Source organism: Callorhinchus milii, unplaced genomic scaffold (assembly GCF_018977255.1).
Source record: "Callorhinchus milii isolate IMCB2004 unplaced genomic scaffold, IMCB_Cmil_1.0 Scaffold2, whole genome shotgun sequence".
NCBI lineage: Eukaryota > Metazoa > Chordata > Chondrichthyes > Chimaeriformes > Callorhinchidae > Callorhinchus > Callorhinchus milii.
The window spans coordinates 21,612,785-21,868,635 of record NW_024704743.1 but is presented as its reverse complement, the minus strand read 5'-3'; the positions used below and the strand labels follow the sequence as shown (position 1 = coordinate 21,868,635).

At 42.9% G+C, this 255,851-nt stretch overlaps 3 protein-coding genes across 3 annotated transcripts in view; 2 read left to right on the top strand and 1 right to left on the bottom strand.

Annotated features, from left to right (window-relative positions):
- The first annotated feature begins 13,730 nt into the window (after positions 1–13,730).
- Positions 13,731–207,647, top strand: gpr158a (G protein-coupled receptor 158a). Its single transcript, XM_007889712.2, has 11 exons — positions 13,731–14,721; positions 40,789–40,894; positions 123,371–123,473; positions 124,721–124,935; positions 136,588–136,656; positions 171,339–171,448; positions 172,910–173,148; positions 178,175–178,313; positions 196,055–196,160; positions 203,040–203,186; positions 204,623–207,647. The coding sequence occupies exons 1-11, from the start codon at positions 13,790–13,792 to the stop codon at positions 206,540–206,542; spliced, it is 4,086 nt and encodes a 1,361-aa protein (XP_007887903.2). The 5' UTR covers positions 13,731–13,789; the 3' UTR covers positions 206,543–207,647.
- A 21,268-nt stretch (positions 207,648–228,915) lies between these two features.
- Positions 228,916–232,020, bottom strand: LOC103176277 (threonine synthase-like 1). The gene is made up of 2 exons (XM_007889713.2): positions 231,988–232,020; positions 228,916–231,465 (listed from the first exon to the last, which is right to left on the bottom strand). The coding sequence occupies exon 2, from the start codon at positions 231,418–231,420 to the stop codon at positions 229,168–229,170; it is 2,253 nt and encodes a 750-aa protein (XP_007887904.2). The 5' UTR covers positions 231,421–231,465; positions 231,988–232,020; the 3' UTR covers positions 228,916–229,167.
- A 17,862-nt stretch (positions 232,021–249,882) lies between these two features.
- enkur (enkurin, TRPC channel interacting protein) overlaps positions 249,883–255,851 on the top strand; it is an 11,359-nt gene continuing 5,390 nt past the window's right edge. Inside the window, exons 1-2 of the mRNA XM_042332053.1 lie at positions 249,883–250,155; positions 255,014–255,159. Coding sequence (XP_042187987.1) covers positions 250,079–250,155; positions 255,014–255,159 — 223 coding nt within the window. The 5' untranslated portion in view covers positions 249,883–250,078. The remainder of the gene's footprint in view (positions 250,156–255,013; positions 255,160–255,851) is intronic.

Genomic DNA, 255,851 nt, shown 5'->3' with positions numbered 1-255,851 from the left:
GATGTTGCCTGTTTAATATTGAAATACATCCCTATTCTTTGTGTAATGTTAAATCACTCATAAAGAATCCTGCTTTTCTCGGAAATTATGAATAATTACGCATATTGATAGAAATGTACTAGTTATGGCTGCAGTAGCCTAGCAGTAATTTTATCAGCTACATACAATTAAATAATCAACCAAGCTTAGCAATGCACACTATGCGGTTCTGTGCAATTAACTCTCACGTGTTGCAGTTTCAGCGAGCTGTTTGTTAAACAGTCAGACTGTCTTTACGTTATGGATTTATTCAGAGAAAAATGAAAGTTAGTCGACATTCATTTCTTTAGGTTTCAGTTACGTAAATTGTTTAAACCGCTTTCAGATCCTCTTGATGTGAAAGGCACTAAATAAATGTAAACGGTATTATATATTTATATAATACAGCACTAACATGTGTCAGACAGGAACAGATCAGCATTGTGGATCACAGTTTTTTAAAAATAAATTTGTTAGCTTGTCCCTAGTTTGAAATTACAATTGCAAACAGAAATTTGCAATTAGCACAGGAACATCCGTCTTGTGAATGATGCATTTGGATAATGCTGCTTTTACTGACAAAGCATTTTAATTATTTTTCAATAGTGCAATACATTTACAACCATTTGTGAAGAAGTTCTTAGTTTTTGCTGTAAGATTAACTGTCGTTACAGGACCGAAAACAATGAGGATCGAATATTAAGTTGCTGGATCGAGGACTGAATGCGATATGTAGGTTTCTCATGAGTCGAATGTGTATTGTAGTGTTGTGCTATCAAGATTGGTGTTCAAAATTAGGAGAGGTTTTGATAGCATATTTAGGGCAAAACTGTTTCCTTCACTCAAAGGGTAGTGAATTTATGGAATTCTCCACAACAACAACAACAACTTGGATTTATATAGAGCCCTCCGTGCCGGACGGCATCTCAGAGCGCTTCACAGTAACGGATTCCGGGACCGAGTCAGGGGGAGGGGGAAGAAGGTGACCATAGGTGCGGTCGAAAAGAAAGGTCTTCAGCTGAGACCTGAAAATAGGAAGAGAGGGAGCGAGGCGAAAGGAGTGAGTTCCAGTTTCAGAGGCAGTTCCAGAGCCTCGGGTCGTAGTGGCTGAAGGCATGGCCGCAAAGGGTGGAGTGGAGGACTCGGGGGATGAGGAGGAGGCCAGACACGGAGGAACAAAGGCAATGGGTACTGTTTTGAGGAGAGAGGAGATCAGAGAGGTAGGGGGGTGCAGAGGAGTGGAGGGATTTGAATACAAGGATGAGGATCTTGAAATCGATCCTCTCTGGGACAGGCAGCCAGTGCAGTCTGGCAAGGACTGGGGTGATCGGGGAGTGGAGTTTGGTGTGGGTGAGAATGCGGCTGCCAGATTTGGATGATTTGGATTTTATGGATGGTGGTGGATGGGAGACCGGCGAGGAGGGCGTTAGAGTAGTCCAGCCGAGAGATGACCCCAGAAGGCTGTGGATGCTCAGTCATTGAACATATTCAAGACTGAGATCGATAGATTTTGAAAAACTAAAGGGATTAAGGGTTATGGGGATAGGGCAGGTAAATGGAATTAAGTTAGAAGATCAGCCATGATCTTATTAAATGGTGGGTCAGGCTCGAGGGGCTGAATGGCCTACTCCTTGCTCCCATTTCTTATGTTCTTATGTGGATGAAGATACAGATTTAAGAAAATTGGCAAAAGAACCAGAGGGGAGACAAGGAGGATTTGTTGTACCTGAGAGTTGTTACAGTCTGGAATGCACTGCCTGAAAGGGTGGAGGAAGCAGATTTGATAATAGCTTTCAAAAGGTGATATCTCAACAATGTTTAGCAAGTTGGGTACCTACAAGTTATATGAGCAGAAGGAGTGATAATATTGATTAATGCTATCTCGTGGTGGAAGAAGATTTGATAAGCTTTCAAAAGGGAATTGGATAGGTACTTAAAAAGGAAAAAGTTGCAGGTCTATGGGGTAAGAACGGGGGAGTGGGACTAGTTGGCAGCTCTTTCAAAGAGTAGGCACAGGCACAATGGGCCGAATGCCCTTCTTCTGTGCTGTAAGATTCTATGATTCTTACAGACAAATATTCAACTTCCACGACAACATCAGAAGTTCAGGTGTCATTGGATTATGGTTTGGCCGTGATGCACTCCATAAATCTACATTAATCTATGGTTTCAATGTGAAACATTATTTGTTGAATTGTTGCAGCATGCGTTCTCTTGTCAAAACAATGAGCTATTTTCTGCATCTGGAACTATTAAAATATCTGAAGGAAGAAGGGAGGAGGCCTGTCATAAATTTAACCATCAAATAATACTAAAATAATAATGAAGTTCTGCTGATCTTTAATGCAGTGACATTTTCCTGTTTTGCAGGCGCTTGATGTCTATGTCTAGATTTACAAAGGAACTGTACATTTTTTCTTAAATTCTACAATGTGGCACCCCAAACAGCACACATTAATTTGTCACGTTTGCTGAACACAGTTTAAATGAGTTAAGACAAGAGGTAATATGTGCAGTTTTGGGTGACGCACTGTAGAAATGGTGTCAGAGCCATGGAGAGGCCGTAATAAATATTCATTAAGATGAGTGTCTGGTGGTTCATTTGTTAGCACTCTTACTTCTGGGTCAACAGATTGTGCTCAACCTGTTATATATTTCAGCATTTTCTGATTTTATGCCTCAAAACTGTAATCCAGACAGTAGTTGGAACAGAGAGACTGGGTTTGTGGCTCAATTGATCAGTATCTGATTTATGAGGAAAATAGCATTAATCAATTTTTACAGAATTATACAGCACAGAAGGAGGCCATTCAGCCCATTGCGTCTGTGCCGGCTCTTTGAAAAGAGCTATCCAATTCAATCCCACTCCCCTGCTCTCTCTGCATAGCCCTAAAACTTGTCCTCCCCAAATAATATCGCTCCTTCTGCTCAATTAAGTTGTAATTACCCAACTTGCTAAAAATTGTTGAGATATCACATTGTCAAGTCATTGCAATGCGCTTTACAGAACATGTGGTAAAATGACTGTACTTTGTGCGCAAATGCGCAGTCAATTTGCGCACAGCAATGTCCCACAAACAGCTATTAAGTGAATCACCAATTTTATTTATGTCTTGTTAATAATAGTGATTCTTACATTTGGTAGTGTCTTCATGTTGGGAGGACGTCCCAAAGTGCTTCACAGGATATAGTGTTTAGTGCAATACACTGTATCCAATAAGATAGCACACCCCAGCACTGCATTGGAATCTCATCTTAGACTGTATCAGTTCCAAATCCTGATGTGGGGCTTGAACCCACAACTTTTGACTCGGAGGCAAGAATGTTACTAACTGAGCCAGTTATGTTGTTTGCAGGTCCAAACACCAACATCTCATTTGAAACTGATGCAGATGATTTGAGTACCTACATGGGGTTCTAGATTATTTCTTTTGTTAGATATTTATTTCCCAGCAGTTGATCAGCTAAGGGGTGATGAAATCCATGCTTTTCTCCGCTGAACCCTAACTTTTATTGATCATTCCGGAAGCTACAGGTTAAACTCACACAGTTGACCTCGTTTAGTTCTGAAATCACAGCCTGTGTGTCAATGTCATAGAGTTACTGAACCGAAGTACATGCAATGTTGTGAGCAGGGGTGAAAGGCATTTACCTGTTAAGGGCTGTGTTAAAAAACTTTTTTAACCAAAGACAAAAGACATTTGTGCACACGGACATGAATGTTACTGAGCACTCCCTTTATGAAACCTTTGGCCACTGCTTTGAGTCATCCTCCTGACAAGAAAGGTGCTATATAAATGTAAATTGTATTTTATTTAAACGACTGAGCATATTGAAATTTATGGGAAAATGGTTCACATACTGATGGAAATCAATGTTACGAAACAAAACTAATTTATCTAGCCTACAAAATGTTGGTTGTGTAAGTATGCGCTATGATTTCAAATATAATTATATGTTTCAAGTGATTCGGAACCACATAATGCAAGGTTCTCAATTACATCTTCTGAAATACAAGCTTTATTTCCATGATGAAACTGACAAGTGAACTGAGTTGCAATCAGTCAACTAGAAATAAGAATCATAATTCACAGTAAAACATTGAATATTCTATATTAACAGTGTGTACTTAGAATAAATTATATTGAATATGCTATATACCAAACCTGTAATTTTCAAAACTGAAAAATGGAAAGTTTGTCTTACTTTGTCCATTCAATGATTCATTCCTCCTTCTGTTTCTATGTCTGATCCTGATCCTCGAGGCACTGATTCATTCTGGGTACAGTTCACTGATAACTGGCCACCCTTTGGTACTTTCCCAAAATGTCTATTATTAATGTGTGAGCCTAGACAGTGAATGTCTCCGGGCTTTTCAACGATGGAGGAATTACAGCCAAGTTTCAAGAAGAGATGTCTCAGTGGACTCTGAGAGGTACTTAATGGAATAGAGAAAGTAAACCCGGGACAATGCTTTCAGATTTCAAGGCTGTTTTCAAGGCTGTGAAGGGCAAGTGTAGGGACATGTACCAGGAAAATATTTCATAGACTAATTGATAGCTGTCAGCCAACACATTGTATACCCATTTAAGAAATAACTTGATGTTGGAATAGGAAGATGGCAGAATTGAATGAGATCAAAGTCAGCAAAGTTACTGACTTTTCATCCAAACCTCTGTTGTGGTCACTTTCTGACAAGTTCACAAAATAATTTAACATATTCAGAAAATCCTAGCAATTCATAATGTTCCGTGTTACCTGTACTTTTTTTTCTCTTTCAAACAGTTTATAAAAATATCTTTGAATATTTACAAAATGATGTGAAAGGGATCACACCAAATGTTTATTTGGCTGTCAGCCTGGCTCAGTTGGTAGAACTCTTCCCTCTGAGTCAGAAGTTTGTAAGTTTAAGGCTTGAGTCAGTATGTTGAACTCACATAATCTAGGCTGACATTCAAAGGAGGGTTAGGGCTGTTTTACATTGTCAGTGGTGACGTACTTTGAATGAGACATTAAACAGGTCCCATCTACCTATTCAGGTGGATGTTGAAGATCCCATGACACTACTCATAAAGGGAAAAGAGTTGCTGCTAGTGTCCTGATGAACAATCGCCCCGATAAAATTCACCTACAAATATGCAGTCACTACACTTTGCAGTGAATCTTATGAAGTGCTTTGAGACATCCTTCCAAAGTGAAAGGCCTGATATCAAATGCAAAGAGGAATAATTCTTGCATTTGATAGACACCTTATTCCGTTGTTGGAACATCTCAAATTGCTTCACAAGATTCACTCCAAAGTGTATTTTGTTGGCAAACAGGATAGAGGAACAAATAGAAAAATTTAGGCTTCAAACATTACTAAGATATCATAGAATCATACAATTATACAGCACAGAAGGAGGCCATTTGGCCCTTCATGTCTGTGCCGGCTCTTTTAAAATAGCTATCCAAATCAACCCCACTCCCCCGCTCTCTCACCATAGGCCTGCAAACTTTTCCTTCCCAAATAATTAATTCTTCTCTCTTAAAAGTTGTTATTGAGTCGGCTTCCACCCTTTCAGGCAATGCATTCCAGATCTGAACAACTCGCAGTGTGAAAACATTTCTTATCACCTCCCCGCTGTTTCTTTTAACAACTATTTTAAATCTGTGTCCTCGGGTTACCGACCTACCTGCCACTGGAAATAGTTTCTCCTTGTTTACCTTATCAAATCCCCTCATAATTTTGGAAACTTCTATTAAGTCTCCTCTTAACCTTCTCTGCTCCAAGGAGAATAATCCTAGCTTCTCTAGCCTCTCCTCATAACTGAAGTCCCTCATTTCTGGTACAATCCTAGTAAATCTCCTTTGCACCCTCTCCAATGCCTTGACATCCTTCCTAAAGTGGTGCCCAGAACTCAACCCAATAATTTAGCTGAGGCTTAACCAGCTTTATAAAGGTTCATCATAACTTCCTGACTTTTGTATTATATGCCCTTATTTATAAAGCCTAGTATCCTGTATGTTTTTTTTAACAGTTTTATCTACTTGTCCTGCCACCTTCAAAGATTTACTTATATGAACCCCCAGGTCTCTCCGTTCCTTCACCCCCTTTAAGATTATACCATCTGCTATTATCCTCCTCACCATTTACTACTTTTCCTAGCTTAGTATCGTCTGTAAACTTGGAAATTGTACTCCTTATACCCAAGTCTAGGTTATTTATACAGATCAAAAAGAGCAGTGGTCCCTCTGGGGGAACACCACTGCACACTTCCCTCCAGTCAGAAAAACAACCGTTCACCGCAACTTTCTGCTTGCTATCTCCCAGCCAGTTCTGTATCCATGCTGCCACTGTACCTTTAATACTGTGGGCTTCTATTTTGCTTCCATGTCTCTTATGTGACACTTTATCAAACGCCTTTTGAAAATCCATATAAACTACATCAACCGTACTACCTTCATTCACTCTCTCCGTTACTTCATCAAAAAAATCCATCAGGTTTGTTAGATATGATTTGCCTTTAACAAATTTGTATTGGCTTCCCTTTATTAACCCATATTTTTCTACGTGAAAATTAATTTTGTTCCAAATTATAGTCTAGAAGTTTCACCACTACTGACGTTAGGCTGACTGGCCTGTAGTTCCCAGATTTATCCTTTTACCCTTTTTTGTACAGGGGAGTAACATTTGAAACCCTCCAGTCCTCTGCACCACCCCAGTGTCCAAGGAGGATTGAAAGATTGTGGCCAGAGCCTCCACTAATTCCACCCTTACATCCCTCAGTGACCTCGGATGCATCCTGACAGGACCGGGTGACTTATCTACCTTGAGCACTATCAACCTTTTTAGTAACTCCTCTCTGTTTATTCTTATCCTATCCAATTTCTCTACCCTCTCCTCCTATACTGTGGATAATACATCTTCTAAATTAATTAAAACATGATTAAACAGGTGAAGTATTTCAGTTTGGTGAGATGGTGAGATGGTTGTCTTTCCTGGAGTGATTTATGAGTTAGGCATTAGCATTGATGGATGTATAGAATTTCTGTAATGACTTTTTAGGTCCATTTACCCTGAAAGAGTTAAAATGGTTTTGAAGTTAAAAGAATATATTTTCAGCAGGAATGTTAATTAAATTTGAGCATGTGAATGATTGTCGCTGGAAATGTCCAGGGAGTGAGTATTAGTGTTTTCAAGGGTCCAAAAGTAACGGTGGCTAGTTTGTTGGCAGTGGGAGGGCACATATTTGACATTCAATTTACAGAAATTCTAATAGAGTATTTATTTTGTAGTTTTAATTATATTTACTTATGTCTGGGTAAAGCAAAGTATAAAGTAATATTTTCAGGTTATGCCTTTTGACATGTTACTGGTGTGTCTATTGGCATGTTTTGGATGTTTAGGATGTTGTGCAGCTGAAAGTTGACAAGACAAAAGGCATAATCCTCGGCTCCCGTCAATGTCTTCTCACCTGCGGCTCCAACTTCCTTAACATCCCCGGCCTATCCCTCAGACCTTCTGAACCTGTGTACAACCTAGGAACCAGGTAATGATCCCACACCTGATCTCTGACAAGGACTACTTACCTCAATCTATGCCACATCGCCAGCATCTGACCATCAAACACCTTATCCATAACTTTTCCAACACCCTCCTTGCTAGTCTCCCCAGTTTCACTACTCATAAAATCTAACTAATTCAAAACTCTGCCACCTCTACCCTCACCCATAATTAACTCCATACTGCCATTACCTAAGTTCAGGCCAGTTTGGCTCCCGGCCCCTATTTTAGAACGAACCATTTATAACATCCTCAAACTTGTCTATCCTCTCCTGCCATTGCTGTGGGCAGCACGGAAACAGCCTTGGTCAAAGTCACTTATGACATTCCGTCCATCTGCGACCAGGGCTCTTTCTGCTCCTTGTCCTCCTCCTACTGCCTCCGACAATGTTGACCAATCTATCCTCCTTCATCACCTCTCCTCTCAGCTCAACCTTCACAGACCTGCCCTTGTCTGATTCAAATCCTACTTCTCCAACATCTCCACTTTGTCTTCACTCATGGTTTCTCCTCCAGCCCCCGGACTGTCATGAGTTGCATTCAGGGCTCTGTCCTTGGTCCTCTCCTTTTTAACATTTACATGCTCCCTCTTGGTGATACCATCCACAGACATGGGATCAACTTTCACATGCGGATGACACCCAACTGTACCTCTCCACCTCCACCCCCAACTCCAGGACAACCGCTGTCCTCACAGACTGCCTGTTGAACATAAAGTCCTAGATGAGAGCTAACTTTCTCCAGTTGAATGTCAACAGGACTGAGGCCCTCCTGCTTCGCTCCTGTCAGCAGCTCCATACCTCGAGCACTGACAGCATTAGCCTTCATGGATGCCCTCTACACCTCATGGAGACAATATACAACCTCGGCGTCCTGTTCGACCCTCAACTGTCCTTCATCCCTCACATCCGTACTATGACCTATTCCACCTTACCCCCCCCCCTCTGCAACATCTTTCACCGCAGGTCACCGAGATCCCTATCCACGCATTCATCACATCCAGGCTCAACTACGCAAATTCCCTGCTTGTCAGCCTCTCCAACTCCTCCCTCCACAGGCTGCAGATCTTCCAGAACTCTGCAGCCCATGTCCTTTCTCACACCATGATCTGCGAACCTATCTCCCCTATCCTCGCTCGGCTACACTGGCTCCCCATTACTCAGAGCGTTCAAGAATGTGTCTTCACCTTCAAAGCCCTCCATGGTCTTGCTCCCCCCTACCTCTGTGACCTCCTAACCCCCTTACAATGTGTCCACACCCTCCTCTCAGCGAGCTCCAGCCTGCTTCACATCCCCCGCCTTGCCCGCCCCACCATTAGTGTGCAGGCCTTCAGCCTCTCTGCCCTCACCCTCTGGAACTCCATCCTACAGACCGTTCCACCTCATCCCCTCCCTTGCCTCCTTCAAGATCTGTCTCAAGACCCTCCTCTTTGATCCATGCCTTTGGTCACCTTCCTACCCCTACCCTTCCTCCTGATCCTAACCACCGGCTCGGGTGTGGATTCCTGACTGTACAGGGCCTTGGGATGTCCTCCTGACATGAAATGCGCTAAACAAATTTATAATTTGTTGTTGCTGTTTCAGTCACCTGGCTCTGGCTCTTGCACTTCCCTTATCTCTTCCACTCCACTATCTTCAACCATGCTATGAACCACTGTGTCCAGAAATATGGAACTCTCTGCCTCAGTCCCTCCACTTTGCCCCTCCATGTTTGTCTTCAAATCACAACTGAAGACCTTGCTTTTTGACTGTGCCTGTGGTCTCCTCTCTCCTTGGTTAAGCATCAAGCTCTGCCAATGTTAAGTGATCCAAGACATTACAACACATGAATGCAAGTTGTTGTTTATTGTAGAGTTTTTATTCATACTTCCCATCAGCATGTAAAAATTACACTCACATGAAATCTGATATCTGATAAACATTTATGTACAAGTTATATTCTTTCTTGTGCCTTGCAGATATTGAAAATGACAAATATGTACATATACTTATACTAGCAGCTAATTTGCAACCAGCAAGATGCTCTGTTGAGTACAAGACACTTAACTGTTATGATTCTGTGTGAGCTTTATGCATGCAGAAACCCGTTATTATATTTCAAACATTAAGATCCCTTTCTGAATATATCAGCAAGCTTTCTCATGCATATTCATCAATTGTCTCCACAAACGGCTTTTCCTTCAGCCCCGACGCCGTCTCGTGCGGCGTTCCTCAGGGCTTTGTCCTTGGTCCTCTCCTCTTCAATATTTACAGGCTCCCTCTTAGTGAAATCATCTGCAGATATGGGGTCAAATTCCACATGTATGCGGATGACACAAACTCTATCTCTCTGCTTCCTCTCCAGGACCACTGCTGGATGAGAGCTAACTTTCTCCAGTTGAATGTCAACAAGATCGAGGCTCTCCTGTTTGGCTCCCGTCATTACCTCCACACTTCAGGCACTGACAGCATCACCATTCAAGGATGCACACTCTACCTCACTGAGCCAGTCTGGAACCTTGGCATCTTGTTTGACCCGCAACTGTCCTTTCTATTCCACATCCATGACATGACCCGCTCTGCCATCACCCAGTTCCACTATAGCCTCCCCCCTCAGGCCACTGAAACCCTCATCCACGCACTTATTACATCTAGTCTCAACTACGCCAACTCCTTGCCTGGTGGCCTTCCCAACTCCTTCCTCCACAAGCTGCAGATCGTCCAGAACTCTGCAGCTCATGTCCTCTCCCGGACCAGGCTCCGGGACCCTATCATCCCAAACCTCTCCCAGATCCACTGGTTCCCCATCCTCCAGAGGATAAAGTTCAAAATCCTCATCCTTGCCTTGAAGGCCTTCCACCGACCTTGCACCTTCCTACCTCTGTGACCTGCTTACCCCATGTCAACTTGTTCACTCCCTCCGCTCAGCATCCCCCTCCCAGCCCATCCCTCAATCGGCGGCCGGGCCTTCAGCTTCTCTGCCCCACCCTTTGAAAATCCAGCCACAGTCCCTTTGTCTTGCTTCCTTCTTTTCCTCCTTCAAAACACGTCTCAAGGCCCTTCTCTTTGACCGAGCATTCAGCTATACTCCTAACCTTACCCTCCCTGACCTAAACCCGCCCTGATCACAACTTCCTGCTCGGGTCCAAATCAATGACTGTCCAGCACCTTGGGATGTCCTCCCAATGTGAAAGGCACTTTACAAATGTAATTTGTTGTTGTTGTTATTGTTGTCTGGTTTAGAAATTGAAAATGTTTGATGACTGTTTGATGTTCAACACCACAAGACCAAAAGGACATTATTCATTTGAATCAGCTACGAATCTTTCCACTGTACTTTATTTATAGCATTTGCATTTAAATACTCTCGTGATTATATTTAAATGGAAAACAGATTATTGTCTTTGATCAAATTACATGCAAAAATACAGAGAAAAGAATAGGCTCAATTCGAAATAAAGCCATAACTGAAGTGAAAGGCACTAGGAAATACACATTTTTTGATCTGTTGGTTAGAAACTATATCAGAGACCTTTTTTTAAAAAAATCGTTTATCTATATTGGTTTCAGTATTAATATTTTTCTGTAAAACATCCCCAATTCAAGATTAGACCTGAAAATTTTCACTGTATAATTCTCAAGGAACAAGATAGGATCTACTTCAGTAGAAGAATGGAACTATAATGTGTTTGACTAGATTTCAAATAATAATAATAATAATATGCACATTTGGTATAGCTTCTTTCACATCATGAGGTCATTTCAACATACGCTAAAAAAGAAATACTTAAAAACCTAAAACTTTGCTGTGCTTGTGGATTGCATTTTTGTGTTGCAAGTGTAGCATTGAGGATAACAGGTCAAATGTGACACAAATGCTAGTAACAGGGTGTTTTTTTTATCACTTTGGGCAACATTTGAAGAAGACTATGGTTGCATTTTCTTTTCTCTCTCCTTGCATCCTGCTCACCTAATTCTAAAAGTATTAGGTGCAGGTTGGCAAGAGCCAAGGCTTGGGGATCCACTGGGATACTGCTGGAGTCTAACCAGCTAAAACCACACAACTATCTGGCAAGCTTTCCCACTGCTTGTCTAGCTAGGACTAGCCTACCCATTGGAGCTTTGGTTTGTAGAGTTAATAAGAGTTAAGTGGGCCGAGTTTCTGCCCCCAATGACTGGTCTGCTCCTCCAAGTGCTCCCGATGAGCCAGGTTGGCTGGTTTGTCATCAGTAGTGCCCTGGAGTACTGCCGAACCATTGGCAGGCAGGCAGGGCAGGAGGGCAGGGCAGCAGGGAGGGCAGGGCAGGAGAGCAGGCAGCAGGGAGAGCAGCAGGCAGGGAGGGCAGGCAGGCAGGGAGGGGGGCAGGCAGGGAGGACAGGCAGGCAGCAGGCAGAGGCAGGGAGGGCAGGCAGGGAGAGCAGGCAGGGAGGCAGGCGGCAGGAGGCAGGCAGCAGGGAGGGCAGCAGGGAGGAGGGCAGGAGGCAGGCAGGGAGCAGGGCGGAGAGAGGCAGGGAGGGCAGGGCAGGGCAGGGCAGGCAGAGGCAGGGAGCGGGCAGGGGAGGCAGGCAGGGAGGGAGGGAGGAGGGCGGCGCAGGCAGGCAGGACAGAGGCGGCGAGGGCAGAGGGGAGGGCGGAGGCAGGCGGGCAGGGGGGGGGCGGAGAGGCGAGGCGGGCGGGCAGGCAGGGAGGGAGGGGAGGCAGTGAGTGGTGTGACCAGAGGAGAAAGTGTTGGCATTAATGCGAGTCCTGGTGTTAAACGCAGACTCCCACCCGCCGCCCTGACAGCCCCCAAACCCCCCCTCCCCTTAGCAGCCCACAGCCTCAGCAGCACTTGTTCTGCTCGGGAATAAACCCGCTGCAAAGTGGGGGTGGGCTTGTGGCTGTGGTTGGGGGGTTGGGGGTTGTAGTTGGGGGTTGTGGCTGTGGTTGGGGGGTTGTGCTGTGGTTGGGGGCTGTGGTTGGGGGGTTGGGGGTTGGGGGTTGTGGTTGGGGCTGTGGCTGTGGTTGGGGGCTGTGGCTGTGGTTGGGGGCTGTGGCTGTGGTTGGGGTGCGGTTGGGGGTTGGGCTGTGGCTGGTTGGGGTTGTGGCTGGGTTGGGGGTGGGTTGGGGGCTGTGGCTGTGGGGTGTGGCTGTGGTTGGGGGGTTGGGGCTGTGGTTGGGGGCTGGGGGCTGTGGTTGGGGGTTGGGGATGTGGTTGGGGGTTGGGGTTGTGGTTGGGGGCTGTGGTTGGGGGTTGTGGTTGGGGGCTGTGGTTGGGGGCTGTGGTTGGGGGCTGTGGCTGTGGTTGGGGCTGTGGGGCTATATTGGATGTGGATGGAGACGGTGAGAAAGTCTGCAGCGCACAAACCTTCCCCGGTCCCGATCCTGAACGGTTTCTTGCTGGGGAGGATCTTCAGATGCTAAAAGAGGAATAAGAGAGAGGAGAGACAGAGAGAGTGAGAAAGGGGGGGAAGAGATAAAAGAAAGAAAGAAAGAAAGAAAGAAAGAAGGGGATAAGAGAGGAGAGAGACAGAGAGAGAGTGAAGGAGAGAGAGAGAGAGAGAGAGAGAGAGTGGGAAGGAGGGAGAGAGGGAAGGAGACAGACAGCAATGCCATCGGAAGGGATGGAGATGTAAACAGCGAACTATAGCATCGCTCAGAGAGAGAGAGAGAGAGGACGATGTGAAGCTGCTCAGCTCAGAGCGTCGCTGTCTGTGTGTGTGTGTGTGTGTGTGGGGAAGGGGGGGTTTAGGGTGTGTGTGTGTGTAGGGGGTGTGTGTGTGTAGGGTTTGTGTGTGTGTAGGGGTGTGTGTGTGTAGGGTGTGTGTGTAGGGTGTGTGTGTGTAGGGGTGTGTGTGTAGGGTGTCTGTGTGTGTGTAGGGGGTGTGTAGGGTCTCTGTGTGTGTGGGTGTGTGTGTGTGTGTAGGGTCTCTGTGTGTGTGTGGGTGTGGGTGTGTGTGTGGGGGGGGGGGTGTGTTTGTGTGTATTTACAGCCCTCTGAGCCGCCTCTCACCTCAGTCACTGCTGCAATAATAGTGAGGGAGGGTTCATTGTTTTCAAAGTGTTTTAAAAGACAAGAGACAAGAGACAAGACAAGACACCTCGCCGGGGATACCAGCCGCCGGCCAGCCAGCCATCCAGCCGCCAGCCAGCCATCCAGCCAGCGAGCCAGCCAGCCATCCAGCCAGCCAGCCAGCCAGCCAGCCAGCCATCCAGCCAGCCAGCCAGCCAGCCAGCCAGCCCGAGATCTTGACCGACACAGAAGCTATGGCTGTATTATTGCTGGCTTTGCTCTCGCAGATCCACATTGGCTTCGCCACTGGGTCCAGCCAGGGTTCGGGCGGACCCGCAGCTTCTCCGAGAGAGCAAGCGGGCAAATATGAAAGGGAATCTGTGCAACCCCACCTCCTCCAGCACCCCCACCTCCTCCAGCACCCCCAGCACCTCCAGCAGCAGCAGCACCAGCCCGGCGATTACAACCGGCCACCTATCCCGTCAACCGGGCTCAGATCTCCTGGCGACTCCCTGCCCACTCCTATCTGGACTTTCCTCCACACCGGAGACCCTGCGAACCTCTACCGTGCCAACTGCACCAAGAGGTACCAGCTGTCAGGTTTGAAGGCGGCATCTCGCTCGTTGAACTTGCACCTGTCTCTCCGCAGCGTCCAGGACACCATGGTCCATGCTTCTAACTTTTTGAACATGATCTTGCAGACCAACGCCGTGCGGGAGATGACCATCAAGGAGGACATGGAGTGGTACTACGCCCTGGTGAGGAGCATTCTTGAGGGTGACCCCAAGGTGCACAGAGCTGTGGTGACTTTCAATACCCAGCCGTTCACGAGCCCTCCTCAAGTGTTCCTTCAAGCCACCAGGGTGGACAACCAGATCTTCCTGCAAGACCTGTCCTCCACAGCCCACCGCCTGACCAACGCCACGGTGAATGGCGACTGGTTTCACCAGCTCAAGTCCCAGCGATCACCGGCCTCTTTCCTCTACAGGAAGCTTGTGAAAGATGACCTGAGGTCGATGCATTCCCCCATGAGGAAGAGAGGAGAGAGGTACCTGGGGGATAAAACTCACATCAAGTGGTCGCCCCCCTTCCTGGAATGTGAATATGGAAAATACAACCCTCGCTGGTTGTTGACACTTTCCACCTCCTTTTACGGATTGAAGCCAGACTTCAAGCCCGAGTTCAGGTTAGTTCTTTACAGATCATTTTCTTTTTTATATAAAAAAAAGCAGAACTGGGGGCGATTTCAAAGTTACCTGGTTTCAGGGGTTGGCGGGATTCATGCAAAAATAAATCTTCCTGGTCATGTCAAATAATCACAATAATCTTTACATTTGCAAGAGCGCCTTATCACATCATTGAGACGCTCAAAGGGCTTCACAGAATATACTGTAAAGTTATCGACTGTGTATTTTGTGGGCGAAACGCAGCAGCCAATTGTGCACAGCAGCGTCTTTAAAGAAGCCAGTAAACCTTAGCGCTTATTCTCACAGAATTAAATACACTGCCTCATATGACGATAAGGTCTTTTAGAAACGGGGAACAAAGTGTGTCATATGTGCAAGCAAAGAGTAACTGAGCATTTATATCAAAGACAAAACATTCGAGGTATTATCCTGGCTGATTTGGTGGAACTCTGAGTCAGGTTATGAGTTCAAACCCCATCAGGACTTTGAGCTCATAGTCCAGGCTGACATTTCAATTCAGGGTGTCAAAGGTGCCATCCTTTGGATGAGAGATTAAAATGAGGTCCTTTCTGCCTGTTTGGGTGGATGTAAAAGATCCCATGAACTACTAAAAAATAGAAGGGAGTTTCTCCAGGTGTCCTGGACATCAATTCACCATATAAATGTGATCATTCACTTCATGCCTGTTTGTGAGACATTACTGCTACATTCACATACGAAATACACAGTCTCTGCACTTTACAGAATTCCTGTGAAATGCTCTGAGAGGTCTCGGTGACATGATACGGTGTTATATCAAATACAAGAATTATTATTTTATATTGTTATTAAGGTTGACACAGCAATAGATGAATAGGAGTTAGGCATCACGCTTTCCATCTAGTTTCATTTTCCTTAAGAGATTGTCCGAATAATGGGCCTTGCAGCCTCATTAAAAAATTTCATGGGAGACACTGTGGAAATGTTTCCAGCTTCCCACACAAAAAAAAACCACTTAACTCACCTCGAGGTTCAAGGGAAGAACTGAATTGTAACCTTCTACTCAATTTGAGAGGGTGCCTTTTTGGGGTTGGGGGTGGTGGGGGGGTGGTAACTACAGGATGGATCAAATGATATTGTTTTATTCCAACTTATTTAATATGAAATTTGAAGTTTTGTCGTTCTTTGTTTACTATCTATGCATTATTGCAGTTTGTTTCTGTGATTTGGGTGTTGTGATATGACACAAATTTATTCAAACTATTTGTAAACGGGTTGCAATAGTGTCACTTCTGGAAACAATCTTCCATTGTATTAAACACCATCCAAACCGAATGGCTGATGTAAAGTCGTTGATACCTTATTCGATATGAATTTGATTTATTTATACAGTGGATTGTTTTCTGTAAGGTGAGGTAGCGAGCGTTTCCCGGCAATGGGTGATTGACGTCACTGTGATTGAGATGTGGTCTTCACTAATGTACCCTGATCAGTTTCTTGGCAGTCACAACACACATCTTCACGCTGACTCACTAAGCACTGTACGCACGGCGCACACACTGCTTCAGGGCCCTTAAAGAAAACAAACACTTTTGAACTTGACGATAGTGTCTCTTTCATCATTCTTCTTTTCGAAAATACCTTTTTGAAATAAACTGCTCAGTTTATATCAATCCATTCTGAAATCTTTAACAGCGATATGACTAGTCCTCATCAGTTTGTGACATTATGTCATCATAATCTTTAAAACAAGGTATTCAATTTGCGTTGTAAATTAAATCCAGAATAGATCCCGCTTTAGGTAGTTCATTCTGAAAGAAGTCTTACAGGTATTGAATAGACAGCTGGGCAGAAGGTTACAGGGTCTTAATCCTAGCAGGCATTTGTGAGTTTCATTCGGATTTGATGCAACACTGTTTTAAAGCTGCTTTTATCACTCCCCAACAGTTGGATTTGAAGGTACTCACAGTGTACACCATTGTCATACTTTGACTGTAATATGTCTGTGGGTTTGAGATATTCAAAATAAGAAACACAAAAGATTAGTGAAACCAGATCATCTTATTCAATAGCCTGCTGTGTAGCTTAAACGGTATGACTGTTTTACGGTGTCTTGGAAGTTTGCAAATACCTGTCTATACTTCATAGCTTGTGAATTACGGATCATTCTACAGTACCCACAGTATAATTTATAGAAACTACAATAGTACAATATAAGGACACATGCTGTGGAATGGCAATAAGTACTGTTAATAATAGATTTATTCCTGAAATTGTAACATAGTTGTTTCCTGAGATCACAAGTTTGTGCTATGAACAGTTGTAATAAGGTATATAAGGCTGGTATAAGAAGCAATATCCATTGCCACTGAAAGCAGGGAACCAACTGGTGGAAAAATGAAGGGTAGTTGAGCGCTGTTTCTCTCTGGGGGGCAGTAATTCAGCTGCAGTGGGTAAGCTTGCTCTGATGAGGAGCAGATTTAAATCCCCCGCCTCCCCCGACAAAGCAGTGGGAGTGTTCACTCCGCAAGAAGCTTGCAGAAAAAAAGTAAACAATCCTTCGAGAGAGCGCGGTAATAAGTTCCGTGGAAAACAATAGTACATCCAAATAGTTGCAATTATGTAGGAGTACAGAATGTTTATTTTAGTTACTGGCAGATGAGCAGAATTATGTAGAAGATACTGAATGGATTTCAAGGGCGGTGATATCACCAGAGGGTTTTGATTACATAAGCAGCAAGAACCAAGTTTTAACTAAGCCTAGGTTGTTTGTTAGTGATCAGAATCCATAGACTGGATGACAGCCTACACTCTGTATCTTTTATAATCTGTGTATTTCTAGCCTCTGCCAATACGCCTGTGTTCATTGTTAGTGAGTGGAGCCACCGTCAAATTTGGGAACTGTAGAATATCAGAGTCCTTGCAATAATCAATTGCAACTGAGTTTATATTAATAATAATCATCATCATCCTTGCATTTGGTATGTAATAATAATCCTAGCATTTGATATAGTGCCTTATCACGTCTTCAAGACGTCTCAAAAGCGTTTTAATATAGTGCCTTTCCCGTCAGGAAAACATCCCAAAGCGTTTCACAAGATTTACTGTAAAATGACTGCATTATTGACTTTCCATATATTTTAAGAATGGATTGTGTTGAAGTACTGTTGTATGTTCATATTTCTCTTTTCACCAGTTTCTGATTTCTGCAAGGTGAACACACGCCTATTGCAGTTTGTGCCCAGCTGCTTACAAAATGAGGTTGGAAATAACTAAATAGAGCTCATGAACCTAACTCGCAGTGACAGATTTTTGCTTTGTGCAAAGGATGAGGGATATCTGTGATGGAGAATGTTGTATGTTCCCACATTGTGTATCCAGTGTCACTTTCCAATACTCTCATAACGCAGGCATAACAAGCTCTGATGCTCAGTGAACATTTCTCTATTGTGCCCCAACAATAACGGAGAAGTCCCGACTAGGTCTAGATTTTCTCTATTCACTTAACATCTCAGAGCATCCAGAATTTGGCCAATTGTTGAATTCACTGTTAGTTTTGAGGTTTGTTTTGTGTGGTTCTTAAAATAATTTACAGAAAACTGGAAAATCAAGGCCATATTTAGGAACTTTCAAAATTTTTGATGCTCAAAAATGCTTCCTAAAAAGATAAATCTGTAGATGCGGATGGAATTTCTACCTTTATGTGCTTTAACCCTATTATTAGAATAGCACCCTCTACTGTGGCAATTATCAGCCTTACTCAATGGCTTCACAATGTGAGATGGTCATTTCAATGCACTTTTTGGGTTGTTCTTTACTACAGACCAGCACCCATGAGGAGCTTGGACTGAGGTCCCCAAATCTATTTAACACAGGCGCTTGCAGCCGACAGAAAGAGGAGACTTTAATCCCCTGAGTGCAATCAGTCGGTTATTACAACTAATATGTCATACACTCCCTTTTTCCAGCTGCCGCAGCTGTCTCTCTGCTGTGATTGTTTCATTTGGATCATCCAGTCTACAGCCCCAGTAGCTTCAGTGTGCTTTCCTCAGCTGGGAATATGAGGAAGCTCACTTCCCCATCTGATTCAATTTCAGGTACCAGAAATGAGAGAAGTGTTCGTGAACTCAGTCCTTGATAAGACAACGACGACCTGCATTTCATAGTGCCCTTCACGTGGGCCAGAGTCTCGGAGGGCTAAAATAAGGCATTTTAAATACAAACTTAAAAATGAATGCATAAAGACTTACTTTATCTGAAAAAGTACATTATGGAATCTTAGATTTACAGCACAGAAGGAGGCCTGTTCAGTCTGTTACATTTCGTAGGCTCTGTGAAGGTGCTACCCATTCAATTTACTTCTCTGCCCATTCCTCAGATTCATAATATTTATGTTCTTGTTCTTTGCGTGTTTTATTATCAAACATTTGTGTTTCAACTTAACCTTTTATGTTGTACTTTCTTTAACATTGTTGAATTACAACAGTCAACTGTTTCTTTGTCCGCAGTTACAATTGATTAATTCATGTCATGGCATGATACACTTAGTTGATTGCAGTCTTGCTTCTGGGTCAGAAGATTGAAGGATCAAGCCGAAGGTGGGACTTTAAATCAAAAGTCACACAAGGCTGATAGTGAGGAAGCACTGCATCGTCCTTTGGATGAAATGTTAAACCCAGGTCTTGTCTATCTGTTCAGAAGGGCATTAAGGATATTGCAACAGTATTCAAAAAGGGAAAGGGAGTTTATCCCGGTTTCCTGGTCAACAAAAATGCTCATTCATCGCATGGGTAGGAGCAGGGAATCATCCCACTTGTTAACCCTACGCCAAAGCCCTAACAAGCAGGGTGGTCCTAGCTGGACAAGCAGTGGGAAAGCTTGCCAGACAGCGATATCAATGGCAAGATATGCGATTTTAGCTGGTTAGTCTCCAGAGTTACCCGAACTCTGGGGTCCCCAAGCCTTGGCTCTTGCCAACCCGCTCCCAATACTATCCGGAATTAGGTAAGCAAAATGTATCCCTCCAAGGTGCATTCCATTCCAACAATCTGTCTCTGGGATTTCCATGTGTAGGTGTGATGTATGGAATTCTTAGCTTGGTTTGGATACTCTTAAGCATGGTGATGGGTTTCTGTAGGTATCAGACACCTGGCTGAACCCAAAAACAAAAATTTCATGGGACTAGCTGGTATACATGGCTGCAGGGTTACCTACAAAAAGAATAATTTCATTTAACAATAGTTATCCACAAAGGTGTTTGAGGCTTTTCAATGTGTTTTGACAGGAACTATGCTTTTACTACTGCCACAGAAACCATAGATAGACTTGAGCTCAGTGGTTGCGCTGTAAGATATACAAGAGGAAGAGTTGAGACCCAGCTTGAGAGGTGTTTTCCTCAGCAGCACAGAGGCACCAGAAATGATATAATCTACTTGTTGTCTTCAGCAGTTCTTGTTGCCACCTTCCCTTGGCTGAGGGGCAGGACTATTATTGCAATAGAAGAAATGTTGTTTAAAATTCGGCAGCGGAAATGAAATTTGCAAATGGTATTTTTCAAAACAATTCCACGTGTTGAGCATAGACAGAGAAACGGAAATCTAAGTACCTTCTTCCTTGTTTGGTGTGCAAACCCGTCCTTGTGCAGCGCTCCAAGACATTATACTTCATGAAGGCTGCTATATAAATGCTCGTGCTTGTAAATTGTAGTGCTTAAAGCATTCGCCTCCCAAGAGAGAGGACCCTGGGTTTGATTCCTGGCAGGGCAAAACGTTGGTTAAGTTTCCTTACTCCACACACCTGTTTACCTAGCAGTAAGTAGGAACCTGGTTGTTAGTCAATTGGCGTGTCACTTTTCCGAGGATATTAATCCATTAAAAAAATGTGGTCATTCAATCCATGACTGTTTGTTGGACACTGCTGTACACAATTGGGTGCCATGTTTTGCCTGCAAGTCAATGCACTTTGTAGTATTCTGTGAAGCGCTTTGAGACTTCTCGAAGACCTGATAAGACACTTACATCAAATGCAAGGATTGTTGATATTATTATATTGCTGTCTGGTAAGTGTTTCTGCTGTCCACCTGGGACCACCCAACCTGTTAGAGCTTTGGTTTGCAGGGTTAACAGGAGCTGAGTGGGATGAATCCCTTCCCCCAGTGACTTGACTGCCCTTCCAGGTCCTGGCAATGAGCCAGGTGTCATCAGTAGTGTCCTGGAATACTGCGGACCCTCCTGACTCAGGAACCGGACTACCACGACTGCAACAGAGGCTTGTCATTCCATTGCCAAACATGTCACTTGGGAGCCAGTTCAGCTACAATGAGACCCTGCTAAGCCTCCCCCCTACCCCAAGGAGGATAGTCACTGGTTGGTAATTTGGCATCCGACAAGAGCGGGTTTGAGCACTCACTAGGTAGGTAGCAGGAACTCCCTCCAAGCATCCCGGTGGGCAACACAGCTCACCGTGAAATCCGTGAGGGCATTGCCACCATCTTCTTGTCCGCAACTCAGACACATGTCCCTTCCCTTTGAGTAATGGTTCCACCAGTTGGAAGATGCCGTATTTGAGCAGCAGCTGTTTGCCTCTCTGCAAGGTGATCAAGGTGGATTCCAGGCCTGGATGTACGAATGTGTGTCCACGAACTCAGACTCCAGGTAATGTCTTCCAGGAGCTAACAAAATCCAGAATTGCAGAACTAAGATACAATGGAAAATTAGAAATTGGGAATGAGAATGATTTATTAAAGAACACAACATCCTGATGGCTGCAAGCATTTTGTTATGTGCAGAAAAATACACCTACAATTGTTCCGACAAATGCACAGTAACTTACACTTAAAGTCAAATCCAGTGAACTATTTTGAAACGTTTTGACAACGTAATAAAGTACTGCACGGATAATTATTATTATTAGTAGTAGTATATGTTTTCTTTCAATATCAGACACCAGTAATACAGACTGTTTTCTTGGAAGGGGTGGGTGGGGGAGGATCCGGGCTACCCCTCGTAAAGGACACTATATAAATGCTAGTTGTTTTTGTCCAATGTTCAATCAATGTTATATTGTTGTAACAACTGCAAATTTATGCTTTTAACTATTTTTTACTAGGAGAGCAAGGTAGAGCTCATGGCATCATCATAATATTGAAGGTAAATCTTGTATTTGTTATTAGTGTCCTTCACGTCAGGAGAACAAAGCGCTTCACACTGATGTACTGTAAAGTAGTGACTATATTCAGTAGGCAAATGTGGCAGCCAATTTGCACACAACAATGTCCCACCATTAACAACCATGAAGATTAATTATAATTGGGGCATTGTCGGCCAGGAAACTGGATGCAACTCCTCCTTAGGAATAGTGCCACAGAATTTTAACATTTACACCCGGAAAGACAGACAGGGCCTCAGTTTAATGTCTCATCCGAAGGTTGGCACCTCTGGTTCAGGTCTCCCTGATTAAATTCCCTTTTCAAATAATTTATATTAGTAAATAATCCTTGCATTTGGTATAGCCCTTTCACATCAGAAGGACATGCCAATGCGCTTCACAGGATTTATTCTGAATGGAATGACTGTGAATTTGTAGGCGAATGGGGCAGTCCATTCGCACACAGCAATGTACACAGACTGTCCATGAAATGAATTTATTTGGGGGATTGTTGACCAGGACACCAGGAGAAACTCCATTCTTTATTAATGGACTCTGTTTCAGCACTGTTTGTGGCAGAGAGTGCCACATCCCAACTGCCCTCTGTGTATTTATTTTCTAACTTCCCATTTAATTATTTTTGCGATTATCTTAAAAGTGCAGAATGGAAACATACCTCCAACCCCAAAAAATATTTGAGCCATTTCAGAAATACTTACTCATGTCCCGCGCTCGAAGTGGGCTGGTATGTGCTGGTACGCTAAGCAAAATTATAGATTTCGGAATCAGGAAGGGTACCCTAATCAATTCTTGCACCACGGCCCCCTGGCCTTGTTATACCACTGGGTGATGAAACCAAAGAGATGCTTTTAACCTGATAAGGTTAAGGAACTTAGGCAAATTTCCTTACTCCACACACATCCATGCCTCTGTTTACCTAGCAGTAAGTAGGAACCCGCTTGCTAGTCGATTGGCGAATCGCTCTTCCGGGGGTAATAATCCTTTCAAAAAACCCCAAATAAATAAATGTAATAATAAATTTGTCACTCAATCCACAATTGTTTGTGGGACATTGCTGTGCGTAATTGGCTGCTGCATTTCGTCCACAAAATATAGTCATTTCACTTTGGAATATATTCTGTGAAGCGATTTGAGAGGTCTTGACGACGTGATAAGCCACTCTATCAAATTCAAGGATTATTATTATTATTTAAATCTATGCCCTTTGATTTGTGGTAAAAAAATGAGCAAGACACTAAAGACTAGGAAGCAAAGTAATAACTTATTAGGCATAATATAAATATTTTAGCAGGTACTTTGTAAAATAAATTCTTAAAATTATTGTAAGGTATAATTTTTAAGGAATATTTTGTAAACAATACAGTAATTAGCTTTATTGAAATGTTTACCATCAAAATAAAATTGAGAACAAGCTGTATAATTGTAGATTTTTTTAACTGAATAACCAAATCAATTAAATAATCAGAATTAATATCATTTGATATGCTGTATAACTCAACAAACACATCATAAATGTACAATTCCATAGTATCTTTGGATGAGACATTAAATCGAAGTCTTGTCTACCTGTTCAGATGAACATTAAGGATCTCATGGTACTATTCAAAAAGAAAATGGAGTTTCTCCTGGTGCCCTGGTCAACAATCTCTGAAATAAACTGTAATTTGCTTCACAACTGCTCGTGGAGATATTCCTGTAGGAAAATTGGCTGTCCCATTCAACTCCAAATACACAGTCACACTTCAGTATCAAATCTGGTGAATTGCTTTGAGCCATCTCAATGCCTTGATAAGGTGCTATACCAAATACAGTGACTATTATTTGTATCAATATCATTGTAATATTTTATAGATTTATTTCTGGTAACGTGGTAAAAAATGGTAAAAAATTTGTGGCCAAAAAGATATGGACAAAGCATAGCTGTACCTATGTTTGTCTGCTTTTCAATTTGGCCTCTTTTTATCAGCCCCTTGGGATGTCCTCCTGACGTGAAAGGCGCTATACAAATGTAATGTTGTTGTTGTTTTATCATCCGATATGATTGGCATCATATCAGAGTATGTCTTCCGGTCAGTCTAGTTATTGGTATCATCTCTGTCAGTAATTCTTTACTCAGCATTCTCCTCACTGATATGAATTATTCTGTGTTCATCTTCATCTTCGTGCAAAGGTGAGTGACAAATCTCCTACAGCACTAATTGCACTGACTTGTGGAAATATTTCTCAACAAGAATTTGGTTGTTCCTCCTAACTGCACACAATCCTGTGGTTTATTGAAACATCACTTTGACCTGTCGGTCTCTGATCTGTTTCTTCTGCTTCATTACCTTCTCTGCTGATTGGAAATGTTTGAAGGGTATATAGCATAGTTTGAAGCTATCAGAACCGGTCTGCATTGTTGAATTGGCCTGTCACTGTGCATTATCGCATCTGTATTTATTATAAGCCTGTGTGTCCCTCTCCCTTAGCCATCTTCACATGAAGTGGCTAAATAAATTAGCTTGTTCTTCTGCACGTCCCAGCTGGGGTCTGCACTACCATTTCATCTCATCCAAGTAGAATACAAAGTTAGAATTTTTCCATTTTCTTCAGAGCGTACTAACTGTAAGCCGGGAATAGGTTACAAGGTTGTAACAAAACGAAGGGGCTCTCATAACATCATATATCAATGGAGAAAAGCTTGATAGATTTAAAAAAAGATGTTAGAGCCTTCAGATTGTGTTATGTACTTGAAGCACACTTTGAACTACCTGCTGTGTTATTACACGGGTTTGATTCCCAGCAGGGGCAAGACCTTGCCACGAACCTCTATTTATCTAGCCATAAGTAGAAACCCAGATGCTAGTCGATTGGTGGTCTACAGTTGATCTGCGACGGTTTGTGGGAAACTACTGTGTGCAATTGGCTGCCGCGTTTCGCCTACAAAATACACAGCCAATCCACTTTACAGTATATCCTGTGAAGCTTGTGACGTCTCAATGATGTAATAAGGCATTATATCAAATGATATCAAAGGATTATTGTTATTGCTCCAGTTAAAGGGTGGAGTGTTGATTTCTGGGCACATCCCCTCTTTCCCTTGCCTTAGTTTGTTCCTTGGCTGGCAATGCCTGAGATGGCGTGACAGGCCATCATGCCATTTCATAAGTTACTCATTGCAAGCGTCACTTGGAGTCCTGTAGCTCAGTGGTCAGAGCACTCGCCTTGCAAGCGAGACACTGGGTTCAATTCCAGGCAGGGTGAAACCTTGGACAAGTTTCCTTACTCCACACGCCTAATAATAATCCCTCCAAAACAAAACACTAATAAATTGGTCATTTTCAATCCACGACTGTTTGTGGGACACTGCTGTTGGCTGTTGCGTTTCGCCCACAAATATACAGTCAATTCACTTTACAGTCTATTCTGTAAAGTGCTTTGAGATGTCGAGAAGATGTGAAAAGCGCTATATCAAATGCAAGGATTATTATATTATTCACTGAAATCAATGAATGCAACATGCATGTTTTTTTCCCCTGAGCCCCATAATGTACTGAAATCTATACTAATAAAATGACAATATCTGTCTGTCTGCGCTTCAAGATGGATCTCAATAACTGATTGATGTAGTGAAATTATTTATACTTCATCTGAAACATCTTGCACTAGGAATGACATGGGCATATTTGTTTTCGGGTATTTCCTATCATTCATGAGTTATGACCTCAAATGTATTTCAGTTTTGCGTTTTTCACTGCAGTTACACCTAGTGGCCGCCGAGTCAAAGTGAAGCTGTGGCTTCATGCATCACAGAGCATGCATGATGCCACAGCAACGGTGGAAACAAAATAAAGAACACAGACGAAGCTAAGCCACGGCAACAACAACAAAATAAATTTTTTAAAGTGCCTTTCATGTCAGGAGGATGTCTTTGTGATTATAAATTATACATTTATATTATCATTATAAAGATACCTAAGTGAAAATCAAACCTTTCAAGGATAAGTAAAAATCCTAGACCAAAGGGAGAAGACCCATTAAATGAAAGTGAAGAACAAAGAACAGCGCTGCTGCACTTCAATGCTGAAAAGACTGCAACACCGTGCCAAAAAGAGTTTCCCACTCAAAGAACAGCACAACCATAATGAGTCCTCCCACAGAGGCCTCTCAGATGAGTATAGATAAAGATGAAATGTCTGGTTGCAAGCGTAGCTGCAACAGGTACAGCTAGTCTCATATAAAGCCACAACCTAGACACGTCTTATGAGAATGGAATTCAGCCAGTTCCTTCATGATCAATCCTCCAATGCATTCCAATATATGCGCAAAACTAGCCAAAGCCCCATCTTAAGAGCCACTGAAACCAATGAGATGTTTCAATAGGTATCTAATCACTTCTTGTGGTTAGATACCACATTTACATTTGAGAGCCCTGATGGTTGTGTTCCTCACAGGATCCTATTGAGAAGCTTTGGGAGGGCAGTTTCTAGGTGAGTTTACGGTTCCTTTCATTGACCCGAAAGACCCTTGTCCTTCTCACAATATCTCCCAGAAAAGCTTCTAGAAGCTCAGTATTAATTCCATCCACACATGTTGCCTTACTATTTCCTCTGTAAAGGGAATTTTAAAATTCTAAATTTTAATTTTAAATTCTAATTTTGTAAATTCTGAAAACCTTCCTCTTCGACCGCGCCTACATTCCCTGCCCACCCTCGGCTGCAGGGTTTCACGGCTTGGTGTGTGCTCTGCCACTGTTAAACTCTCTGGGATGATGTCCTGCCTGAGGCCTGCTATATAAATGCAAGTTGTTAGCAAGGTAATTCGCTGCTGAGTTCACATGTTCCCAGCGGACTGGATTATTAAGGCTTTGGGTGGCACTGCAGCAGAGCCCTGTCCTGCCCTCAATGCCAACACAAGCGTATTGATCATAAACAGCCACTGGACAGTGATATGATAGTGATAATAATAATAATAATAATAATAATAATAATGACTTCCAAATTTGGTATAGTGCCTTTTACGTCAGGAGGACATCTCAAATCACTTCACAGGAAATATTGCAGTCTGTCTCAGTGGTAACTCTTGTCTCTGAGTCACAAAGTTGTGGGATCAAGCCCCATGGCAAGACTTGAACTCACATCAAAATAATCCCTCCAAAACAATAATAAGTTGGTCATTTTCAATCCACAACTGTTTGTGGGACACTGCTGTGCGCAATTGGCTGCCGCGTTCGCCCACAAATATACAGTCAATTCACTTTACAGTGTGTTCTGTGAAGCGCTTTGGGACGTCCTCCCGACGTGAAAAGAGCTATATCAAATGCAAGGATTATTATTATTATATACAGTGAAGCGCTTTGAGACGTCGATCCTCATCCTCACTTACAAGGCCATTCATGGCCTTGCACCCTCCTACCTCTCCGACCTACTATCCCCCTACTTACCTGCCCATACCCTCTGTTCCTCTGGCTCCGGTCTGCTCCACATCCCCCGCCCCAACCGCCCTACTATCGGTGGCCGGGCCTTCAGCCCCGAGGCTCTGGAACTCCATCCCCCAGTGCCTTCGCCGCCTCCTCCCTTTCCTCCTTCAAGGCTGGTCTCAAGACCTTTCTCTTTGACCGCGCCTTCAGCTCCCCTCTCGACTCTCTACCCCCTCCTCGCTCCCTCCTTTCCCTCCCCTCACCCTGACCATTTCCCCCCTGCTTGGGTCCTGACCCAACTATACAGCGCCTTGGGACATCCTCCCAACATGAAAGGCGCTCTATAAATGAAATCTTGTTGTTGTTGTCGAGAAGACATGAAAAGCACTATATTGAATGCAAGGATTATTATTTATTATTATTTAAGCTGACACTCCAGTGCAGTGCTGGGAGTGGTGTTGCATTGTCGATGGTGCTGTCCTTTGGATGATACGTTAAAACCGAGATCCCATCTGCATGTTGGTTGCCGTGTTCACCACAGACACACAGTCACTCCACTTCACAGTATATCTTGTGAAGCTCTTTGGGATGTCCTTGTGATGTGAAAGGCACCATACCAAATGCAAGGATTATTATTATAAAGTGTAGTTCAAGCATAGCTATACCGATGTTTTCTTTTTCGATTTGACCTCTGTGTTTTGAGCTGTGTATTATGTCCGTCGGATGTGACAGCCAATTTGTGCATAGAGTCCCACAAACAGCCATGAAGTGAATCACCAAATTTATTGAGGGATTGTTAGCCAAGAAACCAGGACAAATCTCCTCTTTGTGAGTAGAGCCATGGGATCTTTAACGTCCACCTGAACAGGCAGATGGCTTGACCTTGGTTTGACTGAAACAACCTAAAGGTTTCACAGAGGGCGTGAGATATTTGGAAAACAATGTGATTCCGTGGGATTGTAGGATTGTACTGTTTTACACACACGTGGGCTTGACAGCTTTTTTTATTTTAAATGATTGCCACAGAATCAAAATAACAAAACTGAGCCGGCTTCAAGATATCCAGTATTTTTCAAGCAGCCTTAGGGAGAAAATCATTCTGCAGAAGCCATATGGGTGTTTAGTTCCAAGGCCAATCTACAGAAATGACTGGGAACATGCAGGGTTTCATAGCAATTATCACATTGAATCTATTAATAAATGTTAATTTTTTTCACCTCATAATCATAAAAAAAGAGCAAAATGGTTTGAAATGAACCAGAAACCTTTACTGATACAAAAGTTTGTAGAAATGTGCAATGTACAGTCCCAAAAGGCCATGATTACGAATTGTTTGAGTTCCTGTATTTACAGCCACTTGCATTTATATAGCGCCCTTTGTGTAAAATAATGTCTTGGAGCGCTGCACAAGGACGGGGACACCAACAAGAGAGAAGGGAGACAAACTAACAGGGAAATAGATAAACTTAGAAAATATTCAGAGATATGGAGGAAGAACAAAGCAATGGAATTAAATACATAAAAAGCTCCCACAATCTCTACAATAACAAAATTAAATTTGTATAGCGTCTTTCACATCAGGAGGACATCCCAAGGCGCTGGACAGTCTGTGTTTCGGACCTGAGCTGGGAGTCAGGATTGTGGAGGGCGGGGGGGAAGGAGGGTGATCGAAAGCAAGGTCGATCTTATAGAATCCTATAAGATTCTTAAGGGTCTGGAACGGTAGGTGCTGTGAGACTGTTTCGCCTGGTTGGAGAATCTAGAACTAGGGATCATAGTCTAAGATTAAGGGTCAAACTGAGTTGAGGAAACATTTCTTCACTCAGAGGGTAGTGAATTTGTTGAATTCTCTACCCCAGAAGGCTGTGGATGCTCAGTCCTTGAACATATTCAAGACTAAGGTTGATAGATTTCTAAAGGATTAAGGGATATGGGAATAGGGCGGGTAAATGGAATTAGGTTAGAAGATCAGCCATGATCTTATTGAATTGTGGGGCAGGTTCAAGGGGCTGATTGTCCTGCTCCTATGTCTTATGGTCTTATGGAAGAGGAGGGTCTTGAGATGAGTCTTGAAGGAGGCAAAGGAGAGGGCGAGGCAGAGGGATTGTGGGATGGAGTTCCAGAGGGTGGGGCAGAGTGTCAGACGGACCGCCCACAATGGTGGGGCAGGCGTGGCGGGAGACATGAAGCAGGCCGCAGTCCGATGAGCGGAGGGAGCGGGCAGGATGCTAGAGGGTTAGGCAGTCGCAGAGATCCACTGTCTAATACAATACAATGGCAGTGGATGCTTGATGGGCTGAATGCCCTACTTCTGTTCCAAAGTTTCTACATTCCCATTGCGGGTCGGATAGATTGGTTTCCTAAATAAGGCTGACAGAATTGTTTGTTGTTGGCTGGACAGAGTGATAGTAATGAAATATGACGGCAAATTAATTTGTAATCAGTGATCTTCTTCGAAAACATACAATTCCCTTTAGTCATTCAAGGTTTAAAGAGAACATATTCAGCACATCACAAAATGGTCTACTTTTCATAGTTGGATGGAAAGAGAATTGTCTGTCATATCTGTTGGAATGGAAGATTGTGATATATATTGTGTAGACTCTTGGTAATCATATGTATCTTTTGGGGGAGTCAATCTACAAACCGGGTTTTCACTTGCAATGAAGGTCATATTGAAAAAATGGAACTAACATATCCAACAATTAATAATAATAATCTTGCATTTGATATAATGGCTTTCATGTCATCGAGACATATCTCTTCTTTCAAAGTGCTTCACCAGGTATACATCAAAGTGGTTACGACTGCGTGTTCTGTGGACCAAATGCATGGGAAACCTGGGCAGTTAAACTGCTATGTGGTCAGTTTGGCGTGCGGATAAACAACTTTCTATTGATTTCTTCCCCTCACTTGCAAAAGTTGAAAGTCAATTTCCATGCAGACTATCAGCACGTCTTGAAGTCCTGGCTTACATTATCTTCATTGGCTGTTTGTGGGACACTGCTGTGCACAAAATTGGCTGCCGCATTTACCCACAAAATACACACAGTCATGGCACTTCACTGTATATCCTGTGAAGGGCTTTGAGATGTCTTGACAATAAGATAAGATACTTATCAAATGCAAGATTATTATTTTTATTATTTATTGTTAACGAAGAAATTGGAGTACAACTGCCTGTTTTTTCATGGCCAACAATTTTGCACTTAGCTCTTCTTAAGACAAGATTTATTAAGTCACAGTGGGAATCTAAAACATCAAAGATATTCCAATGAAAGATAATCTATTCGTATTCTCCCTCTCGCTCTCTCTCCCTATCTCTCTTTGTAATCCACTGTTCAAAAATTAACTATTGTGACCAATTGCTGTGTCTGTCTTTTGAGACATTAGAGTCTAAGTAGCCAAGTTTCTAAAAATAGATCAACTTGGTTGTAACCATCTTGATTACAAAGGAATTATTTCAGTTTTTTATTTAGCCGATTGTTTGTCACACGCAGAAGCACATCACCATGCTTAAAAGTATCCAAACCAAACTATTGAGAACTTTAGGTATGCATAGAAATTTCCCATGCATGATTACATGAATTGTGCTTGTCTCCGTTCATCTCAAAATGCTTCACAGTGCTGGCTTGGGGTGGGGGTGGAAGCCAGGAGCACTGGGGAGAGGTAAGATAACCAAAGCACGATCAAAGAGATACAATTTAAGATGTCCCTTGAAAAGGGTGTTGGAGCAAGTCGGAGGGACTTCTGGATGGAATTCCAGAGAGCAGGGGCAGAATGGCTTAAAGAACCCCTCTGATAGTGTGGCAGATATGCCAGGGAGCATAGGAATGAACAAGCGTGTATGAGACAATTTGCAACAGACAAAGGCAAAGACTCAGAGAAAGACTGATGAGATACAGAGTGATAGATACAATCACAGGAGAGAGATAGAGAGTACAAACCCACAAGGAGATAGGACAACCATGGAAAAGGAGACAAAGACAAAAAGTGAGGGAGAGAACAGCAGAAAAACACAACAACTTGCATTTATATAGTGCCCTTCACTTAAGATAACATCTTGGAGTGCTTTGTGATAGTGGGGTCGGATGTTGAGCAAGGGAGAAGGGGGAGGTGAGCAATGGCCCAATCGAAAAGGAGAGGGTGAGGCACAGGGAGTTTCAGAGATTAGGCTGCGATGAATGAAGACTACCACTAATGCTGGGTAGCGAGAGATAGGGTCATCACTTGGGTGATGGGCCGCTTGTCTCACTTGTTGCCTGTGGGAGGCACGGGAACAAACAAAAGACAGGCAATACCAACAGTTCTCTCCAACAGTTCTTCAATCCAATGTAAACTCTGCTCCTTATTGCCCGACCTTGGATAGGCTAATTTACTAGTTGGGTCTAACAATGAACAGTATTTGTTGTTTGTATGAAGATAATAATAATAAGCCTTGCATTTAATACAGTCGTTACAATGTCATTTGAGACATCTCAAAGTGCTTCACAGATAACGTAAAGTGAATTGACTGTGTATTTTGTGGGCGAAATGTGGCAACCAATAGCACACAGCAGTGTCCCACAAACAGTCATGAATTGAGTGATAACATTTTGTTTTTTTGAGCAAATATTACCCTTAGAAAGCAAACTACCATTCGACTAACAACCCGGTTCCTACTTTCTATAAGGTGACGAGAGATGTGTGGAGTCAGGAAACTTGCCTAAGGTTTCTCCCTGCCCGGGAATGAAATCCAGGTCCTCTAACCACAATGCTACGGGACTCCAGGTAGATGCAAATCATCGAAGAATTTCACTTTGCTTTTTCTGTATCTGGTTTCCACTACATTTCCCCTTCTTCTGAAAGCTTTGACTTATGATTTAATAGATGACAGCTGGCATCTGGCATCTTACTCAAGTGAGAGTTTTTCATGCAGAACCTTAGACAGTCATTGTCTGGAGGCTATTCCACTGTAGGGGTCTGAGTGTACGTACACACATATTCCAGTGGGCATCAGACTACTGATAAGGAACCACTAAGAACAGTTGTAGCATCCTTTCTGGTGTCCCCTCTGTGATCCGCTAATGATCACAAACTGGGTATGCAACTCGGGACTATGTAGGGCGAAACCTTGGGCAAGTTTCCTTACTCCATACGCCTAATAATAATCCCTCCAAAAGAACAATAATAAATTGGTCATTTTCAATCCATGATTGTTTGTGGGACATTGCTGTGCGCAATTGGCTGCCGCGTTCGCCCACAAATATACAGTCAATTCAATTTACAGTATATTCTGTATATACATACGTCTAGAAGACGTGAAAAGCACTATATCAAATGCAAGGATTATTATTATTATATTATTAAATAACTGTCACCTTGTGTAGTTGCCAATGGAGCAATGGAGGAAGCTTTGCATTTTTTCTTTTGCTTAAAATGCATGGAATTTTCACTAAACAGAAGGTGTGCTTACTGCTGTGTAAAGCAACCAAATTGTTGGCTTTGTTCTAACCCAAAGTGGCTCACCTTCTTAAAGGATTCTCATCCTCAAATTCATGTAAAGAAATCCATATCATTCACTTCATGGCTGTTTCTGTGTGCATTTGGCTGCTGCAAAATACAGCCACTACACTTTACATTATATCCAGTCAAGCACTTTGAGAGGTCCTCCAAATGTGAAAGGCGCTGTATCAAATATAAGAATTATTATATATTGTTATATCTGTCTTTTATACTAATAAAATGACAATGTCTGTCTGCGCTTCAAGAAGAATCTCAATAACCAATTGATGTAGAGACATAATTTATATCTCATTAGAAAGGTCTTGCCCCTGGGAGTGACATGGGTATATTTGGTTTGGGGTATCTCCTGTCGCTCATGAGTTATTTTCAGTTTTGTGGTTTTTCACTGCAGTTACACCTGGTGGTCGACGAGTCAAAGTGGCATTGTGCGTCACTGAGCACCTACGTATGTACAAGCATACTGCAGTTACACCTGGTAGCCACACCAGCTGACCGTGGTACTGTGGCATTCTGCGTCACAGAGCACGCATGTAGCCAAGCGGTGGGAACAAAATAACAACAACAACAAAATTACATTTGTATAAAGCGCCTTTCAAGTCGGGACCTCCTAAGGCGAAGGACAATTGGTGTTTCGGACCTGAGCTGGGGATCGGGGAGGGTGGAGGTCAGCGGGGGGGAAGGAGGGTGACCGAAAGCACGGTCGAAGAGGAGGGTCTTGAGACGGGTCTTGAAGGAGGCAAGAGAGGGGGTAAGGTGGAGGGGCTGCGGGATGGAGTTCCAGAGGGTGGGGGCAGAGTGGCAGAAGGTCTACTTGTCAATGGTAGGGCAGGCAAGGTGGGGGACGTGAAGCAGGCCGGAGCCCACTTAGCGGAGGGAGTGGGCAGGATGGTAGGGGGTTAGGAGGTTGCAGAGGTAGGGGGGAGCAAGGCCATGGAGGGCTTTGAAGGTGAGAACCAGGATCTTGAACTGTATCCTCTGTGTGATGGGAAGCCAGTGTAGCCGGGTGAGAATGGGGGTGATGGGATCATGGAGCCTGGTGCGGGAGAGGACAAGAGCTGCAGAGTTCTGGATAATCTGCAGTCTGTGGAGGGAGGAGTTGTGGATGCCGGCAAGCAGGGAGTTTGCGTAGTCGAGCCTGGATGTTATGCGTGGATGAGGGTCTCGGCGGCCTGTGGTGTGAGACAGTGGCGGAGCCGGGTGATGTTGCGGAGGTGGGGGAAGGCAGAGCGGGACCCTGCAGGGTGTGGGGTTGAAAGGATAGTTGAGGGTCAAACAAGAAGCCAAGGTTCTGGACTGGCTTAGTAAGGTGGAGCGTATATCCGTGGATGGTGCTCATACCACCAAACTAACACAGACAAAGGTAAGCCGCGGCAACAACAACAAAATTACATTTTTGAAGCGCTGAGTCCTCCACGGAGTCCTCTCGATATGAGTATAAATAAAGATGAAACATCTGTCCCTGTATCTGTCTTTGTGTCAATCTACATTCTTTGTTTGCAAGAGCGAAGCTGCAATTGGTACAGCTAGTATTATACATATGAAGAAAGGCTAGTGTGTGAAACATTATCTGAACAAGTACACTACAGGAGGCCATTGCAATATTGCATTGCCTTATTTACGCTGACATCCAGGGCATGGGTAATTATCAGCTGGAGATCATCTTCTAGACTTGTCAGCAAATGAAGTAGCACTTCAGAAAGCCGCTTGTGATTATACTTGTAATCGGGTTGCAGTGTTTTTGTGGATCACCCTGTGTGTCTGGGATAAGAAACAATCCAAGAACCTGTGACATTAAGATCCAGTCTAATTTTCACACTAGTCCTGATGTAGGCTTGTAAACCAACAGAGTAGATTCACACTCTTCCCAGTTCAGATGGTTGCTATGACAACATTTTTTAAAACTTCTTTTAAGAGTCTGAATGAGCAGTCGCATAGATCCTCACCACAGCGTGTGACGACAGTTTATTGACTGGCTTTATGATAGCTGTTGCTTCACAGAAAATGTATTTGTTACTTTATTCTCTTATGTAATTTACTCGATAATTATTATTATTATTATTACTCGATAATTTCCCGCCTACATTTGATTCAGCAACTTATCATGTTGTTGCATCATCTCTAAGCGCTTTAGAAGATAAGCTGTAAAGTGTACTGGGTAATTGTTGACAAATGTGGCAGCCAATTTGCACATACCAAAATCCCACAAAGAGCAGTGAAGTGAATGACCATTACAGTGGAGGCCGCTTAAGACGGACACATCGGGACCGGTCGATTTGTCTGGCTTAAGTGGCGTTCGAGGTTAATAATAATAACAATAATCCTTGCATTTAATATAATGCCTCATCACGTCTTCGAGACAAAGTTCTGAAGCCAATTGTGAATGGATGGGCTCCACCCATCACTGGCAGATCCAGCTGTCAATCAGTCGTGATTGGCTTCTCCCATTCCCTCCCGAGTTTCTTCCCCATTCCTCCCCCTCCCCCTCCCCCCCCCCCTCCCCTCCACTGATTGACATCCAGAGCCATATGTGAATGGCTGGAGTCGGCTGTCAATCATAACTGTGTGACTTCTCCAGCCTCCATCCTCGAGACACAGAGTGAGTAGATGTAGCGGCGACCAGCAAGGCAGTTTGTTCGGATTAACCAGGTTTTTGTCCAAATTACCCATCATATTTAAAATGGGTGACAATACAAATCAATTGGGACTGAGCGTTTTGTCCGATTTACCCAGTGTCCGGGATTAACCGGTGTCCAGTTAAAGCGGCTTCCACTGTATATTGCGGCGTTGTGTAGCATATTGGTTAGGGCAAAACAATAGGCAAGTTTCCATACTTCACATGCCACTTACCTAGCGGTGAGTAGGAACCTGTTTTTTAGTCGACTGGTGGATCGCCTTTCTGGGGGTAATAACTCTTTAAAAAAAAATTAATAAAAATAATAATTTGGTCACTCAATCCACGACTGTTTGTGGGACACTGCTGTATACAATTAGTTACCGCATTTCTCCCAAAAAATATACAGTCAATTCACTTTGCAGTATATTCTGTGAAGCGCTTTGAGACATTTCGAAGATGTGATAAGGCAACAACAACATTACATTTGTATAGCGCCTTTCACGTTGGGAGGACGTTGCATTCGGTATAAGGCACTATACCAAATGCAAGGATTATTATTATATCTGGTTGATTTTTGATCAGAACGCAAGAAGAAGCTGTATCTTTGTTTTGAGAAGTACCACAGGATTTTTAGTGTCCACCTGAACAGTCTTACAGGACCTTGGTTTAATGTTTCATCTGAAGGCACCTCTAGCAATGCACTGTCTTTTCGCATTTTTGTTTAGCTGACAAGGTGATGTGGCTCTGTGCAATGGATGGAATCAATAGCTTCACTTCACACCGCCCCCAAAGTGATTAATTGAATAATGATGTTCAATATAGTTGAACAAAGATAATCGTAAATCAATTCAACTTCCTGTTTAATTTCCAACAGCAACACATAAACTTTGCAGTTAGGTTCCACTTTGTTCAGATTGTGTTTTACAGCCATTACATTAAGAGTATATTAACGCTTTTACAGTGGACGGTCTTCAAAGACAGATGCAAAATTCAGGATTTTCTGTACCTCCCCAAATCTGTTAAATGTTAAATAATAATAATCTTTGGATTTGATATAGCACCTTTTACATTGGGAGATGCCTCAAATTGCTTAACAGGACAAACTGTGATGTGTAGTGACTGTGTGTTTTGTTGGCATAATTACATTGTTGGAGGGAAGGATGTGTAATGTGATGTTTGACCAAGACAAAACAACAGCATATTTTGTCCTTATCACTGATGATTACTCGGCATTTTGTTCATGGTAGGAAATAATTTTTTTATTATTCTGTGATTTTCTAACTTAGCAGGTGGAAGTAATTTAAACCGAAAGGGCTCCCATAGACTTTGCGTAGTTTGAACCGTTGTTTAGTTTCAAATTAAATACCAAATAAACAGTCTCTTCGCTTTCCAGTAAATCCTGTGAAGTGCTTTGAGATGTTTTGACGATGTGACAATACAATACAGTATGAATTTATAGAGCACATCTCACATTGGGAGGACACCTCAAAGCGCTTAACAATACTTGGTGGCTACCTGATCGGGAGGTGGAGCCGAGGGGAGATGGGAAAGATGACCGAAAGTGCGGTTAAAGAGCGTTTCATATATCATATGACCTTCATATAATTTGGAGGGGGACAATGACATCAGACAAGGAGTGTTCTGTGTTTGAATCTTAGTGGATCCACTCTTTTTCCTTTTTGAAGATGATAAAATATGTTCATGTGTTTAAACACGTATCATATGTTTAAATATGGATTAGATTTACACCTCGCAAGCCAAAGCTGCAAGTCCTACCTGGACAATTACTGTGTTTGATGGTTGGAGTTGTCGTTTGGGAAGGGATGGGTTAATACATGGTTTTATGGGGTTTCAATAGATGGTTTCTTTTTGCTATGCTGCAGTTTATGTAAGTCAGTCTAGTGCTGAACAGTAAAAATAAATAGACCAATAACAATAATAATAATCCTTGCATTTGATATAGCGCCTTATCATGTCTTCGGGACGTCTCAAATCGCTTCACAGAATATACTGTAAAGTCAATTGACTGTATATTTTGTGGTCGAAACGCGGCAGCCAATTGGGCACAGCAGTGTCCCACAAACAGTCATGAATTGAGTGACCAATTTATTATTATTATTTAATGATATAACACATATTTTAACTAGAGTACAGAACACAACACTAGAAATGGTGTGATCATTATTTTCTGATTATAATTACCAAATTGTAAATTTTCTAAATAAATTTCTACACAGCAAAGGAAAGCAATGATTTGTAAAGTCTCACAGAATAGTTTTACTGAGGCTGGATCGAGTAATACTATATTTACTGTTGGATGTATAAACGTGCTTGAAAGAAGTCTGAAATTATTATTCTGAAGTGGTTTAAGGCAGTCTCTGTGGTAATTCAGTGAAAGTGTATTGAGTGAATACTTTGCAGGCTAGTTCATCAACAAAGTGACAGCAAATCTGCAATAGTAAATAATGTCCATACATTTCAGAGTGCAACAACTAACATGTGCAACACCAAATTGGCAGAGGAGTGAATGTGGTGGCAGTTGATGGCCTGTTTGCTTACGACGTTTCATTGAATGACTCACTGATGTGCAGCTAGCAAATAATATCACAAAATCACATGATTAGTTTGGATGTAGAAGGCCCTTTGTCCCATTTGCTACAATTGGCTGCCGCGTTCGCCCACAAATATACAGTCAATTCACTTTACAGTCTATTCTGTGAAGCGCTTTGGGACGTCCTCTCGACGTGAAAAGCGCTATATCAAATGCAAGGATTATTATTATTATTATTATTAAAAGTATTGTTCTGGGTTTACTTTTTCAATCCCATTTAAAATTGTGTATGGCTGTATAAGGTGACCACTGAGACATCTCCTTTCAAGACCGAAGAACCTTATCTTATCTAATTGTTGCTCATTTCTCTTACTCTGTGGATTATCCTTGTTGCCTCTAGATTCTGGGCAGCCTCCTTATGTCCCAATAACCATTTTGTATTTTGTTCTATATGTTCTGTATGTAATACGTACTTATGACAACATGCTTCCTCCAAATATTATTGTACAATTATAATCCTATATAGTGCTTCACAGGATACACTGTAAATTGGTGCGACTCTTTATTTTGTGGGTGAACAAAGCAGCCAATTTGCACACAATAACATCCTCCAAAGAGCCATGGAGTGAGTGATCAATTATATTTGGGGGGTTGTTGGCCAGTAGACCGGAATAATTATTCCACCCGACTTGTGCGCTCTGAGATGCTGTATCCTGCATGAAGGCTGCAATATAACTGCAAGTTGTTGTTGTTGCTTGTGCAGAAGTACAATATCTTGCTTTTATTTAGTACTTCCTCAAAATGGAATAACCAGAACAGGAGCTTGTGTTCCATTCTTGAACAAACCCCTCTGTGGGGTAAACACACTGCTCTAGGAATATGAACTGAGCTTACTGTGTGAGAGAATGATCTGACAGCAATGGCTGAATAGGGATTAAGCAGTGGGTATGCACATGCTCAAAGCTGACTTTATTAGAAATGTGTCAGAGTAGCTAATCCAGTTTTTTTTGTTACGCTTTATTAGTCAGGATCAAAGATTGGAAGCTATATATTTAGAGCCAGAATATTAGATAACCAGTGACATTTAATTACAGAGATTTGTCATTTATAAAGCAGACTGTTAATCTCAGCCTGTGTTATTAAAAACATATTTTGGATTCACTTATTTAAGAGTTTAGATCTATAATTGACCTTTATTGGTTAACTATAGATGCAATATTTATACCCCTGATTTTCATGTGCTGCTGTTGAGAGAATTGTCTGTCATTTAAGTTCAGCTGGAGACATTTATATATTCTTTCTATGTTCCAGCTCCCAAACTACATCAGTATAGGTCCACAAACACTATTGTCAAAAGGCTAGTTAACACTTCCAGCTACATGACTCATTGGCCTCATTGCTAAGCAGCACTACCGTGGGGTCTGAGTGCATCAGTGATGAAACTGAAGGATGACGTGTGTCCCTATTGCAACATTAATGCTAATGTTAGTTTGCACAGAGTTGACATCACTTCCATCGGAAAAGTGAGTAGGACTAGGAAACCAGATTTGTAATCAAGAATCATTGTTAAAATATTGTACTATGTCTACCTTAGGAAGTGGGAATCATGAATATTGGTGGTCCCCTATTAAATGAGTTGGACAAAAAACATAACCATTGCACTCTAAGGGTTAGTAGCATAATAATAATAGTCCTTGCATTTGATATAGAGTCTTATCACATTGTTGAGATGCCTCAAAGCACTTCACAGAATATATTGTAAAGTAGATTAACTGTATATTTTGTAGGTGAAACGCGGCAGCCATTGTGTACATCAGTCTTTTGGGTACAGTTGTGGATTGAGTGGCAGAGTATATGATAATATGTCACGCAGGATTTAAGTAAAATCCTTCAAAGTAAGCAGATAGATGCTTGGGGAGGTCAAATTTGCAGGGCTATGGGGAGAGAGCAAGGGAGTGGGATTAATTTAGGCAGCTCTTTCAAAGAACCGGTATGGACAATTGGGCCAAATGGCCTCCTTCTGCACTGTATAATTCTATGATTCTATTAATTAGTTCAATACATTGTTAGAGACCCAGTGAAACTTCAGACCATTGGCCAGTTACCTTCTGTGGCAAGGGAATTTGCATTTCACTGATCCTGTGATGAGAGGTTAACAGCCAGGTCAGAGTAGCTGATGTCGCTTGTGTTCCAAGTGATCGCGCCAAGCTACTCAGATATTGATGGACATGAAGCTGATCTGTGCAGATTCAATGACCGACGATGTAGTCAAAGACTTCCTTGCTTCTGCAGCTGAGGTCTTAAAGAAGCTACTACCTCCTATCCGCTCATCCAAGTAGCATGAACCCACTAAGCGAAGAAAAGCTATGAGACAACGGGTAGAGTGTTCTTAAACTAGTACTACATGTCTCCTTGAACTAGCTAAGACTGCAAAGATAACTTACTGAAGTAATTAGAGAACTGGGAGGTGCTTGGGCTTGGATAGATTTGTATTCTGCAACAATGCTCCCTATTGCAGAATGGATGGATCTTGAAATCCATTCATTCTGCAATAGGGAGCCAGTGGAGCCTGGCAAGGACTGGAGTGATTGCGGTGTTTGGTTTTGGTGATAATACAGGCAGCAGAGTTTTGGATCAGTTGAATTTTGTGGGTGATGGAGCTGGGATGACCAGCGAGAAGGGCATTCTAAAAATCGAGGCTGGATGTAACAAATACAGTAATTTAATCGTAATTACTGTAAAGCAGTTTGAAACGTTTCAACATTATGGGCAATATATGAAATGCAAGGATTATTGTTACTATAATTATTGCCATCTAGCTGTGATAATTAGTCATTTTATTCTTCTTCCAGGGGTGTGATTCGAGTTGACGTGGATCTTCAGAGTGTAGACATTGACCAGTGCTCGTCTGAAGGATGGTTCGGAGGAACACACAACTGTAGACTCAACAGTACTGAGGTAAGCTCACTACACTGGGTGGCCTTGCAGGAAAGGAAGGTCCATTAAACGGGGTGATTATTTTGCGGAGCCTGGTGCAGCAGAGGACACGAGTTCTGAATTGTTAAGTGTGCTTCTTTTAAGGCTTACAAGAACTATTGTAAAATGTCTGTATTTCAGAGACCCAATTAATGTGAAATCACGCGTATATTATGCAAACAAAAGAAAAAGATGACTGGTCAGGAAAATGCAGCAAGATAACTTCATCAACAGATCTTGAGGCTTAGACGGGAATGAAAGATGTCACTGGATTGATCCGTGTTGAATCACTTGTTGCGCATTTTTATTTAGGATGTATAGATTGACCAATCTCGGGGGTTGGACCAGTTGATTGGTCCATATGCTCGCATGATCATTTTGTACAGATTTTTTGGATACTCAGTACACATTTTTAAGAACCCTAACATGCTCTCTGGTTATAAGTTACTCTCACATTTTTTGGTTTGCTCTTTTGGTGAAACGATTCTAAGTCGCTCAACTATATTTCTAATAAACTCATGCAAAATAGCCGTCTTATTGTACAAATTGAGAATCAAAATAACATTGAGGAAGGCACACTATGTGATATTCAGTCATTCGCTTGTTGATAGATATAGAGAGAGCGGGACTGATTCAGAAATTTCCCCAAAGTGATGGCTGTAGGTCTTAGATGCTTGCACTGTCAAGAGAAGAAAGTGCAGCTCTGCCTACTCTCACTGGAAAAGAGAGTGATACGGTGCATCATTGTGATTATTTACTTACAGAGAGATACATAGAGTAATGTGGCACAACCAGTCCCTGACAGTGTTTAAGTTTCACATGAGTCCGCACCCCTTCTAGCACCGCCTTCCATCACCTCCGGAATATCGCCAGACTTCGGCACTACCTCACCCCTCACGCTGCTGAAACCCTGGTTCACGCCTTTATCACCTCAAGGCTGGACTATGGGAACTCTCTCCTCGCCGGCCTTCCCGGCACCTCCCTCCACAAGCTGCAGGTCATTCAGAACTCTGCAGCTCGTGTACTGTCCCGCACCAGGCTTCGGGACCACATCACTCCCACCCTCGCTCGCCTCCACTGGCTCCCCATCCCCCAGAGGATCGAATTCAAGATCCTCACCCTCACCTACAAGGCCATTCACGGCCTTGCTCCCTCCTACCTCTCTGACCTACTATCCGCTACTTACCTGCCCGTACCCTCCGTTCCTCTGGCTCCGGTCTGCTCCACATCCCCCGCCCCAACCGCTCTACCATCGGTGGCCGGGCCTTCAGCCTCTCAGCCCCTAGGCTCTGGAACTCCATCCCCCAGTGCCTTCGCCTTGCTTCCTCCCTTTCCTCCTTGAAGGCCGGTCTCAAGACCTTTCTCTTCAACCGTGCCTTCAGCTCCCCTCTCGACTCTCTACCCCTCCTCGCTCCCTCCCTTCCCTCCCCTCACCCTAACCATTTTCCCCCTGCTCGGGTCCCGACCCAACTGTCCAGTGCCTTGGGATGTCCTCCTGACGTGAAAGGCGCTCTATAAATGAAATCTTGTTGTTGTTGCTCTTCCCTTTTCCCTCAGGTGTACAATAAGTTAACTCTTAAGACGTGCCCCCTAAATGCCCTATTAAATCTACCGCTGGTTCTCTTCTTTATGCCCTCTAGTTTAAGATTCACCAACAAGTGAATGCAATCTATCAACATCCACCTTTTCAACAATAACAACAACACATTACATTTGTATAACGCCTTTCACGTCAGGAGGACATGAATTATCAAATCTTTTGATAATGTTAAACACATCCATGACATCCCCTCTCAATTGTCTCAACCCTAGAAAGTAAAACTGCAGCCATACAACATTTCTTGACAGCTGTATCCACATGCCTTACTTAAGCAGGTTGATGAAGTAAATGTGTAGAGATGGATCATGTTCAGAACAAAAGGACTGTGATTGGAATCTACAAAGCCATAAGATAAACATGGCTGATGGGAAAATATCTTTAGTAATTTGTTTTGTTGATTAATGAATATTTCAATAATTGCTGATCCCTTTGCAGCATTGAGTTGTATTAGTTTCTGATTCAGTGAGGTGTAGAAGAATACTCTACGTCTTCTACAGATAAATCAGAGATTTGAAAACATTTCTTCAAATGAAAGAGAGATTTGGAAACGTTTTAATGCAGATGAGGACATAAATAAAGCATGAGTTGAATAGGAACCTTCTCTTATCCCCATATTCTTGTCATATACTTTGGATTTGACCATGCTGACTCATACAGTCATATATTAACATACATTCTGGTAAGCATTTTACATCGATTTCTAGTTTGTCCACAATGCACTGTACCTGCCAGAAAAATAATAATTATCATAGAATGTATTTATTAGTGTCAGCTCAGCTGACGTTCAGTTGGCATTGCTTAAGGGCAGTAATGTAACGTAATAATGATAATCCTTACATTTGATACAGTGGCTTTCATGTGGAGGGACGGGGTGTCTCAAAGTGCTGCACATAATACACTGCAAAGTATAGTGACTGTTTATTTTGTAGGCAAATGTGCCAGCCATTTTGCACACAGCAATGTCCCATAAACAGCTGTGAAGTCAATGATCAATTTTATCTGGGGGATTGTTGGCCAGGACACCTGGAGAAATTCCCTTCTCTTTTTGAATAATGCCATGGGAGTCTTAACATGCACCTGAACAGAACAGAATCTTGGTTTAATATATTATCCAAAGGACAGTACCTCTAACATTGTAGTGCTCCTGGAGGCTCAGCCTGGACTCTGAGCCTAAGATCCCAATGAGGGCGGCATGAACCTCCAAGTATCTGGCTCCAAAACGAGAGAGCTACCCACAAATATTTATTTCTGGCTCGGCTCCTCTTTGCAGATAGGGGTGAAACTTTGCACTGAATGCTCCGAGCTACCAGTCTAAATGGAAATTCGAGGCAAAGGAACAAGAGAGCAAGAATCTGCACCTGCTGCTAAGTGACACTGATGTGTGCTAACATGGCCAAAGTCTGGATGGAACAGACAATGAAAATTAATTCAAATAGAACAGAAAGGGAAAAATAAAAAGCGACACAGAGTCAGGACTGCTCTCTTCTCTTCCTAATTTATTCAAGCAGAGAAACATCTCTGCCATCTGCACATTCTCAACACTGGCACCTCCAATACGTCAAGCCTTACCACTGAAAAACAAAATGAAATGCTGCAGCTCAAAAGCAATAAGTGCTGGAAGTTGAATTCTCTTTCAGAATTATTTTGTTGTATTCTAAAGGGAGGTTGGGGGTGATTGCCTGTGTAATCCTGTGTGTATTTGATTCTTGTACAATAAATGCTTTTAATGGAGAACAATATTGCAAGGTAAATTATTCATGGAACCCTGTGCTTTCTTGACTCACAGACACGTGGTCCTTGGAATTTAGACAGACTTTGTAATTACTTATTATCCGAGATGTTTTTCATATCCTTTTCAAGAGGGTAACAGATGTGCTTGTTGACTGAAATGCTTTTGTGCCTATTCAATAGTTAATACTAGATGCCTGCCAATAAAACAAAGTAAAAATTGCTTACGATTTTGGCAGAGAAAACAAAATAGCCAAAAGCCATTTTTGGGGCACTGTCACCAGAGGATTCTAACAATAAAATGTTTCCAAATTATCTTCACCGTCGGTGAATCTTCCTTCATTGGATAAATAATCTGCTTGGAGGTATCTGGCAAAAATGCAATATAGTTGAATGCGTAGAGAAATACACACAAATTACTTGTTAATCTTCATATAGCACATTTCACAGGGAAATCGTACTGTAATAATATTTGAATTCTCAACAAAACTATCCCCATATATTTACCAAATTCAAATGTAACTAAATTAATTAACTTTATGCAGTTCTTTTCTGACGTGTCAGAAAATGTGAAGAAATTTTAATGCGATTTTATACAATAACATAGGAATAATATTCCTTCTATTTGATACAGCACCTTTCATATTGGAAGGACATCTCAAAGTACTTCACAGGATTTATTGTAAAGTGTAGTGACTGTATTTTGTTGGGAAATGCAGCAGCGATTTGTGAATGGCAATGCCCCAAAACAGCAATGAAGTGAATGACCAAATTCGGAATATTTGATGGAAAATACTGTACCTCCAACCTGTCTCATGTTTGTGAAACATTGAAACACAGAAATGAACAGGACTGGAAAAAAACATTATATCCATTTGGCCAGTCCTGAAGTTTGAAGAGCACCATATATTATCCCTTCATTGTTAACAAAATCCTACCCAGATTCTTCTTGAATTTGCTCATCATTACTCCTGTCCAGTCATTCCATATGTTCACCATCCCCTGTATAATGCAATTACATCTCGGAGCTCTGTCCGGATACCCTCTTTGATGCGTGCGTCACAAGATCACAAGATTGTTCTGTATGAAGTGGCCCTTCGGTCAATCCAATCTCATCCCTCCAGAGCACCCAACCTACCATCTCTTCGTTGTTGCATCAAGCTGCTTTTTAAATGAACCCAGTATCCCAACCTCTACCACCTTTCTTGGCAACCTATTCCAGTCATTGATTACCTTCTGTGTAAAGAAAAACCTCCTGGTATCTGTCCTGAAATTATCCTTTACAACTCTGAACCTATGTCCCCTTGGTCTACTGTCTTGATACATTGATGCTCTATTTCTTGCAACATTGTGACTGTATCAAACATCTCGGGTTCAAAATTTCACTGTTCCTGAACATATTGCATTCCTTATTTAGTCCTGTAGTGTTGTGGTTAGTCCGCTCGCCTCGCAAGTAAGAGGACCTGGATTCGATTCCTGGCAGGGCAAAAGGTTGGGCAAATTTTCTTACTCCACAACCTCTGTTTACCTAGCAGGAAGTAGGAAACCATTTGTTAGTCGATTGGCGAATCGCTTTTTCGGGGCAAACTTGCCTAACATTTTGCCCTGCCCAGTAATCGAACCTAGGTCCTCTCGCTTGCGAGACGAGCGTTCTAACTACTAAGATACATGATTCCTGTGCCCTGAATGAGTGGAGGGAGGGAATGAGTCAGTAAGAATTAAAGGGGTGAAATAGTGGCATTTCATATTGAGTTGCATGTGATAATTATTCCATTTAAGTGCAGCAGTAGAGAATAGCAACTGAATTAAGTCAGTTTCCTCTCTGCTGCACTCAAATTTTGCCTTTAGATTGGTGGATTGAAGTCAGCCCAGTGACTGAAATCCCATAATTATCAGATTGAACGTGTTATTAAATGCTGCAAATTTCCTTCTCTAAATTTCCCACTCTAAGGGAATTCATACCATGCTGTTTAAGCCCCTCCCAGACTTACCTTCTTTCACATAGACTGTGTTTGTGCCTGTTCACCATCATGGGGCAATATCTTGGCATTTCAAGCGTGGAGTTGACTGCAATCTACTGTCCGAGTGTTAAAATTTGGGTGCAGCAGAAGGGGGAACATTTAATTCAGCTGGTCTCCTTTTCTGCTGCACTTAATAATAATAATAATCCTTGCATTTGATATAGCGCTTTTCACGTCTTCTAGACGTCTCGAAGCTTTCACAGAATATACTGTACAGTGAATTGACTGTATATTTGTGGGCGAAACGCAGCGGCCAATTGTGCACAACAGTGTCCTACAAACAGTTGGTTCCTACTTACAGCTTACAGGGTAGTTTTCAAAACAAGGATTCTCTCGGACTATAATAATGATCATCCTTGCATCCTGCACTATACTGTGCCAAGGCTGTGGAGGTGATGAGCGAAATCATGTGGGGAGGTGCCAAGCAGGTGTCAGATACCAGTCCAATACGGTTTGGAGGCAAAAACACACTCAGGACTTTGATACCCAAGTGCAATGCTCCAGTTCAAACTTTATTGCCGAGTAGAATTTCACTTCCACCTCCTTTCCCACCACCATCTTTTCATCTGTCGTCTGTCAGTCCAATACGCATAAAAAATACATGGCTGGAAAGATACAAAGCAGAAAGAGGAAGGAAATAGAAAATACAAAATTATCATTGAATATAAAGGTGCTTTGAAAGCTGCCAAGAACCAACTACAATATTGTGAATGTTCCAATGCACAGTATATGACAGTGAAATGCTTTTAATGTATGTGGTTATTAGGACTGGAGGATGCTGTGTTGTGGAGCCTAGCTAGAACTGGTATGATGGGGGTGCAGAGTTTAGAATGGGTATACATGCAAATGCAAGGATTATTATATGCAGGCGGCGGAGTTTTGGATCAGTTGGATCCTGTGTATGGTGAAGCTGGAGAGACCGGCAAAAGAGGACATTTGAGAATTCGAGTCGGGGAGATGACAAAAGCATGGACGAGTGTTTTGGCTGCATCTGGGGTAAAACATGGTCGGAGGAGGGCAATATGGCAGAGGTGGAGGAAGGAGATCCTGGTCAGGGACCGCACGTGGGCGAAGGAAGGACATCTGTGGGTCGCACCTGACGCTTAGGTTGCACACTGGTTTGGTAAGTCTGAGGGATATGCTGGGGTTGTGAGGTTGGAGGGGTCAAGGGTGTTTTTTTTGAGGTGGAGGAGATGACAGCAATTTTAAAAGGGAGGGGAACAGAACCTGACGAGATTAAAAACTGGTTGACAGCCGGTAGAGGAAGGGGAGTTGGGTGACCAACAGCTGGGTGGAGAGGGGTTCGAGGCAGCAGGTAGTGGGCTTCATCTGGGACATGGTGGGTTAGAGGGAGGTGGGAGTAATCGGGGCAAAGGAGTTTAGAGAGGGGGAAGTGGTAGGGTGGACGGAGGGGACGGTGTAGACAGTCTGGGGGGTGCGGAAGGGGACATAGGGGAGGAGGATACAGCCAAGCGGATATTTTCAATCTTTGACACAAAGAAGTCTAGGACTTCTTTGCACTTTTAGAGGTGAGGATGGGGGCAGCTTTGGGGGATGTGCGAAGGAGGTGATGGATGGTGGAGCACAGTGCTTTTGGGTTGTTTTTGGCTTCCAAAATGTTTTTGAAGTAAAAGGCAGTACCTATTCAAGATGCACTTAGTGAGAAGTGCACTGCATTGTTTGGCTGTGTCATTGAATTTCAGCGGATGGTACTGTTTGTGACACATAAAATCTTTGTACATTATGTCCTGGATTTGTGGATGAAACAACGGTTTGCCAAGCTCTAAAATGCAAGCGATTGAAGCCTAAGTAAATAAAACTATAAAAATATTAAATCCGATTTTCACTAATTCATTCTTGGTGCTATACTGTTCAATTCGTTTTCCAATAAGACCAGCAAGGATTGAAAAATATCATGAAATTAAAGTATTTTATAGTAGCTTTAATGGGGCTAACTTAGTTCACTGGATTTGGGTTTCTTACTCAATTCTGCTTCAGTCCTTGTTATTGATGGATATCATTAATCAGATGTGAATGGTAGTGGTGTTTTTCAGGATTTTAACTATGATGTAGGTTTTGATTTTCTTTGTATGATTGGTCATTCTTGATATTCCTTTGCAGGGACTTGTCTAATTGTGATTGTATGTCCTTTTGTGTTGCAGGGTATTAATTTATCCCCATTGACCCCCTCAACCCCTACTTATCAAGAAGGGCAACATGTTGGCTGCAACGCCTCGAGTGCTAGCAGTTTTCTAGTACTTGCCCCCATGGTAGCATTTCTCTTATGTACCCCTTGGCGTTTGTTTCAAGTTGGTGAAGTTGTGCAATGTATTGGAGAGCCCAAACCATAACCGTGGGGGAAACAGAGAATGTAATGTTCCTTAGATCAGCCACCTTGCTGTGCTGAGTGGGGTGGTGGTGGGAGGTTTTTAACTTCATCACAGACAGGGACAGCTGTTCCTGAATATCAGTTATTCTTTTTGGATACCACTTGTGTGCTTCCTGGAATCTGGCAAAGGCTAGCAATGGTGGAACTCCTGATGTAGGTTACCCACTGACCCACTTAGCTGCAGATGATCCAAGGCAAGATATAATAGAGGCATTAAAACAAATTAGGATAAGGATTAAAAGCTATCACACACATTATAAAAAAAAGATTTAGGGTTTGAGAAATTCCTCTTAGTGCTAAGTGAGTCTCTTTGATCATTTGCATCTTCAGTGAGATTTCCCCCATTATAAGCACACAATAAATGTCACACTTAACAGCAAGAGGAATTTCAACCCTCGGTCCATAAAGTAGGAATAAATAATTCTTTCACATCAGAAAGAATATTTCCACGTTCTGTATCTCAAAAGGTTTTTGAAGTAAAGTAGTACTAATAACTGCATTACATACATGGAGCCTTGAATTGTGTGTGAACTCCTCTTAATTATGCAATAAAGTATTAGGTAAATGACGGTAAATCCTCTTTGGAATCCCTCATTTAAAGTCCACAGAGGTCATTTGCGGTTTAAGATCTTAGCTTGTCGGAGATCTTCACAACTGATGTGAACCGTGATGTAGCAAGTTTCGGTAAATTTGTTTTCACAATTCTGGTGGTTAAGATCTTCAAAATGGATAGTAATACTGTTGTGTTCAGGCCTGTGCAGCACTTCACTGTAGACAAGAAAATTGAGTTGGTGGTGATACATGATCTCAATGATAATAATAATAATAATAATACTTATATTGGTAGAGTGTCTTTTATATCAAAGTGCTTCAAACATCACAAAGTGCTTCATAACATATACTGTAAATTGCAGTGACTGTGTTTTGTAGATGAACGTGGTAGCTAATTTGCTCACGGCAATGCCCCACAAACAGACATAGAGTGAGTGCCCAAATTTATCTGGGGGGATTGTTGACCAGGTTAATGGGAGAAACTTACTTCCCTTTTTGAGGAGTGCAGTGGAGCTTTGATGTCTGGGATCTCAACAACAACTTGAATTTATATTACCTTTCATGCAGGTAGTGCCCCCAGTTAACATCTCATCCAAAGGACAGCGCCTTCAACAACGCAGCACATCCCCAGCACTAGTTTGGAGTGTCAGCCTAGATCAGTGGTAGTCTGTGTTTGATCGGTAGTGTGTTTTCAGTTTTTTCTTGAATGAATATTTCTTGATTTAATAATAATAATCCTTGCATTTGATATAACGCCTTATCAGGTCTTCGAGACGTCTCAAAGTGCTTTACAGAATAAACTGTAAAGTGAATAGACTGTATATTTTGTGGGCGAAACACAGCAGCCAATTGCGCACAGCAGTGTCCCACAAACAGTCATTGATTGAGTGACCAATCTAATTTTTTTTATGGCATAAATCAAGAAATATTCAATCAGGAACATTTATTTTGTTTGACAGCCACAAAGGTTGGACACCACTGGCCTAGACCATATGAATTCCAAATCCCAATTTGAGGCCTGAACCCACAGTCTATTAACTCAAAGGTGAAAATGCAAACAACTTTCTATTGAGATAATTCACTCGCAGACAATTCTGGGCGAGTTTGAACAGTCTCACCTTCTGACAGTCTCCTGGGAGTTTTTTTTTAAAAAGAGAAGCGAAAAAGATAATAAGAGAGGTTTGTATGAAGGAGGATCTTAGGCCCATTTGATCTCGTCGTTCCAGAACACCCACTCTAGATAATATGAATCTGTTTGTTTGCTTGTTATGTTTAAGGAGAATGAATGCCCGGCCAAGAGAGGTGGTAAAGGCAGAGTTAACTGTTGGCTTCAAGAGAGAAGTACTGTACATGGGTATCTGAAAAGTTGCAGGGGCCGAATGGGCTCCTTCTGCATCATAAATTTCTATGATTCTATCTATGGCTTACACTTGTTTCAATTCAGAGGACTTTATTCCTCATTCCTTATCTAAATCTGAACCAATTCCTCTGGTATGAGGAGCAATTCACAGTTTCCAGGACACCCCCCCCATTTACTGAGAACAAATGCCCTCATTTAACTCCACCAGTGAGTGAGGCACAGTGGAGTTTGACACAGTGTTTCCCCACTTGCTGTTTAAGAGCATCAGTCCAGCATCAGTAAAGCAGCTAAACTGATTGTCAAAGGAAATTGTGACTCTCAAGTAGTATACAAAAACATATTGTGCCTAAATCTATTATATCTTCTCAACTAACTCCACCACTAAATATCAGGTTGTGGTGTAGCACTTCAGTGAAAGCTTGTTCTGTACAAACGGGAAAGTATTCTTAGAGTGTTACGTAATTGTCATTGGGAGATGGGCGTAACTGTGACAGGAGACGTAGGAGTACTGTGAGGAAGTGTGGCAGTGTTTTTCTGATCTGCATTTTCCACCGTGGCGTTAAATCTGCTTTCGTTTGCACTGGAGAGTATAAAACAGCTGATGGAGTTTGTTAAGGTCCAGAGTTTAGGGAGGGGTTGTGGTGTCAGGCTGGCTCCCTTCACCTCTGAGTCAGAGGGTTCAAGCCCACAACTGAACTTTGAGCTCACAGTCTAAGCTGGCACTGCACTGCAGTCCTGGGAGATCATCTATTGTCGGAGGTGCCGTCCTTTAGATGATATGTTAATTCGAGGTCCCATCTGCCTGCTCAGTTGGACCTTAAAGATTGCATGGCACTATTCGAAAAGAGAAGTGAGTTTCTCCTGGTGTTCTGGCCATCAATCCCCCCAATTAAATTGACTGGCCACTTCAAGGTTATTTGTGGGGCATTGCCATGTGCAAATTAACTGTCACATTTACCTGCAAAATACACAGTCGATACCTTTGATGGTATAAACAACACCGATTAATGTGGTGGCATTCTGCAGTGACTACGGGTTTTAGAATAACTGCATTAATGATCAAGGATCATCTTCCCTCTCCCACACCGCTTTACACTGCCTTAGCTAACTGTTTTTAAGCATCTTGGGATGTCCTCCTAACGTGAAAGTGCTATGTAAATATAAATATGTATTCTATTGCAAGGAGGTCATAACGCTTTCACATTGTTTCTGTTTTGGATTGTCAACATTCAGTGAAACCCACCGAGAGCGTTGGCCTGGGATGGCTTTGTTCTGCTCGACAATGAATTGGATTCAAGCAATTTACAATCCCTGGTGCAGTGGCAATGAGCATTCATTCCTCGCTATTCAGATAAAATGAGCTGCAGTCAGTCAGTTGGCTAACAAAATATGAATTTGTTCCTGTGTTCAAAGAGAATTGTAGTCTTTGTTGATTCTGCAACCACTCCCAGGCCAGTGAGGAACAACGGGACCTGACAAGACATCAGTTGAAATGGCCCAGATGTGTGAGACAGGCCAATAACACCGGTAGAATGTGGAGCATGTGGAGTCCTGTAGCTCAATGGTTAGAGCACTCACCTCGCAAGTGAGAGACCTGGGTTCGATTCCCAGCAGGGCAAAATGTTGGACAAGTTTCCTTACTCCACACGCCTCTGTTTACCTAGCAGTAAATAGGAACCCGGTTGTTAGTCAATTGGTGGATCGCTTTTCCGAGGATAATAAAAATAATAATAATTTGATCACTCAATCCACGACTGTTTGTGGGACACCGCTGTGCGCAATTGGCTGCCACATTTTGCCTGCAAATATTGTCAATTCACTTTACAGTATATTCTGTGAAGCGCTTTGAGATGTCTAGAAGACATGAAAAGCTATATGAAATGCAAGGATTATTACTTTTTATTATAAAATGCATACAAATGAACAAAAATTGTTGGTGAGAAATATTAGTAACATTTCTGCCTATTTGACGTAGAAAGCTATTTGACTGTTCAGATAGAAGCCTTGCAGAACACATTTGTAGAGAATGATGATGTCCAGAATGCTAGAGTTTTTGGCAACGTCACACAAAACCTCCATTGTTTCTTTCTGAATATAAATATATTTGGTACGTTCAAATTTATTTAAGATGCAGTGGCTCATTTTTATTATGGCTATTGTGTTCACCAAAGAAAGCAAGTGTAGAAAAGTCATTGAAACACTGTAACCTGATACTCCACTGCAGTGCATTGTCAGAGAGGTGCAGTCCTTCAGAAGAAATATTAAACCGACGTTCCATCTGCCTGTCCAGTTGGGTGTTGAAGTTCCCATGGCACTATCCAAAAAGAAAAGGGAGTTTCTCCAGGTTTCCTGGCCAACAATCCTTGGAGGAAAAAGATTGACTGGGGAAAGAGCAGGATGTGAAGGTTGATACACTCAGGGAGATCTAAGTTGGAAGGATTTGTCATCTCAAAGATGCCGTGGAGAGTTTCCAGCAAATTAAATCGCAACAGCTGTGGTGAGAATTTTCACTGATCCTCTGATACTGAATTGGTAACATTTGGCTGTGTGTTTTTGGTCTGTAACTGGCTTGGTTGTGTTTTGAATTGCAGAAGTGTGATCATTTGTGATATAACATATTGCATAATTGTTAAAGAGTAGAAAGCGGGTACAGTGTAAGCATTCTTCTTACTTTGTTCTATTGTTACAGAGAGTTTATAGATTGAATGGAAGAATGAAATTCACAAAGCCCCAATATTACCAGCCCAGTCCTAAGCTTAGACTGCTTTATTTTGACGACAGCATGTCACAACAAACCAAAGTTACTGTTACATTTTGCTTTGAAATGAAACCAGTTTTGCCACTAGGCCATGTTGTATCCGAGTTTTGAAACCAATTTCTGCACTTTTAAGAGGAAGCTTTGTGTTTAACAATCACGATCAGTGCTGCGCCAAACCTAGAAGACTTGTACACGGAGGTGGGAGGTAGAGGAATGAATCACTCATTAGATTCTCCTGAGCTTGGCTGTAGCTCAGTTACAGATTATACAAGGCAATTATCCTTCTCGGTGACAACCCATACAAGCAAGGTCTTATTTAAGTGCAATGAAGGAGAATACAGTTAGCAGAAATATAAAACAAATTATATGCCTTTTGTTTGACAAACTTGACCTATATTCTTCCCTACAAAGTTAGTGCAAATATTAATTTCACCTCATGTAAAATATTTCTGTCTTTTCTAAATCGTTATGTACACTTACTTGAAAGAGGTCAGGTTGGCTCAGTCGGCAGCACTCTCGTCTCTGTCAGATGACTGTGGGCCACTTTGTATAGTCTAGACCATGGGGTGCGCAAAATATGACCCGCGGGCCATATCCGGCCCTCTAAATGATCCTATCCGGCCCATCATTGTGTCTAGCAATAGAAAAAATTACAGTTCGTTCAGTCCCAGAAAGTTGCACAAATTTTGCATTTGAATCAGACTGGGAACATCAGCCAATTACACTGCTTAGTTGTGCACACGCTCCCTTAAGTATTGAATCAGGTTGACGTCAGAAATGTACGGATCGGCAAATTTTCAAACAACTGGAGAAGACTTTTTGGAGGCAATAAATAAGTGTATTTTAAAATTAGGAGTGGAGTGGAAAAAATTGGTGAATGTGACCACCGATGGAAGCCTGAATCTGACAGGCAAAAATGTTGGGTTACTGAAAAGAATTCAAGATCAAGACAAAGAAACAAATCCAGAACAGAGTATTGTTTTTCTACACTATTATCCACCAAGAGGTGCTCTGTAAGACTATTCTAAAACTCACCAATGTCGGGGACACAGTTACGAAACTGGTCACCTACGTTCGAGCAAGAGGATTAAACCATAGGCAATTTGTAACTCTGTTTGAGGAATTGGAATCCGAGCACACGGATGTTCTGTATCACACAAATGTAAGATGGCTTAGCTAAGGAAAGGTCTTGAAAAGAGTGTGTGAACTGAGAACAGAGATTGATTTATTTTTGGACACGAAACAAAAAGATTCGGATTTCCCACAGCTGAATATTCGTATTGGCTCTCTGATTTTGCATTTGCCGTTGATATCATGGGCCACATGAATGAACTGAATTCAAAACTGCAACGGAAGAGGGCCTTTGTGCACAATTTGTATTGCAGTGTCAAGTCATTTATGATGAAATTATTTCTTTTATCGCGTCAGATAGGAAACAGGCTGTTCGTCCACTTTCCAACTTTGCAGCAGATTACTGTTTGCAATCAAAGCCGTAAAATGTATACTTCGTCACTACTTGACTTACATGCCGAATTTTCTCGCCGATTCCAGGATTTCAATTTGATCGAAAATGACCCGTCTTTCGTCTCTTCACCTTTTTCATTTGATGTTGACAAAGCCCCATTTGACCTCCAATTCAAGCTTATTGACCTGCAATGTGATCCATTGCTTGTGGAGCAATTCAAATCAGTTCTGCTTCCCAGTTTTTACACCTCTCTTAATGAATATACCTTTCCAAAAATAAAGGCTAATGCCCGGAGGATGCTTTTGCTGCTTGGATCAACATACATATGCAAGGAGACATGTTCTGTGATGAAATTCAGTAAATCAAAACATAGAGTGTGATGACTGATGACCACATTGCAGCAGTACTCTGCATTGCAACAACGGGAGACAATGCCTGACTTCAATTGTCTGGTTAATGCACATCAGCGTTTTCATTCTTCCCATTGAGTGAGCTTCTCACATTCTCATCAATATGTGAATAAATGAATAAATATTGAATAAATGTCTGCTCAATGAGTTGTTTTTATTTAACCTAATTTTAATGAATGTCAATTATATTCACTTTTTTTGTATTTTTTACAAGTGTAAGACTTGATGTTGAGCTATTATTAAGCATTTGTATCTATATTAAGTGTGTGGCCCGCGAAGCTTACCAAAACTCTTGAAGTGGCCCGCCAGCCAATAAAATTGCCCACTCCTGGTCTAGACTGATAATTCATACAGTATTGGGGTTGGACTGCATTGCTGGCATTGTCAACCTTCAGGTGAGATGTTAAACCGAGGTCCTCTCTGCCTGTTGAGGTGGATGAGAAGAGTGGAAGTTTTTCCTTGGTGTCTTAACCAACAAGCACATGTTATTTTCCCAAAGGATACTTTTTGGTCAGCCAGGTGTCTTCACACGTGGAAACCCATAACCATGCTTAAGACTATCTAAGCAGACTGAGAGCCACATATGTCTGCCACATACATGAAGAAATTTCCCTCTGTCTGGCATAGAATATATATTCTCTATGGAAGGAGGCATCCACTTACCTAATTGAAAAGCGTATTAGGCGCAGGTTGGTAAGAGCCCAAGCTTGCTGGAATTTAACCAGCTAAAACCATTTAGCTTGCTGGTGAAAGCACCATCTGGCAAGCTTCCTACTACTTGTCCACCGAGGATCACCCTACCCATTACGGCTTCAGTTTGCTTGGTTGGCAGGGGCTGAGTGGGAAGAATCCTTACTCTTAGTGAGTCAATGTTTCGGGTGACTCACCAGAAGTAGGGATTCAAAGGAAAGTGAGTCAATGTTTTGGGTCCATGACCCTTTGTGTTCTGATGAAGGATCGTGGACCCGAAACGTTGACTCACTTTCCTTTCTCCATAGATGCTGCCTGACCTGCTGAGTGTTCCCAGCGACTTCTGTTTTTGTTCCCTACTCCTAGTGACAGGAGACTGCTTCAAATCTTGCCAATAAGCTAGCCTGCCTGGCTTGTCATCAGCAGTGCCCTGGAATACTGTGGACACTGAATTTCATACACCATTCATCCTTGACTTGAGTGAGTCGGTCAGTGTAATGCAAGGTGTCCTTTGTAGTGACCTGAGCCGCTGGGCCGATTGGTTAGTCACGGTTCAGCCGAGCAGCAGCACTAAACACGCTACTGTAATAAAGAGCAGTTTCTGTTCCCGATTTAAGATGTGAGTTAGAAAGGACAGTTGAGGACCAAACAAGATACCAAGATTCCAGACTGGCTCATTGAGGTAGAGTGTTGGCAGTTTGGCAAGAGCCAAGGCTTGAGGAGCCCAGAGTGTGCGTTGGGGTACTGCTGGAGTCTAACCAGCTAAAACTGCATGGCTTGCCGTTGATACCACTGTCTGGCAAGCTTTCCCGCTGCATATCCAGCTAGGGCCACTCTACCCGTTAAGACTTTGGCTTGCAGGGTTAGCAGGAGCTGAGTGGGAGGGTTCCCTGGCCCCAGTGACTGGTCTGCCCTTCCAGGTCGTGCCGATGAGCCAGGCTGGCTGTGCTGCCATTAGCAGTGCCCTGGCAATGGAGGCAAAAGGTCTGAAAGTTCCACCTGCATTTCACACCTTAGAGTAGAGGACAAAGGAGCGTGTATACAAGGTCGCCGGTATGCGACACTGAATATGTGTCCTAAGAAGGAGTTTGCTGTTAGGCCATGATTAAAAGCCGCACAAGCCAATTCACAGCTTTGGTCGGCTGCTAAAATCAAGTTTAAAATCTGGTGCCGAGCAGACTGGCAGGCCCTGGGTATTTTGGTTACACCTTCCCCCGTCAAAGAGGTGGGAGGCAGCAGGCTAAAAGGGAAAATGTAGATAAATAAATCTTATTGATTTCTTGTATAAGTGCTAGCTACACAAAACCTCTACAGGAAATCAATAAGACTGTCAGGCCAGCACACTGCACTTATAATGCACAGTTTGGCCCCCTCCCAGTCGGTGCATTATAGTGAAACTTGTGCCTTCTCCGGGTGTTAGGCGCTTTGCTCTCTAAGACACTGTTACCATTTTAGAATAAACGAAGGGAAATCTTTCACAAACCATCCAACGCCCACCGCAACACTGACTTTACCCCAAATCCTGGTGTGGATATACCTCCTAGCTTTCCAAAGAGTATCAGACCCCAGAATATTCAACCATCCCTCAAAGCTCCTCTTAATAAATCCTGGTCTTTCCTTCTGAACCATCTTTTTTCATCCCACCTCCCAAATTCACAAGCTTCAGGAGCACAGAAAGCATCGGGTTGCATGAAGTATTAATATCAAGCTGCGGATGTACTTATATCCTTGTGTACTCAATTGGATACTTTGGAAAATCATATTGACCATGATTTTCATGGCCATGGTAATCATTTTGAGATATCGATGAAGTGTCAGCCTAGCTTGTTATTAGCACTCTCACTGCTGAGTCAGAAGATTGTGGGTCCAAACCTAAAGTCCGAGCACAAAGTCTTAGCCTGACACTCCATTGCATTACTGGACGAGCGCTGTATTGTTGAAGGAGCTGTCCTTTAGATGGAGGTTAAACTGAGATCTTATCCATCTTATCAGGTGGATATTAAAAATTCCATAAGACTATTCTAAAAGAGAGGGAGTTTCTCCTGATATCCTGGGCAACAATTGTCCAAATAAAATTCCTCAATCACTTCATGGTTATTTGATGACATGATTTATTTATGTTTTTACTATTTTCACAATATCCCAGCATTCTCCGGGGATGGGGAGGAGTATAGTTGGATAGTCTTGACTCGTTTGTTTCAAGCCTTTTTGTCACAAAGTAGAAAGGACAACATTTGGAATTGCAGAGCACAATTCATTTTGTTAGAATTTAAGATTGTGCAGAATTTTGTGCAGAAAAAACTTTGGTTTTCCAGCACTGCAGAAAACCATCTTCCAGTATTGTGACTGAATTGAAGAAGTTTCAAAAATGTGGCACAAATTCTTAAATTTTCATACAGTGTTTTTTTTTTGGTCAGCCGGGTGTCTGATACATGCGGAAATCCATCACCATGCTTAAGAGTATCCAAACAAAACCGAGATTTCCATGCATCCCACCTACACGTGGAAATCCCAGAGAGAGAATGTTGCAATGGAATGCGCACTCTCTCCCTGGAGAGACGGATCCTGCTTAACTAATTCCGGAAAGAATTAGCTACAGGTTGGCAAGAGCCAAGGCTTGGGGGACCCCAGAGTGTGCGTGTCCCACACAGAGGTGATTTCTCTAACTCCCAGCCCTATAATATAAAAGTATTATAGATGTCAGCCTTGCAGCGGTGGTAACATCCTCTCAGTTGAGTTAGAAGTTGCGGGTGCCCACCATCAGGGACTTTGAGCTCATGATCTGGGCTGAGGGAACACTGCATTGTCAGAGCTGTCATTCTTTCAGAGGTTCCATCTGCCTGTTCAGGTGGATGTTAAAGATCCTGTTACACTATTCGGAAAAGTGAAGGGAGTGTCTCCCGTCATGGTCAACAATTCCCCAGATAAAAAAAAATTGGTCATTGGTTCACGTAGCTGTTTGTGGGACATCAATGTGCGCAAATTGGCTGCAGCGTTTGCTAACAAACACACGGTTACTAATAAGAAACACAACGTGATAAGGCACTACAACATATGGAAGAATTATTATATTTCACATAAGTGTAGCATGGCTCTTAGATAAAGATGTCCTTGTACCATCACACACAATCCATTAGAAGAATGATTAGCAAGTTACTCTCATTATAGAAATTCTTATTCAATCCCGGGAGGTGGCATCAGTCCAGGCAGTTTCTGCTCTGTGCTAGTTGGTAGATTTCAAGCTGTCCTTCAGAGATAAAATGAAAGCTATTGATCCTTTTGTAAATGAGAATCACAGAAGCATGAACACATGAAAGGGCCGCTCCATTTGCCTATAATTCGTGGCTCAGAGGATGTCAGTTGAGATTCTTAAATAGAGGTTTGCTTTCTCTCACATTCATGGTTTCATTGTAAAGGTTTCCCTGTGTGATAGGAACCTGACTTCCCATTGTTGGGGCATCTTGTGTTGCATCGGACATCTTGTTACAGCAGCTGCATCGGTCACTAAATCATATTTACTTATCGAATAAAAATAAAATAACGCTCCTTGAATTGATTATTTTGTCAGTGTAAGATAAAGGGTTTAATTTGAGAAGCAAAGTGTGCTTGGTCAGTTTCTGTTAAACTGAATTAGCCAACTGAATTGGGAAAAACAGGAAATGCTTGGAATACTGAAGCAGGTTGGTCAGGCAGGAAAGAGTAGCACGGGGCAATGATTCCCTGTGATTCTTTATCATGATGGAGACTTCAAATCTTTCTCACTCAGATTCAATACATTTCTGATGTTTTCTGCTATTAGGAACATGAGTAAGGCAATCTTGCATCGAGCAAGCTCCTCCATTATGTCAATTCAAGATACCTTTTTGTCATCCCATTTTCCCACCTTTTTTACAAATCCCTTTACATCCTCCTCATCAAGCCTTCACCCTTTACATCAAGATTCTCCTCTTCGACTGTAACAACTTTCTTCAGCTCAACGTGCGTAAAACTGAGGCCCTCCTGATTGGCTCACGTCAGCGCCTCCACACCTCAGGCGCTGATAGCATCAGCATCCAAGGCTGCACTCTCAACCTCTCAAAGCCGTTCAGGAACCTCGAAGTTCTGTTCGACCCTGAGCTGTCCTTTCTCCCTCATATCTGCGCCACAACTGGCACCGCCTTCCATCACCTCCGGAATGTCGCAACACTATGGCACTACCTCACCCCTCACGCTGCTGAAACTCTGGTCCATGCTTTTATCACCTCAAGGCTGGACTATGGGAACGCTCTCCTCGCCGGACTTCCCGGCACCTCCCTCCACAAGCTGCAGGTCATTCAGAACTCTGCAGCTCGTGTACTGTCCCGCACCAGGCTTCGGGACCACATCACTCCCACCCTCGCTCACCTCCACTGGCTCCCCATCCCCTAGAGGATCGAATTCACGATCCTCATCCTCACCTACAAGGCCATTCACGGTCTTGCTCCCTCCTACCTCTCTGACCTACTATCCCCCCACGTACCTGCCCGTACCCTCCGTTCCTCTGGCTCCGGTCTGTTCCACATCCCCCGCCCCAACCGCCCTACCATCGGTGGCCGGGCCTTCAGCCTCTCAGCCCCGAGGCTCTGGAACTCTATCCCCCAGTGCCTTCGCCTTGCTCCTCCCTTTCCTCCTTCAAGGCCGGTCTCAAGACCTTTCTCTTTGACCGAGCCTTCAGCTCCCCTCTCGACTCTCCACCCCCTCCTCGCTCCCTCCCTTCCCTCCCCTCCCCCTGACCATTTCCCCCCTGCTCGGGTCCTGACCCAACTGTACAGCGCCTTGGGACGTCCTCCCGACGTGAAAGGCGCTCTATAAATGGAATCTTGTTGTTGTTGTTGTTGCCTTGGGCCATCCTCCGAACACCCTGGCCCTCTACCCTCCCTGATCCCAACTTCCCCCCCACCCACACCTCCGCTCAGGTCCAACTTCCTGACCGGCACCTTGGGACATCCTCTCGATGTGAAAGCTGCTATAGAATTGTCATTTTGTTGTTGCATCTACATTAGTCAGACTGTTGAGACATTTTGATTGTATGATTGCAGTGATAAATGGTAGCCAATTTGTGTACTGCAATGTCCTGCAACAGGCATGAAGTGAATGACCAATTTCATTTGGTATTGATATAATGATGTCCTGACATGAAAAACAGTATATCAAAGGCAAGGATTATAATTATTACTGATGTAGTTATTTGGATTGATCACCAGTTTCATCGATGTAGAAAGCTATAATCCGTGTTTTCTGCATTCTTATTTTTCAATTTCTTTCAGTACAAATGATCTGCGTCACTGTGTCAGACTGTTTACAAAAAGCTTCTCCTGTCAAACAGTGTTGCAGGGTTTCACAATGTGTGATTTTAAACATTCCAATTTCCAAATGTAGAAAGTCCTGCATGGGCCTCCAAGAATATATAGGAGCCTGTCACACACCGCTCACATATTTTGACAGTACATCACATAATTCACTGAAAGTATGTTAATTGTGACAACTGATATATTCGTGGAGAATGCTTCTCGTGAAATAAGGTTATTTCTGCATGTTGACCCCTTTTTTAGATGCATAGTGATATAGCAAAGGAACAGGCCATTCGGCCCAACTAGTCAGTATCGGTATTTATACTTCACGCAAGCCTCACCCATCCTATTCCCTCACCTATAGTCCTTTAGGACTTTCACGCGGGCATCAAGTTTCCTCCCTAAATACATTGAGTTCCATATTCTCACCAGCTGCATAAAAAAGTTCCTCCGAAACTCTCTGTTAGATCTAAAATAGATCTTATGTTTGTTCCCCCCTAGTTTTGGACTAAGTGGAAACAGATTGTTAACATCCATTTTATTGAATCATTTTATAATCTTAAACACTTCTATCAAATCCCACCTCAATTATCTAAATTCTAGAGAGAAAATCTACTTGTCCAATCTCTCTTAATACCTATATCCATTCATTCTTGGTAATGTCCTTGTAAATCCATGCTGTACTCTCTTTAATGCTCTAATATCTTTCCTGTAATATCTTTTTGCATGTAGCTAGTCACTTTTTGCTGAGTACTTGCGCTTCTCCTGGAGCAGTGCAAATTGTCATTGACCTCAGTTGCTTATGTATTGTCAAAAGTGCCAGTCACTTTAGTCCTTGATAAAAACATCCTGAATAACACACCCTCTGCCACCCTATTACACAACCTGCAAACTAACTGACAATTCAACCTTCTTTTAATAGATACTAAAATGTATCTATCTGAATTTTCAACAGAAGGTTGTCTGTTATAAAGGGATGAAACATTATTATTCTCTAAAAGCCCAATTTGGACGTTTTATCTGAATTTCCAGAGCAGATATAGTAGATACCACATCCTGACTGTTGTTCTGCATTGCTGATATTGCATTTTGTAGATAACATTTACCCCAGTATAAGTCAATAATGGCCTTAAACTTCCATTATAATTCATGATGCAAATCTCACCTCAAATTCATATGAAATTCATATGATACTTGATAACAGAATATAGTACCATATTTTCCCGATAAACCAATCTATTAAAACTTATGTTTTGCAAAGTTTTGTGTCAGCCTGGCTCAGCTATCTCACCTCTGAGTCAGAAGTGGGTTCCAAGCCCTACTTTGGGAAATAGTCTAGGCCGATACTCCAGTGCAGTGCTGGGGGAGCATTGCATTGTCACAGATGACATCCTTTGGATGTAATGTTAAACTAAGGCACTTTCTGCCTTTTCAGGTGGATATTAAAGATCCCATGGAAGTTCTGAAAATAAAATTGAGTCACTCACAGTGTCCTGGCCCACAATCCTCCAGATAAAATTGGTATTCACTTCATGGCTCTTTGTAGGGCATTGTTTGTGCAAATTGGCTGTCACATTCACTTACAAATACAGTCACTACATTTTACATTTTGTTCCCTGATTAGCAGGATGTGGTTAGTGGTGTTCTCTAATGGTCTGTACTGGGGCCACAGCTTTTCACCATATATATATATAACAACAACAAATTCAATTTGTATAGCGTCTTTCACGTTAGGAGAATGTCCTAAGGTGCTGGACAGTCAGCGATCCGCACTCAATATAAATGATTTGGATGAAGTAATAGAGTTTTATGTCCAAATTTGCAGGTGACACAAAGTTAGGAGGCACAGTAAATTGTGTAGATGGGAGCAGGAAGTTATAAAGGCATTTAGACAGTTTAAGTGAGTGGTCAAAACTGTTGCAGATGGACTTCAAAGTGGGGAAGTGTGAGGTCATCCACTATGGATCCAAAAATAGCAAAATAGAATATTTTCTGAAGGTTGAGAAACTAAGAACTGTGGAGGAGCAAAGGGATTTGGGTGTCCACATACACAAATTGGTGAAAACGAGCTCACAGATACAAAAAGTTATCAAAAAAGCTTATGAGATGTTGGTCTTTATCTCAAGGGCGCTGGACTATAAAGGAGAGGAAATCATGATTTAACTGTATAAAGCCTTGATCAGACCCCATCTGGAGTTTGGGGTATCGCACTTCAGGAAGGATATGTTGGTTCTGGAGGGGGTGCAGCGCAGATTCACTAGAATGATACCAGGGCTTAAAGGGTTAATTATGAGGACAGGTTGCATAAATTTGGTCTTTTCTTCCCTTGAGTTTGGATGGTTGAGGGGTGATCTAATCAAGGTTTTTAAAATAATAAAAGGATTTGATAGGGTAGATAAGGAGAAATGATTTCCTCTGGTGGGGGAATCCAGAACAAGGGGGCATAATCTTAAAATTAGTTCTAAACCATTTGGGAGTGAAATCAGGAGGCAGTTTTTCACCAAAGGTAGTGGAAATCCAGAGTTCTCTCCCCTAAATGCTGTGGATGCTGGCTCCATTCAAACTTTCAAGACTGAGGTGGATATATTTTTGTTAGATCAGGGTATCAAGGGATATGGGGCAAGGGCAGGTAATTGGAGTTGAGGTACAGATCAGTCAAGATCTTATAGAATAGCAGAACAGGCTCGAGGGGCTGAATGGCTTTCTCCTGTGCCTATGTACAATAAAATCCTGTAAAGCACTGTGAGATGTTGAACAACATGAAAAGGTGCCATTGCAAATGCAAGGATTATTATTATTTATCTTCCTACACAATGAACCTGTGTTGACTCTGGAACTCTATCCCCCAGTGCCTTAGCCTTGCTTCCTCCCTTTCCTCCTTCAAGGCAGGTCTCAAGACCTTTCTCTTTGACCGTGCCTTCAGCTCCCCTCTCGACTCTCTATCCCTCCTCGCTCCCTCCCTTCCCTCCCCTCACCCTGACCATTTCCCCCCTGCTCGGGTCCTGACCCAACTGTACAGCGCCTTGGGACGTCCTCCCGACGTGAAAGGCGCTCTATAAATGGAATCTTGTTGTTGTTGTTGTTGTTAACTGTAGCCAAAGAATGAAGTGTTTGCATCTGTTTACTTCCCACAAAAGTATCATCATTTGGATTATCAATATTCCAACACAGTAAAAACAACTTGTATTTTTAGGAAATATGGTCATGCAATTTCATTTACTTGTTTTATTTGTAATTCCATTCTGTCCTTGTGCAATAATTTGGAGGTCAAGGCAAACTGCAATGTATGAGAATAGCACTCAGCACTCCGAGCCCCTTATCCTGCGTGAAGGACACAAAACAAATGCAAGTTGTTGTTGCTGTTGTTTTGTTATGGTCCCAACCATGCTGCAGTGTTTTACTCCAGAGTAGTGACAATGAGGGAAGAATTCATATTAATTTGGATTAATACTGATTGTTGCTTCATTATGCAAATGTAGCTTATGAAGCTGGATCACTAATTAATTAAAACCAACAACGAGTAATTAAAAAATCATTAAAGTGTGAAGAGTTTTGGAGTCGGGGTAATTCAGCAAAATAAAGATCAAGTGTCCTTCCCAGCATCAGGTCTGCACTAGGAAGTGATATTGCTGTCAGTCCAGTTCATTTTAGGAGTGTATTGCTGTACGCAAGTGGATAAAGATATACTGAAATTATTGACAACCTCAATGGCATTCTCAAATCCATAGCTAGCTCCTTTGAATCTTCTAACCCTGATGCAAATGTCTAGTCAACAGTTGACTATAAATAAATGATGGGTCTTGCAGGGTAAAAATCCTGTGCACATCACTGCAATTACTTGCTGGAGACCGACCAGTTCTGTGACTTGTCTGAACATCAGAGCTATCATATCGTACTCATTTTCAGTAAGACACACTCGTTCCAGTAATTTGCTGGTACATTTATTGGTCTTTGAAAAGGACGAGATCTCTTTCTCATTCCAGATATATTTGTGGAGCAGAGAGATGGGCTTCATGTCTGTTTTATTGTTTCCTTGTCAAATGTTCAGTCTTATGTGACTTATCTTCTTGACCAATTCTTGTTCAGAATACTACACAAGTGCAACACAAGCAGAATTAATATAACTGTAGTTGTGAAGGTTAATCTCTACTGGCTCCATTTCCATTCTCCCACTTCACAAAATTACAAGATTGGTTTGGATGAAGAGGGCTATTCGGCCCATCTGATCTCATCCCTCCAGAACATCCTGCCATTACAGCATTAACCACCACCCTCCCCCCACCCAGCCCCCACCCTTACCCTCCATCCCTCCTGACCCCAACTCTCAGCTTGGGTCCAAAACCGCTGATTGTCCAGCGTCCTGGGATATCTTTCTGAGTTGTCTTCTTTCAAGACGGAAGGACCTAGCTTGTCTAATCATTGCTAATAGCTCAAAACTCTGTTCTTGTGGAAAAAAAGCTATTAACTGAAAACCACAGCTTCAAAAAGGGTAGATTTTGTCTTTGATTAGGTGGCATCCCAAATTTACTTTGTGAAGCCATATGATGCAGTGTACTTAAACTGCCAGTAGACATGAGACAAAGTAGCACATGAAAAACTCCTTCACAAACTGATGACTCTGGGTATCAAAGGTAAGACAGGGATATCAGTGCCTTGGACCTCCTCCCGACTTGAAAGGTGATGTATAAATGCAATTTGTTGTATTGTTACCATGGATTTGAAATTACCTGAAGAGAAGAAAACAGGGAATAGTTGTTAGGGGAGCTAGATCATAATGTGTGAAGCATTTTGAGATGCCTTACCGACATGAAAGGATTTATATAAATGTAAATTATAATGTAATACAAATAAGCAGAGTAGTTGGGATCAATTAAATCAGATTATATCCATCATGAATGGGGGGGAGGGGGAACAAATTGGTTTAGTTATTTCAACCCATCCCTTTTGATTTAGAATGGAAGGTGGGGTGAGGGGGATTATGCTCCATAGCTTTTATCTTCAAGTAATGTGAGGGTTGTGATACATTTGACATATCTTTGACCTTTCTAAAATGAGCAGGAGAGTGGAATTAGACTAGTGCCTCATTAGGAGAAAAACACCAGTGCAGATATAATGGGCCTTATGGGCTATTAATGTCCTGTGGTATTATATGATTCTATTGTGACGCACTCTTGAAATATGCTATTTTTTGCCAGATTTCTTGAATATATAGGGAATGGTACAAACTTAATCTAGCTTTAGGCACCGTTATAGAAAGCACATCACTATTTTGGAAAGGGCACAATAGAGATTCACGAGGATGATTATTATTTTCTTAAAATTAATCCTTACTATAGGAACACTAAGGGTGGTGAAACATTATTTTCACCATCTAGGATTGATTTGCATGTTAGAGGTAATAACCCATAGCAGAATATGTTTAATTTAAGTTTAAAACATCTTATCAGATCATCAAGCAAAAAACCAGCTTGAACATCCCTGTAGAACAGCGTGTCCAACTGGCGGCCCGTGGGCCACATCCGGCCCGGTGGGTGATTTTATCCAACCCGAGACCATTTCCAACATTCTGACTTCCGCTCCCTTCGTCCTCTCATGGCAGCGCAGCATAAAGTGAAAATAATGCCGGCCATTACTGCAGTCTGTCATAAAGGCCTTAGCATCCACCGGCTCCTACCCCTGCAGATAGTCATTGCTGTGTGGCTGATTGGGAGAGAGAGGGATTGGGAGGGGCTAGGGAGAGGGAGAGGGGCCGTGAAAGAGAGTAATTGAGAGAGGGAAAGAGTGTGCGGGAGATGGAGGGGGAAAGGGGGAAAGAGTGATTGAGAGGGGTGGGGTAGATGGAGTGTGAGAGGAAAGAGACGATGTGAGAAAAGGAGTGAGAGAGAGTAATTGAGAGAGAGAGTGTGGGTGCGAGAGGGAGAAGGGGTAGAGAGAGTGCAATTGTGAGAGAAAGAGATTATGAGAGTGATGGCGAGAGACATAAACAGAAAATGAGAACAGAGAGAGAAAGGAGAAGTGAGGGCAACAATTCATGGTTCACTGTCAGGAAAGACGATCAGAGCTTCCTTCGGCCACCGCGGTGGGAGTGGGGGGGGGGCGCAGGAGAACCAAGGATGGCACCGAATGACGTGATGTGCAGTTTCTTCACAGAAAGCTCCCTCTTTCCCCAGTGAAAAATTTCTCTACATCCTCAATTCTACCTCCCTCCCCACCCTATGTTTGCAAACTCCCAACCCGATCATTCCCTTTGCAGAGCAAACACCAGTTTGCTTCATGTCCCCCCCCACCCCCCCCCCACCTCATCTGCCCCACCATCGCCATTTTGCCCCCGCTCTCTGGAGTTCCATTCGATTCCTCCGACTCGCTCCCTCCCTTTCCTCTTTCAAGGAACATAAAGCCCTAACTCTTTGACCACGCTTTCGGTCATCTGTTCCCCTCCCCATTCCACCTCTCTCAGCTCCCAACCCCAGCTCAGGTGCCCAGGTGACAGTATCAGGATGTCCTTCCAACACGAAAAAGGTGCTGTGTACATGTTATGTTTCTGGAAGGGAAGCACAAAATATTGCTTATGCAGCCCACAGACCTTTTCCAAATAGGGAATCTGGCCCTTGGCTGCCAAAAGGTTGAACCCACCTGCTGTAGAATAATATTCACCCCTATCAGATTTTGAGATAAATACCATTAAGTTCATTTGCACATTGTTTGTAAATTAGACCTTCTATGCTTTTGTGTAATAATAATAATCCTTGCATTTGATATAGCGCCTTATCACATCATTGAGACGTCTCATTGGCTTCACAGAACATATTGTAAAGTGGAGTGACTGTGTATTTGTGGGAAAAATACGGCAGCCAATTGCGCTCAGCAGTGTCCCTCAAACAGTCGTGGATTGAGTGACCAAATTATATATTTTTTTGAGGGATTATTACCCTGGGAAAGCTATCTGCCAATCAACTAACACCCAGGTTCCTACTTACCACTAGGCAAATGGAGATGTGTAGAGTAAGGAAATTTGCCTCAGGTTTTGCCCCGGCCGGGAATCGGACCTGGGTCCTCTTGCTTGCAAGGCAAGCACAATAACACGATGTTACGGGACACCACAACTCCCACACATACGTATCTGCTAATCTGTTTTCAGTAATTTGCCAAAGTAGCTTTATTTTTCATTGTCCCAGTCATGGTTTTCAGATGGCTGATGAGTCACTATTAAAAATAGCTTTGCTTTAGCATATCTGAACTGAAGTAACAGCAGTGCATATTATAGTGTTATTTCGAAATGTGTTAAAAGTAAATGATGAAATGTGCATTAATGTGCATTGAATGACAGACAGTTTGCAAACATTATTTTGTCACCGCAAATCAGATTGTAAATAACATTTTTTTAAGTATTCATCATTTTCCCTCTCAATATTCAGGGTGTTTTATTGGTTTTCCTTTGTGCCTGATTCCCTCATCTCACTGTGACCTTCATGAAATAAATATCAATAATAATCTATACATTTAATATAGAGCCTTTCACGCTAGGAGGATGTCTCAAAGTGCTTCATAGGATGTACTGCAAAATGTACTGAGTATATTTTGTAGGCGAATGTGGCAGCCAATTTGCACGCAGAATTATTCAATATACAGCCATGAAGTGAATGACCAATTTTATTTGAGGGATTAACGGCCAGGATTTTGGGAGAAAGTCCTTTCTCTTGGTAAATTTACTATTCACCTGAACAGGCAGAAGATATCTCGGTTTAACTCCCAACCAAAGGACATCATCCCAGACAATGTAACGGAACTCCAGCACTGCAACTGGTTTGTGTAGATTATATGAGTTTAAAGTCCTGGTGTTGGGCTTGAAGTCACAAAGTTCTGACTCAAAGGCAAGTGTGCTACCAAATGAGCCAGGCTGACACACAAAAACTGACATCTCCAGTTAATGGACATCTCCACTGACTATATCAGTCTGACTGACTTATGAAGAAACACACAGAATATGATCTTCTCAAGTACCTTTCCCCCTTTCTCCCACTTACAGTCCATTTAGGTCTGCTTTTCTAATTCAATTCCTATGCTTTTGTAATACAACTAACAGTCCAAAATATTAATTAAATAACTGTAATTATTAGTAAAAACAATTATTGAAATATATGCATTGAAAGCTCTATGTTATTGATTTAGAGTGCCAAAACACTGAGTTATTGAAAACATGTAATTAGGTTACAGTTCCTACATCCAGAGACATTGACGTTTGCATATAATAGTGCAATGATGTAATTATCATTGAAATGCTATACAAAAAAAAGCGAGAGAGACACTTAATTCAGTATCATAATGATCAAATCTGATGCTCAGCTGTTTTCTCTAGTGAAAGTGATGAAGACAGTGATCGTTTAAGATTTTATCTTTCCATGAAGCTTAACAAAAAAGATAATGACACTTTAGCAAGACAGGAATACTCAATAATTGGCACACTGCACGCTATACTTCTGTGTTTTGGAATGAGAAGCACTGAAAAACAAAGTGCATTACTTACAAAATGGATAACATTACTTGATTTCTCCACTGTAACATGGCTTATGGCTGCAACAAACTGGAAGTTCATTATAAGTTTTCACCACTATATTGGACCACTTAACAACACGAGAGCCTACCTATGGTTCAAATCCAGCGGCCTGTAGTAAAGCTCTTTCGATGCAAGTGCCTTTTGCAAATCTGCAATATATGTTTAGTGCATGTTAAACCCACTCCACACTGGTGTGAAAGTAACTTTAAACATTTTCGAAAGTGGGCCAGGAAAGGATTAGCTTTACCCTCCAGACATTTTATCCCTTGTGCTGCTATTGTTTTGTCTCCTGTGTTTGCGCCAGTTGGTTCTATCAGAGAACATCCTACAGGATGGAATAATTTCAATTGCAACACAGATTACATTTTGTGGCAATTTCATCAGTATATTATGCTTTTTACTTTCATACAGCAATGAAATGAGCTCCAGAAGGTAGAAGTGGAGCAAAATACTTAAAGTTGCCTCTAATCGATGTGCACAATTCAGTAACATGGGCTTAGATGTATTTTGATTTAGAATTCTTGAATATGGAGTTCATTCACTATGGTGTCAAATTCCCATTATGGATTTACAGAACCAAAATGGCTAAAATATTAGCAGAGTCATGAGAGTGTGCAGTCGACATTGACTAGGATAATGCCGGGGGTGGGAGATTTTAGTCTTGTGGAAGAATGTGAAAAATTGGGGCTTTTTATTGGCATTAATTATTGGGATTGTACTTTCAAGACTGTACTTTGATCGTACTTTCGGTCATCTTTCCCTTACCCACTAACCTTCTTCAGCTCCTAACTGTGCTCAGGCGCCTGGGCGACAGTGCTTTAATATCTCTGTAATACTTCTATACTTTTCCAGTCCTTCCTAACAGGTTTAGCACTTTCGCCTTTCGTATTTTGCGTGATGTTTAATTTTCTGTACTGTTTGTTTATCGCAACGTGACTTGTCCCAATTAATGCAGACAGTCATCACTTTACTGTACTTGAAGAAAAATAATATTTCAACCGTAGGGGATTACAGAGGATCATTTCTGCATGAGAGTTAGCACTAGTATGGACATGATAGATCAAATATTCTCATGTGCTTTCTTTGATTTCATTTTATTCCTCCAGATATCTTTGAGAATATGACAGGCAGGATCTGTTACATTGGGGTCCAAAATTCAACATTTGCAAACCTGATGTTGTGATCACATCCAGAGTTCTGTTTTTAATACTTTTCGTTATTGCAGAAATGCTTAAGTGTGTCCAGACCAGCAGACATATGTAAGTTATATAAACTAGGAAACGTTTCAGTTTATGGAACGGAATGTGAATTTTTTTCCTAGAGGGATGCACCTTGCTTACCTAATTCCAGAGAGTATTAGACACAGATTGGTGAGAGCTAAGGCTTGAGGATGTTACCCTGCGTAGGATATTCGGTAAAAGAACTAAAGGGGGGAGAGTAGAAAAATGTCTTCTTGCAGAGTGGTGAGAATCGTGGAATTCCAGAATATTTGCTAAAGCAGAGTCCATGAATTCTGTTAAAATAGAATTGGATAAATAATCACAATAATTTTGATTAAACGTCTTTAAACGTCTCATAACACTTCACAGAATTTACCGTAAATTGTATTGAATGTGTATTTGTGAGTGAACTTGCAGCAGCTAATTTGCACATAGCAATGTCACACAAAGCAACCCTGCAGTAAATGACTAATATTATCTGGAGGGATTTGTTGGCCAGAAAAGAGGAACTTCCTTCGTGAATCTTCTTGAAGAGTAGAAATCTTATCAGAGCGACCAGGTGAGTAGGATTAGGTTGGCTCATGTGGGATTAAAACACCAGTGAAGACTGGATGGCCTGTGTGTATGCCTATATATGGCTTGTTTCAATGCTTCAACAATAAATGGTATTTTATTGTCCGCTCCCTCTGCTCAGCATGCTCTACAAATGTAATTTGTTGTTTGTTGTTGTTGTCTTGTAGGCTAAGACCAGGTGGAATTTCAGTCCGTATGTTTCCCTGAAAGGTGTTTCACACCAATTGTGTTTTGTTGCAATGTTACTCATTATTCTAATACTTGTGCTCTTCTAAATCTCAATTTCTGAATTTTTTTCATAAGCTTGCCACTTGTTCAGATGAGCAATTTGTTTCTTCCGCTTAACTCTTTTCTTGTTTATTGTGCTTCAAGGCTTCAGTGACTCATATTCATGAGTGACTTCATGTAACTAATTTATGCATCTCTAACGACCAATTCTTAGTGAACTACAATATTTTGGGGAAAAAAAACATTTGGAGATGAGGAGAACAACAGACCTAATACATAATTCAGGATTAAGACGTCTGTTAATTATTAACAATACCTGATCTGGACGTCAGAAATACTCTGCAGTATCTTCAATAGCACAGAGGATTGCGCAAAGTTTTTTTTGTGTCTTTTTTTCATCTTGCATTTCTGATGTTCTTATTTTTCTTTTAGGAAATAACATTACGAGATGTAGTACACAGGGTAGTTTGAGACATATGTGCACGCGACCACCAGGAAGGTGGAAGGCAAACTAAATGGACCTTGGTCTTTTGTTTGTTTAGCATTTCTTGTGCTATAAGGAAATATTGGACAGGTTGATGCTATTCTATCTAGAGATGAGACAATTGAGAGGGGAGCTGTTTGAGTTGTTCTCAAGATTATGAAAGTGTATGATCAAGAATATGAAAGAAGGGGGCATAAATATAAGAAAGGTAGCAGCAGATCTGAAAGGGGTTTAGGGGGGATTTCTTAATATAGAAGGTGATGAGAATGTGGAACTCACTACAGGAAGCGATGGTGAAAGCAAATAGCATCAACTTATTTAAGAGGAACCTTGATGTATGCATGAGGAAGACAGGGAATAGAGGGGTGTAGGACGGTGGAATAGGATGGGTGGAGGCTCGTGTGGAAAATAAACACTGGCATGGACTAGTTGGGCCAAATGGCCTGTTTCTGTGCTGTGTCATTTCAGTGTACTGTGTAGGAGTCTGTCAGTAGTGCTGATTCTAGTATTAATGTTGTACAGTTCTGTTGGGAAGTCCTTGAAGACTTTCCAGCTAGGAAGCGGAAAATGACATTTTATATTTCCATTGCAGTAATTGGTAATCCAGGGACTCATTTATTTTCAGCTGTTTCATTTGGAACTGAGAGGAATCATTCTACATGCTCTTTTGAGGCATTACACTCAAGAGTATAAGGAAGAGTTAAACAAAGGGAGGCAGACTCAATATTAATCACATCCTTTCATTAATAGGTACGCCACAGGGGATAACACAGCCTCCATCGTGGCCTATTTTTGAACCATTCCAGTGGGATCTAGTGGAAAATAACAGAGGCCCCAATCATTTACCTTCAATACAATGCATTATAAACAATTGGCATGTTACCTGGCCATGTGCTTTTAAAAATAATAGCATTTGATATTGTGCCTTGCATATCAAAGTGTTTCACAGAATATACTAGAAATTGAAGTGACCCTATATTTTGTAGGTGAATGCCTCTATCCCCCTTTCATGGGGTATAACAAACGCCAATCAAAGGTTTAAAGAGAAAGAGAATGAGAATGGGGGAGAATGGGGTCACAAGAATAGCACCTCAACCAGCTAGCATGAGCACATACCTGGCTCAGTTGATAGCACTTTCACCTCTTGTGGAAGATTGTGGGTTTAAGCCCCACGTTTGGACTTTGAACTCAGTTTAGACTGAAACTCTAGGTCTGCATTGTAGGAGGTATCGTGAATCGTGATTTTTCCATCTTCTAGCTATAAATGATTCCAAATGTTTTGAAGGAAAGTCTAAACTCACTCTTCAGATCCAGGCATTTGGGTTAAGGCATCCAGTGTCGATCCTCACACATTGATGGCAGAATGTGAGTAGAGAGTGATTTGAACATTGTGTTGAGAAGCTGTTTTCAGAATGGCTCCTTTTTTAAAACTACCTTTTCAAGTAATTTCTGAGTCACATTCACCTCTCACTTACCTCTCAAGGTCTTTCATAGCTGTATCATTGTCAATATTGCAAGCTAATTAAATGAAGCTAACAAGAGAAACTGTTTGTAGCCTGTTTATCACTCATGCAGTTGAGTTCCTATACGGTGTGGAAAAAAAAGGTTGATTGCTCCAGGGGATGAGCCATTCAAACAAGTCTATTGCTGTCTGAACACAGCAGGGATAAGTGGTAGTGGCATATGATTTAGCTGCAGGTTTAGTTTCGTAGAGTCAAACAATTATGGATATGAGGGGAAAGAAAAAAGTTCTACACTTAAAAGAACCTTGTAAGTTCTTTCAACATTGACCTGTTTTTCCCTTCTAAGATCAGCTTTGAGAAAGTTAATGCCAAATGTAATAGCCGTAGATTGTATGGTTGTCTTTGCGTGGATTAAAGGGATGAAATTTGTCGAGTAAAATTACACTGGGTCGGTCATAACTAAGCTGTTAGTCGAGCAGCATTACAATTTTGATGGTGCTTCTGCATTTTTTAATCCCCAAAGATCCTCCAAAATGTCTTACCTGTTTTAAAAAAAAGGCATGAGTTGCTGAACTCTTATCAACTCTGCGGCTGCACCGATAGAATTTTGGTCCCACTGGGTATAAAGGTCTTAACAAACGTAGTGCCCTGTGCTTTCTGCTGCTGAATGCAGAGTTCCATTAAAAAATTGAGCTATATTGACATTCTTGCCCTTTCCACCAGATTGTGGAGTCCTGCAGGTCAGTGGTCATAGCACTCGCCTCCCAAGCAAGAAAACCAGGGATCCATTCCTGGACAGGGTGAACCATTAGGCAAGTTTCCTTACTCCACACGCCTGTTTATCTAGCAGTGAGTAGGAACCCAGTTGTTAGTTGATTGCCAGATCGCTTTTCCGGGAGGAATAATCCCTCAAAAAAAACAATAAAATAATAATTTGAATCCACGTCTGTTTGTGGGACACTGCTGTGCACAATTGGCTGCCACATTTCGCCCACAAACTATACAGTCAATTCACTTCACAGTATATACTATGAAGCGCTTTTGAGATGTCTCGAAGTATTATTATTATTATTATTAGATTGCTTTCATTTCATGGAGTTACCTGAGTATGACATTTCACTGAGAAGAGAGAACATTTACAATACATTGCAATTGTGCAAGTCTATTTGATGTTATTATTGAAAAATTGAGCTAAAAGAAGAAATGCTCACTTGTTTCTGCAGCAGTAACATATCGATAAATATTAGTAAGTAGAATGTGAATTTTTGACTGGAGAAAAAATTTCACCACGAATCCCAAAATTTTTGAGCTGTTGCAGAAGTTTTCTGTACATATTATGAGGGTCCAGGTAAAAGGTGTTACCATAGCAACAGTTTTTGTTTAAAACAGAGACTGCATTGCGCCAGGTTTCTGCCATTACAGAACTAGAAAAACGATTCATTCATGTTATATTATACAGTCAAATCTGATTTTCACGCAATGATTTAGCTCCATAAATTGAGGCACTGCATCATATTGTCCTCCCGACGTGAAAGGGCTATACAAATGTAAGTAGTTGTTGCTGTTATATTGAGCTTTTTTATATAGAACTATATAGAGTCGGTTAAGACTTCCGTCACGGCAGGTCATCAATCATATCATACAAACCATGCTGTGTGCATGCAACCACTTTCACAAATATTTTCAACAACAACATGTTGCATTTACATAGCATCTTAGAGAGCTTGGATGCTGCTAAAACTGGGGACCTTCTACACTTGTCCATTGTGTGCAGGACGCCAGCCAGTCATCATCAGAAGCTGGAAGTGTACCGTACATTCAATATACTACAGATCCATGGTCTAAAATATCAACCCACGATATACTGAAGCTCAATACAATGGGATGCAACTCAAAGTGTTGTGTAATTCAGTACACATACCTATCAAACAGGTTACTTTATATAATAATACCTCTGTATGGCACTTTTCATATAAAAGGAAATGTCTCCAGGCACTTTCAAAATATAATTGATTAGAAATGAAGTGAATGTTGTTACGTAGGCAAAGGTGGCAGCCAATCTGTGCCAGCAACGTCTCACATATAACAATGAAGTGAACAGACGATTCGGGGTAAATTTTGATTTGGAAAAGAATATAAACCAAGATAATCAGGTGATAATCAGTCATCTCAAAGCACTTCACAGGATTTACTATAAAGTGGTTTGACTGTGTATGTTGTGTGAAAACATGGCAGCCAAATTGCACACAGCAGTGTTCAACAAAGAGCCATGAAGTGATTGACCAATTTTTATATAAGGGATTGTTGCCCAAGACATCAGGAGAAACTCTATTCTTTATTGGAATAGTGCCACGGGATCTTTAATGGACACTTGATGGGGCCCTGGTTTACTGTTTCATCCAAAGTATGACACCTCCCTCAATGCAGCATACCTTCATGCTGCACTGGAGTGTCAGACTAGAGGATATGAATCCCGACATGGGGCTTGTACCCACACCTTTCTGACTCAGGTGAGAGAGCTACTAACTGGGCCAAACTGACCAATTTCCATTCAAGGTTTCATTTATTGATAGAAACGCTGACAAATTATATGAAGGTCTAACGTACAGTTATGATATAGAAAAGGTGATTGTAAAAGTTGGCTCACAACCTTTATTTTATTGGGTACTTACTGAGTCTCATTCATGCTAATCTCTATGATGATAATAATAATAATCCTTGCATTAGATATAGCTCCTCATCACGTCTTCGAGACCTCGCAAACCGCTTCACAGAATATACTATAAAGTGAATTGACTGTATATTTTGTAGGACAATAATAATATTTCATAATATCATGCAGTTTTCAAGCCCTCTGTTATACAGATAACAAGTTATAATTGTTTATAAAGGTGTATGATAGAATATTAATGTGTCGGAGAAGAGATTCCGTCATAATTTTCTTTTTGAAAAATATTTTTATTTGTAACCAAACAAAACAGAATTAGAGGCAAACATACAAACAGAGCGAGAAACACATTCACAAACTTCAAAGGTATACTGTCAGATACTGTGCTGTAAATGTTATTATTTCTCATTTGATAGAAGTCGAATGCTACTTTTGTTGTTTTCTGGGTCAGCTGGTTGTCTGACACATGCAGAAACCCATCATTGTGCTTAAGAGTATCCAAACCAGACTGAGAGTTCCACATATGTATAACGCAACACATGGAAATTTCTCTATCTGGAATGCCATGCTAGATGGCTAGATGTGCCCTGCTTAACTAATTCTGGAGAGTATTAGGTGGTGAGAGCTAAACGTTAATGAGTCAGGACAGTAAGGGCTGGGCACCTGAGAGAAAGGAAATAGGAGCTATTCAGACAGCAGCATCGGTTCATAGATACCAGGGACGAAGAGTTAAAGGTATGAGGATAAAACATTAATGAATACCCAGAGAAGGTTAAGAAGAGATCTAATAAACATGGGTAGATAGTGAAAGATTACTTCTGTTGTTTGGTAACAATTGCCCCTGCAAGAGGGAGATTATAAAAAAATTGATGCAAGGCCTCATTTTATCGACCTTTAAAGTAAAGTTTATTTCACCATGGTGGAAAATTCCTCGTTCTCGACAACTAAAAACATTGACTCGTCTACATGTGGGATTTGCCCCCATCTCCAACTCCAAATCGATGGTGAGGCCCGAAGCTTGCTCAGGATTTCAGCATTGCGATAACAGTTACTGAGGTACCAGCTTTACTATGCAAACAATATCTGATTAAAGCCAATGTCATTCTTAGTGACACTGCAAATTAACAGTTCAATGGTACGCTGCATGGGTCAGCTTCAGACTCAACCATTGGGACTAGAGCAGTTAGTGCAATGGTTTGTTATCCAAAGGTTTTTGATGCAAGTCAGTCCTCAGACTCAAGTATCTTCTTGATGGCAGATATTTTACTGCAGTTCATTTCTCGAACTATTAGATAGAAAGACTGAGAGTCTGGGCAGGTGTCAGCCTGGCTCAGTTAGTAGCACTCACATCTCTGAGACAGAAGGTTGTGAGTTCTTTGGGACTTTGAGCTCACAGTCGAGGCTGACACTCCAATATAATGCCTGGGGAATGCTTTGTTGTTGGAAGTACTGTCTGTCTCTTCTCTCGATGCTGCTCAAGATCTTGGGTACTTTCAAATTCAAGATGAATATGAGAATAGCAACAACAACAATGATTTATATTTTAAATACGGCCCTTCACGTGGCACTGATAACAATCAGGACAGTCTTCTCATATCTTTATTTTTGGTTCTGTGTCATCAATCTACTAGCAGATTTATTTAGGACTTTCTCTTAAGTCCCGCCACCTCATGTATCAGGCTTATTGAATGGTTTATTGAAGCTAATTAGTAGATATCTCAACTCCTTCTTTTCAAACAGGTTTCGTCCAACATTTCTTTAGCAATCTAGCAAAGCCTCATCAGCGTTCTGAGGGAGAGGCTCAGGTTTTGCTGCTTGTGATTCAAAACCAGCTGGTGTTCCAAATTGCTTTTTTTGGTTGGCAGACCTTATTAGCACTGCAGGAATATAATTTCAGATGGTTATTGCAAGTTCTTACCATGCTTTAAACAGATTACAGTAATATAGTACGGTTTCAGGCAGCGGTAACCCATCGGACCATTTAGTCTATCTGACTTATCTATCTCATCTATCATCTAATAATCCTGCATCCTTTTTTTTAATTTCCAGAAAATTATCTTAGTCACAAGCACTCTTGTCTCCAGGCCAGAAGATAGTGAGTTCAGGTGCAATGTCAGGACTTATGTGTCAGCCTGGCTCCATGATAGCACTCTCGCCTTTGAGTCAGAAGTTTGTCCCACATCTGGGACTTGGGAACATATAGGTGACTCCAATGCAGTGCTGGGGACAAATTGGGGGTACAATAACAAATTGGGTTGACACAGTGCCTTTCAGGGAGATTCTCCCCGTATCCTGAATAACAAATCCCTCCAAATAAAAAAATTGGTCTCTCACTCCATGGCTGTTTGTCGACATTTCTGTGTGCAAACTGGCTGCGGCGTTTCGCCCGCAAAATGCAGAGTCAGTCCACCTTACACCATATGAAGGAAGTGCTTTGAGATGTCTCGACGACATGATAAGGCGCTGAATCAAATAATTTCTCATCATATCATGGTCAACAGTCCTCTGGATTTTTTTTATTTATCTCATTGTTGTTTATGGCACCTTACTGTGACTTAAGTAGCTATTGTCTCCGCTTATAAAAGCAGCCATTACACTTGAACAACAACAACAACAAGATTCCATTTATAAAGCACCTTTCACGTCAGGAGGACGTCCCAAGGCGCTGCACAGTTGGGTCATGACCCGAGCAGGGGGGAAATGGTCAGGGTGAGGGGAGGGGAGGGAGCGAGGAGGGGGGAAATGGTCAGGGTGAGGGGAGGGATGGGAGGGAGCGAGAAGGGGGAAGAGAGTCGAGAGGGGAGCTGAAGGCTCGGTCAAAGAGAAAGGTTTTGAGACCGGCCTTGAAGGAGGAAAGGGAGGAGGCGGCGAAGGCACTGGGGGATAGAGTTCCAGAGCCTCGGGGCTGAGAGGCTGAAGGCCCGACCACCAATGGTAGGGCGATTGGGGCGGGGGACGTGGAGCAGACCGGAGCCGGAGGAACGGAGGGTACGGGCAGGTAGGTAGGGGGATAGTAGGTTGGAGAGGTAGGAGGGAGCAAGGCCGTGAATGGCCTTGTAGGTGAGGATGAGGATCTTGAAATCAATCCTCTGGGGGATGGGGAGCCAGTGGAGGCGAGCGAGGGTGGGAATGATGTGGTCCCGAAGCCTGGTGCGGGACAGTACACGAGCTGCAGAAAGAGGTTTCTGTGAAGCACTTAGCAACATTTTAACAATGTGATAAAGTGCTGTACAAATGCAACTTCTTTATTTATCTATTTCCATTTTGGAAACCTATTATTTCAGTTCCGTGTTGCATCACCTGTGCTTGTAGTTTGCTCCATATGCCCATGAGGCTTTTTACCAAATTATTGCCTTGACTTCCTAGTCACTTTTGAGGTCCTTGTTTTGAAGTACTGCACTGACTAATACAAAACAATGGGTTAAGCTGTATCAGCCCTAATCTGGGAAATACCTATCAGTTTGAATCATCATTAAATCAGTTTTAATCATCGTTTTAATATGCTGCTCTCACCAACAGTAACAGTCACCCAAAGCTTCCATCTTGCCTTTTTCCACTTCATCTCTTTTTAACCCCTGCCATTTGCATGGGAAACATATTCAGATTATCTTGATCAAATGATTAGTTACCTCATTAATCTACCCCTTCTCTGGGGCATATGGGAGCTAGTGGCACCATATCCACGAATACTGCATGATCAGGAGATTGTTTTCGTTCACAAGATTGGTCTCAATGAAAAAGGCTCTTTGGCTCATCCAATCTCTTCCCTCCAGAACATCTTCCCCTACGCTCCCCCCATCACAGCATCAAGCAGCTTTTTCAATAGTTGTCGTGGTCTCAACCATCCCTTGAATTTCAGATGATGGGCCTCCACTTCTGTTATACTCACTCTCCACTGCTATAGTACCATTGACAGTGGCAAACTCAACCCAAGATTCTTTGAAGAAACTCAAGTGTTGGGCTCACATTTGTTCTTCTTTAAGTGGCTTTGTAAAAAGAATCTCTTTAAAACATTTAAAACAACTCATCTACTCTACAAGGGTTGGATAGGGTTCCATAGGTCTGTTAAGGTGGATGGCAGGTCCATGGCAGTATTAAAAAAGAGAAGAGTTTCTCCTGATGTCCTAGCCAGCAATCCACCAAATAATAAAATTGAAACAAAAACAGAGAGAGCTGGGAAAAATCAGCAGGTCAGGCAGCATAGCATCTATGGAGAAGGGAAAGTGAGTCCTTTCGGGTCTTCATCAGAACTGGGGCATTTGGGAGGGAGAGGCTTTTAAGGATAAGTTGAGAAGGGGAGGCAGGACAAGGACGACAAAGAAGACAAAAAAGAATAAAATTGGTTCATTTACTCCATGGTTGTTTATTGTGTGCAAATTGGCTGCCATAACAATATAGCTACTATACATTACTAATACATCCTGTGAAGTACTTTGAGACGTCTTTTCACCATGAAAGACATTATATCAAATGTAAGGATTAATATTATGCAAAGAGCCTTCTGGAATCTTGCCCAAATGGCAATTTTCCATTTGCCCATTTAGACATTGAGGAAGCTGGAAAGACACTTTGGCAGTGATTTTAACAAAAGTACATTCACCTTTAATGTGCATCGCCAATTGCAGCAACCTCAGCGAGTTAAGAGTTTCATGTGGCGAGGGGGGGAGGGGGGGAGCAATAAATCTGCATCAGACGTCCACGATCAAAAGTATACACGATCGAATTCCGGGCTGTAAAGGGTGCAATTTTGAATGAGATTAACTCTGAACCAGACTACTGTAATGAGCTCTCTTCACTTGGTGTATTGTAATTCAGAGCAGCTGTTCGCTCCCCTTAAATGCAATTGAATAATATGTATAGAGAGAGGTATATATAGACATATTGCTTAAACTATTGAAGGAACTGCTGAAGTTTGTCCTGCTTCCTATTTTTTACAATTATATCCAATTAGTGAGAAAATAGCTGTTTGAGCCACATAGTGCAGCACTGCCAAATATGATCTTGAGCAGATTGGATAAATATTCATGCTGTCGTTCTCAGTAGATTGAGAGCTATTCGTATATATAAATATATATATAACTCTTACTGTTGTATAACAGTACGTGTTTCCAAAAATATTTCAGTAAAACTCATTTGGTATGTTTCTCTTTGTATGGAATACTTGTCATTCTGGTCTTTAAATAAGCTAAGAAGTTGCTATAGAGATATCTTTCTTTGTATTACTAACAATCCTCTTTGACAAGCCCCTTTCACATTAGGTGGACGTCTCAAAATGTTTCCCAGGATTTACTGTAATATGCACTGATTGTGAATTTTGTAGGCAAACATGGTATGGAATTTGTTCACAGCAATATCGCACAAACAGTCGTGAATTGAATGACCAATTTGTTTGTTGGGGCACCAGAGAAACCTCCCTTCTCTTTTCAAGGAATACCATGGCATCTTTAACATCCATCTGAACAGACAAATGGGACTTTGGTTTTGACATCCATTAACTGTAGATAGTACAGGTATTATTCATTAATGCAATACATTAAAACTGTAGATACCTGGAAATCAGTTAGAAAACAGTAATTCAATCAAGCATTGGAAATGGCGCAGCATTTAATGCTGAGATTGAATTAGATTTTTAACTTACTCCCAGGTGATTGCTACTTAGTGTTATTTTTCTATTTGAAGATGAATAAAAAGAAAAGAGATCACGCAGCTGACACTATTCCCCTTTGTCACCACCCTCCCTCACATTAAACATGGTGTGTTGTTACACAGGCAAGATAATAACATAATCAATCATTGCATATGCAGTTCTGCTGTAAGATGAGAATTGCCACTTGTCATATGGTGCAGATGCAATGCAACACGGAATACATTAAAAATAGTTAAGTCTTTCTAAAGGTCTCCAGGGTTCATTCCATTTCAATCGCTGACCTTTTCAAATTAATAGAATAACTGACCTCCAGTTAGTGCGCAGTGACAAAATGTTCACAGTGGATATAATTATCTCATTAGTTTTATAACCTGGTAGAATAGTAGCGAGTTGTGGATTTTTGCAATTTGCATCCATTATTTGACGGTTAAACATAATTAGATTTAAATGTCAGCATAAAATGGGAAAAAAATATGAACACGCTAAGAAAATCAACATTTTTCTCAATTGGAAGATCAGTGCAATAATACTGCTCGCACACATTCCACACAAAATCATTTTAACATTGTTCCAGCCAGCTAGTAATGAATTTTTGCACAGCTTATCCAGCATTACCATTCCATTTAGCCACAAAATGAATTTGTAAATGATGCACAGCCATACTACTATTTTGAATGTAATAAGCCCTTAAGAAGCTCCACAGTACTTATACACGTATCTATGCTGCAGCTCCTGGTTTTGGCCCTGCTTTCAGGGAGAGAGAAAAGCAGAGGAGAGATGTCCTTAGATAGCTTTAGTAAGGCTACCAAAGGATGGGCAGAAATTGGCATTGACCGCAAACTAGCTCCCGAAATGGCTCAGGATTGTTATGTACAATAGGGGCATCAATAGGGGGGGAGATCGGGAGCCAATTATGGGGGCGCTCAGGAAATGTCCCAATTTTCCATCTAGCGAGTCCTTCGCCAATTGGCAACAATCTTCACATGAAATTTGTTTGCATGTGTTATATAGTGTTACCATTCCATTCACTAAACAATACTTTTTTATGTAGTGTGCAGTCATTTATTGATTATTATTCTGAAAACATTTATGGACACAAAGAGTTGTGCGAATGTAAAATGCATAGTCCAGGAAGTCTGTAGATGCAGAATCGATTGTGATGTCTACAAGAGTTTTGCTTTGGTAGGCTGTGTGTCTGAAACATGCAGAAACCCGTCACCATGCTTAAGAGTATCCAAATCAAACTGAGAGAAACTTGCATGCCACCTACACATGGAAATTCCCACTTGGAATAGAATGGGCAGTCTCTCCCCGGAGTGACACATATGTTTATAAGGGAGATAGATAACTGGGAAGGAAGTGAATTGAGGGATGCAAAAAAAAGGTGATCTAATAAATTGTACATTGAACAAGGTCTATGGTCCCTATGAATGAAGTGCATTCTCACCGACCCCTCTTCTCCTCTCTCCCTCCTCCACAATATCCTCTCCTCCACACTCGATACTCTTGCCCCCATCACTTCCCGCACTGTCTCCTACTCCCGCTCCTCCCCCTGGTACACCACCCACCTCCGCTCACTGAAATGCCAGGTGCGGGCTGCTGAGCGCACCTTTGTCAAATCCGGCTTAACGGTCCACCGACAAATCTGGCTGGACCTCCTCAAAATTTACCGCTCCACTCTAGCCTCGGCCAAGTCGTCCTTCTACTCCAGGATAATCCTGGAGGCGAAGAACAACCCCAGGCTACTGTTTTCCACCACATCCCGACTCCTCCGTCCCCCCCGCCACCCCGCGCAGGTCATCTCCTCCAACCTTCACTGCGAGGAGATGCTGGATTTCCTTGAATCCAAGATCAAGGGAATCCGCTCCGCGGTCACTTCCCCTCCAACTTCCACCCACCACCCACCCCTTCCCTCCCACACTCCGACTCCTACCCATCCTCCCCTACACACCTTCGTACCCGTTTCCCCACCCTCTGTCACTGAACTCATCCTATCCCTAAAACCAACCACCTGCTCCCTTGACCCCATCCCCACTCCACTCCTTATCTCCCAGCTCCATTTTCTTGCCCCACACATCACTGACATCATAAACCTGTCCCTCTCCTCTGGCTCTGTCCCCATTCCATTAAAAACTGCCATCATCACGCCCACCCTGAAAAAACCCTCCCTTGATGCGTCGCAGCTATCAAGCTACCGGCCCATCTCCAACCTCCCCTTTCTCTCCAAGGTCTTGGAAAGAGTTGTCGCCTCCCAACTGCGCTCTTTCCTCTCCACCCATTCTCTTTTTGAACCCCTTCAGTCAGGTTTCCGTGCTGCTCATAGCACAGAAACTGCCCTGGTCAAGGTCACCAATGATATCCTGACTATCTGTGACCAGGGCTCCCTCTGTCTCCTCGTCCTCCTCGACCTATCGGCAGCATTCGATACGGTCGACCACGCTATCCTACTCCACCGCTTGTCCTCCCACCTCAACCTTCAAGGCACTGTCCTTGAATGGTTTAGCTCTTACCTTTCCCACCGTCTTCACTTCGTCTCAACGAATGGCTTCTCCTCCACCCCCCGTACTGTCTCATGTGGTGTCCCTCAGGGCTCTGTCCTCGGTCCCCTCCTCTTCACCCTCTATATGCTCCCCCTCGGTGACATCATCCGCAAACATGGGGTTAACTTCCACATGTATGCGGATGACACCCAACTCTACCTTTCCTCCTCTACTCTCAACTCCACGACCACCGATGTCCTGACAGCCTGCCTGTCCGACATCGAGTCCTGGACGAGAGACAACTTTCTTCAGCTCAACGTGCGAAAAACCGAGGCCCTCCTGATTGGCTCACGTCAGCGCCTCCGCACCTCAGGCGCTGACACCATCAGCATCCAAGGCTGCACTCTCCACCTCTCAAAGCCAGTCAGGAACCTCGGCGTTTTGTTCGACCCTGAGCTGTCCTTTCTCCCTCACATCCGCACCACAACTGGCACCGCCTTCCATCACCTCCGGAATATCGCCAGATTACGGCACTACCTCACCCCTCACGCTGCTGAAACCCTGGTTCACGCCTTTGTCACCTCAAGGCTGGACTATGGGAACTCTCTCCTCGCCGGCCTTCCCGCCACCTCCCTCCACAAGCTGCAGGTCATTCAGAACTCTGCAGCTCGTGTACTGTCCCGCACCAGGCTTCGGGACCACATCACACCCACCCTCGCTCGCCTCCACTGGCTCCCCATCCCCCAGAGGATTGATTTCAAGATCCTCATCCTCACCTACAAGGCCATTCACGGCCTTGCTCCCTCCTACCTCTCCAACCTACTATCCCCCTACCTACCTGCCCGTACCCTCCGTTCCTCTGGCTCCGGTCTGCTCCACGTCCCCCGCCCCAACCGCCCTACTATCGGTGGTCGGGCCTTCAGCCTCTCAGCCCCGAGGCTCTGGAACTCCATCCCCCAGTGCCTTCGCCGCTTCCTCCCTTTCCTCCTTCAAGGCCGGTCTCAAAACCTTTCTCTTTGACCGTGCCTTCAGCTCCCCTCTCGACTCTCTTCCTCCTCCTCGCTCCCTCCCTTCCCTCCCCTCACCCTGACCATTTCCCCCCTCCTCTCTCCCTCCCTTCCCTCCCCTCACCCTGACCATTTCCCCCCTGCTCGGGTCATGACCCAACTGTGCAGCGCCTTGGGACGTCCTCCTGACGTGAAAGGCGCTCTATAAATGGAATCTTGTTGTTGTTGTTGTTGTTGCAGTTTAGCTAGTTACTGGTATGAATCAGCAAGTCTTCACGTACCATCGAGGGCTGGTAGATTGATGCAGTCAATAGCTTTGAAACACCTTTGTGGATGGGGGAAGCAAAATACGCACATTTGAGAATTCAACAACAACAGCTTGCGTTTATATATAGCGCCCTTCATGTAGGATAGTGTCTCAGAGTGCTCCTACTGCTTTCTCTGTTACTTGAAGCAGATAAAGGACGATAGGCCGAGAACAAGTGTTCTGTCACTGCTACAATACTGCTTCACCCTCCCAGAGTCAACCGTCATTGTATTGTTCTTGTTCAGTAACATGCCTTTGTTCCTCAGGATTGAAGAGATTTCAAGGAGCTGGGGAGCTGGCAACAGCGCCCCGCTAGCATTACCACATAATTAGCATTTGCTTCTGAACAAAGCAGGCAGAATTGCTGTTGATATCCTTTAAAATGAAACTAACACAGAAATAGGAACATAGGAAAGTAAGAACAGGAGTAAGCCATATGACAATCAAGCCCACACTACTATTTCATTAGAATGTGGCTGCTCTTGATACTTTTAATCCTAGTCGAAATACAATACAGATTTACATTTAATAGCATCTTTCACATTGGGAAGACGTTCCAAAGCTCACGGCAGTATTGGTTTGACACCTTTGCTGGAGATCGGAGCTGAGGGGGTGAGGAGTAGAAAGCTGGAGCGGGTTAGAGGGCTCATTGTAATGTAATGAGGTCTCATTACAGTATCACATTTTTACAAAATAAAAATAAATAATAATAATAATACTCCAGTGTCCTGGCCACAACCACCCTTCCTGATAACCATTCCAGTTGTTTATTAGCATCGGCATAAGAAAATAATTCCTGTCTTCCGTTGTAAAATTTGCCCTTTGCAACTTAAACCCAAGCCCTCTTATTCTGTTGTCTTAGCTCTTCCAGAACTATTGTTAATTTATCAATGGTGAGTCCTAAATGAGGGGCATAAATGTAAGATAGCCAGTTATAGATCCATTAGGCAGTTTAGGAGATTCTTCTTCACACAGAGGGTGATGAGAATGTAGAACTCACTGTCAGAAGCTGGGGTTCAAACAAAAAACATCAATGTATTTAAGAGGAAGCTTAATGCATACATGAGAGAGAAATGAATAGGCAGCGTGGAGGCTTATTTGGAATATAAACACTGGAATGGAGAGTTGGGCCAAATGCCCTATTTCTGTGCACCATTATTTAATGTAATCCCATTTAAAATATTGACCTTTAGCGTCCACCTGAACAGACAGATGGGATTTTGATTTAATGTCTCAATGGAAGGACAATATCTCCATCAATGTGTATACCTCCAGTGCTGCATTGGAGGGTCCACCTTGACTATATGAGCTCAAGATCCTGACATGGATCCACACCAAACTCCGCTCCCCGATCACCCCAGTCCTTGCCAGACTGCACTGGCTGCCTATCCCAGAGAGGATCGACTGCAAGATCCTCACTCTTATATTCAAGTCCCTCCACTCCTCTGCACCCCCCTACCTCTCTGACCTCCTCTCTCCTCACCACAGTGCCCATTGCCTTCTCTCCACCGGGTCTGGCCTCCTCCTCATCCCCCGAGTCCTCCGCTCCGCCCTCGGCAGCTATACCTTCAGCCACTATGCCCCGAGGCGCTGGAACTCCCTTCCTCACTCCCTTCGCCTCGCTTCCTCTCTTCCTATTTTCATGTCTCTGCTGAAGACCTTTCTTTTCGATCACGTCTTTGGTCACCTTCCTCCCCCTTCCTCCCCCTCCCCCTGGCTCGGCCCTGGGATCCGTTACTGTAAAGCGTTCTGAGACACCGTCCGACGTGGAGGGCGCTATATAAATCAAAGTTGTTGTCGTTGTTGTTGAACTCACAAATATCTGACATAGAGGTGAGAGTGTTATCAAATGAGCCATGCTGACACCTTCACATGGAACCCCAGTGCAGTGGAGCAGTCAATTTGTACACTGCAAGGTCCCACGAGCACCTATGAAGCGAATAATTAGTTTTATCGGAAGATTGTCTTTTTGAGTAGCGTCATAGGATCTTTAACACCCTCCTGAACCGGCAGACGGGATGTCAGTTTAATTTCTCATCTGAAGATTGACACTTTCAATAATGCGATGCATCCCCAGTATTACACTGCCATATAAGCCTAGACCATGAGCTCAAAGTCCTGATGCAGGGCTTGAATTCACAACCTTCTGTGAAATTGTGTGCCGACAACAACTTGCATTTATGTAGTCCCCTTCACGCAGGTAGCATCTCGGAGCCTTCAACTGAGCAATATTGCTATTACATTTCAAACCATCTAATCTCGTAAGGAAGCAATAGCAGTCTGTGCTATAATTAAATTACTTACTGTTGCAGTGTTTTGCATTTGTACCAGTAATTATCACAGTTGCAATAACATTATTAAGTTGCATTTGGTGTCATCCTGATCTATACTAGGTTTTAGTTTGATGAATAATCTCTCAGCTATATAAAAAAACAACTCTTAATATCCGCCTTGGGGGAAAGGCAGAGTCCTCTCGGGGCTGAACTGGCTCCAAGATGATGTGCGTATCAATTGAATATCGGAATTGAGTCAGTCTTTTGTCAGGATTCCAGTAAGTGATGGAGGAGTGCTGAATTGTTTGAGTTGCCATACTTCGGATAAGACATTGTCCCCTCTACCTATTCAACTAGAACTTAAAAGATCCTATGGCACTATTCGTAAAGAGAAGGGAGTTTCTCCCAGTGTCCTGACCAACAACCCCTCAGGTAAAATTGGTTATTCACTTGGCTATTTGTGAGACATTGCTTTGCGCAAATTAGCTAGCTGGTGCATTCGCCTGCAAAACACAGTCACTACACTTTGCAGTAAGTCCTGTGAAGTGCTTTGTGAAGTCCTCCCAACATGAAAAGTGCTATATCAAATGCAAGGATTATTAAATTGGTGGATACTACTCGTGTAAAGGAAAAAAGCTTGCATACAGTTCAGCACTATTTTTAGTGCAAAACGTGTCTGCTGTATTCTTTTTGCCTTCCAGGAATTCATTGCGACAATTAATTGGTAATAGCAGCACCCTACCGTAGAGCGACAGTACTAGCTGAGATCAGCATGTGCTTAAGGTGCTACCAGAAAAATTGCAGTCATTTGAGGTGACTCTACTGAAACCTGTGAGTGATTTTAAAGTGGTGCCTTTTTTTAAAAAAAATCGCTTTTGAATAAAAGGAGCCTGCACATCACATAAAAGGTCACATCACTTTCCCTGAGATGCTGGCCAACAATGTAGCTGTCGTAAATTTAAAAATTTCACTGCAGTCTGTAGATTCACACAAATGGAAACATACTTAATTTTTCAATAACTTCAACTTGCATTAAAATAGAAAGCAAAGGAATGCTTTAAATATAATCGTGAGTGGGCCTTTTTGTGGAAACAGTACCCTCTATGAGAAAGTGTACCTGAGTTAGGGCTAGGGTAATTTATATAGCATTTTAGATCGTTCAGTATATAGAGTCACTCCACTTTACAGTATATCCTGTGAAGCACTTTGAGATGTCCTCCCAGTATGAAACACTCTAAACCAAAGATTATAATTATTAATGATTTTGAAGTGAGTTTTGTATATGTTCATTTAAGAGCTACAGAAAATTCTTCAAGTTTAAAATGAATTCAAAAATTTGCCAAATTCTGGACTTTAAAATGCGACCTAAATGGAAGTAAATCCAGACATTGTTTCCCCTATACAATAGTTTCTTAATTCTTCTGGAACAGTTGGAGTATTGGAAAAGGCTAATGTTCTCTGAATTTAAAAATAAGTGAGGAAATGTCATAAGAGTAAAACAGCAAAAGCAACATGCACGTTTACAGCGGATATAGGATAATGTTTGGAGTGCTAAAAATTGCATATCGACATAATCAAAAGATCACAAGAGAGATATGGATTAAAAGATCATTGAAAGAGTCATCCATTTTGTCTCTTCTTTTTAGAAACATTGACAGTCTCGTCTGCTTTGAAAGTTCCTTCTGACTTAGTCACCTGAAAATTTAACTACCTTGGTCTCAGTCCAGTACTGTGAGACTCTATCATAAATGAATGTAATTTGTTGTTGTTGCTGTTGTGATGGATCCCAGGTATACTGTGGTATGTTTTGCAGCAGGAATGCATTAGTGATTCTGAATTAGGATAACATGACCTAGTCAGCAACGGGTGTGCAAAAACCTTTGTAAAGCATTTTTGCTTAATTGAGATGGAGATGTTGCCTAGCACCAGCTCGCATTTCTGATTGGAGCCATGATAGACCGAGAATCAGCTCCATCTTCGAAATATCTAATTAGATGTTGCCTTGCCATTAACAAGCTCTAAATATAAAGTGCATTACCCGAGCTAGCAAGCGGTTAATGCCAGACATTAATTCTTAAAATAATAACATGAGCATAATGGTTTTTATTTCAAGGCAAAGATGAATTTGTTCATTTTGTGAGAAATGGAGAGAGTGCAGGTGCTGTTCCAGATACAGGGAAATTTCCATGTGTAGGTGGCATAGATATGTGGGACTCTCTGTCTGGTTTGAAATACTCTTAAGCATGGTGATGGGTTTCCACACGTGTCAATCTGGTTGACCTCGAAAAATATGATGTGTTTTATATCTAGACTAGACTTCCTCCGTCATCCACCTCAGTGGGACCGCACTCGCCTGGTTCGAGTCCTACCTCACAAACCGCCAGCAGTACATCTGCACAAACAGCTTCTCCTCCCGCTCTCACCCGGTTACCTACAAAATACCCCAAAAATCCATCCTTGGCCCCCTACTCCTTCTGATCTACATGCTCCCTCTTGGGGATGTCATCCGCAGACATTGGGAACATTTCTACATGTACGCAGATGAAACCCAACTCTACTTTTCCACCACTCTTTGCGACCCCCAGTCCCCTGATGTTCTGTCAGCCTGCCTGTCAGACCTCAGGGGCTGGATGAGCGCAAACTTCCTTCAGCTGAACATTGACAAGACGGAAGCCATACTCTTTGGCTCTCATCAACGTCTAAAATCTCACTTTTCTCATCTCCTTCACCTAACCAGCTTCCCCCTAAAACTCTTCGAACCCATACGCAACCTAAGCGTCAGGTTCGACCCCCAATTATCCTTCCTCCCCCACATCCGGTCCCTCAGCAGCACTGCCTTCTTCCACCTCCGATGCATCATCCATCTCCGCCAATACCTCTCCGAAAGCTGCTGCAACCCTGGTCCATGCCTTTGTCACCTTTCAGCTGGACTATTCTAATGCCCTCCTCGCCGGCCTCCCCTCCACTACCATCCACAAAATCCAGATTATTCAAAACTCTGCCGCCTGCATTCTCACCCACACCAAACTCCGCTCCCCACTTACCCCAGTCCTTGCCAGACTGCACTGTCTGCCTGTCCCAGAGAGGATCGACTTCAAGATCCTCACCCTTGTCTTCAAATCCTCCACTCCTCTGCACCCTCCTATCTCTCTGACCTCCTCTCTCCACAAAACAGTGCCCGTTGCCTTTGTTCCTCTGGGTCTGGCCTCCTCCTCGTCCCCGAATCCTCTGCTCCACCTTTGGTGGCCGTGCCTTCAGCCACTATGCCCCGAGGCTCTGGAACTCCCGTCCTTTCGCTTCGCTCCCTCTCTTCCTATTTTCAGGTCTCTACTGAAGCCCTTTCTTTTCGACCACGCCTTTGGTCACCTTCCTCCCCCTCCCCCTGGCTTGGCCCCGGGATCCATTAACTGCGAAGCGCTCTGAGATGCCGTCCGGCGTGGAGGGCGCTATATAAATCCAAGTTGTTGTTGTTGTTGTTGTAGACTGCATGAAATATTACATAATCTTATAATAATTGGAGGCAGTTTTTGGGTGTAAGAATGGACTTTATTGCAAGAAGCTTATATAATAATAATGCTTATAATAATAATCCTTGCATTTGTTATTTCGCCGTTGCAAAGCACTTCACAGGAGTCACTGTAAAGAATGTACTTTTGTAAGCAAATATGGCAGTCAATTTGTGCACAGGAATGCCCCACGAGCAACCATAATGCAAATCAATTTTATTTGGGAGATTGTTGGCCAGGACACCAGGGAAACCTCGCTTGAAATTTTTGAAGGGTTATGAAGTTGGTCCAACTCTGAAAAAAATTAATTGCCTTTTAATGTGTCCGCGTAAGTATTACAAGAGATTATTAGTCCCATCTTCTTCCAGAATTGTAGCGCGTATTACGGACAATAGATACTTCATGGCTTATTCATCTGCCAACAAGACTGAGGTAGATGATTTAGTGACATTACACATCAGACTACTGCTCTCTATTGCATGACTGATGGATCCAGCAGATGTATTAAATAGCAAGCATATCGCAGGCCTCCTCCATCTTCTGTGTTGGAGGTTTAGTTGCTCTGGGTTCAAGGCTTACAGCTGGCACTGCCTGAAATGCTTGGCTAGTGTGCATATCCTCAACTATCGAATTGTCATCACTGATTGCTAGCTTTCAGCGCTCTAGGACGCTATCCTGCATGAGGGGCTCTAAATAAATGCATCGTTGTTAATGCCTGAGCAATCGCTAGCATTGCTGGAGTCATCAGAAATGTTCGGTTTCAAACACCAGGAATACAGTGGAAACCGTGGACTTGAGCTTATTTCTTGCCAGCTATCATGTTTCCAGTTGCACTTTCTGTCACTCTACGAAGGTAATTAGTTTCGATGTGATCATAAATCTCTTGTAGCAGTAGTTGTTTGCTCAAATTGGCCCTGATGGCCTCACAGATTAAATGTGCGTACGTTTTCCTGATCTGTGGCCCCTAGAGAGGCTATCACCTCGAGCAAGGCACCGATGCCAAATAAATGGCAGAACATCTGTCAAAGATGCAAGGAACTAGTCTTAGCGTCATCTGCTCCACATGTATCACCTCAGTCGGCCCCTTCATTAAAATATTTTCAATCTGACTGATCAGATGGTTAAAATTTCTGACACCATTTTATTTCCAAGCAGTGGAACCACAGCTACAAGCGATCTTATATTTTCAAACTAGACTTTCTTAATTCTGGCTTTCTTTATTAATCTTCGCGGGCCTTCCCTTGCCTGGATCGAATCCCTTCTCTCTCACCATCTCCACTTTGTTGCCTCTAATGGTTTCTCCTCCAGTCCCCGCACTTCACATCTGGCGTCACCCAGGGCTCTGTCCTTGGCCCTCTCCTCTTTAATATCTACACCCCTTGGTGACATCATCTGCAGACATGGGGTCAACTTCCATATGTATGCAGATGACACCTAACTCTATCTTTCTGCCTCTGCCCTAAACTCCAGGAGTCCTGACAGATGCCTGTCGGACATCAAGTCCTGGAAGTCCTGTAGTTGAATGTGAACAAGACTGAGGCCCTCCTGATTGGCTCACACCAGCGCCTCTGCACCTCAGGCTCTGGCAGCATCAACCTCCATGGTTGCACACGTCAACTCATTAAGCCAGTCAGGAACCTAAGTGTCCTGTTCGACCCTCAACTGTCTTTTCTTCCCCACATCCAAGCCATGACCCGCTCTGCCTTCCCTCACCTCTGTAACATTGCCCGACTCCACCACTACCTCACCCCTCAGGCCGCTGAAACTCTTGTTCATGCCTTCATCACCTCCAGGCTCGATTATGCAAAAGCCCTGCTTGTCGGCCTTCCCAACTCCTCCCTCCAAAGGCGTGTCCTCTCCTGCACGAAACTCCGCGACCTCATCTCCCCCATTCTTGCTCGACTCCATTGGCTCCCTATCCTTCAGAGGATCCAGTTCAAGATCCTGGTCCTCACCTACAAAGCCTTCCATGGCCTCGCCCCACCCTACCTCTGCGACCTCCTAAGCTTCTACCAACCCGCCCGCTCCCTCCACTCAGCCGGCTCTGGTCTGCTCCATGTCCCCCGACCCACCTGCCCGACCATTGGCAGGAGAGCCTTCAGCCACTCTGCCTCCAACCTCTGGGATTCCATCTCCCAATCATTCCACCTCACCCCCTCCTTAGCGTCCTTCAAGTCCCACCTCAAAACCCTCCTATTCTACCATACCATCGGCCACCCCCCTTCCCCTCCCCTTCCTTCTCCCTCCCTGATCCGCCTTGGGTCTGAAATGCTGTACACTGTCCAGCACCTTGGGACGTCCTCCCAACGTGAAAGGCGCTATACAAATGTAATCTTGTTGTTGTTGTTGAAGGATTACAATTATTATTAATAATAATATTATAATAATAATCCTTGCATTTGATGTAGTGCCTTTCACATCAGGAGGATATCTCAAAGTGCTTTACAGAATATATTGTACAGTATAGTGACTGTGTATTTTGTAGGCGAACGTGGCAGCCAATTTGCACACAGCAATGTCCCCCAAATGGCCATGAATTGAATGACCAATTTTATTTGGGCGACTGTTGGCCAGAACAAAGGGAAACTGTGAATAGTGCCATGGGATCTTTAAGGTTCACCTGAACAGGCAGGAGGAACCTCGGTTGAACGTCTCATCTGAGGGACGGCATCTCAAACAATGGAGCACTCTCCCCCCCCCCCACCCTGCCAACTCTACTTTGGAGTGTCAAGCTACAGTATATAATATCCTAGTCCTGACATGGGCCTTGAACCCACAACCTTCTGACTCAGAGGCGAGAGAACGACCAACTGAGCCAGGCGGACACCCCAATCATTATTTATATTCTCTTTAAACTTTATGACGCAGCTAGATCTGACAGCTCACAACCTAGTGACCTCCCTCAGTCAATTTAACATGATTATTATTTGTCTATTACCTACACTTTTCCAATTATTTATTGAATAATATTTGGCACCGCTTTTAGTTACCTTTTTCCCCATCAGTTGTGCATTGAGATCTCCTCCCGACATGAAAGGAGCTATCCAAGTGTAAATTGACATTGCTATTTATCGTGGGGGAGTGGGAGGGAGCACTGCACAAGCTCTGGTTAGGATTTGCCATCGACATCAGCATTTGGGCAGAAGGCTGGCTTTGGGCCGCGTTTCTGGACCTTGGAACAACCATTGTTAAGGATCAATTAGTGTAACTGCTTTAATGGGAGGTTCAATCTGCCTTTGCAACATTTCTTTCTCTATGAAACTTCAGATTAGCACATTCCTAAATACTTTTACGATCACTTCTCTTCAATGTGTATGACTGACTTAACCCTAACAACTCTGATGCTGGGCCTAGATACCTGCGCATGTTAGACATGTCAATAACAATTTGCATTGATGCAAGTGGCTTTTTTGCAGGATGTCTCAAATTGCTTTGCAGTTGTCATGAAGTCCTGGAGAAGACTTATCTTTCTTATGATAACACTCATTCCAGCCTATTGTCACCTCCCCCTCCGAGCCGAGGAAATGGGGAGCTTCAGTGGTGGCAGTCAGTTGAGGAGAGGTCAAGCCTTTTATCGTCAAGTGGCCTGCAGACACACAATGATTAATGCCCACTCGGACTGGGTACCGGAGGATAGATAACCAATGCCCGTGCAATCGTCCCCAGCAGAGTGAGGATATACCAGGAGCAGAGAGACATATGTCAGTGGGGAGACAATTAGAAAAATGATTGGACATATTTTAAAGATTTTTTTTCTTTAAAAAAAGACAAACCACTAATATTGCTGAAGATTCTCATGAATATTGTATTTGCTTATTATATATGCATATGGTATAGTCATGCATTTAGAAAGAAACAACTTCCACTTTTGTAGTGCCTTATCATGTTGAAGTGTCTCAAAGAGAAACACAGCAATTACTGTCACACCTCGTGATTGTTTCTGGAGGCATTTGCTGCCGCTATTTGTGCCATCGAGATCCCACAAATAGCCATGAGGTTAAGGACTAATTAACATGGAAAATTGCTGACCAAGGCACCAGGAGAACCTTGATTCTCTTTATAAAGTTGTGTTATGGGAATTTTAATGTCCACCTCATCAGGGCGATGGGACCTCGGTTTAATATCTCTTTCAAAAGATGCCAATGCAGGATTTCCAAGTACTTCTCCAATGTGAGCTCAAGCCCCTCTAGTGGGTTTGAATCTACAACCTACAGAACCGGAGGTAAATGTACTACCAGCAGAGGCAAGCTGACACATGCTGGCTTATGATAAAGAAAAAAAATTGGTCACTTCAATCCACAACGTTTGTGGGACACTGCTGTGCACAATTGGTTGCCACGTTTTGCCCACAAATATACAGTCAATTCACTTTGCAGTATATTCTGTGAAGCGCTTTGAGACGTCTCGAAGACGTAATAAGACGCTATATCAAATGCAAGGATTATTATTATACAGGGGCAATTTGAAATAACTATCTATGTGTATATTTTACTGTATTCTTGAAAATGTGATAATTGTTCATTACTGTTTTCATTCAAGAGTATAGCAGATATCCAGTGTTTGCAGAGATATTTGGATATAATAATAAATAATAATAATAATCCTTGCATTTGATAGAGCTCCTTATCACGAAGTCGAGACGTCTCAAAGAGCTACACAGGCTATACTGTAAAGTGTCGTGACTGTATATTTTGTGGGTGAAACGTGGCAGCCAATTGCACACAGCAGTGTCCCACAAACAGTGTTGAATGGACTGACCAAATATTATGAATTATTATTTTTTTCAAGAGATTATTACCCCCGGATTGTGCTGAGTTTGCTGATTACCGCCAGAAAGCAATCTACCAATCAACTAACAGCCGGGTTCCTACTTACTGCTAGGTAAACAGAGGCTTGTGTGTGTGTGTGGGGATTAAGGAAACTTGCCTAAGGTTTCCCTCTGCCCGGGAATCGAACCCAGTTCCTCTCGCTTGTGAGGCGAGTGCTCTACAACAACAACAACCTGCACTTATAGCACCCGCCACGCAGGGTAGCATCTCGGAGCGCTTGAGTGCATCTCTCTAACCACTACGCTACAGGACTCCACAATATATCTTGCTCTGTGTCGGCCTCGTTATAACCACGGAAGGAAATACCAAAGCTACAACAACTTGGAGTAATATTTATTTGCATTTGATATAGTACCTTTCACATCAGGAGGATGTCTCAAAGTGCTTCACAGGATTGACTGCAAATGTAGTGAATGTATTTTGCAGGTAAATGCAGCAGCTAATTTGCCCGCATCAATGACCCACAAAAGTGAAAGACTAATTTGATTTGGATGATTGTTTTGGCCAGGCACTGGGAGAAACTCTCTCCTATTTTAGAATTGTGCCATGGGATCTATAAAGTCCACCTAAGCAGGCAGATGGTATCTCGATCATTTGAAGGATGGCACCTCCAGAGATGCAATACATCACTAGCACTGCATCTCAGTGTCAGTCTGGACTGTGAGTTCAAAGTCCTGATATGGTTCAGAGTCAGACTGACGCCATAGGAATGAGAAAAAAAGCAGGAACAGTAGAAGCCAGTCAGTGTACTCCACCATACACCTTCACATGATTATATATTTAACTTCTGTGCAGGGATGGAAAGTGATGTGAAGCTCCTTGAGCCCTGTACTTTTAGCTTGTTTAGTTACAGTACAATTTACAATACAATTCACACTTGTATATCGGCTTTCACGTTTGAAGAAGGTCACAAATTGCTTGACATTTCCAGCTGGACATCGGAGCTATGGGTGGGAGCCGTCCAAAACTATCTGTAGTTTCAGTGGTTTTCCCATTTCAGGTCTGCCATACATAATATACATTTTAATTCAGGGAATTTAATGCCGGGATACTTTGCTGAATGTGCCTGAGGATTTTTTTTAGGGCACTGTGTAACATAGTGGAAATGACGTGTATGCAGACAGAGGTTATTTTCACAAACATGTTTATTTTGGGAGTTGCTGACGGAGTCTAAGCATTATGTTTTATCTGTCGTCTGGAGCTGAGATAACCCCTAGGCCCATAACTGGTGATTCGTCATCTGCAGTCGTGTAGCTGTTTTTTTGAGAGATTTCGGAGAGCATGTTGATATCTCTCAGGCAGCCTGACGGCAAGCATGAGGTTATTGCTCACACCGCCAACGTTATCATGAGAAATTTCATTTAAAAAAATGTAACGGAGTATGTTTTACCATCATCCTGCTTCTTAATAATTTGTTTAAATAGCACTGAATAATTGCGTTGCCCTCAGTCAACACTGACTGCAAACTAGCAGCATATCTATATCTGCCACAGGCGAAAATATAAGGTTCCTGCTTGCCAAATGCCAATGATAAAAGAGAAAAACAAGCCTATAATGTTAAACTACAGAAGGCAATCTTAAAATGATTTAAGAACAGGGACAAACATCAAATACATGTTTTATCAAACACTTTAAAACTTGTGACTGTCATTGATCTATTTTTTTCTCTCTGAACATATGTTACAGACCATCTATTTTTGGCAAATCTTGTTTATACAAACTGTACTGTACTCCTTTTTCCTGATTGATGGTAATTGCCAGATTAGAAAAACTATATAATAATCCTTGCATTTAATGCGGTGCCTTACCATGTCGTTGAGATGACTCAAAGCACTGCATAGGATTTTATTATGACCCAGGTTACTGCGAGGTGGCACAAATACCACTGGTTTATTGAGAAGTGCGTTCTCAACCTCACAGTGACAGTGAGTTTACAAAGAGTACTGTAACATCGAAGTACTGGAAACATGGTGCAAACACAAAATAAGGCCAAACGTAAGTAAAAATGTTAATGTAATGTCCCTTATCTCCCAATTACTTCATAAACTGTGTCCTTGGATTGGGGCTGAGAGAAACGCAGTACAACAGATGCCTCGAGCAATGAAGCAAAATGGCAACAGCCGGCACAGTCAGTTTGGAATTAATTCTATTTTCTTTCCACTTTAACGTGGAAACTATTTTGGAAAGTTCAAAACTAAGATATATTCACCAGTAATTACAGGATTTAAATTGACAGTTTCTCTCTGCTACAAAACTGGAAGCTCAAAACAAGTGAACAAAATCCACCAGAACCTATATCAATGTGATGCGTTCGCCCACAAAATACAGTCAATCCACTTTACAGTATATCCTGTGGAGCGCTTTGAGACATCTCAACAAAGTGATAGGGCGCTATATCAAATGCTAAGATTATTATTTTGTCAATCAAAATATTTATTATGGTCAAGTGCTGCTGGATCAGCAAAATCCTTGAATAAACAGATGTTATGAATGTAAGTTAACACGTGTGTTTTGGGGCGTACTGCCACAACAACAACAATGTCCCAAAGCGCTGTGCCAATGTGAAAAGCGCTATATAAATGCAATTTGTTGTTTGTTTGTTTGTTTGTTTGTTTGTGTCTTGATAATAATAACAATCCTTGCATTTGATATAGCGCCTTATCATGAATTGATTGTGTATTTTGTGGGCGAAATGGCTTTACTGTTGCCTTGAGGTTTACAAAGTTTAAAGGATAATGAACTAATGGTCTTATCCTTTGATTTGGGAAAAAGAGACAGCTCCTTTTGAAACAAGAGAACAGCTTTCATTGACAAACAATTACTTTAAGGAGATGGCCTCTTGTGATCTCTGCCGGATTCCAGAGGCAGAATGCAGGACATGACAGGTCAGTGACCAGCCTCAGAGGTGACAGAGGCAGCTCTCATTGAAAGTTTAGCTAATCATCCAGGTAGGAACCTTAACAATGGCAACGGCCTAGTGAAGCCTAGTGATTTGGATATTTCATCCCTACAGCTTAATGTCACACATAATAACAATAATAATAACAATCCTTGCATTTGATATAATGCCTTTCATGTCATTGAGCCGTCTCAAAGTGCCTTCACAGGATACACTCTAAGGTGGTTTTGACAGTGTATTTTGTGAACGAAATGTGGCAGCCAATGATGCAGAGCAATGTCCCCAAAACAACCATGGAGTGAGTGACCAATTTTATTTAGGGGATTATTGGCCAAGACAACGGGAGAAACTCCCTTCTCTTTTCGAATAGGGCCATGGGATCTTTAATGTCCACTTGAAATGTTTTAACCTGTTCGGCAATTTATTTAAAGTAAAATTAATTGTACTAGTAAGGGAGTTTCTTCCAGTGCCCTGGTCAACAATCCTACAGATCAATTGGTCATACACTTCATAGCTGTTTGAGGGACATTACGGTGGGCAAATTGGTTAGCACATGTACCTACAAATACATAGTCACCACACTTGTCAAAAATTACTTGTGAATGGTTCAAGATATTTTCATGTTATAAATGGTACATCAAATGCAAGGATTATTTTAATTTAGTCATGGGGAGGTCTTTTTGCAGGTGGATATTCAAGGAAAATATGTAGAACTGAGGTTCTGTTTGTCTGTTCAGATGGACAAATCCCAATGTGATGATCAGAAAGAAACAGTTGAACCTCACTATTAATTGGTCAGTTATCTTATGGCTATTGGCTGAGGCGAAAGGAGTGAGGAACAGAGTTCCAGAGCCTCGGGTCATAGTGGCTGAAGGCATGGCCGCCAATGGTGGAGCCGAGGATTTGGGGGACAAGGAGGAGGCCAGACCCAGTGGAGCGAAGGCAACTGGCACTGTTGTGAGGAGAGAGGAGGTCAGAGAGATAGGGTGGTGCAGAGGAGTGGAGGGATTTGAAGACAAGAGTGAGGATCTTGAAATTGATCCTCTTTGGGGCAGGCAGCCAGTGCAGTCTTGCAAGGACTGGGGTTATCGGGGAGCGGAGTTTGGTGCAGGTAAGAATGCGGGCGGCAGAGTTTTGGATGACCTGGATTTTGTGAATGGTAGTGGAGGGGAGACCGGCGAGGAGGGCGTTAGAATAGTCCAGCCGAGAGATGACAAAGGCATGGACCAGGATTTCAGCGGCTTTTGGAGTGAGGTATTGGCGGAGATGGGCGATACGTCGGAGGTGGAAGAAAGTGGTGCTGGTGAGGGACCGGATGTGGGGGAGGAAGGATAATTGGGGGTCGAACCTGACGCCTAGGTCGCGCACGGGTTCGGAGAGTTTTAGGAGGAGGTCAAGTAGGTGGAGGAGGTGAGAACCATGTTGACGAGAGCCAAAGAGTATGGCTTCTGTTTTGTCAACGTTTAGCTGAAGGAAATTCGCGCTCATCCAGCTCCTGATGACTGACAGGCAGGCTGACAGAATATCAGGGGACTGGGGGTCGCAAAGTGAGGTGGAAAAATAGACTTGGGTGTCGTCTGCATTCATGTGCAAGTGTACCCGATGTCTGCGGATGACATCCCCAAGAGGGAGCATGTAGATCAGAAAGAGGAGGGAGCCAAGGATGGATTCTTGGGGTACCCCGCAGGTGACCAGGTGAGAGCAAGAGGAAAAGCCTTGTTGGTGCAGATGTACTGCTGGCGGTTTGTGACGTAGGACTCGAACCAAGCGAGTGCGGTCCCACTGAGGTGGATGACGGAGGAAAGGCAGTGGAGGAGCATGGCATGATCAACTGTGTCGAAAGCGGTGGAGAGGTCCAGGAAGACAAGGAGGCAGAGGGAGCACTGGTCACAGATAGAGAGGATGTCATTTGAGACTTTCACAAGCGCAGTCTCTGTACTGTGGGCGGAAACCAGACTGGAGGGGTTCGAAGAGGGAGTGGGAGGAAAGGTGTGCGCGGAGTTGATTGGCAACAACGCATTCTAAGACTTCAGCGAGGAAGGGCAGGTTTGAAATAGAGCGGTAGTGGCTGGGGTTTGAGGGATCCAGGGAAGCATTTTTGAGGAGGGGTTGATGACAGCAGTTTTGAGGGGGGCAAGGACTGATCCAGAGGAGAGGGACTGGTTGATGACATCAGCCAGTAGTGGGCAGAGGAGGGGGAGCTGGTGACCAGCAAGTTGGTGGGGAGGGGGTCAAGGCAGCAGGTGGTGGGTTTCATTAAAGTGATGGTGGGTGAGAGGGAGGAAGGAGAGATGGGGCGGAAGGAATGTAGGATGGGAGTCGTGGTAGGAGCTGATGATGGGGAGGGTGAGGGGGACGGAGAGGGGGTGATGGTGGTGGGTGTCAAGAGGCAGGAGGATGAGGCTGCCTGGTGGATGTTATGTATTTTGGATGAAAAGAAGTCCATGACCTCCTCGCACTTGGCATTAGATGTGAAGATTGAGGAGGCCTGAGGGGGCATACAGAGGAGGTAATGGGTGGTGGAAAAGAGGACTTTGGGATTGTTTTTTGCCTCCAAGATGATGTTGGAAGAAGGCTGTTTTGCGCGTCAAAGAACGGTGGTTGCCGTGGAAATGCTCGAGCCACAGTTGGTGGTGAACTGTCAGGCCAGTTTTCTGCTCTCTGCACTCGAGCAGCCGGGTTTGGGTTTTTAGGGAGTGAAGATGATTGTTATACCAGTGGGCTCAGGTGGGTTTGGAGATGGTCCTGGATTTCAGGGGGACGAGAGAGTTGAAGATGGAGGAGAGGTGATCATGGAGCAGCTGGATAGGGTATTTGAGAATGTGAGGGCCTTTGTGAGGGTCTCAGGGGGTAGCCTTTTCCAGGGCAGTAGAGTATGGTTGAGGGCTTGGTGGAGGAGAGAGAGTTGTGAGAGGAGAAGGAGATGAGGAAGTGGTCCGAGATGACCTTGTCCACTATGCTAAAGTCGGAAATGTCAAGGCCGTGGGTCCCCTTCCCTCCACTACTCCTGCTCAACCCTCCTCTCCCTCCGCCTCCCCCAACTCCTATCCCTCCTCGACTCCCCCAGGGCCTCCCTCTGCTCCTCCCTTCACATTCTTCGTCGTTCCCTCCGTGGTAGACGCCATCGGCTGTCCTACAGCACACATCCTGACTGCCCCTTCCCCCACTCTCGCCGCAAGGCCCACCGGCCCTCACTCACGGGAGCCAACCTTTCCTCCCTCACTCACATCCCCATCCAACCCGCCTGCCCACCCTCTCCCACCCCTCATCCCCCCACACTCCCACCACTAACTCTCTCCTCCGCATCAGTCTGCAGAACGTCCGCTCATTAACCAACAAGTCCCTCACAATCCATGACCTCACCGTCAAGGAAAATATCGATATCCTCACCTTCACCGAAACCTGGGTTATCCCAGGCAACACCTTCCCACTAGTTGAGGCCACACCTCCAGGTTACACTTTTCACCAAACCCCACGGCCTAATCTCCGCAGCGGCGGTGTGATCTCATCTCCCCGTCCCCCCTTGGCCTTTCCTCTTACTCCTCCGGAATCTTACCCTCCTTTGAACACCTTACCCTCTCCCACCCCTCCAGGGTTTCCCTAAAATCCTCCTTGCTTACCGAACCCCCAAGCCTTCCCCCACCTTCCTCTCGGACATCTCCACCCTCCTATCTTCCCTCTCCCTCTACTCTGAATGCCTCCTTATCTTAGGCGACTTCAACCTCCACTTCACCCCCTTCTGCTCTACCTCTGCTGACTTCTCCTCCCTCCCTCCTCTCTTCCCTCAACCTCTCCCTCCTCATCCACTCCCCCACCCTCTTGACCTGGTGATCACCCGGGGCCTCACCGTGTTGGACATCACCATCGTCGATAAAGCCATCTCAGACTAGACTCTTTATATCATGTAACATACACTGTAAGTATTCCAGTATCACATGATTAATTTATGTGCAAGAAAGAATTGATTGCTAATATTTCTTAGCAAAAAAAAACTATTAGCAATGGGTTGAAGTGTGTGACATTTTGTCGCATATTGTTGTCCCTTCTTGAAAAGACTACCCATGGAAAAACACTAACCTTGCATCCCAAGTCTCTGCATAATGGAGTCTCTGTGCCTGTTTGAGTGCAGCTAAAAATAGAACTGCCTTATCTGAGTCAGTGTCCCGTGAAGCAGTACTCAAATGCTGGGTCCGGGAGTGAAAAATTAAATTGGAACCGGCTTTGTGATATCCGAAAGGACAATACTTTCTTTTAAATCAGCCTTAGGAGCAAAGCATCATGTTGTAGTTATGTGTGTATGGGTGTGTGTGTCTGTGTGTGTGCACGGTCAAAACAGTATGATAATTATCACATTGAAGCTGACATGAAATGTTACGGATTTCATCCCAATCCACGGACAAGGTTCACATTGTGGTTTAGTTTGACCTGTGGTTTACTGTACTAGCAGAATGCAAATTGTACTTTTCTTTCTACAGTGCAGATTTCCCATACTTGTTAAATATTATTTTAGGTCAGCTGAGTGTCTGACACAAGTGGAAACCCATCACCATGCTTAAGAGTATCCAAACCAAACTGGGAGTTCCACATATATATGTCACCCACACATGAAAAATTCCCTGTGTCTGGAATGGAATGCGTAATCTCTTCCCGGAGTAATGCCATCTGTCTACGTAATTAGGTGTGAGTTGGCAAGAAGCAAGGCTTGGGGTACTACTAGAGATTAGCCAGCTAAAATCGTATAGCTTGCCATTGAGAGACTGTCTGGAAATCTCCCCATTGCTGTCCACCTAGGACCAACCCACCTGCTAGGGCTTTGGTTTCCAGAGTTAAATGGAGTTCAGTGACTGGAATCTCTGCACCAGTATCAGTCCATCCAGGTCTTGACGATGAGTCAGGGTGTCCTCAGCAGTGCTCCTGAGTACTGTGAATCCTCCTGACTCAGGAACCGGATTATCTAATCCGCCACAGAAGAATGACTTAATTCTGACATTCTGTTGCCGAGCACATCACCCTGGAGCCTGTTCAGCTCAAATGAGATTCTGCTTATCTCCCTCCTAACTCAAGGAGAAGGTCTGGAAAATACATTTGAGATTTGATGCACATTGCTTTACATAGCAAAACTGGAGTCCTGTAGCTCAGTGGTTAGTGCTCTCGCCTTCCAAGTGAGACACTTGGGTTCAATTCCAGGCAGGGAGGGCGAAATCCTGGGCAAGTTTCCTTACTCCACAGGCCTAATAATAATCCCTCCAAAAAACAAAACAATAATAAATTGGTCATTTTCAATCCACGACTGTTTGTGGGTCACTGCTGTGCGCAATTGGCTGCCGCGTTTCGCCCACAAATATACGGTCAATTCACTGTACAGCATATTCTGTGAAGCGCTTTGAGACGTCTAGAAGGCGTGAAAAGTGCTATATCAAATGAAAGGATTATTATTATTATAAATGACATCTGTGCTTGGTTAGATTATATCATAGCATAATGACTGATCTTTTATCCCCACTTTTCAAATGCTGGTGGACATACACTAATCATCGTTTCTTCTAACACGTTTACTCAGTCATGACCTTTTGTGAAAATTTGTAATATGAACAATTCTGTGCAAATTGTCACAATGAAATTCAAAGGCTGAAGTGTAAGTGACAAATGGCATATTGAACGTCCTTTTGAATTTTGCACAAAGTGATCTGGTACCATGAATAGCCCCAAATTAAGGCGTATTAACAGTGTGGCTTTGCTAAAGCTCTTGTTGCTGTAATTGTTGAACATCTGCACTACAAACCCTTAGACATTAGAAATAGGTTCAATGTCAGTCTATAGCTGTTGTGATTTCATTATGAGGGATTCTCTGTCATTGAGCAGTTGAACTACTTTGCATTTTGCCTGCAATTCCCTGGTAAATTAATCTGTAGTACTGGTGAAACTCAAGATCTTAAAGATCTTAAGAGATGATTTGAAAAGAGAAGGCAGTTCCCCCCCACCCCTACATGTCCTGCCAATAATCTTCCATATAAATAATAGCACCTTATTACATCATAGAAACAACAACTTGCATTTATATAGCACCCTTCACGCAGGGTAGCGTCCCAGAGCGCTTTAAAGTCTCAAAGCGCTTCTCAGGAATTACTGTAAAACATAAAGCCCGAAGTTTGTAGGCCCAACAATTAGTTGTTCATTTCATGGCTGTTAGTGGGTTGTTGATGGGACCAAATTGGCTGCCACATTTTTCCACAAGTTCATTTATTGCATTTGACAGTAATTACCTCTGAAGCACTTTGAGATGTTTAGATGTAAAAGCAATAAGTCAAATGCATGATTCGTTATAATTAATATTATAAATTAGCTGACGCATCTGCCTATTCAAGTCAATCTTAAAACTCGGGACTTTATTCAAAAAGAGAAGGGAGTTTCTCCCAGAACCCTGGCCAACACTCGCCCAGATAAAATTGACCATTTCATTCAATTCAGTTGACGTGCTGTTGGCTGCTTCATTCGCCAACAAATACACAGTCACTATTCTTTGAGATGTCGCAACGATGTGATAAGGCGCTATATCACCTAGCTTTGTTCCCAGGCTACTTTTCTGGTGGCTTGCCTTCATTCCAAAGGATCAATCTGAACAAAATGCCAAGAACAGAAAGACAGCAATAGTTTGCAATGGATCAAATGCTCCCATCTGGTTTGTATTTGTAGTTAGACCCTTTTTTAATTGTCTTAAATCAGTCTTACATTGACTCTGATTGCTTTTGCTAATTGAAAAGAAAATTGCTTGTTTTAATTAGAACCAGTAGGAAAATGTTGCTTCTTGTAAAAAAAACAATTGTATTTGAGCTTTGGCAGATAGGACTGAGAGCCAGGATTTGGAAGAGATGTGGAAAACGCATGAAATTACATGTGGAAACTGGTCACCATTGCTTAAGTTATCCAAACCAGACTGAGAGTTCCACATATATATGCTACCTACTCATGGAGTGGAAGGTGCACTCTCTCCCTGGAGGGTCACACCTTGATTCATGAAAGTATTAGGTGCAGGTTGGCAACAGTCAAGGTTTTGGGACCCAACCGTGTGAATTGGGGTATTGAGTACTCTATGGTAATGGATAGCATGCTCACCTCGCAAACAGGAGGACCCCGGTTCGATTCCCGATTTAGTCAAGTTTCCTTACTCCACACACCTTGGGAAAACATTGCTGATGAAAGTGGCAATGTTATGAGTGCCTCATCTATATTGGATTATATACAGAGAACTTTACTGAAGCTTCTTCTCACTCCATGAGCTCCAATATCAGTGGCTCAGTTACTTCATATGATTATCCTCAGTGTGACTCCACAACTCTTCGAGGGTGGTCATTGTCTCATTTTGCCTCCTGTGAATTCCAGATTGTTTGAAAGGCCCCAAGGGCTCAAAACTACACTTCCATATGTCGCTGACTGTCACCATTTCTAGTAGTTTCAAATCTCTAGTGTGTTAAGTTAATGTACCTTGATATGAAGAATTAATACAAACTATGTTTTGGGCTGTTCTCAGTTATTTCAGATACAAATGACCAAGATAGCTGTTTTTGTAGATGGTAGAATAGCAGCTGGGAGCAGGAAGTGAGCTGGAAAACAGCGAGATATCAAGCTGTCGGAGATGGACATTGCCAGTAAATCGTAGTGATAGAGCTGGGATTTGGATGAGGGTAGATTGGGGACATGGACAAGGACAGAGGCTACACAGGAGAAAGAAAAAGACAAATCTATGTGATTTCAGTGACAGGGATGGAGAAGCACAGAGCTGTAGATTTATACAATAGCTAATAGAATTAATGATCCAGTTGGATTCTAAAAACTACAAAAGTTTGACATGACTTTTATTTTGCAAGATTTGCTGCTCAGAGCCAATGGTTTCTGACCACAAGATAATATATCAGCTCAGGGTCAGTGTTTAACATCTGAATGAGTGACAGCTACCAAAATAAAACACAAGGTATGAAAAGGAAATTTAGCTTCTTCAGTTTTGCCCATATGTTCAGAATGAGGTAAGTGATTTGGTGCCCCCATTTTAAAATCTGTGCAAGTTGAGCAATTTCTTGCCAATTTTTCTCCACCAATGTTTTCATCTCCACATTTGACAGCTTCAGACATTTGTTTTTCCTACAGTTACATTGACGCCAGTTTCTCTTCAGTGTCTTGCCCAAGTAGTCATTATTAATGGGGCCTTTGACAATGAACATCTGCAGACAATTCTACCACAGGGAAACTTCACAGAGAAGCCCAATCCTGTTGTCACAAGATTATTATTATTATATCCACACAAACGCACCTTTGCAGAGTTTGTTAGATGGTGATCGAGAGTAAATAATAATCCTTGAATTTGATATAACAATTTATCACCTCGTCAAGACATCCCATGGTACTAATCGAAAAAGGGAAGGGAATTCTCCTCGTGTACAACCCAACAATCCTCCAGATAAAATTGGTCATTCACTTCATGGCCGTTTGTGGAACACTGCTGTGAGAATATTGACTGTCCCTGTCCCTTTTGTCTGCAAATGCACAGTCACTCACTTCACTGTAAAATCCTGTGAAATGCTTTGAGACGTTTCGACGATGTGATAAGGGCTATATTTAATGCAAGGATTATTATAATACCCTCAAGGTCCATTTTTGAGCTGTGGTGTACTCACTATTATGTCCCACCAAATTGACGAGTCTGCCAACAACACATTGTCTGCAAACAGAAGCGCCCTGTAATCCAGATCAGAACTCATTGGACTCCTCGTCCAATCTTCTTTTTACTTAACACCTCAGACATACGTTTGCAGCAGCATTAAAGGCTTCCACCTTGGAACACGGTTGGGCGATGCTCCAATTGTCTATAAAGGTATTGACCTTGACAGGTAAGCACAACTGGTGTTCTGCTGTTTGGTAAATTTACTGACATTGATAGTATGAGCTTTTAACCAGTAGATTTACCAATGATTGTAGAATCTCCTGCAAATTCTCATTTCCCAGGATGACAAAGGGATTTGTTTGAAATTGCAAGAGCTGTTATAGAGCCTCACAATGTGAAGCTTCAGACAGTGAAGCCACAATAAGATCTGCCAAGGAAAGCATTCAGCCCCTTCGAATGTGTTTTTATAATCAGACAACGCGCGATTTCCTCTGTAGGTGGCCAGCTGTTTCATCAAGTTTACTAAGCTACATACAATACAAATTTACATGTGTATAGCGGCTTTCATGTCAGGAGGCGCTAGACAGCCAGGGATTTGGATCTGAGTGAGGGGGTTGGGATAAGGGAGGACGGAGGGCTGGGAGGTGGTCGAAGGCACGTTCGAAGATGAGGGTATTGAGATGTTCCTTGAAGAAGCCAAGGCAGGTGGTGAGTTTCATGCGGGCTATAAGAGGAGAAGAGGAGCCTGGGGTTGTCCGTGGCCTCTAAGATTATCTTGGAGTAGAAGAATGATTTAGCAGAGGCAAGGGCAGAGCAGTAAGTTTTGATGTGGTCCAGCCAGATCTGCTGATGGATCGTTAAATCAGATTTAAGCCAGGTGGGTTCGACGGCACACATCTGTGCCTTGAGGGAGCACAGGTGGCTGGTATACCAGGGTGAATTGCAGTAGGAGGTGGTTCAGGAAGTGAGTGGGCAAGGGCACCAAGAATGGTGGAGAGAGAGTTGTGGAGGAGGATAAGTCAGTGTGGGAGGAAGCCCAGAGGGGAAGGAGTTTGGATGACTCCTGGGCAACAGAGAGGGAATCCGGGGAGATTTTTTTCCAGGGGCGGTAGGAGATGGAGGTGGGTTGAGTGGCAGTGGGGAGAGGGATTGATGGGTTAAGATAGATGAAGCAATGGTCCGAGATGGTTTTGTTAGTGATGGTGAGCTCCAAGACGCTGAGGCCCCGGGTAATCACCAGATCAAACGGGTGGACATAGGCTTGGGTGGCAGAGTGGATGTGGAGGGAAAGGTTGTGAGAGGAAAGGAGAGAGGAGAAGTCAGCGAAGGTAGAGCAAGAGGGGGTGAGGTGCAGGTTGAAGTTGCCAAGGATGAGGAGGCGTTCAGAACAAAGGCAGAGGGAAGCTAGAAGTGGGAGATGTCAGAGATGAAGGTGGGAGAGGGTTTGGGAGAGTCAACAACAACAACAAGATTACATTTCACGTCGGAAGGACGTCCCAGTGTATAGCATTTCAGACCCGAGCTGGAGTCAGGGGTGGAGAAGGGAGGAGAGGGGAAGGGGGGTGGCCAATGGCATGGTCGAAGAGGAGGGTCTTGAAGCGGGACTTGAAGGAGGCTAAGGGGGGGACGAGGCAGAGTGATTGGGGCATAGAATTCCAGAGTTGGGGGCAGAGTGGCTGAAGACTCTCCTGCCAATGGTGGGGCAGGTGGGTTGGGGGACACGGAGCAGGCCGGAGCCAGCTGAGCAGAGGGAGCGGGTGGGTTGGTATGGGGTTAGGAGGTCGCAGAGGTAGGGTGGGGCGAGGCAATGGAGGGCTTTGTAGGTGAGAACCAGGATCTTGAACTGGATCCTCTGAAGGATAGGGAGCCAATGGAGTGGGGCAAGAATGGTAAACAAGAAAAATTTTGAGGGAAAGATTGGAGGGATGGTAGATGGTAAGGTGCTAGAAGGAGGAGAATAAGCCGGAGGAGTAAGGGGATAGGGCAAGTGAGGACTTGGAGATGAGAGCCATACCACCACTATGGCAGTTAGGTCGTGGAGTACAGTGGAAAGTATAGTCAGGTGGTGTGGCCTCAGTTAGTGGGGAGGTCTCGCCTCGGGTGATACAGGTTTCTGTGCGGGTTCATATTTGTGAAGTTCCTGCAGCTTCCTTTCCACGACCATATCAATGCACCAGACATGTTTAAATGTGCTGCCTTCAGTTTGATAATGAAGGGAAAAGGTACAGAGCAAATCTTTGCATCAATACTCATTTTATACTGAGATTCACTTTGGTTTCTGAGGGATGATTTGATGGTATGATTCCATCCTCCCTTTGGTAATTACTCAACATTCCCCATCTAGCTTCTGTGTGTTTGAGGGGTTGGTGGGGGGGTCTGGCGAAGGGGATGGATGGTGCAGGAAGATTCACAGCCAGAAATCTTGGGAAGAGTATCAATGTTTTTAATCGTGTCTCTCCACCATCTGCTCAGCTAACTGTTGAAAGACAAGTCATTTTCTTCAGAGCCACAGACTGGCGATCAGACTGGCATGCATGGCTTGCTTCCACACTAGGCAGTCGCTTTACCAACTGAGCCGTCACTTACCAACCTGTTAACCTGTTGCAGGTCATTTTGTTTTGTGGCCCTGTAGCTCTCTTTTCCCAAAATAACTTTTGTTTTTTCACTCTGAAGGACAAATGCCAGCTTCAGAGGCACTGTAGCGAGGCTAGTTTCGACAGAACCTTAATGAGCCCTATCAGAGAGAAATACATCTGCATGGCTGTGATACTGGCATAGTATCTCGGTTCCAAATACAGCAATTGCACTATCTGGCGATACTAAATGTGTGAGAGAGGACATTAAATTAGGAGTATAATGAGGTGCTTTCTATACATGCATCAGTTTGGAGTTGTTTTGCATGGAAGAGATATGCTCGTATCCAAAGCAGCAAAAAACAATACCTGAAAAGCTTTTGCTATGTCTTAAGTAGATAACAATTTTCCCCGAAATGATTAAAACTAAATTACCTTGAGATGAATGTTAATATTCCACCCTTTGTTCCTTAATTTAAACATCCATAAATATACAGCATTTTCAGAGCTCCCTCTCTGATTTGTGAGACAGATTGATTTACTATAAATCGTAATCCTACTGTGGCATGCACAGCTGTAAATACACTATTTCTCTGGTACCCAAGAATGTCTGTGACATTGTGATAGACCCTTTCAGTAAAAGTCATCAGTCTGCCAAAGATTCCTGCAACTTCACTGACAACCAGTCAAACAGAAAATTAATGTGTCACAATGAATGAATGACAATTTTCCTTGTTGATGCAATGACAAATTACAGGCTATGTGGGACACACGCAAGTTACACTGGCAATAGTCACAGTGCAACTCTGAAGATCACAAGTGGAAATGGCATTGCAGTGGGGTACATGACATTTTCTGACTCATGTGTCAAGCCATTGACTCAGGTTTGGAAGACCTTCCAGAATCTATCTAATTTAATTTCCTGAAGAAAAGACTGTGTTCTTCACCCTGACCACTCTTATCTCCTCGGGAAAGTTGTGGAGATACTCCCTAAAAGATACGCCTTAATTCCCCAAATTAAGAAAAGACTCTGGAATGCTTATTCATCCCCATATCTCCAATACTGAAACTTGGCCTTCACTGACTATCTTCTCAAGATATCTTCTCTTCTCTTTGACAGCACTTTGGGTCCCACCCTTTGGGCTCCCAATTCCAGCTCTAGTGTGCACCAGCAGTATTAAGTGCTTTGAGACGTCCTCCTGACATGCAAGATGCTATATAAATTGTATTCTCCCTCAGCAACGGGAACACAGAACTATTTTGTTTCAAGAATTACCTGTTCATGTCAGTTTGCATCTATCCCTGTATCCTCCAATTGTGTTACCAATAGATACTTATTAATTTCTTTATGAAGGAATCAATTGGATCACTATTAACTGTTGTTAATGGCTATCACACTTGTATGGGAATTTTTTCTGGTCTCTAGATCATAATTTTTTTCCATGGTCTCTAAATCAGTTTTAAGATTTACAGATATTGAACCAATGGCATCTGTTTCTGCTCTCAGTCTCTGTAAAGTAACATGCTTACACTTACATTATCCAAACATCTGGATTATGGGATTACGACTTTCTCACTTGTAATGCCATTGAAACAAGTTCAGTTCTGCAAACTTTTCAACAACAATTTACGTTTATACAATCTGTGCCTTTAATGTAAAAGAAACATCTCAAAGCCTTTTAGAGAATGAAATTAACTAGAAGCGATGTGCATGTTTTTGTGGAGGCAAACACGACAGCTTATTTCCTCATCACTCAGCACTTTGAGGCCTGCAATCAATTGTGTTGCTCTTCTGTGAAACGCCCCCAAAACTCTTATGTCCTTTTGAAGGTAATGTGTTCAAACACAGATGGTGTGATCTATTATGCACCCTTTGTAAACCGCATTCACACGTGGTGCATAATAGAGCCCAATATTCCGGTGAAGTCTCACCGGTGATCTATTAATCCTTTCATTTGATTCAACATCTTTCACATCAGGAAGACACTTCACAGGAGGTGTCACAGGACACTTCACAGGATTAACTGTATATTCCGTGTAATTGTTTGGCAACTGCCCCTACTTCTTTTCAATTCTATTCAATTCATATTTTTGCAGTTCTATTCAAATGCTCTTGTTTCATGTTGACACAACTGCACCTTGGCAATGAGTGATCAGCAGTCACACGCAAATCCCCCAAAATGAAATTGGTCACTCACTGACTTCATGGCTGTTTGTGGGATATGGCTGTGCAGAAATTTGCTTCTGTGCCAGTTCACGAAACACAGTCACTGTACTTTACAGTATATACTGTGAAGCATCTTGAGACATTCTCCCAACGTAAAATCACTATATCAAATGTAAGCATTCTTATGATTATTACAAATTCTCCACTTTCACTTCAGCTATTGGACACTCCTTTATTTTGTGCACCTATTCACTAATGCTTAATACAGTATGCATCTCTTTGTATTGACCTGCATTAAAATACATCTGCGACTCATCCCTTTTAATTGGTCCAAATTTTCTATTATGCTATTTATTCTCTTTATATTAGTTGCCTGCCATCAGCTGAGCATTATCAGTAAATCTAATCATATTACAAGAGATGCACTCCTCAGTTTGTTCATTGATATGAAGAGCAATGGACAACAACAAATTACATTTGTATAACGCTTTTCACATCGGGAGAATGTCCCAAGGCACTGGACTCGAGCAAGAGGTTTGGGATCAGGGTGGTGGAGGCCAGGGAGGATAGGAGGATGGCCAAATGCGCAGTCGAAGAGGAGCATCTTGAGACGTGCTTTAAAGGAGGCAATGGAGGGAGCAAGACAAAGGGATGGGGTATGGAGTTCCAAAAGGTGGGAGCAGAGAGGCTCAAGGCCCGTCTGCCAATGGAGGAACAGGCCAGGTGGGGACGTGGAGCATGCTGGAGCCTGATGAGTGGAGAGCACGGAGAGGTTGATATGGCATTAGCAGATCACAGAGGTAGTAGGGAGGAGCAAGGCCGGGGAGAGCATTGAAGGCAAGGACGAGGATTCTGAGCTCTATCCTCTGGGGGTCTTTTATAATGCCACCCACATGTGGAGTTTGATCAAATGCTTGTGCAAAAACAAGTAAATTATATCCACGGGATAGCCCTCATTCCCTAGTTTAGTGAATGTGTCAGCTTGGCTCAGATGGAAGCAATCTTGCCTCTGGGCGAGATTCTGGGTTCAGGTGCCACGTCAGTATGCGTTCATACTCTAGGCTGACAGTACTTGGGAAATACTGCATTGTAGTATAAGGCATTGCCTTTCAAATTGAACTGAGATCCTCTCTGTCTGCTCAGGTTAAAGATGCCATTGCGGTATTCAAAAAGAGAGGGGAGTTTGCTCTGGTGACAATACTGACAAGCCTCCAGATGAGGTGGTTGTTCACTTCATAGCTGTTCATTGTACCTTACTGTATACGTGGCTGGCCTCAAAACAGACACTCCAGTTATCAGTAGTTACGTGTAAAGTGCTTTGAGGTGTTACTAACATAGAATCATAGAATTATACAGCACAGAAGGAGGCCATTCTGCGCATCGTGTCTATGGTGACTCTTTGAAAAAAGCTATCCAATTCAATCCCACTCCCTTGCTCTCTCCCCATAGCCTGCAAACTTGTCCTCCCTAAATAATTATCTACTTCTCTCTTAAAAGTTGTTATTTAATCAGCTTCCACCACCCTTTCACGCAACGCATTCTAGATCCGAATAACTCACTGTGTGAAACATTTTTTATTTGAGGTATTATTGGCATCTGAAAGTTTTAACTACTTTACACTGGGTCTACAAATCCGATCATTAATGTATTCAAGAAAGAGGAAAGTCCAATACAGACAACCACTCTGCCCCGACCCTCTGGAACTCCATCCCGCAGTTCCTCCGCCTCGCCCCCCCCTCCCTTGCCTCCTTCAAGACCCATATCAAGACCCGCCTCTTCCACCGTACCTTCGATCACCCTCCTTTCCCCTCTAAAAGAAGCATTGTTTCAAATTAAAAGATTATTATTTATATAATAAAATACAAGGTCAGTACACTTTACAGTAAATTCCATGTAGCACTTTGAGACGTTCTTCTGACATTGAAGGATCTGTATCAAATCCAAGCATTATCATTTATTGGTTTAGAAAATGAAATGGAGTTTATTAAACAATGCCTGAAATGCATCCATATGTAATTGTGATCCAGAAACCTCTTCAATTGAGAACTCAACACGTTTATAAGTAGGCGAATACAAGTTTTCTAAAACCACCCACGCCAATAGTGCATTAGTACAAGTCTGTGTAGAACAGGCGTTGGGATTAAAAGATCTGGCCATATCTAATAAACAGGTACAACGGGCTTGATTGAATGTCCCTGTTTCTCTTTGATGTTAAACGCAACTCTATTGCTTATTTCATTCCATCCATGGTTGTGAAAGGATTGTATTGGTTGCAGTGTTGCACTGTGTAGCAATCTAATGCTAGATGATACTGGATTGATTGGCATCCTGGGCTGAAAAGATGCTGATCTTCCGTGTTTCCTGTGGTGCTGCTTGCAGACACCAGCAAATAGAAAAAACACAAAATTGCAAGTGAGAAAAATCACTGAAAGTATGAATTTCTTCAAGGGCAAAATTATATTTTTTAAACTGACTTGCTTCAAAGCCCTGCTTAAACTCCAAAACACTGACTGCCAAAAACCTTGGGATGTCCTCCCGAAGAGAAATTTGTTGTTGTTGCTGTTGCTATTCTGGGAGAGATGGAGACACGACAGCAATAGCCATCGGAAAGTCTTTAATCAGAATGTAGATTTTGCATTTCTTTGCTTAAAAATAATTTTGAAAGTAGACACTTAGAGTTAAAAAGTCAATCAAGTGGCATCGAATGAATTGTTGTTAAATTAAAAGTGAGACTTCCTTCTGAAAAGGGTTAAATGCAAACTATTCCCTGAAATCAGGAGATAGATGTTTAGTAATTAACCTATTGGTAAGGACAGGTTTTAAGGACACGTTTTTAACCACATTTTCTAACCATTTTACAATGCTGCAGTTTTGACCCTAATGAGTTTCTTTTTTTGGTCAGCCAGCTGTCTGACATGTGCGTTCAATGCAATCGCATACTTTCTCTGCAGAGGAACATATCCTACTTATTTAATTCTGGAGAATATGAGGTACAGAGACAAGGTTTGGGGCCCTCAGACTGTGGGTTGAGTTACTGTTGGAGTTTAACCAGCTAAAACTGTATTGTTTGCCGTTGAGGACACTGTCTGGCAAGCTTTCTCATTGCTTATCCAGCTAGGACCAGCCTACCTGTTAGGGCTTTGGCTAGCAGGGTTAACAGGAGCTGAATGGGAAGAATTCCTGCTCCCAGTGCCCTAATGAGCAAAATGGGTTTCTGTATCTTCAAATAAGCTACACGGTGTTGAATATTATTTGTAATATGTTATTTTTTAGGTTTAAGGTTTGCAACTAATCCCATTTTTAGTTGACGAAAAAAGAAATGCAGTGATGCAGACTCTGTTTGAGTGTCGGAAAGAATCCTTTTCCCTTGTGAAAATGTATTCTGATTTGTTATCAATGAGTCACTGTTTGCCTTGCAGATTAATGTGTGGGTGGTGTGCACAATTTTCATTACCTTAGGTCACTTGCATTTACGTTTTAATTTGATTTTTAATGTTGGTCCTTCGCGCTACTAAACTATCTGCTACTTACGGCACCAGAAGATAAATTGGACCCGCTTGAGGACTCGCAGTTCTGCGGTTTCCGTTGGTTATTTTATTTAGCAATGAGGAAGAATTCTTATAATCCAGTGTGGTCAAACCCCTTTCCATTTTGGTATATTCTTGGGGCTGGGAATAGAGAGATTCAATTTGTGACTGAAATCAAAATCTTTGTACATCACACAGCTTAAGTATCGCTGCTCAATCTCAGTGCTTTCCATTTTGTCCTGCCTTTATCAGACAGACCCAAGCAAACACTGCCAATTCTTTTCCAGCAAGCTCGTCTTTCTATTTAAAGGGGGCACACAATTCTTGCAAAGCAAACCAAATTCAGAACAGAGATACAATACAATTTACATGCCTTTTACGTTGCGAGAACGTCTCAAAGAACTTTATAATGTTGCATGGGTAACAGAGCTGTGGATAATAATAATAATAATTCTTGCATTTGATATAGTGCCTTATCAGATTCGAGACGTCTCAAAGCGCTTCACAGAGTATACTGTAAAGTGTATGGACTGTATATTTTGTGGGATGGGAGTTGATGCCCTGTTGACCTGATTTTCTCTTGGCTTTTATAAAAACACAACATATGATTTCAAATTTTGAGTTTGGGCTTGATATAAAAGGTTCCAAGAATAAAATAAATATGTAGATTAAACCAAAATGGGAATACTTTACTCCTTCCGAAGTAATTTTGTAAAGAGGTGTTGTAATGCATTGCAGTGAAGAATATTTCCTACAGAAAAAAATATACAAGCATCTGTAGGAATAGCAAGTAAGAATAAGTAGTAAGTGGAGTCTCAGTGGTTAGAGCACTCGCCTCGCAAGCGAGAGACCTGGGTTTGATTCCTGGCAGAGCGAAATGTTGGACAAGTTTCCTTACTCCACACGCCTCTGTTTACCTCGCAGGAAGTAGGAACCAGTTGTTAGGCGATTGGTGGATCGCTTTTCCAGGGGTAATAATTCCTTCAAAAAAAAAATTGGTTATTCAATCCATGGCTGTTTGTGGGACACTGCTGTGCGCAATTGGCTGCCACGTTTCGCCCACAAAATATACAGTCAATTCACTTCACAGTATATTCTGTGACAAGCTTCGAGACGTCTTGAAGATGTGATAAGGCGCTATATCAAATGAAAGGATTATTATTGTTATAAGAATAGATCAGTACATTTGACATCAATTGCTGTGAAAATCTTTGAAATTATTTTAATAAAAATCCTTACATTCGATATATCATGGCATCAAGATGTCTCAAAGTGCTTCACAGCAATTTGCGCACAGCAATGTTCCACAAACAGCCACACCGTGAATAAGCAATTTTGTCTGGGGGTTTGTTGATCAGACACCAGGAGAAATGTCCTCTTTTTTTGAATACAACTGTGGGATCTCAGTTTAACATCTCATCTGAAGGACAGCGCTTCTTGCAGTGCCTGATACTGCACTGGAGTGTTGGTCTTGAGTTCAAAGTCCCAACATGGGGCTTGAACTCACAGCCTTCTGACTCAGGGGGAGAACGCTACCAACTGAGCTAGGCTGACGCACATTTCATGAACCTGAACTTCTGCACTGTAATGAGGCTTCACTGCATGTTGGCAGAGCAGGGCAGGCAGGTGATTACACTGAACTAGATGCCATTGTTCCACAACAAGTTACAAGAGAAGATTGGCAATGAATTATTAAAGGTTTCTTTTTGTGAGAGGATATTACCTTGTGTGCATTGTTCCTTTTTATATGCTCCCTAAGGTAAGCAGCTGCCTGAGGTTTGTTCTTTGCCAGCATTGGAAATGCCTGCCTCATTTTTCAGTTTATAACTGGATGTTTGTGTTTGTTGAGTTCATAAATAACAGTTTTGACAACGCATCATTAGCAGTGATGGTTATTCCCGATTGGCTCCGGCTTCCTGTTTGGTTCGTTGTGTCCTCCGTTCCACCATCAGTGGCCCCGCTTTCAGCCACTGGACCCCGAAACTCTGAAACACTCTCCCTCAATCCCTCCATCTTGCCCTTCTTCAGGTCATGCCTGAAAACCTTCCTTTTTGACCGTCCTTACAGTCACCTCCCCCTCCCCCCGGCTCGGCATCAGACTCCGCTGCTGTCAATCGTTCTGGGATGCTTCCCTCCATGAGGGCGCTATGCAAGTTGTTGTTGAAATGTCTTCCATTGTGCACGTTACATAGTGCATCATATGATCTTCCTTTTCGGCTCTGTGCCAACCAATCTACCTTGTGCTTCCTTTAAGTAGGATTGCCAAAACCTTAGGCAAGTTTTCTTATTCCACACGCCTATGTTTTCTTAGCAGTAAGTAGGAACCTGCTTGTTAGTCGATTGATGGATCACTTCTCCAAGGGTAATAATCCCTTCAAAAAAATAATAATAATTATTTGGTTACTGAATGCACAACTGTTTGTGGGACACTGGTGTGTGCAATTGGCTGTTGTTTTCGCCCACAAAATATACAGTCAATTCACATTAGAGTATATTCTGTGAAGCGTTTTAAGACATCTCGCAGACGTAATAATGCTCTATTTCAAATGCAAGGATTATTATAATATTATTATGTAAGTAGGAGTAGGGCAGATGGAAAGTTGCATTTCTAAATGTGGAGCAGATTATAATAAAGAAAGGCCAGGACTTGAATGAGCTGCTGATCCTGAGGGTAATTCATCAATGCTCTTGAGCAAAGGTATCGCAGTTCCTGTGGTGATTACACTCACAGAGACTATTCCCAGTGGATCACTTCTTCCTGGCACAGACTTGTTGGATCTCTGAGACTGTCAGCTGTGCCACTGCACAATCTCTGATGCACTGACAGGACCTGCTGGTCTGTGTCAAGTGCTTTGAGACGTCCTCCTGATATTAATAGTGCTGTATAAATGTAAATTGTTGTTGTTGTGTGAGGGCAGACATTTGTGCATCAACTCGGCATTTAAAAATCTCCTTGAATCAAACGTATAGAACAATCCTTCAATGAAATTCTTTGAACAGACGTCAAGAGATCTGTGTGGACCTTCTCACCATGGTGAGAATACTGTGGGAGGAAAATAGATCATAAATAACAGCTTATTTTTATGGAAAGTTGTTGGATTAAAAATCAGTAACAACATTAAATTGTTCAGTGTTATGATAACAGCTCTTAAATTACTTCAGCTGTTGTGTGCATCGATCAACTGCACCATAACAGTACTCTTGACCCAGTAATTTGACAAGGTTAAATGAATTAGGAAATTAAGAACATTGGAACAGTAGGATGACATTCTGATGATGCCAGATCTTTTAATCCCATTCCTCTAATATTTCTTCATACTGTTTAATATCCTTACTTCTCAAGTATGTATGTATGTATGTATGTATGTGTGTGTGTGTGTGTGTGACTGCCTGCCTCCCTCTCCGGTTTGTCTGTCTGTCTGCCTCTCTCTCTCTCTCTCCGGTCTGTCTGTCCATTTGTCTGTCTAATCTTCCTTTTAAATATTCAAATTGGTTTGCCCTCTACAACCTTCCAAAGCAGTGAATTCCACACTTGTACAAACCTCTATGAGAACAAATGTTTTCTGATTTCACTTCTAACCATCCTAGCTTTGATTTTAAGACTATGTCGCCTTGTTTCTGGATCCTTCTAGCAAAGGATTATCTAACTTCCTACAAGTCAATGTTGACAAGATGGAAGCCATACTCATTGGCTCCCATCAACATCTTCTAAGTTCCGGCTCTGACCTCCTAAACCTCCCCGGCCTGTCTCTCAGATTTACCGATACAGTGCAGAATCTAGGCATCAGGTTCGACCAACAGCTGTCTTTCCTTCCCCACCACCAGCCCCTGACCAGGACCACCTTCCTCCATCTCTGCTGTATTGCCCGCCTCCGACCGTACCTTACCCCAGAATGCAGCCGAAACACTCGTCTAAGCATTCATCGCCTCCTGACTGGGCTTTTCAAATGTCTTCTTTGTCGGTTTCCCCAGCAGCACCACGCACAGGATCCAGCTTATCCAAAACTCTGCCGTCCGCATACTCACCCGCACTAAACTCCGTACCCCCCAATCACACCAGTTCTAGCCAGACTGCACTGGCTCCCTATCACTGAACAGGTCGATTTCAAGATTCTCACATTTGTTTTTAAATGGCTGCCACTACTCGACTGGCTCCGGATTTCTGCATGTCCCTCGTGCCCTCTGTTTCAGCCTTGGTGGCCACACTTTCAGCCACTATGCCCCAAAACACTGGAAGACTCTTCCTCTATCCCCCAACCTTGCCCCTTCCTTCCCCATCTTGAGGTCACGCCTGAAAACCTTCCTATTCAACTGTGCCTCCGGTCACCTCCCCCTAATCCCAGCTCGGCATCGTGCTCCGCCACTGTCAAGTGTTCTGGGACGCTACTCTGCGTGAGGAGCACTATATAAATGCAAGTTGTTCTCTTCATTATGACTCACTTCCTAGCTGTTTGTGGGACATTGCTGTGCGCAAATTGGCTGCTGCATTCATTTACAAAATATAGTCTTTACAGTATATCCTATGAACATCTTTGAAACGTCCTCCCAATGTGAAAGGTGCCATATCAAATATAAGGGTTATTTATTTGTAATTATTAAATGGTTCAATCAAATAAATCTTTGAATTCATACTATTCACACCTCAGCAGACAAATTATTACCAGTGAAAGGGGAACTCTGACAAGTTACCAATGTTTGATTGTGTACAATGTGTTCTGTTTATTATTATTAATAGTAATAATCCTTAATTTTAGTACGTACCTTTTCAAGTTGGGAGGACATCCCAAAGATCTTCACAGGATATACTGGAAAATGAAGTGACTGTGTATTTTTGGAGAATGCAGAGCCAATTTGCACACGGCAAACAGTCATGAAGTGAATTACCAATTTTATTGGAGTAATAGCTGACCAGGACACAGAGTGAAACTCCCTTCTCTATTCGAATAGTGCCATGCTGTGCGCAATTGACTGCCGCATTTCACCCGCAAAATATATTCAATTCCCTTTACAGTATATTCTGTGAAACGCTTTGAGATGTCGGAATGACATGATAAGGGTGCTATATCAAATGCAAGTATTATTATTAATATTATTATTAAGGGATCTTTAACATCTGCCTGAACAGGCAGACAGGTCCTTGATTTAATATTTGCATTTTTTCTTTCAAAACGTTTACATTTGTAAACATTTTTAAAAAAATCTGAATCCTGAAAGAATACTCTGCACATAACAAATGATACAAATGTGGACTAAATCTCACCTGTGAAGATTATTGTTGCATAAGGTTCTAATGTGATCTATTTATATTGAGGATTGTTAACCCACCTCCAAACTAGGAGAGGACGAGGTTTTCCTTTGTCACAGTGGAGAAATTAATGCCAGAGCTCCCTAGTGCACTTGAAGAGTATTGCAGAAAGTGTAAGACACTGTAATGTAGATAATGTAGTTACAACAACAATTTGCATTTATATAGCGTACTTCATGCCAGGCAGCGTCCTGGAGAGCTTGAAAGTGGCGGGATCTGACCCCCGATGCAGCGGGAGAGGGAGGGAGGAGGTGACCGTAAGCACGATCAAAATGGAAAGTCTTTAGGTGGGATTTGAAAGCGGGGCGGGAGGGTGCAAGGCGGAGGGATTGAGGGAGGTAGTTGAGATGGTAGCGGGTGAGATGCTCAAAAGAGGGGATACAGCCAGAGGACAGGGGAATAGACCAAGGGAGGTTTGGGAGATGAGGACCATCCCCCCGCCACGTTGGTTGGGGTGAGAGGTGTGATGAGAAGTGTTTGGGGGTATATTGTGGGGTTTGGACCACTGTTGAGTATGAGGAGGGAGAGTTGACAAAGATGTGGATGAGAGAAGTGGGGTTTACCTGTCGGAGGTGGGGGAGGCAGGCCTTGTGGAGAGGGTGAGTGATGGGGCAGTCGGGGTGGCTGAGTGCAGAAGTGAGCGCAGAGGAGGATGCCCGGGCTGGAGCAGAGAGAGGCTGTAGGAGGTTCCAGGAGAGAGACAGAAGATGGGGAGAGAAGGACTGAGAGGGAGAAACGAAGGGTGGGGGGAATAGGAGCGAAGGAATTTTGGGAGGGGGTGGCTTCGGTCAGGGGCGACACCACACATTGGGACCAACGTGATCAGCGAGGCATCATCAGCCCATAGGCATGGGGGGCCGTGGGAGGCTAGAGGGGACACTGCAGAGGAGAGAGAGGGAGGAGAGCCATAGTGTTATTTACCAGGTTGCCTGATCTGGTAGATAATTCAGAGAGGATTTGAGAGAGAGAGAACAGAGAGAGAGGAGAGAAGTGAGAGAGGACAGGAAGGGAAGGAGGTGAATCAAAATAAAACTATACTCGACCTGAGTTTGAACTGGGGAGCGGAAATAGAAACAAAATAGTTTACTTAGCCTGTGGAGGGTTTGAAAAAACAGCGTGCAGAAGTCACATCTCGCGGGCGGTTTGGGCTGTTGGTCCAGGAGGGAAATTTTGAAATGGTATCTCAGCTCCTGGAACATCGGCCCCTTGTCCCCCTCGCCGGTCACTGCCTGTTGGTGACTCGAGGCCTCCTCCGGCCACTCTGACCTCTCCGCTCACATCTTCAGAGGCACACTCGGCATATGCCGTCAAAAGCTATAACAACTGTATTGTGTGTCGTTGATACATACTTAAGATGCTCCTCTCGAAAATGGATACTACCATATCACGTGTAAATTTCACCATCAAACCCCGCTGCTGTTAAGCGCTTCAAGACGCTACCCAGGTTAAGGGCACTATATAAATGCAAGTTGTAGTTATTGTTGTAAATTTAAAATAAGTGGGTTGCTTTTTTAACATGCAAATGTCCATGCATGGTTGGTTTATTGGTCTCCATGATGGTCCATGTGTTCCTGAGCCAAACTGACCAGGTTTGAATAGCCTAGGGCCACTACACTAAACCAGGATTTAAGCCCAGATTCCCTCTTAATGGGGAGATAACCATACGTGTGGTCAAAGAGATTAGTTTTAAAGTGGGTTTTAAAGAGGGAGTGTTGGCGGGGGGTGCGAGGCGGAGGGGTTCCAAATGTTAGGTGTTCAGTTAAATTTAGGTTACTTGAAGTCACTCCGTGTTTTTAATCCCCCTTTACAGTGCTTCTCACCAAAAGGCCAAGGATTTATACTGGGAAGCTACAACTGTCTTTGCAAGACTGGATTCTACCGTCCCACTGGTGTCTCTCCGAAAGGCCTTGATGGTAAGTGCTTGCTTGAAAAGAAATAGTTCAATTAATAATGTAACATCCCTTTCTTAAAATCTTGTCGGGGACGTACACTTAATTCCCACGGGCTTAGAATCTAGTCTTACAGAATCATCTAAGGAGTGTTATTTCTCGTACTTTGCAACTTTAATTTGCCTGGGGAATGTGCAAAAATGCTTTAAGCACATTTGATTTATATAATGAATTAAAAATAAGCTTTCCCACAGCCTAGTAATGTACATTCTGTCATATGCATATAGTACAGGGTGAGAAATATCCAGAGCAATTTAAAATTGCAATAGAGGTATTTATTAGTTCACAAAACATCTCAGAATTTTCTGATTGGAAGGGATGAATGGACATAGCTATCGAGAGAAATAAGAAGGGTTGCAGCTTTTTTTTTAGAGTTGAGAAGATTGAGAGGGGACCTGATAAGAGTGTTTATGATTCTCAAAGGATATGATAAAATGGATGTTAATAATCTGTTAGTGAGTCTAAAACTAGAAGGTGTGTAAATATAAGATAGCCAGTAAACCAGTGGATCTAATGGAGAGTTTAGGAGGAACTATTTTATGCACAGAGTGTGAATGTAGAACTCACTATCAGAAGCTGTGGTTAAGGTAAATAACATCAAAGTGTTTAGGAGAAAACTTGATGCCTACATAAGGGAGAAGGAAGTAGAGGAGAATAGATGAAGGAATAGGAGGGGTGGATGCTCATGTGGATTATAAACACTAGAACAACTAGTTGGATCGAATGGCCTGTTTCCGTGCAATATCACTTTATGTAATTCTATGTAAGAATAACACTTATCATGGAGTCCTGTAGCTCAGTGGTTACAGCACTGGCCTCGCAAACGAGAGACCTGGGTTCGATTCCTGGCAAGGCGAAATGTTGGGCAAGTTTCCTTACTCCACACGCCTCTGTTTACCTCACAATAAGTAGAAACCCGGTTAGTCGATTGCCGGATTGCTTTTCCGGGGTAATCTTTGAAAAAAAATTGGTCACTTCAATCCACAACTGTGCGTAATTGGCTGCCGTGTTTTGCCCACAAAATTAAGTTAATTCGCTTTACAGTATATTCTGTGAAGCGCTTTGAGACGTCTCCAAGACGTGATAAGGCACTATATCAAATGCAAGGATTATTATTACTATTATTATTTCCTCTCGCAAATGCAATGAGCACACAGACCAGAATGACCATTAAGACTGAGGCTAAATATTTGTAATGGGGTGTGTTTTAGGGGACGATGAAGAAGATGTCACTGTACAAGGCAAGCATGGTAGCATTTACGAGTGCATGCCCTGCAGGAAAGGGTGCACCTTGTGTGAAGACGATAGCCCCTGCTACGCTGAGGCGGACAAGTACCTTCGCACAACTATCATCATGTTCCAAGCCTTCTGCATGCTGATGGACTTCATCGCAATGCTAGTGGTCTACCACTTTCGCAGGTGTAAGGTAAATGGTAAATCTTGTTACAGGCTATTTACTGATTTAATGCTAAAACAACTGCGATATTTACCTGCAATTAAACGTTGAGCAGAATTTTTGCTGTCATTTGTATTTAATGCGTATGTTAATGGATCAGAAGAACGAACTCTGGAATTGCAGAAAGCAGTTGCATAGCTGAGAATATCAAACCGGTTAAGGGTGATAGTCAGTCTGTAAAATTCCAACATTGCTTTATGATGGGAAGTTACGTCAATCAATGCTTCTGCTCTTACTGCACGTGGCCAACTTCCTCTGAGCTAAGAATGGCAGCCTTCTGGGTGATCAAGTTGCCCCTAACATCACTTCCTGAATGCTTATAAGAAGTGAAACAATCATATAAGAGGAGCCTCAGAACAGGTTCAGATGTAGTTCTATTTTCATTATTCTTGACAGATTTTATCCTTAATCAAAGGGAATATAACTCCCTTCATCCACTCTGCCCTGACACCCCAGTGCATCGCTCTGACTTTCTCAGTTCTCATGCCAGACTTCGGTGTGACCTGAGGAACACCATATAAACATTGACTTGATTTTTCATTTGATTCAATATTAGATCAATAGGAACATACTGAGCTGGAAAAGAACATTGCAGTTCATCCGATCAGTCCCAAACAATGCAGTGCTAAAGTTCAGTGCAGCATCAAAAGTAATAGTCGTTCCAAATTGTAAATCTAGTACCAAGGATCCTGATTCTCTCAGTTATTTTAATAGAATTTAATCCTGTTAACTCTTATCTATATAAGCAGTAGTTGAGAAATGTTATGGTTATATCAAGATTTACTGATTATAAAAGCAATATTGTTCAAATCATTTGTATCACAATCCATTACATCTGATTCCCAAATTTATCTTACTGGAAGTGATCTGTCTTATATGTCCTGTCTTTTAAATCGGATAATCACCTAAATCATACTTTCCACTGAGTCCCATTCAGTTTCCGATCAAAACTACTTAGATTTATTTGCACTACTCATAATAATCACCTCCTACCTCGTAACACCACTCACCTATCCTCCATTATTCCCGCACTTACTGACTGCCTTAAATTGCGGGAAACATAGTCTTGATCCATCGACGCATGCGCAGAAGAACTGTGAATTAAATTGTTTGGAGGTTGAAAAGTACTTTGCCTATAAACAGCTGAGAGAATGTGTGGAGCTCTGCTAACTGGTGGTTAGTTTTCAATCTTATTTAACAGTCAGTTGCATGACCAGCTATTCGATAACATTAAAAANTGATCCCATGGAAGTTCTTGGGTTGTCCATTAAATGGCTGGAACTATTGACTATTTTTGGTGTGTAGGCTGAATCAATTCATGCAGTCTGCAATTATTTCACAACATCATAAAGTGCTGTCCTCACCATAGGGGACTTAGCAGTAAACCTTCAGCCCAAATTGCTTCCATATCCTACATTGATGTTGATTTATATTGTGCTTTTTGCACCAATTCTGTATAAAAAGCACAGTGTGAACTAGACATGAATCCATAAGAACAAAAGGATGCATGGAAGAAGGCCACTCAACATGTCAAATGTGTTCCTTCCACAGACCCTGAAAAATGTACCCAATCCTGCCTGGACCTCGCTCCATGCACTCAAACTCCAGGGGAAAATTATCAGATCCTCCAGAACATTCATCCATCCACAAACTTTCATTGTTCGCTGACACATTCCTCCTCTGTCCCCGCTCCTACCGACTGCCAAGATGCATGTGACATTGAAAGAGCAGGTCTCAGGTCTGAGCATTGTCAAATCTGGCACTGCAAAAGACTTGGCTAGAAATGTTCAATTTACCTCCTGATTCATAACGTAGCTATGTAAATAGGCATCGTAATGCTATTCCTCTGAGCCACAGACTCAAACGATATCTACTTTTACAATAAGACTAGGGCTGCATCCCTACATCAGTTTCCAAATAGGACTTCACTTAAGCTCAATCATGCCTGGATCTCCTCCCCAGCCACATATGTCCATGGGCACAGATATATGTTGAATCTTCATGCAAATCGTGCCCATTTCTATTCTTTTCCCCCCAACCCCACCCCCAATACCCTCCACCCCGAGCATTTGGTTAAGTGTTTTGAGCCCTAGTTGCTCTTCATTAAAATTTTATTTCCACTTAGACTAGCAGAAGTTAAGTCATTGCACTGTACACCTGCAGTTGAAAGATTACATTAATTATTCACTTACAGCAGGTCAAGGCAAGGACTAAGACCCTCAGGATTAACCAAAGCTGTCGGCATTTTGCAGTTGTCTTATTGTGGCATCTCACAAACATAACAGATGTAACTCATTTAAAGGTAGAATATTAATTTTAGGGTTTGCCTGGATCAGCCCAAAACAGAATTCCTTGGATTCAAAATTAACAATCTACAAGAAATAGAGGGTAATATTTCTAAGTTTGTGAATGAGTGCTGAAGCAGGAGGTATCGGAAAATGTGACAAGGACAGATGAAAACTGCAAAAAGACAAACAATACTATACAAATTAACACTTGTATTGCACCTTTCAGGTCAGGAGGACATCCCAAGGCGCTTAAGCAAAGTGGAGTTTAACACTGTAAAGTGGAAGATAAATCAATTTGGATGGAAGAGTTGGGAGTACGTAGTAAATAGGAAAACACATGGAGGGGAAGATGAACAGAGAGATCTAGAGGTTCAAGAGCAAGGATCGTCAAAATCTAGTTCATATATACAAAAAGCAATAAGACAAATGGGATGCTGGCACATTTATTACAAGAGTTCTGGTAATTAAAAGAAAAGGCGTTGCTTCTCTAATTAAATAGAGGTATATGAGGATGGGACAGCATCTACATTGAAACTTCCTCCTGAAGCTAGAGTGAAGGGTGAAAGTAGTTTTTGCCCAATCTGTAGAAGGAGTGGGCTGGATGTTCAAATTACCGTATCTCGTTCCATACTTATTTCTGGCTCAATATTTTTAGAACATTTCCTGAATTTGTGAATTATGCAATAAACAAATCAGGGCTGTGGAGCTGAAGAGAAAAGATCATTAGCAAGCAGGACTAGGGCTTTCAGTGCTTCAATTTTAGGTGCTTTCTTTGGCGATGATAATTACAATTTGTGCTACAAAAACTGAAATATCTGCATGGTCTAAAGAAGTGTTCCTGCTGTTGCAGACCTTATTTCTCAATTTTCTTTGTGTGGGGAAACGGGTGCTCAGTCAGTCATGTTACAAAGTCTCTTCAAATCCATTTTGTATCTGCATCTTACATATGCTTAATTTCCAATGTATTTCCCACTTTCCTCATTTTGAGAACAAGTGCAGTGTGATATTTTTTACTTTTTATTACGTCTTTTATTGCCTCTTCCCCCCTCCCTCCCGGCTACATGTTATCAGTTTAAAGCCGACTCTGCTAGCAAATCATGAAGAGACACTTTAAAAATAAGCCTTTTTGCTCTGAATGCCATGTTCGTGCACTGATATATACGAACAATGGAGCCAGAAATAATGCCCTAATTAGCCGCAAGAATGTTATGCTTTTACACAAAAAAAACCACTGAATGCATCGTGCAACTTAAAAGAAGCCACAGGCGTAGGCACTGATGAAAGCAAATAAAAGCCAAACCAAAGAAATCTGGATGAAATAGCCATGCTTTGATAGTTAAAGATTGCGCAAATTTAAACTACGTACAAAATCAGATTGTACTCAAAGGAAATGTAGCCTATGCTGGAGAGGCAGTGAATAACTTGTGCACATTAGGAATTTCCAACCGAGATCACACATACATAAACTTTGAGAATCTTTGATTCTGTGAGGACATGTGCTTAATGGGAACATTCGGGCTAGGTAAAGCACAGTCAGTCCAGAATACAGCTCTGTAAGTCTGCCTCCAAGATCACATCATATCCACAATCTCCACATGCATCTTTTACTGTATTAGTGTCATTTTGTTGTTCCGTGGGTTCTCTCTGAGTGAGATTGCCAAATTGAGGCAAGTTTTGCTGTGACCTATACCTACTAGGAACTGACTTGAACTTGCTGAACTCATTTAACATAAGCTCCACAAGGCCTGCTGAGAGAAGGCATTTTCATTCCATCTGTCTGGATTAGATTCAAACAGAATTTCCAGAAATGAAAGGGCAATGTGTTACCCAAGCAGTGGGAATATCTTTACATTAGTAGATGCTTTTTTGAAATATTGAACCATAGATTCTATAGAGCCATAGTAATTTATAGCACAGAATAAAGGCCAATTAGCACATCTCGTCGATGCTGGCTCTTGAAAAGAACAATCCGTTGTGTCCCATTTACCTGTCTTATCCCTTTGCCCCTACAGGCTATTCCACTTTAGATATCTATCTCATTCCTTCTTGAAAGCCCCAACCCACCCGCCCCACCATTGGTGGAAGAGCCTTTAGCCACTCTGCCCACAATCTCTGGAATTCCATCCCCCAATCACTCCACCTCTCCCCCTCCTTAGCCTCCTTCAAGTCCTGCCTTAAAACCCTCCTCTTCGACCATGCCATTGGTCACCCCCCTTCCCCTCCCCTCCCTTCTCCCCCCCTGACCCCAGCTCAGGTCTAAAATGCTACACACTGTCCAGCATCTTGGGATATCCTCCCGATGTGAAAGGCGCTATACAAATGTAATCTTGTTGTTATTGAAAGCGAATATGGATCCTGCCTTGACCACCACACTGGCAAGGCATTCCACATTCTCACATCTCTGCAAACAAACCTTCTGATCTCCTTCTTTGCTGCTTTGCTATCATAAAGCACTCCGAGATACTGCCCTGATGAAAAGCGCTATATAAATGCAAGTTGTTGTTGAAGTTGGTAAATTGATGCCCTCAAGACACTGACCTACCAATCAGTAGAAGTAATGTCTCCCTAGTTACTCTATCAATCCCCTTCATAATTGTATGAACACATTTCATAACTCTGAGACGCTTTCCTGCAGGAAGTGTGCAATATAAATCCAAATTGTTGTTGGAGCTGTAACAATCTCTATCATGTTAGAGATTTAGTAGCATGATGCCATGTATGGGTGGGTTCACCTATGAGCAAAGACCTGAGGAACCTACTTTCTTTCATTGACAATAGTGCCATGTTCCTTAGGTCTTTGTTCATAGGTGAAACCACTCATACCTGGTATCATGCTAGTAAATCTCCTTTGCTCTCTCTCCCTGATAACTTTCCTAAAATGGGAAGACCAAAATAAGTCACAGCACTTAACTGTTGTTTGGCTCTTTCCCACCAACTATTGAATATATCCAGACTCAGTCCAAGAACAAATGGAATGTGGAATAACATTTTTATCGAACACCGGATTTGGAACAAAGGAAAAAAGCAGGAGACCATTCAACCAATCAAGCCTGTTCCATCGCTTTAGGAGATCTTGTCAAATCTTTTCATCGCAATACATTGCTCTTTTGCCATACTCCTTAATACCTCTACTACCCGAGTATCTGTTTCTTTCTTTCTTAAACATCCCTGTTGATTCTGCCTCATTAGCTTTCTGCAGCAGAGCATTCCACGTCCAATCCACACAACCCATGTTTCCTAACCTCAGTTCTAACCATCTTGTTTCTCGTTTTAATGCTACGCCTTTGTAATTGCAAAATAATGGTATAAAACAACAGAGGAGAGCAATGTTTCAGTCAGAATCCTCAGTCAGACATCAAGTGCACCTCAGTCAGACCCAGTGGCTTCCATGGTCAACGGTGAATCAGTCCTGCCCGTGGCAGATCGTTGGTTGATGATAATTGCTTAGTTTCAGTAAGCTTGATTTTTGCTCAAGAGTTTAATTAAGAGATGGAGAAATTGAAGAATGAAAATTTTATATTACCTTGATGCTTTCTCTTTGATAAAAAAAACCCTTAAAATAGATTTGAACATATTCTTCATCTACCTCGTAAATCCTATTGGATTTGGAGAGTGATTTGCAAGACCTTCGGGATTTGTTCCAAACCTTATGATTTGCACAGTCATAATTGCGAAAATTAACCCCTTCTCTGCTAAATAAAAGTGATGCAGAGATTGATGTTGCAATGGATACAATGACTGGAGACTGTGACAGATGCTAATGTGAGGAAGCTGAATTTTTTCACCTTGTTGAAATGGATAAATGGTGGCAGCACCCTTGTTAATAAGTACTGACATTTATTACGTTCACTTCCACGAACAGACTCATTAATTCCTTCAAACCAGTTCCCTGATGCCAATTGCTCACTGCTCAAAAGCCACACATTCCAGACAAAGACAAACAGATTTTAAAAAGATGTTAAGGCAAATGGCAATTCTTCGCAACCGTTGATTTTGAAGAGGGTTTCATCCTCCTTGTGATAAATACAATTTACATTAATGATGGGCTTTTCACATCGGGAGGATATTTCTAAGCAGTTCACGGAGCTGAATAGTATATGGTGATTGAATTCTTTTGTGCTAAGATGGCTCTTGAATTTGTTCCCATGAGGTGGGTCTTTTGATAAGGTGTTGACTGGATTTCACTTCTAGTTCCTAAATTGACTGTCCAGCACTTTGGGACATCCTCCCGACGTGAAAGGCACTATACAAATGTAATTTGTCATTATTGTTTAGGAGACTACGGAGGTCTCCTAAACTTGATAGGAAGTGGATCCAGATGTTCGCATGCAAGCTGCAACCCCCACTCCTTCCTCTCCTGAACATTGTTCTCAAAGGCCACATGCCTCCAGAACTCTGGGCATTGTATTTTCTTTAATGTGGCATCCTTTAGCGTAGGAACCCAGTTGTTAGTCGATTGGCGGATCGTTTTTCCAGGGGTAACAATGTTATTAAAGACTCAGACGCCAGCTCTTTAATAAAATTCAAAAACGATCCATTGATGAGACCATTTGGGAGAAGAGCCTGAGTCATTGTCACTATTGGGTTTCTCCTGCTCTAGTCAGAACCTAAGTACCATTGAAACAATCTGTTCAAGATGGTTTGAGCATGAGGCTTCCAAAGGTGATTCATCACAAAATGTGCAGTATGAACACAGCGTGAAGCATAGACATCAAACTCCCAAAACAGCTGTTCAGATGTAACATAATTTCCTGTTAAGGGGGTTCACAGTAAACTGTAGATAATTAAAAAATTGATGTCGAAAGCTGGCGAATTATAATCACAAATGTCACTATTTCAGATGGGTGAAATTGACATCAGTTTCTGTGCAATGATTAAATTACTTGTACTTGTGAAGAAAATAAATATTTTTGCAACAGGGAAATGAAGTGATTATGGTTAGAATGTAGAATTTTTTTTAGAATTAAATAATTGCCCAATTTCCCATGAGAATTGGGTAAAAACGCAAAAATACACTTTGTAGCAGTCTTAGTCTGGTTACATCAATTGTTAAAATAATAATACTTGCATTTGATATTTGATTTGCATTCAATGGACTGGTTTAATGTTGTATTAAACCCAAACTAGAATATGTGAACAGCTGTTAATATTTGCTTAAAATACCCTAAATATTTACCTACAATAACTGTCACTACACTTGACAGTACTTACTTATGCAGCACTTTGAGACATTTTCGCATGTCAAAGCACTGTAAAAATACATGCGGCATTTTCTTCCAAATGTCTGGAATGTCGTTTATTGCACGGCCAATACATCAATTCTTGAAAAATCAATCCTTAAAATCTACAAGGTCTTTCGACAAAATCAAACATTCCTAAAATTCCCCAAATCAATGATGGGTAAAAATTCCATTCAGCATTCTATGTAGGACTTGTGGCGCTGTATGACTTTAATGGGAAATCCCATTACTGGCTGACGTCACCAAAGGCAATGAAAGAAAATGAGTGAAGCTCTGCTTTAGCTAATATTCTTAGGAGATTCATGACTACAAAGGCTTTAGAATTTAAAATGCATTTCTATGTCAGCTTGATGTTTTAAAATGCGTGAGACATAAAACACAATAGAACTTACATTTATACAGTGCCTTTACGCCGCAAGGACGTCTCAAAGCCCTTGACAAAGTATTATGGGCATTCATCATGATGTGGGAGCTGAGCAGTTGCAGAGGGGAAAGATGACCAAATGTCTGGTCAAAGTGGTAAGATTTGAAACTGGCCTTGAGCAAGGAGAAGGAGCAAGCTGGAAGGACTCCAGGATGGAGTTCCAGAGAGCAGAATGGCTGATAACCCGCCCACCTGCCGATCGTGTGTTGGATAGAGCAGGGGACGTTAAGCAAACCAGTGTTCACTAAGTAGACCATGTTTGAGCTCTTCGTCAAGCACTGAGTAAGGAATGCTCAGGAGCATTTTGGGGGCCTTGTTAATGTTCTTCACCAAGAGGGTATTTAACAACTGGAACAGATTATCAGAAGGTGATTTCAAGATCCTCACCCTTGTATTCAAGTCCCTGCACTCCTCTGCACCCTTCTACCTCTCTGACCTCCTCTCTCCTCAAAACAGTACCCATTGCCTTCGTTCCTCCAGGTCTGGTTTCCTCCTCATCACCCGAGTCCTCCACTTCACCCTCGGCGGCCTTGCCTTCAGCCACTATGCCCTGAGGTTCTGGAACTGCCTTCCTCAATCCCTTCGCCTCGCTCCCTCCCTTCCCATTTTCAGGTCTCTGCTGAAGACCTTTCTTTTCAACTGCGCCTTTGGTCACCTTCCTCCCGCCATCCCCCTGGCTTGGCCCCGGGATCCGTTACTGTAAAGCTCTCTGAGACGCCGTCCGGCATGGAGGGCACTATATAAATCCAAGTTGTTGTTGTTGTTGTTGCATTTTGGGGACATTGTTGATGTTCTTTACCAAGAGAGTATTTAACCCAACTTGAACAGATTACCAGAAGGTACTTCAGGATTAGATCCTGGATTCATTTATAAAATAGCTTGATGATGTAATGGGAGAATGCTAGAGTGTGCATTCTGGAAGGATGGGATCAAATGGACTGAGAGGCCTATTACATCCCTGCCTCTCGTTTGATCCTGTGCAGTAGGAGGGCTAATGGGCTCAGATGCTTCATTGAGCTGGATTCATGATTTTAGAACACGTGTACACAAAGGTTATCAAATATTCCTCTAAACATGATACTTCCTGTGCTTCTGGGATTATAGAGTACAAATTCCAGCATTGAATAATGCAAACTAATGCAGTTTTTGGCAGATTTCTCCTGTCAGTCAGGGACAAATTCTATTGAGCTTTATAACCTTGGGCACCTATAGATGATCACATCCATTAAGAAGTTGGATAAATTGGATGGAGCATGTAACAAGATTAATTGCTTATTGTACGTAGAACCAAGAGGCTTAATCAATCATTTCTCGTTCCATATTTTATGTTGTTTACTAATTGCAACAATGTTAGCCTAAATGGCCAATGGCTCATATACAGTTCGTAGATATCTGACACCTCAGACAGGTGTTCTGACATTGAAATCTCCAACCTGCCTTTTGTCCTTAAGGATTCCTATTTCCTTTCATGCTCATGTTCGATAACTACTGTATTGCAAGAAAACAAATTTAATTCAGATGAGCGTGCACCAATGAGTAATACTTAATTTTAAACAATCTGCTTTTCTAAAAAATGCACAATGTACATTTGACAATTCAGACACTAAGCAATTTGGGGATTTGTTTTCGGTAACAAGTGGTTATGGAAACAGAAATATGTTCTGATTTGGCGGGAAGAGAAGGAAACGTGGACTATTATTTTATCACTGTCAGTAGACATACACATACACAGAGACATGCCAACAAAACATACACCCATACACGCAATGAATTGTAAAGCTTTTCAGAACCATCTTATCCATTAAATATCCAGCTATTTTAGTGATTTCTGCCTTGAGAAACACTCCGGAGACATTACTGTAAGGACGGGGGAACTAATGCATATTCAATGGCTTAGTTTAATTCTTATCAAAGTGATCCAAGCCGTTGAATTTTCAGGCCAAATTGAATGTTGAGCCCTTTAATTCTATAGCTACCTAAAATAGGCTATTCAAATGAAAGTCCCTACAGCTACCCATACAAGTGCATCAAAGCATCTAAATTACACTACATGCCTGAAAACTCCTTTCTTTATTGAATACTAATGCAGTAAGAGCACTGAAGTGCAAATGCCCAATGGTTCAGCGTCCTATTTCTTAACAAGGCTTCATTGCAACAACCACAACAACAACAAAATTACATTTGTTTCGCGTCTTTCATGTCGGGAAGATGTCCCAAGATGCTGGATAGTCAGTATTTCAGCTCTGAGCTGGGGGTCGGGATTGGGGAGGATGGAGGAAGCAGGGTGATCCAAAGATTGGCCAAAGAGGAGGGTCTTTAGTCGGGTCTTGAAGGAGGCAAGGGAGGGGGCAAGGTGGAGGACTGTAGGATGGAGTTCCAGATTGTGGGGGATTCCAATGCTTTTTCCAACTTCTTAGCGGGAGAAGTTCCACCTATGTCTATATCTATGATATAGCTCCCTTCACATTAAAAGGGCGCCTCAAAACACTTCACGGTATATATATTATAGGCAGACATGGCAGACAATTTGCACATAACAATGTCACACAAACAAGTATGAAGTTTATTTAGAGAATTGTTGGCAGAGACATCAGGCGAAACTTCCTCCTTTTTTTGATTAATGCTGTGGGATCTTTAATGTCCACGTGAACAGGGAGACAGGACCTTAGTTTCATCTAATCCAAAGGGTCAATACGTCTACCAATGCAGGACTGTACTGGAGTGTCAGCCTAGACTATGAGCTCAAAGTTCTGATGTGGGATTTGAACCCAAAACCTCTGGTTGAGTTCTGACTACTCTCGTTACTCTGCCTTAATCCCAGACTCCAAAGATAAATTCCTACTGCATCATTCCAGGTCAGATTGAAATGATGTCTATATGTGTGACATTACAGGCAGTTTCTTTCTGCGTGAGCAGATCTACTTGGAACTGGAATGAAACTACCTAATCTGATTTCTTGTAAGGAATCTTACAGCCAACAGAGAAAGGAAACTTCCATATCCCATCATTAAGAGATGGATTCAAGCACAAGTCCCTGACATTAAAGGATAACATATCTTAAGATTCTGCATCCGATAGCCCATCCTGTATGAAGTTTGACCATGTTTTGTTTATTTCTATACCTTTCAGTTGGGCAACACCAAGCGAGAGGTTTTCATCTTGTGCATTCCATCTTGGACTGTGAGATGCATATGTTTAAAGGGTAATGTGAACGTGAAGTGAACCTTCAAGAAGCACATAGTAGCAGATTTAAGTATTTATAAATAGGCAATAAACAGTAAGCAAGGAAGCAGAAAATGGAAAAATTAAAAATGAAAACTGGTAGGAAATCATTTTTAAAATGTCACATGTTGATGGGGGAGCTGGTACTCCACAGGAACAGTGGACTAAATTAAGGCCTTATGTGCTGAAATTGGTAGAATCCTGTGAGATAGAAGCTGTGGTTGGTGCCAATTATGAAGATGTTTCATCAGGACTATGGCTGTTCATCTTAACTAAGCACATTGGTGAGCATAGCTGAGTTGAACTTTCCTGCCAAGTGCATTAATCTATTTCAAAGGCATTGCTGTTTGGCATTAGGTGGCATTTGTTTGTTAACTTGTTTACTTAGAATACTCTATTATGTTTTAGTTCTGTAAGTAAATATATTATCTCTTTTTCGTTCTTTCAGAGTATTCGAGCGTCAGGGCTGGTGCTGTTGGAGACAATTCTTTTTGGATCTTTGCTTCTGTATTTTCCAGTAAGTAATGAATGATTTATTGTCACATACATGATTCACCAGAGTATGCATTTGTAAGAAGTTTGATTTGTTGTCAGATGTTCATCCAAATATACTTCCGCTGAAAGATTCCACGAGGAGCAATTTTCACTGTTAGCATGTTATCTTGTACGTCAGAGCCTGGGTAAGTGTTGGGTTGATGCATTAATGATCATACAATGACACTTACATTTACTTCTGTGTTCTTTTAACTGTAAATATTCCGAACATTATTTTACTTTTTTTCAGAATCAGAGAGTCATTCAAGCTTGACGTACTATAAAAGGTTTTTTAAAATATATTCCTTACATATTCTTCTGCTAATACAAACTGACTGTTTTACCCAAACTTTTGTGTAATCTGCCTTCATTGACTTTTGTGTGCTCTGCTTGGTTGCATAAGACTCTGCTTGTTTATCAGCCTGGTATATATCTATAATTCGGAAACTTTTCAGAATTTATGATTCATTTATTTTTAGCACTGATCTCACTGATATGAAAATCTATTTTTGTGTATGAGAAATATATGTCCAGCAAATAATCAGACAAGGTAACATGTTTGGCATTGGTATGTTGGAATCGAGCCAGCCCTCTGTGGCAGTCTCTGTAGTCCGGTGTTACTGAGCCAGGTGCATCTGCAGTATTCCAGGGCACTGCTGATGACAGCACAGCCAGCCTAGCTTATCGGCAGGATCTGAAAGGGCCGACCAGTCACTGGGGAAAGGGAGTCATACCACTCAGCTCCTGTTAACCCTGTAATAATAATAATAATACTTGCATTTCATATAGCACTTTTCATGTCTTCTAGACGTCTCAAAGCGCTTCACAGAATAGACTGTAAAGTGAATTGACTGTATATTTGTGGGCGAAATGCGGCAGCCAATTGCGCACAGCAGTATCCCACAAACAGTCGTGGACTGAAGTGACCAATTTACTATTTTTTTTCTTGAAGGATTATTAACAGGGGTGTGGAGTAAGGAAACTTGCCCAAGGTTTCACCTTGCCGGGAATTGAACCCAAGTCTCTCATTTGCAAAGCGAGTGCTCTAACCACTGAGCTACAGGACTCCACTAAGGCAAAGCACACAATGGGTAGGGTGGTCCTAGATGGACAAGCAGTGAGAAAGCTTGCCAAGCAGTGATATCAATGGCGAGCTATGCGGTTTTAGCTGGTTAGACTCCACCAATATCCCAATGCACACTCTGGGGTTCCCAAGCCTTGGCTATTGCCTATCTGCATCTAATACTTTCCAGCAGCGGGATGCATCCCTCCAGGGAGAGAGTGCACATTCCATTCCAACAATCTATCTCTGGGATTTCCATGTGTAGGTGGGATGAATGGAATTTTCAGTTTAGTTTGGATACTCTTGAGCATGGGGATGGGTTTCTAGAAGTGATAGAACCTGACTAACCAAAATCTATTTTCACTTCAACTTGTTTCTGCTTTGAATGGGTTATCCATTCTATCCTCATTGCAACATTCATCATCCTCCTTTGGGGGGAGGTAAGTAGGAATTCCTTGGTTCATGAGCCAATATTCCAGGTCAATGCTAACGGCAGACCAGTCAACTTGTCTCGTCTGCAGAACTTGGAAGGACAGGGAATTTTCCCAATCAGCTTCTGTTAACCCTGCAAGCCAAACCCCTAGTGTGTAAGGTGGTCCTAGTTGAACACGGATTAGGAAGCTTGTCAGTCAGTGCTTTCAATGGCAAACTGTGCTGTTTTAGCTGATTAAACTCTTACAGTTCCCCAACATTCGCTCTGGGGTCCCTGAGCCTTGGCTCTTTGCAACCTGCACCTAATACACTCTGGAATTAGTAAGCAGGGTGTGTTTCTCCAGGAAGAGAGTGTGCATTCCATTCCACTCACAAGGAAATTTCCATGTATGTGTAGGTGGTATACATATATGGAATTCTTGGTAGGGTTTCTGTTCAGTCAAGGATTTTCTTGTGTGACAGACACCCGGCTGGCAAAACTAAATTAATCAGTCTGATGCTTATTTATGCACATTCTTTGATAATGTTACCAATAGGCTTTATTAATATGTGACAATGATTGGAGGTGCGGATTTCAGCAGCTGATGAAACATTGCAAGCTAGAAGCTTGTGAATGTAGTGATGTTTAAAGACCTAAGATAAAATGTGGTAATCAATATGGACTTAGGTTCAAGATCCAGCTGGGACTAGCCTAGGTAAAAGTACAATTTTGAGAAAACCTTTTCAGTCTTTAGTGTGAAAAAACTCTCATACTTGATTCCTTCTGCTGGCTGACTGAGCACCAGCGTGTCTTGCTAGGTTAGTTCAGCTCTGGTTTTAACTATTAGTGAGACCCAGAATATCAGGACTTTAAGCTTTAAGTCATGCCAGTTCTTCAACCAATTCTATGGAAAGAATGCATAGATGTGTTATCACATAATATTTTTTGTATTTCATATTGATCATTTATTTATCTCAAACGTGATAAGGTGCTATATCAAATGCAAGGATTATATTATTATTATTATTATTATTATTATTATCACATCTACTGATTCATTAAAGTTAACTGGGACCTCTAATGGAGCTATTTGTGGTAATGTTGTCAGTTTACACTATATTGGATTCATTAATTGTTCAGGCACAACACAGAGTAAATGTGAAGTCATTATCTGGGCCAACATAATTGTTATTTTATTATTAAATAATAATGTCAATGGTTGACATAACACTTTTCATGTTGGGATTAATCTCATCGGGGAAACTCCCTTTTCTTTTAGAATCTTTAATTTCCATCTAAACAGGCAGACAGGACTTCAGTTTAACATCTCATTCAAAACCTTCAATAACGCAATGCAACCCCAGTACTACCCTGGAGTGTCAGCCTAAACAATGTGAGTTCAAAGTCCCAAAGTGGGGCTTGAACCCACAACCTTTGACTCAGAGGCAAGCGTTCTGAGCCAACTGAGCTAAGCTGACACCTATTACGATTCTGGATTACATCTATGGTCTCAGCAGCTGAACCATCACAATTCAGGATCTTTTCCAAATTGCCATTGTTAGGCTGTGGGAAGAAATAACACAGAGGCTGTAGGTTTGGGAGGTGCAATCTGTACCACTTGCATTGCTCTGGTTAGTTTCACCACTAGACACAAACTTCTATCTACACCATCTGGTGGACTGAAGAAATATCACACATTCTTAAAGCCACAATGCCAACAGTACTATAAGATAGAACTGTAAAGATTACAAATCATTCATGTCATGGGAAAGCTGAATATCAGTTTATTTGTGGTAGATTGGTTTTAAATCCAGCACTATTTACACTGAAGATTATACTTCATGTGACTCGTGCTCTGTCATACATTATGTCCTCTGCAATTTTCGTTGCCCTTTTCCCTTGACAGTTATAAAACAATTCTCTGAAACACTCCATCGAGCAGCAGCAATCATTAGAAACCATTGAAATCCATTCAGGATAGCGTCAACACAGAAATTGGGAAACATGTAAAACAGCACAAAACACAGCAATCCATAACTTTTTTGCACTAGAAATCACCAAAGTCTTCAAATCACACAACAAAAGCTTCCTGCAAAGGTGATTCCTGCTTTCTGTAACAGGGGAAACCAAAAGAAAATCCTGTTGATTCCCCCAAGGGGGTTAAGTGAAACTAATTGTAGGTATTTGCCTGCAAAATACACAGTCACCACACTTTACAGTAAATCTGGTGAAGTACTTTGAAACATCCTCCTGACATAAAAGGAGCTGTATAAAATGAGAGGCTCGTTATGATTATTATGTTTATTATTATACACTACAGAATATCTGGACAAATCTTTGCAAGGAAGATGTTCTATAAAATCAATCGAAAGAGAGATAGGATTTATAAATTACAGTATGGACACAATACAATACAAATTCACATTTATATTGGGCCTTACACATTGGGAGGGCGTCTCAAGGCAATTAACAGTCTTGGCTTGACATAAGATCTGGGGGCGAGAGCCTAGGGGGGTGGGGGAAATAAGACTGAAGAGGTAGATCTTGAGACAGACCTTGAAAGAGATAAGAGAGTGAGTCGGAGTGACTATGGCTGAGTTCCACAGTTGTGTTCCAGATAGTGGGGCCAGTTAGGCTGAAAGGCTGGCCGCCGGTGGTGAGATGGGAAGGTCACAGGGCATACCCTGAGTGATGGCAGCAGCCGGGTTGGTAGGATTTGAGAAGGTTGTAGAGGTAGAGAAAAGGGGCAAGACCATGGAGGGATTTAACAGTGAGAACAAGGATTGTGAACTCGAGCCAGACACTTCATTTGGCAGGAGTCCATTCCACTAGGACAGCCATCCGGCATAAGGCAATGGACCAACAACAACAACAAAATTAAATTTATATAGCGCCTTTCATGTTGGGAGGACCCGAGCTGAGGGTCGGGGTGGGGGAGGGGGGAGGGCGGGAGGGGGTAAGCAGGGAGATCGAAACCACAGTCGAAGAGGAGGGTCTTGAAAGTGGCAAGGGAGGGGGCGAGTTGGAGGGACTGCAGAATGGAGTTCCAGAGGGTGGGTGCAGAGTGGCAGAAGGTCCGCACGCCGATAGTGGGGCGAGCAAGGTGGGGGATGTGAAGCAAGCCAGAGTCCTCTGAGCGGAGGGAGCGAACAGGCTGGTAGGAGGTTAGGAGATCGGGAAGGTAGGGGGAAGCAAGACCATGTAAGACTTTGAAGGTGAGGACCAGGATCTTGAACTGTATCCTCTGTGTGATGGGAAGCCAGTAGAGTTGGGCAAGGATGGGGGTGATAATAATAATAATAATAATAATAATAATAATAATAATAATAATAATAATGAAATAATAATAGGGTCGCCCAGCACAGTCTTGTGTATTGTTCTTCAGGGCTCTGTCTTCAGTCATCTCCTCTTTAACCTCTACATGCTCCCTCTTGGTGACATCATCCGCAAAGATGGGGTCAACTTCCACATGTACGCGGATGACACCCAACTCTTATCTATATCGCATCTGTGACCAGGGCTCCCTCTGCCTCCTTGTCCTCCTTTTCTGCTGCCTTCGATACCATGGACCACTCCATCCACCACCTCTACTCTCACCTCAACCCTTTAAGGTTCTGGCATCTCAGTGCAAAACAAATTAATTTTGATTCTAACTCTTTACATTAAATTACATAAGAACAGAAGAGTACTTTGGCCATCAAGTACCTTCACCATATAATTGCATGGCAGTGCATGCTACCACCTCTGCTCACCCCACTTTCTTAACACTCCCTTCCCAAGCCCCTCCAATTGAGTCTCTGTGCTGCTCACAGCATAGAAACTGCTCTGGTCAAAGTGACAAATGACATTTTGGGCATCTGTGACCAGGGTTCCCTCTGCTACCTCATCCTCCTCGACCTCTCTGCTGCCTTCGATACCGTGGATGGATACCACTCCATCCACCTCCACCACCTCTCCTCTCACCTCAACCTTCAAGGTTCTGTCCTTGAATGGTTGAGGTCTTATCTATCACACCGTCTCCAAGTTGTCTCCGCCAGCGGTTTCTCTTTCAGCCCCAGCACAATCTTGTGTGGTGTTCCTCAGGCCTCTGTCTTCGGTTTCCTCCTCTTCAACCTCTACATACTCCCCCTTGGGGACATCATCCGCAGACTTGGGGTCAACTTCCACATGTAATGCAGATGACACCCAACTCTATCTCTCTGCCTCCACCCTCGATTCCAGGACAGCTAACGGCCTGACAGACTGTCTGTCTGATATCAAGTCCTGGATGAGAGCCAATTTTCTACAGCTGAATGTCAGCAAGACCGAGGCTCTCCTGATTGGCTCGTGACAGTGCCTCAGCACCTCAAGCACTGGCAGCATCAGCATCCACGGTTACACACTCCACCTCACCAAGCCAGTCAGGAACCTGGGTGCCTTGTTCGACCCTCAACTGTCCTTTCTCCTCCATATCCATGCCATGACCCACTCTATCTTCCCCCACCTCTGCAACATTGCCCAAATCCGCCACTGCCTCAGCCCTCAGGCCGCCGATTCCCTCAATCACTCATTCGTCATCTCAAGGCTCAACTGTGGAAACTCCCTCCTTGTCGGCCTCCCCAAGTCTTCCCTCCACAAGCTGCAGATCATCCAGAACTCTGCAGCTTGTGCACTCTCCTGCACCAGGCTCCGTGACTCCATCACCCCCCCCTCGCTCATCTCTACTGGCTCCCCATCCCTCAGAGGATAGAATTCAAAATCCTGGTCCTCACTTTCAAGCCCCACCATGGCCTTGCCCCCTCCTGCATCTCTGACCTGCTGATCAACCAGGTCTCCGGCCCGACCAGTCCTGCCATCGTTGGCCGGGCTTTCAGCCTCTCTGCCCTCACTTTAGAACAACATCCCACAATCCCTTCGCCTTGCTCCCTCTTGCCTCCTTCAAGGTCAGACCCTCCTCTTTGACCATGTCTCCAGCTGCCCTCCTACCCTTTCTGCCTGCCCTCAACTAACCCTGACCCCCCACGCTCGGGTCCTGATCCCTGACGGTTCAGCACCTTGGGATGTCCTCCTGACGTGAAAGGCATTTTACAAATGTCATTTTGTTGTTGTTGTTAACATCTTGCAGTATCATTTAATGAACAGAACACAACTTTCAAAATGTATGCTGGTCTTCAACTGTCCCTTTGTTTACAGGGACCACCCATACAATAACAACTTCTGCTGCTTTCTGATTGTAATATCCGAGTACTTCTCTTGCTGTTAATTACACCTTAGTGCCCTTCAAGATACACCAGTTCTATGTTCATTTGACGAGCCAATTATGTCCTTTTACAAAACATTTTGATTCAGTAGCTGTTAATACACAGGAATAACAGTATTATAAGCAATTAAAAAGTATATATGCAAAATGCAAGTATTTTTATTATCCTATTAGCTTAGTTAACGCTCTCTTGTGAACTAGCTTTTAGTAATGTATTTATCAGAACGTCTACATCCCTTTCTTCATCACCTCTCCTTAGAACTTCTTTTAATTTCCAACCCCTTATTTTGTGGCCAAAATGCATTACCTCACATTTGGCTACACTGAATTGCATCTGCCATATTTCCACCCACTCATCTAATCTGTCAATGTCTGCTTGTGAAGTTCTGTATTGTTCTTCACACAGTTCACCACGCCTCCAAGATCTTTATAAGCTGTAATAATGAGCTCACTGTACTTATGCTGCACAGCTAGATGTCAGCAGGTCAGGCAGCATCTATGGAGAGAGGAAAGTGAGTTAACATTTCAGGTCGATGACCTTTTGTCAGAATACGTGTTCCCAGCGACATCTATTTTGTGGGCGAAACACGGCAGCCAACTATACACAACAGTCTCCCACAAACAGTCATGGACTGAGAGACCAAATTATTATTTTTGTTTTGAATTATTATTATCCCCGGAAAACCATCAGCCAATAGGCTGATAACCAGGTTCCTACTTACTGCTAGATAAACAGAGGTGTGTGGAGTAAGGAAACGTTTCTTCCTGCCCAGGTATCAAATCCAGGTCCTCTCGCTTACCACTAAGTGCTCTGATCACTAAGCTGCAGCACTCCTGTGAGGAACATTGGAAAAATAGTTAAAATATAATGAAATTATATTTGTTGGCCATTGTCAATCCAATAACAACAATAAATTGCATTTATATAGCGCCTCTCTAGTCAGGAAGATGTCCCAGATGCTGAACAATGCTGAACAATAGTTTGTTTGTCCACTTATCTGTGATGCCAATGATAAGTCAGTATTCGCAGGATGTAGTAAAGAGAGCTAGCTGGTCGACAGCTATGGATTGGGGATTTCAGTGACGCTGTACCCGAACTTCCATGTGTTTGGTTGGCATTCACACCAGTAAATATCAGGCAAGAAGGAAGTCTGTACTGTCTAAATGGATCAGGAAATCCTTTCATCAAGCTGCAGAGAATGTAGATTTCACGAATGGATTTCTTTCTACCACTAAATGTCGAGGCTCCCCCCTGCTTGGCTGCCGTCAGCACCTTCTCACTTCAGGTACTGAGTGTATCGACCTGTACAAATGCTCAGTCAATCTCACAGAGTGGATGCATAATCTTGCCTCCCAACTGTCAGTTGGGTACCAAAAGAGCCAGGCTGGCATAGAAACCTAGAAACAGGAGTAAGCCATTCAGCCCCCCGAGCCGGCTCTGCCATTCTCCTTCCTATCTCAGTGACCTGCTGACCCCATATCAACTTGTCCGCTCCCTCCGCTCAGCGGGCTCTGGCCTGCTCCACGTCCGCACGCCCGGCACCGCTCCACCATCGCACCGCTCCACCATCAGCGGTCGAGCCTTCAGCCTCTCTGCTCCCACCTCCTGGAACTCCATCCCACATTCCCTTCGCCTCGCTCCCTCCCTGGCCTCACATACAAAGCCCTCCATGGCTTCGCCCCCCCTACCTCTCCGACCTCCTAAACCCCTACTAACCTGCCCGTTCCCTCCACTCAACCGGCTCTGGCCTGTTCCACGTCCCCCGACCCACCCACCCACCATTCGCAGGAGAGCCTTCAGCCACTCTGCCCCCAACCTCTGGAATTCCATCCCCCAATCACTCCGCCTCGCCCCCTCCTTAGCCTCCTTCAAGTCCCGCCTCAAGACCCTGCTCTTCGACCATGCCATCGGTCACCCCCTTCCCCTCCCCTCCCTTCTCCTCCCTTGACCCCAGCTCGGGTCTGAAATGCTGTACACTGTCCAGCGCCTTGGGACGTCCTCCCGACGTGAAAGGCGCAAAACAAATGTAATCTTGTTGTTCTTGTTGTTGTTGCCTCCTTCAAGGCACATCTCAAGACTCTCCTCTTCGACCGCACATTCTACCTTCCCTGCCCTCACCCGACCTTATCTCAAACCCCCTCCTGCTCGCGTCCGAATCCCTGACTGTCCAGGTCCTTGGGATGCCTGGGGGTCTGACCAAAGCTCTGATAGAATACTGAGTTCAGGTAACAGGTTTCAAGCTGGCTTCGCTTTCTCCACTTACAAATGAAATGTTATGACTCTGGGGAGCAGTTTATTCCTAATGTTATGATCTTAAATAGGGCACAAGAAATATGACAGGAATGTTGTAAAATCTTGTTAGGCGCAACTGCGGTCATCCCCCGCAGAGCCCAGCCTACTGTTACTTATTCCATTCCGCTCCTTGCCAAGGCTACGCCAGGACTACAGCAGAAATCAGCATAAAATCCCACCCGCTGTTTATGGAGGTCATTTAGCAAAGTGTTAAGGAGAAAGAAACAGCTACAGACATAGTGCTCTGAATTCTCTGCAAGATCCATCATTATGTGTGTCAGCCTGACTCAGTGGGTAGCCTGCTTGCCTCTGAGTCAGAAAGTTGTGGGTTCAAGCCCCACGTCAGGGACTTTCAAGTGGCATAGTCTAGGCTGGCACTCCAATGCAGCGGTGGGGTTACTCTGCTTTGTTGGTGGTGCCGTCCTTGGGATTGAGTGATCAAATCAAGGTCCCATCTGCCTGTTAAGGTGGATGTTAAAAATCACATGGCGCAATTCAAAAACAATTTTTTTTTCTCCCTGGGTCCTGACCAACAATACATCAGGTAAAATCAGTCAGCAACTTCATGGCTGTTTGTGGAACATTGCTGCGTGCAAATTGTTTGCTGCATTTGTATCCAAAAGACGCAGTCACTACACATGATAGTATATCGCTTGAAGTCCTTGAGACCTCCTGATGTCAAAGACGCTATATCAAATGCAAGGATTTTTTTGGAGGAGTCCTAATAGTTGTGAGGGCTTGGGAAAGATATTTTTTAAGTGCCTGAGACAATGTATTGAGTTTTGATTTCAACAAAGCCAGGATGCAGAATGGAGGCAGAGCCCGCAGGATAGTATTTAGAGCTCGGGAAGAATAAGGAAGAAAAGTGCATGAACACAGCATCACTAAACAGCAGCAAAAGTTGCTTGAGGGCAGTATGAGGATAAGTGGAAGGTGCTTAGCCATTTGGGTGCGCTGATCACTAAACCAATAATAATAATAATAATAATCCTTGCATTTGATATAGCGCTTTTCACGTCGGGAGGACGTCCCAAAGCGCTTCACAGAACACACTGTAAAGTGAATTGACTGTATATTTGTGGGCGAACGCAGCAGCCAATTGCGCACAGCAATGTCCCACAAACAGTCGTAGATTGAAAATGACCAATTTAATTATTGGTCTTTTCATTGTGTGCTTCTAACTGGAAATCCCATTCTAAACACATGGTGAACAGATGAGTAATGTTCGCTAGTGGCACAATATTTCCTATTCTTCCGCTTCGTACCACCACAAGGGGTGGATTCCGTGGTTTTAAAATCACACTTTCATCAATTTTTTTTATTAGAAGTTCTGCCGGCAGAGCTGAAGAGTGATACGACATGGCAAGCCTTAATGAGTAAAACTTCAATCATTAATTATAGATAATGGTTTAAAAAGTCAATTAGTGCCAGTTGATCAAATTCTGCTGTGAGGACTCTTCCCCAGGTTTATTTGTGTCTTATTCTCATTGCGTAGACCAAATGTTACAGATAATGAGAATTTGCTTCTAATTAAAATAACACCTCAGTAAACATTTCCATTTCATCGCATTCTTTTTGGAGCCTGCCCGCTGTTTGTAATGCAAGCGCGCGGATTATTTATAGATCGGCAGATTTGATTTTCCCATCTGTATCTTTTTTTGAAATGCCAAGTGCTAAACATGATTCGCTTGAGTTATTTGATCAAAATGCCAAAGAAGAAGTCCTTCGTGGTCTCGGACATGGAACTGAATGGTGATAATAAGAACTGTTACATGACATTCATTTTATGAACTCATTAAGCAGTGCAAAGTAATTGCCGGATTCTGAAAACATTAGCTTAAGTTTGCGAGCTTGAGTTCAAATAGGTTATTCTGCGACACTGATCGCATTAAAGGGCAGCCAAGCCTGCTAAATTGCCTTGTGATGCATGAATCTAAATCCCAGATGTTTTTTGGGTGCATTTTGAGCTTGTCCAAGTGCGGGATATTAAAAGAAAGAACTTGCATTGTTTTTGAGTTTATCATTTTCACCACGTCTGTGGAGCGTCTCAGAGTGCTTAACAGTGGCGGAGCCTGACTCCGAGCCGGGGGGAGGGGAGAGGTGGCCGTAAGCACGGTCGAACAGGAAAGTTTTCAGGCGGGAATTGAAAGAATGGAGAGAGGGGGCAAGGTGTAGGGATTGAGGGAGTATGCTCCAGAGTTTTGGGGCGTAGTGGCTGAAACCACGACCATCAATGCTGGGGCAGAGGGTGCGAGGGACGAACAGGAGGCCGGAGCCAGTCAAGCGGAGGTGATGGTGGTGGATTGGGGAGTGAGGAGGTCAGTGAGGTAGGGAGGTGCCAGGGAGTGAATGAATTTGAACACAAGTGTGAGGATCTTGCAGTCGATCCATTCAGTGATGGAGAACCAGTGGAGCCTGGCCAGAACTGTTGAGATGTGGGTACGGGGTTTGGTCCGGGTCAGTATGTGGGCAGCAAAGTTTTGAATAAGCTGGATCTTGTGAGTGGTGGAGCTGGGGAGACTGGTGAGGATTCACATACAATAAACAACAACAACAAAATTACGTTTGTGTAGCGCTTTTCATATCCGGAGGATGTCCCAACAACAACAACAACAACAAGATTCCATTTATAGAACGCCTTTCATGTCGGGAGGACATCGCAAGGCGTTGGACAGTCAGTGTTTCAGACCCAAACTGGGGGTTGGGATCGGGGAATGTGGAGGGCAGGTGGGAAAGCAGGGTGATCTAAGGCACAGTCAAAGAGGAGGGTCTTGAGATGGGTCTTGAAGGAGGCAAGGGGAGGCGAGGCGAGGAGGAGGGACTGCGGGATGGAGTTCCAGAGGGTGGAGGCAGAGTGGCAGAAGGTCCGCCTGCCAATGGTGGGGCACTCGAGGCGGGGGCAGATGAAGCAGGCCGGAGCCCGCTGAGCGGTGGAAGCGGGCAAGTTTGTACGGGATTAGGCGGTTGCAGCGGTAATGGGGAGCAAGGCAATGGAGGGCTTTGAAAGTGAGGACCAGGATCTGGACCTGTATCCTCTGTGTGATGGGGAGCCAGTGGAATCGGGCGAGGATGGGGGTGATAGGGTCACGGAGCCTGGTGCGGGTGAGGACACGGGCTGCAGAGTTCTGGATGCTCTGCAGCCTATGGAGGAAGGAGTTTCTGTGCCGTACACAGAAACAGACCATTCGGCCCAAGTAGTCCATGCCGCGGTTTGTATTCTACTTGAGACTTCACCCAGTACTTACTCCCTCCCATACCTTTCTATTCCCCTCTCCTCCATGGGTACATCTAATTTTATTGTAGGTTTCCCACCGTGATATTGGTGTTTTGTGCAGTGCCACATTGTACAGCCTGAATGACCCACAAGATATAGGAGTCACCATAGAGCCATCTGAGGATCAATCATGGTAAAAATTCACTGGGACCATTAAAACCAATAATATTTTACTTCAACGTGCAGGCTTTCTGCCCCACATGACCGGTCTGCCCCTCGTATTGCTACTGATGAGTCAGGCTGTGGTGTGTCCTCATCATTGTCTGGGAGTCCTGGCTCAGGAACTCGGCTAGTGACAGCAACACAGAGGGTTGACACATATATCAATATTCCTTTGCCAAGCTCCCAATAAAATAAAACATGAGATACGGCAACAGGAAAGGAGATTGCACAAAGTAGTAACAGTTTTATGGACCAATTATTTTTATTCAATGAGATTTTTAAAGTGCATATTTTATTGGAGCTCCAAGGAAACTATACTCCTCCCTCCCCCCCGCCCCCTCCCGACAAGGACTTTGCTGATTGCAAATTAGCTGCCGCATTCGCCCACAAATCACGCAGTCACAGAATTTTACAGTATATCCTGTGACGCGCTTTCAGACGTCCTTCTGACGTGAAAGACACTGAAACAAATGTAAAGATTATTATTATCATTATAAAATTATTATTTTAACCGCAACTCTTTTTATTTTATTTTTTATTCGTAGTTTGAGTTGTCCAAAGAAAGGACGCAGTGAACAAATCTATTTTTCGAAGCAAAGTTTTAAATAAACAAGTTTCAGCTTGACGTCACCCCAGTCCGACACAGGCAAACTTGGGCATTGCGCTGCATTGCAAAACAATATTGAAATAAACATTGGCGACCTAACGTGCTTTTGGGACATGTAGAATTTGACAAAGTCGATCCCGCCATCCTCCTCCTCCACCTCTCCTCTGTCAACCACCTTAGTGGGATCGCACTTGCATGGTTCGAGTCCTACTTAACCAACCACCAGCACTTCATCTCGGCTAATGTTTTTTCCTCTCGCCCCGGCCCAGTAACCTGCAAGGTACCCCAAGGTTCAATCCTTGGCCCCATTCTTTTCCTCATCTACATGCTCCCTCTCAGGGATGTCATCCTCAGACATGGGGTCAACTTCCACATGTATGTGAGTGACACCCAAATAAACTTCTCCTCCAGCTGCGACTCCAAGTCCGCTAATGTCCTGTCAGCTTGTTTGACGCACATCAAGGCCTGGATGAGTGCAAATTTCTGCAGCTGAATGTCAGCAAGATTGAAGCCATACTCATTGGCTCCCATTAATATTTTCTCTCCTGCGGGCTCTCCCTCAGAATCTCCGAACCCGTGCGCAACTTAGGCGTCAGGTTCAATCCCCAGCTTTCCTTTCTACCCTACATCTGTTCCCTGACCAGGACCCCTTTTTTCCACCTCCGCCATATTCCTTGCCTCCGTCCACACCTCACAATAAAACCAGCCGAAACCCTCGTCCACTCCTTTGTCATTTCCCGACTGGACTATTCCAATGCCCTCCTCGCCCGTCTCCCCAGCTCCACCATACACAAAATCCAATTAATTATAAACTCCGCCACCCGGATCCTCACCCGAATGAAACTCTGAACCCCCATCACACCAGTCCTTACCATGCTCCACTGGTTCCCATTCACTGGATTTCAACATCTTCTCACTCGCTTTTAAATCGCTTCATTCCCTCGCACCTCCCTACCTATCCGACCTGCTTACCCCCCACTCCAACTCCTGCTGCCTCCGTTCGGGTGGCTCCGGCCTCCTATTTGTCCCTCGTGCCCTCCATTCCACCATCGGTGGCTGTGCCTTCAGTCGCGACACCCCAAAACTCTGGAGCTCTCTCCCTCAATCCCTCCATCACGCCCCATCCCTACCCACCTTGAGATCCCACCTAAAGACTTTCCTTTTTGATCGTGCTTACATCCACCTCCCCCCTCCTTCTCCCCCTGACTCGCTGTCACACTCAGCCACTGTGAAGCCCTCTCCAATGCTACCCCACGTGAAGGGCGTTATATAAACGTGAGTTGTTGTTGTTATGAAGGCCATCATGCATAAAGGAGCATTGCCATCTCAATGGGAAGATTTGTAATGAGATAGGGGATTGGGAGTTAATGTGAGATAGAAATAGATGGTAGTATAAATTTCTTCATGCAGAGGGTTATGATAACGTGAAATGTTCTGCCCTAGAAAGCTTTTGAGGTGGAATCAAAAGGCATGTTAAAAAGAGAGATTAGATAAGCTTCTCTGTTTTCCAACACGCTCACTCCACTTCACAGTAAAATCCTGCTAAACACCTTGAGACATCTTGAAGACATGATAAGGAACTATTTTAAGTGCAAGGATTATCATTATTAGTTATATTTTCCTGATTCATTTATACCAAAATAAAGGGACAGTGCTACCCACTTATCTCAAACCTGTTTATTTCGACATGCCGTGTATGTCGATAAAAATTTGAAGTTCTGGGTCCTTTCCCGTGTACGAACACGTGAAACTTACCCTGTATGTTGACGTCGATATAAATTTCAGCCTGCTTATGTCGACAAATGTTTCAATCGGTAGATCACTCTCAGAGTCACTCACTTCCTGTATGTCGTAGCAACGAATCCGAGGTTGGCTGTTTTTTTATCACATGAAAAACTGCCTGTCATTTTGAAGTGAGCCTGCTTTCTGCTTGTATGCACAGTGAATGAAATTTGTGAGGGCCGACCAGCCGTTACACAACACAATGTAAATTTACATTGATACAGAACCTTTCATGTTGGGGTGAGACAGATTATAAGGGTATTTGAGATTTTATAGACCTCCGCTACTCTGCTACAATGGGCTTCTGCAGAATTTCAAAATTCAAGCAATAAAATAACTACTATTTTATAGGGCTTTGGATATATTTTGCTGAGGCTGGGAAAAGCAGAAAATAAGTGGATGGACGTGTATATTGTACAACTGTTTGCCATATCAGCCTGTGGGTAAAGATTGCATGACTAGAAAATCCCTTATCCCTTGGAAATGTGCAGAGAAACACAGCTCTGTGTTTTCTGCCTGAGAGCTCTGGAGCCTACGCTATAGTTTTAGCAGTCCACTTTCAGCCTGAATGAAGTTGGAAAGTCAAACCACTGATCATTTTGTAACTAGATGCAGAAGCAAAGGCATGTTCAATAAATAAAGAGAATGACAATAAAGAGAATGCTCCCTGTTTACTACTTAACAGACCACAAGCAATGTGACAGTACAACACTGACACACTGGGGATAGAATTATTTATCTACAGCATGAATTTCAGAACAGTTCCACCTTTGAGATGTGCATTTAGTTCATTCCTATTCTTTTATTTTAACAGCACAATTACATTATTCAGAATAATATTCACAATGTGTGGTAGGCTTTCTACAGAGAATGATCCCAATGCATCTAAACCTGAGAACCCACTTCCTCGATTAATATTAGTCTGGTGTGTGCAGAATGATGTAGGTTCCCTGAACGCATCACATGTGATCAGATCAGCATCTGCCTGCAGAGGCTTTTGGTACAAATTTAGCATCTCAGAGAAATGCTTTTCATAATAGGAAAGCTGCATTAAAAATGCACTGTGACCAAATTATTTTCACCCTGTATAACGCACAACTCAATGCTGAGGCAACATTTCAAATAAGCACAGTTTTTAAAAATCTATTGTTGCTCAGAGAATATCAACAAAACGTATTTTGAGAATTACCGCTCTGAATTATAGACATAGGAATTAGAATAAATAGTGAACAGTTAAACAAAGAATTACTAATTCAATTCATCTTAATCTACAGCATCTTCTGACCTGTGAGCCATGTCCCTTTCCCCCAGAGTTTCTCATAAATGCAAGGATTATTCTTGAAAAAAATAATTTAATAAAAATTGGCAATGCAGTTTATGTCTCCTGGATAAGTGCTTCCAACATTTTCTATTAGTCAAGTTCAGTTGGATTTTGCTGTGATTGTTAATATTATGACTCATTCCATTACTCTGTATAGCACAATCAATGGATTCAAATTGTAAATCATGAAAAAATGCTTCTACAATTTGTGGGGAGAAATTCAGCAACAGATTTCATTTATATTGCAATCCCCCAAATAAAATTGGTCATTCACTTCAAGGCTGTGTGTGGGATATGGATGTACGCAGATTGGCTGCCAAGTTCATCTAAAAAATAGAGTCACTACGCTTTAAATTAATACACTGTGAAGTGCATGGAGACATCAAAGGCGCTATATCAAATGCAGGAATTATCAATATTATTTTATGGCTGTTTATGGGACCCTGTGCTCAATATGAGAAGCCAATAGCTTTGTTATTCTGTAACCATTGCAAAGTACTTTGAGACTTCAACAGGGAAGAACCTATAACAACAACAACTTATATTTATGTACCACCCTTCACACGGGGCAACGTCTTGAAGCATTTAATAATAATAATAATGATAATAATAATAATAATCACTGCCTTTGATGTAGCGCCTTATCACATTTTTGAGACATCTCAAAGTGCTTCACAGAATATACTGTAAAGTGAATTGACTGTATATTTTGTGGGCAAAACGCGGCAGCCAATTGCGCACAGCAATGTCCCACAAACAATCATGGATTGAAGTGACCGATTTATTACTGTTATTATTATTGTTTTGAAGGAATTATTACCCCCGGAAAAGCGATCTGCCAATCGACTAATAACTGGGTTCCTACTTACTGCTAGGTAAACAGAGGCGTGTGGAGTAAGGAAACTTGCCCAACATTTCGCCCTGCCGGGAATTGAACTCAGGTCTCCTGCTTGCCCGACGAGTGAGCTACAGGACTCCAGACCACTGAGCTACAGGATTCCACAGTGTTTAGACACTAGAAGTATTTTCTTTCTCACAGTACTTATAGCCAACCGTACAAATGGACAAGATATACAAACAGACGAAAGTACATTCCGCGACCAGCGGCTGGCACACTGGCAAGTTTCTCACTCAGAGGTGAATCCCGGTGCAAGAATGACTATTTTTGTTTGATATTCCTTGCATCTGATATGCCTATAATGGTGAAAAATCTTAAAAGCACTTCACTGGTAAATGCTGCCAAGTGTCGTGAGGTGTATTTGTACGCAAACAAATTGAAATTAAGATAATTAAATCAGATGTTTCTCTGTCAAAGAAAAACGCACTTATGATTCAGACATATTTGCTTCAGCAGAAGGGATATACAGTAAATAATTATACAAAATGCTTATTGCTAACATAAATTGGGTGACTGTTTCTGGTTCAGCTATTACGTATCTCTGTGACACAGCTGTTTAATGCAGATTTAGTTAGAAAACATTGCGGTGTGGACTGCATTCACGGGGCATATGCACACCCCAACTTCCAAAGCAGTTAGAAGGTCATGTCGAATTCTTTAATGTGGATTTGTAGGAGTCACATCAACTCCGACCTGCTGACAATCAAAATAGCTGATTACTGGGTTTTGCTGCCGATATCACTTCATGTCTGGCGAATGTGTAGCACACAGGACGTGACATCAGCAGTAACTTGATGAACCAGAAATCTACCATTATTTTGAGCTGTTGGATTGATAGAAAAGGTGTGACAGCCTGGCTCAGTTGGTAGCACTCTTGACTCGATGAGTCAGAAGGTTGTGGGTTCCACCCCCATGTCAGGACTTTCAACCCTTATGGTCTATGCTGACACTCCAATGCAATGCTGGGGGTTTGCTATTTTGTTGGAGGTGATGTCCTTTTGGATAAGACTTTAAATCAAGATCCCGTTGTTCAGGTGGATGGTAAAGATCCCACAGCACTATTACAAAAGAAATGACGCTTCTCCCTGTGTTATCTCATAAAATATATTTATAGTAAATCCTATGAAGTGCTTTGTTTATATAAAATGCGAAAAATATTATTATTAATAAAGAATCTCATCAATCCCTGGTTCCATTGGCATGTAACTGGAAGAAACCTAACTTTGAGCATTGATATTAAAAAANCTAGCTAGCTGCATTAAACAGTGGTAAAAGATTGGGTGGATTAACCTTGCATACAAACAAAGTAAAAAACGAGAAAGAGTTTTGTTGGTGCGACTCCTGCAAATCTACATTAAAGAGAGGGACATGGCTAACTGACTGCTGTCAGACTTCATTCCGTTGAATTCATAAAAGTGTGTGACTTCTGCCAATCTTCATTAAAGGGAAGAATGTGACTAACTGCCAATCTTCATCAGATGAAGGCACATGGCTGGGCAACGGCTGTCAATCACCGTCAAAGGGAAGGACATGACTGGCTGACTCCTGACAGCCTTCATACAAGGGAGCATAGAACTGAGTGGGAATAGGGCGTAGAAGTTAACCTATATTTTACTTCAATGCAGAACTGGGAAATCCGGCTTCGATATAAGTAAATGATTTTAAGGGCTACCTGGGCTGATTCAGTGAGGTTCGGAGGAAGAGGAAGGAAATTTCAAGTGATTGAATTCAGGCTGACGTATAGGTGGTCGGAACATAAATAGTAATTCAATCAGGAGAAATTCAATGGTTCATGCAGTAGGAAACGGGAATTCGGTTCACGCTCCATTACTTTATGCATTGATCTCTAGACTGATGCCTAAACAAACCAAGCAGTGTCTTAAGAGTGTTTGCTTTTACCTTCCCTTGAAAAACCTTTTTGTACAGAAGTGGAATGAATTCCCAGTTGTATTAGTACAATCAGTCGGTGACAGTTCGCAACTGAATTCCACATAATATGTTTCGAAACTAGTGTATGTTGCTGAAAAGCAGAGCAGGTGGGAGAGAAAGAAACGTACAGAAAAGCCAACAGATTGTGGTTTGAGTGATGATTCCAGTTCCCAGTGGTAAGCATGGGCTCCTCCTGATAAGAAAGAGCTTTGCTTAATGTGATAATGAAAACATGCCTTCGAGTGGTAATACGCTGGCCGAGGTGAACCCGAATCCTCACACCTCCTGCTTCTCAGGAAGATAATTTGCACTTCCTCCATCTGAAGAGGAACAGGCTTGTCATCAACCCTGCAAGCCCATTCCCCAGAGAGAGGGCATCTGCTTCATTGTGAGAATAGATTCATTTGCGCAGCATGCCTTCGCTTTAACTGTGGTCTTCAGATTAGAAGAAAGCGATTGTAAAAATGCCAGCAAAGAAAAGGACAAATTGACAAGGATGGGATGTGACCTTTAACTCCAGAACACTCGAGTCAAGTGTAAAAAAGATAAAGAAAACAAAAGGAGACATCTTAGTTCAAATGGAAAATCAATGGCCAGGAATTCAGAAGTCAGGGTGCTCGATCATATGGATTGTGTCAAAAACCTGTTTGTTTTAATTGGCCAGTGCTATTCTTAAAATTATATTGTCAATCCAGAGAACCTTTTCAATTTATTCCATAATTGAATATGGAAAGCGTCAACACCTCCTGCAGTGAAAAAGATGATCTTAATATCCAGAACCAGAACAGGATTACCTCTCTCATTAATCATAGGAGTCTCGTACAAGTCAGGTTAGGGCACTCGCCTCTCAAGCGAGAGCACCCGGGTTTGATTCCCAGGCAGGGAGAAACCTTAGGCAAGATTCTTTACTCCACACACCTCTGTTTACCGAGCAATAAGTAGGAACGCGGTTGTTAGTCGATTGGTGGATTGCTTTCTGGGCGTAATAAATCCTCCAATAAAAAAGGTCACTCATCCCATCATTGTTTAAGGGCTACCTCTGTGAGCAATTGGCTGCCACGTTTCGCCCACAAAATACACAGTCAATTCCCTTTACAGTATATTCTGTGAAGCACTTTGGTATCTCAACGACGTGATAAGGCACTATATCAAATGCAAGGATTAATAATATTGTGATACATAGCTGCCTTCTTCACCCAGTCATACCTGCTAAGCATGCCTTCCTTTGCCCACTTTGACCATTTCTCCCTTACATGTACCTACAAACTCTTCACTTCCTTTGCAATTTCATACTACCCAAAATTCAAAAGAAGTCAGATACTTACTAACTGACATTCAAAGGCTCCGACATAAGAACCAGGTATCCAAGGCTGCAGAGTCAGCTTCACTAGTGAGAATAGCCTTTACATCCGGAGGCATCACAACCAAACCTAATGGTGTGCTCTTCAAATGTGCATACTGGTACACTTTCCAACAGGGCTCATTAAATAACAATCAAGAACAGAAAGCCTGTACCCTCTCCACTTGCTGGTTTAGCGTATCTAAAAGTATTGATATGGGTTTCTTCCTGTGTCACACAGCAATACCTGCTGCCTCCACTCCACTGGCTCCGGCTCCTCCTTGTCCCTTGAATCCTCCGCTCCGCCATGGCTTCAGCCACTATGCCCTGAAGCTGTGGAACTCTCTCCCTTAATCCCTTCGCCTTGCCCCCTCTTTCCCTATTTTCAGAGTGCGCCTCAAGACCTTCCTCTTCGACTGTGCCTATGGTCACCTTCCCCCTCCCCCTGGCTCAGCATCGATCTCCACCATTGTTAAGCAGTCTGGGATGCTGCCTGGCATAGTGTGATATACCCTTAGAACTCATCCCTCAGACATGTTACTCTCCTCTGTACTGTGAAGGAAATACTCCTAGACTTTATTTCTCCTGTAATTTTCTGCAAATAAATAAAACTATGCATGTCCAATTTTACTGCCATTTCCTTAAGTATTTTTGGATGCATTCCATTGAGTCGTGTAGCTCTATGACAATTCAGCACTTGTTTCTCAAAATCCATTTCATTACTAATTTGTTCTTCTGTAAGCTTCAATGCATCTCCTGCCCACTTCCTCCTCAACAGTTTCCCACCATGTTCTATAATGAAAAGTGTTGTAAAAAATATTTTACTTTGTTATTTTCCTCTTCATCTATTTTAGTTTGAAGAAACTTGCATGTTCTATATTACTTTTAAAACTGCAACCATACTTGGCAAATCTTTCATTCCCCTAATAATCCTTACAATTTAGATGTCAGCCTGCCTCAGTTGATAGTATTTTTGCCTCTGAGTCAGATGGTTGTGAGCTCAAGCCCCACAGTGAGACTTTTGATTTTATTTGATCGGATTTCGGCATTCCCCCTCCTGCTCCCCTTCCTTTGGGCAATACAAACAGAACGTATATTAAAGTACAATACATACATAACACATGACATGTAGAAGTGATGAAAACACAAATTGTGCACTAACCAGTTTCCCTTATTTCATTTCCACTTTGGGATCCATTTTGAAATCTTCTTCCTGCTTCCTGGGGTCATATGCTTGAATTATTGGGCATAATCATCATCCATCATATTTGTTATCATGCCTTCCAAGTCAGGAGGATATCTAAAAGCACTTCATGCAATTTATCTTGCGTATTTTGTAGCCGAACACAGAAGGCAATGTGCACACAACAATGTCCCACTAACAAGCCATGAAATGAATGATCAATTTTATATGGAGGAATTGTTGACCAGGTCAATGGGAGAAACCCCTTTCTCTTTTCAAATAACACCAAGTGGTCTTTAATGTCAACCTGAGCAGGCAGACAGGACCTTGGTTTAAACAACTCATGCGAAGGAAGGCACCTCCAACAATACAGTGCTTCCCATGCACTGTATTGAGTATTAGTCTGGAGCGTGAGCTGAAAATCCAAATATTGGACTTGAACCCACAACCTTCTGACTCATAGGCGAGGATGCTACCAACTAAGCAAAGCTAACATCACATCTTCAAACTATCGAGAATGTGAAAGGTAATTTTATTCCTTTATTCATTTTGACCAATAATCTAAATAAATACCATAAGTAGTTTGTGACATATATTGTGACATTAAAGTAACTTCAAGCTCCTTTGGGGGATTTTTCTCACTTCAGTTTCTTCTAAGTCCCTTACAGGACTGCAGGTGACCATTCTAAAAACAGACTGCATCCATAAAAACTGCTTAGGCCTTACTCCTGGAGAAATATTTTATTCAAATAGCCCCACGCACTGACAGAACGGGACCCTGCATTAACATTAATTTTTTAAAAACTAAATTGAATTTGACTTTTTTTTTAAATGATTTATTCAGACCAATTCTTCTGAGAAAAATGAATTATGCACAAGGATACATAGATTTAGATGTAAAATTAACTATTTAGCCTTGGAGAAAATAATAGCGTGTATGCCAGATTTCTTCTCTGTTAAGAGCTGGAGTAGCTGTATTTGCTATTGTAGCTCAAAGAGCCTCTGAACCTGAGCCAAGTTACTTTTCTTGCTGGAAAGATACAACTTATTTTCTAGCTGTGCCTTATTCACTGACAAAATGTCTTTGGAACGAGCGTTTACAGTCAAGTGGAAATTGTGTGCCCTTTCTTTAAAGCTGACAGATCCCATTTTATTTTTTTCAATGTTATAATGCCCACCAAAATAAATCGCTCGAGAGAGAGAGAGAGAGAGAGAGAGAGAGAGAACGAGAGAGAAGATTAATTTCCATTCCGCCTTAATAAAAAAGAAAATTTGCTGAAGAATTGACAGTGATCTTGTATTTCTGTTCTGCTCAAGCTGGCGCTGTCAGTCATGACAGTCATAGCATAAGAGCACTGCACTCAGGAGCATCAAGATTAAAATCCATTTAGAAAAACAGGTCGATCTTTTTTTCCCCCATAAGGCTCTGTGGTGGGTATTCAGTGTCTGTGCCCTGGATTTTATAGGAGAAGCACATCTTTACATTAATGAAAAAGGAAAAGTGAGGTGAATAGGACAGGTGGATGCTTGCCTGGAGTACAAAGGCTGAATGGCCTATTTCTGTTCTGTATCGTTCTTTGTGACTCTCTGAAAAAGTAAGAAGGACAATTTCAACTAAAAGTAGCCCTTCCCCATAGCATTACCTTTACTATGTGTGTATATATAGTGGTCAACTAACCATAAAGCCACAAAATATAGTCGCTCCACTTCACAATATATCCTGCAAAGTGCTTTGAGACATCCTCGCAGAGTGTATTTGGCTGCAAAGAAAGGTACAAGAGAAATATAATAATTATTGTCCAACTCCTTTTCACTGTTGTATACAAGTCTTTAAGAACCTTTTGTGATGAGAGATTCCACATTTAAATGTCACTCTTCGCCAATCAACTGACAACTGGGTTCCTACTTACTGCTAGGTAAACAGAGGTGTGTGGAGCAAGGAAACTTGCTCAACGTTTCGCCCAGCCCGGGAATCAAACCCAGGTCCTCTGCTTGTGAGGCGAGTGCTCTAACCACTGAGCTACAGCACGCCACTAACAAGTATACAAGTTGATGGGGAGGGGAAAGATGACCAAAAGCACGGTCAAAATGGTAGCTAAGATGTTTATGTTTGATCACTTGTGCTGTATAGGTGTTTTTTACAGTTATAACAAAATACTTACGTTACGCAGACTTTACTAACAGGATTACTAACAGTTCTCAGTATTACACTGATGTTTTCTGAATGTGAAACACTGAAGAAATGCATTATATCAGATAGCTAATGCAAGGCAGAACTTGTGTTTCACATCAATGTATTGTCCATTATTCTCCTACTACCAGCTATTTCTGGCACATGTCTTAAAATATATTTTCAGCACAAGTTGAACAGAAGTGGCAAGATTACTCGGGCCTGTCTCGCCCTTTACGAAATCTTGAATCATTCTGTCAGTGTCCCTCCCACTCCACTTCTCTGGCTGCAGATTACTGCTCTTTTATAGAATCATTATAAGAGATCAAGAATATGAGTCAGCAAAGCCAGTTATTCTTGGATACGCAATATATCATTATCATTGACAAAATCAAACACGGAGGCGGAAACAGTGATTTCTTCTCCCCAGGCTTGGTTCTTGTAACTGTGCAACACTTAATACCAGATGTCTCTTCTGTTAATTCTATCCCAACCTCTCTATGTGTACAGTGCTTCCACAGCATTGTATGAGAGGATTTTGTAAATTGCCCTATTGATATAATAGATCAGAGTGTCTATCCAATAGTCTTTGAGATTACTTTTCCTGAATAAAGTTGTGAATACAGCCCAATTGGGGACATTGGTCCAATACAGCAGATGTGACATTAAACCAAGTTCCATCTGCCTGTTCAGGTGGATTTCAGGATCCCATGGCCGTTATCCAAAAAAGAGAAGGGAATTTCTCCTGGTGTCCTGGCCAGCAATTCTCCAGATCAAAAAAAATGGTCACTCACATTATGGTTGTTGGTAGGACAAATTGACAGCCAAGTCTGCCTACAATTACAGTTATACACAGTCAATACACTTCACAGAAGAACTCTGAGAAGCGCTTTGAGGCATTTTGAAATGATAAGGTGCTATATCAAATGTAAGTATTATTAGTACTAAATAGTTTTGACCAGTTTAAGCTAAACTATTTGAACCTCAATATCACATGACATAGTTAGTGGAAGAGCTAATTTTGCACTATCATTGAGGACCAATCAGGAACAAATTACATTTTTTATCGATTTACCAAAACAATAGGTATTTATGTTGAAAATTGGTTTAAAAAAAGGACTTTAATGGTCCTTTTCAATGAATATATGCTAAAAGGTTCCTGCTGAGTGCACATTGCCTCCTGCTACCTTCTCTGTGCTTCTGCAGAACTAATTTAATCTCAGTTGGCGCCTCAGAGAACTTTGCTTGTGTGAAATTTTGCTTTTCCCTTAGAAAGCATAATTAAAGTAAGAATACAATACAATACAAAATTACATTTGTGTAGCGCCTTTCACATCAGGAGGATGTCCCAAGGCGCTGAACAGTGAGGGATTAGGACCTGAGCAGTGGGGGAGGGGGTTGGGATCGGGGAGGGTGGAGGGCAGGGAGTGTAGGGGTAGGAGGGTGGCCAATGGTACCGTTTGAAGAGAAGGGACTTGAGGCGTGCTTTGAAGGAGGCAAGGGAGGGAGCGAGGTAAAGGGAATATGGGATAGAGTTCCAGAGGATTGGGGACAGAGAGACTGAAGGCCCGACCGCTGATGGTCGGAGGGTGCGGGCAGGTTGATAAGGGGTTAGCAGGTCAGAGAGGTAGGAGGGGATAAGGCCATGGAGGGCTTTGAAGGTGATGATGAGAATTTTAAACTCGATCCTTTGAGGGATGGGGAGCCAGTGGAGCTGGGCGAGAATGGGTGTGATGCGGTTATGGAGCCTGGTGCAGGAGACGACATGAGCTGCAGAGTTCTGGATGATCTGCAGCTTGTGGAGGGAAGGCTGAAGAGTAGGGCGTTGGCATAGTCAAGCCTAGTTGTATTGAAGGCATGTATGAGGGCTTTGACAGCCTGAGGATTTCGACAGTGGCAGAGTTGGGCAATATTGTGGAGGTGGGGGAAGGTAGAGCGGGTTATGGCACAAATGTGAGGGAGAAAGGACAGCTGAATGTCACAGTTCCCAACACCACAACCCAAGGAACCAAACTAACCATCCCCAGTTCCAACGTTATGAAACTTATTATTATTATATTTTATACTACAATATAATAACAATATTATGTATTGTGGCGCTATATACAATATTGTATGCAATAATACAGTTCCACTCACAAAATATACAGTCAATTCACTTTTCAGTATATTCTGTGAAGCGCTTTGAGTCATCTCAACAACGTGATAAGGTGCTACATCAAATGCAAGGATTATTTATTATTTCTATCAGATAAAATATTGTACATTGTATTAGATACCATATTGCATATTGGCTCTTGCCAACCTGTGTCTAATACTCTGTGGAATTAGGTAAGCAGAATGCCTTCCCCGCCCTGGGTGAGAGTATGCATTCCACTCCAGGTAATTTCCATGTTTGGTGGCAATTGTGGAACTCTCAACTTGGGGGTTTGTTCGGGTCTTTACATTGTGATGGTGGGAACTGTAACATTCGGTCCCAGCTCTCAGGAATTCCATCCAGGAGTACCTCCAACTAGCCCCCTCCCTCCCTCCCACCCTCTTTACCTATTTAAACGGGCTATTAGTCATCTTCTACCCCCACACCCAAACCCACCCGCCCACCCACCCTCTTCAGCAATCCCTTCTCCAGTTCAGGTGCACAGCCAAAGTAAAGCACTATAAGCTGATCGACTGTGGTGAAATGCGCTATGCAAATGTAAATTATACTGTTTGTAAAAAGACCGGGGTCTAAATAGCAATCAAATGAATTATTTCCTCATAAAACGTTTATAGCAGAGAAGGAGGCCTTTCAGCTTATTACATCAGTGCTGTTGCAGTGAATAGAACTATCTCAGAAAGTATTGAATGCTACCCTTAATTAAAGAGATTGTCTTTCACGATATGTTATGAATCATGTGTGTGAATGCAAAGTTCATTCAATAGACTCTGTGAAAATCATGTTTTAGGTCACTCAATCCACATTTGCTAAGTTAAATAATGAAGTAGGCTTCCTCCAGGGATGTCAGTCAAGAGCTTCTGCTCAGATACATCAAATTGATGGTTCTGGAAACTGCTTTGGTCAAGGTCACAAACGACATCCTGACCATGTGTGACCAGGATTCCCTCTGCCTCCTCATCCTCCTCGTCCTCTCCGCCGCCTTTGACACCGTGGACCACTCAATCCTCCTCCACCGCCTCTCCTCTCACCTCAACCTTCAAGGTTCTGTCCTTGACTGGTTCAGGTCCTACCTCTCACACCACCTCCACTTTGTCGCAGCAAACGGTTTCTCCTCCAGCCCCCGAACCGTCTTGTTCAGTGTTCCTCAGGGCTCTGTCCTCGGTCCCCTCCTCTTCACCCCCTACATGCTCCCCCTTAGTGACATCATCTGCAGACATGGTAGGGCAGGATGGGCAGGCGGGACTGGGGTAAATTTCCACATGTATGCAGATGACATCCAACTCTACCTCTCTGCCTCCACCCTGAACTCCAGGACTACTGTGGTCCTGACCGACTGCCTGTCCGACATCAAGTCCTGGACGAGGACCAACTTTCTCCAGCTGAACGCCAGCAAGACCGAGGCCCTCCTGATTGGCTCATGGCAGCGCCTCCACACCTCAGGTGCTGGCAGCATCAGCCTCCACGGCTGCACACTCAACCTCACTAAGCCAGTCAGGAATCTGGGTGTCTTGTTGGACTCTGAACTGTCCTTTCTCCCCCACATCCGCGCCATGACCAGCACTGCCTACCACCACCTCCACAACATTGCCAGACTCCGCCACTGCCTCACCCCTCAGGCTGCCGAAACCTTCACCCACGCATTCATCACCTCAAGGCTCGATTACGGGAACTCCCTCCTCATCGGCCTTCCCAACTCTTCCCTTCACAAGCTGCAGATCATCCAAAACTCTGCAGCTCGTGTACTCTCACGCACCAGGCTCCGCGACCCCATCACTCCCACCCTCGCCCGACTCCACTGTCTCCCCATCCCCCAGAGGATGGAGTTCAAGATCCTCGTCCTCACCTTCAAGGCCATCCATGGCCTTGCCCCCTCCTACCTCTCGATCTGTTGTTTCCCTACCAACCTGCCCGCTCCCTCCGCTCATCAGGCTCGGGCCTGCTCCATGTCTCCCGCCCGACCCGCCCAACCATCGGTGGCCGAGCTTTCAGTCTCTCTGCCCCCACACTCTGGAACTCCATCCCACGGTCCCTTCGCCTCGCTTCCTCCCTTGCATCCTTCAAGACTCTTCTCTTCGTCCGTGCCTTTGGTCCCTCCCACCTCTCTGCCGTCCCTCACCCCTACACCACCCCTCCCCAATGCTCGGGCCCCGACATCTGACTGTTCAGCGCTTTGGGACGTCCTCTCGACGTAAAAGGTGCTCTATAAATGTAATTTCGTTGTTGTTGTTGTTGATAGCAATGCATGTGTTCGCTTTTGGAGCCACTTTTGTTTGTTTCACTCTCTGCTTTTTTGTTTGCCGATAGCATCTCAGACCCATCACATTGCTGTTTGATTCTGTAAAAATAATAACAATCCTTGCATTTGATATAGCGCCTTATCAAGTAGTTGAGACATCTCAAAGCTTCACATAATATACTGTATAGTGAATTGACTGTATATTTTGTGAAACCCTTTGAAACCCCCACAATTGGTTTACTTATAGTTGTATTATAATATTATAATTGTATATACTCATTGTATTATACAGATACCCAGTCATGATTACCACCCAGCAATGCTAGCAGTGAATAATGACTTCATACTGATTTCAGAGAGATTTATACAGTGGCAGATCTAGGTTCGAAGAATTGGGAGTGGGATTGACTTGGCTCCACCACTCTGCCGTTGCCTAACATGGCTCTGATTGACAGACTGGGCTGCCAGTTTATCAGTGGCCAGGCTGTGGGCGGTTGAAAATAGCACCGGGTTTGCCAAAACGTACAGGTAAATGGGTCAGTACCTCAGTGTGATTGGGGAGGGCGGTGTCACAAGCCCTGCTGACTCACCCACTCGTTCCGCTGTTACAGGTCTTATTTTGAAACATTTCTGTTTTCTATCTACATTTTAACCATATTCGTCGCTTGTGATTTGATGATTAAAAATAATACTAATCTTTGCATTTGATATCGCGCTTTTCATGCCAGGAGGAGGATATCTCCAAGCGTTTCGCAGGATTTCGTAAGGTGTGGTGGCTGCGTATTTTTTAGGTGAACTCTGAGCCAATTTGCGCACAGCAAAATCCCACAATTAATACAATACAATTTCAATTTTGTAGCACCTTTCACATCGAGAGGATGTCTCAAAGCTTTTGACATTGCTGGCTGGGGCTGGGAGCTGAGGGTGTGTGTGGGCATGAACAGCCATGAAGTGAAGACTCTTGTCGCTCCTGCGACATTTTCAGAACTATCCACTTTCCAGTTCCTCCAAGTGCTGCAGTACATTCAATTTTAATAAGATATAAATGATGCAGATGTCACAAATGCCAGACATCTGCATCATACGAGCAGCTGCAAGAAATGTCAGAAGAGGTCAGGAAGGTATAAAATTCATGAATTACTGACTGTGGGACACAGAGAATTATGCACTAAAAACATGGGACTCACCATCAGAAATCCCTTCAGAAGCATTTTATAGAAGCAAGTTTTTCTAAAAAAAAACTAAATTAGCAGGTGCATGAGTACGTTCATGGCTTTTCACTTCCGAGACCTGGATTTGAATCCAGCTTGGTGAGTTGAAAGTCTCCTCAACCTTTCTCATGTACGAGTATGTGAAGTAAGGTTAGGCTATCTCAGTCTAGTTCTTTTGGCTGCGTGGTCACTCCACCAAGCTTCCCTTGAATCTTTGTGTCAACCTGGCTCAGTTAGTAGCACGCTCATCTCTGAGACAGAAAGTTGTGGGTTCAAGCCCCATGTTAGGACTTGGAATTCATATAGTCTAACCTGACATTCCAGAGCTGTGGACGTGCTGCATTGTTGGAGGTACCATCCTTCCTATGAGATGTTAAAACCTATCTGTTCATGTGACATTATTTGAAAAGGGACAGAAGTTTCATCCGGTGTCCTGGCCAACAAATAGAATTGGTCATTCACGTAATGACTGTTTATGGGACATTGCTCTGTGCAAAATGGCTGCCTTGTTTGTCAACAAATACACAGGCAATAACTTTACAGTAAAGCCTGTGAAGCTTTTGTAACATCCTCCCGAATGAAAGGCACACAAGGATTATTGTTATAATAAATATTCATGAGGACATTGTAATGCATAATAAAAGCAACAGGCATCTGCAACAACCGCTAGTTTATGGGGATATTGGCAGAGTCTGGGGAACACCCGCTTGTGGAGGTTATCCTGGGGACTACTTACATTTTTCACATACACTAAAAGCCTGGCTAGCTGGACTAATGGGGATGGGAGGAGAGATCCGGTCCAGCAAGCAGAAATTTTTGTCAGACATCCAAGCTAAAATACAACTGCATTATAATAAAAATAAAATATTTGCATGTGGCAAAACACAAAAATTTGTAGAAAGCCAATGAGTACATAATTGTAGTATTCATGAGCAGGACTCACACAAATTGAATATGCTTTGAAACCAGATTGAACTCCTGATACGCCTATATAGGGATAGCACAACATGCAGGGCAGGGCATATAGAACGATGACACTGCAAGACAAAGTGTAGACTCCTAATGGAGACCAAACAGTGAGTAAAACTGTGCTTTACCATATGAATCCTACTTTCAACAACAAGTTGGATTTATATAGGGCCTTCTACGCTGGACGGCATCTCAGAGCGCTTCACAGTAACAGATCCCGGAGCCGAGTCAGGGGGAGGGGGAGGGGGAGGAAGGTGACCAAAGCGCGGTCGAAAAGAAACGTCTTCAGCTGAGACCTGAAAATAGGAAGAGAGGGAGCGAAGCGAAGGGAGTGAGGAAGGGAGTTCCAGAGCCTCGGGGTGTCGTGGCTGAAGGCACGGCCACTGAGGGTGGAGCGGAGGACTCAGGGGACGAGGAGAAAGCCAGACCCGGTGGAACTTTCCATTAAATTGGCCTTTCTTTTGAAGCTCTAACCTTGTGCTGAAACCGCAAGCAAAATAAAGATTTCCCCATTATTGAAAAACAGCCATTCGCTTGATTTAAATCCTGGTAGCAGCCTGAACAATCCTGCACAATCTTGGAATTAGCACAAACACCACACAATTTATTCTCGCATTTGGAGAAAAAATTCAATACTAAATTGGTTAAAATTTAGCGATGATTACAGTCTAGAAATCCAATATGTGAACTATTTGGAGCGTAAATTCAATTTCATGCAGGAATTATAAGAGAGTCACACAACATAGTTTGTGCTCATTCAAAGTGAACGTTTAGTAAAATGTCAGCAGGAGGGGTGGAAAGCCAGCAAGCAATACAACTCCAGGCTGCTCACTCACATTGCTCTATTGCTTCAATACAGTCTCTATGGTAATAATAATAGTACTTGCATTTGATATAGCGTCTTATCACGTCTTCGAGACGTCTCAAAGTGCTTCGCAGAATATACTGTAAAGTGAATTGACTATATTTTGTGGGTGAAACACGGCAGCCAATTGCGCACAGCAATGTCCCACAAACAGTCATGGATTGAGTGACCAAATTATAATAATTATTTTATGAAGGGATTATTGGCGATCCACCAACCAACAAACAGTCATGGATTGAGTGACAAAATGTTTTAAATTTATCTTGAAGGAATTATACAATAATAAATAATCTTTGCATTTGATATCGCGCTTTTCACGTCTTCTAGATGTCTCAAAGCGCTTCACAGTGACTGTGAATGCCACATGCAAATATTTTATTATTATTATGATAAAGTGGATTGACTGTATATTTGTGGGCGAAATGCTTTATTATCCCTGGAAATGTGAGCTGCCAATTGGCTAACAACCGGGTTCCTACTTACAGCTCGGTACACAGAGTTGTGTGAAGTAAGCAAACTTGACCAACATTTCGCTCTGCCGGGAATCGAACCCAGATCCTCTTGCTTGTGAGGCGAATGCTCTAGCCACTAAGCTACAGGACTCTAAGTATTACTGTATACTAGGTCAAATAATGAGTGTTCAGAGACTTTCAATAGAAAATCGTGGGTGCTTCTCAACTACGGTGTTTGAAATAAAATTGACAGAGCTATCAGCAGTTAATTACCTTGTAGAAATGTATTGCGGTACATGTCATTCTGTAGTTTAGATCACTATAACTTGATTCAAAATAAACACACCCTCTGCAATCTGTCTCAGGGTGAAGAGGTCATACCCTATGCCTGCCAAAATATGCTCTGCAGCCAGATGCCAGAGAGAGACAGGAAACCATACTCTGCAATTAAATACAGAAGTCAGTGTCAGAGAAAGACATTGTATTGTTGGCTTCTTATGGACTTGATAATTATTTGACATTGCATCTTTAAACACAGCTGATAAATTCCACAGTCCACTGTGAAAGTCACAATTAAAATCAATGCAAAATGTTGCTCTAGATTTAGTCATTTCTCACCACCCCCACCACCAGAAAGAGAAGGGAGTCCTCCTGTGTCCTGGCCAACAGTCTCCCAAATAAAATTGGTCATTCACTTTCTGCAGGATATTGCTGTGTAAAAATTGGCTGCTATGTTTGGATACACAGTCACTTCACAGTAAAATCTGGTGTAGTCTCTTGACGACATGGTAAAGTGCTATATCAAATGCAGGGATTATTATTATTGATAAAATCACTGGATTTTAATATGATCAATGATTTGTAATCTGAGCTAAAGCTCATTAATGATGAAAGGCAACTCATGTGTCTCCTGGGATATTTGTAATACGTAGACATTAAATTTGCACTTTTGTTAATCTTGAAGTTTTGTTTTACAAATCCTTTTGCTTCTTTCAAGAACAACTGCTGGGGGAAAACAAAGGAGGTTTTGAATACGGCAAATCAAAAAACATCACATTACAACACAACACAAAAGCAATACAGATTTATATAGTGCCTTTCACATTAGGAGTACATCCCAAGATGTTTAACATGGGCACTCAAGCTGGGAGCCAAATGAGGTTGTGAAATGTAAGTGTGGTCAAAGTGGTAGGTCTTGAGATGTCCTCCAGTGTGTCTATACATTGATATGTAGACACGTTAGAGGGTCGCACTTTCAAGGCATTAGCTGAAATCCTCAACATTCCTGTAGATAAGTCATCAAGGATTTGCCTTGTTTTTACTTCGAAATGTGAGAGAATGCATATTATGAGGAGTTTCGAATCCAAAGCCGATAATCACATTACAGGCATTTCCAATAAGAAAGGAATCTTTCTTCACATCGAAAACATGATTTGTTCTTTGATAAAGACATCAGGCAATGGTTACAGCAATTTCAGTAGTATCTTCATGTCAACTACTAATGTGTTGTCTCGTGCGTGCGTTAAGCTTCAGTGCAGGAGTGCAAGGCTGGCCCAAACAAAAGTGTACTTAGTCATGCATGTGCAAATCCCAGGTACTCATTTTAGCCTCGCAGAGCAACTATGATCTGACAACGTGAGATAAGTCTATTTACTAAGCAATTTTTACAGCTACAAAATGGGGTTATAAAGAGGGAGGAATATGATTAATAAATAATCTTTGCCTTTAATATAGTACCTTACATATCAGGAGGATGTCTCAAAACACTTCACAGGATTCACTGTAAAGTGTAGGCAAACCTGGTAGCCAATTTGTGCACAGCAAGTACCCACAAATGGAATAACCAGTTTTATTTTGGGGAATGTTGGCCAGAATACTGAAAGAAACTACCCTCTGTTTTCGAAAATACCATGAGATCCTTAACCCTACCTGAACTGGCAAATTGGACTTCAGTTTGATATCTTCTCCGAACGATGGCACCTCTAAACAATGCAGCACACCTCAGCACTACATTGGAGTGTCAGCCTAGATAAAATGAGTTCTGAGTCCTGACATGGGGCTTGAACCCAATCTTCTGAGGTGAATGTGCTACCAACTAAGTCAAGTTTTCACTAAAATATCATATCTTAGAGCTTCCAAAATTCAGCAAATCTTCAGTGCAGTCTTAATTTTGAAGACCCTATGGAGTCCTGTAGCATATTGGTTAGCAAACTAGCCTCGCAAGCGAGAAGACCCCGGTTCGATTCCTGGGTGATGTGAAACCTTAGGCAAGTTTCCTTACTCCACACCTGTGTTTACCTAGTAGTAAGTAAGAACACGGTTTTTAGACCCTTGACGGATCGCTTTTCTGGGGATAATAATTCCTTAAAAAAGAGTTTTTTCTTAAATAATAAAAATAATTTGGTCAATCAATCTATGACTGTTTGTGGGACACTACTGTACGCAATTGGCTGCCACGTTTCACCCACAAAATATAGAGTCAATTCACTTTACAGTATATTCTGTGAAAAGCTTTGAAACTTCTCAATAACAGGATAAGGCCCTATAAAGGGCAACTATATACAAGGATAATTATTATAAGTCTATTTTCGAAATTCTTTAAAGATTCTTTACATAGAGTCATACTGCATGCAAAGTATTCAATAATAACAATGGTTGCAACCGCTGATCGGCGGCACATTTCTGCTTTTAACTCTCATTCAAGTGTACATTCCAGGCATTAATCTAACATTACATGTGTAAAGGTAAATAATTTAATGGAGTAGTTTTTCTCTTGTGGATAACAATAATAATCCATACTTTTAGCAGAGCATGCGTGAGTTCACACTTCACAGGAATATATCTATGCTTGGTTATATCAGGTCCAAATCCACTGACGACATGCATCAGCCAAATCCACGGCTGATTGAAGTCAACAGACTGTGTATTTGTAGGCAAACACGGCAGCCAGATTTGCACGCAGCAATGTCCCATGAACAGCCATGAAGTGAATGACCAGTTTTATTTGGGGAATTGTGTATATATACTCTAATAATGGAAATAAGAACCATAGACTGCTGGAATACTGGGTAAATCGGACTTGCCCTTGGTTTTCTCTTGCAGGTTGTTATATTGTACTTTGAGCCAAGCATATTCAGATGTATTCTTTTACGATGGGTTCGTCTTCTGGGCTTTGCTACAGTATATGGAACCGTGACTCTCAAGTTGTACAGGTACAATCTCTACTCTACCTCACACCATTATTTACTGCAACCAAACTAGGTCATTTCCTGCTCTTGATTAAATAATTCTTACATTTGATTTACTACCTTTCACAACGTGAGGGTGTCTCAAAGCGCTTCATGGGATATACTGTAAAAAGTAGTGACTATGTATTTTGTAGGCAAATGCAGCAGCCAATTTCCCCATAGCAGTGCCCTGCAAACAGCTATGAAGTGACCCATTTTATTTGGCGGTTTGTTGGCCCAGGGGATCTTTAACCTCCAACTGAACAGGCAGACAAGTGATTGGTTTAACATCTCAACTGAAGGTTGGCACCTCCGACAAATCAGTGTTTCTCAGTACTACATTGGAGTACCAGCCAGCACTATGAGTTCCAAGTCCCAGAGGCGAGAATGCTATCAATTGAGTCAGACAGTTGACACAATTGATTGACAAGACTACAGGGTGAAACATGTGAACATGTTTTATAACTGATTCAGTGTGATAATGATCAAATTGAATCATCACTAATTGAATCGTCACATTTTAACATCCTTTTTCCTAAAATCTGACCATGGACTGAATACTCGTTGACTTGGGTATTATGGTTGATTCAGAAACTTTCAGCCACTCGGCAGAGCCTGACTCCCTTTGTCGATCCTGGAGTCTGGGTTTGAGTGTTGCTGTACATTGTACCAATTGAGTTAAGTTGGTATCTTCTCTTAGATGCACTCAAATTCCGAACTCTATAACAGGGTGGAGAATTCTTTTGGCCCAGCCATGCTGAGGCAGGGACTTTTGGTAGGCATCCCCCTACCAACCATTATAAAGACATGCCTATTTGTAGTGATTGGCATATGATCAATCAACCCCAATATCCTTTGCCTTTCCCTAGCTCCAACAGTGCCATCACCATTATTTCTCACAGACCATTTGCCCATTTCCCAGTCAGCCTCTCCTGTAACTTCGAAAATCATTCGCAAACAGCCATTGCCCCTCTTTTTTTCTGCAGGGGCTATTCATCTACTTTTGCTGAATCGGTTTCACATGTCCATTGTATGAGAAAGGTTTCTTCTAATCTCTTGTCTTTCTCAGGGCTTATATTAAAAAAAATTAAATCTGTGTCCCATATTCACAGGTTAAATTATTACATCTCAATCATTTGTGCTTCTTAGTACTTTAAAGAGATAGATCATCGTTAATTAAGATTGGTATTGGATTCATTTACACGGCGAATGAACTGAGGCAGAAGGATTGACTTTTTTACCAGTGGTAGAATTTCAGTGTATCTAAACTAACTACTTCAACAACAATCACTTGCATTTATATAGCTCCCCTCAAGCAGGGTAGCATACCAGAGCGCGTGACAGTGACAGAGCACAACGCAGTGTTGGAAGGAGGGGGGAGAACTAGAAGGGGTCCATAACATTAATAGGAATGATGTGTTGATTCTGCTCTCTCTGATGCTGCAGGGTTTTGAAGGTTTTCCTATCCCGGACTGCGCAACGAATCCCATACATGACAAGCTGGAGGGTGGTGAGGATGCTGGGAATCATTCTACTCATAGTGTGCTGGTTCCTAATCTCGTGGACGTCTGCAGTCTGTGAGAACTTGGACAGAAATGTTCCACTGATTGCCCAGGGATGGACTGTGGATGGACTTCAGTTTAATATGTGCCTGTTGGACCGTTGGGACTACATGATGGCCATTGGTAGGTGTGACTTGCCTGAATATTACCTGTGGAAAATGTTATCTTGTACTTTCTGTTTCCTTCTGTTAGGGATGTACATTTAATAGAGGGAGAGATATTAATGCTGGCCAAGTATATAATAGTGATAACCCTTGCCTTTGATATAGTGCCTTATCACATCATTGCAACATCTCAAAGCGCTTCACAGGAATTCCTATAAAGTGCAGTGACTGTGTATTTGTCTATTGCTTTTTTCCCCAATACTCTGGTTAGCATCCATGCCTCTGTCCTCTTGACCTCTCAACCAAAATATGTGCGTTATATCTATGCCTTCAAAACAAATCTTGTCCAATATCCTTAAATCTTCATTTTGTCTGTTGAGTGCTCACTATTAAATCTATCAAGGTGCTGATAGATTACATTACATCTATCACATCTCTTAAGGCGTTTTGAAAGAGCCTACTTAAAAATGCACGTTCACCACACTTTGCAGTATATTCTGTGAAGTGCTTCAAGATGTCCTGATGTGAAAGGCACAATATCATAATCAAAAGATTTGATTATTATTAATAATAATCTTTACGTTTGGTATAGTGCCTTATGATGCCGTAAGGGGTCTCAAAGCGCTTCACAGGATTGTATTTGTAGGCAAACACGGCAGCACAATTGCATACAGCAATGTCCCACAAACAACCATGGAGTAAGTGAACAATTTTATTTGGGAGATTGTTGGCCAGGACTCTGGGAAGGAGAAACTCCCTTCTCTTTTCGAATAATGCCATGGGATCTTTAACAGGTCCCAGTTATTTAATGTGAACAGGCAGAAGGGACCTTGGTTTAATGTCTCATCTGAAGGACGGCACCTCCAACGAAGCTCTGCGTTAGAATGTCTTTTTAGAATATGAGAATTCAAGTCCCGATGTAGGATTTGAACCCATAAGCTTCTGACTCAGAGGCGAGAGCACTACCACTGAGCCAAGCTGACATACTTGGTATTATTGAGGTCTTTAAGTACAAATGAAAGTTTTTGCTATCTCTTAGGGTCTCTTTTCAAGTTAACCATGTGACTCTAACATCACGTTGATTATGTTTGTCTGCCCTCAAAGCACACAGCCACTGTACTTTATAACGTATCTGAGAAGTGCTTTGGAATAACCTCCTGACGTAAATGACACTATACCAAATGTAAGGATTATTAATATGGTTAAGAGGTCACTTTGTGACGCTTCCTCAGATCGTCCTCTACCACTGGAAGGTTATCGTGCTGATTCAGCCTGTACCTGCTGGGTTCAATCTGTTTCCTGACTTTGAAGCTCCTCTATTGTGCAGTGAGTTTCCACACTCCACGAGTGGGTTGCTGTTATTTAATGCGTTGAAACACATGTTAGTGGAGTTATTAAGCTGGTTGATTAGTGTGGAAAGTGATTGATTGCTGGAGTTTCCTCATCAGCTTCTAGCGTGGACTAATAACCTTATCGTAGCCTTATTGTAGCAGAGGAAATAAAGCTCCTCTCGGAGAGGAGGAGAAGAGAGAAATTTGACAGGAAATTGCTGTGAACCTCATTTTCACGGAGCTCCTATTCTAAGCTTTGTGTAGGTGTCAAGCTTCTCGTTTTGTTTCTGTAAAAGGAAAAATGCTGAATACTTTCAAAGTTTACATGAGGCATCATGGAGACTGGCACTGTCAGCCCCAATTGAAAACAGCTCTGTCCTGTACATGTGGGAGTCGGTCTAAGATTGAGCGTTTATTATTTGGCCTTAGCAGCACACTGACCTCTCAGCTCACCCATGTATAATTCATCCTGAGTGGTTCTTGAACGCACCTTACATTTTACACAGTAACAAAATCAAATGCAGAAGATTACTTCTAAAACAAAGTTGCCTGATACAAAAATTGAGTGAAATCACTCACATGTGGATTCAGGCAGAACAGGGAACACCTCGTTTTACTGTGAATTATCTTGAGGCGCTGCAAGGCCACGATATTCATACAAAGGCTATTAGCGTTAAGAGTAGCTCATGCTATATTTATATCACAGCAGCACAGCAATGCTGTTGTCTGCCCCCAGGACTCATTGGAATGATTTTAAATTGCATTTTATAAAGTAAACCCAAGGACAATACTCTTGGATGCAATGAATCGGCAGAACAAGAGGACGCAGGTTTAAAGTTGCAAAGGGCAATTTCAGTACAGGCACCAGGAAGGTTTTCTTCACTTGGAAAGTAATTAATGATTGAAACCAGTTGCCAGGAAGGGTGGTTGAAGCCAGAACCCTGGACTCTTTTTAAAAAAAAGTTTGATGTTGTGATGGGAGGAAGTCAGGGTGGGTATTGCAGAACAGGCTGGTCCAATTGTCCAGTTTCTCCTTACAGTTTGCTGCTACCCCCAATGGTTGATATAAGCTTGCTGGACAGCAATATCAATGGCAAGCTATACAGTTTTAACTGGTCAGACTCCAGCAGTACCCCAATGCACACTCTGGGGTCACCAAGCCTTGGCTCTTGCCAACCTGCACCTAATACCATCCAGAATTAGCTAAGCAGGGTGCGTCCCTCCGGGTAGAGAGTGTGCATTTCATTCCAACAACTTACCTCTGGAATTTCCATGTGTAGGTGGAATTCATGGTAATGTCATCTTGGTTTGGATACTCTTAAGCATAGTGATGGGTTTCTGCAAGTGTCAGACACCCATCTGACCAAAAAAAAATTGGTATAAGACTTGCTGTAAGAATTGATATAATCTTCTGTCAATAGTGACAAGGTGACAGTCAGCCCCCGGCACCAATCTCACAGCAATTGGATTTTGCAGGAAACCAATCTTATCAAACCGAGCTACCAGACTGCACAATATTACTGATATTGTTTTTAAAATAAATAGCAAGTAAAATTGGTTTTAAATAGGCTTGAGAATTTTCAGCTCCAACTTGAAGATAATTTTAACAAAATAGTTGTTTCCCGTTTCTAAAATCCGTAAACATTTTTTTTAAAAAAAGGACAGAAGCAAACAAAAAGCTTCAGGCTGCATCGGGAAGGTGATAGGATGGCTGTTCGGAAAAGATTAGATCAAATGATACCATAGAACCAGTCCTGTAGCTCAGTAGTTAGAGCACTCGCCTCGCAAGCGAGAAGCCTGGGTTTGATTCCCGGCAGGGCAAAACGTTGGGCAAGTTTCCTTACTCCACACGCCTCTGTTTACCTAGCAGTAAGTAAGAACCCGATTGTTAGTCGATTGGCAAATTGCTTTTCCGGGGGTAATAATTCCTTCGAAAGAATAAAATAATAATAAATTGGTCAATCAATCCACGACTGTTTGGCTGCCGCGTTTCGCCCACAAAATATGCAAATTCACTTTACAATGTGAAGAGCTTTGAAATGTCTCGAAAACGTGATAAGGCGCTATACCAAATGCAAGGATTATTATTATTATTATAAAGTATTAAGCGGCTGCATCTTTCTCGCCGTTTCCATGGATTTTATTAGTGGGGTCGCTGTACTCCAGCAATACCGATAAAACCCATCCAAACAAAAGGCAGCATTTGCAGTGATCGACTGGAAAGGGATAACTTAGAAGGCTGAGAGGCAGATGTGTTTTGCTTTGAAGAATAGACCATTTCCTGGTTAGCTGGAAGGCAGCTCATGTCCTAATGGATAACAGTGCGAGTTTTCAAAACTGAGGCTCAATTAATTTTGACAGTTAGTGCTTGGTTTATAGATGAACCAGCAACAAGCGTAAAAGGACAATTTTGTCAGATAAAGCTATTATAGGTTATAACATGAATAAAGGTGCAGAGCAGAGAGGAATAAATTGCCTCAGGAAAAGTTGCTTCTCTATTTATATCCTTCATTAGAGGTTCCTGTTGACATCCAGGCTCGAGCTCCAGAACAGTGTTTGGTGAAAGCAGAAGATTAGATTGATATTCTGTTGCATTATTTTTCCACTTTGATTCAGATTTCGAAAGCGCTATGCTGACAGCTAAAACTGTCCTTCTGTCTAAACTAATTTGGGGGAGATTGCTTTGTACCAAACGTCAGTTTACAGACACACCCCCTCACTGCATTTTTACAGCTAATGTACCATAAAACCTCACCAAAAGATGCTGGATTGAAGAGCCATGAGGCTCTTTAGGATAGGCTTCAACATTTTAATGTGGGTGTATTATGTCAGGAGAGGAAGCATAATCGTCAGTGAGGTGGAAATATAATTATATAAGAAAATGATAGTGGGTTAGACTTCGGGCTGAGTTTTGAATTCAGCCCAGACTGATGGGATGAAAACTTTTAGTCTGCCGTAGTTTACAAAGGAACACTGACCTCTTCAGAACAAAGATAAATGTAAATGGTTCAAAGGGTTGAAGCCCCTACCAAGTGCTGTGAAGGCAGATGTTTGTTACTGACATATTGGGTGAATTACTGTTATTTCCACATCATCAGGTTGCCACTGTTGTAATTTCCAGCGCCCTACTCACGTGCAAGAAATGCCACTAATATTGTTTTGTTAGTGAAGTGATGCCAGCAGTGCTTCTTCCACATACCACAAATGGGGGCAATGCACAAGTCATATTTTTAGCCAACTAGTCACAGAGGCCAGGTATGCCATGCTTTCTGTTAGCATGTATCCACAGGTGACCCACACTATAAGCGAAGCAACACTATATTGAAGGTCACTCTAACAAGGTTTCCCAGTACATGGTTGAGAATGTAGAGGGAGAACCTCAATCTTCTGGGCCTAAATTTATTGTATTCTCTCCGAGTTTCAGAGCATACAGAATTTTACACATTCTTAAATACGGCCTTAATTTTGATGCTCTTTCTCTGTAAGTTTCTTATAAGTACCTCAGTACAGAATTCAACAACTTAATAAATTCTGCCCGCTTCGAAATGCTGTCAAAAATCAAGTGCATCTAGACTTCACTTGAATTTCTACCCTGTAATTTGTAAGGAAATGTACCACACAAAATAGGATAACTTCCCTTTAGAAGGATATTTTAGGACGGGTGATTCACGAAGCTCCGAGTCATCCATTCCTTCTGTGCTTTTTCTTCCGCAGCTGAATTTCTCTTCCTCCTCTGGGGGGTATATCTCTGCTATGCCGTGCGGACAGTGCCATCAGCATTTCATGAACCACGCTACATGGCTGTCGCTGTCCATAATGAACTCATTCTATCTGCTGTATTCCATACCATCAGGTAAGAATTCTGCTGGCTTTTCCACCTGACCACTGTGAGAGTCAATTGGCCTTTTCCTTTTGTCCGATGAGGTGTCATCCTGGCTCCGTTGGTAACATCTCTCACCTCTGGGTCAGAAGGTTGTGGGTTCAAGCCCCACTTTGAGACTTTGAACTCATTTAGTCTAAGCTGACACTCCATTGTTCTTTGGATGAGACATTATGTGGAGTCCTGTAGCTCAGTGGTTAGAGCATTCGCTTTACGTGAGAGATCTGAGTTCAATTCCAGGCAGGTCAGGGCGAAACCTTGGGCAAGTTTCCTTACTCCACACAGAGCCTAATAATAATCCCTCCAAAACCAAAAACAATAATAAATTGGTCATTTTCAATCTACGACTGTTTGTGGGACATTGCTGTGTGCCATTGGCTGCCGCGTTTGCCCACAAATATACAGTCAATTCACTTTAAAGTATATTCTGTGAAGCGCTTTGGGACGTCCTCCCGACGTGAAAAGCGCTATATCAAATGCAAGGATTATTATTATTATTATTAAATCGAGGTCCCATCTGCCTGTTGAAGTGGACGTTAATAATTCCATGGCAGTATTTGAAAAGAAAAGGGAGTTTCTTCTGGTTTTCTGGCCAACAATGTCCCAGAAAAAAATGATCATTCATTTCATCGTGGTCTATGGGGCTTTGCTGCATGCAAATTGGCTATTACATTCACCTACAAAACACACAGGCACTGCACTTTACAGTACATCATGTGAATCACTTTGGAAACTTCTCCCGACTTGTATGGCTCTACATAAAATGCAAGGATCATTATTATAGCACCTTTTGTGTTGGGAGGATCTCTCAAAGCACTTCACAGGTTATATTGTAAAGTGTAGTGATTGCCCGTTTCATAGGTAAACACAGCTACAAATACAAAGTCATTACACTTCACACAATCTTTGTCAATCACTTTGAGACATTCTCAACAACATTGGCACCATTTCAATTATTGTCTAGTGTAAATGTAACTTAGCACTTCCGACTGCAACAATTTATATTGTTTTCCTGCTCCCACAGAGGTAACCCTAAGACCTCTTTCAAGACTGTCAAATTCAGTCCTAAAGTAGGAACGTTATTAAAGTATGAACCCATGTCAACTCGAACAGTTACACATGTGCGTAGGATGCGTAAGGTTGAGACTGCCCCAAATCACTGGAACAAGGGATATTCAGCTCACACATTTCTCCAATCACCCACGTTCTCCCACATCACAAGATTACTTTGAATGAAGAAGGCTCTTAGTTCCATCCGATCTCATCCTTCCAGAACACCCACTCTACCATCCCCCATCACAACATGAAGCAGCTTTTTAAATGAGTTGACAATCTGTTTGAGTTGTTGATTAGCCTCTGCATAAAGAGACTTTGAACTCATTTAGTCTAAGCTGACACTCCATGTTTGAGTCATTGATTAGCCTCTGCTTAAAGAAAAGCTTCCTGATATCTGTCCTGAAATTGCCCTTTACAATTCTAAACCTATGTCTTCTTATTATCGTACTCACTTGAATTCTGAAGTATTGATCTGGGGTTACTTTTTCATTTTAAATGTTATACACCGGCATAGTTGCCATCTTCTTGGATAGGAAACAATAACAACAAATTACATTTTTCTAGCGCCTTTCTCATTGGAAGGACGTCCCAAGGCCCTTGAAACACATTACTGAAATCCATTGAGGTTCAGGGAGAAGGGGCAGTCCAAACTCAGCAGAGAGCTAGAAAATGTTACATTGTCAATACAAAAATGGTGAGCGTTTTGTTGGCAAACCACAGATACAGACCAACTCACATTGTGCTCGGGTTGAATGGCTCGGATACAGTATGTCATTCAGCCTGCCAACTGCATGCTCCCCGAGTTCACCTCTCTGGAGTACATTTTAATGAGATCAATCCTGCCTCAAAGTGACAGCACTACCAATTTGTGCAAAATCAATCACATATGCTGTTTTTACAAAGGAGAATGGCAGTATTTTGACTCAGCCAATCTAGCTGTTGGTGGTAGGGTGATGATGGTCGGTCTCTTTACCCTTGAGTTAGGGATAGTGAACATGTCCAGCACAATGTAAAGGTTGAGGACAGGATTGGACTTTGCTGTGGTGTCGCCTGGTGATGATCAGGCGGCCAACATTCCCCTGTCGCTGCTCAAACATGAATAGTGACTACTGTTCTTTTGGTTAGCCAAGAGTCTGATACATGCAGAAACCCATCACTATGCTTTAGAATATCCAAACCAGACACACTTGCATGCCACGTATGCATGCAAATGTCCCTGTGTCTGGAACAGAATGCGCACTGTCTCCTTGGAGAGATGCACCCTGCTTTTGGAGAATATTAGGATCTGGCCAAGGCTTGAGGACACCATACTGTGCGCAGTGAGAGTGAGATCCATTGAGTGAGAGTGGAGTCCTGTAGCTCAGTGGTTAGAGCACTCGCTTTGCAAGTGAGAGACCTGAGTTCAATTCCAGGCAGAGGGCGAAACCTTGGGCAAGTTTCCTTACTCCACACAGAGCCTAATAATAATAATTCCTCCAAAACCAAAACCAATAATAAATTGGTCATTTTCAATCTACGACTGTTTGTGGGACATTGCTGTGCGCAATTGGCTGCCGGGTTCGCCCACAAATATACAGTCAATTCACTTTACAGTATGTTCTGTGAAGCGCTTTGGGATGCCCTCCCAACGTGAAAAGCGCTATACCAAATGCAAGGATTATTATTATTATTATTGTAACGATTATAACTGGGTATATAAGTGGAAAACAGTTGTGAAACCATCATTGATGGTAAGGGACGAAAATAAGCAATTTATTTTGTAAAAATCCCACATTGACTGTTTACTACCATTGACTGAGTAATGGGGCACAGAGTGCTTTAAATGACTGATTGCATTTCTAATTGAATTTCAAACAAAATATTATTTTTCCATTTCTTTGGAATATTGAGTGAATTAGTAAACACATAGTAAAAGTTGTACTTTCCTTAATATTTAAATAGTGATGTAACAGTTAATGTAAATCATAACATTCTTTATGATAATTTGCTTGTCCCTTGTGCCCTCCTTTCCACCATCAGCAGCCAGACTTTCAGCCACTAGACCACAAAACTCTGGGACTCTCAATCCCTCTGCCTTGCCCCCTCCTTCCCCATCTTTAGGTTGCGCCTGAAAACCTTCATCTTCTACTGTGCCTATGGTCACCTCCCCCCAGCTCAGTGTTGAGCTCCGTTACTGTCAAGTGTGCTGGGACGCTACCTTGTGTGAGGAGCGTTATATAAATGCAAGTTGTTGTTGAATATGTTTATCCTTACATTTGAAGTAACACCTTATCACACTGTCGAAGCACTTCACGGGATTTTTATTGCGAAGTGTAGTGTCGAATATGGTTGCCAAGTTGCACACAACACTGTCTCACAAACAGCCATGACATGAATGATGAATTTTATCTGGAGAATTGTTATTACCCAGAGGATGATGATATTAGTGTCCATATTTATGAATTATTTAAGCTGTACTATTTAGGAATCTGCATATACCAAGGCTTATTGCAATGCTTTGTTTTGCCCTATTTCATTCATTTTCCGTAGTCCTGTAGCTCAGTGGTTAGAGCACTCGCCTCGCAAGCGAGAGACCTGGATTCGATTCCCGGCAGGGCAAAACCTTGGGCAAGTTTCTTTCCTCCACACGCCTGATAATAATCCCTCAAGAAAAAAANGCAATAATTAAATTGGTCACTTCAATCCACGACTGTTTGTGGGACACTGCTGTGCCCAATTGGCTGCTGCGTTTCGCCCACAAATATACTGTCAATTCATTTTACAGTCTATTCTGTGACGCGCTTTGAGACGCCTAGAAGACGTGAAAAGTGCTGTATCAAATGTAAGGATTATTATTATTATCTCCTGCAGATCAGCTATTCAGCTCTTCATTCCTCAGCTTCTGACTGTTCCTGTCTATCTTGCGCCGGTTCCCACTGTCACCTCCAATCCCGCCCACTGATCAAGAATGATCAAGATCAAGCTCCACCTTAGGCTTCCCCATTACCAAGGAGACCAGCGCAGCCCAGTCAGTGGCCACTTAGCTGGTAGCCAAACATCCTGGCTCCACTCCATTCATGCTCATAAAGAGGCCCTGAACTGTCAGCTGGCCTCAATGAGTGAGAGTAGCCATGCTGGTGCAAAGCCAGCCAAAGCATACCTTGACCCTGCTTTCCCCTGCTGTGAGCACAACAGTACCATGCAATCAAATGTACCTTTCCACCCACTGTAGTTTCAGTCAAATAAAGTCACGAGATTGGATGTACTGATCACTACATTTGATTATAATGCCTTTCACATCAGGAAGATGTCCCAAAGCGCTTCACAGGATATATGGTAAAGTGGAGTGACTTTGTGTTTTTGTTGGCAAATACATCAGCAGTTTATCATCAGTTTAACTTTAACTATTCAAATGATATTTTGAATAAAAGCTGGGATATGTTATTTATACATTTGCCTACCAAACTCTAGTCACTACACGTGACAGGAAATCCTGTGAAGCACTTTGACACGACCTCCTGACATGAAAGCTCTGTATGAAATGCAAGAATGATTATTACAAGTAATATTATTCATCTCTGTTTTGCTTTGCTAACCGTTTATAAACAAATATATTTTTGTCCTTCGCTGTCTAATTTTATGATTCAGTAATATATTTTCCATACATTAGTGTGTTTCCAAGAGTAAATTTGCAGACAAACTTAATTTCATGGCAGAGTGTTTTTATTTGCTTACATACTGATATTTTTCATTTAATGGGATAAATCCTTACGAGATTAAAAAGTGATAGGTTTGATATGTACTTTGAGCACACTAAGGTAATATAATTAATGTACAGCTTGGTCATTCATACTGTGATTTCAAATAATCCATCTCTGCATTTGATATAGTGCCTTTCACATCGGGAGGATTTCTCAAAATGCTTCACAGGATTTTACCTCGGAGTGTAGAGACTGTACACTTTGTAGGCAAATATGGAAGCCATTTTGTACACAGCAGAATCCCACACATGGCTGTGAAGTGAATGACCAATTTTATCTGGGGGATTGTTGGCCAGCACACAGGAAGCAACTCCCTCTTCTTTTCAAATAGGCCCATTGGGATCTTTACTGTCCATCTGAACCTGCAGGCAAGACCTCGGTTTAACATTTCATCTAAAGGACAGTACCTCTGGCAATCATAAAATCATAGAATTTTACAGCACAGAAGGAGGCCATTCGGTCCATCGTGTCTGATCTCGTTTAATAGCTCTTTTATAAGGGCTATTCAAATTAATCCCACTCCCCCAATGTAGACCCCCACCTCTGACAACCTAGACTATATGAGTTCAACATCTCAATGTGGAGCTTGAACCCAGAACCTTCTGATTCAGTGGTGACAGTCCTACAAATTGAGCCAGGCTGACGCCTAATTTTTATAATAATAATACTTACATTTGGTATGTGGCCAGCCTTTGACTTTGGCAGGGCATCCAAGTTATTGTAAATTAAAGGTCATGTTAACAAAGGTCTCGTGGTAACATAGATTTTTAGGACCTGCTGCCGTGGAGCCTGACTTATACACTGAAGCTATTGATGTTTCTTCCAGTCTGCTGCCAAGTCACAAGTCCACCGCATTTCTGGTGGTAAATCAAAGTTTTAATTTAAATTTCACCCTTTTCTTCTCCCCCCCCAACCTCAAAAACTCAAACCAGGAGGACGAAGACTCACAGATGTTCCAACTAATTCAGTAATGGTGTTTTAATTGGGGCATTGTTGTCCAGGATACCTGGAAAAACTTCCAGCTCTTTGCAAACAGTGCCACAGATCCTTAAAGTCCACCTGACCAGGCAAACAATAGCTCAGTTTAATGTCCAAAGTACAGCACTTCCAACAACGCAGCATTCTCCCCGCACTGTTTCCAAGGATGAGTGAATGCAGCTGTCAAGAAAGATCGGATAGGTTGAGACGATTGAGAGTGGACCTGATAGAGGTATTTAAGATTATGAAAGGATTTGAAATAGTGGATGTTGATAGACCGTTTTCACTTGTTGGAGAGTCCAAAACTAGAGCTTATAAATATGATAGCTAATAGTAGATTTAGGGAGTTTAGAAAGATCTGTGGTTGAAGCAAATACATTGTTTCAAACTGGCTTTGCCCACAAAATACACAGTCAATCCACTATTCACTATATTCTGTCAGGCGCTTTGAGATGTCTCGTCAACGTGATGTGTTGCTATATCAAATGCAAGGATTATTATTATTACATTATTATTATTATTAGTTATTATTATATTATTATTAAGTCTTACTCCTTTACAGAGTGCCACACTTTGCAGTCTGGCGAGAGCGAGACCAGCCTGGAGATTGTTAACACAATAAAATGTATGACGAAAGGAGCAAATCACACCTTTATTATTTTGAAAGAGCACATTTCACACCAAGGCTCATTTGCCTGTCTGAAGTGTTCAGGTTTTATAGCTTTCACACGGTCGTTTGGGCTCTTTGGATCTGCTGTGATTGTTCTCTTTAATGATAAATGGTATTTGTTCAGTTTCGCTCAAATACGGCCAAAACTAAATCATCTTAAAATTATGGGGGATGGGGGAGGCTTGTTGTACGAAGCTGTTTATAGACACATTGTTATTTGTTGGATAGAACAACATCCTGCTGGTAGTTTGCTGCCTGGGTTAAATATATCGAGGGGGGATGGGGAGGATGAAACTCAACTTGTGATGTGATGATTATCACATGAACCGAAAATGTGGTTAAAGCCTGTGCTTAAAACTCGACCTCACCAACAGGTTCAATAAATAAAAACTTACATTTGATATAGCGCCATTCACACTGAGAGGACATCTCAAAGTGCTTCATAGGATTTACTGTAAAGTGGGGTGACTGTAGGCAAATGCGGCAGCCAACGTCCCACAAACAGCCATCGAGTGAAATTACCAATTTTATGCAGGGAATTGTTGGCCACAACACAAGGAGAAGTTCCCTTCTCTTTGAAGATAGTGCCATGGGATGTTTAACGTCCACTTGAACAGGCAGACGTGACCTCAGTTTAACATTTCATCCAAAAGATGATGCAGCATCCTTTTTACATACCCTTTAATACATCTACTACCCAGTATCCATCTGTGTCTCTTTTAAATAGCATTATTGCTTCAGTCTCTTTAGCTTGCTAAGAGAGCATTCCACATCCTCACAAACCCCTGGGCAAAATACATATTCTCACAGTCGGAGGGGGAGGGAGGAGTGGGGGGATGTACACTCTCAAACCTATCATTTAAGGATAGGCTTTCTATCCATCTGAGAATTAACACATCATATGGTACATTTCGCTTCCTATTGTAAATGGAACATAAAAGCAATAGGCCCTGATATTAACAGAGCATATCGCTGACTGAAGTTTCAAGAAATGATGTCTCAATAAGCCTGATAAGTGGATTGCACTTTGGCTGCTTTGGCTGTGAGAGTATTAGCTGGAAGGGAAGGCATTTAATAACTCAACTCAAACAGAGATTAATATTCTCTTTTATGTACCTCACACATCACTTTAAATTTGTGTGCAGTGTTTTGCACAGAAATACTCTGTGATTTAATAAGCCGTGATCAGAAAATATTTATTTTGCAGACACGTTGGAAATTATAGGGAGTACCTCAGTGCAGACACTTCAAAGGAAAATACATCTCTAGGGGAAAGTCCTTTGAATGTTAAGTACTTACCCCGAGATATGGGCCAGGTGCTAATTTGCTATTTATGCTAATATGTTCTTTAAAGAGGAAAAATATATATTAATAAGTCCTTTCCATAGATCTCTGAGTGAAACTATTTAATGAATGAAAAAGATTCGGCAGTGATGGGACACAAGAGGATCTCTGCAGATCCCTCTGTTTCATAGGACTGCTCTTTTTGTTCTCAGCTCAGTCAGGAGCTGTCTTTGTAGTTAATCTTTACTACAACTCAGTAGTCTTTCCTCCAACTCCACTCCCCTCTCCCCACCATCAATTTTCTCCCCTCCTCTCCTGAAGGTGCATGCTGGGGTATAATTCCTTTTCCATGGGAGGGCTGTGGAGGTGGTGGGGGGAGCGCCTGCCTTCAGTACACCACCACGGTGTAGATAATGTGGATTCCTGTAGCTCAGTGGTTAGAGCACTCGCCTTGCAAGCGAGGAGCCTGGGTTTGATTCCCGGCAGGGCAAAATGTTGGGCAAGGTTCCTTACTCCACACGCCTCTGTTTACCTAGCAGTGAGTGGGAACCCGATTGTTAGTCGATTGGCAGATCGCTTTTCCGGGGGTAATAATTCCTTCAAAAAAAGAAATAATAATAAATCGATCACTCCATCCACAACTGTTTGTGGCACACTGCAGTGCACAATTTTCGTCCACAAAATATACAGTCAATTCACTTTACAGTATATTCTGTGAAGCGCTTTGAGACGTCTCAAAAACATGATCAGGCGCTATATCAAATGCAAGGATTATTATTATTAGCAGGCAATTTGACTGTGGGGAACGGGAGAGTAATCACACATCTCCATGTTGCACTCGCCAGATGCCATGCAGACCACATACACATACACTGTCCAACAGAGATCATTGAATATTGATCAGAAGCAGAGGCAACGCCACTGTTAATTGCTTTGAGACACGACCCCACGTGAAGGGTGCTATATAAATGCAAGTTGTTGGTGTTTTGATTTCCTCTCTTCCTAAGCTCAGGGCCACTATTGCCAAATGTAGTTCATTCACCAATACCCTAGCAGGGATTAACTAACTCAGCGCAGAGCTTTACTGAGCAAACAAAATAACTTGGCTTTCACAGCCTGCTTCAACCTTCAGGATTCTACTAAAATTCAGTAAGATTTTGGATTGAGATCTGACAGACAAGTGAGGCCATATTCCCTGGAGAAAATGACAGTTCTGCTAAACCATTGTATCAAGCCTGTCACTCACGTTACCTTCTGGAGAATTCAACTTGTGTTTCTCTTGGCTAGTCATTGATAGCTTTGAGCCTGCCAATTCTGCACCTCTTCCCCAGTGGAGCTACTGAATAATGTAGGAGGTTTCAAATGAGGAATTTGGACAGGTTTTCAACTGTGAAGATGATTGGTAAAAGGTGTGTGAGATAGGAAGAGGTGACATGTGAAAGCAACACTGGCCAGAGGGACTGTAATAGTCATTTTGAACATACCTACATTCCCAAGAAATGTCACTGTTTGTCACTTTCAGAATTCTACTAAAATTTTGATATGCTAAACTTCACATAAGACACATCAGTTGGGACCATACATTTAATATGATTTATGCAAAGAATGAGTTACGTCAAACTTGCATGGAATATAAACTCTTGAACAGGACTTGGGAAGATGTATGAACTTAGGGATTATACAATTTATACAGATTAGACTTATGCGGGTTTTATTGCCTAAGCATATAAGACCGAATTATCAAAAAGACATTCGAAAAATTCCATCTGAATTTACTCTAATTACGTAGCATTTCAGAATGTCCAGAAGTTGATGGATTTGTTGAAGTCAGTCTTGGCTTTGAAACTAGTTTCCTGTACTTCTTAAACAAAATTTACAGAAAGAACAACTTCAAAATTAAGCTTGTATGTAAGAATCGCCAAATTCTGGGAGCTCTGAAATGCTGGATAAATCAAGTAAATCTAGACACAGGTGGAATTTCTCCCCCAATTAATTATTCTGGCAGACTTGTCAGAGTGGCTAATGGGATGAGAACGCTCATTCAGATTCAGTCTCTTCTACAAGGACAGGGATTTACTTCAATGAATTCTAATATGCATTCATATGATTCGGCTGCCTGTACCATAGTGGCATGAATGAGTGAGTGGCAACGATAGCACTATTTAATCTTCAGATCTGAACAATTTAAATCCAGACTTTGAACATGACCTGGGGCTGAGCACTGATCTTAACATGGTAAATGCAAATGGTAGTTAAAACAAAATTGTTTAAAATCTATGGAAGTGTCTTCAGCCCTCGGGGATGCTAGAGTGTGATCATATTGCATAAGTAGTTTGAACGAGGATGTGGAGGTTACAATATTTAAGACAAATAAACTCTCAATTTATGAAATGGCAGCCAAGGAAGTTATAACTTTACCACTGTTATCTTCTGTAAATTTAAATAGTATTTTAATAAAAATGTGTTAGCTTGGCTCAGTGGTGGCACTCTCGCCACTGAATCAGAAGGATTCAAGCCCCACATCAGGACTTGGAACTCATCCAGTTTATGCAATGTATAGGTTGGGGTGTGCTGTATTGTCAGAGGTGCCATCATTTGGATGAAACGTTAATGCAAGGTCCCGTCTGCCTGTCGAAGTGAACTTTAAGGATGCCATGGCACTATTCAAAAAGAGAAAGGAGTTTTTCCCAGTGTCCTACCCAACAATCTCTCAAATTCATTTTTATCCCCCAAATAAAATTGGTCACTCACTGCATGGCTGATTGTGAGATACAGCTGCGCACAAATTGACTCCCACGTTAGCCCACAAAATATACAGTCACACCACTTTATAGTATATCCTGCAAAGCTCTTTTAGATGTCTCGACGACGTGATAAGTGCTTCTTTGCACCATTTTAATTATGTTTTCTCATAGTTTCAATCAACAAATGTGTTGCCAAGCCAGTGGATTGAGACATAAGAACATAAGAAATGCTAGACGAGAAAAGACCAAGGTCCATCTAGTTCTCTTTCCACCTTCCTGGTGGTCGCAAGCATATATGTCCCAAACTACTTATGAACTATACCCCATAATGTTATTTCCTAAAAGAAAACTACCTAATCTGTGTTTAAATGAATCAACACTTCCTGCTTCAACCGTCTCCCTATTCGTTCACTTAAATAGTGTTTGCGTAGATTTGTTCTGAATTTACCCCCTTCGATCGCAGGCCGTGTCCTCTGGTTTTACTATTCTGGACAAGTTAAAACAGCTTGTCATGATCTATATTGTCTAGCATGAGACCTTAAATTTCACCCACTCTTAGCCTGTTTGTTCTGACATTTAAGATTGCACTGTTGTTAACTTCATTCTTAATTTGGAAGCTGATTCTTTTTACAGCTGCGGAAACACAGCTTCCAAATTAAGTCTGAATTGAAGAGCTTTCATCGATTCAGTGATATCTGTAAAGACAAAATGGTACAAGATACAACTAGGTAGCAAATCAGACCTCTGAGGTCTTCACTTGGCATTTCTTGACACTGCAAAATTGCTAATATAGGGAAGGAATTATGATAAATCCAAAACTTAGTTTAAAGCTTATCATTTAGTTTGTTATGATTAGGGGTCAGCTTGGCTTGGTTGGCAAAACTCTTCTCTCTATTTCAGAAGGTTTCGCCCACAAAATGTACAGTCGATTCACTTTACAGTATATTCTGTGAAGCGCTTTGTGACATCTAGAAGACGTGATAAGGTGCTATATCATATGCAAGGATTATTATTATTATTAAAGTTATGGATTCACCACCTCATCAGGGCTTGAGCTCATAGCCTAGGCTGACACTCCCATTATAGTGGAGTCCTGTAGCTCAGTGGTTAGAGCACTCGCCTTGCAAGCGAGACACCTGAGTTCAATTCCAGGCAGGGCGAAACTTTGGGCAAGTTTCCTTACTCCACACACCTAATAATAATCCCTCCAAAAAACAAAACAATAATAAATTGGTCATTTTCAATCCATGATTGTTTATGGGACACTACTGTGCGCAATTGGCTGCCGTGTTTCGCCCACAAATATACAGTCAATTCACTTCACAGTATATTCTGTGAAGCGCCTTGAGACGTCTAGAAGACGTGAAAAGCACTATATCAAATGCAAGGATTATTATATTATAGTGCTGGGGCAGTGCGGTATTGTTGGAGGTGCCATTCTTCGGATGAGCTATTAAGCCAAGGTCCCATCTGGCTGTTCAGGTGGATGGCACTAATTCAAATAGAGAAGGGAGTTTCTCCTGATGTCCTTGCCAACAACTCCTCACCTACCACTTCATGGCTGTTTGTGGGGCATTGCTGTGTGCAAAATTGACTACAAAATATACAGTCACTACATTTTACAGCATATCCTGTGAAGCACATTGAGATGTTCTCCCAATATGAAAGGTTCAGTATCAAATGCAAGGATTATCATTAGAAATTAAGCCCAACTGAAAGGCCTCAGCCACCCATCTTGAATTCCGTCTTCATGGGGATAATTTTCGAGCACTGATCTTACTTGTGCAATCAGTATGCCTGAGTATTGTGGATGTTCTGGGGTTAATCACATTCCGTTAGTTATTAAGATTCAACTTTTCGATGTGCCCTTATGAAGGGATTCATCATTGTGTGTTTTGGACCCCTCTGAATCTGAAATTTGGATTTACATTGTACTCATGCCTATATAATTTGAACCAGTAGTCTATAAATAAATACATTTGCCAAAGAAATATGGCTATTATAATATACAGCTTGCACCAGTTCATTGCAATTTTTATGTTGAACCAGCACCACCTCTACAAGGTAATTGCAAATATAATAGCAGAATACTATTCAGAAATGCCTCAGGAAAGTAGTCTTCAACCTTTCATCACCTGTTATGTTTGTGACATATCTATCTATGGCATGTTCGAAATTTTAATTTCAAGTTTGAAAACTTCCCCAATAATCCACCCTGAAGATTGTAATGTTATTAAGAATGCTGCTAGCTTTTCGATAGTATTAAATGTTCAGATACCCCAAGGCAGCACAAGGCAGCAAAACAGGAGGGCACAGGTCTAGCGTTGCAACGAGCCAATTTGAGAACAGATGCCAGGAAGTGTTTATTTACCTGGATGGTAATTAATGACTACAATTGGTTGCCCAGAAGGGTGGCTGAAGCTTGGACCTTGAAAATACTTAAGAACCAGCTTGTTATTGTATTGGAAGGAAGCGAGGGTAGACATTCTGGAAGGATGAGGTCAAATGGGCCAAAAGGCCTTCTTCATCCCAACTTCTCTTGTGATCTCTTGAGATTAAGGCAGCGGTTTAGCATGTATGTTTGTACATTCAGTGCACTGCTTTGCTTAGGTGTCGGCCTGGCTCACTTTGTAGCACTCTTGTCTCTAAGTCAGAAGGTTGTTGGTCCAAGCCCCACATCGGGACTACGAACTCTAGACCAACACTCCAATACAGTGCTGGGAGTGTACTGTGTTGTTGGACGAGATGTTAAACCGAAATCCCGTCTGCCTGTTCAGGTAAACGTTAAAGATTCTGTGGCACTATTCAAAAAGAGAAGTGGGTTTCTCTTGGAATCCCATCTCCCAGTTAAAAATGGTGATTCATTTCATTGCCGTTCATGGATCATTGGTGTGCGCAAATGATTGCTACGTTTTGCCTACAAAATTACACAGTCACTACACTTTACAGCAAATCCTGTGAAACGTTTTGAGATGTCCTCCTGACATGAAATGTGCAATATCAAATGTGAGGATTATTATTAACAGGGCTGGCTGTATAATTGACAATTCACCATTCTAACAAAGACACTAGTTTGTCACAGTGGTTGCAGAATAATTGAGCGTTGATGAATCATCCGAGTTTAACTTTTAGCAATGTGACATTTCTTTCAAGTCAACACTACTTCAGAAAGATCCTTATAATTCTCCAGAGAGCAGAGTATAGCATGAAAGAATATGTACAAAACTGAAGGAAAGGCTTTCAGTCTTTTCAAATAATTTGTTTGACAACAGAAGAATAAGCATCAAAGGATTGATGCCAAGTAAATACGTACCACATTGTTCATAGATTTTCGTATTATTAATAATAGTTCAGACCAGTCATTTATTTACTAAATCTGAAAATCAAATCTGGTTGCAGTATTTGATTTGAACCAGTTGAAAGACATCAAAGTCAGTAAATAATAAGTACAGAATTGAAAAATGTTATTGAACTTAATATCTCTGGATCAATTCCAGTTAAGTTAACTGATTGAATGAGCAAGAAAAANCTTCCCAAACATTTACCTGAATATCTATTAAGAATGCTATTTTTTCAAATAAAGAAAGAAGGCTCATTCTGTTTCACACACATTTCAGTATTAACACATTTGTATGCTACCTGCACATGGAAATTTCCATGTGTCTGGAATGGAATGTGCCCTCTCTGCCCAGAGGGATGTAACCTGCTTAACTAATTCTAGAGATTATTCAGCGCAGCTTGACACAAGCCAAGCCTTGTGGACCCCAGAGTGTGTGTTGGGTACTGCTGCAGGTTATCCAACTAAAAATCACATAGTTTGCCATTCAGAGAACTGTCTGACAAGCTTCTCGCTGCTTGTCCAGCTAGGACGACCCTACCCATTTGGCTTTGGCTTACAGAGTTAAGTGGAAGGAATCCCTGATCCCAGTAACTACTGCAAAAGCTTCAATTTAGGATTTTAGGAATAATCGTGATTGGAAAGAATCATTACTGTCTCTATGTCTATTAAAGTCAAATAGTTATCAATAATAAAGAAATAAAGACTTCTACATTTCTCTAACTCTCATCCCTTCAATCAATCCTTTCACCAAATAGTGATCTAATTCCCTCTTGAATTTGCTGACACAATCTGCCTTGTCTGCCTGCCTCCCTGGTTAGTCTATTCCATGTATTCAATACTTTCTGTGTATTTTCAATTTATAAAACAACAATTTACATTTATATAGCTCTGTTCACATTGGGAGGAGGTGTCAAAGTGCTTTCCGCAGCTGACTGGGAGCCCGAGCTGCAGGAGGGGAATTGAGAGGAGGTGGAAATCTTATAAATTAGCTTGGACTGAATGTTGAGGGATGTCACTTCCAATTTAACCATCTTCTGTTAGTGCAAAGCTTTTCCACATAGGTGAGTTAGATTCCTTCCCAATTATATACTCACAGCATTAAATATTGTATATTCATAACCCAGTTCAAAAATTAAAGTGATATATTCATTGCTAAAACATTGTTCAAATTCTCAAGCACTGATGGATTATATTAGTTCAGGCAGTTCTGCCCTGAATTACAGGATCAATCGCAATACTGACTACAATCGCAATACTAAATACCCAGTGCTGATTATCCATTCGCCAGTAAGTTTCCAGAGAATGAGAACATTGAATGTTCCACTGGTCCATTAACTGCAAGACCTTGGCAATGAAACTTATAGCAACTCCAAGGTCTGTGCACTTCCATAGAGACAATAGAAGGCTCACACGCATTAACTTAACTGTGACTGGAGAATCACACCTTGTGTTTTTGCCCTTATAACCAGAAATCAGACACTATAATAATATTAATCCTTACATTTGCTATAACGTCTTATCATGTCTTCGAGACGTCTTGAAATGCTTCACAGAATACACTGTAAAGTGAATTGACTGTACATTTTGTGAGCAAAATATGATATTTTATTATAACTGGTGTAAAACAGCCCTTTAGAATACATTTTTATGCTATGATAGTTTTACAATCTTTTTCCAAGAGTCCACAATTCACGTCCATATATGACCCATGAGTTTCTGTTGTTATGAATCAGTTGTCGGTGGTTCCCATGGATTATCCAGTTGGTCAAATTATCCTGGTTATATAATGGCGTATTATGTAGCAAATTCAAATGGATTTACTCAACAAGAAAATTGGAATTGTATCCCACCCTGAACCATAAGAAACTCAACTCAACACAATTGATTTACAGAGCAGAGTTCCTATGGTCGGTGTGAAGTGTATCCAGTTACCAGAAAGAGTTTCCACTAAGGTTCTTTATTAAGGAATCCCAATTGAAACCAGTGCATATCAGACGCCCACAAAAAAATGGTTTAACAATATTTTTTATCTATACATCTGAATAAGTCATGATACTGGAAAGGTTTTTCTGGTACTTGCACATTCTGCATATCTGTAAGAGACATGGCAGTTAAAAGAGCACAAGGCAGTCACATTTGGGCTATTACAATTGATAGTTTTTAATCTGTGCTTGCAGTTTTATCGAAATTCCTTTGCTCATTAGCTTCTGAATACCAAAAAATGCAATTTGCTACATTTCATATCCTCTTTATTCAACTGCAATGGCACCATCTGTCATTCTCCTGGGAGCAGAGCAGCAATGGGACTGATGCCAAAAGCTGTCTTTGGTTGTGACTGATTGAGGCTGATCAAGAACACAACAGGAAAGAAGCATAACACTCACGGGATCTCACAAGTGCCAAACAGCAAGGCCCTTATCTGTCCGTATTGCACTGGCTGTTTACAAGCATAAACTGGTGATATGGTGATTTTCAAAACTTCCCTTTTTGACCGTGTCTATGGTCATCTCCCCCTTCCCCCTCTCTCCTCCTCCCTGCTTGGCTTAAAGCACGCAAGATGTTAGTCTACATGAAGGACACCATATAAATGCAACCTGTTGTTAATGCCAGATCCATCTGGGCTTTCGGGAAGAAACTAGATAGATATATCAAAAGGAATAATTTGCAGGGTATTGGGAAAAAGGCAGGTAAATGGGACTGAATTGATTGCTCTTAAAGGAGCCAGCACAGACATGATGGGCTGAATGTGGCCTTCCTCCTGGCTGTAAATGTCTATGGTCCTATCAATTTGTAGTTCTTAAAATAACATTTTATATTCATGAGGCTGGCAGTAGTATATATTAACAGGGTTGGGTAGGGTCAGTGCAGTTTATGCAGTTGAGAATGGTGCATTATCAGTGAGGCTAGGGCTTGTACACATTAATAAAGAGAGAATTGTGTGACTCTAAGGTTAGGGAAGAGTTTATCAGAGATTTTAGGGTTAGTGAACATGAGGTGGAAGTCAATGCATAATAATGAGGTTCATTATATGTTAATGAAAGAGATAGTGTGCAATAATGAGGTTAGAGTGGACGTGCATTGGTGTCTCAATGTTGAGGTTTGAGTCTCGGCACAATGAAGTTGAGAGTATGTGTGTTATCACTGTCAATACTGCTGCAGTATTAAAGAGCCACTTGTATTTTAATGAGTTTGGAACCAGTGCACATTAAGCAGGTCACTATGCAAAATGAGAGAGAAGCATAGCGCTTATGATAGCTTTTTGCTCCCCGGCCCCTTTTGCTCTCAGCCCTCTCCCCAGTCTTGGTGACCAGCCAGCTGTGTAAATAATTTTGAGACGACCCCCTGATATGAAAGGCACAATATAAATTATATTGTGTTTTAAGATATGTCCCCAAAATATAATTGCTTGATATCACAGCCAAGTCCAGCATGCTAAAATATTTCAGTGTTTTTTTGGTGGTAATATTTGCTTTTACTGCAGGATGGACAAACCAGGTTTGCAAAACAAATACAACAGCAATTTATATAGCAGCAATTTATATAGCGCCCTTCATGCAGGATAGTGTCTTGGACCACTTACCTATGCAGATAGAAACACAGGAAGGATTGAAAGAAAGCAAGGCGAAGTGGAAAATCAGAGAAAATAAATAAAAGTCAATTTCAAAAGCTGTTAAATGAACATCGAGAGAGAATCATGTCACCTCCAACACAATGCAGTTGACATTTATATAGTGCCTTTCACGTTGGAACTGTTGTATAACGGTGCAGTAGCTAAATATGTATTGTAAACTAAGTTTCTATAATAAATTAATCCACATAAAATATTTTATTACAGTAAATCACATGAAGTTAGGCTCCGTTTCAAAGGAATTTTAATGGTAAAATTGGGTTTCTCTTTGCAGGTTTATGCTGGTGTCAAGTCTACACGGTGATTGGATGCTCATGCTGTTCTTTGCTCACACACATTTGACTGTGACTGTGACTCTGGGGTTGCTTCTGATCCCAAAGGTACTGCTGACTTGTCGTATCTGTAAATTAATATGCTTAAGCTGCACAATGTTTAGATATTATTGCATTCATTCATTCATTCATTCATTCATTCATAGAAACAACTTGTATTTACAGAACTATAGAAATAGAAGAAAGCCGTTCGGCCCATAATGTTTATGCTGGATCGTTTAAGAATAATCCTTTCAGTCCTTTTTATCTGCCTTTCCCCATACCCCTTCAGTTTATTCCTTTTTATGTATTTATCTAGTTCCCCTTTGAAAACTAATATGGATTCTGCCTCAGCTACCGCTCTCAGTAAGGCATTCCATATCCCAACTAATCTTCATAAAAATATTCCTCCTAACTTTCCCATTTGCTCATTTCATAACTATCTTATAGCTCCTATATATATGTTTATGTATATATCGCGCCATTCAGATCGAACAATGTGTTTGAATACTTTACAATAAAGGGGGAAACAGGAATGAGAGAGGGGGAAGGCACAGTCAAACAGGTAGATTTTGTTATTCTTTTCTTGTCAGTATTGTCAGTAAACTTGCTGCATCATCAGTGGCACTCAGTGCATCTTATTCTCCATTGGTAAATTTGCTACCCTTCATGGTGAGACCTTATAATGAGCAAACCTGCTAAACTTGGTACATTTACTCACAAATGGAGTGAGTGCCTGAAATGAGAATGCGTTCCATTTTCCAGCACTAACATTTATCAAATTGATATGTGTTCATCCTAACTGCTCCATTAACATTTTACAGTGCACTTGAAGGATTCGTTAGAATTCGTATCAAGAAGGAATTAAAAAGCCAATTAGAATGGTACTGTTTCATGCTAATGGAAAGAAATATTCCCCAAATTACTGTTGATTTTTAAAAAAAACTAATCCTGATATATTCTGTGCAAAGTGAAGGTGCAGATAATTGGATGTTCCGTATATCTTTTATAACTCAAAAGCTATCTAAATTATTAATATCACGGTATACACATCCTGAATTCTATTTCATGCTAAATTTGGCTGCTCCCGATCTACTTGTACTAATCTTCATGCAAACATTCCCCGATTCACTCACATAGATAAGAGATGATCTCATTTGAGTTCACCATAAAATGCTTATTATCAATTCCTGAGGTTTGTACAGTTCTCGCACTTCTGTATCCTCAGTTTTCCTGAAATGATGCAGTAGAATTCCGGAAGAATTTTCAACAAGGCTCAAAAAGTTTTTATTTGAAACTTCAAAAGTTTAGTAGAATAGTTAAAGGTTTACAACAGCTGAAACGTTCTACTTCGCTCAAATCGATGGCCATCAAGTATTACAAGATAACAAGAGAAAAACGCCTTTCAGCCCAACTTATCTCATCCTTCCGAACAGCCTACCACAGCATCAAGCTTATTTTTCTCCTGGCCTCATTAACCAAACTAATGGTGGGGTGGGGGTGGGAATCGGGAATTTCTGGCTAAGTGTAATTACCATGCCAGTATTTACCCGCATTTTTCAGCTCCGGCTTTTTTCAATGCCGAAAAATGCCGGTAAATGTTGGTACCGACATGTCATTGTTTGAATCCCACAAGCAGAAGATAGCTTATTCGCTATCATCTGCTTGCGGGATTCAAACTGAGTCAAGGTGGCTATCCCTGGCCACTGAAGACCAGCGAGCATGGTGAGGCAGGAGCCATGGGCTAGGAGAGTTGGGTTGGTAGGAGGCTACATGGGGCTCCCAGAAATGTTTATTTTAATTTTTCCATTTCGGGTCTGGTCCAGATAGGTACAAATTCCAGACACTTCGAGTCCAGTAACCCAAGGTTTTACTGTAGTTCATTGTTTGTTAAATTGTCTTTTGCTTGCTTCATTTACACAAGAACAAACATTTGACAGCAAATTGTGAATAATGAGGTATTGTAATTGTGGCCAAAGTGTCTGAGGTAGGGTTCCTTCCAGTACAAGGGTCCAGCACACGTTATAATCATAATAAACTTTGCATTTGATATAGTGCCTTTTACATCAGGAGAATATCTCACAGCACTTCAAAAGGTTTACTGTAGTGCAGTTACTGTGTATTTTATAGGCAAACTCGGCAGCCAATTTGCGTACATCCATTTCCCACAAATAACCACAAAGAGAATGACCAATTTAATGCTTGGGATTGTTGGCCAGGACACTGGGAGAAGGTAACTTCTCTTATTTCAATGATGCCATGGTATCGTTAAAGCCCAGCTGAACAAGGAGGTGAGAACCTGGTTAAACATTTCATCTGAAGGACAGCACCTCTGACAATGCAGAAGTACCCCAGCACTATATTAGAGTCTATATAGCCTAGACTATAAGCTAGCTCAGGATAAGGATGAACTCACAACCTTCTGCCTCAGTGGCAAGAGTGCTGCTAGCTGAACTAAGCTGACATATTGAATTCTCTTACCCTCTGAAATGTTTTATTCAGGTCAGATGAGTGCAAATCATCATTGGATTCTGACCTAAACAAACAGTTTGTTTAAAAACACAAGGGTAATGAATTTTTCACGCAGTCTGCAAGCCAAGCTGCGTACTGTTCTGTCAACCGTTCAATAATGTGCAGCTCTGCGCACAGCCTTTATAATACTCATTTTGAAGTTTGGCTCAGCGGGCTTGACCTTACAAAAGACAATCTGATCATGAAAATGCTTCCATTTCATACAGATTGCATTAGATGTTACCTTACAGTCTCAGGCTTGTGACAGAACATACACTTTGGTGAAGCAATTATCACCAATTGGTTTACTCCCCTGATCATTGCTGACCAAGAAATGTCTTGTTTCTTTTGGTTTTAAAAATATAATTTCAGGTTTTACTGAGGTTTTACATTATGTTTCCTAAACTGTAGCAAAGCTGTGTCAAATATATGATTTACCACATTGTTGAGATTTTGGCAAGGGCGAGTAAAAGGAGCAGTTCTTCTCCAGCCAAATTTGGCTGCCACATCTCGCCCACAAAATGTACAACCAATTTACTTTGCCGTGTATTCTGTGAAGTGTTTTGAAATGTCTCAATGATGTGATAAGGCGCTATGTCAAATGCAAGGATTGTTATTATCGGGGCAGGGAATGATTTGCTATTAGAGCAAAGTCAATTGAGGCAATTTTCAAGTTCATGTTAGTTAAAAAGTATCAGTGGGTAATGGGAAAAAATAGGGAATTGAGATTCGAATGGATGGCTTCTTATAGATGCAAACACGGACACAAAAACACAAGATGAACAGCCCCCTACTGTGTCATGCATTTCTATGATTCTATGAATTACAAATCTATCTTTTTTTGTGTATTTTTAATGAATTTTATATCCATCGGAGTGAATGATTTTAGGGTAGGAAATGAAACACTTTCCCATTTTTAGCCAATCATTTCAAATTCAAGCACTTTAACAGTAAGTAAAGCACAGCAATAAACCTCTCTGCTCTACCTTTGAAATATAGCTCAGCCACAAATTCGAAAACGCGGATTCAATAGAGATGTTTAAAAGAAAGACAGATATTTTGGTTGTAGAGTTATTAAGGGGACTAATGAAAAGGTAGAGTATTAAAAGGGGAATGGTGAAAGGTCAATGTGAATGGTAAAGAATTGGACCTGTTCCAACAGTTTATTAGATGTTGGCTGATCCATTAATCAACCAAGATTAGCCAAGATCGAATAAACTGTTGGAACAACAACAGCAACAACAAAATTACATTTGTATAGCACCTTTCAGGTCGGGAGGACGTCCCAAGGCGCTGGACAGACAGAGTTTCGGACCGGAGCTGGGGGTCGGGGTCGGGGTGGAGGTCAGGCGGAGGTCAGGGGGAAAGCAGGGAGATCAAAAGCTCAGACGAAGAGGAGGGTCTTGAGATGGGTCTTGAAGGTGGCAAGAGAGGGGGTGAGGTGGAGGAACTGCAGGATGGAGTTCCAGAGGGTGGGTGCAGAGTGGCAGAAGGCCCACACTCCAATAGTGGGGCGAGCAAGACGGGGGACGTGAAGCAGACCGGAGCTTGCTGAGCGGAGGGAGCGAGCAGGATGGTAGGGTGTTAGGAGGTGGCAGAGGTAGGGCGGAGTAAAACCATAGAGGGCTTTGAAGGTGAGGACCAGGATCAAGGGCTATATCCTCTGTGTGATGATCCTCAGTGGAGTCGGGCGAGGATGAGGGTGATAGGGTCACGGAGTCTGCGGGAGAGGGCGCGGGTTGCAGAGTCCTTGATGATCTGCAGCCTATGGAGGGAGGAGTTGGGGAGACCAACAAGCAATGAGTTTGCATAGTCCAGCCTCGACGTAATGAAGGCGTGTGTGAAGGTTTCGGCCGCCTGCGGTGTAAGACAGTGCTGGAGCTGTGCGATGTTGCGGAGGTGGGGGAAGGCAAAGTGGGTCATGGCGCATCTGCAGGGTAGAAAGGATAATTGAGGGTCAAACAAGACCCCAAGGTTCCAGACTGGCTTAGCACGGTGGAGTGTGCAAACATGGATGATGATGCTGTCAGCGCCTGAGGTGAGGAGGCGCTGACGGGAGCCAATCGGGAGAGCCTCGGTCTTGTTGATGTTCAACTGAAGCTCTCATCCAGGACTTGATGTTCGACAAACATTCTGTCAGGACAGCAGTGGTCCTGGAGTCAAGGGTGTAGGCAGAGAAGTAGAGTTGGGTGTCATCCGCAGGCTCAATAGCCCGAATGATCTCTTCCTGTTCCGGTTTTCCCATGTTCCAATGATCTTAAGCTCATGCCTACAATCGCCTCTATTTTAAGTTATAAGCACAGTTCAATCACTCCAGACTTCAGAAAGTCTCGGGGACATTGCTTTACAAATTGTGGAAGGTTTACAAGGTCTGAAATATCTTCTCTCATCTTTTCTTCCTCATCCATCTAGCTCAATTGCACACTGTACTGTACAGTTTTTATCCTCATCCTCACTTTTGAAGCCCACCACGGTCTTCATTTCAACCCCTGGCTTGGGTGCAAACCTCTAACTGTCCAGCGTCTTGAGACACCCTCCTGACATGAAAGGCGCTGTATCAATGCAATTTGTTGTTGTTATTCTTGTGTTGTATTTTACCAAATGAGCTAGCAGGCAAGTCTGCTGTGAATATTTTAAAAATGATTAAAAACTAACAGGCAAAGAAGAATTTAAATTGCTTTATTAATCAGATTGAATTATTTCAATTTATTCCAACTGAACATAAATGCAACAAATTAATTTAGGTATATAAAACAGAAATTTAGTTCAAATTATGCCACAGTGAATTAAAACAAATAAATGACCTGTAAGTACAGGTCATTTAGTTTGTAGTCTAGCTGTAAGTGCAATATTTATGCATTTCAAAGCGTTGTTAAAAATGCTCGTTGATCCTTTAAAATAAAATGTATCGTATGTATTAATTAATTCTCCATTCACATTCACGTTCATATAATTATATGACCTGCGAGTATGTTCAGCCAATTACATTTTGAGAAACATTTGAACTGCTATTAAAGGATCCTGAATTACGTTAACAGTTATTATGGCCGTTCACCCATCTAAGTGGAGCCATTGTTCTGACTTGGACCATTATTTCAATAGCATTGTACAGATGCACAGACTCAGATGTCCATCGCAGGCTAAATGGCAATGAAGAAAGAACGGCATATTCGATTACATTGTTGACCTGATGTAACAATTTAGCCATACTGACTCCTTGAGAATAAAGTATAATTTCTTTACCAATTCCAAATATACAAGGATGATTGTAATTTAGTGTATTTCAACAACAGTGTAAATTATTTAAGAATTATTCTTGCATTTGATGTAGCTTTTTAGCGCCTGATCACGCTATCGAGATGTCTCAAAGCACTTCTCAGGATTTTGTTGTAAAGTGTAGTGACTGTGTATTTGTAGCCAAATGCAGCAATTACACACAGCAAGGTCCCACAAATAGCCAGAGAAGTGCGTGACCAATTTTATTTCAGGGATTGTTGGCCGGGACACAGGGAGAAACTCTCTTATTTTAACATATCCTGCAGTTCTGCACCAGTGACCAATGCCTGAATATCACGCAAACAACAGATTGGTTAATTACTTAGTCTAGATTTAATAAATTGCTTAGTTTCAATATCTTAAATAAAGGCACTGTAGTTGTTAGGGGAGTGTTTATTTATGAGTCTGTTATTTTCTACTGTGAAGCTAGCAGTTAGTTTAGACACATGCTGCGTGCACTTTCTTTGCTGCTCGGAGATGGAAGAATAGTTCTGTGAAAATCGTATATTGTGAATACAATACCATTTATATTTATATTTCACCTTTCACGTCAGAAGGACGTTCCAAAGTGCTACACACTGCTGGCTGGGCAACAACAACAAATTACATTTGTATAGCATCTTTCACATCGGGAGTTCATTCCAAGGAGCTTTATTAATGTATTAATGGAACAGTGAGCAATTTGTACCCGTGCTGGTGGTTGGGATCAGGAAGGGAGGGTAGGGGTAGGAGGGTGACCGAAGGCACGGTTGAAGAGGAGGCTCTTGAGATGGGCCTTGAAGGAGACAAGGGATAGAGCAAGGCGAAGGGACTGTGGGATGGAGTTCCAAACGGTGAAGGCGGAGAACAGCTGCCGAGCTGGAGGGTGGGAGCTGAAGTGGGTGAGGAAGGGAAAGATGAGGCATGGTTAAAGCAGTATGTCTTGAGATCGGCTTTGAATGTGGGGAGGAAGAGAGCGAGTTGGAGGGATTCCAGGATGGAGCAGGGGTATAATGGCTGAAAGCTCACCAGCTGATGGTGGGGGCACGCCAGTGTTTGCTGAACAAAGGGAGTGGCTGGGTCAGTAGGGTGGTAGCAGTTTGCACAGGTAGGGCAGTGGAGGCCGTGAGCAAAAGAAACAGAGTAATTTTAAAATACTAATGATTTACTTTCTTTACTTAGTTTCTTCACGCAGGCATGAGTCCGAGAGATGACATTGCAACAGAAGCCTATGAAGATGAACTAGACATGGGGAGGTCCGGGTCCTACCTAAACAGCAGCATTACATCAGCCTGGAGTGAGCACAGTCTAGATCCAGATGACATCAGGGTAAGAATGAAATTTTCACTTCACTTTTGCTGATAATTAGGTTCTTAATTCAGCCCGAAAGAACGATTTCTTCCAATCATTAAACAGCAAGCCATGCCAGTTCCGTTTTTCTTGTTGCAGACAACGGATGAAATCGGCTGGTTCAGTACTGTTAATGACTGTGGTGTCTTATTGGAAAATACACCAAAGTGAGCAAAAGCTGTGTTACTTGTGTTCAGAAAGTTGCTCACTGCAGACTCAGTGGGATGAACCATCTGTGATGAGATCTATTCATCAGCCAGGATAGATAGGATCTTCCTATCAGCCGTGCAGCAATACCCAGGCTTGGTGCCACAATGATTAGTTGCTATTTCACTTCCATTTAAAAACATCCAATTTGAGCCAAGTTTTAGAATACACTTTGTGAACGGATAATATTGCTTTTGTTAATCCACATTTGTGTCCAAAAGCTTGTTAATATACTGATCCGATTATAGCTAATGCATTGTAAACTTCTAACTATGTTTTACGAAAGCCTTGTACAGCATAAAAGATTTTTACGTGACTTAAGATTTTAATGTATGACTCCTCACTGTAAAAAAGTTAATGGGAGACTATTGACAGAAATGCATTTAGTAATTTTTCAAGAAATAATATTGAACTTGATAGAAATGTCGGGTAATGGAAATTAATTGTTGCTTGAAACAATTATCAATTAGTACTGAGGAGTAGTCTATGTAGACTAACAAAATGGGATGTAGACTTTTGCAAATCTCGATCAGCATGTGTTTTCATTGTTCAGATTGCCATTCCTTATTTGTTTTGGAAAGTGATGGCATGTTTTTAATAATAATAATAATAATTCTTGCATTTGATATAGCGCTTTTCATGTCTTCTAGACGTCTCAAAACGCTTCACAGAATAGACTGTAAAGTGAATTGACTGTATTTTTTTGTGTGGGCAAAATGCAGCAGCCAATTGCGCACAGCAGTGTCCCACAAACAGTCATGGTTTGAAATGACCAATTTATTAATTTTCTTTTCTTGAGGGATTATTATCAGGCATGTGGAGTAAGGAAACTTGCTTATCTCACAAATCTAATAGGATTCTTTGACAGAAACCAGTGATGATAAAGGGGGACTATCAATTGATGCCATTGTTGTAGATTTTCAGAAAGCATTAAAGTGCCACATAAAAATGAACAGTTAAAATTAAGGCATGTGGCGGTGAAGGTAATATTGTGACACAAAGAGGAAATTAGTTGAGGGATAGGAGGCAGAGCGTTAGTAAAAAAAAGGATGTTTTCTGATTGGTGTAGTGACAAGTAATGTCCCCCAGGAATAGTGCTGGGTCCCCAGCTTCACACTGTTCAGATTGTGCACTACATGTTATATGGTTTCTGGTCTGTACTGTGTTCAAATGGTAACTCAGAAGCTTTTATTGTTTCCCGCTTGCAGGATGAGCTGAAGAAACTATATGCACAGCTGGAGATCTACAAAAGGAAAAAGATGACTGCCAATAACCCACATCTGCAAAAGAAGAGGAGCTCCAAGAAGGGTTTAGGACGTTCAATCATGAGGCGTATCACTGAGATCCCAGAGACAGTAAGTAGGCAATACAGCCGAGAAGATAAGGAGCAGACAGACCCTACAGTGCCCAGGAACAGTATCAGTACTTGTAGGAAGAACCCATTCGACCCTGCGAGCTCCAGTCTGAAAGCAAAAGAAGACTCTCTGAAAAATAAAGGCTTGACATTACAAAGATCTCTCAGTACCTATGACCACGTAAGAGATAAGGGTGAAGATTCCAGCATGTCTGTGTCAGATAAGATGGAAATTTCCAGCACAGAGGTCGGGCTGTTAGATTCATTAATGGGAAAACCATTGGTTAAAAAGACCAATGAGGAAGTAGATGATGTCTCCACTGAATCAGTCCCTCTTGTGTGCAAATCTGCTAGTGCACACAACTTAAGTTTGGACAAAAAGCCCTTGCACCCCAGAACATCCATGCTGCAAAAATCCCTCAGCGTCATTGCCAGTGCAAAGGAAAAGACGCTGGGCATAACAGGCAAAGCGCAAAGCTTGGAGGAACATTCAAAGCATCATAAAGGACAGCAGAAAGTTAGGGACACAAACAAATGTCACTCTCCATCTGATAGCAATGAAATGGCCACATCCCAACCCAAAAGTTCTGTGAGCTACTCTTCAATTCCCGAGGAGGCACGAAAAGCTCCAAAAGCTGGAATAATGAAACAACATGCAAGTAGCCAGTCTACTGTTAGTCCAGACTCGGCAAACTCCCTGCAGAATGATCTATTCAATAGAGCAGAGGTCTGTCCGTGGGAAATACAAGACCAGCCTCCGACTCCTTCCGAAAATAAAGTTCAAAAACATGTATCTATTGCTCCTGTGGAATCGCAGAGTATTCACAGTTCCCATTCAAATGCCAAAATGCAGTCCGCCAACAAGCACAAGGTGTCAGAGAGTGTTGCCAAGCAGAGACAGCTGAGCCAAGGCAGTGCTGACAGATCGGAAGTGTGTCCCTGGGACACTGAGGAGGTGCAGGCAGCCCCGCCAGAAATCAATCAGCCTGAAAGTCTTCCGACTTCACAAGACGGGGACTCAAATAATGGAGCCAATTTTGCTGAGGAAATGCCATCTAAGGCTGGAGTTGAAGCTTCAGACATGGGTCAGATTGAAAGAGGGGAAGTGAAAAGAGGAGGATCTCCGGGAGATAGAAAGGACAAGGGGGTCACTTCAGAGCCTGTAACAACAGGCAGTATCACACACCAATCTTCTGTTAATAGGGTGGATGTCTGTCCGTGGGATTATGACCCACCAGATTCTGCGGAAATGCAAAAGAGCCCGGCTTCAACTGCGTCGGCCGCTTTGCTAAGCAGCATCCCTCAGAAGAAGACAGCGGTGAAGGGGTTTAGCTTATCTGTGAAAACCCTGGTGTCCCCTGGAAAAGCAAAGGACCCTGAAAGCATCAAGGAGAGAAAAGATGACAATAAGGTGAAAGTAAAGGGCAAGTACAAAGAAAAGGAAAAAGACAACAAAGTAAAAGTGGCAGAAGTACCAGCAACCAAAGCTAAAGCAGCTGAAAAATATTCCTGGGAGGTTATGGTAACCCCTGGTTCTGTAGATGGTAAGATCAAAGGTACGACCGCCTGTGATTCAGAAACAGAGAATTACAAACCTGCTGAAGTGTGCCCTTGGGAGGCTGCAACTACCGTCCCCACGAGTCATGCAATAGAAAGAAGCACAGCTGCTGTTAAGGACAATAAAAATGCGCACGGCACAGCTGTAGACAAATCGAAGATGGCTTCAATCTGTCCTTGGGATTTTGATGACCAAACATCTGGAAACAATGTGTGACAATGAACCGGATCTCTAAACGTTTTCATAGCCTATAACTGCAAATTCCATATCAGTCTCAAGAACTTTGTAACAAAATACACAGAAACAGTGAAGGCAGGAATCCAGTGAAGATCCCAATTTGTATGCCAATTCCTCATTTCCTCAGTTTTCTCTCATACACATAAACAAGAACTCTTTCTGTCAGATCAAAATGCATTCGGGAATGATCTAGTATTTAGAAAGCACTTATGTGGCAGAACTAATCTAATTTATGCAATGGTCATGTACTGTTATTCCAGCCTGAAACACCTACTCTGAACAATGGGAAATTCCCTTTCCTTCTAGTTATTAACCAATAATGTGACAACAGTGAGTTTAGACGTGGCCGACAAGCCATAACCTTTTTGAAATACTATTGCAATTCAGTGTGATTTATATTGTGAATCTTTTCTTTAACCCGGTGTTGACATTCTTACGTTCTCCCTGAGAATTATAGTTTGGTATTAATAGTTTCAAGAATTTTTATATGAAGTAGTGGGTTCCTGTGTTTTTTCCCCAGGTTACTCCTAGTGCACTTAGTCACCGCTGATCGTAGAATCGGTGGTCCTACTTAGCTTGGCAAAATATAATCAACCTCAGCTTTGTTTGTATTAACTGGCTCCTTCCCACTCCCTAATCACTGAATATGAGCATTTATTGTCGTCCTTGTCCATGACAATCTTAGGTTTTTATACCAGTTTCTTTGTGGATATTTATTTAAAGGTGTTACGGCTTTAAAAAAGACTCAGACTCCATTAAATCCTAAATCTTCAACTGTCTTTAGCTCTGCAGTACTTAGCACCCAAAGGGATTAAATCAGTAACCTCATATATTTGCTTCTGTGTTATATGCATGCAAACTGACTGGTAGGACTGACATCTTGCTGAATGTCTGACCTTTAGCATTTGGACCGTACTGAGTTGTATAGTGAGTGAGGCTGTATCCTGTACGCTGTATTATGTGCTTGTTATATCTGATGGCACTCTGGCATCCACCGGGGAATATTTGATAGATCTCTTTTATGGCTTGTGGCAGCATGTAAATAAGGTACTTTATCTGCAATAAAAATACAATTTATATTAAACCCGCTTTCCGTCTATTTTCCGTGATCATTTCTTATGTAGTGATATGGGAAATCAACCCCACATTGATAGAGGATTCAAATATCACAGCGGAATACAGCATTTAAAACCAGATTAAATAGTTCTTCAACAGAAACAACTATAACTTGCATTTATATAGCGCACTTCACGCAGCCTAGCGTCTCGGAGCGCTTCAAGTTTGCTAACAGTGTTAAACACAAGTTCTGCAAGTGTGTCATAAAGGTTTAACGTTGGGGGAAAAAAGTCTGCAGCAGAATGAATGGCAGAAAATGACTCATTTCAAATTTAAAGGAAAAATTCCACAACAAACATATAAAGTTGTCCAGGGAATAGTTTAACTGACTCCAATTTCCCCTTAGGCTATAGATAGAATAATTGCCTATTGCACCCTATACCTTACATAATACATTTGCTGTGCCAGAAGAATTCTGAAATTCTGTACTTCTCATTCTGCAGAGCAGCACCACTTCGAAATCTGAAGCTCAAACAATTTAAATTCATATTCTGTGTTCAAAGATCTTTACAACACGGAAACAGGACACTCAGCCCAAACAGCTGGTGTTTACTGTCTACTCCAACCCCTTTCTGATGTACTCTCCCATTCTATTCCCTTCTATTCCCTTCTCCTTCATGTGTGCAATTGTATGTTAGTGTTTTTAAATGCCAACTTACATGGGGTTAAAATCCCATTCAGCATTGTGCGCAATAATAGAATTTCCCATTAGTGGCTGACCCTGCCAAAAGCAATGCACATAACACTGCATGGAATTTGTACCCAACAATTTGATGCTTATAGCTTCTTATAGATGGGAAAATCTAATGTTTCATAACAGGTTTGATCAGCACACCAAAATGTAGAGGTGCAATGCTCTCTATGTATGTAGCTCGCAACAGCTCTACAGGATTACAACCAAAAAGTGAAACACTATTTAACCCCCACAAAAAAACTAAGCTCATATAAGGGAAGCCAAACAAAATGATTCTGCAATTTGCTTTTAAGGCTTAAGGAATAAAATTATAATTTCACATTTTGATCTTATTTTGCGTTGATCATATCTCCACTAGTCCTCAAATGAATGAGAAGCCATTTGACCTATTCGAGGAATCTTACAGAAACAACTTGCAATTATATAACTCTCTTCACGTGGGGCAGCGTCTCGGAATGCTTAACAGTGGCGAAACCCAACGCCGAGCCGGGGAGAGGGAGGAGGTGACCGTAGGCACAGTTGAAGAGGAAGATCTTCGGTGCTACTACAAGGAAGTGTACAGGAATGACCCGGGGTGACTTGTCCGAGATGCTATCCTACGTGAAGGACACTATATAAATGCAACCTGTTGCTGTTGTCACTGTTTTCTCTCCGTGCAAAAGAACAAAACGACAAAACACAGTCACTCCAATTTACAATGAAATTCCTGTAAAGCGCTTTGAGATGTTCTGATGTGAAAACTGCCAAACTAAGAGTTGCTTGCTTCAAACCTATACATGGAAATTCCAAGGGATGTTTATTGGAATGTGCACTGTCTCCTGGAAGGACGCATTTTGTTTGCCTAATTTCGGAAAGACAAGTTTCTGAGCCAAGTCTTGAGGACTCCAGAGTGTGCCCTGGAGTACTCCTGGAGTCTAACCAGCTAAAACCGCATAGCTTGCCGTTGAAAGCACTGGCGAACTTTCCTGCTGCTTGTCCAGCTGGGACCACCCTGCCCGTTAGGGCTTTGGTTTGCAGGGTTAACGGGAGTTGAGAGGGAAGAGTCCCTGCCCTCAGTGACTGGTCTGACCTTCCGGTTCCTGCTGATGAGCGAACCTGGCTGTGTTGTCATCAACAGTGCCCTAGAGGTCTTGCCTTGCTCAGCAATTGGACTACCAAGACCATCACAGAGGGTGGGCTCAATTCCGACATTCTGTTGTCAAACATATCACATCACAGTTCAGTTCCGTCCCCGCTTACCTCTCTCCACAAGGAGGATAGCCACCAGTTGGTCATTTGATATTTGAGAAGGGTGGGATTGAGCCCTCACTGGGTGGATGGTAGGTACCAGGAACTCTCTGCGAGCTTCCCGGTGGGCAACAAAGCTCAACATGAAATGTGTGAGACTATTGCCACCATCTTCCTATCCGCAGCTTGGGCACGTGTCTTTTCCCATTGAGTGATGGTTCCACCAATTGGAATAAAACATTCTATGTAATTCAGATGTCCTGTGTTTTCAGCATTTCTGTTTATAATGCAAACATATCTTTGTTGCTTTAAATTAATTGGTAACTCACTTCATGCCTGTGTGTGAGACATTGCTGTGCATAAATCGACTACCACGTTTGCCTACAAATACAGTCATTACATATTCCAGCAAATCTTGTGAAGGGCTTTGTGACTGTTTAATAATGTGACAAGATACTACATCAAATGCAAAGATTATTATTTTTGTTCCTATTATTAACTCAATGTATCAAGGCTCATCCATGGTAGAAACAGCACATGTTTTTTGAAAGAGACACAAGGGAATTGGTGACATTAAACAAATGTATTTAATTTGCAACCTGATTCGCACCCATTGCTATTGTCTTGAAAACCTAGCTGAACTGGAACACTAGTCAATGTGTAATGAATCATGTCTGGTTTCTGAGAGATTAACATGTGATTGCTAATGAAATGATTAGGACTCTCTTGATAGACAGAAACAGCATCTTTCTCATACGAACATATGGTGTCAGACCAAGGACACACAGAGAAGGGTAGTGGCTAAACTAGTTTTAAGGTGCTTCACGGAGGTAGAGTGGGAGCCCATGTGGGTAGGCATGAGGGTAATGGTGTTGTCGAAGAGGTAGACTTTTAGTTGGAAATGTATGTATCTTTGCCCCAGTGAGTCCAGAGGACAGTATTTTATGCTAATGCTATCCCTGAACCAGCCAGAGTAGGTGGGGAGGGAGTAAGAGGTCACCTGGCTTCCGCTCACTTTCTGTGTGGGGGCCGAACTAGATAAACTGGAACGTAGGTAACTGCAGGTATATATCAGCATACTGATATAGTAGAACTCTTAAAGAGATTCCTGATGGCTCAATGAGTAAGTGCACCATGTAATAGGATACTCCAAACCATACAGACCAGGGAAGCCAAGTATCACTCCCAGATCTTATTAAGTTCAATGGTCCCAAGCTGGAACGGCAGTAATAACAAGGAGAAAAATCAGTCAGGGTTCCTACTCCTGATCACAATCTAGTACTCTGATATTGGAAAGTGCTTGTGTGGATATTCAGTGAGAATAGGCTCAGGCTCAGCTGTGATCATACCCCTGGATGAACATCTCTAGGATCATGTTTTAATACAATACATTTATATAGTGCCTTTCACATTAGGAGGACATATGCCCAATGGAGTTTAACAATAATGACTTGGCACCCGAGCTGGGTGTGGGAGCTGAAGTGGTGTGTGGCGGAGAAGGATGATCAAAAATGTAGTCAAATAGGTAAGTCTTGAGAAAGACCATAATGAATGTTATTTGCTGTTTTGTAGGTGTTGGGACGGCCACTGGGCAAGGCACCAGAGGACTGCCACTTTCAGCTGTTGAGTCACTCCCTTCAGGAGAGAACAGAGTTAAATTGGGGGGGGATTCTTAATGTAATTGTGAATATCTGTGGTCTCTGTTAATTAAAATCCCGGGGGAAAACCACACACTGATTCTGTCTTCAGTATTACAACAGCCTCGGAATAAGACTGGAATTATGACTTCTCTGTGAGAGAGAATGCAGTGCTGTAGCCTAATATCATTTGTGCAGGTCCCAGTGCTGAGCAAAACAGTTGGGTAGAATTTGTCCACTCTCGGGACAAATTCACTTTGAATTTTCCTATCAGAATGCATGAAAACTAAGCTTTATGAAGGTAACATTGCACAATAGAATACGAGATACCAGTGCACATCAGTGAATCAAGCACACTATAAGCAATACCATATGGAAGTCCAACAGAATATTGTGATGGATCCATGCTCCAATATTATAAATATATTCATGGTCACAGTCATGAACACAATGAAAATCATTGTCTATTTATTCTGTTCATCACCAGTTTAGGAATAAGTTACACAAGAGAGATATTAATTTTCCCTGGCATGTTTAATAACCTGACTTGCCTAAATGAACCTATTTGTAGTTAAATTTGATTTGGAGTTAATAAGCCTGAGATGAGAAGGAACTCATGAGTTATATGAGTAATTGCAAAAAAGGTACATTCATTATGTGATTTCAAAATGCAAAAGACTCTAATAATAACCCTAGTGTTTACCACCTTATCCAGAAATACAACAATAACTTGCACTTAAATATTGCCTCTTATGCACAATAACATCTCAAAGTGCTTTACAGGGGCAGTGCAGTTTATGCAGCAAATGGGAAGTTTGGTGAAGGAATGTGGCTGAAAGGATTTTGACATCAGGGAGAGAGTTCACATCAGAAGTGTTTCGACATAATAAAGTGCGATAACAAATCGTCTTTCTACCTTTAGGACAATATTCACACGTCAGAAGCAAAAATACTGGATTAGAAATACAACAGTTGCAAACAAGAAGTCACTGGGCTATTAGTAACTTCCAATTTACGAATACCGCATTGTTTTCAGATGAATAAATTGCGACTCCCTTGGGAAGACAGATGATTTTTAAAAGAAGCTTAGCTAACTTGAAAAATACGAATAAATGATTAACCAGTTCTTTACTGCTGTCATGTTTCATCGAATAATGTATTTGAAAAAAACACTTGAAATCTCAGAGCACCAGCTAATATGAGCAAATGAAATACGATTAGACTTGATGTTTTGTCAGTTTCTGTGTGAAATGAGGATTGACATTTCATAATCTGTTTCCCCTTAAGGTGTATGGCAATGTTTGATGGCCTTATCATTGATTATGACAGCCATATTGTTCTTATTTTAGTAAACCATTTCTATAAAGTTATCAATCTGGACCTCCATCAAAGCTGAAACCAAAACAAGAGAGACGAGAGTGACAGAAAACATTTCATTTCAAGATACAGAACTGTTCAAAATAAGATATTGTTCAAATTGCCTTATTAACTAAATATTCCTTGCAATTGATACAGCACCATTCAGGAGGATACCGCAAAGCATTTCACAGGATTTACTGTAAAGTGTACTGTAAAGTGACTGTGTATTTTGCAGACCTCTAAATATTATACGGTTATTGTATAACATAACTGATAGTGTTGTCAAAGAGGTAAGTCTCAACGTGGGCTTTAAAATGGTTATGCTGGGGATAAGGTGGAGGGAATGGAGTTCAGAGAGATGGTCAGATTGGCTTAAAGCTTGCCCAACAACCATGGGCGGATCAAGTGGGGGACACAACAACAACAAGATTACATTTGTGTAGCGCCTTTCATGTCGGGAGGATGTCCCAAGGCACTGGACAGTGTACAGCATTTCAGTCCCGAGCTGGGATCAGGGGGGGAGAAGGGAGGGGAGGGGAGGGGAAGGGGGTGGCCGATGGTATGGTCGAAGAGGAGGGTTTTGAGGCGAGACTTGAAGGAGGCTAAGGAGGGGGCGAGGCGGAGTGATTGGGGGATGGAATTCCAGAGGTTGGGGGCAGAGTGGCTGAAGGCTCTCCTGCGAATGGTGGGGTGGGTGGGTCGGGGGACGTGGAGCAGGCCAGAGCCGGCTGAGCAGAGGGAGCGGGCAGAAGCAGGTCACTGAGCGACTGGCTTCGTAGGGTTGCCAGCGATCGCAGAGTTAGGGTGGGGTGAGACTGTGGACTGTAAGGACAGGATCCTGAATTTGATCAGCTGGGGACAGTGACTAGATATTGCACGTGCACAAGGGACCCATTGCCATGGTAACCAGAGAGCTTGGTGAGGCAAACTCGGATTGCCTGACCTGTCAAAAAGATCACCAGCAGCCACTGCATTCAAGCGCTCCGAGACGCTACCTTGCATGAACACGCTATATAAATGCGAGTTGTTGTTGCATTAAAGAAGGAAAGAGACTTCTGATGAACTAAGTAGAAGGAAGGTCCTCAGTAGCATTCTGTGACATAACCATCGAGAGACCTCCTCTAGATGTTTGATTTGAGATAAATCAAGAGGATCCAGGTTTGATTCCGGGCAGGGTGAAACCTTAGGCAAGTTTCCTTACTTCACACCTCTGTTTACCTAGCAGTAAGTGGGAACCTGGTTGTTGGTCATTTGGTGGATCATTTTTCCAGGGATAATAATCCCTTAAAATAAATAATAATAATTTGGCCACTCAATCCATGACTGTGCGCAATTGGCTGCCACGTTTGCCCACAAAATACACAGTCACTGCACTTTACAGTATATTCTGTGAAGCGCTTTGAGACATCTCAATGACGTGATAAGGCGCTATATCAAATACAAGGATTATTATTATTATTATTATAATCTCTGCATGGGGTAAATTGCTTCCTCACTCCCTGGCTCATCTTAATAAAGCTGTTAATCACATTTGTTCAGGAGTAGAGGAGGCAAAGAGAACATGACAGATCTTTTTAGTGCAGGAACGAGGTTCACCCAAGTGCTTTAATCAAAGAGAAAAATTATAATAATAATTTGGTTGCTCAGTCCACGACTGTTTCTGGGACACTGCTGTTTTCAATTGGCTGCCACGTTTCACCCACAAATTTTCCAGTCAATTCACTTTCCCGTATATACTGTGAAGCACTTTGAGATGTTTCAACGAGCATTATTATTATTAATCTCAGGCAGGGACTGTGCGGTGCTGAGATTGGGGAGAGCCTCAGATTGTTGAATGTTACTCTATGAAATGTGCCAGAAAAGAAGCTCAAACAGCTACACTTTTACCAAATAAATGAATTAATCGCTGTTGCAGCTAATTGATTTGAATCAAGCAATCAAGCACTAATTTTATAAGTCAGCGGATATCTAACTAAAGTAATTGTCTAATAGACGCACCATGGAACCAGTCATTATATGGTGTCAGAACCTGAAAAGTCTGATTTGATTATCATGTCCTCTGTTCTGAGGCCTTTGGAGATACTGTGTTTTCTAAGATCAAATTTAAGTATGCTTGAATTTAAGAGGGCACCAGAATTTCCCATGGTCTTAGCCTTAACACGAAGAGTAATCCAGGTGGGAGGTGACAGCAAGAGTAATCCAGACGGGAGGTGACAAACACATGCAAGAGGGTTTTAACTGCATTCGGGGTAAGGTACGTCGGAGGCGGGCAATGTGGCAGAGGTGGAGGAAGGCGGTCTTGCTCAGGGACTGGACGTGGGGTAGGAAGGACAGCTGGGGGTCGAACCGAACACCTAGATTGCACACTGGTTCGGTGAGTGTGAGGGAGGCCCCAGGGAGGGTGTGGAGTTTAGATCCGCGGGAGTGAAGATGTTGACGGGAGCCAAAGAGTATGACTTCTGTCTTGTCCATATTCAGCCGTAGGAAGTTTGCACTCATTCAGGCCCTGTTGTCTGCCAGACAAGCTGATAGAATAGCGCGGACCTGGAGTCGATGCTGGAGGAGGCAAAGTAGATTTTTGTGAGATCCACATGCATGTGGAAGTTTACCCCATGTCTGTAGATGACATCACCCAGAAGGAGCATATAGATGAGGAAAAGAAGAGGGCTAAGGATGGAGCCCTGGGGTACATTATCACACAGACAGCCATGAAGTGAATGGCCACTTTTTTATCTGATGGATTGTTGGCCAGGACACCGGGAGAAACTTTTCTCTTTTCGAATAGTCCCATGGGATCTTTAACACCACCTGAAAGGGCAGCCAGGACCTCAGATTTATGTCTCATCTGAAGGATGGGACTTCCAACAGTGCATTGTTCCCCCACCGCTGCATTTGATGTCTGCTTTTTTATGAGCTCAAAGTCTGTAATCTTCAAAACTTATGTATGCATTTTGAAGCCAAGATATTTGTGAAATGCCATATTTGCATCATTCTTCATTCAATCCCATTAAATTCTATTGATTTTTTTCAGTCAGCCAGCTGTCTGACATATGTGGAAGCCCATTACCACGTTTAACTGTATTCAACCCAGTCTAAGAGTTTCACTGAGAGACAATATGAAATGGCTCTGCGTCTGAAATGGAATGTGCACTCATTCTTTGGATGGATGCTCTGCTTACCTAATTAGGTGTAGATTGGCAAGAGCCAAGGTTTGGGGTCCCTAGACTGTGCATTGGGGTTTAACCAACTAAAATCAAATTGAGAGCACTGTCTGGCAAGGCACCCATTAGGACTTTAGCACGCAGGGTAAACAGAAGCCGAGTGGGAAGAATCCCAGCTCCTTATGAAAGGTCTGTCCTTTCACATCTGCCGATGAGTCAGGCTGGGTTGTCATCAGCAGTGCCCTGAAATATTCCGAACCCACCTGACTCAGGAAACGGATTACCGAGCCCGCCACAGAAGGTTGACTCAGTTTAACTTTCTGTTATCAAGCACAGCACCTTAATCATAATAACAATCCTTGCATTTGATAAAGCGGCTTATCACGTCTTCAAGACGTCTCAAAGCGCTTCACAGAATATACCGTAAAGTTAATTGAATTTATATTTGGTGGGTGAAACACGGCAGCGAATTGCACATAGCAGTGTCCCACAAACAGTTATGGATTGAGTGGCCAAAGTATTTAGATTTTTTGGAAAGGATTATTACCCCCAGAAAGCAATCCGCCAATCAACTAACAACCAAGTTCCTACTTATGCTAGGTAAATAGAGCCATGTGGTGGGTTCAGCTTGTTCAGCAAATTCTATCAGATTTGTTCCCAGATTCCTGCAGGGTTCCTCAAAATGTTTGAATACCCATTAGCACTCATGTCCTTTGGCACTATCTTGTAAGGCTGGAGGCAGTATGATCGTTTAAATAAATGAAGATTAAATATCTCTCCTCGTTGGTCTCACATAAACCACCACTTTGCATGTAATATGGGTCCTGAGGGAATGTTAATGGCCTGGAATCAGGGAATCACTGCTACAAGCTGCTGATAAGCAAGCAGCCAGTGAAATCCAGTCCAATCTGTTTGACAAGACAATTTCCTATGTGAAGGACGCCAGGTAAATGCAAGTTGTTATTTTGCGAAATTGTCATCAACAATTTAACTTTTCCCAAAACTTATATGTAATGCAATAAAATTTACATTTATATAGTGTCTTTCACATTGGGAAGATGTCTACAAACGTTTGACATTGCTGGCTTACCATTCCAGCTGAGGCTGGGAGGGGGTAGAGAGGAGAAAGATGACCAAAATTGCTGTCGAAGAGGTATGTCTTCAGATTGTGTTCCTCAGGGCTCTGACCTTGGTCTTCTCCTCTTCAGCTGGTATATGCTCCCTCTTGGTGACATCACTCACAAACATGTGGTCAATTTCCACATGTATATGGATGACACTCAACTGTTCCTCTCTGCCTCCACCCTCGGCTCCACGCCCACTGCTGTGCTGACAGAATGTCTGTCACATCAAGTCCTGGATAAGCGCTAACTTTTTACAGGTCAACGTCAACAAGTCCGAGGCTCTCCTGATTGGATCCCGTCAGCGCCTTCACACCTCAGGTGCTGACAGCATCACCATCCATGGTTGCACACTCCACCTTGCTAAGCCAGTCTGGAAACTTGTCATCTTGTTTGACTCTCAACTGTCCTACCTCCCCCACATCCATGCCATGACCCACTCTGCCTTCCCCCACCACCGCAACATTGCCCAGCTCTGCCAATGCCTCACCCCTCAGGCCGCCGAAACTATCATTCATCACATCTAGGCTCAACTACTCCAACTCCCTGCTTGTTGGCCTTCCCAACTCTTCCCTCCAAAAGCTGCAGATCATCCAAAACTCTGCAGCTCGTGTCCTCTTTCGCACCAGGCTCCATAACCCCATCACACCCACCCTCGCCCAGCTCCACTGGGTCCCCATCCCTCAGAGGATAGAGTTCAAAAGCCTCGTCCTCACCTTCAAGGCCTTCCGTGGCCTTGCCCCCTTCTACCTCTGTGACCTGCTAACCCCATATCAACCTGTCCAACATCGGCGGTCGGGCCCTAGCATCTCCATCCCCACCCTTTGGAACTCCATCCCACATTCCCTTCGCTTCGCTCCCTCCCTCCCTTACTTCCTTCAAGGCATGTCTCAAGACCCTCCTCTTCGACCATGCCTTCGACCACTCTCTTACCTTCCCTGCCCTCTACCCTCCCTTAATCCAAACCCCATCCCCCCCCTCACCGCTCGGGTCCAAATCCCCGACTGTCCAGTGCCTTGGGACGTCTTCCCGATGTGAAAGGCACTACACAAGTGTAATTTTGTATTGTGTTTGTGTACTTATCTTATCACGAACATATTTCGCTCCAAGGTATCAACATGGTGAATTCTACAACAAGCTTTGTCAGTAGCTTGTTATCCATAATACATGAGGCAGGGAGCTTAAGGCTCAAGGCAGTCCTGAACAAAGCAATACTCTGCAAACTGTGCTCACTTGTACTGAGCAAAGATTGGAAGGAAATTGGGAAAATGCTGGAAGAAAAATATTATTAAAAGATATAAAGAACTGGGAAAGAGGATAAGAGTAGATAGCTCCAATGGGGGAGCTTTCATTGGACCGGACACAATGGGTTGAATGACCTAATTCTGAGCGGTATGCTTTCTATGATTCCAAACTTGAATCCCATTGATATTTATTGCTGCATTGTAAAGACAGAAATTCCTCGTCTTTGCTTGTTTTTTTTTAAGTTTCAGCTTGTGCATATTTATTGCAAATTGGGGTGCAGATCCCTGACTGTCCAATGCCTTGGGATGTCCTCCTGATGTGAAATACGCTATACAAAAGTAATATGTTGTTATTGTTCATTTGGAAGCCGTTTATTCAATTTTTCCACAGCTCTTAAAAGGAACCTGCTTCCAAATTAATATGGCGCTTATCACCTCTTTGAGACGTCTCAAGTGCTTCACAGAATATCCTGTTAAGTGAATTGACTGCATATTTTGTGGGCGAAATGCGGCAACAAATTGCTCCCAGCAGTGTCCCACAAGCAGACCTGGATTGAGTGACCAAATTATGATTATTATTTTTTTTTGAAGGGATTATAACCCCTGCAAAGCAATCCGATAATCGCCTAACAACCAGGTTCCTAGTTTCTGCTCGTTGGAGCAAGGAAAGTTGCCTAACATTTCGCCCTGGCCAGGAATTGAACCTAGGGTCTCTCGCTTGTGAGATGAGTGCTCCAAATTGAATTGAAGATTTTTCAATTCAATTCTGTCCAATGTAACATTTTAAGACAACATGAGCTTACGAGCTAAGAAGAGGTGCTGTTTTGGGACACTGTTGTATACCTTTGCCTCTTTGCATGTCCTAGGTTTCTAAACACATCGATGATTTCTATTATATAATGTATCTAGTAATGTATAGTGGCTATCCTTGGAGGGGAGGTTAGCAGGGTCTCTTTAGAGCTGAACTGACTCCAAGATGATATGTCTGACAACCGAATGTCAGAATCGAGCCAGCCCTCTGTGGCGGTCTCAGTAGTCCGGGTCCTGAGCCAGGCGGGTCCGCAATATTCCAAGGCACTACTGATGACAACACTGGCTCATTGGCAGGACCAGGAAGGACACTGTCACTGGGGGCAGGGAGTCATCCCACTGAGCGACTGTTAACCCTGCAAGCCAAGCCCTAACGAGTAAGTTGGTCCGAGCTAGACAAGCAGCGGGAAAGCTCGCCAGGCAGCAATATCAATGGCAAACTATGCGGTTTTAGCTGGTTAAACTCCAGCAATACCCCAACACACACTATGAGGTCAGCAAGCCTTGGCTCTTGCCAACCTGCGCCTAATACTTTCTGGAATTAGGCAAGCAGGATGTGTCCCACAAGGGAGAGAGTGCGTATTCCATTCCAATAATCTATCTCTATTTCTGCGGGGTTTGGATACTCCTAAGCATGGTGATGGGTTTCCGCATGTCTCAGACACCCGGCTGACCAAACAAAAAGTATAGAAATAACTCTGGGGACGGTTGGGGAGAGGGGAAATCAAAGTGATGTAATGTGATAATCATCACCCCTGAAAATGATCACAATCTCAACTGTCCTTTAATCCCCACATCCGTGCTTTGACCCATTCAGCCTTCCCCCACCACTGCAACATTGTCCTCCTCCGCCACTACCTCTCCCCTCAGACCGCCAAGACTATATAAAAAAAAATTTGGTCACTGAATTCACAACTGTTTGTGGGACACTGCTGTGCGCAATTGGCTGCCGCGTTTCGCCCACAGAATATACAGTCAATTCACTTTACAGTATGTTCTGTGAAGTGCTTTGAGACGTTTTGAAAACATGATAAGGCGCTATATCAAATTCAAAGATTATTATTATTATCCGTGTTTTTATCATGTTCAAGTTTGACTCCTCTAACTCCCTGCTTGCCATACTACCCAACTCTTCTCTCGACAAATTGCATATTATTCAGAACTCTGCAGCTCATGTCCTCTCCTGCATCAGGCTCCGTGAAACCATCACCCCCATCCCCGCCCGACATCACTGGCTCCCCAACCCCTAGAAGATGAGTTCTAGATCCTCGCCCTCACTTTTAAAGCCCTCCACAATCTTGCCCTTCCTTATCTCTTCGACTGGCTAAAACAATCTGCCTGCCCACTCCTTCCACTTGGTGGGCACAGACCTGCTCCATATTTCCCACCCTGCCTGTCCCACCATTCCCTTTCTGCCCCCACCCGCTGGAACTCCAGCCTGGAGTACTTTTGCCTTGCCCCTTCCCTTGCCTCCATCACGGTCCATCTCAAGACCTTCCGCTTGAACATTGTCTTCGGCCTTCAGTCATCCTCCCACCTCCATCCCCTCTTGAATCCAAATCCCAGCTCGGGTGCAGCACCTTAGTAAGTAACGGTGCTATGTAAATCCAATTATTTGTTGTTGTTTGTTGTTTTTCTGCATATTTCCCCCACCCCCAATATATTTTAACAGTTAATATTATGAAGTAACAAAGAAACATGAATTGTAGTGTTCATTTCAATAAGTCAATAAATGTCACGCCTTTTATTTACATGTGCTCCAGTAATCAGTTGTAAGAGGTTAACGTTGCATCTATTTAGCCCTTAACCACTTTCTTGTCAGAGAAGCCGCTTCCCAGAGAGCACACATTAAATCATATTATAATTACAGAAATAAAGCTGCTAATGTGCTCTCATCAGAAAAAGGATATAAGGGAAGCTTTGGCTGTCAGGTTTCATTAATAACACAGTTGCATGCTGCGTACTCAAACCCTCTGTTACACTTAAAAGGAATTCTCCTGCCATTAGTTATGAGCCTCATTTTAAATAAACCTTTGCCATGGCACATTCTGCTCATAAAACCGCTGTGTTTTTTTGGGAAAAGTAAACTTTGTAATCTTATCTCCAGACGCTGAAGCCATCATTCACATCATCTAGGAGTTCAGGGAAGAACAGATGAACACAGAACTAGTAAAGAAATATGAATCTGTGGATATAAAGGAACCTATGGCAGCATTAAAAATCAAGTGAGTTTATCCCAGGGCGTTAAGGATTCCAACAATGCCATCATGTGGTAGTTCTGTATAACTTCAACAAGATTTTACTTCATGGTTGTTTGGGGGACATTGCTGTCTGCAAATTGGCTGCTGCACTGCCAACAAATACACAGTCACTGCATTTTACAATACATCCTATTGTGAGGTACAGGACAAGAGGGGGATAAAGATTAAAATTAAAGTTAAAAGATTTAAAATTAAAAAAAGCACTGAGCTAGAGTTGAATTCAGGTTCAAGATGATGGGTCACAGTGGCTGTCATCTGAGGGACAGATATTTTTTATATAGATTTTATATATCGCTGAAAATCACTTAGCTTATCAATAAATTAGCATTGGGCAAACGGCAATGTGTTTGACAAGCGTAAACAACAACAGCAGCAAAATTACATTTATATGGCGCCTTTCATGTTGGGAGGATGTCCCAAGGCGCTGGACAGACAGAGTTCCGGACCTGAGGTGGGAGGAGGGGTGTGGGAGGGGGGAGGGCAGAAGAGGAAGCAGGGAGATCGAAAGCACGGTCGAAGAGGAGGGTCTTGAGATGGGTTTTGAAGGTGGCGAAGGAGGGGCCGAGACGGACGGATGCCAGAATGGAGTTTCAGAGGGTGGGTGCAGAGTGGAGTGAGGCGAGCAAGGTGGGGGACGTGAAGCAGGCCAGAGCGCGCTGAGCAGAGGGAGCAAACAGCGTGGTAGGGCGTTAGGAGGTCGCAGAGGTAAGGGGGAGCAAGACCATGGAGGGCTTTGAAGGTGAGGACCAGGATCTTGACCTGTATCCTCTGTGTGATGGGAAGCCAGTGGAGTTGGGCAAGGATGAGGCTGTTAGGGTCGTGGAGCCTAGTGCGAGAGGGGGCATAGGCCGCAGAGTTCTGGATGATCTGCAGCCTGTGGAGAGGGGAGTTGGGGAGACCAACAAGGAGTGAGTTTGCATAGTCCAGCCTCGATGTAATTAAGGCGTGTGTGAGGATTTCGGTGCCCTGAGGTGTGAGACAGTCTCGGAGCCGGGCGACGTTGCAGAGGTGGGGGAAGGCAGAGCGGGTCATGGCCCAAATGTAGGGTAGAAAGGATATTTGAGGGTCGAACAAGACCCCAAGACTGGCTTAGTAAGGTGGAGTGTGCAACCATGGATGGTGATACTGTCAGTGCCTACGGTGAGAAAGCGCTGATGGAAGCCAATCAGGAGAGCCTCGGTCTTGTTGACATTTGGCTGCCGCGTTCGCCCACAAATATACAGTCAATTCACTTTACAGTGTGTTCTGTGAAGCGCTTTGGGACGTCCTCCTGACGTGAAAAGCGCTATATCAAATGCAAGGATTATTATTATTATTATTATTCAACTGAAGAAAGTTAACTCTCTTCCAGAGAGGTACAGTTGGGTGTCATCCGCATATATGTGGAAGTTGACTCCATGTCTGCGGATGATGTCACCAAGGGGGACCATGTAGATATTGAAGAGGAGGGGACCAAGGACAGAGCCCTGAGGAACACCGCATGAGATGGTCCAGGGGCAAGAGGAGATGAAGTGCAGGCGGTGTGAGACGTACGATCTGAACCAATCACGGACAGCACCGTGGGGGTTGAGATGAGAGGGAGGCGGTGGATGAGGATAGAGTGGTCGACGGTGTCGTAAACAGCAGAGGTCAAGGAGGATGAGGAGGCAGAGGGAGCCCTGGTTGCAGATGGACAGAATGTCATTTGTCACTTTGACCAGGGCGGTGTCTGTGCTGTGTGTGTGGCATGGAAACCCAATTGGAGGGGTTCGAGAAGAGAGTGTCAGGGGAGGAAGGAGCGAAGCTGAGAAGCAACAACTTGTCCCAGGAGAGGAAGGGGAGGTAAAGGAGGCTTGATGGAGGAATTAGACCTTGGTCTGTGAAATCCTTGCATTAAAAGTTTTTTTCCAACTTAGCAGCATAGCATACTCAGCAAAACAAAACATTTATGTTATTTATTTAATGTAATGCAACAGTTAAACACAAGCATCTTCACGTTTCACCTTTATTATCAGATGCATGAATAATCTGTGCAAACCGTTCGTATATAATTTATACACTGCTCGGCAAGTGTGCGTTAATCATTTTTGGCCACAAAATACAGTCAATCCACTTTACAGTATATCCTGTGAAGCGCTTTGAGACTTCTCAACGATATAAGGCGCAATATTAAATGTAACGATTATTATTAGCTGCTGGCCATTTTGAAACATGGGACCATATTTCCTATATTTAGAGAATATGGGAAATATGCATTTCTGGATTTGGAGAGATGTGTGTCCGAGTAGGTAGTTATGCATGTGCAATTTACAAGCATAGGAGCCCAACATAGGAATCAACTGGATCATAGGAACCCACTGCAATCCGACTGACTAGTTCCCACATTGGAAAGCACCAATTGCTAAAACTAGCTTTTGGAATACCTGAGAGTTTTCCACAGGGAGAGAATGCATGCTTCTGCATCATGGATTCCAGATAATGGCCTTGGCTTGTGTAGGAGTTTGTCCAAAAGAGTCAGGAACAACCATAAATATCCATGTTTATATCACTACAAATAACTACTTGCTAGGAAGGAACGCAAACAAATAATTAACATTTTTATCTCATGTTACTGTTGTGTTATACGATTGTTATATGAATGATCTAATATGCATCCTCATACATTTTGCCAGCTGTTTGGGGAGTTTTGTTTGGTAATCTCTGTCATGGTTTAGCATTGCCATGAATTTGTTTAGCTGAATTATTTTCTAATCCTTTTCTACACATCATTCTCAATGCCACAGGAAAAGCAACCAGAGAACACAAAACTGTGATGAAACAGTTGAAGCAAGTTCCTTTGATAAATCTTGCCTATTAAATCTCTCGTCATGCTTGATCTAGGTTGGCAATTGGCTGAAGGTCCCCGGCTAAGCCTCAAGGTCAGAATGATTAGTGACATTTGAGGCGTTCTCTCCTGAGGATTTAGATGTGACAGATGGCCTTTCTGCAAGGGATGTTGAACCATTATATGCGTGTTTCTCATCATGTTATGTCATATTGAGCATATTCCCTTATGCAAAGTTTCTAAGGCGATCAACCTAACAAAATACTGAGGAGTAAGACTAGAGGTGATGGTGAACTTCCAGTTCTTGCCTGGTTTCCCTATGATTTGAATTCTGGTTGTATAATCTTAGTTGTCAGGATACACGCAGTGGAGAAAAGTCAAACCAATTGCTGGAGTTAACGATCACACATCCAGCAACCTTTGGTTTGTCCCTTTTTTAGGTCCAGCCTACCCACCATTTTTTTTTAATTTTGAAGAGAATGTTTTGTGTACTATAAACTGTAGGTCTTAAAGTGATTCATTTTTGTTTAATATTGTCAATGGTTACGGTGAAACTGGTGAAAAATTAACATTTTGCTGATCAGGTGGTCTAGGCCTGAAGTCTCAAGGCCAATCGGTATCCTTTATCACAGACTAATCTATCATATTATTTATTTTCTTATTTTACACAGTGTTGTTGTGATCTCCATGATACAGGGGACAGTTTAAACACCAACCTTTGAGATCAAACCTGGAGTTACGGTAACACAAATGCCAATAGTTCATCAGAAATTATAGCTGTAGGGCGAATAGAACTGATTACTCATGATAATAATTAATAATAATCCTTACATTGCTTCAGTACTTTTCAGATTAGGAGGACGCCCAAAGGGCGTAACAGAATATATCGTAAATGCAATGATTGTGTGCTATGTGGGCAACCTTGGCAATCAGCAATATCCCACAAAAGCCATGAAGTGAATGACTCATTTTTTTTCAGGATTGTTTGAGGATTGTTGGCCAGGAGGTCAGGAGAAATTTACTTCTCTTTTCGAATAGTGCCACAGGAATTTAACTTCCACTGAAACAGGCAGATGGGACCTTGGTTTAACATCTCATCCAAAGGATTGCACCTCCAACAATGCAGGACACCCCCAGCACTTCACTGGAGTGTCATCTTAAACTATATAGTTCCTAATCCCAACATCGGGTCTTGAACCTATATCCTTCTGGCTCAGAGACGATAAGTGCAACCAATTGAGCCAGGCTGACAAACCTGCTGCATTGTGATTAAAACATTGTGAACTTTCAGTTTTATTTCATAACAGGTCAAATAAAAATATCTGTAGTTATAATGCTATTTAAGTACACAATCAATGATGATGCCTGAGATCGCAGCCCAGTCATTTTCATTAACAATTAGACAAGATAAAGCATTCCAGCAGTTTTTTGCATTTTTAAGATCACTGCCATTTGGGAGTTTTTCTATTTACCTCGCCCAGCGCAGTCCATTACTGTAGACAAAGTTCATTGCACATAGAGGTGAAGTAAGGTACAGTGAAAACAAGAAGTAACCACATAATGTGGATATAGTTTCCAACACAATTATGCAGGACCAGCTGCCATTCTTTAAGTGAGAGTTTTGAATTATAATAATCCTTGCATTTGACATAGCGCTTTATCACATCATCACTTTAGCGTAAAGTGGAGTATTTTTAACAGGAAAGTATGAAATCTGCAAAGTATTCTCAGTCTCAAAAAGTTGCATATTACTGAGAATTGAATCCACAACAAAGACTTAAATCAGCAACAGAAATGCCATACACCAACAACAACAACTTGGATTTATATAGTGCCCTCCACGCCGGAGGACTCGGAGGACAAGGAGGTCAGACCCAGTGGAACGAAGGCAACGGGCACTCTTTTGAGGAGAGAGGTCAGAGAGGTATGGGGTTGCAGAGGAGTGGAGGGATTTGAAGACAAGAGTGAGGATCTTGAAGTCGATCCTCTCTGGCACAGGCAGCCAGTGCAGTCTGGCAGGGACTGGGGCAATTGGGGAGTGGAGTTTGGTGCGGATAAGAATGCAGGTGGCAAAGTTTTGGATGACCTGGATTTTATGGATGGTAGTGGAGGGGAGACCAGCGAGGAGGGTGTTAGAATAGTCCAGCCGAGAGGTGACAAAGGCATGAACCAGGATTTCAACGGCTTTCGGAGAGAGGTATTGGCGGAGACGGGCGATGCGTTGGAGGTGAAAGAAAGCGTTGCTGGTGAGGAACCTGATGTGGGGAAGGAAGGATAATTGGGGGTTGAACCTGACGCCTAGGTTGCGTATGGGTTCGGAGAGTTTTAGGGGGAGGTCGGGTAGGTGGAGGAGGTGAGAACCGTGTGATTTTAGACGTTGACAAGAACCAGAGTATAGCTTCCGTCTTGTCAACGTTCAGCTGAAGGAAATTTGCGCTCATCTAGCCCCTGAGGTCTGACAGGCAGGCTGACAGAACATCAGGGAACTGGGGGGGGTTGCAAAGTGAGGTGGAAAAATAGAGTTGGGTGCCATCCGCATTCATGTGGAAGTGTACCCCATGTTTGCGGATGACATCCCCAAGAAAAAGCATGTAGATCAGAAAGAGGAGGGGTCCAAGGATGGATCCTTGGGATACCCCGCAGGTAACCAGGTGAGAGCGGGAGGAGAAGCCGTTTGTGCAGATGTACTGCTGGCGGTTAGTGAGGTAGGTTCTCAAACCAGGCGAGTGCGGTCCCACTGAGGTGGATGACGGAGGAAAGGAGGTGGAGGATGGTGTGATCGACTGTGTCGAACGTGGCGGAGAGGTCCAGGAGGATAAGGAGGCAGAGGGAGCCCTGGTCACAGATAAAGATGCCATTTGTGACTTTCACAAGCGCAGTCTCTGTACTGTGGGCAGGGCAGAAACTGGACTGGAGGGGTTCGAAGAGAGAGTGGAGAGGTGTTCGTGGAGTTGATTGGCAACAACGCGTTCTTGGATTTCAGCGAGGAAGGGCAAGTTTGAAATAGAGCGGTAGTGACTGGGGTTTGAGGGATCTAGGGAAGGATTTTTGAGGAGGGGGGTGATGACAGCAGTTTTGAGGGGGGCAGGGACTGATCCAGAGGAGAGGGACTGGTTAATGACATCAGCCAGTAGTGGGCAGAGGAGGGGGAGCTGGTGACCAGCAAGTTGGTGGGGAGGGGATCGAGGCAGCAGGTGGTGGGTTTCATTGAGATGATGGTGGGTGAGAGGGAGGGAGAGATGGGGAGGAAGGGGTGTAGGATGGGGGTGGTGGTAGGAGCAGATGATGGGGAGAGTGAGGGGGACGGAGAGGGGGTGGTGGTGGGTGACAAGAGGCAGGAGGATGAGGCTGCTTGGCGGATGTTGTGTATTTTGGATGAAAAGAAGTCCATGACTTCCTCGCACTTGGCATTGGATGTGAAAATTGAGAAGGCCTGAGGGGAGGCACAGAGGAGGTAGTGGGTGGTGGAAAAAAGGATCTTAGGATTGTTTTTAACCTCCAAGATGATGTTGGAGTAGAAGACCGTTTTCTCGCGCTCCAAAGAACGACGGTAGCTGTGGAGATGCTCGAGCCAGTTGGCGGTGAACTGTCAGGCCAGTTTTCCGCCATCTGCACTCGAACAGCCTCCACCAGTTCTCTGATATAATGGAGCTCATCAAAGCTGCCAGTTCAAGGCTTTTCTTATTATTATCTTGACAGCTGTTTGCTGCTTGCATTGGTTTGATTAGAAAACACTGGAAATGCTCTCAACAGAATATTCTCATGATGTTTGAATAGGATAGTAACATCTGTTTTAACATTCTGCGTCACAATTTTTCAATCACTAGAAACCCAAATCAAACAGAATGAACAATTAGAAAAACAGAAAAAATTTCTTAAGATGCAGAACTTTGTACAAATCAATTTCATTTTTTTTCTCCATCACCCAAAGTGACGTGACAGGATCCAAACGCAGCACAAATATTTACGACTCCGGTGGACAGGGTGGGGGTGGAATTCACCAAACGCAATTTATAAGTAATAGTATCAACCTTAAACACTGTATTTGTGCCATATGACTTGTGCTTTATTGCTTTATCTATTGACACACATTCCAGAAAGAAGTCAATTTTAATTTAATTCCATCTTCACTAAATTTGTGCCTGACAGTAAGCCAGGTGGATTCTAATTACGTTGTCCATTTCTGTTCGTTTATTTGGTAAGCAGGACCATACTTCTGTATTGAGCAAACTTTGCAGACAAAAGCACACAGTTTACTCCGCTTTACAGTATATGTAAATGTTGTATATGTTTACAATGAAGCAGTTCGCACAGTTCAAGTAGTAATGAATTATATTTGCGATTATCTTCTGAATCCCTCGAATACAAACATTAGCACCTAATAATAGCCCTTAACATTGCTTTGTAAGCAATACTCTTTTAAAATATGTAACATGTATCATCATAAAAGGATAATGAGATTGCACGGACTACAATAATAATTGTTGTATTTGTTGCAGCACCTTTCACATCAGGAGGACATCTCAAAGCGCTTTACTGAAAGGTGCAGAAATGGTAATTTTATATGCAAATGTGGCAGTCAATTTGCGCACAACAATGTCCCATAATGTATTCTTTTCAAATACATCAAAAACATAATTGTAATTATGATTAGTGTAAATCAGTAAAAAATTAATATCCATCAATATTCATCAGCAGGCCTGAGGTGGCTGAGCGGTGGGGGCATGACAAATATTGGTTAGATTAAGAAAATGGAAGTTGCTGGCAACACTCAGCAGGTCAGGCAGCATCTATGGAGAAAGGAAAGTGAGTCAACGTTTCAGATCCACGGCCCTTCATGTTCTGACGAAGAGTCGTGGACCCGAAACGTTGACTCACTTTCCTTTCTCCATAGATGCTGCCTGACCTGCTGGGTGTTTCCAGCGACCTCTGTTTTTGCATCTATACAGTGTTTTGCGTTTTGTTAAGAAAACCGAAACCCATTAAATATATTAAACAAAGATTCTGTTTATATAGGTACTCCTGCAGTATCCAATCGCAGAGTTAGGGATGGCCAGTACATTTGCCTCTTTGAGATGGACCACAAACCCTTTAACCACCGCCCCCATGTTATCTCTCAATCTTTTCTCATAATCAGGAGGATTTACACATCAATCACAGTTACATAGGATTTAAAGAACGTTGATGAAATTGTGTTGAATAAAGCTTTCTACATGATCCATAACAGCATCAACATCTGCTGGACAGATCTCCCCCTTTTGCACGTGGGCCTGTTGAAGTCTTTGCAATAAAGCCGTGTGCACATGAGGCAAACAGTCGAGACACTTCAAGAGCTGGATCTGATCAACTGGGCTTTGTTTCACATCTTCAACCTTCAAAGCCTGCATCACAGCGGCTGCGAATTTGGAAGGATGAGCGGTTGATGAGATGATAACTGGGCAGGACCTGTCATCCTGGCGATCTGCTACCACTTTTGCAACGGCCGTGTGCGTGTCTAGAATGTAACCGCAGGACTTGTATACAGAATAGATAGCAGCGAGACACTCTTCCTCCGAGCACCAGTCTGCCACAAAGTCATCCTGAATTCTCGTCAGCAGTGGCCTCGCCACCTGAAAATAGTGTTGTTCTTCCAGCTGGGAGAACAACTCCCTCATCAGCCGCCCGTCACCATGTGTGATAAGATACAAGTAGCGTTCAAGGTTGGAGGATTTGAGAATATCTATAGCTGGTGACAAAGAAACACTTACGCTTCTGTGCCTCAAATCATAATTACCCGTCCTTATAAAATCTGTTAGAATGTTATTTTGATTTGAAGCACAAATAAATTTTCTGATTGGAATCCCCATATGTTTGGCATACACAGCTGCCAGCACATTTCCAAAATTTCCTGTAGGGATGCAAACATCTACTGGGTCTCCAAATGTAATTATTCCTTGGCTGATAAGATCAAGGTAGGCAGAGGCATGATAGACCAACTGCGGCAATAGTCGGGCCCAGTTTATAGAGTTAGCTGCACTCAGGGCTGTCCCATATTCAACTGTCAGGAAACCAGTGTAGTCGGGATTTGAGAATATCTGTTTTAAAGCTGACTGGCAAAAATCAAAATGAGACTGGACACCTATAACTCCTACATTTTTATCTTGGTAGCTAATCATCTGTGCCTTTTGAATTTGGCTAATTCCCTCTTCGGGGAAGAATGTGAGCACTGAGATTCTCTCTTTGTCAGTGTCACTGAGGCGACTGAAACCATCCAGAACAGCACTGCCTGTATCGCCAGATGTAGCTACTAGTATCAGATAATTACAAGTTCGTGGGATACAGAATGCAAACAATTGTGGCAGCAGCTGTAAAGCCAAGTCCTTGAAAGAAGCTGTGGGCCCATGAAACAACTCCAGAAGAAACTGGTTACCAGTTAAATGCCTAACTGGTGCTACCTCTGTACAGGAAAAGTTCTGTCCGTAAGCTCTGGCCAACATCTCTTGCAACTTGATAGCAGGTACATCACTGGGGTGGATGCACAACTCCAGCAAGACCTGTGCCCGTTCAATGTAAGGTACGTCAACCAACCGTTGCCACTCGCCAGGAGTCAGCTTTGGAAGCTTCGTTGCAGGCACGTAGAGTCCTCCATCTGAAGCCAGGCCTTCAACAACCACATCACTAAAGAAAACGGGGTCTTTTCTTGCCTCTGAGTCTTCAGTTGTACTTCTTGTAGAAATAAATGTTTCAGGTGTAATGTCTTGATATCTCTTCACAGCTTCAAGGACTTTCACGGCAATTGCTTCTGCTGATTCACCAGATTCGCACAGGACACGGACATCGTACCACTGGTGGTAAAACGGTCGCCTGTACTGAAGAATCTCTTTCATTGAAACACCAGGTTCTTGACCAACAATGCGATCCACCTTCATTCGTTCGAGTCTTTCTAATATGTCTTCAAGAGGCACGTCAAGGTAGACAACTATTCCATTGCTTTTCATGTGCTGCATACTAGCACGATGCATGGGATTGGACCCAGTGAGACTAAGAACACTTCCAGATGTTGAAAACCTCTGAAGGGCCTTTCCCTCCTCTTCCAGAAACAGATCACCGCCAACCTCTTGAAGTTTCTTTGCTACAGACATGAGCCAAGTCTTTTCAAGGACATCATCATCGACATCTATTACAGGAAGACCCGTGATCTGACCAACAAATCTCCCCACTGTTGTCTTCCCTGCACCAGGAGCACCCATAAGTACAATGTTCTTTTCACCAACCAGCGAGCTGTATGTGGACAGAGGTTTTGTGCGCCTAGAGATCAACAATATTTTTAGAAATGGCAAGCCTGAGTTCCTGTTGCAGGGACTCAAACATTTTTTGGACATACATCTATAAAAAAACTTCATTGCCAGGAGACTCACGCCTGCATAAATGGACCTGGACATCATGACCTTTCTTGAAAAAAGCAGTCAGACGCTGACAAATGCCATGAACTGAAAGAAAATGAAGAATAAGGCTGTTTAAAATAACAACAACGATTCAGACAGTCTTAATCTATTCTACCCCATAGAAAATAAGATAAAATAAGTTCTATCAATTTGCACTTTTCATCAAATGAAAACACACACCTTTATCATCCATGCAATTGATCAGCGTCTTGTATCGTCAAAACATCTCAAAGCACTTCACAGGATACACTGTAAAGTGATGTGACTGTGTGCATTTTGTCAACGAATATGGCAGCCAATTTGCACTCAGCAATGTCCCAAAAACATGGAGTGAATTACTTTTTTAAAATTTTTGTGGGGAGTAGGGGACTGTTGGCCAGAACATTAGGATAAACTCCCTTCTCTATTTGAAAAGTGCATGGGATCTTTAACATCCACTTGGATAGGCAAATAAGACCTCAGTTTATCTGTAGGACCACATGTCCAACAATGCAGTGTACTGCATTGATGTGTCAGCAAAGACTCTATGGGTTCTAAGTCATGCAGCTCAGTGGTTAGAGCACTCACTTGCAAGCGAGAGACCTGGGTTCGATCCCCGGCAGGACGAAATGTTGGGCAAGTTTCCTTACTCCACACGCCTCTGTTTTCCTAGCAGTAAGTAGGAATCCGATTGTCAGTGGATTGGCAGGTCCTTTCTCCAGAGGTAATAATTCCTTCAAAAAATAAATAATAAATTGATCACTTCAATCCACGACTGTTCGTGGGGCACTGCGTTGCACCATTGACTGCCGCGATTCACCCACAAAATATACAGTCAATTCACTTTACAGCATATTCTGTGAAGCCGTTTGAGACATCTCGAAGACATGATAAGGCGCTATATCAAATGCAAGGATTATTATTATTAAGTCCCGACATGGGGATTGACCCCACAGCCTTCTAACTCACAGGTGAGAGTTTGCTACAGAGGTTTGGACGGAAACAAAAGGAGCCTGAATTCCATCAAATCTCTCATCTGGTTCATTCCATTCTGTGCAATATTTGCAATACTCTTTTAAAAGAAATGTGATCCATCTTTCCCTGATCAACAAGTGCAGGGGGTCCCCAACCGGTCCATCGCCACTAGGTGGCGATCTCGCACACGATCAAGAAACAAGAGACCGGAGCTACAGAACTTGTTATTTACTCCAAACATTTCCTCCGCGAAGCCGGATGCACAAAGTATTCCACGCATCTCGAAAATAATAGATAAACCTTATTGTTTAAATTACAGTAAATATCGCTCCTTCCTCTTGTCTTCATTGACACGACACCTGGAGCTGATCGACAAGTTGGAGACAGACCCTTGAACGAGTATGTAAAGCTAGAAATACTGAAGCACTCAGATCAAAAGGTTACAGCTTCAAATTCCATGTGTGCACAATTTGTTCCAAAAGAGCACAAATTCCATTTGAGCTCAGTTAGCTGAAGAAAATTAGCTCTCACCCAGGACTGCCTGTCAGCCCACCAGTGGTCCTGGAGTCAAGGGTGGAGGCACAGATAGAGTTGGGTGTCATCCGCAAACATGTGGAAATTGACCCCATGTCTGCGGATGATGTCGCCAAGAGAGAGCCTATAGATATTGAAGCGGAGGCGACCGAGGACAGAGGAACGCCGCACGAGACGGAGCGGGGAGTCGAGGAGAAGCCGTTCGCGGAGATGAAGTGGAGACGGTGTGAGAGGTACGATCTGAACCAGCCAAGGGCAGAGCCGTGAAGGTTGGGGCGAGAGGAGGCGGCGTAGAAGGATAAGAGCACAAAGCTAATTCGGTTTTTAACTTTGAAAACCTTTGTCTGCAGCTGCAGACGTTTGCAGGCGATTGCAGCCGTCGGTTTTGCACACAGCAATGTTTCACCAACGGAAATGAAAGGTAAATATTACCTGTGGGTGGGAGTACTGGCCAGGACGTTGGGAGAAACTCCCGTTTCTTTTTTGCATTGTGCCATGGGATCGTTAATAATAATAATAATAATAATGATAATAATCCTTGCATTTGATACAGAGCTTTACCACGTCCTTCGGGACGTCTCAAAGCGCTTCACGGAATATGCACAGCGGACACCTTGTGGGCGAAACCCCGCAGCCGGTGTGGGCTCAGCCGCGTCCCACAAGACACTCGTCGGGGGGGGGGGGGGGGGGGGGGTTGAAGCCCCCCCACCCCACCCCCACCCCCCACCCCCACCCCGGGAGGAGATATTACCCCGGAAAAGCCATGCGGCGATCGACTCTGCGCCGGGTTCCTTCCTACTCACCGCCGGGTCGACGGAGGGAGGGAGGCGCGGGCGTGAGGCGCGGGCGTGGAGCGAGGAAACTCGGACAATGTTTTCCCGCTGCCGGGAATCAAACCCCAGGCTCTCCCTCTCCCTCTCTCGCGCCCCTCGCGAGGCGAGCGCTCCGGCCACTGAGCTACAGGACTCCACCGTGTCCACACACACACACACACACCCATTCCCCACCCCGGGGGGAGGGGGGGGGAGGGGAGGTGGGGAGGACCTTGGTTGAATGCCTCCATTGGCCGCTGACCCCCCCCCCCACCCCCGGGTCTGCACCGGAGACGCTGTGAGCGCCTGAGGTGGCGCTGGAAAACCCGCACAACCGTCCGACTCGGAGCGCAGCGCGTCACCAACCGCCAACCGCCACCTCCCGCCCCGCCCCCCCCGGTCAGCTCCCGGTCGCACGCGCCGCTCCTCCTCCCTCCCCCCCCCCCCCCCACGGCTCCCGTAGCCACTCGCGCCTGCGCACTGCACTGTTTCTGTGCTATGTTGATGGCAGCGCCCCCTCGGGGTGGGGGCGGGACCTGCGGTCACCAGGGAGTGACAGCGGCTGATGCACACCTCCCACCCACACACCACCAACACCCCCCACACACCACCCTCACACCCCAAGCACCACCCCCCCCACACCCCCCCCACACACACACACCCCCACACACAACAACAACACCCCAACCACCACCCCCCCCCCACACACCCCCTCACACACCACCAACACCCCCCCACACACACACCCCCACACACAACAACAACACCCCAACCACCCCCCCCCACACACACCCCTCACACACCACCAACACCCCCCCACACACACACCCCTCACACACACCACCAACACCCCCCACACCCCCCCTCACACACCACCAACACCCCCCCCCACACCACCCCCTCACACACCACCAACACCCCCCACACACACCCCTCACACACACCACCAACACCCCCCCCCCACACCCCCCCTCACACACCACCAACACCCCCCCCACACACACACCACCAACACCCCCCACACACCCCCCTCACACACCACCAACACCCCCCACACCCCCCCCCCACCAACACCCCCCACACACCCCCCTCACACACCACCAACACCCCCCACACACCCCCCTCACACACCACCAACAACCCCCCCCCACACACACCACCAACACCCCCCACACACACCCCTCACACACACCACCAACACCCCCCCCCACACCCCCCCTCACACACCACCAACACCCCCACACACCCCCCTCACACACCACCAACAACCACCACCCACACCCCCCCCTCACACACCACCAACACCCCCCCCCACACACCCCCACCAACACAACCACACCCACCACCACACCCCCACCCCCACACGCCCCCACCACCACACACTCCCCACCCCAACCACACACACCCCAACCACCACACCCCCCCCCACACACCCCCCCCACACACACGCCCCCACCACCACACACCCCACACACACCCCCCACACACACGCCCCCACCACCACAACCACACCCACCACCACACGCCCCCACCACCACACACTCCCCACCCCCACCACCACACCCCCCACCCCCACCACCACACCCCCCACCACCACACAGCCCCCCCACACCACCACCACACCCCCCACCACCACACAGCCCCCCCACCCCACCACCACACCCCCACACACCCCGCCTGGTTTGGTCTGGTTTGGATATTCTTAAGCATCATGATAGGTTTCCACGTGTCTCAGACACCCAGCTGACCAAAAAAGATTCTGGTTCCCTCCTAAAAGCTAATGTAGATTCTGCATCAACTTCTGTGTGGACAACTGTATCACAACAAGCTGAGCTTAATGGCCTCAAAATACATGACAACCCTGTACATGTCAAGCTTATCACGTGGGTGTTTTGGCACAATACTGGGAGTGCAATACACCCAGCTTCCGGCCTGACTGGCTGACTTCCTGCACTAAAGTTAAAATTAAATTAAAATTAGGTATTCAGGTCACTGCTGACATCACTTCTTGAGCATTGTGCACTGTACACAGAAGGCATCACTTCCTGCGCAAGACTTATGCACACTGTACACGGGAAGCAGCACTGATGTCACCTTCTGTGCACTTTGCAATCATGCTGTGCAGATAAATGTGCTCGTGTACACAACGTGCAGATTGTGATACCAGCGGTGACCTGACAACCCAGACCATTTTTTTTATCAAGTCCCTTTATAAAGCGGGGTCTGAATTACGCACCCAGAGCACCACATTATAACTGGATTGCCCTACACAATACAATTCACATTTATATATGGCACCTTTCACGTTGGGAGGAGGTCTCAAAGCAGTGTGACACACACCCAAGTTCTAAAACGTGGATTAGACTAAATAACTCATGGGCTAACCATGTTCAAATGTCATATAAGTCCCTTCATTATGTAATTAATTACCAATGAGAAGGAATTTGCACTTTAAAGTTCCTAAAGCTTTAGCTTTAGCAAATTGTAATGGGTTATCCAGGCATATACAAGATGTGTTTTACATTCCCTACTCCTGGGAGTGATAGTACAGTCTAGAACTAGCCAATATAAACTGCTTCTGTGAATTCTCAGTAACTGGAACCTAATTATAAATAATAGTGCTGGACACTGCTGATATTATTTGCTACATCTTTGCTAGGTTGCTCCATTGTCCCTTGTGGTAGTTTATTAATGTAATACCATAGTAATCTATATTGATCGAGATTGCAGTGATGAATTACAGCAGAATTTGGTTAACTGAATTTGGTTGTTTAAATAAAATACCTGGGAAATAATTGTGCTTAATGTTGCCTTGAAAGCAGCTTTCTGAAATACCTAAATGCTTTGTGGATTGTTTAGTTAATTGGCTGAATATTCTGTCACTGCCCCACAGAGTCCTTGGACCATTATGTGGCAGCGAGGTGACCGATGGAAAGGAAGGTATATGTACAGATGGACTCTTTCTGATTTCAAAATCCCCCTTCTATGTATAAACTGTGCTCAGTGCATGAGTGGTATAATGGGGTAGAGATGAGCAATTAACTCTTGAAACCAAAAGCAATTGTATTTTATCTTAAAATATAACACCTTCAACACAAACAATGTTTACCTTTTTTCCAGGAGTGAATAACACAAGAAGGACAAATAGCACCCAAGAAGATTTGGACCAAATCAGCAGATGGGCCAAGGTTTAGCAGATGGATTTTAATGTACCCACATGCATTTTTTTAAGTCGGCTGAGTGTCTGCTCACAAGGGGAAGCTGATCACCATGAGTAACGGTATCCAAATCAGACTGAAAGTTCTATGTATGTGTGCCACCCACACATGGAAACTTCTCTGTGTCTGGAATGCAACACACTATTCTCCATCCTTCTTACCTAATTCTGGATATGATAATTAATATTGGAACAAGAAATAGTAATTAAGTGCAGAATTATTGTTTTAACTTAATATTAATGTTCTCATCCTCAAAACGATGCAGCACTGAGTGGACTAATGGGATTTAAACCCAAATCTGGTGCTCAGATGACTGAGTTATTTGGATTTAAGATTATCAAATGGAACTAGAGATTAAAGAATTCTGAATAGTTAATACTGAGTTAATTCTTTCAGAAAAAAAAAGCTGGATAAGCAACTGCTTAAGAAGTGTATTGGAGTATTTAGGATTAGACACAAACATAAACACATTCTCTACAGGACAGAACAGCAACTTGCATTTATATAGCACCCTTCATGAGGGGGAGAGTCGCGGAACACTTGATAGTGGCTGACAACGAGCAGGGGGAGAGGGAGCGGGGAGGTGACAATAAGCACGATCAAAAAGGAAGGTCTTTAGGTGGGATTTGAAAGTTGGGAGGGAGGGGTTGGGTGGAGAGATTCAGGGAGAACGTTCCACAGTGTCTGGGCATAGAGCTAAAGGTACGGCTTCCGTTGGTGGAGCGGAGGGGAGGTGCAAGGGCATGAAGCGATTTGAAAACAACAACAAAATTACATTTGTACAGCGCATTTCACGTTGGGAGAACATCCCAAGGTGCTGGACGGAGAGCTTCAGGCCCGAGCTTGGGATCGGTGTCGGGGAGTGTGGAGGCAGGGGGGGAACCAGGGAGATCGAAAGCATGGTCGAAGAGGAGGGTCTTGAGATGGGTTTTGATGGAAGCAAGGGAGGGGGCGAGGTGGAGGGACTGCGGGATGGAGTTTCAGAGGGTGGAGGCACAGTGGCAGAAGGCTCACCCGCCAATAGTGGGGCGAGCGAGGCAGGGACGTGAAGCCGGTCGGAGACTGCTGAGCGGAGGGAGTGAGCAGGATGGTAGGGGGTTAGGAGGTCGCAAAGGTAGGGGGGAGCAAGACCATGGAGACTTTGAAAGTGAGGACCAGGATCTTGAACTGTATCCTCTGTGTGATTGGAAGCCAGTGGAGTCGGGCGAAGATGGGAGTGATAGGGTTACGGAGCCTGGTGCGGAAGAGGACGTGGGCTACAGAGTTCTGGATGATCTGCAGCCTATGGAGAAACGAGTTGGGTTGGCCAACAAGCAATGAGTTTGCATAGTCAAGCTTCGATGTAATCAAAGTATATATGAGAGTTTCAGCAGCCTGTGATGTGAGACAGGGGCAGAGCTGAGCGATGTTGCGGAGGTGGGGGAAAGCAGGGTAGGTCATGGTGCAGATGTGGGGTAGAAAGGATAATTGGGGGTCAAACAAGACCCCAAGCTTCCAGACCGACTTAGTAAGGTGGAGTGTGCAACCATGGATGGAGATACCGTCAGCACCTGAAGAGAGGAGGCACTGACGGGAACCAATCAGGAGAGCCTCGGTCTTGTTGACGTTCAACTGAAGAAAATTAGTTCTCATCCAGGACTTGATGTCTGACAGACATTTTGCCAGGACAGCATTGCACCTGGAGTCAAGGGTAGAGGCAGAGAGGTAGAGTTGGGTGTCATCCGCATACATATGGAAGTTGGCCCCATGTCTGCGGATGATGTCACTAAGAGGGAGCATATAGATATTGAAGAGGAGGGGACCAAGGACAGAGCCCTGAGGAATGCCACACAAGATGGTGCGGGTGCTAGAGGAGAAGCCATTTGTGGAGATGAAGTGAAGGTTTGTGAAGAAGAAGTGAAGTGGAAAAACAAGTGAGAGGATCTTGAAATTATTTTTTTGGTAATTGGGAGCAAGTGGAGCCTGGCAAGGACTGGTGTGATGGGGGCACAGAGTTTTGTGCAGATGAATATCCAGGGAGCGGAGTCTTGAATTAACTGTATTTTGTGTATGGTGGAGCTGGGGAGACCTGTAAGGAGGGCATTGGAGTAGTCCAGCTAGGAAGTGACAAAGGTGTGGCTGCATTAGTTGTGAGATATGGATGGAGGCAGGCAATGTGGCAGAGGAGAAAAAAAAATGGTCTTGGTCACAGAGCGGTTGTGGGGTAGAAAGGAAAGCTGGGGATCGAATCTGACTCCTAAGCTGCGTGGGGGTTCGATGAGTGTGAGGGAGAGCCTGGGGAGGTTGAGCAGTCCAGACCCGCAAGAAGAAGATGCTGATAAGAGCCAAAAAGTATCTGTAATTTTACAGTTGTAGTTTTACCTTATAATGCCATTTTCTGTCAGTTGGTGTCACTGGGGAGTTATTTACATCAGTCTTCATGATTTATTTAACTAAAATAGCCTTAAAGATTGAACAATAGCTCGTACAGTATTTCTTCTAATATTGTTCCCAAAGTATATGTGGCAGTAAATAACCTTGTAATGTTTTCTTTTAAAAATAATTTTAAAAATAGTATTAATCTAATTATCTGTGAACTAGATAAATAGCTAAAAAGGAGTAAACTGCAGGGGTATAGGGAAAGGGAAAGTAAATGGAACTGAAATGATTGCTCTTAAAGGAGCCTTAAAGGAGCAGCACAGATACGATGGGCCAAATGGCCTCTTCTGTGCTGTAAATTTCTATGTTTCTGTGGTGTTAATCCATGGTATATATTCTGTACCCACATCTCACCAGTTCAGGCCAGGCTCTACTGGCTTCCCATCACCAAATGGATCGACTTCAAGATCCTCACACTTGTGTTCAAATCCCCTGACACCTCCCTCCATTTCCGACCTCCTTGCTCCCCAACCCACCACCCGGTGCCTCCACTCAAGGTAACAACGGCCTCCTGCTCGTCCCTCGCACCCTCCGCCACACCATTGGAGGTCGCGCTTTCATCCACTACCCCTGAAACTCTGGAACACTCTCCCTCAATCCCCCTGCCTTGCTCCTTCCCCTTTTTCAAGTCCCACCTGAAAACCTTCCTCTTCGACCATGCTTACAGCACCCCCAATCCTGGCTCTGCCACTTTTAAGCGTTCTGAGACATTACCCTGTGTGGCGGGCACTATATAAGTGCATGTTGCTGCTGATGTTGTACATAGACCTGCATTGTTTTTTCCTTTTCAAATACATATCCAATTTCCTTTTGAAAGCTGTATCAAATCTGCTTCCATCACTCTTTCAGGCAGTGCATTCCAGATCGTAACAACACTCTGAGTAAAAAAAAATGCTTCTAGTCTTCCCTCTGGTTCTTTTGACAATTATCTTGAATCTGTGTCCTCTGGTTACAGATCCACCCACCAGAGGAAACAGTTTCTCCATAATTATTCTATCAAAAGCAGTCATAATTTTGAACTCCTCTATCAAATCTCCCTTAGCCTTCTTTACTATAAGGCGAACAATCCCAGCCTCTCTAGTCTCTCCAATTGACTGAAGTCCCTCACCCCTGGTATCATTTTGATAGATTTCTTCTACACCGTCTCCAAGGTCCTGGCATCCTTCCTAAAGTTTGGTGCCCAAAATTGGACACAATACTCGATGAAGCCTAACCAGTTAAATTGTAAAGGTTTAGCATAACTTCTTTGCTTTATATTAAATAGTCTGCTCTACTTATACCAACTCAGCTCATTATATTCCATCATTGACCTAGACAAGAGCTCATTATATTCCACCAATGACCTAGGCAAGAGCAGCCAAAGGAGAAATCATCCTTTAACTTTAACTCCATTACACCCCACCCCTCCCTACCATGTACCAGAATGAAGCTCCACATGACACCTTCTCACCAAAGTTCCTTATCTGAGGAATTTATGTAACCAACTAAGCCAGGTGTCAGATTAGTTTGGCTGGGTAGCACGTTTTCCTCTGGGGCAGAAGGTTGTTGATTCAAGTACATTATCTAGGCTGACACTACATTTCAGTTCTGGAGGAGCTCCGCATTCCTGGAGGTACCTGCAAACACCACCATTCCTGCATCAGGTCCCAAGGTCCCATCTGCCTGTTCAGGTGGACATTAAAAATCTCATGACACTGTTCAAAAGGAAAAGGGAATTTTTTCCTGGTGTCATGGCCAACAATCCCCCAGATAAATTGGTCATTCCCTCCATGCTGTTTGTTGGTCCTAGCTGTATGCAAATTGGCTGCCAAATTTGTCTACAAATACACAGTCACTGCACTTTAGAGCAAATAGATGGAAGGCACTTGGGGGAAGGAAGACATTCACACCTCATAGATATGTATTCTCATACAGAGTATATTGTAAAGTGCTTAATGAACTAATAGCACGAAAGATGGGAATAGAATAGTTTGGCAATCTCTATTTTACCAAAGCTTCAAAAAATATCCATGTAAAACTGAATGTAAGACAAGAAGTCCATTGTTTCAAACATCAAAAAGAATGCTTTAAATCATTAATTATTAACACCAAACAAAAGGTGCATTGTGGAAGAAACTGAATGCATATGAAATCCCAGAACAGAAAGGTCAATAAATAGATTCAAGATAGCTTGACGTTAGTTTAAAAGTTCACTGCAAATAAATCATTTCAAAAGTAGAGAATTTCATGTTCAGTATTGTTGATGCAATATGAGTATGATGACTAGTTTCTTTGTGGTATATACAGAAACCCATCACCACGATTAAGAGTACCCAATCCAGACAGAAAGTTTTGTGTATGTGTGCCATCTATACTTGAACATTTCCCTGTATTTGGAATGGAATGTGCACTCTCTCCCTGGAGGAATGCACCTATCTTACCTAATTCCATATGGTATGAGGTGATGTTAGTTCAAAAGTTCACTGCAAAGAAAAAGCTTGGGAAAAGGGAAAGAAAAGCAAGAGCCAAGGCTTTTGCATTGGAGTACTGTTGGTTACTTAGCCAACTAAAACTGCATAGATTGCCATCGAGAGCACTGCCTGGCAAGCTTCCCATTGCTTGTCTAGCTAGGCCCAAGCTACCCATTAGGATTTTGGCTTGCAGGGTTAACAGGCGCTAAGTGGGAAGAATCTCTGTCCCCAGTGTGTCACTCCAACGATGAGTCAGGCTGGCAGTTCTTTCATCAGCAGTGCCCTGGAGTACTGTAGACCCACCTGGCTCAGGAACTGAACTACTGAGACCGCCACAGAGGATTGACTCAAATTCGTTATTCCATTGCTAAAAGTGTCACCTTAGCGTCAGCTCAGCTCTACTTACCTCCCTCCACCCTCCACACCCGGAGAGATAGTCAATCTGATTTGGATACTCTTAAGTATGGTGATTGATTTCCATATCTGACAGCCACATGGTGGGAGGATATTCTAAAGCCCTTGACAATTCTGTCTGGGCACCGGAACTGAAGGTAGCAGCTGAGGGAAGGCATGGAGGAGGAAAAATGATTGAAAGCGGGGTTAGAGAGGTATGTTTTGAAGCATGCCTTGAAAGAGGGAAGAGAAGGAGCAAGTCGGAGGGGCCTGGGAATGAAGCACATCCCAGAGAGCAGGGGCCAAGTGGCTGAAAGCCTGTTTGCAAACCGTAGAGCATACACAGTGAGTGGAGTAGCCTAGTGTCGGTCGAGCGAAGATAACGCCCAGGATGGTACGGGTGAAAGAAGTTGCAGAGGTAGGGTGGAACAAGACCGTTGAGGGATTTAAGTGTGAGAACAAGGATCTTTGATCCACTGGGGGATGGGAAGCCAGTAGAGCCGAGTGAGAATGTGGGTGACAGCCTTGTGGAGCCTGGTATAGGAGCGCAGGAGATCTCAGGAGGGAAAAGCATAAAAAGAATACATCTATATTAAAAAAATTGTTTTGTAACTGAACTAAGATGCTATGAATAATGATGTAAGAAACTAAAATACTTTAAACTTCTGAATTTGATATATAATATTATGGTAATAATCTTTACATTTAATTTTGCACTTTTCACATCCGGAGGATATCTCAAAGTGTTTCATGGGATATACTGTTACGAACGCAGCAGACAGTTTACAATGTCCCACAAACAGCCATGAAGTGAATGACCAATTCTATTTGGAGGGATTGTTGGGCAGAGCAACGGGAGAAACTCGCTTCTCTTTTTCCAAAAAGTAGAAGAAATATAGGTGAGGCAAATTTGTATGTAAACAGATTCTTTGTTTTTATACTTAGTAAGACTTACAAAATATAGGGAAGGTTACAAAGTCTCAAGCCACATTTAGGTATAGAAATTTTCAATAAACACTTAAAACTACTTATCCTATCGTTAGTAAAATGTATCAAATGTGAAACAGCTCACTTGTACTTGTACATATTTTTATGATGAAGATCTTGTTTTGAGACAAGTACAATGTTCATGTGTTATAACATTACCTCATAAAATCTGACACATTAACAGCTAACAAGATTAACAAGCAAATGATAATATTTACTCTGTCTGTACAGAAATGCAGAAAGAGAAGTTGATAGAAAAATTGAATAATTTGTAACTAAATTTTCAATATCAATAATGTGATATTTCATTTAAACAGATAAGACTTTACTATAGAGCACTTTGAAGCAATGTTAACTGCCCATCTCCTCAGGTTGTGACTTGTGGAGTCCTGTAGCTCAGTGGTTAGAGCACTCGCTTTGCAAGTGAGAGACCTGAGTTCAATTCCAGGCAGAGGGCGAAACCTTGGGCAAGTTTCCTTACTCCACACGCCTAATAATAATCCCTCCAAAAAAACAAAAACAATAATTAAATTGGTCGTTTTCAATCTACGACTGTTTGTGGGACATTGCTGTGCGCAATTGGCTGCCGCGTTCGCCCACAAATATACAGTCAATTCACTTTACAGTATATTCTGTGAAGCGCTTTGGGACGTCCTCCCGACGTGAAAAGCGCTATATCAAATGCAAGGATTATTATTATTATTATTATTATTATTATTATTTAGGATATGAGACCAATAAATTCCTCCTCCACCTCCCAAAATTCCCTTCCCCCAACCAGGGAGAGAATGTTTTCAAACTGACGCCAAATATATCAAATCAATATGCTTTTCCCATCTTATTGAGCATCCTCTCATGTTTAACTGTGCCCACTCTTTAAAAGAAGCGACTTAAGAAGAAAGCTACTTGGAAGCAATCAGTCTAGCAGAAAAATGATACTCCTAAAAAGATTTGTCTACAATTCATGTAATATCTCCACCCACATCTTTACACCAGAAACTCTGCCACTTTGTCAACAGGTCTTTAATCACATTTCCAACTGCGTGAAAGAAAGATAATACACTATAATATTCGCCTCCCTAATCCTGCACTTTCAGCATTTATTATGACTGTCTTCCCCTCCCACCCTGACTGATCGATTCAGAGTTACGCACATTATGTATAAAATCCTGAGTTATCAGTCTGAGTTTAGGACTAAGGGCAAGATTGGTCTATCAGTCACTGATCATTAAATCCCATGATAAATAAGCAACAAAAAGATTGTTGTTTTTAGCCCTGCATCTCACATAAAGATTAGTCTCTTCAATCCATGATCCTTCAGTGATTAGAAAAAGGTACATGCTTCTGAACTGAAGTAGATGATTATTTGATGTTTTTCCAGACAGGATTCAAGGAGGTTTACACAAACTTTTTATTTACTTCTCCACCGTGGAGTTTAGTTTGGAAATAGCATTGATACTTGAGGTGAAATTCAAGTTTCACCTTCACTTTTTAGAAATCAACTGAAATTGGCTTTTCCAATTTATTTACCCCTATCAACCTGCCCACTCCCTCCACTCAGCAGGCTCCGGTCTGCTTCACGTCCCCCGCCTCGCCCGCCCCACCGTTGGTGGGCAGGCCTTCTGCCACTCTGCCCTCACCCTCTGGAACTACAACCCACAGTCCCTCCGTCTCGCCCCCTCCCTTGTCTCCTTCAAGACCCATCTTAAGACCCTCCTCTTCGACCATGCTTTCGATCTCCCTGCTTCCCCCCTGCCCTCCACACTCCCCCACCCAGACCCCCAGCTTGGGTCAGAAACTCGGTGTGTCCAGCATCTTGGGATGTCATCCCAATGTGAAAGGCACTATACAAATGTAATTTTGTTGTTTTTGTTGTGGTTCTATGGTGCTGTTATATTCTCAGATTGTCTTCAAAGCTGAAGGAATATAGGATACTGAGTTGGAAATCAGTGCTGTAATTGTACGTTTGCTGGCAGATGTGGAACTCTCATCGCACTGTGTGTCAGCCTGGTCCTGTTAAGAGCTCTGTCTCCCATCTGAATCAGAAGGTTGTGGGTTCTAGCCCCAGGTTAGGTCTTAGAACCCATATCATCTAAGCTCACTCCACTCATTGCTGTGGGTGTGTTGCATTGTTTGAGCTCCTATCTGCCTGTTCAGGTGGGCTCTAAAGATCCCATGGTGCTATTCAAATAAAGAATTTATAATAATAATAATCCTTGCATTTGATATAGCACTTTCACATCTTCTACACGTCTTAAAGTGCTTCACAAAATAGACTGTAAAGTGAATTGACTGTATACCTGTGGGTGAAATGCGGCAGCCAATTATGCACAGCAGTGTCCCACAAACAGTCTTGAATTGAAATGACCAATTTATTATTATTTTTTTTGAGGGATTATTATCAAGCGTGTGGAGTAAGGAAACTCGCTCAAGATTTCACCCTGCCAGGAATCAAACCCAGGTCTCTCACTTGCAAAGCGAGTGCTCTAACCACTGAGCTAAAGGACTCCACTAATCTCACTTGCAAAGCGAGTGCTCTAACCACTGAGCTAAAGGACTCCAATTTATCCCGTATCCTGGCCAACAATCCCCCAAATAAAAAAAAATCTATATGTAGAATATTGCTGTGTGCAAAACTAACTGGTGTGTTTCATCCATAAAATACACACAGTCATACCACTTTACTGTAAGGTGCAATTTTATATGCAAGGATTATTATTATATGCTCTTTACAATTATTACAGGTTACAAGGCTCAAACAAGTATAGTGCTATCAAATTCTCTCTTATAATAATAAAATAATAATCCTTGCATTTTGATATAGCGCTTTTCATGTCTTCTAGACATCTCAAAGCGCTTCACAGAATAGACTGTAAAGTGAATTTACTGTATATTTGTGGGCGAAACGCGGCAGCACAATTGCGCACAGCAATGTCCCACAAACAGTCGTGGATCGAAAATGACCAAGTTATTATTGTTTTGTTTTTGGAGGGATTATTATTAGGCGTGTGGAGTAAGGAAACTTGCCCAAGGTTTCGCCCTGCCTGGAATTGAACCCAGGTGTCTTGCTTGCAAGGTGAGTGCTCTAACCACTGAGCTGCAGGACTCCACATTAAAATTATTAAAATTAGGATCCCAGCAGTACATCAACCAGGTAGAAATTTTAGATAAACACCATAACTGTAATTGAGGATGATCAAAAATGATTATGGATTCCATTGATGGATTCATACTCATTAAAGTGTCAGTCTAAAACTGCGTGCTGAAAAAAGGTGTATTTTATAGCAGTAGAATTTCACAGCTTCTATATACAGTTATTACTTTACACACCGTACCCCACCCCCCCATTCTTTTCCAGAATCTCTCATTGCAACATGATCACATTCTCAATGCGAAATGTGTCTCACTGTGTCTGGAACTGTGTTAATAATTTCCAGAAATGTGAATTTAGTTTTTCATACCACCGTGCTAATTTAGTTGCTAAGTTAATCTTGTTTTTCTTAATGTATGGGTAAACAGGTTTGCAAACCGGTTCTGTGCCAACATATATTGTGGATAACTGACTATTGACACATTTTCAAGAGGAGCTACATTCACACTTCCACCCCCAGGTTTTTTTTGACATCCACACTTTCGTGAGGATTGACTCACTGAAGAAAATGGAGTAAGAAAAAAGCTTCAGCTGAGAATTATTGAGAAAAATTTAAGAAAAAACACATTCTAAAGGCTGAGGCTCCAGTAATACGTAGGAATAAACCTGAGTCTGTGAGTATGTTTTTTTGAACAAATAACAGTAAAACTTAAAAAAAAATGACTGAATTAAATTAGACACAAACTATTGCCTGTGGTATTTTGTATTTGAATCAGTTACTCATAGACGAGATTGCTAATTGTACTCTTTGCTCTCGTTACTATTGACTCACAAGGAGAGAAAGAATGGCATGTTATTTTACAACAAATAGCACTTCACCAATAAAAAAAATACTCGATCAATAAACTAAACAATTGTATTAGATGTAATTGTGTTTAACAGAGAACCTGCTTAACTGCAGAGATGTGTGTAACCATATAATAATCCTTGCAATTGATAAAATATCAAGAACATCTCAAAGCGATTCACAAATTTCTGTAAAGTACTTGGAGGCCAACTAAAACCATTTTAAGACAAATTTCTAATTGCCAGATAATGTGAAATTTGATAATGTTCACACAGAGAATGTATATCACGGACAATGCTTGCCAACAATGAAAATATGAAATCTAAAAGTTAGGTTTTGTTTATGTTTCTTATTTAAAGTAAAGAAAACATTTCTTTACTGGAAAGAAAAATGCTCAAAAATTCAAATGGAACTTCATGGAATAATAATAATCCTTGCACTTAATATAACGCCTTATCATGCCATTGAGATGTCTCAAAGTGCTTCACAGAATATACTGTAAATTTGACTGTATATTTTGTGGGCGAAACGCCCACAGTACACACTACATAGAAAGGCACAAAAGCATGTTCTCACAATTGTACGGTTCTATTTGCATTACACATCAACACATTCCTAATCCTGAAAATTAATAAATAATCTGATGAACAAATAGATGGAACAGTCAGACATCACAGCATGGAAGTTAATCATATTGATTTCCATAGACTGTCTGCCCACGTACCATATGTCACTTCTGGTAGAATGGCACCCAAAATAAATTCTGCACAGCCTGCTTTTGTTTGTCATTTATTCAGTGTATAATACTGGTTGCTCATTGCTGGCCAGATTAAATAACACATTAGCTGTACAAGGCTCAGGACAGGCATAACCTTGACTAACTTATACCATTCTGGTTTCCACAATGTAAAGGGGTAAAATAATAATAAACTAATAATCTTTGTGCATGTCTCTATCTCTCACACTCCCCGTCTCTCTGTATCTCTCTCACTCCCCATGTTTCTCTCTCAATCCCAAACTCTCTCTCTCAAGCCCCGCGTCTCTAACTCACTCCCAATGTCACTCTCTCTCTCTCTTTCTCACTCCCTCTGTCTCTCTATCTCATTCCCTCTGTGTCTCTCCTTCAACTATCCTCCTTGTGGGGGGAGGTAAGCGGGGGGGGGGTCTCTTTGGAGCCAAACTGGAACCAAGGTGACATGCTTTGCAACGGAATGTCAGAATTGAGCTAACTCTATGGGGGTCTCAGTACTCCAGTTCCCGAGCCAGGAGGGTCCGCAATATTCCAGGGCACTGCTGATGACAGCACAGCCAGCCTGGCACATTGGCAGGACCCGGACGGGCAGACCAGTAACTGGGACTCTTCCCATTCGGCTCCCGTTAACCCTGCAAGCCAAAGCCCCAACAGGTCGGGCGGTCCTAGCGAGACGAGCCGAGGGAAAGCTTGCCAGACAGACAGTGCTCTCAGTTATGTGGAGAGTTATGCGGTTTTTAGATAGTTCGACTCCAGCAGTACCCCGACGCACACTCTGGGGAGCGCATTGGCTCGGGCCAACTTGCGGCGCCTAATACTTTCCAGAACTAGGTAAGCGGGATGCGACCCTCCAACAAGGGTTCAGTCCCAGTGACCACCTCTGGAATTTCCGTGTACAGGTGGGATGCACCGAGCTCTCAGCTTGGCTGTGTATCGGACACCCCCACCTGACCAAAAAAGCCTCTCTGTCTCTGACTCCCAAGTGCTCTCACTCACACCCTATCTCTCTCTCTCTCTCTCACTCCCCATGTCTCTCTCTACCCCCCCCCCGCCCCCCATCTGTCTGTCTCACTCCCCTCCTCTCTCTGTCTCACTTCCCTTTTCTCTCTCCTCATGTCTCTCTCTCTTTCTCTCGCTCCCCATATCTCTCCCCCGCGTCTCTCTCACACTCACTCCATCAGTGTCTCTCTCACTTTCTCTACCTCTCACACACACACTCTCTCTCTCCCTCTCTCTCACACTGTCTCTCTCTCTCTGTCTCTCTCTCTCTGTCTCTCTCACTCTATCTCTCTCTCTGTCTCTCTCACACTGTCTCTCCCTCCCCCCTCTCTCTCTCCCTCCTCCCTCTCTCTCTCTCCCTCCCTCCCCTCTCTCTCTCTCACACTCCCTCTCTCCCTCCCCCTCTCTCCCTCTCTCTCACACTCCCTCTCTCCCTCCCCCTCTCTCCCCTCTCCCTCCCCCCTCTCTCCCTCTCTCTCACACTCTGTCTCTCCCTCCCCCCTCTCTCTCCCTCCCTCCCCCTCTCTCTCTCTCCCTCTCTCCCTCTCTCACACTCCCTCTCTCCCTCCCCCCTCTCTCCCTCTCTCCCTCCCCCCTCTCTCTCTCACACTCCCTCTCTCCCTCCCCCCTCTCTCCCTCTCTCTCACACTCCCTCTCTCCCTCCCCCTCTCTCCTCTCTCCTCCCCCCTCTCTCCCTCTCTCTCACACTCTGTCTCTCTCTCCCCCTCTCTCTCCCTCCCTCCCCTCTCTCTCTCTCCCTCTCTCCCTCTCTCACACTCCCTCTCTCCCTCCCCCCTCTCTCCCTCTCTCCTCCCCCTCTCTCTCTCACACTCCCTCTCTCCCTCCCCCCTCTCTCCCTCTCTCTCACACTCTGTCTCTCCCTCTCCCTCTCTCTCACACTCTGTCTCTCCCTCCCCCCTCTCTCTCTCTCTCTCCCCCCCTCTCTCCCTCTCCTCTCTCACACTCCCTCTCTCCCTCCCCCCTCTCCCCCCCCTCTCTCCCCCTCTCTCACACTCCCTCTCTCCCCCTCTCTCCCTGTGGCTGTTGTCCTGGTCACAGACAAACAATGAGCGCGAATGACAGACAGCGGAAGTGACGTCCGTAGTAACGCGCGTGTTGATCGGTGACCGTGGCAACGCCGCGGGTGGTTGTCCAGATCCCGGCCCCGGGGCTGTGTCTGTGTCGGTCCGCGGCCCCGAGCGCCATGGAGAGGCCCTACCCATCCGAGTGCGTCTACAACCTCCTGCCCCGGGAGGTCACGAGATTCAAGCGCCCTCCCAGGTGAGCCCAGAGCCGGGGGGGGGACCAGAGCCCGGGGGGGGCAGAGCCCGGGGGGGGGGGACCAGAGCCCGGGGAGGGGGGGGGGACCAGCCCAGAGCCCGGGGGAGGGGGGGGGGACCAGCCCAGAGCCCGGGGGACCAGCCCAGAGCCCGGGGGAGGGGGGGCAGCCCAGAGCCCGGGGGGGGGGGGGGGGGACCAGCCCAGAGCCCGGGGACCTCCCCAGTGACAGCGACAGGGGTCGGGAGGCTTTAATCATCATGGACACTGGGGGCCCCCGGAGAAAGTCCCTGATGAGAGCTCAGTGCTGTGCTGCTGGAAGCTGTTCGGGCCATTCAGCCTCTGTCCCCACCCTCTGGAACTCCGTCCCGCGGTCCCCTCCGCCTCGCACCCCCCCACCACTCCCTCCCTCCCTCCTTCAAGACCCATCTCAAGACCCTCCTCTTCAACCTCGCCATCGGTCACCCTCCCTACCACTCCCCTGCCCGCCCTCCCTCCCCCCCCCCCCCACCTGCTCAGGTGCGAGTCCCCGACTGTCCAGCGCCTTGGGACGTCCTCCTGGCGTGAAAAAGGCGCTTAAACAAACGCCATCCGTCGTTGTCGCTAATGTTCTGCTTACTGTTCTGCCTAACTCTTGCCGGCACAGACTGCAAACTATCCAGAGCTCTGCAGCCCATGTCCTTTCCCTAGGCTCCACAAGACTGTCGCCCCCATTCTCGCCCCGTTCCATTGGCTCCTCAGCAGATCAAGTTCAAGATCCTCTTCCTCACCTTTAAATTGCTTCATGGTGTTGCTCCATCCAGCTCTGCAACCTCCTCAAACCCTCCCTTCCAACCCATCCATTCCCTACGCTCAAAAGGTAGCAGTCTGCTTCATATCCCGCCACCCTGTCGGCAGTCTGTCTGCTCCCACTCTTTGGAGCTTCATCCTGGAGTCCATCTGACTCGGTCCTTCCCTCACATCATTTCAAGGTTTATCTCAAGATCTACCTCTCTGACCATGCTTTCAGTCATCGTTCTCCTCACCACCTCATCTACCTGTTAAAGATCCATGTCACTACAGTATTTGAAAAAAGAAGGTAGTTTGGCCCAGTATCCTGGCTTAACGATGTTCCATTTAATGAATCATTCACTTTATAATAATAATAATCCTTGCATTTGATATAGCATCTTATCACATCTTCGAGGCATCTCAAGGCGCTTCACAGAATATACCATAAAGTGAATTGACTGTATATATTTGTGGGTGAAACGCGGCTGCCAATTTCGCACAGTTGTGGATTGAGTGACCAAATTATCATTATTAGCATTATTATTTTATTTATTTATTTTTGAAGGGGTTGTTACCCCCGGAAAAGCAATCCACCAATTATCACTGTTTGTGGGAAACTGCAGTGTGAAAATTGGCTGCCTTGTTTTCCTACAAATACAACAACAACAAATTGCATTGATATAGCAGCTTTCACATCAGGAGGAGGTCCCAAGGTGTTGGACAATGAGGGGATTGCACCCAAGCTGCAGGTTGGGATAAGAAAGGGGTGGAGGGCAAGGGGTTGGGATAGAAGGGAAGATGACCGAAGGCATGGTTGAAAAAGGTCTTGAAATGGGCATTGAAGGAAGCAGGTGAGGCCGAGGGGCTCCGGGATGAAGCTTCAGAGTGTGGGGGTAGAAAGGCTACAGGCCCAACCGCCGATAGTGGAGCAGGCAAGACGAGGGACGTGAAACAGGCCAGTACCTGCAGAGTGGAGTGAGGGGACAGGTTGGTGAAGAAATACACAGATACAGGATTTGACAGCAATTACCCGATAAAGGATATAGACTAATAAATTAAATTATTGTCAATAAATAATATAAACATTAATAAACTGATAACAAACATTGATAATTGATGTCAATAAATGATAATAGGAATAATAATAATTGACTGTATATTTTATGGGCGAAACGCAGCAGCCAATTACTTCAGTAATATGATGAGCCCTAAGTAACAAATAAAAGGTGAATGCAATAAATAAAGCTTTTGGCTTAAACCACTGTGGAAATAGTCCTAAATGGGCAAGAGAAATGCTCTGGTTACTAAGCCAGTAATTTTAACATCAATTGTGAAGCCAGTCTATTTGAAAGACCTAATGAACAAATCTGAAATTTAGAGCTTGTTAAAGAACAATCAGGATGGATTCAGGAAATGGATGAATCTTTGAAACTGGTGGTGGCAGTAAAAGAAGGCAAATAAAGTAATGAGTGACTTTAGCACAGAGACGTATACAGTGGTATGATTCGGAATGCAAATCAACAAATTAGGGAGTGGTCAGATCCTATCTGGTCTATTGTATGCAGCTTTAGTTCACCTAATCTATTATTGCCTTGATATTGTACAGAGGGGGGAAACCAGGTGAGATAAACATTTTGGTAACTAACTTCCCCTCCGTCAAGCACCTTGTCCTTTATCACCCCTCCAACCTTTCCCTCAAAATTCTCTTTATCACCAACCCCAAGCCCTCCCTCACCTTCCTCCATATCCCCACCCTCCTATCTTCCCTCTCCCTCTGCTCTGAACGCCTCCTCATCCTAGACGACTTCAACTTTCACTTCACCCCCACCTGATCTACCTCTGCTGACTTCTCCTCTCTTATGTCCTCCCTCAATCTCTCCCTCCGCATCCACTCCGCCACTTATATCCACGGTTACCCCCTCGACCTGGTGATCACTTGGAGCCTCACTGTTTCGGACCTCACCATCATCGACAAAGCGACCTCGGACCATCATTTCATCTCCCTCAACTCCTCAATCCCTCTCCCCACTGCCACCCAACCCACTTCCATCTCCTATCATCCCTGGGAAAAAAACTCTCCTCCCTCTCCCTCTCAACTGTCTTGGAGTCATCTGAACTTCTTCCCCCCTGGGCTTCCTCCCGCAATGACCTATCCTCCTTGGTCACTCTTCTCCACAACTCCCTCTACACCACTCTCGATTCCCTTGCCCCCTCACTTCCCAAACCATCTCCTACTCACAAAAGTCACCCTGGTACACTAGCCATCTCCACTCCCTTAAAGCACAGGTGGGTGCGCTGAACGCACCTGGCTTAAGTTAAACTTAACGGTCCATCGGCAGATCTGGCTGGACCTTATCAAATCCTACCACTCCGCTCTCACCACCGTTTAATCGTGTTTTACTCCAAGACAATCTTGGAGGCCAAGGACAACCCAAGGCTCCTCTTCTCCATCACCAACTGGCTCATCCTCCCACCCTCTCACGCCTCACCCATCCTCACCTCCAATGCCAACGGCGAGGCAATGCTGGACTTCCTCGAATCTTGAGGGGATCCGCTCAGCTGCCTTTGCTCTTCTGTCTACTATCCCCTGCCCATCTCCCCTTCTCACCCCGGCCACTACCCATCCCTCCCTTCAAACCTTTGAACCTGTCTCCCCGTCACCACCACTATAACCCGCATGAAACCGACCACCTGCTCCATCGACTCCATCCCTGCCCCTCTCCTTACCTCCCAGTTCCACCTCCTTGCCCCTCTACTCACAGACATCATAAACCTCTCTCTGTCCACTAGTACCATTGCCACCCCTTTAAAAACAGACGTCATCACTCTTATCCTTAAAAAACCCTCCCTGGACCCATTTCTGCTCTCAAATTACTGCCCCATCTCCAACCTTCCTTTCCTCTCCAAGGTCCTTGAATAAGTTGTTGTTTCCCACCTTCACTCCTTCCTCTCCCGCCACTCTCTTCACAAACCCCTCCAATCGGGTTTCCTTGCCACCCACAGCACAGAAACAGCCCTGGTCGAAGTGACAAATGACATTCTGTCCATCTGCGACCAGGGCTCCCTTTGCCTCCTCATCTTCCTTGACCTCTCTGCTGCTTTCGACACCGTTGACCAATCTGTATCCTCATCTACCGCCTCTCTTCTCACCTCAACCTTCACAGTTCTGTCCTTGAATGATTCAGATTGTACCTCTCACCCCGCCTCCACTTCATCTCCACAAATGGTTTCTCCTCTAGCCCCCACATCATCTCGGGTGGCATTCCTCAAAGTGCTACTGTCTGCAACATCTTCCATAGAAATTAAATAAACACTCATAGCATTGTGTGCCTTTTCATCCAGCAGGAACATCTGAGGAGCATGACTTGTTTCTATTTCCTAAATGAAATGGAAAGGTTGGAAACTATACTTATATTTATGTCTGATAGGAAGTGTCCTGGCCAGATGAAATTGGTCATTCACTTCATGGTTGTTTTTAATACAATGTTGTGCCCAAATTGACTGCCAGGTTCACCTACAGATGCATAATCCCTAAACTTTACAATGAATCCTGTGAAGCTCTACAAGACATTTCAATGCCTTGATAAGGTACTAAATCAAATACAAAGATTGTTATTATTTTTCACTGAAATAATCCTTTTGGAGACAGCAACAACTTGTATTTATATCGTGCCCTTTATGTAGTATAACTTTGTGAACCACTTAACAGGATCGAATGCCAAGCAAGGAAGGAGGGGGATATAGGCATAGTTAAAGAAGTAAGTTTTTTTTTGACAGGATTTAAAGACAGATAGTGAGGAAGTGAGTCGAAAAGTGACTCCAAAAAAACAACAACTGAATGCCAGTTTTTTATTTGGGCCAACAATCCCACAAATAAAAATTGGTCGTTCACTTCATGGCTGTTTGTGGGATGTCACTTGCGCAAATTGGCTGTCTTGTTCGCCCACAAAATACATAATCACATCACTTCACGGTATATCCTGTGAAGCATTTTGAGATATCCTCCCAATGTGATAAGCACTGTATCAATACAAGATTATTATTATTAATTGAAATGTATAATACAATACTGTGTATACTTTTCTATTAGGTTTATTTCCAAGCATACGGAAACAATAGAAAAGGAGTGGGAAAGTAAGAAATCTTCACACAAAACAATGGGATTAGCCAAAGTTGAACGGCCTTGCCCAAAATATTTTCTACAAAAGCATTCCAAGGAACCAAAGCCATTTGAAGGTAAGACTCTGTAAAGTATAACAACATGTTGTATATCTGTGCTTGTATATCTATATACTTCAGCTCAGCTTTAAAATATTTTGTTTGCTTTAAAATTTAAGAGGTCCAAAAGCTCAACAGTTGTAATCAGTTAACTTGAACTTTTGCTGGTTGAGTATTCGAATTCTTAAGCTGCAGTTTCCTTTCTCTGGTTGGGTGAGTGAGTTCCGGCTGTTTTTAGACAATGTAGAAATGAACTACCCGTACTTTGCTTGGTGATATTGTGAATATCTGCAATCATCTGATTTTTCAAACCTTCTGAGAGGTCACTGAAAAGTACTTAAGTCACAGACTATCTGAATCTGGACTACATCCCCTTCCGCTTGGAAGATACCCGATACAGGTTGGCCCAATATATATCCAGCACAAATTTAGATAATATAAACCATTTACAAGGCGATTCCTTTTATAATGCAACCCAGTTTAGTGTGATTCTACTTAGATTGCAGGTCATTTTTAGTACTGTGTACTGCAGACCTTGTGCACTATACTTGAAGCATGGTCTACCCAGCCAGTAATCCCCTGCTAAAAAATAACTGTCTTACAGATTGTTAGATCACTGCTGATGGTACTTCCTATAGGCTATGCATAGGAAACAGCACAAACCTTACTTCTTATGTGTTGTGCATGTAGAACAACAACAACTTGCATTT

Excerpts from the sequence above, each read along its gene's own strand:
- gpr158a (XM_007889712.2), top strand. The coding sequence starts at position 13,790 with ATGGCTGTATTATTGCTGGCTTTGCTCTCGCAGATCCACATTGGCTTC. Across the intron at positions 173,149-178,174 it reads GGACTACATGATGGCCATTG|CTGAATTTCTCTTCCTCCTC; the intron begins GTAGGTGTGACT and ends TTTCTTCCGCAG. Across the intron at positions 196,161-203,039 it reads GGTTGCTTCTGATCCCAAAG|TTTCTTCACGCAGGCATGAG; the intron begins GTACTGCTGACT and ends TTCTTTACTTAG.
- LOC103176277 (XM_007889713.2), bottom strand. The coding sequence starts at position 231,420 with ATGATGTCCAGGTCCATTTATGCAGGCGTGAGTCTCCTGGCAATGAAG.